This window comes from Anolis sagrei, chromosome 5 (assembly GCF_037176765.1).
Source record: "Anolis sagrei isolate rAnoSag1 chromosome 5, rAnoSag1.mat, whole genome shotgun sequence".
NCBI lineage: Eukaryota > Metazoa > Chordata > Lepidosauria > Squamata > Dactyloidae > Anolis > Anolis sagrei.
This window is the reverse complement of record NC_090025.1, coordinates 176,635,345-176,892,014: the sequence shown is the minus strand read 5'-3', so window position 1 is coordinate 176,892,014 and position 256,670 is coordinate 176,635,345. Positions and strand designations below refer to the sequence as shown.

Below are 256,670 nucleotides of genomic sequence, written 5' to 3'. Positions count from 1 at the left end.
ACACAGTGTGGAAGCACCTTTCCACAGTCCTGACTAACGCTCTCACACTTGAAATATTACCTCAGGAGTACTCTTTTGGGTATCCCTTCTCCCAAATGATGGTGACTTCAGTGTTTTGGATATATTAGCTTCCGCGCACAATTCAAAGCCCTATAAAGCCCTAAACGACTCCATATTAGCTATATTAGCTTCCGCGCACAATTCAAAGCCCTATAAAGCCCTAAACGACTCCAGCCCAGTTTACCTGTCCGAACGTATTCTCCCCTATGAACCATCTAGGTTGTTAAGATCGTCTGGAGGGGCCCTGCTCTCGGTCCCACCGGCCTCTCAGGCGTGTCTGGTGGGGACGAGGGACAGGGCCTTCTCGGTGGTGGCCCCTCGACTCTGGAACTCTCACTGGAGATCAGAACTGCCCCCTCCATTCTGTCGTTCAGAAAACGAGTGAAAACCTGGCTATGGGGTTTGGCTTTCGACGAGTGAATCAATATTTCTGTGCATTGTCGAAGGCTTTCACGGCTGGAATCACTCAGTTCTTGTGGGTTTTTTTGGGCTATATGGCCATGTTCTAGAGGCATTTCTCCTGACGTTTCGCCTGCATCTATGGCAAGCATCCTCACCTCTGAGGATGCTTGCCATAGATGCAGGCGAAACGTCAGGAGAAATGCCTCTAGAACATGGCCATATAGCCCGAAAAAACCCACAAGAACTGAATATTTCTGTGATCGGATAGATGACGATGAATGATGGACAACGAATTCACTATGACGACTGACCATTGTTATTATGTGATTGCATTTTGCTCTTATAACGTTTTAAATTGAATATGTTATATGATGTTTTTAATGATTGTTTTGTGATTTTATTGTTGGAAACCGGCCCAAGTCCCCCGTTAGAGGGGAGAAGACCGGTATACAAAATTGCTAAATAAATAAATAAATATACATACCAATTAATAATAATAATCTATATAAATAAAAATGTAATGTTTGTTTGCGGGATTAACAGAACTCAAAAACCACTGAACCAATTGACACCAAATTTGGACACGACACTTAACAACCCAATGTATGTCCTTCACTCAAAAAAATTGATTTTGTCATTTGGGAGTTATAGTTGCTGGGATTTATAGTTCACCTACAATCAAAGAACATTCTGAACCCCACCAAGGATGGAATTGAACCAAACTTGGCACACAGAACTTCCATGACCCAACAGAGAATACTGGAAGGGTTTGGTGGGCATTGACCATGAGTTTGGGAGTTGTAGTTCACCTTCATCCAGAGAGCACGGTGCACTCAGTGATGGATATGGACCAAACTTGGCACAAATATTCAATATGCCCAAATGTGAACACTGGTGGAGTTTGGGGAAAATATACTTTGACATTTGGTTATTGAAGTTGCTAGGATTTATAGTTCGCCTACAATCAAAAGCATTCTGAACTCCACCAACAATTTAATTGAACCAAGCTTGGAACACACTTGGCCAGCATGACTGCATGGAGCGCCATTACCTTCCCGCCGGAGCGGTACCTATTGATTTACTCACATTTGCCTGTTTTCAAATTGCTAGGTTGGCAGAAGCTGGGGCTAACAGCAGGAGCTCACACCGCTCCCTGGATTTGAACCTGCGACCTTTTGGTTAGCAAGTTTAGCAGCTCGGCAGTTTAACCCACTGCGCCACCAGGGGCTCCTAATAATAATAGGTTGTTGTAGGGTTTTTTTCGGGCTATATGACCATGTTCTAGAGGCATTCTCTCCTGACGTTTCGCCTGCATCTATGGCAAGGCATCTTCAGAGGTTGTACTCACAACCTCTGAGGATGCTTGTCATAGATGCAGGCAAAACGTCAGGAGAGAATGCCTCTAGAACATGGCCATATAGCCCCAAAAAAACCTACAACAACCCAGTGATTCCAGCCATGAAAGCCTTCAACAACAACAACAACAACAACAACAACAACAACAACAACAATAATAATAATAATAAAGATTGAACTGCAAAGACTCTAGTACAAACCAGTAAAGGTGGTCCCAGTGGTAATCCGCACACTGGGTGTAGTGCCTACAGACCTTGGCCTGCACTTAAAAACAGTCAGCCCTGACAAAATTACCATCTGTCAGCTGCAAAAGGCCACCCTACTCAGATCTGCATGCATTATTCACCGATACATCACACAGTCCTAGAGGCTTGGGGAGTGTCGGACATGTCATCAAATACAAAAGCCAGCATAGTGATCTTGTTTGCTGTGTCCTAATCTTGTTATGTATCAATTAATAATAAATATTTATTTATATCCCGCTTTTCTCCTTAATGGGACCCAAATTAACTCATCAAATAATACAATTTAACATAAAATACCAGACAAAAATCACTCAGAGCATAATAGCATCCAGAGATAAGATATAAATAAATATTAAGCATTTAAAACCAATTACAATTATTGGGGAGACTCATCAATTATATAGTATAGACTCATCAATTAAGTAGTATTTTGGTAAGCTCATAATAGTAACTTCCAAGTTACCAACATCCACTGGATAATGGAGAAAGGCAGGGAGTTTCAGAAAAACATCTATTTCTGTTTTATTTACTATTCTAAAGCCTTTGATTGTGTGGAGCGTGATAAATCGTAGCAAGATCTTGGTGGTATGGAGATACCAAGCCACCTTGGAGATATGGAGATAACCACCTGAGGAATCTGTATAAGCACTAAGTAGCAACAGTAAGAACTGACCATGGAACAGCAGGCTGGTTCAAGTTGGGGAAACTGGTTCAAGATTGAGTACGACAGGGTTGTATACTCTCACCCAACCAATTCAACTTGTATGCAGAACACATCATGAGACGTGCAGGGCTTGATGAATCCAAGGCTGGAGTTAAAATTGCTGGAAGAAACATTAACAACCTCAGATATGCAGATGACACCACTCTGATAGCTGAAAGCGAGGAGGAGCTGAGGAGCCTTCTAATCAAGGTGAAAGAAGAAAGTGCAAAAGCTAGGTTACAGTTAAACATCAAGAAAACCAAGATTATGGCAACAAGACTGATTGATAACTGGCAAATAGATGGATGCAAGAGCTAGACTATAAGGAAGGCTGAGTGAAGGTAGATAGATACTTTTGAACTGTGGTATTGGAGGAAAATTCTGAGAATGCCTTGGACCACAAGAAGATCAAACCAGTCCATACTTCAAGAAATAAAGCCTGAGTACTCATTGGAAGGAAGGGTATTAGAGGCAAAAATGAAGTACTTTGGCCACATCATGAGGAGACAGGAAAGGTTAGAGAAGACAATGATGCTGTGGAAAAAGGAAGAGGGGCCAACCAAGGGCAAGATGGATGGATGTTATTCTTGAAACAACTGGTTCAACCTTGATGGAGCTGATGTGGCAACGACTGACAGGAAGCTCCAGTGTGGGCTGGTCCAAGAGGTCACGAAGAGTCAGAAGTGACTGAACAAATAAACACACACAATAGTAACCTTGGAAATGGGACCCACTATTTATGTTTTGTATACACCTTCAGACACATAGCCTGAATGTCATTTTGTATAATATCTTTCATAATTTTGCGAATTAATTAGAAATTGTGTACACCGAGTCCCCTTTGTGGAGAGAGAAAGTGAGGTATAAATTAACATAATAATCACCATAATAATAACATAATATTTATTATTATTTTATTTATTTGCTTTATTTCTATACCGCATTTTTCAGCCCAAACAGGCGACTCCATGCGGTTTAATGCGACTCAATGCGACTCAATAATAATCACCAAAGGAAAAGATGTCACTATCTAAGGCACCAACATGGATGATTTTAGAATAATTTGGATTTTGGAATTCCAGGTACGGGATACTCAGCCTGAAATTAGTTGCTATTGTGGCTTTAAGGCCCCCAGAGTCGTTGGTTCCTGTTTTAACTACCATTTTAACAGTAGCTCCTTGCATTTTATAGGGAGAGATTGATTTCACTAAATAGATTTCCAAAGTGATTGTTTTTTTCCTTTAAGAAGTTTCCTATGGAAATCAATGTTATGGAAAAGCAGTCAAATGTATTTTTACAATCATGCCAGACATTAAAGTCAGGTTTCCTGTCAGACTATGGCTGGCTGTTTAGCAGCCTAGCAAACCGACCACTTTATTGGGTATTATTAATGGGTGAAAATTCACCTCATTCTGGAATCTTTACTAGGTTTCTACTTATATGGGCCCTGCCAGGTCCATTGAGTTTGTTTCAAGAGAGTCAAGATAAATATGCAAAAAACCGACTTCAGAGAAAACAATCAGGACGAAAAGTACAGCTGCCTTTCAGCAACCACTTGCCTCATTTCAGCATCCAATGAAGAAAATATTACCTTGAGACCAGGTAGATATCAGTAGTGGTTGCAAAAGCATGGTGGCTCTCTAGGTAGAAAAGCCTGCTTTTGAATAAAGCAGAAGAAAAAAGGAGTGGAATTACAAAGGCCTCTTCACTATCCAAAAAAAAAAAAAAGACTGAAAAATAAGCCCAAGTGGAGAATGAAAGAATCACCTATTCAGGGAGTTTTCGGGTCTGGCTGCTGAAAGAGACCCTGCAATTTACCCATCTCTAGTTTTCAAACTGTATTCCACAGAAACTTGAGCTTCTTTCAAAATTAATCAGTGATTTCTCTTGGAAACTTAATTGGAGACCTTCCTTGAAAACCAGTTTGACCACTACTACTGGCCTACCCTCATACTGCACCCTCTTACTGTATTGTAGAAAAGGGATATGGGCCATGTGGTCCTCCAGATGTATTGAACTGGAGTTCCCATCATACCTTACTCAGTGTAGGATTGATTGGAATTGCAGTCCAACATCACCTCCCTTGTTGTAAGCATATCTCAGTTCACAGGATATTGAGGCCCCACATACCTGTCCTTTTGCAAATGTCGAGATGTGAACTTGAAGGGGACTCTTAAACCTTTAGTTGTCTAAAAGAGAGTCTCAGCAGCTGTAGCCTGTCATGCAAGTTGTAACTTCTGAAATTCACTCTTCAATGCAGCTGTTAAAGGTGTGGCAGACCTGTCTCCTTTTAGTTCTCGCAACCAATCTGTGAATTAAATGTATAATTTAGACCAGGCCTGGACAAACGTCAGCCCTCCAGATGGTTTGGACTTAAACTCCCACAATCTTAACATCCGATACCGGCTGTTAGGAATTGTGGGAGTTGAAGTCCAAAACACTTGGAGGGCTGAAGTTTGCCCAGGCCTGATCTATTCTGTAGAATTAATGTAGTTTGACACCACTTAAACCACCATGGAACCTGAGATTTATAGTTTGGTGAAGCAGAGAAAGCTAAAGACTTCTAGAAAAGTAGACACTCGGATACTGATGCTCCAGGTTATGTCTACTACTAAATGTTCCACCAGAGTAGAAAACTATCTGCATCTGAAGTGCTAATACTGCCATATACTGCCATGCAAGCTTCCTTTGCAGTATATCCCACTGAAATAAGGATCCACATACTTACTTCTATAGGCGCTTGCCTTGTGCCCTTCTCTCATACAATATTTTTGGTCATTCTTTCCTTTTGTACAGGTTGCTAAGGAAGATTTTCTGACTATGCTTTATCGCGGCCATGTGTTGCAAATGAAACAGAAAGGCGATACAGTATTTATTCAAAACTGTTATAAACGGATGGAAAGATATCAGACTCTTGAATAAGATGGATGGCCCTATTTTTACAATGATTATCGAAGTGTCTACATGGCTTTGCAGCTGTGTGACTCTCCCAGACAAATGATTAAAGGAATTACAATCGTGATTCATTCTCTCTGTCCCTTTCAGTCAGAGAATTAAAGTCAATTCAAAACATTACTTATTATTGGCATCTGTAACTAGAGGGAGGTTCCTGTCAAGCCGAGTTATCCATGTAAGTATGTCCAAAATCTAATTGTATCTACTTAATCTTGAAGGTATAGCAGATCCATTGGGACAGCCATAGTTTTTCCAAAGGAGTTAAGAAAATGTTTCTAAGAAGCTTACAACAAGGTATGACACCTACTGCTGGTGTAGCAGTCAAGAAAATAATATCTACATATGTACTGCCTTTCAATTTGGGGAGTTTCCATGTGTCCATCATGTAGCCATTGACAGAACCATCCTCTATTATGCAGTAACCAGACACAGTACCCCAGCTAGCAGACACATCATCCTGAATTTTACTAAAATGGTAAATTATGATTATAATAAATGTGTCTAATCCTAGTTTTGGAAAAAGTATCAGCTAGTGACTATCACAGAATCTTGTAGTAGTGAATTCTAATTATACATTAGCTATAGTTGTTTAAAGAAGTTATTTGTTACTTCTGAAACGACTGCCAGTCAATTTTAATAGATGAACCTGGGTTCTAGTATTATGAGGAAGTAGCATCTCTCTGTATTTTCTCCACATCATGCATAATGTTATATGCTCACATCATGCCCCACGTTACTTGTCTAATACTTATCAAAATATTACCTTTTAAAGCCCTAGGGAGCTGGAACCCAGAAAACAAAATGAAACAAACAAAAACTCCTGTATGAATATATCCATTTACTTACATATTCTGGCAAAATTTTAAGGCAATGATAGATAACCTCTAGTCCAGTGGTTCACAACTTTCCTAATGCCACGACTCCTTAATACAGTTCCTCATGTTGTGGTGACCCTCAACCATAAAAATTATTTTCGTTGCTACTTCATAACTGTAATTTTGCTACTGTTGTGAATTGTAATGTAAATATCTGATATGCAGGGTGTATTTTAATTTACTGGACCGAATTTGGCACAAATATCCTATAAGCCCAAATTTGAATTCTGGTGGAGTTGGGGGAAGGATTAATTTTGTCATTTGGGAGTTGTAGTTGCTGGGATTTATACTTCACCTACAATCAAAAAACATTCTGAACTCCACCAACAATGGAGTTAAACCAATCTTGGCACACAAAACTCCCATGACCAACTTCAAATCCTGACCTTTAGTTTTGGAGTTGCAGTTTACCTACCTCCAGAGAGCACTGTAGACTCAAACAATGATGGATCTGGACCAAACTTGGCACAAATACTCGATATGCCCAAATGTGTACACCGGTGGAGTTTGGAGAAAATAGATCTTGACATTTGGGAGTTGTAGTTGCTGGGATTTATAGTCCACTTACAATCAAAGAGCATTCTGAACCTCACCAATGATAGAATTGGGCCAAATTTCCCACACAGAACCCCCATGACCAACAGAAAATACTGGAGGGATTTGGGAGGAATTGACTGATTTAGGGAAGATATAGTTCACCTACATCCGAAGAGCACTGGGAACCCAAACAATGATGGATCTGGACCAAATTAGACACAATTTTGAAGGGAGGATTCACCATCTGTTTCCAAAAAGAAAGAAAAGGACAGCCGGAGAGCTCTGCAGCCTTCTTTGCCAAAGAGGTTCCTAAGACCATCAGAAATGTGTGTTTCTGATGGTCGTCCACAGCTCCTCTGAAACCCTCTTGTGACCCCCCTCCCCAGGAGTCCCAACTCCCAGGTTGAGAAACACTGCTCTAGGCCATAGGTCGAATGTGATCTGTTGGGTGGTCTCGATCTGCAGTAAGTTTCTTCTGCTTTATCTCCAATCAGCGATAGGAGGCTTTTTAACACTCCAGCAGCAGTGTTAAAAAGTTTGCCTTCCAGGAAAGGTGTTGCATAGAACTAGTTTACAGTTTAAAGTCAGACCCATAAATTGAGCTGGAAATTTCAATGGCAATTACAAGTAAGTAACAATTTACATTGCTCTTATTTGCAAAATGTTAAATTTACAGTGTTTTCCACAACTAAATACCTACAGAGCATAGCTCTCTCAGAACACCTGTGTAGTTGAAGAAAGCAACAGAGTGAGAGGGGTGAGTGATTTGGAGTTTGAGTATATGGATTATGTTTCTTTTACCTGCCTATGTTGGGGAAGTGGGAAAGACTAACTGCATGTTGCTAGAAAGAAGGGGCGTTCTTTGATTGCTTAGAACGGGGTTGTGATGGGAAGACAGAAACTGGAGTTTTGGTGTAGTCAAATTTCCCATCTGTTCAGCAGAGAAGGATGATGGGGGATTGCAAATGAAACTAATTGTTAAAGGAAAAGTTTGCAGCTGTGAAATAGGTCCTAGAAGCAAACAAGGATGATGAAGCTGTGGGAAAATAAGAGAAGAACCAGGAGCCCAGAAAAAACTGCTTGTACTGCCAACAACAACTTGACACCGATAGTTTTTGATAAAATAAAAGAGCTTTAGCAAGACTTTTACAAATTTCTGGACACAATTAACCCTTTAGCAAAAAAGATAGACTCTATAATTAGTGTTATGGAGAAAAGTGGAAACAACAGCAAACAAATCTCTTAAAGTGAGCATAAAATAATATTAATAAAAAATTGCCACAAAACTCAATTTAAAATCGATCTAGACTGGAATTCCTGGAAAACCAAGATAAAATAAAAATAATATAAAACTGAGAGGTCTAAGGGTTAATCTAAAAGGACATCGTAAAGACCATGTTAGCAAATATCCTTATAGAAGTTTTCCCAAACATCCTAACATGAGACAATTATAGTTGCTTTTAGATTTCCAGGAACCACTCACATTCTCAATAAGAAATCTAAAAACTTGCTATTTCACCTTACTCTTTAATAATCATATTTAAAAAATAGAGAGCAAGTGGGTAAAAGTAAGCATGTCAAAAGAGGTAGTTCTGCTAAGCACAATAAACGTGTGGCATTGTAAACTGTCTTATGCATTGAGTGGGAAAGGTGGGCATTTTGTAAAAAAGAATGTCCACCCCAACTCCATCTTCTTTCTAATAAAAATATTTAGTGCAACCGGTTGCTGTACAAGACATCTGATGCCTCTGTTCTTCATCTTCTTGACTGTGTGCTACTCTAATTGCAACCCATCTCACCCTGGGCAAGCCTCATTGGGATCAGCAGTTGCTGCTTCTTCAGAGTTCTTTGGAGGGCATCTGCACATATCTGTGGCATGGATAAAGGAAGCTCTGGTTTTTATGTTTTAATCCTCTTTAAAATTGGTAATAAGTTGAGTAAAACTGCTAACTTTGTGATCATTTCAACTTTGTTGGGATGCTTTTCCCTGGTCCCCAATGATTCCCTAGGGAAATTGCTCCCCCCTTTCCCTATGGAACTCGTTTCTCACAGTCTGTTTACATGCAAATCCAGGAACACATCCCCCATGTAAATTGAGATCTCCTTGTAGGTTTCTATAGTACCCATAAAAGTTGAGTGTCTACATCATTTTGCTTCAGCTACAATTTCTTCATACTTCGAAAGAACAGTTCTGTGATTGAAAGACCATTACAATCTACAGTGATACCTTTAATTGAGAATTTAATTTGTTCTCTGACTGAGCTTTTAACTGGAATCGCTCTGATCTCAAAGCAAATTTTCCCATTTAAAATCCATCAAAATGCTATTAATCCATTCCAGCCCTCTAACACCCCCTCCCCATTTTTGTTATGTGTTTTTAAATACATTCTCATGACACAATAGCAAAAGAATGATTGATTTTAACATGATAGAAGCACAAAGTTGTGGCAAGGAAGCACAAAGCGAAGAGACATACACATCATTTTCTTCATACTGTACTCATTCCATTCTCTCTTTCTCTCTATTGCTCTCTCTTCATGAAGCCAAACATATCAGGAATAACAACCACACAAAAAAAAAAGCTAACCCAAAATTCCTTAAAACGGACAAAAATCTCCCCAAGCAGACAAGAGCACAAGGCACAGGTCATGGATGCTTCTCCCTTGAAGCCCTAAAGCCCTGTACTCTAACTCTTGTGCTCCTTCTGGCACTAGCTCTTAACTCAAAATGCTGTTAATATGTCAAAGCGAAACCTGGACTGAGTGAAGACTTGTAACTCAAAATGTTTGTAAGTTGAGATGTTTGTGAGTCGAGGTTCCACTGTATTATAATAATGTGGTTTCTAGCTTTTCAGACTGAACACCAATGCCCAATTCCCCGACTTCTCCTAGTTACGCCTCTTTCCCTTCCTCACAATACACTTCTGCCTCACTCCCCTTCAAGCACTGTTTTGAAACTGTAAACCATAGCGATATCAATTCTAGAAAGCAAAATGCCTAAGCCTGCACTTCCTGGGAGTAATTTCTATTGAAAGTAATGGGGCTTACGGTACATTTAAGTAAACAGGTATAGATTTGTGTTGCAGACATTCTAATAAGAGTTATAAGCAGAAAGTATACCAGTTTAGATAAATAGTGTCTCAACTTTGAGGCAGATGTCATTGTTCAGACTAAATTTGTTGCACATTTGTTTTCTCAGCAGACAGGAATAGCGTTATAACTTGATCTTTGGTCTGATAACAGGGAAAGCTGTGCTAAATTACATGTATACCATCTTTATAAGCAGCAGACAAATTGCTAATCTATATGAACAATCACTTTTGTTATTGGTTTGACTAATTGCTTTTCGGGACAGTTTGACACTTTAATATTGATAATTATGACTTGAATATTCAGGGATGAAAAAAATTTAAGAATTGTACGTCAACTAAATATGGATACATCCATGAGACACTACATACTAAATGGCAGTTAACCCATCTGTCTCATTTAATATTAACACACTATTAGCATTTGAAAATGGAAGAGGGCAGATTTTCATTGCATTTGATGTATTGTTTGAAATGTACATACTGTAGTATGCCAATAATGGATGTTTATGACAGGAAATTACATAGGCCTTCAATTTTTTTTAGTGAACTCTGTACTTTTTCTTCCATTTAAACCTTGCTTAAAACCCTGGCTCCAAAGGGCAGAAACTTTTAGATTTAAAGATGGGCAGAAATAATTCTGAATACCAACTATGTTTTCCATTTTCAAAACTTGGGATCACCTACAGACATACTGAACTTTATTTCTCTCCCTCACACCTCTTGTATTTCTACTTTGTGTGACTTTCCGAAGCCCCCCCCCCCCCAAAGTGGGTTTCCAAGGCCAAGCAAGGATCCAGATCTTGGATCTCCAGAGTTATAGACCAATGTTCAATCCATTACACCACACTGGCTCCAAGGTTGTCTTTCCATCGCCATAACTCTGAAGATTCCTTAAATGGCACAAGAAGACAGCAACCTATCAGCTTTTCTTCTTACAGAGATACAGATGAATATCTGGTGACTTTGTAGCAATTGTTCCCAACCTGTGGTCAGTGGACCACCAGTGGTCTACAAGAACGAAAATGGGGTTCCCAGCCTCACCCTTATTACACCATTGTCTTGAAACCATGCAGCAACGAGAGCAATTGTTCTCATGAAACCTTCTTATAGTGCCGTGGCAATGGGGATGTTGGGAGGGGAGAGGCTGACTACTCACAAAAGATTACTACTACCACCAAATCAGCTCTAGATTATTAAATATGGTTTTCTGTGGATGAGCAGATGGCAGCTCCTGGATGGCATATGTCCTGTATCAGAAACTAGAGCTGATGTGGGCCTATCCAATGTAATTTTCTGAATCAGCACCCCAAATAACCAAACCAATTCTAACATTGACCAAAAACTGATTCGTAACACTTTGGTACTAATGTTGGAATGGTCCCTGGTCAAAATAGTCTGGGAACCACCACTTTATAGTAGCCTCTTTCACATTTCAGTGATCTGTGAAACCTGTTCCTTCGTTAAAGCAGAAAAGCTGTAATATTCTGTTTCAGTGTTACAAAACGTTTTATGTCATCGAAGATTTCAGGATAAGCTTTAGTGGATTACAGCCCTGTATCTAAGGAAGCTCTGCATCTAAGGAATCAAAACACTGAGATCTCATGTCAAATGGACTATATAATTTTAAGATGCCCCAAACTTGTTCTTTTTATTCTTCTTTAAAGTAATTTTATTTCTAACACATTTATGATGGCACAACCGGGAAGATTAAGGGAAAACTATGTGTCCGGCTATTTTCCCGGTGACCATCGGAATGCCCTATATGTACTTTAATTCCCCCAAAATAAAACTCTAGAGACGAGACTAAAATTCAACCATTTAAGTTTACTGAACAATTAAGGTGAATCAAAACAAGGTATACAAAGGTACAGTTTGAATTATGATGGTATATGCTTTATATTCTTTGGGTAAATACTTTCTAATCTATGAGGCAAATATAAGCTATAATGATATAAACCCTAAGTTCTATGTGGCATGTACTATCTATGAACTCTGGGGCATGTATAACTATTCTATGAGGCAAATACAACTATTCTTTATAACATATGCTATAATCTATAGACTCTAAGGCAAATATTATAATCTTTGAGGCATGTACTTGTACTATGTAATCTATAAGGCAAATATGTGCTAAGGATGGCCTGTTCGGACTGCTAAGCCAGACCAGACACTTTCTGACTACCAACTATAAGCTATTGTCCAAAAAGAATGGAATAAAAAGTCTTTCTGTCAAGCTCTGAGCCAGAATGGGCTGAACCAACTGAGCTCGGCCTCTAGCTCCTACTCTAAAACTTAGCAGAATGGAACAGTCTACCTCCAGGGAGCAAACAGAGGGGTAAAAACTAGGCCGAGACTTCACAACATTATTAATTTCAGTATATTAGGTTTAACATCTTTTATGTATAGTCCTTGAATAGGATCCACATTTAGACCTGTACAATTGCTGGAGTCGAATCTCCAATCGAACCTTCTTCCCTTGTTCAGTGTTTCCAGCTCTTTGGATGCGCTACATACAGAGTGTTGTTACAGGCAGAGAAATGCAAATATCTAAAAATTAGATGGAGACGTTTTTTGCAAGTGGAGCCCTTTTCTCTATGAACAAGATTTTGGATCCTACCCAATAGCACCATTGCTAGCCATCATTAGCTCTTCCTTTTAGATATCTTAGTTGTGTAAGTTGTACTTGAGTAATTGGATCCTTTTTTTTAACCTCCATTGCAAAATTGTATTGAACATTTTAACATAAGTTAACAAAAATAAAATTAAATAACATTAAATAACATTCAGTGATACGTCTGGAAATATGTAATGTTCATCAGTCTGATGAAAGAATTATATTTACAGCTTGAACCTATGAAATTGAAACAGAACTAAAAATGAATCCTATATGTTGCATTATGAATTAAATGCCATTGTTGTTGTGTTGAGGCCTTGGCCTTTGTAAGCCGCATCGAGTCCTTCGGGAGATGCTAGCGGGGTACAAATAAAGTTTAATAATAATTACAAAAAAGAGAACAGATCTGGCGGCAAGAACTGGAATCTAATGTACATATTCAGAGAAGTAAGAAAGTTGTCCTGCATGCACAATGTTTGTAGGTGCTTTTGTGACTATTCCTCATTTAGCTGTATAATGGAGGCCTGCCAAATTGGAATGCTGCTGTGTTTGCAAAACTGTCCAGCAGCCACTTGCTCAGAACAAAAGTGACAGGAGCCTGTATTGTCAGGGGCACAAAAAAACAGCTCTAACATCATTATAGAGCTCTCCAAGCGGAATTAGAAAGTGCAACTGTGAGTGTCCCCTTGCTAATCTTATTTGTCTTTGCCTTATAAACATTCCTGCCACAATTCATGTTTGTGCCGGCATCTCCAGCAGCACCTATAAGATCAGTGCTTTGCTTGCAAATGGAGATTTCTTCACATGTAGAGACTTTTCAAGTGTCACTTCTGAATGCACAGATGAGTAAATTAGCTCGAAACAGTGAGCTAAAATGATTCCTTTCCACCAACATTATCTACAGATAATTTCAGAGCTGGATGGAGACAGATAACCTTGCTAGTCAGTCCCTCACTTCAGAAAACTTAAGAAGTCTTGTGCTAGATACTTCTAGTACTACTGTTGTTGTTATGTTGTTATGAAATACTTATTCATCACTTTGGGTATGTTGTGTATCTACAATATTTTTCAGGTATTTAACACACACACAAACACAAGTAAAATGTGTCTGAAGCTTCCTTTCTGAACAACTAACAGTTAAGGACTGAAGTCTTAATGCAAAAGCTAAGGACCGGTGAATGATCAGAGGTAGTGCAGCAAAGACCTTATAGCAGAGATAATTCTAGAAGTGTAGGGAATGCCCCAGAACAGAAGGGCTTAATATCCCGTTGAATCTGTTGAATGCTACACCAACAGCATAGAAGCAGAAACCTCTATAGTGTGAATCCATTTCTTTTATGCTTCCATTTAAACAGCTGGAAACATTCTTCTCTTTCCCCTATACTATTAAAGCACCCAAGAGTACAGCCATATCTCGCTGGAATCACTGGAATCCACTAACTCTTGCCTCCAGTCCTGACTACACAGACACATTGCTGAGTTATATATTTGATCCATTGGTGAAAAAAAAACTGGATGTCTGGCTTCCAGCATTATACAGCATTATCTTTGGGGGTACTGTAAGTTTTCTGGGCTGTATGGCCATGTTCCAGAAGCATTCTCTCCTGACGTTTTGCCCACATCTATGGCAGGCATCCTCAGAGGTTGAGAGGTCTGTTGGAAACTAGACAAGTGAGGTTCATATATCTGTGGAATGCCCAGAGTGGGAGAAAAAACTCCTGTCTGCTTCAGACCCCTCAACCTCTGAGGATGACTGTCAAAGATATTGGCGAAATGTCAGGAAAGAATGCTTCTGGAACATGGTCATACAGACCGGAAAAATCACAGCAACCCTGTGATTCCAGTCATGAAAGCCTTCATCTACACATTATCATATTTTCCAATGAGCCATGAGTCTCATGATATGTCCAGAGCATAACAGCCAAAGTATGACAGTCTGAGCAAGGGAAACCCAGGATGTTTCAAGAAAGAATTTAGATGTAAAACTATGAATATTCAGGTAAAATGAAAAAGAATGGGAAATACTGGACACTGCCAGGAACCTTTTTTCCTTTCAGGATAAATCTAGAGAGAAGCTATTGCTTATTTAAAAATATGGGTCAGTGCCTTGTGATCTCTGTGCTTCAACACAATAGCTACTCGATTTGTCAAGCTTGTTTAGTTGTGTGGGAAGCAGACAAGAGAAAGTGGAGAGTGAGGGACATATTTTATTTCTTGTTGGCTAAATGTAGAAGGATCTATTGAAAGGAAAAGTCACCACACTGACTACTGAGTATCTGTTGAGGGAAGGAATTTTTTGCTTTTAGGTAAATGTAGAATGCTTCCGGAAAGAATAAATTTGGCATGTTATAACATTATATTTCCCAAATAAGCTCTTCATCCTCAGATAAAAGTGTAGGTCTGTTTTATGATAGCATCCCTCTCCTCCTTAATTTCCCCAAAGGCCTTTTAAAATGTGATGTAAGAGAAGGTTTAGACGCCTTTTGGGGTTGCTAGGTATCCATACACTGGACCAAACTGGAGTGGTAACACTATGTTCTTCTGAACAAAAAGAATGACTTATAATACTCATATCAAACTAATGCCAGTGTCTAGGGAAACCTATGAGCTGCCAAAATTACTATAAAAAGCACAATACAGAGATAGCCTTTAAAATAACCGATGATTGTAAATATTTGTATACCCATGCCACTGCAAAGCGTTCTGGGTCAAGAGGAAGCCAACACTAGGAGATTGCCTGGCAACCACTGGCACACTTCCCAAACTCCTGGGACTGGGAAATTCTCCAGTCTTCCCTTTGAAGGAGACTTTGCAAAATGGCTTGAAGAATAAATTATATTGAGTGGGCCCTTCTTATTGATGTTTTCATACTAAGAGGATGCTGCCCAACAGTTAAGCCCTAGCAGTTAACTCCTAATACTGCCCAAGCTGTGCTCTTTTGCTCATCATCTACATGAGAATTTCTTTCAAGATATGGCACTCCTATGTATACAATACTAGATGAAGTGCAGCAAAACAGGCGACAATGCATTAAATGCACTATTCTTTTTTAAACTAAAAAGTTTACCTTTTAAAACCCCTACAATTAAAAAAATGTTAATTCAAGAACTTATAACTGCATGCTGATGTCAATAATTACATTTTTAAAACATGTATGACCTATTCCTGAACATCAGAATGATTTACAACACTGATGCCAGAAATGCATTAAAGACTGTTCTGCCCCCACACTATCTTAACTACTTGGAAGGTGAACTGGCTTTGTAGGGAACAGATCAGAGACTATATAGTTGAATCAAACAAGAATTTATTAACTGACTTTTTAAACTTTCTCCCCTCCTGAGTATCACTATAAACTCTTTGAGGAGAGGTGAAGTCTTGGAGAGATATGACGCAATTCTAGCTGAACTGAGGCTCTAGAATCTTATTTCTTCTTATTGTCTCTTTCTTGTATGACATTCAACTGTCTCTAAAATGGTCTCAATATTTAACTCTGACTGGACTTGAATACAGCTCATACAGCTCTTACTGGATGTGCTATTTTGTAGACCCTCCGGCTCTCCTCTCTTCACCTTCTAATCACCAAAAGGTTGACTCTTGCCAGAGACTCTGCCCCTGAGGGGATTCCTAAAGGGGCAGGGTCACAGAGGCTTCAAATGCAAAGAAGCTGTCTAGACTGACCCCCCTCCCCCAAAAACTGGACATAAAATATTTATTCCCCAAATTAAAAAGGGCTTAACTAGGGGTAAACAGTGAGGGTCTTCATAGGGCATGACAAAGACCATGGATTTTTAAATTTATGCTATTCAGTGATTTAATATGCAATAAACTTCATTTTATTGAAATAACTTTCATACAAATCTTAATTGTACAGTTAGCCCTCCACATCTGCTTGGATTAATCCAGAAATGCATACGAGTGAAGAAGATTCCGGGAACTCCACAAAGGGAAGAAAGCTTGAGACATGGGATCATGGCTATGGTAACACAGAAGCACAGCACTCAGAACAGCAAAAGGAGGAGACAGATACACGATCAACATACCTCGATGACCATAAATCCCAAAGGAACACAAGAAAGCAGCAGCAATGGCCAAGTCTCTAAGGTGGGCTATCTGCAAGTAACTTCTAGCTCTACCTAACCATGTTGAGAATATGAAAGAGTAGAGTAAGAGTGTGCAAATTTTGTGGGATGGGAAAGTGAGTTGGTGGGTAGATAAGAAGAGGACACAAGGCCCAGTAGCTGATCTGTAGGATTTCCACTAAATAAAGTGCGCTGTTTATATTAAATGTAGAGTTATGCTTCCACTATACAAGCAGTGTCAAATGAAACAAAGGCCAGAATAGTCATGTTGGACTAAAAGAGAGGACAGTGATTTTTAAAAGTGAGTTCTTTTGCAAATTGCTTCTAACTTTTTTTGTGAGATGAACTTCGTTTTGTTTTGAGAAGATGCTGATTCAAAATGTTATTTTTGCAAACAGTGTTAACAGCAAGTTTATTGTAGGAATTTTAGATTGGCCACAGAGAAACCCTGGTACATGTCAGGGGGGTGAGGGAAAGGGAGGAATTCAGGCTGAGTTCCAAAATGAGGTAAAGAAATATCTTGATCTTGGAAAAGTTACTTTTTGGGGCACGCAGTTTCCAGAATCCCCTAACAACTACAACTCCCAGTTGACTGGGGAATCTTGGGAAGTATGAGCTAAAAATAAAGAACAGACTGCTATCTATGCCTTAATTTGTATGTGACAGTTTGGACATTTTAAAAAATTACTTCTTTACATTCCTGCTTTTGTTATGATTTTTTAAAAACTAAATGTTGAACTAACATGGTGTTTGTTTTCGTGTCAGGAGAGACTTGAGAAACTGCAAGTCCCTTCTGGTGTGACAGAATTGACCATCTGCAACGATATTGCCCTGGGGATGCACTGATGTTTTGATGTTTTACCATCCTTGTGAGAGGCTTCTCTCATGTCCCTGCATAGGGAGCTGGAGCTGACAGAGGGAGCTCATCCTCGCTCTCCCCAGATTTGAACCTCTGACCTGTCGATCTTCAGTCCTGCTGGCACAAGGGTTTAACTCATTGTGCCACCGGGGGCTCCACTAACTATGATAAAAGCATCAAAATAAATAATTTCTGTATCAGCTCAGTTGTAAATAAAATAGGGGTTGTGATTAAGAAATTGAAAGATGACTAAGACATGGGAAGGCAACTGTGAAAGAACTACGTAAGTGCAAAGATATCTTATTCGATACAAAAGCTAGTCTCATCCATAATGTAGTATTTCTAATTTCTGGTGTTGAAAGCATACAAGAAGAGCAAATCAAGCCTGATTCCTGAGAACATAATTGGCTTTGAATGAAGACAGATATAATTTGACACACAATAAGCTGAAACTGAATTCCACAGGAACAGATCTTTTAAAAGATCTATAAGGGGACTGCAATGCCCAAAATCTCCCTATGCAATTGCTAAAGTAGCCCTGAAAATAAATTTTACAAACTAAAAGCAAGAGTTAGGGCATAACAGAGAGGTACAACATTAAAACGTGGAGGATTTCTTATGCAGATGACTCCATCTAGTGGCTTTAAGGTAGAAAAAGTCATGTGTGCTGAAATTCATGTTCACTTTTCTCCAGACTTGAGAAGCATTAATGTGTATATTAAATTACAACCATCTCAAATCAATTGAAATACAGACACTGTTAAAACTATTTTAATTTCTAGTAAATTAACCTTGGACAAACATTTTTACTGCATAGATATGTGACACCTATGTCTAATTCGGTTTCAGATACAGCTTGGTGTAGTGGTTTAAGTGTTGGTCTACAATTCTGGAGACCAGGATTTGAATCCCTGCTCAGCCATGGAAAGTGGAAACCCACTGGGAGACCTTGGATAAGTCTCTCTCTTAGCCTCAGAAGGCAAAGGCAAAACCTCTCCTGAATACATCTTGCCAGAGAAATCCCATTAAGATCTCTGTAAATCAGAAATTACTTGGAGGCACATAACAATTTACACCCAAGATAGGTAGGTGCAAAATTGCAGCCACAGGCCATTATTCTGTTTATTCACCAGCTCTGCCAGCATACTTACTGAGGGCTGCAGCACAATAAAAGTCTCCTAGCATAGCCCCATGATCAATGAGTGGCTGGGAATAGCAATGATGCCACCACTTGTTTGCGATCTCAGTAAACACTGGACCACTGTGATTTGGTTCCGGAACTGGGAAGCAGTCTGGTCATCTGAGATAGATCTGTAATCTGCTGCATCAGAATATTACTTTTTGTACCAATTACTCAGATACCGTTTTAATAAAATCAATATAGTATGAATGTGTGCTATATCATGGTGATTCTTAATTGCTCCTCATTGATCCTACATTTTGTTTCTTTCCCATCTTTTTTCCTAGTACAATTGTTTAGGGATATGTCTTTAGAAACACATACATTAACTTGTCTCCCTACTGCCAATGAATTCCTGTGTGGGGTGTAATACTTTGCGTGTTGGACTACCACTCTGTGGAGTACCCGCACAGGCATAGAGTGGCGCTGTGGGTTAAACCACTGAGCTGCAGAACTTGCTTACCAAAAGGTTGCAGGTTTGAATCCGGGGAGCTAGGTGAGCTCCCGCTGTTAGTCCCAGCTTCTGCCAACCTAGCAATTTGAAAACATGCAAATGTGAGTAGATCAATATTTAGGAGAAAGTAATGGCACTCCATGCAGTCATGCTGACCACAAGAACTTGGAGGTGCCTACGGACAATGCCGGCTCTTCGGCTCAGAAGAAGATTAGCACTACACCCCCCCCCCTCCCGCCGCCAGAGTCAGACACAACTGGACTCAATGTCAGGGGAAAACTTTTACCTTTATCTTACAGGCATAGAAACTCGCTGGGCAAAATGTCATTACATTCCAAGTTAGAGCCAAAACTATTGTCCTCACATGTACTTTGAATCATAGAATTCCACATGGGTCATCTAGTCCAACTCCTTGCCATGCAGGAAAAGCACAAAGTACCCCTGACAGATGGCTATCCAGCCTCTTTAAAAGCCTCTAAAGAAGCTTCCACCATACTCCGAGACAGATAGTTCCACAGTTGAACAGCTGATATGGTCAGGAAGTTCTTCCTAATGTTTTAGTGGAATCTAATTTCCTGTAATTTGAACCCAGTCTCCAGGGCAACAGAAAACAAGCCTGGTCCCTCTTCTTATGGCATCCTTTCACATATTTAAACATGACTATAATGTCTCCTCTCAACAGCTATTTAAGATGCTCATCAAAGGGCATGGTCTCCAGACCTTTGATCATTTTAGCCACCCTCCCCTGGACACTTTCCAGCTTGTCAATGTCTTTTTTAAACTGTGGTGCCCAGAAATAGACACACTATTCAAGGCGAGGTCTGACCAAATCAGAATACAAAACCACCATGACTTCCCTCAATCTAGACACTATACTCCTTTTGATGCAGGCCAAATCCCATTGGCTTTTTTAGCTGCTGCATCACACTGTTGGCTCATGTTCAACTTGTTGTCCACGAAGACTACAAAATCCTTTTCACATGGTTTAATGTTGTATTCTATTCTGTATATGTGCATTTCATTTTTTCTACCTAGGTAGACTATTGTACATTTCTCCTTGTTGAAATTCATTTGGTTAGTTTTGGCCCAGCTCTCTAATCTTTTAAGATGGTTTTGAATTCTGATCCTATCTTCTGGAGTTTTAGCTATCCCTCCTAATTTGGGTGTCATCTGCTAAAATGATAAGCACTCTCTCTAAACATTCATCCGAATAATTAATAAATATGCTGAACAGCACTGGGCGCAGGACAGAACCCTTTTTATGGCACCCCACTAGTCACTTCTTTCCAGGATGAAGAAGAACCATTGGTGGGCATCCTTTGGGTCCATGTAATCACCACTCCTCCAAATCAGATTGCTACGTGATCTCTAATTGAGAGGATCATATATGCTAGCAAAAAAGAACACAAAAACATGCTAAACTGTCTAAAAGTGCCAATGCATGGAATTGGTGTTTACAAAAGATTGGTGTTTGTGGATCATGCCTTTTGGAGAACATATTTGTTTACTTACAATCAGCATAGAGATGTAGTCTAATTCTTTTAATTACCAGTCATTTTTTTCTTTACTTCACCCTTTTCTCAAGGAGGTTACCATACTTTTTTGGATCAAAGCATTAGCCCTACATCCGCCCATCACTTGTGTTCTAACTATTTATATTCAAGTCATTGTAGCTGGGATACAGACAACTGTCAAATCAAGAAAACCAAAAAAGAAACACATGTCAATAAAAGAAAGGCAAGTGTTTATATTTTTCTAAATAAGACTAAAAATTTATTCATTACCCTAATTTTTAAAAAAGGCTTGGATTACAAGTGTATGAACAGTGTAAAAAAAGTATAAAAACAGAGGTTCCATAGATTTCTACTACATTAATACAAAGTGCATAACTACATACAGTTCATCTTGTATTACTACACAGGATGGAAGAGGAAGGCAAAGGGCAAGACAGTCTGCTGTTGTAGTAATAAATAAATAAATACAGAAGTGGAAGAGATGATCCAAATTATAGCACGCGGTTTCATATTGTAATAGTTAAATGCCCAGAACCATTAACCCATTTTTAAAAAATGCATAAATCCAGTAAAAAGTCGACAAATGTACTGCATGTACCCTCCAGGGATTGCCAACCCAGCATAGCTGCCAAGTAGCTAGTCAGTTAGGAATTGATTGATTTTATCCTCCCTTTAGAATATTTCTCCCTATTTACAAATGAACGCAGGATAGGAATCAATGGGAAAAGAGTACTAAGGTAACCTAAAAAAATATAGGAAAACATTATTTCAGATTTAATTTTTTCTGACATATCATATCAACTCAAATTTCATAGTTTAATGAAAATGTGAAAAAACCTCAAATGCATAGGCCTATTTGTAGTAGTGCATTGCATAAAAGTAGAAATTCTCATGGTACTCAAACAAAGTGATGAAAAGTATGACGAACCAAAGCCATAGCCACTCTTTTGACTCCTAAAAGCAGAGACACGTATTCATCATATCTAACAAAAACTTTCTTGGACCAACTGGGCCTTCAAAATGAGAACAAAAATAAGATTCTTTATGCTTGCTTAAGGTTATTTCAGTGGTTCTCACCCTGTGGGCCCCCAGGTGTTTTGACCTACAACTCCCAGAAATCCCAGACAGTTTACCAGCTGTTAGGATTTCTGGGAGTTGAAAGCCAAAACATCTGGGGACCCACAGGTTGAGCACCACTGCGTTATTTAAAATTTACTTCAGTCACTAGATCATACAACCATTCCTACTGTTAAAAATCCTCCTGGATTACCTCGTACGGTGCTTGTTCTGCACTGTAGAATTGAAGAAGTTTAATATCACTTTAACTGCCATGGCTCAATGCTATCGAATTATGGGATTTGTAGTTTGGTGACACACCAACCCTCTTTAGGCGGAGAAGGTTGAGTACCTTGAAAAATAACATAGCACTCAGTCATGGCAGCAAAAGTGTGTCAAACAGTGTAGACATATTTGTTGTCAGTAGGGAAAATAGGTAAAGACATCCGTGAAAGTAATGGACATTGAAAGCAGAACAAGGAGACTACGGAAAAGGACAAATGTAAAGACAAATATGCTTTGAGGAGATTTAACCAGGCTGCTCCAAAAATTGGAAGATAGGATTGTGAGAAAAAAGAGCAAAACCTAAAGGCACTTCCGGGAAATGGAGAGGAAAGGCATTGCAACAGGAAGGGCTTTGGGAAATGCAGCACCCAGGACCAAGAACTAGTGGAAATGAAGGCACCTTTACCACATGCTGGGGTGGTTGGTACAAAATATGTAAATATAAATTTGACAAATCAGACCAGTTTTGAGAAATCTTAAAAAGAAGCAATGCTCTAGCCCACTTCCCAACCCCAGGGTTCCTCCAAATGTGTCGTGCTACAAGTCTTATCATGTGCAGCCACTGGCTCGGGATAGTGGGAGCTGCAGTCCAACAAATCTGGAGGGCCGTCCACTTCAGGGAATGCTGCTACCGCTCTTGGAAAAAGGAGGGAAAATTATGTGTGCATAAATTATATAGGTTGATATCCTTTTTAGTGACTTACGAGTGAGGAAGTCCTGTTCTGGATGGGCCACAGAACACAATTTCTGTTACCCTTGTGCCCCATACAAAAGTTTCTCCCTGCCTTGCAGCTATCAAACCATAGGAAAGGCTGCTGTGCTCCTTTTTCCATCAGTAATGAGGCAGGGAAGGCTGTTAGCACAATGCTCCTGGCTTCTAGGGGAAAGAAAATCAGTGCACTCCACAAGACCCTAATTTCTCTCCCTGCAACAAGATGAGACCAGGTACTTTTTTCTATGGCTGAAATAACTTTCTTCCCCACCAGTTAAGAGACATGGGGCTATTCCCAGATTGACAGTCCATGGATGGCAGGAAGACGCAGAACAGGGTGCATTGACTTCCATTAACATGTAGGACAATGCTTCTCAACCTGTGGGTCCCCGGATGTTTTGGCCTTCAACTCCTAGAAATACTAACAGCAGGTAAACTGGCTGGGATTTCTGGGAGTTGTAAGCCAAAACACCTGGGGACCCACAGGTTGAAAACCACTGATGTAGAACCTTTGCTGGTATGTATTTGAAACAGAAACCCTCACTTTTGTCAAGAAATGCAGTGCTTGCCTAGGGCAACCTAGAGTGAGCCCGGACGTTTTCAACAAGGATAAGGAAAAGTACAGGGGAGTTATTGCAGATTTCCTTTACTTGCCGGTGCAGTCACATTAATGATGTGAAGCAGACACAGAATCCAAAGGAAAGGAAAGTATTCTTGAACCTGAGGTTTTTTTAATTGGCATGGCTTCCCGTCAAAAATAAATTCTTATTACCATGGTACTTCTATTCAGCTGCTGGGATGAGGTTACAAAAGAGACCACATGAACCTTCTCTGACCTTGCCAATAATGAACAGAGTGCTGTATCTACTAGGCATGTGCAATCCATGATTTTAAATGGTTCTAAAGTACTTACAAAACTAAAGTTCTGGTGGTGAAAACTAGGGGGCGCTGGTGCTTTGCTTCTACAGTGTTGCTAAAGTTCTGGTGGAGAAAATTTCAGAACTCTAACAAAACTTTCAAAATTTCATTATTGGTGATTTTTATGACAGAACCTATTAGGAAGTGCCATTTATAATGAAATTTTGAAAGTTGTGTTAGAGTTCTGAAATTTTCACCACCAGAACTTTAGCAACACGGTAGAAGCAAAGCACCAGCACCCCCTAGTTTTCACCACCAGAACTTTAGTTTTGTAAGTACTTTAGAACCATTTAAAACCATGGATTGCACATGCCTAGCATCTACCCTGGGATGTAATTCATTCATTGCATCTCACGGTAGATAATGTTTACTCTCTTTTTATCAATTCGACAGAATTATAGGAAGAGGTGACAACATATCATGTCTATCTCCAAAATAAGGCTTATACATTATATATGTGTGCCAGATTGCAGCCTGAACTGATCCCAAACCATGATTTGGTACTGAAACTAGGATTTGGCACTGTGTGCATTTGCCACATCCTATTACAGACATAAACAAGAAGACTAAGATTACACTTGTGATGGTGATTTTAAAAATATCATGTCTCCCTTGAAGATTAATCTCTAGCTTCCAACCACAAACTGTAAGTGGAATACACACTGCACAAAAAAAGATTATTTAGTCCAGGATTCCTCCACTCCATCCTTGGCTCGTCCAGCCTTACAACAGCCTTACTAACTTTGCCTTAGTCTGATCCCATTCCTCTCACCATTCCTATATACACCATTTCTGAATCTGGAAAAGTTAACTTAGGATAGCTCCCAGAATCCCGCAGCCAAGATTTGTCAGTTTGTTCTTTTCAATATGTTACACATAGCTGAGGTGAAACATCACTGCTGAAGCATCAGTAGTAAGTAAGCTCTCCCCATTTTCACAACATACACATTGTAGGGAAGCCTTGTACAAAATTGAGTACCCAAAACTTCATGCCTTAGAGCATTAAACAATATTTTTCTCACAGAGAGAGAGAGAGAAAAACGACTGGCTAACATTTCAGCATGTCAAATGTGAGCACTGCATCTCTAATAGTAATAAACTCTACATACCTATGTTACCAACCTCATTGTCACTCAGGCAAGAAGTTGTGCGGGGGGAAAGGTTGAACAGTAATAACGTGCAGCAGCATTCAGCTCAACTATCTATTTTAGAGTATCTTAAATATTATTTACAATATTTTCTGAAGAGATATGAATAGGATTCTGAATTAGTGGAACTGACATAGTAAAAAACAAACAAACCCTCAAAACAGTTCCAAGGAAGAAACTACAGTCTTTTGGCAGCATAGCAGGCCTCCAGAATGAGGAGTCGGTCAGTTTCAAGCCTTTCAAGAGAGAAAGAGGTTCCATTTACAGCGTTTGCAGTGAGCCGTGGAAGTCACCACTCTTCCTGGTTGGAGATGGTCGGAGACTGGGACCCTTGAGGCTCAGGTTTCTCGACTGGAGACTTCTTGTTGCTGCAGCAGGGCTTGAAGAGGTGAGTGTCTATAAGGACTTCTCCAAAGCGGCCTTTGTAAATAATTCCACAGCAAACTTTTTGTCTTCAAGAAAAAGGAAATACAAATTATTTCACATTCATCGTCTCACTTTTGACCTACAGCTTATTGCTGCAGTGTACAAAATATTAATAATCACAGAAACTTTAAATGAGTAAGAATAATAAAACCATAGCAGCAAAATAACACATCACAAAGGCATTACACCAAGTATGGGCAAACTTTTTTGCCCTGGGGCTGTACTGCGGGCCAGGCCAGGAGTAAGGGACTAGGTGGGGGGCTGGGCCATGGAGGAGGCAGGACTGGGAGTGGGGTGGGCCTGGGCAAACTTTTTTGCCCTGGGGCTGTATTGTGGGCCGGGCCAGGAGTAAGGGCTCAGATGGCAGGGTGGGCCCAGGGAGGAACGGGGCTGGGTGGGGGGCCGGGCCATGGAGGAGGCAGGGCTGGGAGTGGGGTGGGCCTGGGCAAACCTTTTTGCCCTGGGGCTGTATTGTGGGCCGGGCCAGGAGTAAGGGCTCAGATGGCAGGGTGGGCCCAGGGAGGAACGGGGCTGGGTGGGGGGCCGGGCCATGGAGGAGGCAGGGCTGGGAGTGGGGTGGGCCTGGGCAAACCTTTTTGCCCTGGGGCTGTATTGTGGGCCGGGCCAGGAGTAAGGGCTCAGATGGCAGGGTGGGCCCAGGGAGGAACGGGGCTGGGTGGGGGGCCGGGCCATGGAGGAGGCAGGACTGGGAGTGGGGTGGGCCTGGGCAAACTTTTTTGCCCTGGGGTCAGGTGGGAGTGCCCAGCCGGGAGCGAGGGCAGGGTGGGCCCAGGAAGGGAAGGCACTGGGATGGGCCTGGGAGAGGCAGCGTGGGGCCGAGGCGAACCCAGGGAGGGATGGGATAAGGGTGGGCCGGGGTGAATCACTCTCAGACTTTCCTCCCAGCATAAGAATGGGGCTACCCATACTTATGCTGGGAGGAAAGTGAGGCTCTGGAGGTCCCTCAGCTCCCACCTGCCTCTCCCTTCTGTCAGCATCAGGATGGGGCCTCGCCTTGTCCTGACGCCAGAAGGAAGAGGCAAGTGACAGGAGAGGCAGCTTTGGAACCCCTTTGCCCGCATCTTCACCCAATGCTTAGCTCTTTGCCCGGGTCAGGCTTCTCCTGGCATTAGGATAGGACCGCTCACCCTGTCCTTATGCTGGGAGGAGGGCCCAAGGAAAGCACGTGGTGACTGAGAGCACTCTAGAGGGCTTCCAGCTGCTGCATGCCTCCCTTCCTGTCCTTATACTCAGAGAATAGTGGAAATTTTGAGGGCCTGACATAAGGGCCCAGAGGGTTGTGTCCAGCTCGTGGGCCTTAGTTTGTCAATGCCTGCGTTACACTATCTATCGTAGCCAAAATTGTATTTTTAAAATATTTAATGAAGTGGATGATAGTCCATGAAAGCTTAGGCCAAATAAAACTTGTTGATGTTGTTGTTATTATTATTATATTTATTTATTTATACACCGCTTTGTATCCCCAAAGGGGACTCAAAACAGCTTGACATAAAAACACTGGTATCCAATTTAAAACATACAAGCGTTAAAACAGAATTAAACACAAACAGAATTAAAATTTCACTTAAAAACCATCAAAACCTATTCAAAGTTTAAAACCATTGTTCTTCTTTAATGCTCTTGATTGGTGTTGATAGGAAATGCCTGCATTTATTGTTTTTATAATTTAGATGGGTCTCAAACTGGCAGTGAGATACACTAACTATCCTTAGGGCTCTACAACAATTGTGGGGCCACTCTGTTTTTAGTGTCCACCAAGTGTATTTGCAAATGGCTACAGATTGTAGGGGGAAAGTGGTACCAATGAACCTAAATCTAAACTGTTGAGAGCTTATAAATCAATACTGTCTTTTCAAATACAGAAACAGAGGCAGAGGTCATTGAGATTCAACTGGCCATAATATGTTCTGATTGTTGAGCACCACTCAGGGATTCTGGTGGTTGTATTTTGTTGTAATTTCTGAGTCCTTGTAGTTAGCTCAATAGAGATGACTATGATAATTCAACCCAAATGAAATTAGGATATGGTCAACTATGAGTCCAAATAGGCAGAACAACTGCTCACAGCTGAAGTTACATTACCCAGAGGGCTACAGCCATGTCTTAACCTGGATCTAGAGTGTGCCTTGAATTTAGGGTCTGAACGATACAACACTTTGTATTCATCCTGTCCTAAGTACAATAGGCGCCAAGGCAAATTCCCCCTTTAAAGCCATTTAATGGAATTACCACCATTATATCTTGTGAAAACCAAGTCCGTGAATTAATTTCCTGATCACAACTCACATTACAAAGCACACGTCCTTGCTAGGCTATGCAAGCATTTCAGCTGAGACCAACCCTGTGGCAACCAGCTAATCGTAAAGTAAGAGGGATACTTACAGATCAATACAACTGCTGGCTACTGTCACAACATCCATCATTTCTCTGCAAGCTGGGGTTAATGGGGGGAGGGGAAGAAGCCCAAGGCTATGGATTTGCTTTCAAGACAACAAGATGGCTAGTGACCCAATTCATGCCCTGCATGCTATCCAGTTACTTTCTCTACTTCCTTAAACACCACGTTGACTCATCAGCTGTCTGCAAGTGCTCTCTAATGGCTGAGGCATCGGAAGCAAGGCAGCCTTGTAATTAAGATTATCTTTTATTGCAATTATATGCCTTTTAACCTCTCCCTCTCCGCCCATGACTTCCTGCTTCTCTCCCTACCTTCTCCTTTGGCTAAATCTAAGATTGCAAGTTCCCTTCAGAGCCCAATCTTCCTCTAAATGTATTTTTAAAGTTGGAAGTGTTCTGTTATACAGAGCAATAGTCCTTACTAGAACTTCAAAAATAACACAAATTACTAGTATGTGCAGAGGACTTTTTTAAAAAAAAGTTCTAGGGCTTTTTCATTCACCTTTTCCAATATGTAAGATCTAAGAAAGAGAAAACAGGTGTGCGGCCAGAACCAGGGCTCATCTCAGTGTCTGAACCATCATCCGATTGGTTGCTATAGCAGGGTGACTGGGCTGGAGAGGCGCTTGAAGTCGTGCTGTGGGCATCAGAGTCTGAAATAGAAAGATGTATGGAATCACACCATGCTAGGTCTCTCCCTCACACACACACATGCACATTTTAAACCAGGGTTAGGAATCATGAGGCCTTATACACTCTCCATTTCTGTGTTTTTCGGTCTTCAGGGAACCCATATGGTTTCTAAATATATATATAATTCCACTTGAAAAAGATCACAGAATCCCGTTGGAAGACTACACAAGGAGTGACACTTGTTCCAGGGCCATGCAACCATGCGGAGGGAAGGCAGACAAACTCGGCCAGTTTGGGACAGCCTGATTTTCCAATACTTCTTTCTCTCTCAGCTGGGGAAAACCCAGTATTTTCCATTCTATGAATTTTCCCTTCTATGTTTGTTTACAACATTTCTACCCTGCCTTTCTCCACCATAGAGGGTACTCAAGGTGGTGGACACTTAGGCAACTATTCAATGCCTTTAAAAGCAATGTACAGTTAAAATAAACATTTAAATAGAATTATAAAATACCTTGAAACATTTAAACATATAAAACAATGCATTCACTGTTAACCACGTTATCCAAAGTCATAATCTGGGCCATTCCAATAGTCATTGCACATAAATCCATATTGATCTATTTCACAAGATCTCCAAAGGCTTGATCAAAAAGCCACGTTTTAACTTTCTTATGGAAGTTCAAGAGGAAGGGGGCTGATCTAATATCCCTATGGAGGGTATTCCACAGCTGAGGGGCTACCATTGAGAAGGCCCTGTCTCTCGTCCTCATCAGTTGCACTTGCAAAGGAGGCAGGACCAAGCCCCCCCCCCCCCCAAAGACGATTTTAAGCTCTGAGATGGTACATAGGGAGAGATTAGTTTGGACAGGTAAGCTGAGCTGGAATTGTTTAAGGCTTTATAAGCTAAAGCCAGCACTTTGAATTGTGCTTGGTAGCAGACTGGGAGCCAGTGCAGCTGACATAACAGGGGGGTTGTATGCTCTATGTACGCCACTCTGTTGAGCAATCTGGCTGCTGCCCATTGGACCATCTGGAGCTTCTGAACAGTCTTCAAAGGCAAGCGCACATAGAGTGTGTTGCCGTTGTCTATTCTGGATGTAACCAGAGTGTGGACTACCATGGCCAAGTCTGACTTCCCAAGGTATTTATACTGTCATTGTGCATCACAAGGTTTTGACCACTGTCTCACCCCAAAACCCTATTCTCTCAAAAACTAGGACTGAACTTCTTTGTAGAGTGGAGCTTAGCTCATAGTATTTGGGGGAGTAGAAAGTACCCCCCAACTCTCAGTGCTGCCCTCCCCTCCCCGCTTCAAATCCATTAGAGTTTCACAGATGGAGGGCTTTGGAAAGCACCACAGATGAAAGGAATCCTCAAATGATAACCCAGCATACACTCTCTGCCCCAGAAAATCCCCAACAGTGGTTTATAGAACTCACATTCAGTTTTAGATGGAGCTGTCTCTACCAGAACAAGCAAAACAATAATTAAATGGAAAGTACATAGGATCAACATACTATGTCGCTTCAGCTCTTTCTGCAGCTTGCTTATCTGATTGCTTTTCATCCTGTTGCCAGGAAGACTTTTCATCTTCTTGGGCTTCAGTGTGGTTTTAAGACTTGGCCCAGCCCTCGCATCCACCACCTGGAAAAGACAGCAAGGGAAAAGTTCATCCCATTAATTCCCATACGGAATCATAGGCCAACACTATGCAGTTTCTCATTAAGTTAAAGCAGAGCTCAGAAAAGACACCTATATTTAGAATCCCCCAAACAACATGGTTACTGGATTCTGGAACATACTATTCCACCCCCACCACAAAATTGTAAAGAGCTGGGTGAAGGTAATTTGGAGTCTCCCTGCCGAAAGCAGAATAACACTAACAGTTTGAGTGTCAGGAAAATCTGGAGTCTGAGATTAAGTAAACCGCATGATGTTTCAGAATTAAAATATGGTTCAAGTCTGGGTTGTTAAAAAGTTAACATTCTCCCATAAGAAACCCCACAGTATGAACTTACATGATTCCAATTCTTTTTTGATCCGGCTGGCAACTTTTTCCATCTTTTCACCAGAAGCACACACGCATTGCAGATATCTCCTGAGCGGACCTCATGTAGACTGTGAAGGAAAGATCATAGTTCAGCGACTTAACTACATGAGAAACAAGCCACATAATAGAGAAAACACTACAAAGGAGGACAATTGACTTTGTCATATTTTGAAAACCCAACATGTCCTACCTAAAACATTTGGTGATTGACCTGTGGCAACTTGGTTCTGTTGAGAACTCCTCCAAACAGAATAGTTCTGAGGCAGGTATGAGGTGGAAGGAGGCTGAAGAGCACCCAACTGAAGACAGTTTGTAGCTTTGGTTTCCCTGTTTAAACGTACACTTTAAACACTTGGAAAAGTATCGCATCCACGGTCTTTGCCTTCCTGACTGTCTCTGGAGATTTTGTGCATGCACATTGAGAACCAGAAAGATCGCAGGGAGATTTTGGGAGCACTAGTCCAAAATGAAACGTCGTCATGATTTCATTTTGCTGAATGCATAAGGCTCCAACACCAACTTGCGATTATAGCAGATAGGTAAATTTATGGAGGCGTAACAAAGGTGCACATCATCCTATCCCCACTTAATTCATTTATAAACAGGAAGTCAAGGTAAAGGTTTGCCCTTGACATTAAGTCTAGTCGTGTCCGACTCTGGGGGATGGTGCTCATCTCCATTTCTAAGCTGAAGAGCCAGTGTTGCCCATAGATGCCTCCAAGGTCATGTGGCCAGCATGGCTGCATGGAGTGCCGTTACCTTCCTGCCAAAGCCTATTGATCTACTCACATTTACATGTTTTCAAACTGCTACATTGGCAGAAGTGGAGCTCATCCTGCTCCCTGGATTCAAACCGCCGACCTTTTGGTCAGCAACTCTAAGCTCCTCCGGGGAAGCCCTCCTCTTGCTCCCACCTCCGTCACAAGCACGGTTGGTGGGGATGGGAGAGAGGGCCTTCTCAGTGGTGGCCCCCTGCCTCTGGAACGTCCTTCCATGGGAAATAAGACAGGCCCCATCCCTCCCCACTTTTTGTAGAAGACTTGGTGGTTTCAACAAATCTTCGAAAGTGACCAGTGGTAGCTCAGTCCAGACACTGTCTGGACACGAACTACCCCTCTATATATTACCTTGGTCATTCTCCTAACAAGCCCCTGGAAACAGCATGCCCCCGCTTTTGTTGTTTACCTATTACAGTACTGTACCCAAATGCTGGTCCCATCTTATTTCAATTTGTATCAGTCTTGACCCAGCCTTTTTAATTGTCCTGACCCATTCCTTTCCCATGCTCTAACAAATAGACATGAAGAGCAGGCAGGATTTTTTTCTTTTAATATTGATGTGTTTGTTGTTGGGTAATTCCATGCTTATGTTGCTGTTACTGTTATTTTTTGTTCATGTTGTGACTCTGTATGTTTTGATGTTGTTGCTTGGAAACCGCCCTGAGTCCCCCCCCCCCCCCAGGGAGATAGAGCAGTATATAAATAAAGATTATTATTATTATTATTATTATTATTATTATTATTCAGCAGCTCAGCGGTTTAACCTGCTGCGCCACTAGGGGCTCCATAAACAGGAAGTTTATGGAGCCCCCAGGTCTAAATATCCTGAAGGCATCAGATCCCATTTGATCTTGGACATTAACAAGGTCAGGACTGGTTAGCACTTGGATGGGAGGCTGCCAAGGAATACTAGGTGTTGTGAGCTACATTTCAATGGCAAACCGCCTCTAAGCACTCCTTGCCTAAGAAAACCTTATAAAATGTATAGGGGACTACCAAAATTGTCTAAATTTACTCAAAAGTTGGACTGAAGAATGGTGCATAATGTCAAAAGGTCACCGAAGACACTGAAAATAGTGACAAACAGACTGGTTTTGCTTCCGGCTGCTCAGGCCAATCTGGAGTGGGGCCTAACCTGCCAGGAGTCGATGTAGAGATGAAAGTTTTCCTGAGGTTGGCCTCCCTAATGTAATGATAACTTCAGAAAAGAGCTAAACAAACAGAGAGCAACTGGAATGGCATCAGCTCTTACCCGAAGCAGCTTTGGAAATCCTTTTCATAACGCTTGCTGTCAGTGAACCGAGAACTGGAAGACTTTGCTCTGCAAATGCAGCATCCGTCTAAACTCCGATACATCTTCGGTTTGTGGAAGCCAAACATCTTTGTTCCTCTTTTCCTTTTGCCTACAAGGGAAGTAATGGAGAGGGAGGAAAAAAAGAGATCAAGCTTCAGAGGACAAACTTAAAAGGAAGCGATGAACCTCCATCCCCTCCGTAGACAGCTCTGCAAACTGATACCACATCACAGTCAAAAATCCTCAGTGGGAGCTAATAAATTATACAGTATCACAGCCCCACACTATCTTCCGTAAAGACAGGTGTCTCAGATCCGTTTCCATCTCTGTCGATCACAACTAGCAGCTGCCTCTCACTGCGTCAACAGAAATTTATTTATTTATTTTATTTAAAACATTTATACCTTGTCATTCTCGATCTCCGCAGAGGGACTCAGAATGGCTTCCCAACAGGCAACAATTTGATGCCAAACATAATATAAACATATAAAAATACATCCACAAAATTAAAATAATTATAAATATACATTAAGAACCCGCTCGCCAGATTAAAATTGCCAGAATTAAAATAGTCATCCAAAGCAGACCAAGTCCAGTCCAATAAATTTTGTCTTTCCCAGCAAACAAACTATTCTGTGAATGCTTGATCCCATAACCAGGATCTAAGCTTCTTCCAGAAGGTCAGGAGGGAGGGGGGGAGATCTAACCTCATTGGGAAGGAAGTTCCACAGCTGAGGGGCCACCATGGAGAAGGCGATGGCGGTGGGACTGAGAGAGCAAGGCCTCCCCGGATGATCTAAAGTCCTAGATTTTAAAACAAGCTTAGTTCCATCTGTTGTCATCCATTCATTCTTGGAACCAGTGTCAACATGTCTCTCATTCAAAAGCACTAAAAGTGGAAATTGGAAGAGGAGAAGTCCATCTCAGACTTCTGGTACTCCATCATTTCACCAGGATTTGGTGCTGCTTCCTCTCCTTTTCTTTATCCTCATTTGGTTGGGATGTTTTAAGCCCCCCTCTAGCAGTCCCAATCTTGCACCCAGTGGCGCAGTGGATTAAACCCTGTGCCGGCAGGACTGAAGACAGACAGGTCGCAGGTTCGAATCCGGGGAGAGGTGGATGAGCTCCCTCTATCAGCTCCAGCTCCTCATGCAGGGACATGAGAGAAGCCTCCCACAAGGATGATAAAACATCAAATCATCCGGGCGTCCCCTGGGCAACGTCCTTGCAGATGGCCAATTCTCTCACACCAGAAGCGACTTGCGGTTTCTCAGGTCGCTCCTGACACAACAACAAAAAAAACCCAGTGACTATCATCTGTTCACTAAACTGAAGGAACACCTTGTAGGAAAACACTTTCCCGATGACGACGAGGTGAAAATCAAAGTGACAAACTGACTGAAATAGATGGAGGGAAACTTCTATGACACAGATCTCAAAAACTTGTTCCACGGATGACAAAATGTACTGAATGGTGATTATGTGGAAAAATAATGTAATACCTATACTACAATCAATGTAAGTTTTATAAAAATATATTCATTTTTTTGAATTTTAAAAAAATATTATAACCTTACTTTCTGGATAACCCTCGTACAAGGTCACTCAGTTTTGGGCAAGTGCTGAAAGATGCCAGCTTGCACCAATGAGCTAGGATGTCCCAGTCTGACACTTCCTGACTTCTGACTATGATGTGTTTGTTGTTCTCACCAACCAAGTGACTTATTCTTGCTAGTTATAGACTGTTTTGCTGCACTGTATGATGCTGGACAAAGAAGAGAGAGAGAAATAGAGATATCAATTTCCAGCTTTGGAATCCAACTTTTGTAATTATAAATGAACACATTTCCTACTCTTGCTGGGTAACAGTTTACCTCGTTGCCCCAAAAAGGGATTTCGAAAAGACACAAGCGCTGTTTCGGGCAGAGGGAAACTACAATTATGACGATAATTACAGTCCTGATTAGCCAGCTACTCAACAAGAACTTGCCTCAAACTATGCACAAAAAAGGTGTGGAACCATAGTGTCGTAAAATCTGGATTAAAAAAGCAAGGAGAGGGTTTACTTTGTCACTTGTTTTCTGAGAATCTGATTGTCAGGCAGTTCTCTCTTGCTACTGTGTGGAGGTTTAACTGATTTGAACCAAAATAATGACGTATATGATTTTGCATTAAATTGTTTTAATTATTTTTCAACTTATTTATCATGTTTTCCAGTGAAATTATTTTTACACTATTTTAAACAGTTTTAATCTGCATATATTTAACTTCTAAACTTCTCCGAGATCTAACGACACAGAGGAAGGCAGAAAACCTTGACATAAATAAAGCAAATAGTTGTGACCAACAAAAGAAGGGTATTCAGGTAGTGCTAGACCAGTGGTTCTCAACCTGTGGGTCCCCAGGTGTTTTGGACTACAACTCCCAGAAATCCCAGCCAGTTTATCAGCTGTTAGGAATTTCTGGAAGTTGACGGCCAAAACATCTGGTTGAGAACCACTGTGTTAGACAGTTTATCTCTGTTCAACTTAATTTCATCACACTTTCATGTTCTGCATGATACAGAATCATAGAGTTGGAAGAGACCTTGTGGGCCATCCAGGCCGTCCCATTAACAAGAAGCACCCAACAGATTGCTATCCAGCCTCTGTTTAAAAGCCTTCAAAGAAGGAGCCTCCACCACACTCCGGGGCAGAGAGTTCCACTGCTGAACAGCTCTCCCAGTCAGGAAGTTCTTCCTCATGTTCAGATGGAATCTCCTTTCCTTTAGTTGGAAGCCATTGTTCCATGTCCTAGTCTCCAGGGCAGCAGAAAACAAAGCTTGCTCCCTCCTCCCTAAGACTTCCCCTCACATATTTATACATGGCCATCATGTCTCCGCTCAACCTTTTTTCCTGAAGGCTAAACATGACCAGCTCTTTAAGCCGCTCCTCATAGGGCTTGTTCTCCAGACCCTTGATCATTATAGACACCCTCCTCTGGACACATTCCAGCTTATCAACATCTCCCATCAATTGTGGTGCCCAGAATTGGACACAGTGTGATTCCAGGTGTGGTCTGGCCAAGGCAGAATAGAGGAGTAGCATGACATCCCTGGATCTAGACACTAGACTCCTATTTCTGCAGGTCAAAATCCCATTGGCTTTTTTAGCCGTTGCAATTTAGCAGTTCAGTGACTGAAAGGGGAGTCTTAGGGAACATTTTTTCTTGACTTGAAAGAGAAAAGGAAAGATAATACTTGATCTTTCAGCCCAATACCTTTCACAGCAGAACACAACACAGAGTAAGAAAACCAAAGCATTTGCTATGATGATGTACATAAAGACAATCTTCTTTTAAGAAAAAGGGAGTCTTCTCTGGGAAAGCTATAAAACACTGCAACTAAAAGCAAATGGACTTCAAACAGAGCAGCAATAAAAAGTTATGTTCGCCTTCCCGGAAGGCTGTTATCCTAAAACTTTTTAATATCCCAGAGAGGTTTTATAATCCTCCCTCCATTCACGACAACCCAATGTGATAGCCCACTCACATTTTATTGATGAAAAGACCACCAACACAATGGGCATTGACACACACATCTAGATTTCTTTCCAAATCTAGATGTAGCCAGTCTGGGATAATTCCAAAACCTGTTGAGATCAGATCGGTCCCCTCCCTCCTGTCCTTCAGAACTTGGCCACGAGACCCAACGTTTGGGGCAGTGCAATAAGGCAGCAATAGGAAACCTTACCATACCAACCAGATTTGATGCAAATATTTGAGACAGTATAATCAGTGGAGTTTAATGTTGAGATAACTGATTTCAATGTTTATGTATATGTATAGTCTATTTATGTCCCGGCATTGAATGTTTGCCGTTGATATGTTGTGTTCTGCCCTGAGTCCCCTTCGAGTTGAGAAAGATAAAATACAGGGTGCGGCAGCATAACTTCCTTTTTTAAAATGTGTGCCATTCAGTCAGTTGAAGACGTAGCAGAGCACAAGTGGTCTTGTTCGAGAGGCGGGAGTATAAATTTTTGTCCTGACATAGTTCAATCGCCATCATGCGTTGGAACAGTGAGGAGCGTGCTTTTGTCGTTGAGGTCTACTTTTCGTGTGGGATATTGGCGCAGCTGGCTGAGTGTCAGCTGCATTAAGATCACTCTGACCAAAAGGTCATGAGTTTGAAGCCAGCCCGTGTTGGAGTGGGTTTCCAACCAATTGTGTAGCCTGTTGTCAACCTTTGCAACCTGAAAGAGAGACAACACCATAGGACCCTGGATGGAAGTTGATGTAGATCCATCTTAATAGGATGACTGACCACTGTAGTTTTATATATAGTGTTTTTAAAGTTGTTTTTGTAATTGTGATATAAGATATTTTAATGAGTGTATATGTTTGTTATGGCTGGAAACCGGGCTGAATCCCTCAATGAGGTTGAGAAGCTCGGTATAGAAAACTGTGAAACAAATAAATAAATAAATAAAGACAGTTGCATCTGTCAAGTAGGAAAATTAGCTACCACCTTAAAGTGAGGGGAGGCTAAATTAACTAATTTATGAGGCCATAAAAAGGGCTCCAGCCAAACAGTCCAGCAAAAAAGCATGCGGGGAATGCGGAAGTACTTCATCAGTGTCGCAGATGGACGATGAAAGCGACAGCTCCCCTGGCGGCCAGAAAAGTTAAACGGCCTCTGTGTATGTCTGTATATGTTGTATGTTAAAATTGGCATTGAATGTTTGCCATATATGTGTACACTGTAATCTGCCCTGAGTCCCCTGCGGGGTGAGAAGGGCAGAATATAAAAGCTGTAAATAAATAAATAAATAAAATGCTCTGTGATTGCAACCCAGTGCGCCTTTCGGAATCGCTTTAATTTAGCCCCATTGGCCCCTGTCCCGGACCAGAAATCAATTGTGATGTGAGTCATTACATTCAGACAAACTGCAAGTGCGACAAGACGAAGAACTGGGGTCCCTGAGAACATTGAGGCACTGAGAGCTTCAATGTTGCGATCACCACGGCATTCTGCATGCAAACATGTGTCTGCCTTTGGACTTTTTGATTGTTCTGTGAGCAGAATTTTTCATGATCATCTTCATTTCCATCCTTACAAGATGGCGATTGTGCAGGAACTTTCTGAACGTGACTTCAATTCTTGGAGGAACGCATGTGAGGTTCTTCTCGAAGTCGTTTCTGAGGACGCTATTGCTTTTTTTTTTAGTGATGAAGCCAATTTTCATTTGTGTGGATCTGTCAACAAACTAAACATGCGCTACTGGGCTGACAACAATTCTCGAAAATTGCATCAAAGGCTTTTGCATTCACCTAAAATCACAGTGTGGTGTGCAATTTCCTCAGCTGGAATTATTGGTCCCTGGTGCTTTGAGGAAAATGAGGTCGCAGTGACAGTGAATTCGGACCGGTATGTAAACATGTTACAGGAAAATCTTTCCCCACGGCTAGATGGGTTGGACTTAGGGGACATTTGGTTGCAACCAGACGGTGCAACTGCACACACTTCAAGAGCATCGAAGGCTGTTTTGAGGGAACACTTCCCAGAGCGCCTCATCTCAATTAGGAGGGATCTGGAGTGGCCGGCCTGTTCTCCAGATTTGGCCCCTTGTGATTTTTTTCTATGGGGTTTTTTGAAATCCCGTGTTTATGTGAACCGTCCAAGGAGCCTACAAGATTTGAAGACCAACATCCAGGAAGAAATTGCCAACATAACGCCTGCTATGCTGGCAAGAGTCATGACAAACGCCAGAAATTGGTTTACTCAGTGTATGGAGAATGGGGGACGTCACCTACCTAATTTGATCTTCAAAACTACGTAAAACAAAACTTTAGGTATGCGCCTATATTATATAAAAAAAAATTCTGATTCATACAGTGGGTTTTATTAAGTTTTGAAAAAAGGAAGTTATGCTGCTGCACCCTGTATAAATGTTTTAAATAATAATAAAATAAATACCAAGCCTTATAATGCTTCAAACCGCAACTAGAAGAGGGAGAGACATGCTAGTCTGATAGAAGATGTCGTTCTTTGTTCTCATAACGCCAAACGACTACCTAAAAATGTGCAAAAGGATAAACAAGCAAGACATTTTCTGCTAATCTCACTGACAGTTTTGGGCTCAGGAATGTATGCGCCTCCCCTGCTGCTGTTTGGTCTACAGTAGAGGCCTCTCAGAAAATTCCTGATGGGACAAAAGCTTTCAAGAATGAAGGACTGATCTCTTGTTAAGTTTCCGCTCGAGCCCTTGAGACTTTACTAAAAAGCAAGACCCACTATGAGCAATGTAGCCTAATCTTTAGAAGGTTTGCAGTCACAAGCCCACGAGGCACTGAATTTTTCCCAGAGAATTCTGGATCTTTACTCAAACACACAGTGAAAAGTGACATTCATTCCAAGTACTGAGGAGAACCAAAAGGTTTCAACATCACCAGAAATGACAAAAAAACAAAATCCAGGAAAGTGTTGAGGAAAAAACAATAAGCTGATTTACCCCACTGGGTGAAGGTACAACTCAATCCAAGAAGAAAAAGGAAAATGATACCTTTTTAGAAGGAACATTCTGCACTTAGGTAAAATCTCCTCTTCAATCACGATATTGGGCATTTGAACCTTGACTGAAAAGTGATCCCACCAAGCATGTTTGTGCATCCATGCAATATGGGCATGGAAGATCTTTGCAATATATTAGGACTTCCTAGTATATCTCAATCTTGCAATGAGATTTGGCAACTACCATATATACTCAAGCATAAGCCAAGTTTTTCAGCCCTTATTTTAGCAGAAAAAGCCCCCTTGGTCTATACTCGAGTCAAAGTTATCTATTATTTTACTTTGTTGTTATTATTATTACTGTTATTGTTATTATTATTATTACATTTATTATTTTTCTCTATTATTATTACATCTACATTATTTTACTCTATTATTATTATTGCATCAATTATTTTACTCTATTATTATTACATCTATTATTTTGCTCTATTATTACATTTATTATTTTTCCCCAATTATTATTACATTTATTATTCTTCCCTAATTATTATTCTCACATCTATTATTTTCCTTTATTATTACATCTACTATTTTACTCCATTTATTATTGTCATTATTACATTTATTATTTTTCCTAATTATTACTATTATTACATCTATTATTTTATTATATTATTACTTTTATTATTTTCCTCTATTATTACATTTATTATTTTTCTCTGATTACTATTACTATTTCATCTATTATTTTACTCTATTTTTATTACTACATTTATTATTTTACTATATTGCTACTGTTATTATTACATTTCCATTTTTTATTCTATTATTATTATTACATCTATGATTTTACTCTATTATTATTGGAAGGATACATAAGCACGTTTACAAAGAAGAAAGTTAGAATAATGGTTGAATTAGAGTTGGACAGCCTTGTCTTAAATTACGGTTTTATGTAAATATTCAAAAACATTGAATCTACTGATACATTAATTCATATAATTTTATAGTTACCTATTTTATTTTGAAATTTACCAGTAGCTGCTGCATTTCCCACCCATGGCTTATACCTGAGTCAATATGTTTCCCAGGTTTTTTGTGACAAAATGAGGTGCCTTGGCTTATATTCGGGTCGGCTTATACTTGAGTATACATGGTTCATATTGGAAACTCTTTTGTTGTTATTGCAGCTTCAGAAGTCAGAATTCTGTTCAAACCGAGCCATGCTCCAAATCCCTTTCCATCCCTAGGTTGCAAGTAGCAGAGATCATACCCTCCAGCACAGTCAACACAGACACAGAGCTAGTTATTTCCCTGGAGCTAGATGCGCTTCAAGGACATGTATAGGATTTAAAGAGAACGGGGTGTGTGTGTGTGTCTGTGTGCAAAAGCCCAAACTGGGAGTATCTTGCTCCATGCAACGGGTGTCACTTTTACTTTTGTGGGTGGACCTGTGGATGTGAAATTGTGCATATGGCAGGGAGGGGAGCTGCATGTGTGAGAATATATAGGGCATTGGAAATCTCTCCCCGTAGCTCTGACCTCTTTCTCCGGGGAGATTTAACCCCCAGGAGCACTCAGGAGATTAAAGGCGGTCTTTGGAGGGTCCTTTCCATGGCAGCTCTAAAACACACCTTGCAAATCTATATCTAACCACCCCATTGTTAAGCCAGGCATCGTCAGAGACTTCTATGGGTCATCTGGATGTGCCTTTGCAACACATCAAAGGGGAGCAAAATGATAACCATGTCTCCCTATGAGGAACATGTTAGGGAGCCGGGTATTTTTAGTTTGGAGAGGGAGGACATGATAGCCATCTTTAAATATTTGAAAGGATGTCACAGGGAGGGGGAAAGCTTGTTCTCTGTTGATCTGCAGACTAGGACATGGAGGAATGGATTCAAATTGCAGGAAAGAATATTCCACTTAAACATTAGGAGGAATTCCCTGACGGTAAGAGCTATTCGGTAGTGGGATATGCTGCCTCGCAGGGTGGTGGAGTTTCCTTCTCTGGAGGTTTTTAAGCAGAGGCTGGATAGCCATCTGTTGGGAGTGTTTTGATGATCCTGGATTTATTTATTTATTCTGTGTCAGGAGCAACTTGAGAAACTGCAAGTCGCTTCTGGTGTGAGAGAACTGGCCGTCTGCAAGGACATTGCCCAGGGGATGCCTGGATGTTTTGATGTTTTACCATCTTTGTTGGAGGCTTCTCTCATGGGAGCTGGAGCTGACAGAGGGAGCTCATCCGCACTTTCCCCGGATAATAATAATAATAATACTTTATTTATACCCCGCTACCATCTCCCCAAGGGACTCAGTGCGGCTTACATGAGGCCGAGCCCACAATACATCAATATAAGCAATACAACCACAATACAAAGCAAAATACAAATACTAATACAAAGCAATTAAAATAAATCTCATACATAAATAGCATAAACATTGAACAATGCAACAACACACATTTAAAATCTATGGCTGGGCCAAATGTAATTAAAATTAAAAAATAATGCTGGGCATGAACAAGACAGAGGAGGTGGGGCGTTGGTGGAAACGTACAAGCAGTCCTAAATCCGTATAAGTGCTTTAGAGGACATAATGCTAACGGTTCATTATTTGAACGCCTGGATGTTTGACCATCCTGTGCGAGGTTTCTCTCATGTCTCCACATGGGGAGCAGGAGCTGACAGATGGGAGCTCACTCCGCTCCTCGGATGGCCTTTGTGGTCTCCATGATTCACTGTTCTCTTTGTGAAATGTGTTGCAATGTAAGATTTGGAAGGGATTTGCTTGGTTGGAACAGAATTCTTACCAAACTAAGTTAGCTGAAGCAGTGTAAGTCAGATTTAATTAGGGCCCTTCCACACAGCCGTATAATCCAGAACATCATGGCAGAGAATCCCACAATATCTGCTTTGAACTGGAATATATGGCAGTGTGGATTCAGATAACCCAGTTCAAAGCAGATATGGGGGGGGGGGTTGCACTAAGTTTTTCAGGCTGTATGGCCATGTTCCAGAAGCATTCTCTACTGATGTTCCACCTGCATCTATGGCAAGCATCCTCAGAGATTGTGACCGCACAACCCCTGAAGATGCCTGCCATAGATGCGGGCGAAACATCAGGAGAGAATGCTTCTGGAACATGGCCATATAGCTTGAAAAACTTACAACAACCCAGTGATTCTGGCCCTGAAAGCCTTCGATAATAGATATTGTGGGATTTCCCGTCTTGATATTCTGGGTTATATGGCTGTGTGGAAGGGTCCGTCGTCATCAACGGCCCTGCTCAGGTGTTGCAAACTCAAGCTTGTGGCTACCTTTCTAAACAACTAGCATGCATTCTGATTTGGGTAACACATCGCTGAATCTGTTTACGAACCAGAGGGATGCGACCCCCTCCCACCCTGTTTTCTTTCTGCATGAGCTCAGGGCTGGAACAACAATAGCGTGAACTTTAGTGCCTCCCTCCTCTTTGGTTGCAAGCCTGGGCATTCGCGCCTGGTGGCTGAGCTGCAACAAGGGCGGGAAGCATCTTTTTAAATAGTACAGCTGGGTGCAACTTATACCCTATTCTCATCTTTCTAATTTTTTAAAAAAAACTGTTTAAGAGTGCCATACTCAAAACAGGATTCCTCGCACATGGAGATCTCTGCTTCCTGATTCTTCCAGCCTGTTTGGAAAACTAGGTCGCCTTTTGCACGGTGGGCAGCGAGTGGGTGGTCTTTGTTCAGGGCAGGGCTTGGCTCCTGTGGTCTTTCTCTTGTTTGGAGATACACGTTTATTATCGCTTCCTTGCTTGGAAATTCTTTCCCACTGTAGTCATTTTGAACATATATTCATTCTGGGCCCCTTCCCTTTTTAAAGTCCAGATTAAAAGACAAAAAGAGTCAAAACAGGCATTTTTTTTCATGTCAGGAGCAACTTGAGAAACTGCAAGTTGCTTCTGGTGTGAGAGAATTGGCCATCCGAAAGGATGTTGCCCAGGATGTTTTACCATCCTTGTGTGAGGCTTCTCTCATGTTCCCATATGAGGAGCTGGAGCTGACAGAGGGAGCTCATCCATGCTCTCCCCAGATTTGAACCTCCGACCTGTCGGTCTTCAGTCCTGCAGGCACAAGGGTTTAACCCATTGTGCCACTGAAGGCTCCATTCAGGCAGGCATTGAAAGAACCTATTAATATTCCTACCTCTAAAGATTGATTGATTTGTTTGTTTACTTCATTTCAACCCTGCCTTTCTCTACTCCGAATGGGGACTCAAGGCGGCTTAAAAATCTGGCAAAAATTCAATGCCGCGTAGGTAAACAATAAAACACATCAAAATATAAATAATCTAAATATATAAGCAATTAAAACACATTATCAATAAATAATAATAATAATAATACTTTATTTATACCCCGCTACCATCTCCCCAAGGGACTCGGTGCGGCTTATATGAGGCCGAGCCCAAAATACAACAATACAAGCAATAACAATAACAATACAAGCAATTTAAAATAACAAAACAATAAAACAGTAACACATGCATTATCAATAGGACAACACACTTTAAAATCTATGGGTAGACTAAGATGCTAGGCTGCAGACTGAAACACACATGCAAACATATACAGGCAGGTTCGCCCTGGATTTTAGTCTGAATTTTTAAAAGCTTATCCATGTTATTTAACCTACTTTTGGAGATAGAGTTCAGGACACTGCATAACACATTATTCTTTGGATTAGATTGACCATCCCACTGATATGGAAACCATAACCAAGTATAGGACTAAGTATCCTCCCTCCAAACAACAGGTCTCTTCCCATTTCTGGCCTGCATTCATGTGTGGCATCCATAGACTCAGCATCTGGGACTGCACTCATATCTGTTTGGCATATTTATATGGCGTCAGTCAGACTTAATCCCCAAATCCATTGGCGCATGGCGACTATAGCGATGACCTAGCAAATCCACATTTAATCTCACAAAACGCTGGAGGCCTGTTGCTCTCTTTCCAACCGACCTACACTGCAGAACCGTTCTGAGGATAAAGCTGAGAAGATGAGAGCCAAGCACATTTTAAAAAGGTGAAAGTTTTCCCTGAAATTAAGTCCGACTCTGGGGGTCGGTGCTCATCTCTATTTCTCAGCCGAAGAGCCGGCGTTGTCCGTAGACACCTCCAAGGTCATGTGGCGAGCATGACTGCATGGAGTATCATTATCTTTCCACCAAGGTGGTACCTACTGATCTACGGTACTTGCAGAAGCAATACCTATTGATCTACTCACATTTACATGTTTTCAAACTGCTAGGTTAGCAGAAGCTGGGGCTAACAGCGGGAGCTCATCCCACTCCCTGGATTTGAACCGCTAACCTTTCGGTCAGCAAGTTCAGCAGCTCAGTAGTTTAACCTTCTGCACCACTGGGGAACCCCAAGCACATTACCGTAAGTCAATTGGTTGGGAAGGGGTTTTTAAAATGTGCAGAGATATAGGCTCTCCATAACACAGCTGCATTCCTAGGAGATCTGTCATTGTCTCAGATCTACAATATCTGCAGTTATGTTTCCCAATGTGACCTCTTAAAGCAGGCATACACAAACTTCGGCCCTCCAACTCCCACAATCCCTAACAGTCTACTGGCAGTTGAAGTCCAAAACACCTAGGGGGACAAAGTTTGCCTACACCTGCCTTAAAGTCTTGCAAGTAGCACAGCACTCCCAGCACAGACATTTCCATGATGTCAGAGGGCCAAATATGAATGTTTTTAGCTACTTGGATGCACAATGTCAGGGATTTGCTTGCAGAGATTTCTGGGTGTCATCGGGTTTGTCCTTCCAAATATTTTCCCGCAAATTGGGCATAAATAACTGCATTTGTGTTGCTGCCTCCTTTTCGTGTGCCTCAAAGGGCGCACTTAAACTCCAGAAATAATGCAATTTCAATAATAATAATAATAATAATAGTGTGGGTTTTTGGCACTGTATATTTCTGCCTCTTCTGTGATTGTTCATTTGTATTTTGATTCTGTAGACCACTTGTCGATGGATGTCCAGAATCAGCAGCATCCACCGCGGTCCTTTTTATCCTGGGCGTCGATTGAGCCAGTATAGATTTCATTTTGGTTTGCTTCTCCATAGTACTAATGGTTTAGGTTCTCTTGGTTCCACTCTCAGCAGGCATTTGGAAACAAAAAACACTGAAAAATCACGATCTCTCAACTGCAAAAAGCCACTTTACTTGGATCTGCACGCATCATTCGAAAATATATCACACAGTCCTAAATGCTTGGGAAGTGTTCGACTTGTGATTTTGTGATATGAAATCCAGCATATGGTTCTCGTTTGCTGTGATATACTGTGTTTTTATGTCTGTAAAATACTACCACTACTACTACTACTACTACTACTAATAATAATAATAATAATAATAGACTCTGGCACAAGCCAGTGTGATCAGCACACTGAGTGCAGTGCCTAAAGACCTTGGCTTGCACTTAAACACAATGGGCGCAGACAAAATTACCAGCTGCCAGCTGCAAAGGCCACCTTACTGAGATATGCACGCATTATTCGCTGATACATCACACAGTCCTAGACACTTGGGAAGTGTCTGACGTGTGATCCAATACAACAGCCAGCAGAGTGATCTTGTCTGTTGTGGACTCATCTTGTTGTGTTTCAAATCATCATCATCATCATCATCTGTGGCCCAGATGATTCACTGGAACTTATGTCACAAATACCACCTGCCAGCAGTAAAGAATTGGTGGGATCATAAACCCACAAAGGTTGTGGAAAATGAACATGCAAAAATACTGTGGGACTTTCGAATCCAGACTGACAAAGTTTTGGAACACAATACATCAGACGTCACCATTGTGAAAAAGAAAAAAGTCTGGATTATTGATGTCGTCATATCAGGTGACAGTTGCATTGAGGAAAAGCAACAGGAAAACAGGAGCCGCTATCAAGACCTCAAAATCGAACTGCAAAGGCTCTGGCATAAACCAGCACAGGTGGTCCCAGTGGTCATCAGCACACTGGGTGCCGTGCCAAAAGATCTCAGCCGGCATTTGGAAACAATAAACATTGACAAAATCACAATCCACCAATTGCAAAAGGCCACCTTACTTAGATCTGCGTGCATCATTTGAAAATACATCACACAGTCCTAGATGCTTGGGAAGTGTTCGACTTGTGATTTTGTGATATGAAATCCAGCATATAGATCTTGTTTGCTGTGACACACTGTGCTTTTGTGTCAGTAAAATAATAAATGGGTTGCTGTGAGTTTTCCGGGCTGTATGGCCATGTTCCAGAAGCATTCCTTCCTGACGTTTCGCCTGTATCTATGGCAGGCATTCTCCGAGGTTGTGAGGTCTGTTGGAAACTAGGCAAGTGAGGTTTATATATCTGTGGAACGTCCAGGGTGGGAGAAAGAACACTCTTCAGGAGGTCCCGGTAATGCCTTTTCTCCCCCTCTTCCTCCTCGTGGCTTTGGCCTGATGTTATTCAAATATGGCAACAGTCCCATTTTAAAAGCAAGGTTGATATCTCTTTACAGGATCGAGAAAAGCACAAAAAGGAGCTTCCAAGAGAGTGAAAGAGCCATGGACGATTTCCATGGATGAGGCTCATCACACACTATGCTGTTAAGGTGCTATGATGCCACTTGAACATTCAAACATGGCAACAATCTCAATTTGAAAGCAAGGTTGAGATTGCTTCACAAGCTCAAGAGGAGCGCAGAAAGAGGCTTCCGAGAGACTGAAAGAGCCATAGATTGTTTCCATGGATGAGGCTCATCACACAACTACACAGTTATATTTCTATGCTTCCACTTGAATTGCCAAGAAAACATCCTGATTGGGAGTTTAGCCTCACTTCCTAACGAAGACAGGAACCAAAGGTTCCCCTCCAAGCAAGGAAAAGTTTTCTGAATTTCAAGTTGCCACTGAAATACTAATAATAATCTTGTGCTAAAAAATATCTTATGCCCAAGAAGTGGTCCGGAAATTAAAGTTGCCACTGAAATAATAATAATAATAATCATGCCCAAGAAGTGGTCCCGAAAAGGAATCAGTGTGCAAACAAGGATTGTGACTGAGCGCAAGATTAAGAACCGCCCCGATTGCAAAGCTCTCCAGCCACATGCTCTCCAGAAGCCCTTTGTTTTCAAGCCAGCTTCTGCCTTCTTTTGCAGATCAAGGCTGGGATTGGGGTTTTTTTGGTGTTTTGATACCGGCGGAGTGGGAATTAATTTGCAAGGGTGTCCCAAACAACATGCCTGGGAAAAAGAAGTTGTGTTTACATGCAAAGGAGGGATCCCAATTCAAACTCAAGAGGAAAACAAGAGGCTGGCTTGCAAAGCAAGGGGAGGGGAGAGACACAGTTCTGTCTACACCAGGCATGGGCCAACTTGGGTCCTTCTTCCAGGTGTTTACGACTTCAACTCCCACCATTCCTAACAGCCTCAGGCCCTTTCCTTTTCCCCCTCAGCCGCTTAAGGAGTGGTGGGAGTTGAAGTCCAAAATACGACAGGGCAAAACAACAGGAGATAATGCTTCTATAACATGGCCACGCAGGCCAGAATACTCACAGCAACTCTATTATTATTATTATTGAAATTGCATTATTTCTACAGTGTAAGCGCACCCTTTGAGGCACATGAAAAGGAGGCAGCAGCACAAGTGCAGTTATTTATGCCCAATTTAAGGGAAATTATTTGGAGCGACAAACCCGATGACACCCAGAAATCTCTGCAAGCAAGCACCTGGCATTGTGCACCCAAATACCTGACAACATTCCTATTTGACCCTCTGACATCATGGAAATGGCTGTGCTATTTGCAAGACTTTAAGGCAGGTGTTAAGGCTGTTAGGAATTGCAGGAGTTGGAAGTCCAAAGCACTTGATGGGCCGAAGTTTGCCCACACCTGCTTTAAGGGGCTGAGGGGGGAAAGGAGGGGGCCTGAGGCTGCTAGAAATGGTGGGAGTTGAAGTCCAAAACACCTGGAGAGAGGGCCCAAGCTGGCCCATGCCTGCCCTACACAGAAGGAACTAAAAACAAACTCAAAAGGTGTTTTATTCTTAATTATTTAGACCGGGCTGCGGCACAGCTAGTTAGTAGCCAGCTGCATTAAATTACTACTGACCGAGAAGTCATGAGTTTGAAGCCAGCCCAGGTCAGAGTAAGCTCCCAACCATTAATAGTCTAGCTTGCTGTCGACCTATGCAGCCGGAAAGACAGTTGCATCTGTCAAGTAGGAAATTTAAGTACTGCTTTATGCGGGGAGGCTAATTTACGACACCATAAAACCTTCCAGCAGCGTGCGTAAGAATAAGGAAGTACTCCATCAAAGGACTCGGTGTCACAAGTGGTTGGTGAAGCGGCAGCTCCCCCCGTGGCTGGAATTGAGCACACCCTCATGAAGCCGGAATGTTATTCTGTCTATATATGTTTGTCTACAGCTGGTGGAGTTGTGGTGTCAGCTCAGGTCCTACCTCTCTAAAGACATCAGCAGGGATCCCATCAGGTCCACTATCTTTGTTATTTTTGGTTATTCTATGTTGTATATCTAAATGGCATTGAATGTTTGCCATGTATATGTGCATAGTCATCCACCCTGAGTCCTGGCCCTGAGTTCCCAGCAGGGTGAGAAGGGCGGAATAGAACTGTTGTAAATAAATAAATAAATACTCTTCAAGGTCTTACTTTTAATTACTTAATTAAGTAATTAATTAAGTAGATTCCATCTGAACATGAGGAAGAACTTCCTGACTGTGAGAGCCGTTCAGCAGTGGAACTCTCTGCCCTGGAGTGTGGTGGAAGCTCCTTCTTTGCAGGTTTTTAAACAGAGGCTGGATGGCCATCTGTTGGGAGTGCTTTGAATGCAATTTTCCTGTTTCTTAACAGGGGGTTGGACTGGATGGTCCAAGAAGTCTCTTCTAACTCTCTGATTCTATGAATTAATTACTCTTCAAGGCCCCAGCCTCCTTCTCCCACTTTCCCCCATTGATACAGCCATGGCAGCTTTTGTTGTGTATTATTTTTGGGTTTGGCCTCATGTTAGCCTCCCTGAGTCCCTTTTGGAGAGATGGTGGCGGGGTATAAATAAAGTTTATTATTATTATTATTATTACTTAGTTAAGTAATTACTAATTATTCTTCAAGATCCTAGCCTCCTCCTCTCACTTCCATTTATTATAGTTGTTGTTGTTCATTCGTTCAATCGTCTCTGACTCTTTGTGACCTCATGGACCAGCCCACGCCAGAGCTCCCTGTCGGCCGTCACCACCCCCAGCTCCTTCAAGGTCAGTCCAGTCACTTCAAGGATGCCATCCATCCATCTTGCCCTTGGTCGGCCCCTCTTCCTTTTGCCTTCCACTTTCCCCAGCATAATTGTCTTCTCTAGGCTTTGCTGTCTCCTCATGATGGGGCCAAAGTACTTCAGCTTTGTCTCTAGTATCCTTCCCTCCAGTGAGCAGTCGGATTTTATTTCCTGGAGGATGGACTGGTTGGATCTTCTCGCAGTCCAAGGCACTCTCAGCACTTTCCTCCAGCACCACAGCTCAAAAGCATCGATCTTATTATTATTATTATTAAGCATCGATATTATTATTATTACTTAATTAAGTAATTATTAATTATTCTTGAAGGCCCCAGCCTCCTCCTCCCACTTTCTCCCATTGATACAGCCATGGCAGCTTTTGTTGTGATGTAATTTTTCTGTTATTTTGTGTTTAACTTTCCTGTATTATTTTTGGCCTCATATTAGCCTCCCTGAGTTCCCTTTGGAGAGTTGGTGGCAGGGTATAAATAAAATTTATTATTATTATTACTTAATTAAGTAAGTATTAATTACTCTTCAAGGCCGCAGCCCCTCCTTTGGAGAGATGGTGGCGGGGTATACATAAAGTTTATTATTATTATTACTTAATTAATTATTAATTATTATTCAAGGCCCCAGCCTCCTCCTCCTACTTTCCCCTATTGATACAGCCATGGTAGCTTTGGTTGTGATGTGATTTTTCTGTTATTTTGTGTTTAACTTTGCTGCATTACTTTTGGCCTCCCTGAGTCCCCTGTGGAGAGATGGTGGTGGGGTATAAATAAAATTTATTATTATTATTACTATTACTTAATTAAGTAATGATTAATTACTCTTCAAGGTCCCAGCCTCCTCCTCTCACTTCCATTTATTATTATTATTACTTAATTAAGTAAGTAAGTGTTAATTACTCTTCAAGACCCCAGCCTCCCCCTCCCACTTTCCCCCATTGATACAGCCATGGCAGCTTTTGTTGTGATGTGATTTTTCTGTTATTTTGTGTTTAACTTTGCTGTATTATTTGGTGAAGTATAAATAGAGTTTATTATTATTATTACTTAATTAAGTAATGATTAATTATTTCTCAAGGCCCCAGCCTCCTTCTCCCACTTTCCCCCATTGATACAGCCATGGCAGCTTTCGTTGTGATGTGATTTTTCTGTAATTTTGTGTTTAACTTTGCTGTATTATTTGGTGAAGTATAAATAGAGTTTATTATTATTATTACTTAATTAAGTAATGATTAATTATTTCTCAAGGCCCCAGCCTCCTCCTCCCACTTTCCCCCATTGATACAGCCATGGGAGCTTTTGCTGTGATGTGATTTTTCTGTTATGTTGTGTTTAACTTTGCTGTATTATTTTTGGACTTGGGTCTCATATTAGCCTCCCCTTTGAGGAGATGGTGGCAGGGTATAAATAAAGTTTATTATTATTATTATTACTTAGTTAAGTAAGTATGAATTCCTCTCCAAGGCCCCAGCCTCCTCCTCCTCCTCCCACTTCCCCCCCTTGAGTCAGCCATGGCAGCTTCCCTTTCCCCATCTACAGGTGCCAAACAGTGGAGAGTGGAACGTTGGGACCATAATAGAACGTTGGTGGACTGAACGTTCGAAATGGGACTTCCGGGATTCCCCAAAAGCAAGGGAAGTCTTCCTTGCCTTGATTGAGGGGCAGGGCTTGGCTGCAAACAGGTAGGCAGCCTTTGAGGGTCACCTGGGTCAACAAAGAGCACTCTTTCCCTCCCTTCTGAGACCAAAGAGAGAGGAGGAAGGAAGGAAGGACTCCAGGGCCAGGCACTCTGCCTTGCCTGCCTTGCCTTCCCTCCCTCTGCAGAGACACTCCTTCCTCGTCCCCGGCCATGTGGCGCCCCCGACCTGCAACAATGCCTTCCCGCTCCAAGCCCAACTCCGGTTCAATCACGCCTCCAATCACTTTCCAACTTATCCTCACATCGTAGTTCTCTCCAAAGGAGTTTGGAGGTTTTCCCCAAACTTTTCCAACTCTTACCTCCCACAAGTCACTCTTTTGTGCAGAAAGCCTTCCTCGCCTCTCTCTCTCTCTCTTTCTGCCTCCCTCGTTTGTCTCGCTGCTGGGATGCCAAGAGCAAGCGCCGGGCTCATTGGCTTAACCGCCAGCCCCGCCTGCGCATGCGCCATTCCCACGGGCTGGCTCCTCAATGGAGCGCCTTCTCGGCGTGTTGCATGTCTCTTTAAGACGAGAGGGGGCCGGGGGAGCGACGGGAGGCAGAGGATGAGGGGGCGTGGTTGCTGTGACGTAAGGGGTGACGTCACAAAAATAGAATGGGTTACATTCTTGAATGAGAATGGAATTCAAAGTGAGTTTTCCGGGCTGTTTGGCTATGCTCCAGAAGCATTCTCTCCTGATGTTTCGCCCACATCTATGGCAGGCATCCCCAGAGGTTGTGAGGTTTGTTGGAAATTAGGCAAGAGAGGGTTATATCTCTCTGGAATGTCCCAAAATGGGAGAAAAAAAAGTATTGCCTGCTTGAAGCAAGTGTGAATGTTGCAATTGGACATCTTCATTAGCATTTAATCGCCTTGCAGCTTCAAAGCCTGGCTGCTTCCTTCCTGGGGGAGTCCCACCTTGATTAGCATTTAATCGCCTTGCAGCTTCAAAGCCTGGCTGCTTCCTGCCTGGGGGAATCCCACCTTGATTAGTATTTAATCACCTTGCAGCTTCAAAGCCTGGCTGCATCCTTCCTGGGAGAATCCCACATTGATTAGCATTTAATCGCCTTGCAGCTTCAAAGCCTGGCTGCTTCTTGCCTGGGGGAATCCCACCTTGATCAGCATTTAATCGCCTTGCAGGTTCAAAGCCTGGCTGCTTCCTGCCTGGGGGAATCCCACATTGATTAGCATTTAATTGCCTTGCAGCTTCAAAGCCTGGTTGCTTCCTGCCGGGATGAACCCCACCTTGATTAGTATTTAATCACCTTGCAGCTTCAAAGCCTGGCTGCTTCCTGCCTGGGGGAATCCCACCTTGATTAGTATTTAATCACCTTGCAGCTTCAAAGCCTGGCTGCATCCTTCCTGGGGGGATCCCACTTTGATTAGCATTTAATTGCCTTGCAGCTTCAAAGCCTGGTTGCTTCCTGCCTGGGGGAATCCCACCTTGATTAGTATTTAATCGCCTTGCAGATTCAAAGCCTGGCTGCTTCCTGCCTGGGGGAAATCACATCTTGATTAGCATTTAATCACTTTGCAGTTTCAAAGCCTGGCTGCTTCCTTCCTGTGGGAATCCCACCTTGATTAGCATTTAATCACCGTGCAGCTTTGTCAGTTTGGATTCAAAAGTCCCACAGAATGTTGTGTGTATTTTTAATATATATGTGTGTGTGTGCGTGCGTGTGTGTGTGTTGTATGTTATTAATATACAGTGCAAGAGCACCCATTGAGGCACACGAAAAGGAGGCAGCAGCACAAGTGCAGTTATTTATGCCCAGTCTGGACTAACATGAGACCCAAGATGGTTCACAATACAGTGTAAAACAAAATACCACTCCAAAATAAATGATTCTATAGAATCATCAAAATTGTAGTTGGAAGTGTCTTTATTGATCACTGAGTCCAGCCATCTGCTCAATGCAGGGTTTCCAGGTGAAGTAGCTCTGTATCCTGTTTTTGATGATATCCAGAAAACTGCACCTTCATTCTAGGCAGTCAGCTCCATTACCAAACCATTGTTTGTTGTTGTTGTGTGACTTCAAGTCATGGTCAATAGGAAATATTCAGTCAAATTATCCTTCAAATGCATGAAACCCTTAGACTTGGTCAGATGTGCTCCCTCCTTTCTGTAATTAAACAGTACAGTCTGGTCACCCTTTATCATCTCTTTACCAGGATGAACACATCCATTTCTTCAACCTTTCCTCGTGTTTTGTCTTCTCTGAACTGGCTCCAACTTGCATCCTTTCTGAATGTATTACAGCTGGCCCTCCTTACCCAGAGGTTTATGGGTTCCACCATGGCTCAACATTATTTTTGGGGGGTGGGGGGGAGAGTTATTTAAACCTTTATTGTGCTGAGCATTATGCTGATATGTAGAGTTATGCTGCTTGTAGCCCCTTGCCATTTCACAGGTCTGAAATGCTCCCTCCGGCACTGTTGTTGTTCATTCGTTCAGTCGTCTCTGACTCTTCGTGACCTCATGGACCAGCCCACGCCAGAGCTCCCTGTCGGCCGTCACCACCCCCAGCTCCTTCAAGGTCAGTCCGGTCACTTCAAGGATGCCATCCATCCATCTTGCCCTTGGTCGGCCCCTCTTCCTTTTGCCTTCCACTTTCCCCAGCATAATTGTCTTCTCTAGGCTTTGCTGTCTCCTCATGATGTGGCCAACGTACTTCAACTTTGTCTCTAGTATCCTTCCCTCCAATGAGTAGCCGGGCTTTATTTCCTGGAGGATGGACTGGTTGGATCTTCTCGCAGTCCAAGGCACTCTCAGAACTTTCCTCCAACACCTAGGGAAGGCTGAGCGAAGGAAGATCGATGCTTTTGAGCTGTGGTGTTGGAGGAAAGTTCTGAGAGTGCCTTGGACTGCAAGAAGATCCAACAAGCAACCTTATTTTATTCAGTATGGTCTCTGAAATTTGCACAAGGAACAGGGGGAAAAGTGCAAATTTCACAGATGACCACTTGAAGAAACGTGGTGACAGCTTACTTTACTTTCTATCAGTGTCATGAAAGGCACACACAGAAGTACTTCCTTCATTGCATAGTATATAAACACATTACCTTTGGATAGGCTGATATTACTGCTAAGCAGCTTGATAATTTATAAACAGGCAGAACACACCAGCAGGATGTTTTCTATTAGCTTTGTATAGAAATGATCTTATATACGTTATGCAGTTTGCAATAGGTTTTTGTATCTTAACTTGCCAGAGAGGGTTGCCAGTTTAGGTCTTACGTTACCTCCCATGTGTATAAAAGGTAAATGTAAAGGCTTCCCCTGACATTAAGTCTAGTTGTGTCTGATCCCAGGGGGTGGTTCTCATCTCCATTTCTAAGCTGAAGTGCCAGCGTTGTCTATAGACACCACCTAGGTCATGTGTCCAGCATGACTGCATGGAGCGCCATTGCCTTCCTATTGATCTACTCACATTTGCATGTTTTCGAACTGCTAGGTTGGTGGAAGCTGGGTGTAACAGCGGGAGCTCACCCTGCTCCCTGAATTCAACTTGCAAATTCAGCAGCTCAGTGTTTTCACTTGCTGGGCCACCAGCCCCCCCCCCCCCCCCCGGGTGTATGTGTGTATATGTTTTGTCTATTGACTTCAATAAAGCACTGTTGAGCAGACTGTATTATTCTCACAGTTTTATTTGTAAAGACCATTGCATGAAAAGCTGCATTTAATTGTAATCCAAACCCCGGGAAAAGGGAAAAGAAAATCCAATGCACATCAGTTTGTGATATGTATGCTAAAGTGCTTGAAATAACAATACTTTTACTGATATCCACTTCCTTAACATTATCCAGTCTTGATTAACTTACTAATCATGTAAAACATAAAACCAGCAACATACTCTAGGGTTACTTAAGGGATGGGGAGGGAGGGGTTCTTTAATAAACTATACCTCATCTACTTGTACAATTTCAACTGTAACATACAACATTTCCTTAATAAGATATTTACTTTTGATGAGAGGAAGAGAAAGCAAAATACATATAACGGCAGCATTTCTCAAACACACTAAACCAAAACAAAAACAAACCCCGATTAACAGCCCAGGCCCAAACTTTTTTATTCAGAAGTCATTTCCATGTAACTCCATTGGAATTTACCTCTGAATATATGGGCTGCAGAAGATGAAATACAGTTTTCCAGCACCGAGATAACCTCATTCTGGTTAGCCTGAGATTTGTGAACTGTTCACACACTAATCCGCATTTAAATTCTATTAAAATACTATATTAGTATAGCAGTTATGTTAAAGAATGTTTGAGAGAAACTGTTCCTGAATACAGAATTAACTGTCATTAACCAGAATGCTTTGGTCATCTTAAAATTCACTTTCTCACATCTACAAAGGCTTATTAATACTGATGCCAAAAGGGTGTGCTAAACTGTGGAGAACCACAACTAAGTCTTCACCCTCCTTAGAAAAGACAGCAGTTTCTTTACGTTCCAAATGCGCAAAACTGTCTGGCGGTTATTTTCTTTTATTTGCAAAGTTGCACATGAAAGGGAGAAAACAAACGTCCACAACGAAGTGCACTCCTGAAGTTGTCAAATTGACAGGTCTATCGAAGATCAATCTCATGCTTCAAAGGTTGGGATAATACTACATAAATGTACAACACTGGAAAGAGACATACGAGGGTTGAATGAAAAATAATGCCTCCACCTTCGTAACTCCTCAACAGATGGCAGTACTGGTATGCGGCAGGTACTGGCTTGTTCAGTAGACTCCCCTCTACAGTTCCATTTTGGCCTTAGCATTGAACAGTTGTGTTGTTAAAGTGCGAAGTATGGAACCCTGCACAGACGATCGGTCAATGCAACTTAAGCAACGTGCAGTCATTGAATTCTTGACAGCAGAAGGTGTCACCCCAAAGGAGATTCATCAGAGAATGCAAGTTGTTTATGGTGATTGTGTTGATGTGAGAACTGTGCGTCGTTGGGCGAGTACGTTTAAAGATGTTGAGGTGACACCACCTGCTGTCAAGAATTCAGATGGTCAGTCAATGCGACTTAAGCAAGGTTAAGTCATTGAATTCTTGACAGCAGAAGGTGTCACCCCAAAGGAGATTCATCAGAGAATGCAAGCTGTTTATGGTGACTGTGTTGATGTGAGTACTGTGCGTCGTTGGGTGAGTACGTTTAAAGATGTTGAGGTGACACCTTCTGCTGTCAAGAATTCAATGACTGCATGTTGCTTAAGTCGCATTGACCGACAGTCTGTGCAGGGTTCCATACTTTGTACTTTAACAACACAACCGTTCAATGCTAAGGCTTCCCACCAAAATGGAACTGTAGAGGAGAGTCTACTGAACAAGACAGTACCTGCCACATACCAGTACTGCCATCTGTTGAGGAGTTATGAAGGTGGAGGCATTACTTTTTATTCAACCCTCATATATAAGATGTTTTTCACACACCATTCATGTGGAGTGAAACTGCCGACTATGATGTTTGACTTCACAGGCTAGCTGTAGAGCAGGCATGTGCAAACTTCGGCCCTCCAGGTGTTTTGGACTTCAACTCCCACAACTCCTAACAGCCTAGAGAATGCTTCTGGAAAATGGCCATACAGCCTGGAAAACTCACAACAGCCTAGTGATTCCGGCCATGAAAGCCTTAGACAATACATTATTAAGGGAGCTTGTTGAGTTCAGAGAATATCCAGCAAAAAATACTCAGAAATACTGATGAGGGCTTTTGAATGCACAAGTCACATTCATGCTGCCAAAACCCTTTGAGATGAATCTGATAGTGAAAGTTATGTATTATTTAAATAAATCTGGTGGCAAAAGATTCAAGTAGTTAGAGATACTGGTGAAATATCCAGACATATGTAAGCCAATAGTTGTCTGTAATATGGAAATAATGTCTGCTTGAACCAAAGAAGGGAGTCCACATCATTTCAAAGCATGTATTAACCATTGTATAGGAATTTCTCCCAAGCCATGTATAATAAGTGGTTGTGTTTTCTTTCAGACTCCTCCTCCTCTTCCCTTTTCAAGAGAATTTCATTTTCGGAACACAAAACTCTAGGGCTTGGAAAGGAAGGAGAGTTCAAAGGTCCATTAACTCTTCAAAACTATCATTTAGTTCCCAACCACCCTTGTCCCAGCTATTCACATTTTGTAATTTTTTTAATGCAGCCAAAATGCTTCAAATGCCTGGATTTTGCGGGTTCAGTGTGAAATCATTTCAGGATTTTGCAATTTCAGTTTGAAATCATTTCTTTGCACCATTTGTACTGACCAACAAAGTCAAAGAGAGGATTCAGAAACTTATCACTCACAGCTTATTTGATGCACACCAGAAACAAAGAAAGGGTTCAGACCTAAAGGATATAACAAGAGACCAACATGGATAGGGCACAGAGCAAACGGTATACATTCCACAAGAAGAGCACAGCTACCCAGAGAGTCTTCATGTGTTCCTTTGCAAAACATGAAAAAGCCCCTCTGCTAACCTTTGTACAGTATATTTACACACAAAAGTGGCTTTTCCCCATGGTATGCGCAAGAAATGATCCCTTCCCCTCCCCAAACCTATAAAGTTATTTCAAGCTATTTCCCCCCTGAACCCGAGAACACTGATTCTAAGAAAAGTTTCTTGTTGGTAATATTTTTTGAAGGAACCTCTATTTACACACACTGAACACATGAAAATACTCTATTTTTATACTACATTTCTGAGTTGAAAACTACAATACTGCAGCTTAGCTTGTTTGCAGCTTCAGGGCAGAACAGTGAGGAGACTACATGAGCGTGGGTGGCCCCACACCTATCAACAAGCTGATTTTAAACATAACAGTGGAGCACTACCAGCAGCATCTGCGTTTCAAGAAATCTGTCCTCTCCCAAATTGGATCACATGTCAGTTGCTTGGGAGGAGAAACAGGGAGCTGAAGAGCGGTCTGTTACACATCCACTCCTTTTATGAGTGATCCTTCCAGGATAACGTTGAAATCCTGCAGAGTCTGCAGGACTCGGATGAGGGAGTTCACCGCCATGTGGTCGCGCAGCAGAGCATTTTCTTCATACATACGGGTGATGGCTGGGCATTCTGCCAACAGAGGAATCCACTGCGGGAGCAAGTGATCTCTGCAAAAGGAAGGGTATCATCAGTGAGCAGTGTAGACCCCAGAGTCTAGTTCAGGCTTGCCAACCTGTGGCCCAGGCTACCTATGAAAGAGACCCAACATGAAATCTATTCTGTCCAATTCTGGGCACCATAATTAAAGAGGGATGTTGACGAGCTGAAATGTGTCCAGAAGAGGGCGACTAAAATGATCAAGGGTCTGGAGAACAAGCCCTACGAGGAGTGGCTTAAAGAGCTGGGCATGTTTCGCCTTAGGAAGAAAAAGAAAAAAGATCTTGGAGTCCTTGTGGACAACAAGTTAAACGTGAGCCAACAATGTCATGTGGCGGCATGACATTTTTGTAATGCACTCCTTCAAAATTGAGGTACGCATTACATTCAATAATGTATTATACTCAAGAAAATAGGAATATGTTACGTCTACAAATATCAGAGTATTATCTATAATTCACATTATAATTAAAAAAAAAAGTTCATTCAGTCAGAAGACTTTTAAAAGACCCTCTGAACGAAGCATTGCAGATTCAGGATGATTATTAGGGGCCAGGCTTAGCACAACACACTAAACCACTAAGAAGATAATCCTGCCAATTGAAAGGTTGGCATTTCAAGCCCAGGCTGGGGTGAGCACCCGCTGTCAGCCCCAGCTCTCTGCCAACATAGCAAATCGAAAACAGAAATATGAGAAGGTAATAAGGTACTTCTTTGATGTCCCAAATATTTGGATGACCAAAGTTTGAAAGCCAGCAGTAGCTCAGAATATTGTTAAACAAAAGATTTTTTTTGGCATGGACTATCATACAAGAGCTACCTCACAAGCAAACACATACGTACCGGGTTCCAAGGCAAACTAGAATTTGAAATTTGCCATCTTTTCCTATGTTCCTTGGAGCAGTATTGATGGCATTTACGTAATGGCAGAATGTTTTGCAAGAGGACTTTTGGAGGAGTACGTCTTCTTCGCTGTCCCCAATCTGATCAGTAGTCTCAAAATATGCAACAGCTTTTTCTGAGAACAAAGAAAAGAAGAATACAAGGAATTCATTGAACACAAAATGAAAATACTCTTTTGCCATGTTTGTCTTGGGGAGGCCATGTATAACTAAGGCTATAGAAATGCAGCAAATCAATCAAAACTTTGTGTAATTGACCAAGTAAATAAAGGAAAAACATTTTTGTGATTCCACTCCCCAACTTTGTTATATATAATAATTTCATTAATCAGTACATTTATTAAGATTAAGTAAATATTGTCAGAAATATTAAAAATTAACTAGGTATTTTTAATTACAAGAATGTGAGTCAAACACTGAAAGGGTTAAATAAATGCAACAACTCAGCAAAAGTTCTATATAAGCAGGTCTGCCTGTAGCTTTGTAGCTGTCAGTCTGAGGTAAACCTCAGTGGGAGAAAGGTCTCAGTCCATGAGAAGGCCTCACAGTGTGAGGTAGGCCTTAGTCTGTGAGAGCCCTCAGGTTGAGAAGGCCTCGTGTTTGAAGCTCCAGTGTGAAGGCTGAACTTTGTTTGCGTTATGTAATAATAATAATAATAATAATAATAATAATAATAATAATAATACTTTATTTATACCTCGCCACCATCTCCCCAAGGGGACTCGGGGCGGCTTACATGAGGCCACGCCCATCAATACAGTAAACATAATATAGCACAAAAACACAACAGAAACCTTGATTTTGTAAATAGTGTAATTATATTATTTTACTTCAAAGAAAAGCCTCCTATAGAAGAGATAACATTGGTCTGTGTGTTTTTGTTATTTTTATCACTTTGGGCTTAAAGAGCTGGGTCACGCTGTTCCTGATACGTTACTCAGCTGTGCATTTATGGGGAGGGTCTTTTGTTATTAAGTCCACTTGCCCAACAAATATGAAAGGCCAGCATTGTACAACATCCAAATATGATGGCAGCTTTCAATAAAGGACAAAGGAGGAACCCATTAAAAACATGGCAGATATTTTACATTTGCATTTGAATCCATTCCTGAACATGACTTTTTGGGGAAAATGAGATGTCATTTCTTCATCTCACAAACACTTTTTTCTTTAGTCCTGACATACAGCCAAAACATAATAGCCTGTTGCAAAATGTGTCAACCACTTTAGAAAATCTTCATCATCAATCATTCAGTCCAGAAGATAACAAAGCACTAAATAATAAAATCCCTACCTATAACAAATTTATTTATTTACAACATTTATATGCCAGCCTTCTCACCCCGAAGGGGACTTGGAGCGGCTTACAAGTAATATGTAAATGCAATATATTATATTATTACCATAGCACAATATAAGTATTATATATTATTATATTGTACTTTACCATTATGGTGTAATATTATTAGTAATATTACATGTAATACAAAATATATAATTATAATATTGTATTATTGTTAGTATTATATTGTATCACATTATAATATTATCAATATTATATGTACACACAATATATTATATTATATTGTATTATTAGCACAGTGCAGGAGACAAGGTACATGTTGGACGGCAAAATCACATGTTGGACCGCAATTCCCAACATTCACCAAAACCGGCCATATTGACTAAGGTTTCTGGAATCTGCTGTCCAAAAACATATTTAGGAATGCATGGTTTCCATTTCTGACCTACCAGGGCTATAATTATGTCAGGACTAAACAAAATGTAACTTTTTCTACACCAAGTTTAATCTAAAATCCATACTTAAGAAAAGCCTGTGCTAGGAAAAACACCCTGCTGCCATTATGCAGGTTGAACCTGTTTGCACCGCTGCTTTTCCCTCCAGTAAACAAGCACTAAGGACTACATATTCATGTAAATTAATATCACGCAAATACTTCTTAAATGTAGAAAGCTTAAAGTAGCCATTTTGTAATTCTATACTGAGGGATTTGGTGACTGGCAGTTAGCCTGTTCTAGAACCATAGCTAATTTATGACCGTAAAGTGAATTCCTATCCCATTAGGACACAGCAACTGTGGATTCGGAGGTAATTACTGCCCTAAAGGCATCTCTGGCAGAAAAGTATTATGTTGCTTTTACACCAGTTAAGAACCAGTTTCAAATGACAAGCTTGTTCTAACAAAGGGAAAGTATGAACCTGTTGAGTAAAAACCCACCTTTGTTTACACAGAATGCTCTGATGATTTTCAGAGACATACACTTCTGACGGACTAAAATACCGCATGTACTCGAGTATAAGCTGACCCGAATATAAGCTAAGGCACCTAATTTTACCACCAAAAAATGGGAAAACGTATTGACTCGAGTATAAGTCGGGGGTGGGAAATGCAGAGTAAATTTCTGGTAAATAAAATTAGATACCAATAAAATTACATTAATTGAGGCATCTGCAGGTTAAATGTTTTTGAATATTTACAGAAAACTGTAATTTAAGATAAGGCTGTCCCACTCTGATTCAACCATTATTCTAACTTTCTTCAATGTATCCTTCCAATAATAATAAAGAGAGTAAAATCATAGATGTAATAAAAATAATAGAATAAAATAATGGAAATGTAATAATAACAGTAATAGTAAAGTAAAATAATAATTGTAGTAATAACAAGAGAGTAAAATAATAGATGGAATAATAATAACAATTAGGGAAAAATAAATAAATGTAATAATCATAAATAGAGTAAAATAATAAACATAATAACAATAATAGAGTAAATTAATAGATATCATAATTAATTAGAGAAAAATAATAAATGTAATAATAGAGTAAATAATAGAAGTAAATGCACTTATGTATCCTTCCAATAACCACAATAGTTTATTGTAACTATACATTTTGGGGAAAATGCTGTGTGTATATGAATAAGGGAAAGTGGGAAATACTGGTGCCAAGAGAGGAGAGGAAGGTGCGCGCTGCACCGAGAGAAGAGGAAAGGAAGACACATGCTGTGCCAAGACAGGATGAGAGGAAGGTGTGTGCTGTGCGAGAGAGGAAGAGAGAAAGGAGAGCTGGGTTGCTGTGCGGAGAGGTAAGGGTCCTGGCAGGAAGGTATGGGCCTGAAAGAAGCCCTTCTTACAACCCCACGCCATCCCATCAGGACCTTCACCTGAGTATATATAAGTCGAGGGGGGGGGGGTTCAGTTTTACAAAGGCTGAAAACTAGGCTTATACTCAAGTATATACAGTAGCTAAATTGTAAAAACTAGCTCAGAGTAGAGCTTGGGAAATTAATTCTTGGTCTACAACTCTTGGAACCACCCTCCCACTACCAGAATACGTATAATTTCTGACTATACCTTCCAGAATCCTGCTGGTTCAAGATATGTTGGCTGTCTCTGAGATCTTTCTTATGTTACTTTTGCAGCACAGTTATACAGTAGAATCTCGCTTATCCAACATAAATGGGCCAGAAAAACATTGGATAAGCAAAAATGTTGGATAATAAGGAGGGATTAAGGAAAAGCCTACTCAGAGGCGGACCTAGGTAATTTTCAATGGTAAGCAAACAGTATTTTGGCGCCCCCCCCCCCCCAAAACCAATCACTATCTATCTATCTATCTATCTATCTATCTATTAGGCCTGGGTAACAACGCAAAAATTTGTTTCTAAAATCGTTTTGTAATTGGGGTTTTTTTTTGTTTCGATATTTAAAATAATTACAAAATTTTCCAAAAAAAAAGTTCGGTATTTACGAAATTTCGTAAATATTTACAAAACATTTTGTAAAGATGGCGCCCTTTTTTTTCAATATTTTTTCAATATTTTTTCAATATTTTTTAAATTTAATTATTAATTTAGTAGAATAGGGAGGAGAAATTAAAATTATTATTAAGGAGGGAAGGCAGGCACTCACTCTGGCGGGCCCTCTAATCAAGGTGGTCAGTTGAAACATTCACACCTCGCTCCAGCAGACAAGAGTCCTTTGTCCCACCCTGGTTATTATTCCACATAAATATATAAACCCTTTTTCCTACTTCCAACAGACCTCACTAGTACAGGATGCTTGCCATAGATGCAGGCAAAACGTCAGGAGAGAATGCCTCGCTCGCCCCTCTCGCTCGCCGCTCGCTCGCCCCTCTCGCTCGCCGCTCGCTCGCCCCTCTCACTCGCCATAGATGCAGGCGAAAAGTCAGGAGAAAATGCCTCTAGGCCATGGCCATATGGCCTGAAAAAACCTACAACAACCCAATCAGGGACATCTGTAATCACCTCTCAACAAAAGATTGCTCCAGGCACTGCCAGGCCATCAAATGCTAATCAAGGTGGTCAGTTGAAACATTCACACCTCGCTCCAGCAGACAAGAGTCCTTTGTCCTACCTGGTCATTATTCCACATAAATATAAACCCTTATAAATATAGACTTCACTACCTCTGAGGATGCTGCTTGCCATAGATGCAGGCAAAACGTCAGGAGAGAATGCCTCACTCGCCCCTCTCGCTCGCCATAGATGCAGGCGAAAAGTCAGGAGAAAATGCCTCTAGGCCATGGCCATATGGCCTGAAAAAACCTACAACAACCCAATCAGGGACATCTAATCACCTCTCAACAAAAGATTGCTCCAGGCACTGCCAGGCCATCAAATGCTAATCAAGGTGGTCAGTTGAAACATTCACACCTCGCTCCAGCAGACAAGAGTCCTTTGTCCCACCCTGGTCATTATTCCACATAAATATAAACCCTTATAAATATAGACTTCACTACCTCTGAGGATGCTGCTTGCCATAGATGCAGGCAAAACGTCAGGAGAGAATGCCTCGCTCGCCCCTCTCGCTCGCCATAGATGCAGGCGAAAAGTCAGGAGAAAATGCCTCTAGGCCATGGCCATATGGCCTGAAAAAACCTACAACAACCCAATCAGGGACATCTAATCACCTCTCAACAAAAGATTGCTCCAGGCACTGCCAGGCCATCAAATGCTAATCAAGGTGGTCAGTTGAAACATTCACACCTCGCTCCAGCAGACAAGAGTCCTTTGTCCCACCCTGGTCATTATTCCACATAAATATAAACCCTTATAAATATAGACTTCACTACCTCTGAGGATGCTGCTTGCCATAGATGCAGGCAAAACGTCAGGAGAGAATGCCTCGCTCGCCCCTCTCGCTCGCCATAGATGCAGGCGAAAAGTCAGGAGAAAATGCCTCTAGGCCATGGCCATATGGCCTGAAAAAACCTACAACAACCCAATCAGGGACATCTAATCACCTCTCAACAAAAGATTGCTCCAGGCACTGCCAGGCCATCAAATGCTAATCAAGGTAGTCAGTTGAAACATTCACACCTCGCTCCAGCAGACAAGAGTCCTTTGTCCCACCCTGGTCATTATTCCACATAAATATAAACCCTTATAAATATAGACTTCACTACCTCTGAGGATGCTGCTTGCCATAGATGCAGGCAAAACGTCAGGAGAGAATGCCTCGCTCGCCCCTCTCGCTCGCCATAGATGCAGGCGAAAAGTCAGGAGAAAATGCCTCTAGGCCATGGCCATATGGCCTGAAAAAACCTACAACAACCCAATCAGGGACATCTAATCACCTCTCAACAAAAGATTGCTCCAGGCACTGCCAGGCCATCAAATGCTAATCAAGGTGGTCAGTTGAAACATTCACACCTCGCTCCAGCAGACAAGAGTCCTTTGTCCCACCCTGGTCATTATTCCACATAAATATAAACCCTTATAAATATAGACTTCACTACCTCTGAGGATGCTGCTTGCCATAGATGCAGGCAAAACGTCAGGAGAGAATGCCTCGCTCGCCCCTCGCCCAAAATCTGGCTACCAGTACCCTCTAAAATAACCCTCTAAAATCAGAATAAATAAAGAGCAACACTAAAAAGGGGGGGGGGGAATTCCTGACATGAAGCAATCAGGGCCAGTTAACCGCTCCCAACAAAGGATTCCTGGGCAGCAACTAGCTCGGCTTCGAAGCTGCAAGGCCATTAAATACTCATCAAGATGACCAATTGCTACATTCACACTTACCTCAAGCAGACATGAGTTCTTTTTCCCACCCTGGACATTCCACAGATATACAAACCCCACTTGCCTAGTTACAAACAGACCTCACAGCCTCTTGAGGATGCCTGCCATAGATGTGGGTGAAACATCAGGTGAGAATGCTTCACCAAGCACCAAAGAGCATTCTGAACTCCACCAATAATAGAACTGAACCAAACTTGGCATACAGGACTTTCATGACTAACAGAAAATACTGGAGAGGGGGTTGGGAAAAATAGACCCTGACATTTGGGAATTGCAGTTTACCAAGCACCAAAGAACATTCTGAGCTCCACCAACAATAGAATTGAACCAAGCTTGGCATATAGGACTTCCATTATTACCAAATACTAGAGGGGTTTGGGGGAGGCATGTACAGAAGATGACATTTGCAGTACCTTTTGACCAGGCCTCCTTGCTGCCCTGAGAGGGGTCCAGGCTCAGCTGCAGCAGGGAAGGAAAGGGAAAGCGAAAGAAAGAGCCTGGCTGGCTGGCTGGCTGGCTGCCTCCCTCCCTCCTGGCAGCACGTGGAGGGAGGGAGGGAGGGAGGACTTCCCTCTCGCCTAGTGGGCGGGGCCTGCGCTTCTCCATTAGAAGAAGGCTGTGGAGGGCGCATGGGGCCTGCAGGAGGAGGCGTGGCCTAAGGACAGAACAGCGCCCCCTGGCAAAAAAAGTATTCCGCCACCGCTTACTTCGAGTAATGGACGGGCCGCCCCTGAGCCTACTAAACGTCAAATTATGTTACGATTTTACAAATAAAACACCAAAACATCACGTTTTACAACAAATCGACAGAAAAAGCAGTTCAATACATGGTAATGTTATATAGTAATTGCTGTATTTATGAATTTAGCACCAAAATACTGCAATGTATTGAAACAGCTGTGGATCCCGGTGGGAGGCAGACTGCTTTGGATAATACAGAATGTTGGATGAGTGAAGGTTGGATAAGCGAGACCCTAATGTAATTGCATTTTATCTTATATGTATTTTAACCTATTGTTTATGTATGATGTTTTAAAAGGTTATTATTGTGAGCATTGAATTCTTGCTGTTAGCCGGTCTGAGTCCCTCTACGGAAGTAGAGAAGATCGGGATACAAAACTTTAAATAAATAATAATAAATAATTCTGATGTAGAAAATCTCAATACTGCTTTCCTTCCGTTAGCAAATTTGTTTGCTGTCTCAAATGGACCTACATTTGCTAATCCTAGAATTGGCCCAACCATTAAGTAGTTACTGTTTACCAATAGGTTAACAACCCATTTTGTCAGTATTTCATGAATTCCAAGCATAATAAACCATCAGACTACTTGGAAAAGTTCTTGTTTTGGACTATGGCTCCATGTCTCATCCCACCCCTGTCAATTTAGCTAAACTCTTCCAAAAAATCCCATCTGAACCAGGTTTCCACATTACCTATGAAGTCCCAGATGAAAACGTTCTTATGGAAAATGCGAGCCGACTTGAAACCATGGTGGAAGACCTGCTCCAATGCTACAACCAAGCCATTTTCTCCACACAAGAGAACGGTGAAGCTTCCTCTCTACAAAAGGAGAAACAATGAAAGTCTACATGAATTTCTGAATTTTATCCCAGGAGCAATGCTTGTCACTGGCACCTGTAAATAATACAAATAATATTTGTAAGAAGTAAGCGTCTGGCATTTACTGATGGGAGACCAGATAATGTGGTCTCGATTTCAGAGGAAGGAACTGGCAAAGCCACCTCTGAGTATTCCTTGCCTAAGAAAACCCTATGCAATTCATGCAACTTGAAGCTACACACACACATATGGAATTGGGACATAATGATAGTGAGGTCTAACAAGTATGCCTTCATTTTTAAAAATTATTTGCTCCTCTGGTGGATAGCAACACATTTGAATTTTTTGCAGTGGGGACACAAATATACACACACACCATTTCAGGCCACTGCAGGGGGAAAAAATCATTGACCTTAAACATTACTACAAATGTAGTATACTATACATTTTGTGAACTAACAGCTTCAGTAAAGTTGTAAACAGTGCCTGTTATTCTTTGTACAGAACCATAGCCCGAAAAAGTCACTGAGTTCTGACAAACAACAGCAAATGTCAAACCGACAAAGAAATTAGATAATAGAGTCCAAGGTTTGCCACAGTGTCAGACCTGACCAGTGACTGGAAATATCACAGAATTCCCATAGATCCCAACCAAAATGGCCAGTGGTCAAGCTGTTTGAGAAATTCTATGAGATATAGTGAAATTGGTAATTAAGAATTTATAAAATAATTTCAATTATAATACCTGTGCCTCCAATAAAAACCACGTGTTACTAAACAACCAAGGGACAAATTTTTGCTCACATTCATTCTGTAAGTTTTGATAAGGCACCATACCTCTTTCTCAGGTTTATGGAAATGCTTCACTATATTGTTCACAGCTTCCCCAATTCCTTCTTGGATCTGTCCAGCGTTGGGTTCTGCATTAAAACAAGGGAGGAAAGGAAGTGGAAGAGAATGAAATTCACCCACAAGACAGTGAAACAAGAAAGCAGGCTGAACTTTCTGATTTAGGTGGCTGCTATATCGTTTGCTTGGGTGCGGAACTATTGAACTCATTCAGTTTTTGGTTTTATCTATCAGAGCCTTCTTAGGTTTAAGTGTTAAATATAATTAGAAATCCATCTAGTACACTAACAGCTTTCCCTATCTATCTATCTATCTATCTATCTATCTATCTATCTATCTATCTATTATATCAGGACTCACACACACACAAAGTTTGCAAACTTGGCATTCTGCGAAATGTCCTTTGACCAGTAGCTGGCCACTTGTGCATGTGGCAGGGCTCAGGCTGCATTGTAATAGGTGGTGTGTGGTTTGCTCTTTTCCACACTCGCATGTTGTGGACTCCAATTTGTAGCCCTGTTTCTTAAGGTTGGCTCTGCATCTTGTGGTGCCAGAGCGAAGTCTGTTCAACGCCTTCCAAATAGCCCAGTTTTCTGTTTGCCCAGGAGGGGGTCTCTCATTTGGTATCAGCCTTTGATTGAGGTTCTGGGTTTTAGCCTGCCACTTTTGAACTCTTGCTTGCTGAGGTGTTCCAGTGAGTATGTAACAAAATTTGAAAAAAAATCTGTTCCTGGTTATTTCTTGTAGCTGTTATACTCCAGAAACTTTGTTTTTATGGCTGTCACAAACTATGTTGAATTAGTTGAGACTCTATGAGATATTCATTTAAAAACTATAAAAAATGTACTGCAGAATGTCTTGCAAAAGCAATGTTTTTGCAGTTTAATATTATAGAACCGATTAGGAAATGACATTTGTAACCCAAGAACACAAATCGTGTAATATAGTATCAAATTCTGGTCTAGATTAATCATTACTAGATACAGGAGGATGCTTAAGTTCTTGTTGTTATGCTCAAAATACTTGCATGTGGCTCTAAACTAGTAGGAAAGGCCCACATTTAGGAAAATGCAAAATTCTGAGTTGACGCGGTTGATATTTTTCTCAGATTTTTGTAAATACAGATATATTAAATACAGGACTACACTTACAACACGGTATCCAGAGTTTATCTTGAAAAGTCTGTATTTCTCATTGACAAAGAAAAACAAACCATATTTCCCTCTTGATTTATGGCAATGTTTGCCTGCTATGCTTGCGAAGAGAGCTAGGTCTTACTTGTGTTTTTCCCGGTGAGGGAAGTGATGCTCAGTCTCCGAACTGAGGTTGGGGATTTTTGCTGCGGAGGGGTCCGGCACTGCTTCCCAAGGTCATCATCTGATGATGTTGCAATCAGCTCTCCAATAAGAATCCTCTCCAGGCTTCCATCATCAACACCTTTCCCCAGCCACCTTCCACATGGAAACCTGAAATGTTACACAATGAAACAATTAGGCCCAATGTTCCTGTTTTTAAGAGCATACACCTTAAAGAAACTAAGTCTTAGAGTGCAGAATACCTTCAATTGACTGTTCCTCCTCACCATGAGCAGAAATAGGTGAAAATACAAGCATGTAAAGTAAACAAATCTCATTTCCATGTTACAGAACATGGAAAGATGTCATTTTGGAAAGATGTCATTTTGGAACAAAATGGAAGAAAAGCAATAACATGCAAACTACTCTGTCTGTGGAATTGTTAAAGCTGTCTAAAAGTACTTGTGGTTTCCAACATCCAAGATTAAAAACCAGTTACAAAATATTTAGTTTAAATACATATCAGCAAACAAATACAACAATTTTATCACACAAGAAAATTACAAAATTGATATAAACATTTAACAAAAGTCACCATCTTCATCTATCTTAATATGACAATTTCCAAAGAGGATTTGGTTGACTTTTCGATACTTACTTATAGGTGTGGCCTGTGATTTCGTTCCTGACCATGACACAATCCACCAACCATTTGGCTAACAGTCCAGAGTTGTCATGACCTAGCTGAACAGTGGTCAGCTTTCCCAAGTTCTGACACTGTAAAAAAAAAGGACAACTTTAAAATCAAATGTTAATTATTTTCAGTGACCTATCTCTGATGCAGGATCTTAGCTCATATTTTTAGCAGAGGCTCTTCTTTGTCAGCAGAGGTTAAATGAGAAAAAGCTCACATCCTCACTGACCTTCCCTTTGGTAGGTACATGCCTTGAGTTGACAGTATAAATTCCCCCATTGCTTCAAAATAAATATATCTGTGGACTCTCATTAGGTTACTAAATATAACTGTTATGCTTTTGCCCCAAGGCAAATTATAAAAACATCATTTTAGGAACAATTCAGAGAAATGAGGGATATCTTCTTCAACAAAGTTTTGAATTGTTTTTAATATTAATGGTGTTTAATACTGTTTTAATATTTTCATATTGTCTATTTTAGGTTGTATTGTAATACTTTTAACTGTGAGCTGCTTTGAGTCTCTGTATGGAGAGAGAAGGTGGGATATAAATATATGAGTCCCCCTTCGAGGGTTGAGAAGGACAGGGTAGAAATGCTGGAAATAAATAAATAAACATAATAATAACAATAACAACAACAAGCCAAAAATTTACGGAAAATGAACACGTCAGACTACTCTGGGACTTCTAAATTCAGATTGACAGAGTTTTGGAGCACAATACTCCTGACCTCATAATCATGGGGAGGAAAAAAACAAAAATGGATCTTCGATGTTGCAATCCCAGGTGACAGCAGAATTGACAAGAAGCAACTAGAAAAGCTTACACAATATGAGGATTTAAAGACAGAATTACAAAGACTCTGGCACAAGCCAGTAAAATGGTCCCAGTGGTGATCGGCACACTGGGTGCAATGCCTAAAGACCTTGGCCTGGACTTAAAAACAATCGGCACTGACAAAATTACCATCTGTCAGCTGCAAAAGGCCATCTTATTGGGATCTGCACACATTATTCACCGATATAGCATACAGTCCTAGACACTTGGGAACTGTCCGATGTGTGATCACATACAAAAGCCAGCATAGTGGTCTTATATGCTGTGTACTAATCTTGCTATGTATCAAATCACAACAACAACAGCCTGAGTCGCCTGCAGGCTGAGAGGGATGGTATATAAATATAGTAAATAAATAAATAATAAATAACAACAACAACTTAATGTCTGATGGAATTGGGGGGGGGGCAGAGAGGGACAGAAGGGAAATAGAAATTAATCCTCAGTGACAGAAGGTGCTAAGTAGCCCAGTTTCCTTCTTTCACTTGGAGTTACAAAGCTGCTTGCTCACATTAGTAAAACAATGTTAACTTAAAAATAATACCCAAGATTTTAAAATGACCATTTCCTATTTTTAAAAAATATTTTTATTAGAGTTTTGGCAGTGATACATAAAAAGGGGGGAAATGACAATTTCCTGACAAGGGCACAGCAGCTGTGAATGTTTTGAAATTGCAAGGACAAAACAGAAGGGTATCTCACACTCACCTCAAATGTCATTTCTAGAAGGTTTTTTGGAATCTGCATTATTCCAGTATCTCCCAGTTCTCCCGAAACACAAATCCATGGATTTGATGTGGTAATTGCATTGCTGAGTTTTTTGATGGGGATGATCACTGTCCTATATGGAATCACTGTAACAGGAAACAGTATGAATTATTGATTCAATAAGTTCTTCTAAGGAGGAAGGCAATCACTATTGAATGCTTCCCATGTAAATACAATGCCAATGCTAAAAACTGTTAAATGTGTATACAAAATACAGGTCTTTTGAAAACACACAGAAAGGGAGAGAAAGTATTACATCTTTAGTCCCCAAAGGCGCTGTTTATCACTGTTTACATATCTCAGCTGCATTTGGACAATTAATGACATGTCCAGATTGGCTCCTTGTTGTAGCTTCATGCTGTCTTTGATTTTATACAAGACTTATTGTCACTTTTGTAAGACAGACCAAGTATTTAGAAAAGGGAAACGTGAAAAACAATAAGTCACACGGATGCTAATTCTTCCACGCAGAAGCACTATGAGTAAAGCATACTGATCATCATGGTTTTCCATAGGGATGCATTCTGCAAAGCTCCATAGTCAGGCAGTAATGGAAGTAGCCACTAGATGTTGCTGTTACTACACAGTCAAAAATGAAGGTCAAACAAATTTAGAAACTGCGGAATCATGTCACTGCTATTTTTAGAAGGTAGGAAGGACATCAGAAGGCAAAACCTTTATCCTTCTGTTTCCACAACAGAGATGTAGACGACATATGCTGCCATTTTGGAACATCTAACTCTCCTTTGTCAAAACTGAATGAGTGTCAATCAATGGAACGGCTATTTCCGACCTACGACAATCCTAAAGTGAACCCAAGTATTTTATCTATTTGTTTTATTTTATTTTATAAGTAAGGGAAGGAAAAAGAATGGACAAGCTTTTGAAGCACCTTTTGTTAGGAATTGTGGGAGTTGAAGTCCAAAACACCAGGAAGGCTGAAGTTTGCCCACGCCTGACATATGTCCTTCAACAATGAAAACTTCCACCCACACAGCTGGACTTCCTTTTATCTTTACCTAAGAGGCAAACCAATGCCTCCAGGGTTTACATACTGTATATTATTTGCATATATAGGTTGACCTCATGTATCAGGAGCAGTGGCACAGTGGGTGATCCACCCTGAGTCCCCTTCAGGGTGAGAAGGGTGGAATATAAATTAAAATTATTATTATTATTATCACAACAAGATGACTCCACAGCAGACACTCTGCTGGCTGTTGAATTGGATCACACGTCAGACACTTCCCAAGTGTCTAGGACTGTGTGATGTATCGGTGAATAATGCGTGCAGATCCCAGTAAGGTGGCCTTCTGCAGCTGGCAGATGGTAATTGTGTTTAAGTGCAGGCCAAGGTCTTTAGGCACTGCACCCAGTGTGCCAATCATCACTGGGACCACCTTTACTGGTTTGTGCCAGTTTTTGCAGTTTGATTTTTAAATCCTCATATCATGTTAGCTTTTCCAGGTGTTTCTCTGCAATCCCACTGTCACCTGGGATTGCGACATCAACGATCCATACTTTGTTTTTTAACACAATTGTGAGGTCAGGAGTATTATGCTCCAAAACTCTGTCTGTCTGAATCCGGAAGTCCCAGAGGAGTTTGGCATGTTCATTCTCTGTAACCTTTTCCGGCTTGTGATCCCACCAGTTCTTTGCTGCTGGCAGATGGTATTTGTAGCACAAGTTCCAATGAATCATCTGAGCAATGGTGTTATGCCTCTGCTTGTAGTCTGTCTGCACGATCTTCTTGCAGCAGCTGAGGATGTGATCTATTGTTTCATCTGCTTCCTTGCAGAGTCTACACTTGGGATCTGTTGTCGATTATTATTATTATTATTATTATTATTATTATTATTATTATTATTGAGCCTCTCTTATCCTCCAATCCAAATACACAAACCTCGACCTTTGTGGAAAGAGGTCTGTCTAGCCACATATCCAGCAACCACTGGGTTTTTCCCCCCTCAAGGAGCCTTTGCTCCACTGCTATCGGAGATTTGAAAAGAGAAAGACAAGAGAGTAAAAGGAAAAGGTACCCATAAAAAGCAGATATCCCAGATGCTTCCCTAGCTGTTAGTGCACTTTCCACCCTTTTTGGAAAGAAGCCTGGGAAGGAAGGGAAGCTCCAAGTAGATTGGACGTGTCACGAGTTGACATCACAGCTGTCATTTCTGTGCCATTGCCTATTACACCTGAAGCAGGAATGGGGGAACTTTGGCCTTTCTTCAATGAACATTACCAAGACCAATGTCAAAAGCATCTGGAGGGATAAAGGATACTTTCCTGGCCTAGTATCCAGCAGCAGATTCAGCAATATGGCAGAGACATAAGAGCAACTAGTGCCCCAAGCAGGGTATGTGCTTGCCATTTCAAAGCATGCTCAAAAGTCTAAGTTGCTCAGCTACAACTAAAGAGTTACAATCCAAAGTAGGATATTTAACTGATGTCTGCTGCTAAGCGCGACGAGAGAGTTATGACGGGGGAAAATGCCCCAGCCATTAAAGAGATTAACATCCTGACAGGTCTGCTTTGTTGTTACCTGAAACATACATCAAGTTGCCATGAGAGCTTCAGCTAACAGGTGGATATGCGAAGTATTTTATATCAATATAATAAAATAGAAATGAATGTACACTTGTGCTCCCTACAATGGCACACACCCTCTAATTCCCCCGAATAATGCTCTGAAGTGTTGATCTCAAGAGCCATGATTGCAGGCTTTGTTACGAGATCACAATCCACCTTTTATCACACAGCTGCTGAGCACGCTGGAATCGCTCTCTACTCACTGATGGTGGTGAAGACACTTGTGAAGCAGAAGTAATTCACAGCATTGAGGGAGAGCAGGTGATAGAGGAACTGCTCCCGCTCTTCCTCACACCGCAGGAAGGCATAACGTTTGTACAGTTTCCTGCAACGAACAAGAAAGATACAGTTATATCTCAGTTCAAAGACCTCTGATAGTGATGCTTCTTTCTACAAAACCTGTTTTGCATTGCCAAACTCACTTTCCTCCTTATCCTCTGTCTAGTTTAATTTCTTTTAGCAGCATTAGCATTGGAAAGATGGTAGAGGTAGGCTGGAGAAGAACCAACTTTTGTTTGCAGCAGTTTATGTGTAGTAAATAATGTCAGTTCTCTGTTTTGGGTTATGTAGTAGATTTCTAAAATGTGTTTTTAAACCTGGACACAGCATATTATTTGAGAACACAGATGCTGGACCACTCCAACAACCACCATGTCAGACTACACAGAGAAGCCATTGAAATCCACAAGCATGTGGACAATTTCAACAGAAAGGAGGAAACCATGAAACCATCTGGCTACCAGTATTTTAAAAAACCCTCTAAAATTAGAACAGCACAACAACAGAGAGGAAACAAACAAGGACATCTAATCATCCCTCAACAAAAGATTGCCCCAGGCACTGCCAGGCCATCAAATACTAATCAAGGTGGTCAGTTGAAACATTCACACCTAGCTCCAACAGACAAGAGTCCTTTGTGCCACCCTGGTCATTCCACGGATATATAAATCCTTTTTTCCTAGTTCCAACAGACCTCACTACCTCTGAAGATGCTTGCCATAGATACAGGCGAAATGTCAGAAGAAAATGCCTCTAGAACATGGCCATATAGCCCGAAAAAAATCTACAACAACACTGTGTTTTTAAAGCTGGAAGCATGTGTATGTAATAATGTCCAGCAGAGATAATGTTAACGAACAACAGAGTTTTGTATGAATCCTAGAAAGGTATATGTGTATCAATTCCTGCTTCCTGGTGTGAGACCAGATGCTTTCAATTGAATGTGAAGGAGGTGTGTCTATTGCTTATGAAGAAGGCTATGCGTAGCCATTACTGATTCCTCTTTTGCCGGAGACAGACGCTGCAATGAACTCTGCTGTATATAGCCGTAAACAAAGCCAATTGTTTGATTACTTTATGGCTGTGTGCTGGGACAGTTTTATTGCCTCTCCAATTACCAACAAAAATACAATGAAGTATGAACTGGGAAAGAGCTGGACTGTGCTCTAGGCAGCATGTTACAAGAACACCTTATTAACTTAGTGCATTTATATGTCAAGTTTCATACGACCTCAAGTTAGTATGCATGATTTTCCTCTACATATTTATCCTGACAACTCACCTTGCAAAATAGATTAATGTGAGAAAAAATGACTGGTCCAATTTCTCAGGAATCTGAGCTTTGCTTTCCTCACTCCTATTTCAACTCTCTGAACTACAACAATAAGACACTAACTCTCCAAAAGCATGCCAGAAAGTTAATTTAATAGTATCGGTTTTGTAGGAGAGGGAAATATTGTTTTGATAAGAAAAAGTAAAGCCAAGCACTTTGAAATACAAGAGGAAGTAAGTATTTTTGGCATATGAAGAGCGCTGCAGACCATTTCTGGAGCACATAAACTATCAGTCACAATTTGGATAAAACCCTCAGCAGCTGATCTGTCATGCAACAAGGGGTGAGATGAATGGCTGTCTTGGTTCTGCATCAAATCTCTTGGATGCTCCCTCCTTTGGTCATATGCCACATTCTTGTCTTCTAAGTGCCTTTTACTGTGCAGTTTTAAACCTGCTACTTTGAACTGCTGCTCTGACATTTCATTAGGGTTTCTGCTCTTTCCAAGCTGTATTGCCATGTTCCAGAAGCATTCTCTCCTGACGGTTCACCTGCATCTATGGCAGGCATTCTCAGAAGTTGTGACATCTGTTGGAAACTAGGAAAATTGGGTTTATATTTCTGTGGAATGCCCATTTTCCTAGTTTCCAACAGACCTCACAACCTCTGAGGATTCCTGCCATAGATGCAGGCGAAACATCAGGAGAGAATGCTTCTGGAACATGGTATACATCCCGAAAACACACAATAAGTAAGCGATTTCAGCCATGAAAGCCTTTGACAACACTTTATGATCTTTATTTATTTATTTAACTACATATCTGACATTTTGAAAAATATGGGTTACTTTCTGTTCACAATTTTGTACACCAGTTTGTACAGTTTTAAAAGCATGAGCACTTTACATTCTAAATAAGTAATAAGAATGTCTTCAACTCATTTTTCTATGTTTTGTTCTGCCCTCAGGTTCCTCTCTATCTTTCAAGAGACTTTTTGAAAAGACAACAAAAAAGCCACAATGAAATCACGCAGTCCATTGTGCTCCTCAAAATGCCCACCCTCGGGTTTGTTATCTTGGGTTTGAATAAGAAATTGTTCTGGATTTGAGTTGTAAGGTTGCCACGAAGAATTCAAACACCTAATAGAGCAAGCATGGGCAAACTTGGGCCCTCCAGGTGTTTTGGACTTCAACTCCCACAATTCCTAAGAGCATCAGGCCCCTTACTCGAAAGAAAAGGGCCTGGTGCTATTGGGAATTGTGGGAGTTGAAGTCCAAAACACTTGGAGGGCCCAAGTTTGCCCATGCATGTCATAGAAGGACAGCAAAGATAGCATGGCGCTTACAGAGCCATTTAATACGGGCAGATTTTTTTGCAAAATAGTTTGATGTAGAAGAATTTATTTTTAATTATTCGGAGTAATACAGAATCTGAACTGATGTGAAACTATGCAACTAAAAGCTGCAGAAAGGTTATCAGTCCCTGGCTGCAACTAAAGAGCTGTGTACTACAAACCAAAGTAGGATTTACTCAGAAACTACCTGCTACTCCCTATGGAACTGATTCATACGAATTATTTGCACCAAATTGCTTCCTCAAAAGGAGGAACATCCCTCCCACCCCAAAAGGATTACTGTTTGAGAACATACTTTGCCAAGGCTTGATTGGAAAGAAGCTGCTTGAGATGTTGGGACAGTAGTTTCTTTTCAAGGGATAGCCTTATCCAGGCTCGAGCCCGACCCACGTCAGTCTTTATCTCACTCATGTTCTGGATGTGCCTGAAGGAAAACAGATAACAACATCCACAACATTTACTTTTAGCTGCACCCAAAGAGACAGTTTCTTCAACAATTCTTTGCAAGTCATGCATGTAGTTTAGGGAAAACCTAAATGTTACTTATTTATTTATGGGGTCAGAAGTGAATTTATAAAAAAACAACAAACAAAGTTAAAAACTTGGCATTATACTAAACTTTCTTTGAGCAGAAGCTGGCCACTTCGAGTGCCTCTGGTGTCGTTGTGAGAAGGTCTCCCATTGTGCATGTTAGAGGGCTCAGACTACATTATAGTAAGTGGTCTATGGTTTGCTCTTCTCCATACTCAAATGTCGTGGACTCCACTTTGTAGTCCCATCTCTTAAGGCTAGCTCTGCATCTTGTGGTACGACAGCACAGTCTGTTCAGTGCCTTCCAAGTCTCCCAGTCTTCTGTGTGCTCAGAGGGGAGTTTCACATCTGGTATCAGCCAGTGATTGAGGTTCCAGGTTATTAGCCGCCACTTTTGGACTCTTGCTTGCTGAGGTGTTTCTGCAAGTATCTCTGCAGATCTTAGAAAACTATATCTTGATTTAAGACTTTGGCCTGCTGGCTGATATCGAACAGAGGATAGGCCAGAGATGTCAATCCCTGGTCCTTTCATTACAGATTGCTACTTCCTGGCGGATATCAGGTGGTGCAATACCGGCTAAACAGTACAATTTCTCTAGTGGTGTAGGGCGTAGACATCCTGTGATAATGCATAATATCTCATTAAGAACCACATCCACTGTTTTAACGTGGTGAGAAGTATTCCACACTGGGCATGCATATTTCAGCAGCAGAGTGGCAAAGTGCAAGTGCAGATGTCTTCACTGTGTCTGGCTGTGATCCCCAGGTTGTGCCAGTCAGTTTTTGTGTGGTATTATTTCTAGCACCCATAAAAATCTTACTGAATGCATAAGGTTTGAGTCCACATCCACCGCTTCTCAAATTACTTGAGCAAATCAAGTTTGGGGCATAAGAAAGGTGTGGCATAGCTTCTCTCCAAAGTCGAATTAAGATTGCTGTGAAACAATTCCTCAAATAGGAGAACACTGTATACAAAAGTGAGAACTATCACTGCCCAATACACGTTCTGGTGCCTCAAATGTGAAACCTGTTTCTGGGTATATTTGACCTGCTGATTGCAAAAATGGCATGGGTTTCCTCCATCAGCTCTAGTTTTTGAGATACAAAACATGTGTCATATAAGAGTCGTCATCTACTTGCCCATAGAAAGCCTTGATAACCATATCTAAGAAACTAGAGCTTGATGAGGTCCATACAATGCCAGACGAGGTCTATACAATTCAGTTTTCTGAATCAGCATCCCAAATAACTCCAGGAACAGGCCAAAAAACCAAGACACCAAGATTTACTTATTTTTTGCCGTGTTATCTGTGTCATGGCTTAGAAATTAAATAGTATGGCACAGAGTGAAAAATCTTCCTCTTTAAGCCCTTTAATTTAAACGAAACTAAGCAATTAACCTGACAGAATGTGCTGAATTACTTATGTGAGTCACTAAATGCTGATGGCCATAGAAACAATGGGAGGTCCAGGAACTGACTGGTAAAGAAGAGGAAGCAATCTGCCCCCTTCCTTTAATGCTCTGTGAGCAATTGAGGCAACTGAACCATTAATAATCTGGTCCCGCTCCTCCCCATTCCAGGATTGCCTCAGCCCCATATAGAGAAACAACACTGAGCGTGCAGCAACTCTAGCATAACCAGAATAATAGCAGCAGAGGGAGCAGGGATACATCACAACAAGCACAACCCCAAATGCTGCATTGTCTACTGCAATATTTTCAACAAAATCCCTGCCAGCATTTGCTCTGCAGACACTCTGGCCCTGCTAAGTTTCGCATAAGATGACACAAGTTTACTGTGGTTCTCTTAATGGCTTAAGAGAATTAAGGCCTACAGCAAGCAGTTGGAAACTCCATCAGGCTGTTTTAAAGTGGAGAGATAATCCTCTCCCATCCCAGAAGCTCCCTTTTGTCCTTTGTTCAGGGCTCCCTTCCTTGACCAAAGGCCCAACACGGTCAACCAGATCATTCCAAAAAAAGGACTGTTTCTGGTGTCTGTTTTCCACAAAGCAGCTCCCCTCGTTTTTGGCTCAGACTTTGATAAGCAGATCTTACGGCTTCCAGCATAATACAACTGGGCATGCGATCAGAAGTCCTTGAGAAATACGATGCGCAGCGCATTAGTCACTCACATCATGATGAAAAGCAAAAGCTGTAGCTATTTCAAGCCTCTCGATAGGGGACCATATCAAAGCAGATGCCTCCCACTCCCTTCTTTGATGGGGAGCTCCATTTAAAGCGCAAACACAACCAAGCGATATAAATCATTTTCCAACAGCAATGGGGAGCCGGGTGTCCATGGCTATTACCATCCTCCAGGAGTGGCTGGGCTTTTCCCACCCAGAGCAAAAGATAGGAAGCTTTGTTTCCACCTGTTCCTCTGTATGCAAAAGCTATCTCAATGCAAGAAGCCAACGAAGATTAGACACAAATTCTGACAGTTTTATTATTTTTTAACTTTGTGATATGCTGTGATTTGAGGGGGACAAATGATTGACAGAGCGTTCTTTAACTCAGAGGTAGGAGCTGTGTGAGTCCTCAAATATTGTTGCAAAAGGAAATCCCAGTTAAGCAGCAGATTCAAAGATAAAGAATGATGGGTGTTGGAGTCTAACTACATCTGGAAAACCACAGGTGGAGGAGGATTGTACCAGGAACAGTGGTTTGCACTGGTCCTTAGGGGCTGGATGGACTCTCAAAATCGTCCCCCAAAAACCCAAAAAACCAAAACAAATATTGGAAGTGTCCAGAAGTTTACTTCTGGTGAAAAACGTATGCAAGAGGAGGGGTCAAATATATTTAGAAGGCTATTTGTTCTTTCCGGGAGTTTTCAAGACAGGAAACCCACCCTTTCTGTTGGCTAGAAAAGAAAACAATATAGCAGTCCAGGAAGTCATAGGGTGGAGGGAGCAAGCTTGTTTTCTGCTGCCCTAGAGATTAGGACGCGGAACAATGGCTTCAAACTACAAGAAAGTAGATTCCATCTGAACATGAGGAAGAACTTCCAGACTGTGAGAGCTGTTCAGCAGTGGAACTCTCTGCCGCAGAGTGTGGTGGAGGCTTCTTCTTTGAAGGCTTTTAAACAGAGGCTGGATGGCCATCTCTTGGGGGTGTTTTGAATGCAATTTTCCTGTTTTTTGTAGGGGGTTGGATGGATGGCCCACGAGGTCTCTTCGAACTCTATGATTCTAGGAAGTCTTCAAGAATGGCCCGCCCCTGCTATTGGGAATTAATCCTCTGGAAAACTGTTTAGCAACCAGAAACAGCCATGTCAGTATTTTAGTAGAAAGGCTTAATGTAACATGAAATACAAGTTGTTTGCAGTACTAAACAGGGGCAGCATTAAAGGGTTTTTATATTTTTTTTACAAAATTGTTCTGACGTTTACTATTGTCTCCCTCTGTGACTGAGAATATTTGAGCTATCCGGGGCTGAGCAAGGATTTGTATCTTTGTTTTCTAAAGTTCCGGTCAAGCTCTCAAACTACTATTCCAAACACAATCTCTAAAGGAAATCCATATTAATGGATATAGTGACTATCCCAAATAAACCTTATGACCAAATGAGTCAGAAGTATTGTTACTACATTGGTCACATATCAACCTACCCAACCCTTGGATTTGTAAGAGAAGAATCTCATCCATGTCCTATTACTCCATCATACAATATTGATGGAGGAATACGACATGGATGGGATTCTTGGACAAGAAAGGCAAATATATATTTCAAAATAAGGCCACAAAATGCAAAAAAAAAAAAAATCACTTTTAGGCAGACGTCTTTGACAAAGAAGGCAATATATTTTTCTTTCATTTTTTCTGGTACCAAAACATCAACTTTCAAGACAAACTTTTCTGAACTGAGTGCTGTACCTCATATCACTGATGACTGAGACTCTCAGGATAGGTAACATCAGCCCCGTGTCAGACTTCCTTCTTTCTGGTCCAGAAGCAACTGTAGAATAGGGAGTGTGGGGAAGAGTTGTGAAAGCTGCAAAAGTAATCCTAAGATTCATTGGGAACTCCATCTCTACTAGAAGGATGCTAAGGAAATAATTTTCTACTTGTCTCCTGCTTCAACACTATGGCAGCTTACTGGTCACCTCCGCCTTCCAGTTAAGCTGGAACAAGGCTCTGAAGATCTTCAAAGAATAATCAAAAAGTGCCTTCTTTACAGCTATTACATCTACTTATCTCTTTTCCATAAGGATTTCTGCACATGAGAAAAATCTTAATGTGAATTGATGAAATAGTTTCAGAAGGATTGTCATCATGACAAGAATGTTATACCCAATATGCTATAATCTGATTTCTTCTTTGTTGGAGCATGCAAGGAATCAGTGGATGTGTGTGTATCAACTGTAAAATAAGATGCATGAAGCTGATTGGCAGGGTTACTATGCCTGGGGAGATGGCTGAGTCTGGGACTTTTGGATACTGTTACATTTTTGTTCAGGCTTGATCTATGCAGATGTTCAGAGAGAAGCAGAGAGGGACAGAGTTTGGAGTGTACTCTTGCTTCATGAGCTGCTGAAGGAATTTATCCACATGAACAAAGAAATATAATTCTAAATCTCTCATAACTGATCAGATTGTGCATATGTTGTTCTGAATTAAGAAGAGTAAACTACTTGTTCTTTACTGTTCACCTGCGTGGCATATTTTCTTTCTCTGGCAAGGCAGTGTGTGGGCCGATCAAACGTGAACTACACGTGGTTTATTTTACATTCTTTCTTTCTCTCAAATTTTCCACAACACTGAAAATACATATTTTAGCGTTAAAACTTTTACCCACAGGGGATCACAGAATAAAATACATGTTTTTGGGGCTCTCTCTATACACTTGCAATTTTGATTATTTATTTATTTGGGGTAGTTTTACCCTGCCCTTCTCAACCCCCTAGTTTTTAAGTATTTAGAAGTATCAGTAATACTTATACCCAAAGTAAAATTTTGTCCCACTATTGTATTTATTTAGAATGCAGGACACCAAACTAGAAATTGAGAAAGAACCCTATTTTAAACTGATGGAAGTCCATTTCTATAGTTAGTATCCAAACAACATCAAGAGTTTAGTTGAAAATATCTGCTTTCTGGCAAATTAACAGACAGTATAATCAAGAAAAAAGTCTATACCTGTCATCCTATACACAAAACCAGTAAAGTCTTGCAGCATTTCAAAGATTATGAAATCCTTTCATGGATTTCTCCAAATGGAACATGATATCAGAAACTTCTCTTTTGGGAATGCACCTGAGGCAACTCAATGGCAGATACGTTCTGAATAGACGTGTGCAAGATTGCACTTTTAATCCGTTTAATGCTTAGACAATTTCAGGTTTTTAAATGACAATAAATAATAAGGAAATAAGAGTAACCCTGCTGTAAACACTACTGCTGCAAACAGCCATTTGACTCACCTGGGGATTCTGCCAGTTGCTCTTGTTTCTCTTCTCTTTCCTGGTACTGAATTAAATGGGACCACAGGGCAGATTTTCCCTTTAAAAACAAACAAATTATTTCCATTGAGCAAAACACTTGATCTCCATTGATCAAAAGACATATTTCAATATTACAACCAGCTAGTTATGCTAGGTCGGGCTAGGTGACAAGAGAACTGAATATATGTATCGATTACTATGTTCCTAGATAAGGATCATTCTAATCAAGATTTAATTATTTGTCGTGTCAGGGCAACCAGTTAATTGTATTACATTTGTAACAGAACAAAACAAACAGACAGATAGACAAAACACAAAATTTGCGAGTTTGGTAGTTGATTAAATGTCCTTTGCCCAGTAGCTGGCCACTTGGAGTGCCTCTGGTGTTGCTGCAAGAAGGTCCTCCATTGTGCATGTGGCAGGGCTCAGGGTGCATTGCAGCAGGTGGTCTGTGGTTTGCTCTTCTCCACACTCGTATGTCATGGATTCCACATTGTAGCCCCATTTCTTTAGGTTGGCTCTGCATTTCGTGGTGCCAGAGCACAGTCTGTTCAGCGCCTTCCAAGTTGGCCAGTTTTCTGTGCGCCCAGGGGGGAGTTTCTCATTTGGTATCAGCCATTGGTTGAGGTTCTGGGTTTGAGCCTGCCACTTTTGGACTCTTGCTTGCTGAGGTGTTCCAGCGAGTGTCTCTGTAGATCTTAGAAAACTATTTCTAGATTCTAATCAAGATGAGGATCAATCCAATCAAAAATAGAAGAAAGGAAAACAATAAAATGAAATAATACAGAAGTTACAGAGTCCTTCAAGTTACTGACCTGTTTGACTTGTAGCCCATGGCTCCAAATTCTTTCCAGCAGGTCACAAAGGCTAGCAATGAGTGTATTTTCTTCCAGTCCTGTTATATTGGCTTCACCATGTCCCAGTTCCACTGCTTCATGGCCCATCTTCTCTACCAGCATACGTTTCGTCTGCAAAGAAGCATTTTAAAATTAAGTTTCAGCAATTTACAAGTACAGCTGGCCAAATGTCCAGGCATAGTAAATGAGCAAAAATATTGTTATGTATGTTATGTACAACATATTACATCACATTGTATAATATATCAAGGTAAGTAGGGTATGTTATTCATAAGGTCAAGTGCAGAAGTGTTTGTGGTGGCAGTGAGTGTACAACGGTGGTTCACTTTGCTACGTATTGAGCGGGGGGACAAGTAGAGGTGTCCCTAAATCTAATAACGTTTGTAAGTATTGCTGGTATACTGTACTCACAAGGTCAGGCTAAATACTGAAGGATTATGGTGGTAAGAAATACTCTGATCACAAGTGCCTTCTGTTTTTTCAGCAAATCATGTTTTACTTAAGACTCACCTTCATTCGACATTCTTTGAGTAAACCCTCCACAAATTTCCAGTTTGTCTGAGCAATTACAGCGGGAGAAAGATCAGAGAGTTTGGGCTGCCTCAGATTTTTCCCCAAAGTCCTTGCTTCTTGCATGTACTTCTAAATCCAGGAAGAAAAGAAAACTAGGATGAGTACAAAAAAGCAAAGACTTCTGACCTCTTTAATCTTATGTAACCGGCACTCACATTGCACTAAAAGGTACGTGCCATTGTGGTTTAGCTCAAAAATTTAAAAGCAGGGAGCAAGAGGGCAGAGAATACCCATGCAGGATTTATTGCTTTAAGGGAAGACATTTGCTACAATAATGCATGCTCTCCAGGGAGTTTTTTTGTAGTGAGCTTTTAATGGTATTTCAACAGACACGAGCCCTAGAGATGCACAGGGAGATTGCTTCAGGAAAATGCATATGGTTGTACGCCAAATATATATACATTATACCGAGCCTCAAGAGAACAAGTTTAGCATTTTGGCACATCTTGGAACTAACAGGCAATAAACCATGGACAAAGGTTGCATGGAAAAGGGTAAATGTATATACCAAATCTACTTCTCTATTATTTTTTAATGAGTAGACTTGCTGTTTATTCCATCCATCCTTCCATTCTTCTTTTGGCTCCCTTCCAAAAGAATTCTTAATTAATTACACTGTGGCTCCTATCAACGATGCAGCCTTTCCCTACTATATTAACTCCTTTCCATAAAAGGCTAATAATATAAAGAAATACAACTCAATTAATCCAATAGATAAAACACATGATGAAACTGGATAATAGTGGATTAAACCACAATTCAGTCATGCACTGCCCTTAATTTCTCTCCTCCTCAGCAAAACAGGTGTAATACCAACTGAGCTCCTTTGAATGCTGTCCCAACTACACTGCCAGCTTCTACACTGTTGTTGTAATGACAATAGAGTCTATCTTTTATCTCGCCCGAGTTTTTAATTAGTTTTAATCGGTTTGTCTTTTAATCATTACATGTAGCCCGCCCATTGTTATTGTGCCTGTGTCTATTGTAATTTTTACATTGCCATGTATCCATATGTTTTATGTAATTATGATGTTATTGTTTATTATTCGCGTTTTCGGTTGTGTCTTGGTTTTTCTTTATTGTAATTGTTGTTTCCTCCAGGAAATAAAGCCTGACTGCTCATTGGAGGGAAGGATACTAGAGACAAAGTTGAAGTACTTTGGCCACATCATGAGGAGACAGCAAAGCCTAGAGAAGACAATTATGCTGGGGAAAGTAGAAGGTAAAAGGAAGAGGGGCCGACCAAGGGCAAGATGGATGGATGGCATCCTTGAAGCGACTGGACTGACCTTGAAGGAGCTGGGGGTGGTGACGGCCGACAGGGAGCTCTGGTGTGGGCTGGTCCATGAGGTCACGAAGAGTCGGAGACGACTGAATGAATGAACAACAACAAATTGTTGTTTTGGGCTTGGCCTCATGTAAGCTGCTCCGAGTCCCCATCGGGGAGATGATGGCAGGGTATAAATAAAGATTATCATCATCATCATCATCATCATCATCAGACATGGGCAAATTTCAGGGTGTTTTGGACTTCAACTCCCACAATTCCTGGCTGTTGGGAATTGTGGGAGTTGGAGTCCAAAACACCTAAATGGCCAAAGTTAGTCCATAGCTGGTCTAGCAACATTGGTTTGCTAAACTGTGAAATGCACTAGCAGACTGATGTAACTGAAAAGTAATGCCTGCACATTTTGCCTCACTTCTCACATTATTTTAAAGGATCCTGATAATAAAAACTTGATTGGCTTGGTCTATGTGCAAAAGTTCCCTAATCTTCTCCTTTCCCCCAGATGTATATATATTGAAATATATATGTGTTATTGTGACAATTTTTATGCTTATATTGTTTTGTTAATCTTATGGTTATGTTGTTTACTCTGTATGTATTGATGATATTACTTGGAAACTGCTCTGAGTGCCCTTGGGGAGATAGAACTGTATATAAATAAAGTTGTGTTGTTGTTGTTAGTATTAAGTTTGAATCTATCCTAGGGATTTAAGCAATCCAGAATGGGAATATATTTTGTAGAAAGCTTATTTTAAACCATCTTGAAAATTGCTCTTCTTCCAAGCTACTACTTCTTCATTGAAGGTAGAGAAAGAAAATCACAAGCACAAAATTGAAAGACATGGTCAATAATTGTATCTAGACTGGACATCAGTTTAAAACCTGATACTATTTTATGAGCAATAATAGTATTCATTGGGTTGTTGTAGGTTTTTTCGGGCTATATGGCCATGTTCTAGAGGCATTCTCTCCTGACGTTTCGTCTGCATCTATGGCAAGCACCCTCAGAGGTTGCTTGCCATAGATGCAGGCGAAATGTCAGGAGAGAATGCTTCTAAAACATGGCCATATAGCCTGAAAAAAACCTACAACAACCCAATGATTCTTGCCATGAACGCCTTTGACAATACATGATATTCATTATTTTCTGAGAATCCCTTAAAACAGAATTTCGGTCGCATTTCCAAGGGATCTTATTATGTACATATATACAAATCCATACATTCCAAGATCCGAAACACTGTTCCTAGTCATTTTGAATAAGGGATGATCAACTGTACCTTCTCCCAAAGGAGGAGATTTGTCCAGCTTTCCAGATGTTGTGGAATTGCAATGTTTACTTACCGCGTTTTCATTAATTTAACAGATCTATCCTTAGTGGTGACTATTAAGTGGATGTGGGTCAATAGCGAAAGCTTATATGTTACTTAAAAAAAACATCCCAGGCCCTGAAACAATTTGCATTTTCTCTGACAAATTAAAGCAAGTGATTGTCTAAGTCCCAAACGGTGAATGACCTAGCAAAACATCAGTGAAGAGAAAGCTAAAGATATAAAAACTAATGAAAGAAAGGGACGAGGAAGAGGATGGGTGGCAATAATTCAAAGTGTGGTTCTAATCAGACAATTGAGACAAAGATCTTACTCTACTTGCCTTTGCAAATCGCTTTAAGGAGAATGAATAAAGGCAAATGTGATTTAGAGATATATATTGGAATAGGTCAGACTTTCCAACACAACTTTTGGCACCTCAATAGTGTTGCAGAAGAATCGGAATGTCTCTTTTGGGTTTCATATTGCAAAACTGATCAAAAGGCATGTGTCACTGTAGAAGTCACCCAGAGCTTGGAAAATGTCATGTTTTAGATGACACTTCCCAGAACTGACCATACAGCATAGCCACTGGCCAGAGGATTATGGGAGTTGTAGTGAAAAATGTTAATTCCACCCCTCCCCACACAAACAAACACTTAGCTCTTGAAAAAGTTGCATGATGAGAGCCACACTTCAAACTACCATAGAGATGTGCATAAAATTCTACCTCTAAAAAAAAGCAGTGGTTTGCGTGATGAAGATGATAGGCAGCTCTTGGCAAAATTAAAGAAGACATACCAGGCAACATTCAGAGAATGATTTTTTAGGTGGCCGTGCAGGAGGGGGCGGGCCCTGGTCCCACTCCCAGAAAGCCATTGAGTTCTGACGAATCAAGAACTCCTCCGATGGCTAAGACACAACCAATGGCAGAGACAGTAGATGGAGAAAAAGAAGAAGGCGGTATGTGCATGCATAAAGGGTAAAAGCAAAAACAGAAAGGGAAAAAAGAATAAATTCAGCACCGATACGAACAAATTAAAAATTAAAAAACACAAGAGTGTAATATTGAAGAATACAAGGCAAGGCTCCAACCCCTCATATTTAATAGCAATATATTTATTTATTATTTAAAACATTTATATTCCGCCTTTCTCACTACTTTTCACATACTTTCAAGAACAGAATGATGATGATGGATCTACAATCAATCAACTGGATTTTTAGCAAATTAGATTTTATATAGTACAGAAGCAGAATCAATAATGATATAAATGTATACATTATTTATAGATCATTTGATCTAATAGCCCACTGGACATATTGTTATACATTTAAAAGGTAACAAATGCCATATGTTATCAAAGCTATACAGACAAATGCAGGACTTATCCCACCCTTCCCCAAACTGCAGGCTGCAATGGGTGCTAAGTTCAGTACAGGCAACACAGCGTGAAAAATGTTCTACTTCAGAAAAATTAAAAAGAAAACAAAAAGAAGCAAAGCAACTTTAACAGCTATGAAAAAGCATAGTAATTTGTTTCTGTCTTTAAAGGAGAGGTAATGAAAAGGAGCGGAAAATAATAAAGGCAAGATGAAATCTAACAACAACTCATGCAGAAATTTCCAAGTTTCAGTTTTCAGTGATGACAGTACCTAGAAAAGCATTTTCCTCGTTGTAAAGGCTAAATAGCATATCTTTCTCTGTACCACCACCTAGAATAGGATCATTTCTAAACATTTTGTTGCTGTAAAATGAGTAGCCATTATCTCACTTCTGCCAATTTCAGCGTACCCTAAACCACTCAAGTCTTATCATCTCCTGAGACAGAAATGTCTTAAACCTGTTTTCCCTCTTTCCAACACATGTTATGTGTCATCAAAGGCTTTCATGAGTTGCTGTGAGTTTTCAGGCTGTATGGCCATGTTCCAGAAGCATTCTCTCCTGATTTTTGCCCACATCTATGGCAGGCATCCTCAGAGATTGTGAGGTCAGTTGGAAACTAGGCAAGTGAGGTTTATATATCTCTAAAATCTCCAGGGTGGGGGAAAGAACTCTTGTCTGCTTGTGGCAAGTGTGAATGTTGCAATTAGTCACCTTGATTAACATTTAATGGCCTTGTAGATTCAAAGCCTGTCTGACTGCTGCCTGGGGATCCTTTGTTAGGAGGTGTTAGCTAGCCCTGATTGATTCTTGTCTGGAATTCCCCTGTTTTTTTTAGTGCTGCTCTTTATTTACTGATTTTAGAGGTTTTTAATACTGGTAGACAGATTTTGTTCATGATAAACAGCCATGATAAATTAAACAATTAGCAATTGGCTGCCCTTTTGCAACTGTCTACATCTGCTACCTGAAGAAGATGATAGGAATGACCCTGCCATAAAACTGAGTTGAAAAATAAAGACGAGGTTCCCTTACTTTTCTGAGCACTTTAATTTCTAAGAGAGAGATATTTGCAAATCAGAAGTACCGTATATGCTAGAACTTTGATTTGGAGCTCTAAGGGCAGAACAAAATACTGTAAATAACAGTGGACTATAAACCTTTTGCCATTAATATGTAGGGAAATGTACTCTTTATCTCCATGCTATGACATTTTAGGTTTCCCTGGTACCAACAGTCAATGATGTAGCAAGTGAGTAGGAAACAATCATGTCATAGCTATTATATGTTTGGGAGGGAAATGTAATTTGGAACCTATTTTCAGTACTAGTCCCTTACTGACTATAACTTTCCTCAACTCGTAGCATGCTGAGTCAAAGGTGCACAACTCTTTTATTGTCAAATATAACTTCCACAGACAATTTAAGTGTGCACCCCAGGGGTTTCTCTTATGCTTCTCAAAAAGACCAATGCCTAAGGTTCAGTGGAAGTAAACACTGCATGCCAAGGACAGCATCTCCTTGGAAAGTAATGGAAGGAAGTAAAATAACAGTTGTCTTCCTAAGAAAATGACATGTTGGGGATTAATTCTCGGAAGGAGTTCACTTGTTACATCTCTTGGTCACAGGAGATTTTTATTCATTCTCTTAATAAGGGTGTCACTTTAAAAAAAGAGTCAGAAAAATGATATTTTATGTTGGAAATTGAAACCTTCCAAGCCTTCACTAACTGTTTGTTAGTTAATTAACCTGTATTCTATCTGTGCATTGATTTTCCAGTTTGGCTGACCTCTTTGATGAGGGAAGAGTTATACATGTGGTTATACTGAGCATGTGCAAACTCAGGACTCCATTTTTTTGTAGTATGCTTTTGAACTTCATTGAAGGTGGATGTCTTCTTATGGACTTCAATGAAATAAGCTTGGTTTTAGACCTCTTTGGAGGTTGATGTGTATGCTCATGCGCTTGAGTGAGTACAGATATGCTTAAAGACACTGAAAAGACTATGTGCCTGTGTACTTAATATATACAAGTTTGTTAGTTAATAAGATACGTTATTTTTCAAAGAAGACTACTTTGTTTTGTCTCTTGAGCGCGTGTTTTTAAGGGAGTGTATATCTTTTTGGGTAACAGCAGTTACTACTGCAAATTCTACTTCAACCAACCATCCTCTGCTGGTCCTCCGCCATTAACTCCACTGGACCGGCCATGTGGTCCAAACGCCCAATCACCATCTCCCAAAGCAGTTACTCTACTCTGAACTCAAGAACAGAAAACGTAACATTGGTGAACAGGAAAAGAGATTTAAAGATGGGCTCAAAGCCAACCTTAAAAACTGTGTCATAGACACCGAGAACTAAGGAGCCCTGGTCCTTGAGTGCTCCAGCTGGAGATCAGCTGTGACCAGCAGTGCTGTAGCATTTGAAGAGGCACGAATGGAGGGCGAAAGAGAGAAACGTGCCAAGAGGAAGGCGCGTCAAGCCAACCCCAACTGGAACCAACTTCCACGTGGAAACGGATGCCCTCACTGCAGGAGAACATGCGGGTCAAGAATATGGCTCCACAGTCACCTACGTACCCACTGCCAGGACACCACACTTGGAGGACAATCTTACTTGGACAACGATGGATCACTTAAGTAATATTTTTGTAGTGGTCTGTTTTTATCCTTTGCCATTAAAAGACATGGTTCCTCAGTTTAACAGCTGAGCTACCTGTGTGCTATTACATTGATGTTTTATGAATATCACTAGTCTTAAGGGTTGACTTCTAACAAGGTCATGCCATTCTTGACTTGTGGTTTTCAGGTGGTCTCTATGTTCATGGAGATTTTGCCAAACTGAGGTGGCATCATTTTTAGCTTTGCAATAAGATTATGGTGCACTGGAATTTCCAGTAGATTATGGACTTTCCAATATTTTAGACATTTTCACTGTCCACTGATGCACATGTCCAGTGTGCTGGATTTCAAAGCAAATGCTCAGCTCTGGTTTTAAATAAATGTGAAGCACAATCACCATGTCGATCAGGCGGGTGATGAGTAATACTTCTTTTCAAAAGACTTTTGTTAAATTGAATTAACAGGGAGCTCTTATGGGTTTACTACAATCTCTTCAAACTTTTAAGAATCCGCAGAAACTGTGTCTGGTCCATGACTCAGATCCAGGATATTACAGAGACCTAAATTCAGAATCCTTTGTCCTCAGAAGATAAATTGGCGCTCTCCTTACATTTTACCTTTCGGTTTAGTCGGTCTTTTGAAATTTCAGTTGTGCTTCGTTTGAGTTACATTTTTATTTATTTTGTTATTTCATCGTATTTTTTCATTTACTTTTAACTGTTATTATCCACTCCAAATAGTATGTAAACACTTTAAAAAGCAGGATATAGTCCACAAACAATTATAAACAAACTCATCGACACATTCTTGCCATTTCCTTTTTACAAAAGCCCTCCTCCATGTTTTCTTTTCCCTGAAAGCATTCTGCTACAGACTAGGAGAACAAGCTAGCAAACCAGAGAAACACTTCAAAAGTTTTGAAATTCCACCCCTTTGAGAGCAATTATTATTGTCCTATGAGACCGAGCCCAAATGGGGGCCAGCCAGGCAACACTTCAGGCTAGAAAAAGAGGGCTGCTCTTCCACATAATTTGAAGCAGTTTGAAAGGGGAATGTGGGTCATATCACGCTTACTCCTTTGGTAAATAAGATTCGTATATATATATATTAATATTATTGTTTGCATTGGCAATTGGTCGGTGCTGGGAGATGAATGCAAGTGCTTCTGAGGTCCTTTTCCCCACTGATAGGGGAGCCACAACTCTGAGGGTCGGGACCCCTGGGGGGGGGTTGCAAGGGGATGTCAGAGGGGTCACCATGGGGGTTCTGTGTGGGAAGTTTGGCCCAATTCTATCATTGATGGGGTTCAGAATGCTCTTTGATTGTAGGTAAACTATAAATCCCTGCAACAACAACTCCCAAATGTCAAGGTCTATTTTCCTCAAACTCCACCAGTGTTTACATTTGGGCATATTGAGTATTCGTACCAAGTTTGATCAAGATCCATCAGAGTCCACAGTGCTCTCTGGATGTAGGTGAACTACAACTCCTAAACTCAAGGTCAATGTCCACCAAACCCTCCCAGTATTGTGTGTTGGTCATGGAAGTTTTGTGTGCCAAGTTTGGTTCAATTCCATCGTTGCTGGAGTTCAAAATGCTCTTTGATTGTCCATGAACTTTAAATCCCAGCAACTACTACTTCCAAATGACAAAATCAATCCCCTCTCCCGAAACCCCACCAGTATTCCAATTCGGGTGTATCAGGAATTTGTGCCAAATTTGGTCCAGTGAATGAAAATCTATCCTGCATATCAGATATTTACATTACGATTCATAACAGTACCAACATTGGGTTGTTGTAGGTTTTTTCGGGCTATATGACCATGGTCTAGAGGCATTTTCTCCTGACGTTTCGCCTGCAAGCATCCTCAGAGGTAGTGAGGTCTGTTGGAACTAGGAAAAAGGGTTTTTATATCTGTGGAATGACCAGGGTGAGACAAAGGACTCTTGTCTGCTGGAGCTAGGTGTGAATGTTTCAACTGATCATCTTGATTAGCATTTGATTGCCTGACAGTGCCTGGAGCAAACTTTTGTTGAGAGGTGATTAGATGTCCTTGTTTGTTTCCTCTCTGTTGTTGTGCTGTTGTAATTTTAGAGTTTTTTAATACTGGTAGCCAGATTTTGTTCATTTTCATGGTTTCCTCCTTTCTGTTGAAATTGTCCACATGCTTGTGTATTTCAATGGCTTCTCTGTGTAGTCTGACATGGTTGTGAGAGTGGTCCAGCATTTCTGTGTTCTCAGATAAAATGCTGTGTCCAGGCGAAACGGCAGGAGAGAATGCCTCTAGAACATGGCCATATAGCCCGAAAAAACCTACAACAACCCAGTGATTCTGGCCATGAAAGCCTTCAACAGTACATAGTACCAACATTACAGTTACGAAGCAGCAATGAATATAATTTTATGGTTGGGGGTCACCACAACATGAGAAACTGTATTAAGGGGTCACAGCATTAGGAAGGTTGAGAGTCACTGCTATAAGATGTTGCCTTGAGAGTTAAAGTAGAGTACAGTGCTATAATTGGGTAGTGTGAGAGCTAGTTGTAGGGCAATGAATTCCGCTCCTTTATTTTATAGTTGGTAGACTGACATGTGGCAGCCTGCCTCCTTCAAGGCTGTAAACAAAATTTAGTACCTCTACAAAGGTGATGAGAGAAAAAGAGGGGGAAGAAAAAGAAAGAAAGCCTCTCTCATATCACTTTCAATTTCCTTACTTTTCCCAACACATATATAAAACACTTTTCAATTGAAATATCACATTTAAATTCCTCTGTTCTTCCTCTGATGTCCCATTACATCACTAATCATGTCAATATTTAGGTCAAGTTTCTATATGGCTATTTAGAGCATTTTTGGAAAACAAAGCATGGGTTCGACATTTTGCATTGTCTATGTACAAACCCTCTCTTGCTCAGTATTAAATGATCGAAATATGGTAATGTGAAAACATCGAAACAACTCAGTAACTTGTGATTTTGTAAAATCTTCACAAACACAACTGGCCCAGCCGCCTACTGTAAAACACAGTACTTACCTCTCTTAAATCATTGTCCAAACCAATGTGTTCTGAATGTTGTCGGATGCGATCTTTCCGGCGTTGTGCTGTAGCGCTACGACTCACCCACCGACTAAGGTTATTTGATAGATGGAAAGAGAGTGGGGAAACTGTATTAGAAATTTCAGTTGAACAATCATTTGGACCAAAAAAAGTTTTACCATTGTTATCACACATTTTTACAAGCCTCACTTCTCTGCAAAGTGCTACAAAGGTCTCATATTTTTAGTTCCCCCAAAGTTGCCCCCGGTAGCACAATGGGTTAAACCCTTGTGCTGGCAGGACTGAAGACTGACAGGTCGGAGGTTCGAATCTGGGGAGAGAATGGATGAGCTCCCTCTGTCAGCTCCAGCTCCCCATCCCGGACATGAGAGAAGCTTCCCCTAAGGATGGTAAAACATCAAAACATCCGGGAGTCCCCTGGGCAACGTCCTTGCAGACGGCCAATTTTCTCACACCAGAAGGAACCTGCAGTTTCTCGAGTCACTTCTGACATGAAAAAATAAAGTTCCACCTAGAGTATGCACAGTGAATCACTGGGACTCATCATTCAACCATCCGTCTTCTCAGGCTGGAACTATCAACATAATTTGGGCCATTACGACACATTAAAATCTTGTCAAGATGAAATAGTGGAGTGAAGACAGCATATCATTAATACATTTTGAGTTACTCTTTTCTGGCTAATATAAACACAGAAGTGGAAGCAACCTCAAAGTTCAAATTAGTCCCAAATTAACATATTAATATCCTTGATAAGTACCGTATATTCCGGCATATAAGACGACTGAGTGTATGAGATGACCCCCAACTTTTCCAGTTAAAATATAGAGTTTGGGATATGCTCTCAGTATAAGACTACCCCTCTTTCAACGCACACCAAATATTTTTTTAAAAGCATCAGATTTGATTTCAATATGGTAATTTTCCTATTACTGTACCTCCTTCTCTGCCTCTCAGATCTTGCACCTGCGCACCTGCACCGCTTCACTGCAGTCTTCAGGAGCGAGATCTGAGAGGCAGGGGAGGAGGTATGGTAATAGGATACAAGGGCAGGCCAGACAGGTAAAAGAGGGGTGTTTTTCTGGGCCCAGAGCCACTCTCTCTCTTTTTTCCATACCCTGGGCACCCTGGACACCTGCAGCTTGCTCCGCCCTTCACTTACATCTTCCCGGTGAGGCGCCCCTTCACCCCACCATCGGGACCGCATTAAGTCCACGAATCCTGATGAATGGATTTTCTTCTACTGTACTTGTACAGCGTTGCTCTTAATGCTTTCATACAGTCACTGCATATGGCAGGGATGCGGCCACTGCCATTTTTGAGTTCCAGCCACAATATGCAGCAACCACAGATTCTCCAATCCAGATTGGAAGTTTCAGCACCCGCTCTATAAGATGACTCCCGCGTATATGACTACTCCCACGTATAAGACTACTCGTGTGTATATGACTATTCCCGCGTATAAGACAACCCCTGACTTTTGAGAAGATTTTCTTGGGTTAAAAAGTAGTCTTATATACCAGAATATACGGTAGTAAACCAAGGACTGTTTATGCTATCAAATTGCTTGCCCTAATGTTTAAATCGTGTTAACACAGCAGGTTAACCACCAGCTATAGTAAATCTTGCTAATCGAAAGGTTGAGAGTTTGAACCCTGGGTTGGAATGAGCTCCTGGCCTTTAGCCCAGCTTCTGCTTACCTAGCGGTTCAAAAGCAAAATATGAATAGATAAATAGGTTCTGCTTAAAGCTGTGAGGTATTTAAGGAACCCCTAAGAAAATGCCAGAAAATGCCGGCAATTCGATCAAGGAGGAAGTTTATGAACAAAGCTCTTCGGAAGGGGAGATGGAGCGACAGCACTCCCTCTTGGCCGGAACCAAGCACAAGCCTCCAAGATGCCGAATATGGGGAAAGCCTATATATACTTTTATCTATATACACTTGTCTGTCTTGTCAATGTATAAACAGCATTGAATGTTTGCTGTATATATGTTCTGTGATCCGCCCTGAACCCCCTTCAGGGTGAGAAGGGCAGAATATAAATACTGTAAATAAAATTAATGGATAAATAAACATTTGATGGCTGAGTCTTAGAGAGACAGATCCACGCAGAATTGCATTTGGAAGTGATCTGATGAGACAGCATGCTTGGCAGATGGCTCATGAAGGCTTCTTCTCCATCCTTATCTCTCAGGGTTTTAAAATGAAAACTTTTATTTTTAAACATTTAAGCCATATTGGAGGCAATAATGGTAAGATTATATGTTTCAGATCAACGAACAAAAAATGTGGCCTATCTATGAACAGGGCAGCCATAAATACAATTTAGACTTATGTAAAAAAAACAAAACCCCAAAACATTAAGAACTCTAAGTAAGGTAAAGATTTCCCCTGACATTAAGTCTAGTCGTCTAGGTAAAGGTAAAGGTTTTCCCTGACATTAAGTCCAGTCACGAAGTTTAGTTTCACAACCCTGCACTTCTTTATGAGCTCCTTCCAAATAATTTGCTCCTATTCTTATCTCATTTGAGTTTTTAACATTTTATCCTGTATATGTGGCCCACCCATTGTCTCTGCGACTGTGTTTATTGTAATGTTATTTTGTTATTGTATTCATATTTTTTGGGGTTTTTTTTCCTTATGTAATTTTGATGCTGTTGCTTGTTGCTTATGTTTTGGTTTTATTTTTGCTGTAATATGTTGTCCGGGCTTGGCCCCATGTAAGCTGCTCCGAGTCCCCGTTGGAGAGATGGTGGCGGGGTATGAATAATGATGATGATGATGATGATGATTATGTCTGATTCTGGGCGCTGGTGCTCATCTCCATTTCTAAGTCGAAGATCCAGCATTGTCTGTAGACACCTCCAAGGTCATGTGGCCAGCATGACTGCATTGAGCACCGTTACCTTCCCGCCGGAGGGGTACCTATTGATCTACTCACATTTGTATGTTTTCGAACTGCTAGGTTGGCAAAAAATGGGGCTAACAGCAAGAGCTCACTCTGCTCCCGGATTCGAACTGCCGACCTTTCGGTCAGCAAAGTTCAGCAGCTCAGCAGTTTAACCCACTGCACCCAATTACTATCAAATGGGCTTGGTTCTTAGTGGAGGACTTCCTCTGTCTCCTAAATGCATATCACCCAAATTAAATGATCCAGAGTTTGAAAGGCCAACCATCTAGAAAAAGTTTTGTTCTGAATCTTTTCTCCAAGGGAGCAACTAAGATCACAACTCCAAGTTTAGCTCTTGTGCCGGCTGGGCCACATGAGCTTTGAGCTTTCCCTCAGGCGTTCTGGAAGAGCTTCTATATTTAATTCTGTTCCCCAAAGCTAAAGTCAGTACCTTGGAAAAGTTTAATGTTCTTCATGAATGTTACAAGTGCTGGTGCTTTGAACTGGTTACAGATGTCTGGAGGGATGAACCGAGTTTCCCCCTTCTGGGAGAGCTAATCAAAACTATCAAAGCCTAATCAGGGAACATTGCCCAAACGGATTCTTTTAAGATTAAGAAAAGCAAGAACCTCTTCCAGCATATCCACTTCTTACTTCATTTATGCAAACGTAGGCTGTAAAGAGCAAAGTCTATGACCTACTCAGAACATGGAAAAGTTATTTTGGAATACAACTCCCCAAAGCCCCCAGACAACATGATGGACTTCTGGTAATTACAATAAAAAAGGGAGAAAATGGCCAAATTTTGGTGTTATCTGCAAATCTTTTTTATCTAGTACACAGCTTTCCACTGTAGTCCCAAAGTTGCAACCATACAAACATTTTACTTTTATTGCCTTGTTTTGTTTCACTGTCTCTTACAAATTTTTGCTATAAAGAGCAATTTGTGATGGCTAATATAAACATGCTTATCAGCAAGTAAGTCTCTAGTACAGTGGTTTTCAAATTGTGGGTCCCCAGATGTTTTGGCCTTCAACTCTCAGAAATCCCAACAGCTTGTAAACTGGCTGGGATTTCTGGGAATTGTAGGCCAAAACATCTGGGGACCCATAGGTTGAGAACCACTGCTCTAGTACATTGAGCCTGATACTGAAATTATTCAAACCTACTCCTGAATAAACAATCACAGGATTACAGTGGGGATTTAGTTCCAGTAGTTCATGTGAATACGAAAAAACAAGGATTCTCACAGTCATACTATCAAATGGTAGTGATATCAATGTGTGCATTTCAACGTATCTGTATTCACATTGCTGCCATTTAGTAATAGTGGGTATGATGATCATGGGTAGCCCTGCTCTCAGTCCCACCCCCATCTCAAGTGAGGTTGGTGGGAATGAGAGAGAGAGGGCCTTCTCCGTGATTGCCCCCCACCTCTGGAACTCCCTCTCTAAAGAAATACTGATGGCCCCCTCCCTCCTCTCATTCAAAGAATAACTTTGCTCATTAGCATATGGAGAGGAGGAGGATTAGACAATGAGAGATCACTACCGAACCTCTGGTCAAGAACAATGGTTGCATTCGGGTTCTGTTAGTCCATGTTGGCCCAGTTGTCGCCACTGGCCTCACAATTCAACCTATATGACTTTGTGAATTTTGGTTGGCTCCTGTAAATTAATGTAGATGTTTTTATTTTTTGGGTTTTATGTCTTTATACAATGTTTTTGATTACATTTTGTTTAATTTATTGATGTTAGATTCTAATGTTGGCTGCCGATTAGCTTCCAAGCACAATTCAAAGTGCTGGTTTTGACCTATAAAGCCCTAAATGGCTGTGGCTCAGCTCACCTGTCCTATGAACCATCAAGGACCTTAAAATCACATGGGGAGGCTCTGCTCTTGGTTCCGCCACCATTGCAGTCGTGTTTGGTGGAGAGGAGAGACAGGGCCTTATCCGTGGTGGCCCCCCGGCTGTGGAACTTCCTCCCTAAGGAGGTTAGATCTGCCCCCTCCCTCCTGACTTTTCACAAGAAACTTAAATCCATCTATTCTACATGAAACACTGTAGAATAGATGGATTTTATTGGTGAAATTGAGATTTTATGGACCGTAATTTGTACTGATTTGGAGGATGTCTTAAACCTGGCGAACTGTTTTTAATGTATATTTATAATCATTTTATGTAATTGTGTATTTTATTGCTGTTTTTATATTGTATTGGCATCGAATTGTTGTCTGCTGGTAGCTGCCCTGGTCGGGATATAAATGTTCGAGATATAAATGTTCTAAATAAATATTGTTTTCATATGTGGGGTTACTCTGGATTATTTGTTGGCACTTTTTTGTTTTATTGAGGCATTGAACACTTTCCTTTTTGTATGCTAGAATTTATTATTATTATTATTATTATTATTATTATTATTATTATTTGAAATACAATAAGATTAGTACACAGTAAACAAGACCATTCTGCTAGCTGTTGTATTGGATCACACGTCGGACACTTCCCAAGTTTCTAGGACTGTGTGATGTATCAGTGAATAATGCATGTGGACCCCAGTAGGGTGGCCTTTTGCAGCTGACAGATGGTAATTTTGTCAGCGCCGATTGTGTTTAAGTGCAGACCAAGGTCTTTAGGCACTGCACCCAGTGTGCCGATCACCACTGGCACCACCTTTACTGGCTTGTGCCAGAGTTTTGCAGATCCATCTTTAAATCCTTGTATCATGTCAGCTTTTGCAGTTGTTTTTCTTCAACCCTGCTGTCACCTGGGATCGCAACATTGACGATCCACCATACATGTTTTTTTAACACGATTGTGAGGTTAGGAGTATTGTGCTCCAAAACCCTTGTCAGTATGAATTCAGAAGTCCCGGAGAAGTTTGATGTGTTCATTTTCTGTAATTTTTTCAGGCTTGTGGTCCCACCAGTTCTTTCTTGCAGGAAAATGGTATTTGTGGCACAAGTTCCAATGAATCATCTATTATTATAAATATTATTATTATTATTATTATTATTATTATTATTATTATATAGCTAAATTTGCTGATCTGAAGTACCAAATCCGGAAGGCCTAGACTATTAAGCTGTGAAGCAATGCAATTACTGGATAGTTTAAAGTGAATTGTTTATATCTGTTCTTTATTCGTCTTGGGTTCTCAAAGCCACAGGTGTGTTAAAATCATAATCAAAAAGATTATAGACTGATAGTTATCACAAAAACTTCAATTACTTTTCCTGCAATAGGCTTGCTCCGATTAAATTCTACTGACACTGGAATTTTCATGTTGTCTTTGTAACATTTCAGTTGCCCTCTTTGCAGTCTGAAGCAAAGCGCCGCACCAGACTGCCTGACACCATTCTGTCTAAAGACATAATACACTGTGCTTTCACTCTTTGCTGGATTTCCCACTGTTAGACTAAAGAAAGGAAGAAAACACGACCACATTATCAGTCTGCTTTTCTTACAGTGACTGGGACCAGACCTTGGCCATTCAACTGAAAAACAACATATTTTGAAGCAAATTTTCTACTTGCTCCCTTTCTCCCATCTTCCTCACTGAAATAACAGATTACATCTTCGTGATGTGAGAGCATGACCACATTACTACATTACCAAGGATCTGTGCACAGGAGGTGTACCAACTCAAATGCCAATGATATTCCAAAATAACATAAACAGACCTACTTAGATAGTTCAACTTTTTTTTCCAATGAAAGTTGGAAAGTGATTAGTTTCCATCGCTGCTGGGATACTCCAAGGGTGGCAAACTTCCTTTTAACTAACCATGGGAAGCTCATGTAATTTTTTAAAAGCAGGGGCAAGGGATCTTTGACCTCCAGATATGTTGGCCAACAATTTGGCCTACAATTTCATAGTCTTAACTGCAAATATGAAGTACTCAATTACACAATTTAAATGCCAGAGCTACAATAAAGGAATTGTCAGTGCTATAATATCAAAACAAGCATTTGCTATAATATCAAAACAAGTGCTATAATATCAAAACAAGCACAAAACAAGCATTTGCACAGTTAAAGCTTGTGTGCCAGCGGCACCTGTACCTTGGGAAGTCTGACTTGGCCACGGTAGTCCACATTCTGGTTACATCCTGTATAGACTACTGCAATGCGCTCTACGCGGGGTTGCCTTTGAAGACTGTCCGGAAGCTTCAACTGGTCCAACGGACGGCAGCTAAGTTGCTAACAGGAGCGGCTCTCAGAGAGCATACAACCCCTCTTTTGCGCCAGCTCCATTGGCTGCTGGTTTGCTACCGGGAACAAGTCAAAGTGTTGGCTTTGGCCTATAAAGCCCTAAATGGTTCTGGCCCAACTTACCTGTCTGAAGATTGTCTGGGGAGGCCCTGCTCTCGGTCGCACCTTTGTCCCAAGTATTTATTTACTACATTTGTATACCACCCATCTCAGCCCAGGGATGACTCTGAGCGGGGACGAAAGATGGGGCCTTCTCAGCGGTGGCCCCTTGCTATGGGATATCAGATCAGCTTCTTTCCTTTTGACATTTCGAAAAAACCCAGATATGGCTTTTCGAGCAAGCGTTTGCAAATACAGAGTAGCTGACATAGGAAAATGGAACAACTATACGATGGGACTGGACAATGTTTTTTAATAAGGATTCATTAATGACTTATGTTTTATTGCTGTTGTTATGATTTTGCTTATGTCAAGGTTTTAAAATTGTACTTATACTTTTGTGGCATTGAATTTTGCCTTGTAAACCGCCTCGGGTCGTCTGAGGGCAGAGAAGGGCGGTATATAAATACAGTAAATAAATAAATATATGCATTAGCTGAAGCTGAATCCAGGGAGCAGGGTGAGCTCCCACTGTTAGCCCCAGCTTCTGCCAACTTAGCAGTACGAAAACATGCAAATGTGAGTAGATCAATAGGTACCGCTCAGGTGGGAAGGTAGTGGTGTTCCATGCAGTCATGCTGGCCACATGACCTTGGAGGTGTCTATGGACAACACCGCTCTTCAGCTTAGAAATGGAGATGAGCACCCCCCCCCCCAGAGTTGGACACAACTAGACTTACTGCATAAAGACATGATGTACCTGTGTAAACTTACTTGTTATTGGTAGGTCCAGCTGCCAACACATCTGATTGAAGCTTGGGGAAGAAACCTTGCTCATATTTGCCTTGACCTATCTTCATATCAAGCAGGTGCGGATGAATTGCAGTGTGATCTATCTTTGACAGACGGTGTTCAATAGCTTGAGCTGGGAATAGTAATTGAAACACAACATTACTTGAGTCTGGGGATCTCTCTATTGCAGTGAGGAACTATTTTTAGAGCAGGTCCATTTGGAGAATTCTTGTGTCATTTCACAGAATATTTAGCATATCTTCGAGGATACATTGTGTTTTGAAAGAATGAGCTGAACTGCCAAGTTAGATTTTGTGAACAATTATATTAGTGCAATCTCAGAATATTTAAAAATAGTTAGGTTATCTTATATTTCATTTTTATATTGTATTAACAGTTGCTTCTGTCATGAAATCAAAGGCAGGATATACATCAAAATAAATAAATATGAGAAATTATAATTTAAATAGACTAAAAGGCAATTCTCAAGTATATACATTTATCTGTATACACACACACACACACACACATATATATATAATCTTCTTCTACTTATTTTTACATTGGACGTCACTCTGAAAGCTCATCCGTCTGTCCATACCTGCTTCTTTCAAGGTGCTGCACTTCTGATATGTCGATGTTCTTAATGCAGGCGCCCTGACATTATACATTCTGATCTTCTCTATTCTTGAGTCAAACACTCTGAGAAAAGGATCTTTTTCTTCCCACTGGGACATAATTTTATTGTCGATGAATGTTGCAAACATTTGGGTTTCAATGAAATGTGAGAGGAATGGAAGATATGGCTCAGGCTGATCAGACAGAAATGAAGCCTAGAGAAGAAGGGAAGAATGAGACAACTTGAAAACAACACTGTTAACCTCACACAACATACCGTACTTTTGAGCAATTTTTTTTTTTCATGTCAGGAGCAACTTGCGAAACTGCAAGTTGCTTCTGGTGTGAGAGAATTGGCCATCTGCAAGGACGTTGCCCAGGGGACGCCTGGATGTTTTTGATGTTTTACCATTCAGATGAGTTAGCAAATGTCCCTTTCCAGGATTAATAATCAGAGGTACATTTTCTCAATAAAGGAGTTATATATTTCTTGTGAAAAAGCCATGTATGTTCAGATGTTTTCAGGAAGAGTTCCAACCCTACTTTTCCAAGGGGGAAACAAAGGTTTTATACGCAGCTTTTAACACGTATTTATGTGCATTCCTCCCAATGCAGGTATTACTCTATACAAGTTTCCAAATTTTGCAAGCAATTATGTTAATGCCATGCATGCACCCTTGAACATTATTTTCACAGAGTAATTTTAATGTACTTTCCTCTAATTTACATACTTTATATTCACTGGAAAATTATAAACTTTGTAAGATAAGTAGATTCATGTACTGATTCAAAACTGTTAAAATGCAAAGCAAATTAATTTCTTCCTTAAGTGAGCAATTCCGCTCCAGATCAAAAAATATTTTCCTCCTCAAATGTCCTTAAGTGCCCATTTTTGCCACATTTTGATCTTCATGCCTTTTGGTGAAACATGAAGTGAAAAGAATACCGTATATACTCGAGTATAAGGTGAGTTTTTCAGCCCTTTTTTTAGGCTGAAAAAGTCTCCCTTGGCTTATACTCGAGTCAAAGTTATTTATTATTTAACTCTGTTGTTATTATTACTTTTTATACATTTATTATTTAACTCTATTTACTATTATTATTATTATTATTACATTTACATTATTTTACTCTATTATTTTATTATTTATTATTTTACTCGGTTTATTATTATATTTATTTTGCTCAATTTATTATTATTATTACATTTATTACTTTATTATTATTTCTACATTTATTATTTTATTCTCTTTTTATTAGTACATTTATTATTTTACTCTATTATTATTAGAAGGATACGTAAGCACATTTCTATTAAAGAAGCTTAGAATAATGGTGTAATCAGAGTTGGAGAGTCTTATCTGAAATTACAATTCTATGTAAATATTCAAAAAGATTTTACCTATTGGTGCCTCAATGTAATTTTATTGGTATCTATTTTTATTTTTGGAATTTACCAGTAGCTCCCACCCTTGGCTTATACTCGATTCAATGCATTTTCCAAGGGTTTTTTGTAGTAAAATTTGGTGCCTTAGCTTATATTTGGGCCGGCTTATACTTGAGTATATATGGTAAATCTTTTCAAAAACAGGATACAATTGGAAAGTGTCTTCCAGCTTTGTACTGTTTTTAAAAAGCTTCTTCTGGGATTAAAACAGGCCAGGGGATACCCCAAAATATGACACAAATACCCCATGCCTCTTACAGCATTTTTCGATCTGTCTGGGAGTAATTTATTGTTTGTAGAGAGTACAACCTTCTAAAGTTCTCCTGATGGGCTAATGCCAACTCCTGCCTTCCCAAGTTGTTCACCCCTGGTTTGGGCAAACATTTCAGTCCACAATTTCTGCCATAACTATTACTTGGAGATACCACAAGAGCTGAGATCTTGTCCTTACAAGATATATGCAGCATACATGGCCTGTCCCTGAGCTTTGAGCCTTTAAAATAGGAAGCCATTGACTTGGCTTAGAAGGAAAAGAATATGATTCCTTTTACCTTGTCAAAATTTTGCATCTGTTCCCTATTTGTCAGCCATGATTCTCTATCCTGTGCAGCTTGAATGACAAAAGCTTCATAATCGGCGAACATCTGTGTGAATCGGTTGGCAAAGACCTCCCGAAGCTGCACATTCAGTTTGTAGTCCCTCAGCTCCCCATCTTCACACTGGAGCTTAACGTCTCTCTCTTTTTCTACCAGAGGAGCAGTAATGCTCATCTTATCCATTGCAACCCCTGTCCTTTTGGCCAGCGCCTGGAGGCGGGCAATGGTTTCGTTGCCTTTCAGGAGCTCGTACATGTTGATGGTGTTGCTGGGGATGTTTCCGTTCTTTTTGTCATTGGCCAAGTCGTTCAGAACGAGGTTCTTCAACTTGGTAGCACTCTCGCTACAAGGGAAGTTGCCCTCAAGGGGAATTTCATACTGAAGGAGAACCTCTGAGATTTCTTGGATGAAATTCATCTTGTTAGGAAACTGAGGAAGTTCCTCTGGCAACTCGATAAAGTGGTTATCGATATCCACAAAACAGAGGTTGGCCTGGAAAATAATAACAAAATATACAACATTATTAATATTTGTACTGATCCTCAATAGTAAAAATGAACAGACAGTTTGGACCTAATGGCCAAAATGGTTATTTCTTCCAAAATGGTTATTTCTTCACTTGGCCAGTGAAACGCCTTCAGACAAGAAACAATCAGGGACAGCCAATCACCCCTCAACAAAGGATTGCCCCAGGCAGTAACAAGCCAACCCTAAAAACTGTCAGGCCATCATTGTGGCGTAGCTGGCTGAGTGTCAGCTGCATTAAGATCAATCTGACCAAAAGGTCATGAGTTCGAAGCCAGCCCGGGTTGGAGTGGGTTTCCAACCAATTGTGTGTAGCCTGTTGTCGACCTTTGCAACCCGACAGACAGTTGCATCTGTCAAGTAGGAAAATTAGGTATTTATTTATTTGGAGTGCTTCTACCCCGCCCTTCTCAACCCCCTAGGGGGGACTCAGGGCGGCTTACAAAAAGGCACAATTCGATGCCTAACAATTCACAAAATACAATACAATATACAATATGCAATACACAAATTGACCATATAATATCAACAATTATAACTAATTAAAACAGTCAAACAATATACTAGCAGCAATAAAATCATCTTGTGGTCAATGTTCGCCAATTCATAGTTCGTAATCCATCTAGCATTGTCATTATCCTTTCCTACTCTGGTCGTCATTGGTTGTCTTTGTCCATCTGCCAGCTTACCTGAAGGCCTGGTCCCACATCCAGGTTTTTAGCTTCCTTCTGAAAGCAAGGAGGGATGTTGCTGTCCCAATCTCCCCCGGGAGTGCATTCCACAGGCGAGGGGCCACCACCGAGAAGGCCCTGTCCCTCGTCCCCACCAGTCTCGCTTGTGATAAAGGTGGGGCCGAGAGCAGGGCCTCCCCCGCAGAACTTAAACTCCGAGGTGGGACGTAGAAGGAGATACGTTCGGACCACCTTAAAGTGTTTAAGGTACCACCTTAAAGTGTGGGGAGGCTAAATTAACTAATTTATGAGGCCATAAAGAAGACTCCAGCAGAGCATTCCAGCGGGGAAGCATGCAGGGAATGCAGAAGTACTTAATCAGCGTCGCAGATGGACGATGAAAGCGACAGCTCCCCTGGCGGCCAGAAAAAGTTAAATAGCCTCTGTGTATGTCTGTATATGTTTGTATGTCAAAAATTGGCATTGAATGTTTGCCATATATGTGTACACTGTAATCCGCCCTGAGTCCCCTGTGGGGTGAGAAGGGCGGAATATAAAAGCTGTAAATAAATAAATAATAAATAAATGCTAATCAAGGTTGCCAATTGAAACATTCACACCAAGCTCCAACAGACAAGAGTTATTTCTCCCACCCTGGACCTTCCACAGATATATAAATCCAATTTTCCTAGTTTCCAACAGACCTCACAACCTCTGAGGATGCCTGCCATAGATGCAGGGGAAATGTCAGGAGAGAATGCTTCTAGAACATGGTCATACAGCCCGAAAAAACAACAACAACCCAGAAATGTCTTCAAATCCAATAAAAATGTCACTTCTTCAGCCTACATTTGCCTTGAGGATAGTACTGGGGCACAACATAAATTAACACCAATAAACAGTTCTCATTCTATCCAGGGAAACCATTTGTGAGCATTTTACAATGTTGGCACGACAGCAATGAAATACAACAATAATAAACACTATACGCCTACTTTCATTTTAAAACGCATTCTGGACAGACATTTGAGAGTAATGCTTCATCATCTAGTGCTTTGGTGTCTGATCATTTCTGAATGTTCACTGTACTATTGTGGCATGCTGCCTGTGGGTGTTCTTGTCTCATGTCTTATTGTGTTTTCAAATGTATAATTATATCCTATTATGATTTGTTTGTCAGATTGGTTATTGAAAATGTGAGTGTTACATTTGTACAAAGGTATACTTCAGCTAACATAGTCCCTTACAGTGAAGAGATCATTTTTCCCTGGATGCATTTTGGAAGAATCCTTCAGGTAGTCCCTAGAAGATTCAAAAAATTGTATCCACTTATGTAAGACTTATCTGACCTAATTGCTTCATTACACATTTGTATCTTATTAATTTTAATACAATGGTAACTTCTATTTTTTTATTTCATGTCAAAAGCATTGAATAAATAAATAAATAAATATAAAACTGGTAAAATAAAGGGAGCACAAGCTAAATAATTTTAGACCAAAAATGGGCAACAGCGACCACGTTGTCTGTAGCTTTAAACAGTTCTTATCTATGCATGTGTAAGGGCATTGTGAAGAGGTATGGGGGGGGGGGGGTTAAGGATTCAATCCCCCCCACCCTCGAAATATGTCAGGTTGAAAAAAAAACTGGTTTACTCATGAATTTTAACTGGTTAACCAATTCATTAGTAAACCAGTTTTTTTAACCTGACACAGGCCCAGAAATCACCCACAAACAAGGTCGTACGAATGAAACAAACAAAAACGGATAGTGATTCTATACAAATGCACAAGACTAGTTTGAACTGCTCTTATTTTTTCATTGTGTAGGAACCTATCCCTATTTTTCAATGCTATTCCTTCCCCTCAAGTGTTAAACCTTCTATTAAATAATTATACCCAGGAATGCATCTATTCATTAACTTGTGTGTGAGGAGCGGCTTGAGAAACTGCAAGTTGCTTCTGGTGTGAGAGAATTTGCGTTGCCCAGGGGATGCCTGAATGTTTTTGATGTTTTACCATCCTTATGGGAGGCTTCTCTCATGTCTGCGCATGAGGAGCTGGAGCTGACAGAGGGAGCTCACCCGCACTCTCCCTGAATTCGAACCTCCGACCTGTCGGTCTTCAGTTCTGCTGACACAAAGGTTTAACACATTGCTCCACCGGGGGCTCCTTATTCATTAACTCAAGGATACCTGAGTTAAATTTCAGAAATGAAATACTATAGTCTCAATTACCAAATAGAGAGGATCCAAGAGAAGCCATGAGATTTACTTAACATTCAGCAGGTCTGCTCCAGATGTGATTAACAATGGGATTTGGGCTGAAATGTGGCTAAGAACAGTTTCATTTTAAGTATAAAGATTCAATTGCATGAAAATCTGAATAGGAAGCAATCCCTTCACTGACATATCCTTAGGGAAATATATAAAAGAAAAAAATTGAAATGCTTTCAAATGTCTGGAGCATGGCCAAGGCAATGGACAGAGATGGCCCAGCATATTTTAGTGCCACGGGCACTTTCATCCATCTGCTTCGCTCATATCACAATGAGAATAAATCCAACCATGAGCCATTTGCTTCCCTCCTATGCAGCCCAAATTCTTTCACTTGAAGCCCAGGCTTAACAATTTAACGTCTGCTTTAACTGTGATATTTTATAATTTTCACACTGGTTTCTTTACTTAAATTGAATCTTCTGTTTGAGAGCAGGAAATAAGAAGCAAAATCACTTTTGATTTAGATCTCCCAGGGAAACCTCTGAAATAAAGAGGTGGCTTGGAAAAAAATTATATTTTCTTAATTCAACTTGTATCTGAAATTCAATGTGCACAGATTTCACTGTGCTGAAACCTGCTTATTTCCCCAGAGGGAACAGAGGCCTCAGAAGTACCAAGCCTGGCAAAGCAGCATAACAGGAGGCCTAGATATTCACAAGGGCACTGGCAACGCGTTCTTGTTAGTCTTTGAACTGCTGTTTAATTGGTACCAGCGCTCTGTCAATTTCTCCAGGGCATGTCGCAGAAGTCCACTTGCGGAGCATTTCTAACAGGAAGAAAAGGCCTGTAATCCAAACTAAATTCCCAAATTACATTAATTATCTCGTCTGTATGCTCAGAAATGTTTTTAAACAGTAGGGAAGGACTGCAAATATGGCTTTCCAAGGTTATTTTTTGGCATTCTGGATGCAGAGTGCAATTCCTGTGGCTTTGTGTACTGATACCGGCATGTCCCAAGCAGAGGGAAATATAGTCTGCAGAAGCAATTGCTTTGCATACAACAGTGAAATAGTCTGCGGTGCTGCAATTCGTTTTTGGCTCATGAGACAATCCTTTTATCTACTAATATTTAATTTCAAAGGCTTTCAAAATATGAGGCTCTGCAGAACCATTTCAAAAATATGAAAGTAGACTTGGACCCAGAAAGTCCTCAGGAATCCCCAAAAGCACTCAAAGATATTGCTAATTCTGATGCCTTGGAAAGTCTGACTTGGCCACGGTGGTCCATGCTTTGGTTACATCCCATTTAGATTACTGCAACGCTCTCTATGTGGGGTTGCCTCTGAAGACTGCCTGGAAGCTGCTGTTAGTCCAACGCTCGGCAGCCAGACTACTAACGGGTGCTGGGTATAGGGAGCACACCACTCCACTGCTACACCAGCTCCACTGGCTGCCAATTAGCTTCTGAGAACAATTCAAAGTGCTGGTGTTAACCTATAAAGCCCTAAACAACTCCGGCCCTGTTTACCTCTCCAAACGTATTCTCCCCTATGAACCATCAAGACTATTAAGATCGTCTGGAGAGGCCCTGCTCTCGGTCCCACCGGCCTCGCAAGCGCGTCTGGTGAGGACGAGGGACAGGGCCTTCTCGGTGGTGGTCCCTCGACTCTGGAACTCTCTCCCACAAGAGATCAGAACCGCCCCTTCTATCCTGACATTCAGGAAGCAGGTGAAGACGTGGTTATGGAGACAGGCATTCGATGAGTGAGCCAACACCCAGAGATATGGATGGAGGATGATGAACATCAAATTTAGTGGGACGACTGACCATTGTATTTATTGAACGTAATTGCTGTTTTGCTGTTTTAATGTTTTATTGCAATATGAAGTATGATGTTTTATTGACTGTATGTATTTTATGGTTGGAAACCAGTCTGAGTCCCTCAAGAGAGGTGAGAAGGTCAGTATATAAAACTTTTAAATAAAATAAATAAATAAATAAATAAAGAATCTATGATGGCCAGCCGTCAGGATTTTATCTCAAGTGCACAAGTGGTTTATATTTAACCCCAAGCTTGGAAATAGCCTGGAACAATAAAAGGAATGTAGAAATGAAGTGTACTTCACTAGCATTCACTGCCAGAAAAGCAAATGGTATCACTGTCTCTAGAAAGCCATGTTTCAGACCTCTACCTCATCTTCTGTTACTTGAACACTGGAAAAGAATGGAGGAGGGGGTTTCAGTCCTGACAGAGATAATGAACCAATAGACAAGGCCATAGTTATTTGCAGAATATGAATATTTAATACAGAGTTGTTCCTATAGTGTGGGAACAGATTGTGTTTAGGAGAGGTGTGCAATTCGGACAATTGGGATGCCATTCCGGGGGTCCATTGTCAGCTGACCCCTCATTCTGTTTATCAAAAGTTACTTGAATCGGGAGGGGTGTTGCCGTTTTCATTTGGCAAAGATTGGCTACAATGGGAAACTTTAAAGGCTCAATTCTCAGTCATTTTACGACCTATCTGCATGAAACCGATGTCAGTTTTAGACTCCATTTACACCTGCAGGCCTGCCATGTTTCAAAACAATTCACCAATCTACTGATTTTTAAAGAATTATTTTTTAATTATTTTTTAAGTTTTAACCATAACATTTTTTAAAATAAGACAAACCGCAAGAGATGGTTTCTGGGAATTGTAATCGCTGCTTGTGTCCATTCAGAGCATGGACACAACCAGGCTTTTTATTGGCTGAGAAACACACAGAGAGAAAAACTTCAACACCCATCATGCTCCGAAAAGGAACTCAGAGACTTTTCAATATTCTCCCCATGCAACTGCTGCTAGGAAAGCAAGTTCTCAGCAGGAACCTTTCTGGAGGAGGAGTCTAGGAAACTTTCCAAAAACAAATGGATGGATGCTGGTGCCGGTGCAGAGAAAAAGACGCTGCAATAATCCCATCTTCTCCAGAAGCCCCGTGGCAGTAGGTATATTGCAGAATTAATTCCATCCTCTCCAGGAGCTGATAAAATCCAGCTTCCTTAATCCATTTTGCTGGGTTTTGTGGTTCCCTCCTCTCTGTTCTGTTTTCGGAGCTTATATAAAACAGACAACTGAATACTACAAATTATATTTAGTTCAAACTGATTCGGGCCGAAGCTTAGTGTTTAGATGGCTACTTTTCCAAACTCTTTTGCAAGTGAAGAACTCAGGGGCATAATTTGGAGCTTGGGAAGGCAGATATTGTAGCACCAATGAAAGTTATTTGTGGTATAAGTCTTCCTTATCAGGTGCATATATATAGTAGCCCCCTGTCTTTGGAATACCCTCCCCAAGGATATCAGACAAGCCTCAACGCTGGCAGTTTTTAGGAAGAGTTTAAAGACCCGGCTGTTCCGGTGTGCCTTTCCGGAATAGGAAACTCCTAGCATCACGTCCCAGACACACCTTATTAGAGATTTCAGACTGTCTGCACATTGCACTTACCCATAGTCCTTGCTTATCATCTGTCACATCCAGCACTTTTTTTAACTGTACCCTTTACATCCGGCTCGGCCCTAGTTTTTATTATGTCACGGTGTATTGTTTTATTGCTTTAGTGTTATTGCTTAATTGTTTTTGGTTTGCTTATGAGTTATGTGTACTGCATATTGTTGTTTTATCGAGGGCCTTGGCCTTTGTAAGCCGCATCGAGTCCTTCAGGAGATGTTAGCAGGGTACAAATAAAGTTAATAATAATAAAATAATAATAGACAGACATTTATATCAGGAAGACATACAATTATGCAAAGCAAACCCTGTGATTGTGATGTCATCTGAAACTGTGGTAAATCTTACCTATAATTAGTATAATATCAGTATAAACAAACCAAAACCCACAGGGTAATGTCACTTTTTTGGGGGGAAAAGTAGTTGGGATTATCCACATTCCAGATTCATAGCACTGAACTGAAGCATAACACATTTAGAGGGCATTAAGCTGAGGAAGTCAGCATCTGTTAAATACACACTGATTCAATGGATCTACTCTGATTGAATTTAGGCCTCAATCCCCTTCTGATACAACTTTGGAACATAGGAAAAAGGTGAAGATGCAAAAACAGTGGTTGTCAACTTTCCTTAACAATGGTTCTAAACCCCTCATGTTGTGGTGACCCCCAGCATAAAATTATTTTCACTGCTACTTTTTAACTGTAATTTTGCTACTGTTATGAATTGTAATGTAAATATCTGATATGCAGGATAATTTTCATTCAATGGACCACACTTGGCACAAATACCCAAATTTGAATACTGGTGGGGTTGGGCGAGGGGGTTTGGACCCCTGCGGTGGTTGTGGGGGCGGGGGGGAGGGGGGGTTCTGAGGAGTCACCCAAGATTGATTTGAGGGGGGTTGATTTTGTCATTTGGGAATTGTAGTTGCTGGGATTTTTGGTTCACCTACAATCAAAGAGCATTCTGAACCCAACCAAGGATAGAATTGGGCCACACTTCCTACAGGGAACCCCCATGAGCAACAGAAAATACTGTGTTTTCTTATGGTCTTTGGGGACCCCTTTGACACCCCCTCCTGACTCCCAGGTTGAGAAACACTGCCAAAAGGACAGGTCTTAACTTTTACACTTCAATCCTCTTTCCCATACCTCTGCTTTACTCTATGCTTAGGTGCTATCAGCATAAATGAAACAGGTCTGGGAGTCTTGTTAAGAGCAGATCTTGGAAATAGCATGTTTTGTATCTACAACTTTCATAATTCCCCAGTCAACATAACTGAGAATTTACATTTTTGTCCTACAACTCTACAATGCTGGGAGCAGTAGTCCTCAAAAGGTACATTTCTAACTTCCAGCCTAAGGAAAATTCAGCGTAAACAAAGAACTCAAATATAGAGTAAACAGGGTACCCAAAGGCCAAGGAACACCATCCCACAGCACATATGCACTTACAGAAGTATGAGAGCAATAAATGAAAATGTTGAGCTTACGGCAAGTTAAGAAAACAAAAACATCCTTGACTTGGGGAGCCCAAATGGGGCGCAGCACAGAGCATCATGGCTCACCTCTTGGGGAAGTTCCAGTTTGGAACGGTCTGTTCCTTCCTTGGACTGCAGACCCATCAAGTAAGGTACAGGAGCATCAAGGAAATGCAGGAGAGAGGCGGGGAGAATAGGGACATATACGTGTTGCCACTGAAATGGGAAGAGCAGCGTGGTGATCCCCTCTGCGACCGTCATCAGGCGCTGGTAGTCTAAGAGCAGAAGACCAACATAGAATTACTTTTAAAAACCTCATTAGTTCTGAAACTCCCTGAATATTTCAGCATCAGACAGATGGCAAATGCAGAGCAATTCTTAAACCACCCAGGACACTTCTGATATAGCCATTCATCGGCTGGATTTCATGTGTAGAGCAAGTTCACTGCCTGTTTGAAATGAATTAAAATATTAACTCTAGGCCCACAGCGCTAAGAAAGCGATGAAATTTTAACCAGATGCATACATCCAGCTATGATACAAAATTTAAAAAGGGAATTTAAGATAAATAACAGAAATGCTCGGAGAACTGCAAAGCATAATTATGTGCATTGCTTTGTCAAATCGCCAGAGGAACAGCAATATGCAGATGGGATGAGAAGGCACGGGCAGAGAGGAAGAACTGCTGTCATATCCTTTTTTGCTCATAATTGCTCATTAAGCTGAATTTTCAGCTCATGAATTAGCAAGTTCCAGGTTCTAAGCCAGACTGCAAATCTCCTTTCAGACAAAATGGAAATTAGATACATCAGCCTTCGCAAACTAGTGCCCTCCAGATGTGATGTCTGGTGCTTATTTTAACTTTGCTTTCAAAATTGGGTAGTATAGCACGATGGCTCAAGAGGAAGGGATTTGTGGCCCAATGTGTCAGGATTTGAAGTTGGGAAAATGTGAAGTACACAGATATAAGATATCCCCCAAGACAGATTTTTAATGATTCCATTGGCATATTCACAGAAAAAAATTGTCATTTTGTTCCTGGATTAGTTTATTTTTTTAAAATTAGGGAATGGTTTGTGCAATAATTGAGCTGCATATTTCATCCTTTTGTGGTTCACAATTATTGTAAAAATGCAAGTTCAGCTGCTCACCAAATAATTATAATTATAATGATTATTGCATTTGATACAGCATGGGCCATGATTTTATCCTTGAGCTCTTGTTGTCTTGCTGTCAATGTTCCTGGTAGTTCAACAAGTGCTTCAGATGCACTGACAACTGGCACAACAAAGCACTGCATGGGCAGTTCCTTGACAAAATTGAAGGAAAAGTTGACAAGGAGAAGATCTGGTTATGGCTCACGAATGGAACCCTGAAGAAGGAGACAGAAGGCCTGATTCTTGCAGCCCAGGAGCAAGCCATCAGAACCAATGCCATTAAGGCCAGGATAAAAAAATCAGCAGATGACCCAAAATGCAGACTATGCAAGGAAGCTGATGAAACCATGGACCATATCCCCAGCTGCTGCAAGAAAATCACACAGACGGACTACAAACAAAGACACAACTCTGTGGCCCAGATGATTCACTGGAACTTATGTCACAAGTACCACTTGCCAGCAGCAAAGAATTGGTGGGATCATAAACCCGCAAAGGTCGTGGAAAATGAACATGCAAAAATACTGTGGGACTTTCGAATCCAGACTGACAAAGTTTTGAAACACAACACTCCAGACATCACGATTGTGGGGGAAAAAGTCTGGATTATTGATGTCGCCATACCAGGCGACAATTGCATTTAGAAAAAACATCAGGAAAAACTCAGCCACCATCAAGACCTCAAAATCGAACTGCAAAGGCTCTGGCATAAACCAGTAGAGGTGGTCCCTGTGGTCATTGGCACACTGTATTTGGAAACAATAAACATCGACAAAATCGCGATCTGTCAACGGCAAAAGGCCACCTTACTTGGATCTGCATGCATCATTCGAAAATACATCGCAGTCCTAGACGCTTAGGAAGTGTTCTACTTGTGATTTTGTGATACGAAATCCAGCATATAGATCTCGTTTGCTGTGACATACTGTGCTTTTGTGTCAATAATAATTGCAATCCCAGGCGACAGCAGGATTGAAGAGAAACAACTGGAAAAGCTGACATGATTTAAAGACTGAACTGCAAAGTCTCTGGCACAAGCCAGTAAAGGTGGTCTCAGTAGTGATCAGCACACTGGGTGCAGTTCCTAAAGACCTTGGCCTGCACTTAAACACAATCGGCGCTGACAAGATTACCATCTGTCAGCTGCAAAAGGCCACTCTACTGGGATCTGCCAACATTATTCGCCGATACATCACACAGTCCTAGACACTTGGGAAGAGTCTGATGTGTGATCCAATACAACAGCCAGCAGAATGACCTTGTTTGCTGTGTACTAATCTTATTGTGTTTCAAATAACAACAACAACAACAACAACAACAACAACTTAATTTTTATACCCCAACTCCATCTCCCCGAAGGGACTCGGGGCAGCTTACATGGGGCCAAGCCCAGCAATACCATTAAAACCTAACACATTAAAATGAATAACAACAAAATAATAACAAAAAAAACAATATAAAACTAAATAAAAACGACATTAAGCAATATATAAAACAAACATCAGAAGCAACAACCAATAGCAAAATTCAATGTTTTGTCGTGGGTGGGCGGACTGGTGCAACAACAATAGAGGATAGAGCTAGTGTGTAAAGTGCAAATATCATATAGCAGCAACAAGGATAAGAGCAATTAATCACTATAGTAAAGTGTGAGGACAAGGTTGTAGTAGGTTTTTCGGGCTGTGAGGACAAGATTTTTTGACTCTTCAGACAGGCCTTTGATCCTGAGTAATCCATGGCCAATGTGGCGAATCATTGATAGTACTGGTTTGCACTTTGATTGATTGTTATGACAGATAGCCAGCCTGAAGGTTCCATAGCATTTTAGGAATTTTGTAATTTTCAATTTTAATTTTATCAATGAGATTTTAATGTGCTGTTGATTATATTTATGTCATTGTATTTATAATTATGTATTGTTGTCTGCATGTGGCACTTGGAGTGCTTCTGTGAGCCACCCCGAGTCCCTTTGGGAAATTGTGGCAGGGTCCAAATCAGGATTATTATTATGATTAAATATTCAGATATGCAAACTATTCAAAAATTATTTTGTTAATTGAAGACTTTTCAAAAAAAATATTTTTTATTAGAGCCTGAAAATAGTAACGAGGAGCTACACATTGCAAAGCGGTGATTCAGCAAAAACAGCCCAAACACCTCTGTATAATATGCAACACACTACTTTAATCAAAACCAACAGACTTTCCCTTTCCCTGCAGTGGAGGCATGCTCATCGTAAAAATATAATTGTCCGCCTCCCAAGTGCATTATCTATTTTTATACCATACATATCTCAGAGCTTTCAGCATAGGAAAAAACCAATTTGCGTTCATGCTGTAATTAAACAACCGCATGGCAAGGGAGGGAAGGTGGACACTGGCAATCCAATTCCTCGCTTCCTGCTGGCACAAGGCAGCTTTCCCAACCAAGATAACTGCAAGAGGAAGACATGCACTCCTAGCAAGGGTATAACCAAGAAGCAATTAGATTATCACATCCATTTGAGACACATGGGCATTAATAATGTAACTATGGTTTTAATTTTCTGCATTGACAATAGACAGGACTGTAATTCATCCCTTCTCTCACGCGTAAGAGAGATCTGATTTCACTGTTCAAAAACAAATCTGGCTACAAAGAGAGACCTGTTGCTCAAAAAAAGAAAACAAAGATTATGACATCGGGGAGCAGGATTTCCAGTCACTTCAGGTATGTATTGGGTGCAGTCCCCAGGGATTCAGGGGTGGCAAATATGAACCAAGGCCTTGCTCACATGATTTAAACTCATACACCGGGACTGTGGCGCAGCTGGCTGGGTGCCAGCTGCATTAAGATCACTACTGACCAAAAGGTCATGAGTTCGAAGCCAGCCCGGGTCGGAGTGAGCTTCCGGCCAATTTGTGTAGCTTGTTGTCAACCTTTGCAACCCGAAAGACAGTTGCATCTGTCAAGTAGGAAATTTAGGCACCACCTATGTGTGGGGAGGCTAATTTAACAAATTTACGAGGCCATAAAAAATATCCAGCAAAAGCATACGGGGAATGCGAAAAGTACTTCATCAGTGTCGCAGATGGGCGGTGAAGCGACAGCTCCCCTGGTGGCCAGAAAACTGGAATGTTAAATAGCCTCCGGCTGTCTGTCTATATGTGTTGTGTGTCTTTGGCATTGAATGTTTGCTATGTATGTGTACATTGTAATACGCCCTGAGTCCCCTGCGGGGTGAGAAGGGCGGAATATAAATACTGTAGATAAATAATAAATAAACCCCAACAGATGACTACAGCCATAGGCTCAAAAATGGAGAGAAGAATTAAACTTCCCCAATCCTGCTATGAATGAAGATAGAAATTAGTCAATTTGTTCCAGAAAGACATCTTATTTCTCTCTAATAAGAGAGAACTACAAGAGGGAGATTCCATCTGAACATGAGGAAGAACTTCCTGACTGTGAGAGCCGTTCAGCAGTGGAACTCTCTGCCCCGGAGTGTGGTGGAGGCTCCTTCTTTGGAAGCTTTTAAACAGAGGCTGGATGGCCATCTGTCAGGGGTGCTTTGAATGCAATATTCCTGCTTCTTGGCAGGGGGTTGGAATGGATGGCCCATGAGGTCTCTTCCAACTCTTTGATTCTATGATTCTAATATCAGGAGATGGCAAGAACATCACTTTTCCTTGTCAAATCTCTGGAAATCCCAGAGACTGCTCTGTGGAGTAAACCTACCAAGTTCTTGCCCTATCTGCCTCTGTTCTCTAAAGAGCAGAGTTAATGAAACGGTGAGCCTCTGGGGTATTCAAATTTTGCAGAATCCATGGATAAGGAAGTCACTCTATCATCTATCTATTTGGTCCTCCTATCTAACAATTCTGCACCCACTGATTCAGCCAACTACATCTCAAAAATATTCCAGGGAGTGGGGATCCAAAAGGCAAACCTTGATTTGGCCTATTATATAAAGGATGCCATTTTACTATGCCATCTATATAAATAAAAATGCAATGTTCGTTTGTGCGATCAACATAACTCAAAACCCACTGGACGAATTGACACCAAATTTGGACACAATACACCTATCAGGCCAGTGAGTGACCATCACTCATAAAAACACTGAAAAACACAGTGGAAAGCCAAAAAAGCAAAAAGATGCTACAGCACATGTGCAAAAATGACAAAAAGAAACACACAATAGCACATCCACACTCTCTTCCGGACTACAGCTCCCAGCACCCCCCTAAACCATGCCATTTAGCAGAGGAGGATTATCCAAATGCATTATTTCCAAGCTACAAGCTTTCTTCTCCTTAGATTTCTTCGAGAGCATCCCAATTCCTGCATATTTCCAATTTCCTATTCCTGGACTACAACTCCTAGCAATCTTCCAGATAGATAGATTAGATAGAGATAGGTAGGTAGGTAGGTAGGTAGATCGATCAGGAGGACTACTGGGAGTTGCAGTCCAAGAATAGGTAGAGAAGGAAGAAAGAGGGAAAAGAGGAAGGGAAAGAAAAGGGAGCGGGGAAGGAAGGGAAGAGGAAGAGGAAGAGGAAGGAAGGAAGGAAGGAAGGAAGGAAGGAGAGAGAGAGAGAGAGAGAAAGAAAGAAAGAAAGAAAGAAAGAAAGAAAGAAAGAAAGAAAGAGGGAAGGAAGGAAGGTTGGCTACAGCAACAAGTGGGGGGTGCCGTTAGTTGTTTATAATGGAGCATGAGCACCCACAGATTTTGGTATCATGGGGGTCCTGGAACCAAACCCCAGTGACTACCGAAGATCCACTGTATCTTGCTTTTGTAAGCTATTCCGAAAGGTCTTAAGACCTCTTTTAAAAATTAATAGAGCAAACATGCCCACAAATTGAAAAAGGCTTTAAATAGCTAGGCAAGGAAAACTCATATTCTTCTTTCAATTACTTGCAGACATACATCCAGAACATATTTCCGAGTTTCTGCAGAACTGGCAATTTTAATTCACTTCTCTCGAGCACCAATCTTGTGGCTGGAGCAGTTTTTTACTTATCCTCAGAAAGCTGTATTAATGTCAGAAAAGGGTTATTCTGAAACACTTTAAATACACCCAAAGTCCACATCCAAATTCATAACACTCTCCCTGGAATACGGAAAGGGTATTTATTTAATTTAAAGTAAAAACCTTCACAGAACAGCTGAGAAATTCAAATATAGAATGCAGTTTAGATTCTTAAGAAATTGCTTTTAAAAGCCAATCCAGAACATCCCCAGGAAGCTATTCAAAATGTATTTAAAATATTGGATGGTAAAGTCTTCAGCTTGGTTATTGAAGAAGATATTACACAAAATACAAATAAAACTTTTCCTTGCTATATTCCTGAAAGCTGTAATTTCCCGAGGAAAGTCGGGGAGGTATTGCTTCAGTAACTTGTTTTCCAAACTAAACTTGTAACAAACTTGTAACATCAGTATCTGCCTGCTCTTCTCTCCCTCTTCCTCCTCAACAATGCACCCTTTTGGAAAGAAAACATCTGTCTTCAGTTTGAATTAGTATAGAAAAAACAGTAAAGGATACCATATTCATCACTAGGCCTTCCAGCAGTGGTTCCCAACCTTTTTTTTGACCAGGGACTACTTGACTAGGGTCCACTTTGATCAGGGACCACTTTGACCAGGGCCCACTCTCCAACATTAGTACCAAAAGGGTTATGGATCAGTTTTTAGTCAACTTTAGATTTGGTTGGTTATTTGGGGTGCTGATTCAGAAAAGTAATTATTAATTATTTATTTCCAACATTTCTACCCCGCCCGACTCAACCCTCGAGGGGGGACTCAGAGTGGCTTACACTGGCAACAATTCGATGCCACAATGTACAAACAATTATAACAACAATTTAAAACAATAAATAAAACAGTAAGTTAAAACAATTTAAAGCATAATTATGACATAATTAAAGAAAATTGCATTGGGTAGACCACGTCAGCTCTAGTTTCTGATACAGAACATGTGCCACCCAGTAGTTGCCATCTGCTCACCCACATAAAACCATATTTAATAAGCCTCAGCACTATAAGAGGGTTTCATGAGACCAGTAGCTTTCGTTGCAACAATGTAGTAACGGTGAGGCCAGGGACCATATTTTGCAGACCACTGGTGGTTCACAGACCACAGGTTGGGAACTACGGCCTTAGAGTCATCCACACTGTAGAATTAATCCAGTTTGACAGCACTTTAATTACCATGGATCTAGGCCTTCCCGGGCAAAGAGTGCTGGTGCCTCACCAAAATGCAACTCCTCAGATTCTACAACAGGGGTCCTCAAACTAAGGCCCGGGGACCGGATGCAACCCTCCAAGGTCATTTACCTGGCCCTCGCTCAGGGTCAACCTAAGTCTGAAATGATTTGAAAGCACACAACGAAAATAACAATCCTATCTCATCAGCCAAAAAGAAGGCCCACACTTCCCATTGAAATATTAATAAGTTTATATTTGCTAAAATTGTTCTTCATTTTAATTATTGTATTTTTAAAGTGTTTTTGCACTACATATAAGATATGCGCAGTGCACATAGGAATTCATTCATTTTTTCCCCAAATTATAATCTGACCCTCCAACAGTTTGAGGGACTGTGACCTGGCCCTCTGTTTAAAAAGTTTGAGGACCCCTGTTCTATAACACTGAGATATGGCAACTGAAGTTACCTTTACAGTGTAGATCCACACCATGTTAGTGATAAGAATAAATAACCAAAACAGTACACATTTCATTTATATCCCACTTTTCTTTTAGGGATTCACTGTGGTTATATGTGGGCTATAATGGGCTCATAACCCTTGTTGGGCGAGTGGGCTTATTAACAAAAGACCCTCCTCATGAATGTACAGCAGAGTGACTTATTAGCAGCAGCGTGACCCAGCATCAGAGGTAAAACAGGCCAATGTTGTATCTTCCATTGAAGGCTTTTCTTTACTTATGGTCCTATAATAACTCCAACACTTCTATTTGTAGATCCGTCCCCACTTTTTTGCAGGACAGAGAACAATCAAGAATCTGACCAGCTTAGGAGTTGTCTGCTTACCTTGAGAATAAAGAAGGATCTGCATTTCTAGGAGAACACATGTAAACACCTGAACGAGGTTCTCCAAGCCCAGCAGTTCGAAGGTCTCCCGGAGAGCGTAGTCAAAGAGCGGGAGCTCATTGGGTCCAGGCCTCTGGCAAATGATGGGCTCGTACACCCCGTAGAATTTCAGCGACCTTCCTGGGGGCGGAAGGGGCACTTCGTAGAGGATGTTGTGGATGTAGCTCTCCAGGGGTAAAGGCGGGGGTTGCTGACATGTGACGGCCTTATAAAGCTGGATGAGGAATTTCTTGCAGGCTTGCATGAAAGGCAAGGGAGTAATGAGGCAAACACATTTGGAGACATAGAGCGTATCCCTGTTGATGTCATAGGAGTTGTAGCGTTGCATCTTGGCCAACGACGTGGCATCCCCTTCGTCCAGACTGCTGGCCAGGGAGTCCATGCTACACGAAGACGAGGCGCAGACACTGTTGCATTGCTCAGCATTGTGCATTTGATACAGAGTTTGCATGGCTGTGCAAATTTGCTTGCTTGTGACCTCCTCGAAAAAGGTGAGCACAAACCCGTACGTGCGGGAGCCATCTTCCCGGGTAATAATGAATGAGTGGAACTGGGGGTCTCTATTATCAGTCTGAGTCCTGAAGGAAAGCCCTTTGGGCATACACAGCTGCAGAAAGAAGCAGGAAAAAAGCAATACAAACACATCAGTGGGCATTCTCATTTCACCTAGGATGATCCACTAGAACACCTCTTGCACAAGACCTAATGAAATGACTGGGAATATAAGGAAAAAGGTAAAGGTTTTCCTCTGACATTAAGTCTAGTTGTGTCTAACTCTGAGGGGTGGTGCTCATCTCCATTTCTAAGCCGAAGAGCTGGCATTGTCCATAGACACCTCTAAGATCATGTGGCCAGCATGACTGCATGAAGTGCCATTACCTTCCCATGAAGTGGTACCTGTTGATCTACTCACATTTGCATGCTTTCAAACTCCTAGGTTGGCAGAAGCTGGGGCTAACAGCGGGAGCTCACCCCGTTCCCTGGATTTGAACTGGCAATCTTTCGGTCAGCAAGTTCAGCAGCTCAGTGGTTTAACCCACTATGCCATCAGGGGAATACAAAGCAAGTGCACAATATCCCATATGGTTTTAAAGAATTTTGATAAAGCATTCCCTGGGCAGACTGTGCTTACTGTGATTATTAAAAAGAAACAAGAAAGGAGGTGGGGAAAAGCATCTTATTAAGCCATTTAATTAAAATCCGTGCTCTTAAAAATTGAATCCCCCAGCCTCAAGCAGAAAAAGGCATTGCCTCAATTTTATATTTTTACCAGGCCAACGGAATGACTCTGTGCAATTATACTGTTTACCACTCTTCATAAATTCATGTATAACATCATGCATTAGCTGTGACTATCTCAATAAATACGATAACAAAAAAGCTATTTCCTTAGGAAGTAAAATAGATCAGACATTTTTAAAAGAAAGCAGAGTGTACTAATAAGGAGCTATTCTTCAGCAATTTAAATATTAGTGCCACATGCCTTTATAATCCGTAAAGCCCTCCCTATGTTCCAGATATCACTAAGCAGCAGCAGCAACAATATCCACATTACATATTAAATCCATTAGAAGAAGAGCAACTATTTCCTGCAATTACCCCTGAACAACCCCCACTGGTCTATATACAGATAAAGACATATCCTGGGATGCCGGTGAGATATTTTATGCATGTTCTCTATAAATATTTCTAGGTATTGATTAAAAAAGAAGAAAGGGTTATGAAAATTATGCACAAGTCAGATCTGTACTCACTGCACAGTATACAGATAACACTGAAATTCCCTATGTGGAGATTTTTGTAAATCATTTATGGTTCTTTTAAATCTTTATTTTATTTATTTATTTGCTGTATTTGTATACTGCCCTTCTCAGCCTTCAGGTGACTCAGGGAGGTTTACAATGGCAACGATTCAATGCCCCAAAACACCATAAAACATTTAAAACCATAACAAGAATATTAAAACACAGATTATTTGCGTCTCTTAATAAAAATCCATCTCGTCATCCAGTCGTTCCAATTCCTATGTCTTTTACCTTGCATTTTCAAATGCTTGCTCAAACAAACAAGTCTTGACTCTTTTCCGAAATGTTAAGAGGGAAGGGTACGATCTAATGTCCCCAGGAAGGGTGTTCCATAGCTGAGGGGCCACCACTGAGAAGGCCCTGTCTCTTGTCCCTACCAAACAAGTTTGTGACCCAGGCGGGGTCAAGAGCAGGGCCTCCCTGGACAATCTTAAAGTCCTAGCAGGTTCGGCCAAGGTGCGTCTTGTCTCAGTTCCACTGAACTTAAATATTAACAGTAATCAGGTGTGCTAGGTGTTTTTATTTCTGATGCTGTTTTAAAACAGAACTTAAATCACCATGCCTAAAATACCTCCCTGCTTTAATGCAGTTCTTATTTATCTACTAACATTTGTTTTCAAACTGTTGGGTTGGCAGAAGCTGGGCTAAAGGTCCAGGCACTCACCCTGACTCAGGCTTCGAACTGTCAATCTTCCAGTTGGCAAGATTTATTGCAGCTTGGTGATTAACCTGCTCTGATAAAGCGTGGCCCATTTTTGAATGATGTTGTGTCAATGTAATGTGTTGTTTTAATTTTATATTATTTTGTGTTGCTTTTTTGTTGATTTAAGTTAATTCTGTATTGTCGAAGGCTTTCATGGCCAGAATCACTGGGTTGTTGTAGGTTTTTCGGGCTATATGGCTATGTTCTAGAGGCATTTTCTCCTGACGTTTCGCCTGCATCTATGGCAAGCATCCTCAGAGGTAGTGAAGTCTGTTGGAACTAGGAAAATGGGTTTATATATCTGTGGAATGACCAGCGTGGGGCAAAGGACTCTTGTCTGCTGGAGCTAGGTGTGAATGTTTCAACTGACCACCTTAATTAGCATTTGATGGCTTGGCAGTGCCTGGAGGAATCAACAAAAACTCTAAAATTACAACAGCACAACAACAGAGAAGAAACAAACAAGGACATCTAATCACCTCTCAACAAAAGATTCCCCCAGGCACTGCCAAGCCATCAAATGCTAATTAAGGTGGTCAGTTGAAACATTCACACCTAGCTCCAGCAGAGAAGAGTCCTTTGCCCCACCCTGGTCATTCCACAGATATACAAACCCATTTTCCTACTTCCAACAGACCTCACTACCTCTGAGGATGCTTGCCATAGATGCAGGGGAAACATCAGGAGAAAATGCCTCTAGAACATGGCCATATAGCCCGAAAAACCTACAACAACCTAAGTTAATTTTGTTGTTTATCTTAATTATTATTTATGGTTTGCACTGTTTTTGTGTTGTAAGCCGCTCCAAGTCCCCTTGGGGAGGTGGAGCAGGATACAAATAAATAATAGTAATAATAATAATAATAATAATAATAATAATAATAATAATGGTGAAAATGGGTAGGAAAAACAGAGCCTTTGGTATTGGTTTGCGGCTGTACATCTGCATTAAACAAAGCAATAAAGAACCAAACCCTAGCAGAAGCCAAGGGCCCACTCTCTCTCTATGTGTGTGTGTACATATTCACATATATGGCAAGAGAATTAGGAATAGAAACCTTGAAATACAGAAAGCAGTCTTAGGAGGCCAGCAGATGGATGCTTAGGAAATAACTGCTAACGGAAAGGGTAATCAAGAAGAAGGCTTGGTACAAATTAATGACTAAGACTAAGGCTGAAAAAGGCACAAATTAAGCAATGATTTTATAAATAAAACAGACCAACCTTGCACTGCAAGCATCTAAACACAAATGACAGATTTAGGCTGTTTTCTTTCACTTACAAAACACATCAGATCAAACGAAGAGCCGACTTTCGTTTTACATAGTCATAACTATCACCATTAGAAACAGCTATGATTCATCAACCATAGTCAACAAATAATATCTGGAGGAAAAGTGTTTTCAAAAAATTTGCAAAGGAATATTACGTAAGCCTTTGAAATTTAACAGAAAACTATATAACTAAAAAATAATACTACCTCATCACACTAGAGAATGGGTCCACTTTAAATCTGGTTGCTGCCTCCTGCAGAATTCTGGGATTTGTAGTTTAGGGAGAAGCCTTTAAAAGCCTCACTAAACTACAAACTTCAGAATTCCGAAGGAGGAAGAAACCAGATTTAAAGTGGATTCATTCTCTAGTGTAATGAAGTAGTAGATGAGAAGTTATGCTACCTGTGGAGAGAGGAGGAGGAGACAAAAAAAAGGAATAATCTCATTTTTACATACCATATTGACTGCATCTTGATCAAAGGGATTCCATTCAATGTTCTGGGGATAATGGGCCAAGACTTTTGACTTGAAAGTTCTTCTTAAGGGGCTCTGGTCAAAGTTTTCTCCTGCAAGACAAGAAAAAGCAAGAAAGTGAAAACTGACCGAAGGGAAGGCTAGAAGAAAGGATGTTTGCATTTATATTTAGCCAGGTTCTTTTTGAAGACAAGGAAAGAACTACTAAGTGAACACACAGAAGCAACTACAGGAAAGGTAATGAACGCACTGCCCGCACCCAAATAACCCCCCACCAAAATAAACTTTTCCTTCAGTTCCCAAATTCCTACAATTGTAGTAACATAAATGTTCAGATGGGGATTTAATATACAGAAAGAAAATGGTCAGCAATACTGCTAAGGGAGTAAGAATACCACAAATGTAAGAGTGCTATGTGAGAACTAGTTTCAACGTCTTGCTCTCTGAAATTATTGGCTCTCCCGTCCTCCTACCTTTCTGCCCCAGCTCCACCTCTGATGCAACCCAATCCAATCCTTTACTAGATTTTAAAATTTGTGGCATTTTTGGCCACTAAAAACTACAGTAGAGTCTCGCTTAGCCAACATAAACGGGCCGGTAGAACGTTGGATAATGAAAATGTTGGATAATAAGGAGGGGCCAAGGAAAAGCCTATGAAAACGTCAAAATTTTTACAAATTAAGCACCAAAACATCATACTTTGCAACAAATCAACAGAAAAAGCAGTTCAATACACAGTAATGTTATGTAGTAATTATTGTATTTACGAATTTAGCACCAAAACAGACAAGGGTTCTTTCTTTCTCCCATCCTGGATATTATTCCGGGTGGGAGGCAGACTGCGTTGGATAATACAAAACGTCGGATGAGCGAAGGTTGGATAAGTGAGACTTTACTGTATATTGATAGGACTTTTTTAAATATAGTTTTTATTGTGAGATTTTAAATCATAACAATGAAAAAGGGGGAATAATCAAGGTAATAGGAAAGTGGGAAATTAGAAGGATAGTAGCTAGAGGGGTGGTAGGAGGGAGGTGAGTGGTAATAAGGTAGTTAAGGGGTAGTAGTGGGGTAGAGTATATTGATAGGACTGATGGATCTCTTCTACAAGCAGTGATCCCACAGGGCATGACATAGAGCATCTCATCTAATCCTAAGTTTAGAGGTAAAAATATCAAATGGAAGAGGTTGGCATATTCAATGGTACAAGGCCAATGATGGCAGCATAAATAAGTGGTTCTGGAGATGTTCCTGCCATCACATCTGTGCATTCAAGAAAGAGGCTGGAGGAAAACTCCAGCTGACATCCCATTATAGTCTCAGAGTTTGGGAAAGAGAAGAGATTCCATCTGAACATGAGGAAGAACTTCCTGACTGTGAGAGCCGTTCAGCAGTGGAACTCTCTGCCCCGGAGTGTGGTGGAGGCTCCTTCTTTGGAAGCTTTTAAGCAGAGGCTGGATGGCCATTTGTCAGGGGTGATTTGAATGCAATATTCCTGCTTCTTGGCAGGGGGTTGGACTGGATGGCCCAAGAGGTCTCTTCCAACTCTTTGATTCTATGATTCTATGAAAGTTATTTTTGGAGACTTCTCCTCCCCAAATCCGCCAGCTACTGAAAATAACTTTCCCAAGCTTTGATCAAGGCATGTCTAAAAGGATTTGCCTGGATTCATCCAGGGGATACTCATTTCCTTGAGCAGAGATAGGAATCGCGTGGCCTTCAAGATACTGAAGTGCAGACTCCCAGAATTCTTCACCATTAGCTAAGCTAGCAAGAGATACAGGGAGCGCTAGTTCAATAATATCTGGAGGGCTGCACAGTTCCCAGCTCAAGCCTAGATAATATTCTGAACCCCTACAAGAACTGAAATAGACCTAAGGTTAAATGTGTCTTTGCATTTGTCAGGCAGGGCAAAATACAAATGCGAAAATAAGGCTCACTGTAAGCAGAGAAATGGGAAAAATGAATAAGTCATCCTTTTATTGCAGATGATGGGACAATCCCTCTTTTGAAGCTATCCTAGTGCGAAGAAGGGATCTCTTCCCAAACCAAATAGAATATTAAACGTGGCTTTTCCTCAAGAGGGAGGAAAAATGCAGTCTCCATTTCATGCTAGCGAGGATAGCAATAATTAACTCATTCCAGCAAAAGCAATTTGCATTTATTTATTTCCAGAACTATGTGTTAAATGTTGCAGCATTCACATTCAGGTTGGCCTGTTTTGTTGGGCATGTCCCTTTGTAAGCCGCCCCTCCAAAAATGCCAAGGTCTATTTTCCCCAAACTCCGCAAGTGTTCACATTTGGGCATACAGTGTTCCCTCGCTACTTCGTGGTTTGCTTTTTCGCGGGGTTTTGTCTCCTGGCAATGATGGAGTGTGGAAGGGGGTTTCACCGTCCCCCTTGGGAGAGAGGCAGCCAATCAGAAAAAGAGAGAGAGGAGATACATGGCCTTATAGCTCCTTCCTTATAGCTAGCAAAAAAAAAAAGAAAAAAAAGTGTGTGGTGCCTTTAAATCTCTCCTCGCTTCTGCCTCACTCTCGGAATGCTATAAATATATATATAGTCCCTACTTCGCGGATTTTCACTTTTTGCAGATGGTCCTGGAACATAACACCTGTGATAAGTGAGGCAAACTGTATTGAGTATTCGTGCGGACACTGTACTGAGTATTTGGTCCAGTGATTGAAAATACATCCTGTGTATTTACATTAAGATTTTATTTATTTATTTATTTATTTATTATTTAAACAATTTAAAACAATTTAAAAACAATCAGAGATCAAAGGCCCATCGAAATAGATATGTCTTACATGCCCTGTGGAAAGCTGATAAATCCCGCAAGGCACGGACTTCAGGTGGCAGAGTATTCCAGAGTGATGGTGCCACTGCTGTGAAGGCGCTGCGTCTGGTTGCCGTTAGACGCAAAATCTTGACACTGGGAATTTCCAATAGATCTTCGTCCTCAGAACGGAGGGATCTCTGGGGTTGGGAGGGGGTGAGGCAGTCCCTCAGGTACATCGGCCCCAGACCATGCAAGGCCTTAAAGGTGAGTACCATCACTTTGAAAGTGATCCGGTGCTCAATTGGTAACCATTGCAGCTGCAGTACGATTGGTATTATGTGGCATTTCATCGAAGTTCCCGCAAGAAGCCGAGCAGCTGCATTTTGTACCAGCTTGAGCTTCCGGATCACCGACAGAGGAAGGCCAATGTAGAGGGCGTTACAGTAGTCGTCTTGAGATGATCATAGCCTGGATCACCGTAGCTAGGTCGTCCCTGGACAGGTAGGGGGCCAGCCATCTAGCCTGCCGCAGATGAAAAAAGGCAGTTCTGCTAGTGGCGGAGACCTGGGCCTCCATCATCAGCAGAGGGTCCAAAAGGACTCCCAGACTCTTTACCAATGGTGACGGGTGTAGCGCCTCGCCATCCAGGGTAGGCAGCTAGATATCCCCACTGCCTGGTTGACCCAGCCATAGGATCTCTGTCTTTGCTGGATTCACCCTCAACCTGCTGGCACGCAGCCATCCAGTAACGGCCTCGAGGCACTGATGGAAACAATCAGGTACAGAGTCCGGTCGGCCTTCCATCTTCAGCACAAGCTGAGTGTCATCAGCGTACTGGTAACACTCAAGCCCCAAACCTCGAAGATTCATTAACAGTAGCAAAATTACAGTTTTGAAGTATAATAATTTTATGGTTGGGGGTCACCACAACATAAGGGGTTGCAGCATTAAGGTGTTGCAGCATTAGGAAGGTTGAGAACCACTGTCCTAGAGAATGGCCTGGGGGCTATTTCTGAACTCCTCATCCACTTGAGAAAGGGACAATTATAGTAAAGGTAAAGGTTTTCCCCTGACATGAAGTCCAATTGTGTTCAACTCTGGGGTGTGGTGCTCATCTCCATTTCTAAGCAGAAGAGCCGGCGTTGTCCGTAGACACCTCCAAGGTCATGTGGCCAGCATGTCTGCATGGAGTGCCGTTACCTTCCCGCCGGAGCGGTACCTATTGATCTAATCACATTTGCATGTTTTCGAACTGCTAGGTTAGTAGAAGCTGGGGCTGACAACAGAAGCGCACACCGCTCCCCGAATTTGAACCTGCAAACTTTCAGTCAACAAGCTCAGCAGCTCAGCGCTTTAACCCACTGTGCCACTGGGGGCTCCTAACAATTATACAGATTAGCAATTTCAAACAACTCAGAAGCAAACCAATGTTTTGCCCAGTGGTGTATTTCTCACAGTCAAGGCTGCAGCTTCATGTTAGGTGCAGTAGTACAATTAACAGATTTGCAAACACGTATTTATCTAATTTTGTTAAAGTTACCTACTCATTTTCTGATGTTCATATAAAGAGTTTTGTGCCCTATATGCAATTTAACATTTGAATGCACAGTTATTTTCAGCTTTTTCCCTCCAACAAGATTGGCAACCCATCATGTTTAAATTCACACTTCCTTTATCTACTTGGGTTGGGTTTTCTATTCAATCCCATCTGCCCAAGCTTTTCTCACTGTGTGATACAGTGTATAATGAAACCTAAATAAGAACAGCAGCTGCGAGAAGGAAGACTAAATATAAAACCTCACAAAGCGATATATTCTATGTAGACTGCAAACCAAAAGACTAAACTCTCTGCAACGAATGGTGCAGATGATCCCAGGCTGCATGTTGCCCTGCTGTTTTGGGACTTCACAAAGCCAGCATCAAATTTCAGCAATGCAGTCATTTTGTATGAATTCATTTTCACACTAGACCCAGATAGTGAGGAACTAGAGGTATCTTTTCTACTGGAAGTTGCTAATACATTATTAAATGTTTACAATGCAGAACCGAGTTATGCACAAAAGAGACAAGCTTGCCTGTTATTATGGGTTGCACTGTCTTAGTAAAAGCATGTTGTTGTTGTTTCTCTGCCCAGCAGCATACCTTTCTGGAATCCCAAAATGCAAAATTAGTCCACTTACGCTCAACAGGGTTTGCTGCCAAATAAATACTGCAGTCTTGGCAGGTCATTTCCCATTATTTGTATCCAGCCCTGGCTCTATGTATAAAGAAGAGTATCCAATTTTCACCAAGCCCATCTATACACAGTAGTCCCTATCGCTTTTTTTTGGTCGTGTCAGGAGAGACTTGAGAAACTGCAAGTCGCTTCTGGTGTGAGAGAATTGGCCATCTGCAAGGACGTTGCCCAGGGGACGCCTGGATGATTTTGATGTTTTATCATCCTTGTGGGAGGCTTCTCTCATGTCCCTTATGAGGAGCTGGAGCTGATAAAGGGAGCTCATCCGCCTCTCCCCGGATTCGAACCTGCAACCTGTCAGTCTTCAGTCCTGCTGGCACAGGGGTTTAACCCACTGCGTCACCAGGGGCTCCTATCCCTAACGCTACCATGGGATATTACTTGTGATGCACTCAGGTTTTGGAATTCAGGGATGGGGGTGTGAAGAAGCGCTAATCCCACTAGATGCCACCAAAATTATGTGAGGAAGTATTAATCTTCTTTAATGCCACCAATGTTCTGTGAGGAACCTCCTTTTAGATATCAATTAAGCTGCCACCGATATGTTTAGAGACGCTGGTTTATGTCTCTGTTTATCTTTAGTTGTGTTGTGAGGTGACTTTGGTAGTGTGGAATGCACCAAGCATAAAAGCAATGGAGGAGGCAGGTTTGAAATACAAAGAGAACAAGTTTTATTGTTAACAGAACGTAATTGTTGCAGTTTTGAGAATTTGAACTTGGCACAAGGCTTGATGTTACAAAATGGCTGGTTTGAGATACATGCTTCTGATGTTACAATTCTACAAACTCCTTCTTAGTGAAGTGCTTATACTATTTCAGAGTTCCCTATTGTGAATATCCACACTGTTTGCCCTATACTCGGAACAAACCACTGATCACCAGTCTTTCCTACTGGCAATCCTTAAAACCCCCTCTGTTAGATTCTTTTAACCTAAGCAATCTAACAAGGTAACACCTTCAGCTCTCTGGCTGAAGAAATATTCACAAATTCTAGGAACTACTGAATTCTCACAGCTTCACAACAGAGCCCTAACTGGCTCTCCTCTTCCCCGGGTCTCATCCACCGGACTGAACTACTTTTCCCAGAGTCCTTTCTTGACTCTGCTATTTCCCAGAGCCCTTAACTGGCTCTGCTCTTCTCCGGGTCTCATCCACCGGACTGAAGCTTAACTGCCACTTTCAAACCTTTTTCTCCTTAAGCTCCGCCCACCTCCTCTGCTGCCTTGTCTTGTCACCATGGCAACCTATCCCTCACAGCTAGGCCATGGCAATAAATGTAATACATAAATACAGATTCAAACACATTATGATAACACTTTATAATAAACATTATAAATACAGTTTAAACACATTATAAATAACACTTTATAATAAATACATCTCTACAGGGGGAATGTGACTTATTGGCCTATGAACCTCTATAGACAATTGCACTATTCGTCTGAAGTCCAATGGAGAAACACAGAAATGGGTACAGATTCATAGAATCATAGAGTTGGAAGAGACCTCATGGGCCATCCCGTCCAACCCCCTGCCAAGAAGCTGGAAAATCTTATTCAAAGCACCCCCGACAGATGGCCATCCAGCCTCTGCTTGAAAGCCTCCAAAGAAGGAGCCTCCACCACACTCTGGGCAGAGAGTTCCACTGCTGAACAGATCTCACAGTCAAGAAGTTCTTCCTCACATTCAGGTGGAATCTCCTTTCCTGTAGCTTGAGCCATTGTTCTCTGTCCTAGTCTCCAGGACAGCAGAAAACAAGCTTGCTCCCTCCTCCCCCCTATGACTTCTCCTCACATCTTTATACCTGGCCTTCATCATGTCTCCTGTATATCAAGCAAAAAGTGGGTGCTAGAAACAATATCATACGAAAGCTGACTGGCACAACCTTGGGGTCACAACCAGACACAGTGAAGACATCCGCCCTTGCGCTATGCTACTCTGCTGCTGAGTATGCATGCCCAGTGTGGAACACATCTCACCACACTAAAACAGTGGATGTGGCTCTTAATGAGATATGCTGCATTATCACAGGGTGCCTGCGCCCTACACCACTGGAGAAATTACACTGCTTAGCTGGTATTGCACCACCTGACATCCGCTGGGAAGTAGCAGCCAATAGTGAAAGGACCAAGGCAATGACATCTTCAGCTCATCCCTTGTTTGGGTATCAGCCAGCACGTCAACGACTTAAATCAAGAAATAGTTTTCTAAGATCTACACAGACACTCACAGGAACACCTCAGCAAGCGAGAGTCCAAAAGTGGCAGGCTCAAACCCAAAACCTCAACCAATGGTTGATACCACATGAGCACACAGAAGATTGGGCGACTTGGAGGGCACTGAACAGACGGCGCTCTGGCACAACAAGATGCAGAGCCAACCTTAAGAAATGGGGCTACAAAGTGGAATCCACGACATGTGAATGTGGAGAAGAGCAAACCACTGACCACCTGCTGCAATGCAACCTGAGCCCTGCCTCATGCACAATGGAGGTACTTCTTTCGGCAACACCAGAGGCACTCCAAGTGACCAGCTACTGGTCAAAGGACATTTAATCAACTACCAAGCTTGCAAATTTTGTGTTTTGTCTGTTTGTTTGTTTGTTTTGTTCTATTAGAAATGTAATACAATTGTCTGGTTGCCCCTGACACGATAAATAAACCATGTCTCCTCTCAATCTTCTCTTCTGCAGGCTAATCATGCCCAGCTCTTTAAGCCACTCCTCATAGGGCTTGTTCTCCAAACCCTTGATCATTTTAGTCGCCCTCCTCTGGATACATTCCAGCTTGTCAACATCTCCCTTCAACTGCAGTGTCCAGAATTGGACACAATATTCCAGGTGTGGTCTGACCAAGGCGGAATAGAGCGATAGCATGACTTCCCTGGATCTAGACACTAGACTCCTATTTACACAGGCCAAAATCCCATTGGCTTTTTAGCTGCCGCGTCACATTGTTGGGTCATGTTTAACTTGTTGTCCACGAGGACTCCAAGATCTTTTTCACACGTACTTATTTAAAAGAATTAATGATGAAAGCTGAATTCTGATGAATTTATAACAAAGAAAATGGAAATCAGATGCTACACATCTAGACAATCTCTGTCTTTGGTTTGAACTGCAATTATGATTTATTTTTGGATAAATAAACTAATGGAAATAGTTCAACAAGCAATTAAAAGGCGATATGTCTCATATTTCATTGCAGCCAGAAAATACTGAAGAATAAACTTCTCGGTGAGTAGCAGATGACAAGAAGTCAGCTGTTTGCTAATTGGTGAATGAGTGCCAGAGACTCATTATAGGAGAAGTGCAATATCAGAAAACTAAACTTTACACATCTGTTGTGATCTGTTACATACACTGTGAATATATGAAAATACTATGGGGGTGGGAGAATTACAAATAAGTAGGAGTCTTTGGTGGTGCAGTGGGTTAAACCGCTGAGCTGCTGAACTTGGAGACTGAAAGGTTGGCTGTTCAAATCTGGGGAGCGGGGTGAGCTCTTGCTGTTAGTCCCAGCTTCTGCCAACCTAACAGTTAAAAAACATGCAAATGTGATTAGATCAATAGGTACTGCTCTGGCGGGAAGGTAATGGCGCTCCTTATAGTCAAGCCAGCCACGTGACGTTGGAAGTGTCTTTGGACAACACCGGCTCTTCAGATTAGAAATTGAGATGGGTACTACCCCCCAGTTGGACACAACCAAATTTAATGCCAAGGGGAAACCTTTACCTTTACTTTTTAGGAGTCTTCATAAAACAAGTCTGAAGATGTATGCATTACTTACTTTCCATGAAGTACCTATGCTCATTAGGAAGATTCGAGTATGCAAATATACAAGCGGAAACATTTCTCTGTCAAAGATCAAGAGAAATTTTGAAACAATTCAATTTCTATTGGGAAACTAGATTAGAGATATAGCCATAGTATCTATCTCCCCCCCCCCCCCCCCGGCCACCATTATTGATCATAGGGATGCAATTCATAATTTAATTTAATTGTTTCCATTGCTATTATTATTATTTATTACTGTTGTTGGCATTGAATGAATGCCCGTTGTGAAGCCCACCCTGAACTCCTCTCTAGGAAGTGAGAAGGACAGGATACAAATATGCAAAATAAATAAATACATAATAAATTCCCTATGTATGGTAATTCTGAATGTTAGCCATATAAGGTATAAAAGCAAAGAGAAGAAAAAGAGAGTGTGAGTAAATCATAAGAAGAAAGAGGAAGATCCATTTGGAAAGCAATTGCTCAGTTTGCTGAATCAGAGTATGTGGAACTATGTAGTTTACTACAAACTGTCAGTATTGTGAATATTCCAATTATGATATTCCACAAAATGAATCTCATTAATGCAGGTTCACCGCTGATTGCATATCTGATGGAGTCATGACCCGAGTTGTAAGCATAAAATGCAGAGATGGAAACAAGTGACACTGATGTTTAACTTTGATATATACATGGAACAGAGCAAAGATCACAAAATATGATCCTAATGGGATCTAACCTCCAAAGGCTGGAGTCTTAAACACAAGTCCCAATTAATATTTTAGGATTTGCCTCTAAGTAAATATGTACTTTGGCCACATCATGAGAAGACAGGAAAGCTTAGAGAAGACAATGATGCTGGGGAAAATGGAAGGAAAAAGGAAGAGGGGACGACCAAGGGCAAGATGGATGGATGGCATCCTTGAAGTGACTGGATTGACCTTGAAAGAGCTGGGGGTGGTGACGGCTGACAGGGAGCTCTGGCATGGGCTGGTCCATGAGGTCACGAAGAGTCGGAAACGACTGAACGAATAAACAACAACAAAATATGTAGCGTACATGACTGGTGCTGCACAAACAGTATCATGAAAAGGATCACAGTATTATCCATACAAAACTAATATGAATTGTAATTGTTCAGCATGTCATTCAGCTTGTCAGTAAATGTCTGACAGCAAGGGGACAATACAAGAAAAAGCTTACATTTATATTCAATTAGTTCCCTTCTGTGGTTTCTCTGTAAAATCCAGGGTAATTCAGGTTTACATAGGCGTGACAAAGTGATGGATGTAGTTTAACTAGCACATCTCCATTGTTTTTCGGGTGTTCAGTGGTTTCCATTAAGCCCTTACAAAACGATCCATGCCTGTTACCTAAAGTACATATTGGGGGTGGAGGAGGAATCCTAAATAAATATATACTGCTATTAGAGGGAAATGGGTGAAAGAAGTTAATTCAGGAAACCTGGAGGCTGGGAGTATTCTAAACTTGTAATCACCAAATAAACGGAGCATTGATTAAACATGGCGGTCATTTCAGTTCATTTATCCTCAACCTTCGGCATTTAAGGATTCCAGTAAGTTACAAATTCTGCTGAAGTGTACCCTGCTACATACTGGATATTAAAGTACCTCTGGTTGCCTTGAGGAAAAATCTATGACATTTGCCTGTCATGACAGTCATTTTTGTCAGCTGCCAATTCTAATTAAACTGGTTCAGTACTTCTTAGCAAATCTGCTGTTTTTCAGTGGATTTGCCCTTTCATTTCTTATACTTTAGAGACGTGTTTCAAAAATTACAGAAGGGAGCATTAAGCCCGGTGTAGAACAGGCTGTTATTTGTTGTTAAAGAATGAGTTCAGGTTCATGTACAGCTTTCTTCATGCACAAGAGTTGGTAAAAAGTTTCTGATCTGCAAACCATGCACATCAGACTGCTGCAACCATGGTTTGCCTCTGTGCCCAACTGCAGCAAGGATTTTGTGTGTGTGTGTGTGTGTGTCAGGAGCGACTTGAGAAACTGCAAGTTGCTTCTGGTGTGAGAGAATTTGCAGTCTGCAAGGGCGTTGCCCAGGGGACTCCCGCATGTTTTACCATCCTGTGGGAGGCTTCTCTCATATCCCTGGATGAGAAGCTGGAACTGACAGTGGGAACTCCCCCTCATCCTCCCAGAATTCGAACCGCCGACCTTTCAGTCAGCAGTCTTGCTGGCTCAAGGGTTTAACCCATCACACCACTGGGGGCTCCTTGCAGAAAGTTATGGCCAGTGCAAATCATAGTTTGTTTCCAGGATAGGAATAAACTGAGTTTTGAGTGTTCACTGGATCACTCGTTTGTGCAGAACACAATCTGCTCCACGGAAACACACTGGAAAATTATGGCTTGTTGAGGTTTAGAATCCGAGGTTTTAATCTCCCCTCATATATAAAGGGGGAACAAAATCCAGTGAACATTTAAGAGAAAATGTGCAACAAGGGCTGTCAGGAAACAGGTGGCCTGTGTTGCTAAGACCATGGGGGGGGGGGGGGGGGGACAGGACACATTGGCTTTTCAGATATCAAGTCTTATCTCCTGACTTGTTTGGTATATCAGTATTCATGAACAGGGTTGTATTTTTGGGGTAAACCTTGCCCCGTTTCATGTCCCGGCTTTCTTTGAGGACCCCAATCCATTTTTTGATGCCTCCCAAAATTGGGAGGGTTGTTTTTGGTTTGGGGCCCTGAAAATTGGACCATTATGGAGAGGGAGGTCTCCCCACCCACTGGCTCCTCTTTCTGGCGTGTGCTTCCGTATATCCTCATACAAACCTGCCCGATCCCTTCGTTCTTCAGGGGAGGCCCTCCTTTCGCCCCTTCCAATATCACAGACCCAACATATGGGAACGAGGGAGAGAGCCTTCTCCTCCGTGGCCCTCCGACTCTGGAATGCATTGCCCAGGGAAATTAGGCAAGCCCCCACCCAAGAAACTTTCAAGAAGAACCTCAAAACTTGGCTTTTCTGTTGCACTTTTGGAGAGTGATTTTCCATTCCTCTTTGTCTTTCCCCTAAAAATGGGTGTCTTCATATTGCACTGCCTCCTGCCCACAAGAAGGACTTTCTCCACTACTGCGTTCCTTTACAAATATATATGTTTTATTTCTACCTCATCCTGAGTTTTTATCACTGTATCTTGCGCATGTGGCCCGCTCATTGTGATTGTGTTTGAGTTTATTTTATTACTTTGCACTATTTATTATGCTTGTTTCATTTTATTGTGATGTTATTTTATGCTTGTTATGTTATTGTATTGTAATGCACTACTGGGCTTGGCCTCATGTAAGCTGCCCCGAGTCCCCCTTGGGGAGATGGTGGCGGGGTATAAATAAAGTTTATTTATTTATTTATTTATTTATTTTATTCTTACCTGGTACCTGCTTTTTCTACTCTAGAATAAGACATGCTCGACTGTAGGCACTGGCAGGGGTGTGCGTTTTCTGGGCCTTTCTGCATGCCATGCCACACACTCTCTCTCCTTGGAAAGAGAGTGTGTGGGTGCGTGGCGGGGCATGCATGCAGGCCCACAAAGCTCACACACCTGCCAGTGTGTGCAACGAAGTGCCTCTTACTCTAAAGTAAGAGGCACTCAGCTGCAGGCTCATTCCGGGTCTCCCTGCACAGCCCAATCACACATGCATTCTCCAAGAGTGTGTGTATGGCGGCGTGTGCAGGCAGGCCTGGAGGGAGCCTGCAACTGAGCTCCGGGGCTGCTGCCCTACCACACATGCACTCTCTTTCCAAGGCAAGGAGGCAAGTTCGGCTGCAGACGAAAGCAGGCTTTCGTGTTGAGAAGATTTTCATGTGAGGAGGGGACTTCCTGTTTTGTGCTCCCAAAGAAACAGAAGACACGAAAGAAACAGTAGGGACGAATTCTGTGCACGACTCTATTCATGAAGCTTCTTGTTGATCCTTTTGGCAAAACATCTTATACTACTCTCGCTAGCCTGAATTTTTATAGCAGCACACAGAATAAATTTCTGCCTCATATTCTTCTGGAAAAAATCCTTACCCAGAACCCTACAGGCTCAAGACCCATTCCAGATTTAAGCCCAAGCAACAACGAATACCACGTTCTTCTAAATTTATGCAACATTCGTTTGTTTTTAAATGAAATTCAAGATAATTCTTGGCCAGAGGACTCTGTTATCCTGATCTGCTTCTTCTTTGGCTTCTACTGCTAATTAGTATTTGTGTGAGTGTCCTAGTATGTTTTCAAGTGGGTGTTTTTCAAACAGTGGATAATTTGGGTGGGGGATTAATTATTAATTCCGCTTTGGAAACTGTTAGCCAAGAGGCTAGTTATACATATTATAATAAATAAAACAGATTGTTTCATTCTGGGGACATTAGGATTTTCTCTAACTGGCAGATTGCTAAGAAAGGAATAGGACTCATTCAGCTTTCTCCTGATTTTGTTGGACTGCAACTCCCAGTGCTTCTCATCCTTAGCTATGCAGATTTGAGCTGCTGGAAGTCTAAAAACAGCTGTATAATTCCCACCTCTGCAATGAGAAAGCAATGTATGAATTAGATTTCACCAAATTGCCATGAGGACTGTGGAAGCAAGATGCACTAAGAAAAATTACTTAGCTTCTCCAGACTAAAGTCCTCAACTCAAAGAGGTATATGACAGAACATAATACAACATCTTAGGGGGTGTTGTATACAGTAGTTTGAATGCTGGACTAAGACAGAAGGAGACCAGCATTTGAATGACAAATTTCCTTTGAGCAAATCTTGCCAGACAAACACAGGTTGAGTCCCCCCCCCTCTGGGGGGGGGGGGCTGAGAAGGGCGGGGTACAAATATATGAAATAAATAAATAATAAATAAATTTGACAGGGTTGCCATATGCTGGACTCAAGCTGAAAGCACACAGCAATTCAGAAACCAGCAATGGAACAGGGAAAACACACAGTACTGATAACTGTGTTGAACACAAGACTATACAGCTCTCTGCGGACAGATATAGCAGCTCCCAGTCCATTTGTGACCACAAGTGCCAGAGTTCACCTACAAAACTTACAGCCCAGGTATCTCAGCCTAAGAAGGCGCCAGATCCGATCAAAAGACCCGGAACTGTGCTTCCCACTGCTGCCACTCAGGCCTCTTCCAAACAGCCGTATAAAATCCACATTAATCTGGATTATATGGCAGTGTGGACTCAGATAACCCAGTTCAAAGCAGGCATTGCCTTGATATTCTGGGTTATATGGCTTTGTGGAAGGTCCCTCAGATGCCACTGGGAAGCCCAAAGGGAGGGCATAAGGGCAATAATCTGCTCTCAGCATTCCTCAATAACAAATATTCAAAGACACTTTCTTTATCAGAAGTGGCATCCAGCCATTATGACTAGTCATCTTCTATATGCCTGCTCACATGAGTTAGATTTCACTTCAGAGGCTCCTCTCCATCTCTCACTGCTGCTTGAGGGGAGGCAGATGATATAGGGCAGTGGTTCTCAACCTGTGGGTCCCCAGGTGTTTTGGCCTACAACTCCCAGAAATCCCAACCGGTTTACCAGCTGTTAGGATTTCTGGGAGTTGAAGGCCAAAACATCTGGGAACCAGCAGGTTGGGAACCACTGATATAAAGCCTTTTGTGATGGCATGCCACACTTGGAACTACTTCCTAAATAACAGGAGAGATATACCTCAAAAGTTAGGTCACCTTTCTGGTGCCAAGTGAAACTCTTTAAACCTAAGTTTGATCAGTTAAGGCTGTTGCTTCTTTTCAGTTGGTGTTCTGACTTCTAATTTTAATTGATTTAATTCCCTTCTTTACAATAATAAAGCTTGCATAGGATGCCACTTTAGGAGCCTGTGTTGAATATTGGGACATTACATATCCACATAATTATATACAGAAATGAAACCAATCTTTTGATGACCTCTTTGATTACTTTTGCACAAAAAGGGGTTCCGAAAACATAATCATGGCAGACCAAAGAAAAACCGATTCTCTTTTGATAGTTATTCAGACTTGACATAGGAAAATTATGGGCTAAAAAAGAAAATATATATAATCACTGATTACCGATTAGCATATAAAGCTCCCAATCATAAAAAGGGTGTGTAAATGAATTAAAGCAAAGATGCAAGATGGAAAGCAGATACAAAAAGTTGGGAGTTTAAATGAGTAAGCCCATTCCCATCCTTAATTTTTTACCTGTTGTTCTGTTTGCAGTATCTGAGCTCTTGCCAAGGCGATCAGCTTCTAACCACTGGTATAAGACTACATGACATAACAGAAACAAAAAGCACGTATGAACAAAATGAATGGAAAATGCACACACAAAAAACAAGGTTAAAAAAGAGAGATACAAGAGACATGTGCCATGAGGTCAGTGACTGTTTCCTTGTTGATGGAGAGCAAAAGACAAGACAATGAATGTTAGAGATGCATACATGCACATTCACATAAAACACAGTGTGTGGAGTAAATTTCCTGCAATAGCACAAGTGTGATGAGTAGAGCTCTTCTCATACCAAAACCACCACAACCACTTCCCACGCATTTCAAATCTGTTTAGGCTCACATGTCAAACTGGTTGTTAAAACAGTGAAACACATGGAGGGCCAGTTCAGATGTCACGGTTTCTATAACTAGCATCAGTGAAGGGGTGCTATGTGGCAGTGTTGCACATAGAAGAAGCAGTACATGTTAAAGAAGCAATGCCAAACTATCTTCTACCCTGAGCTTGGAAAGGGCACTTTTGGGACTACAACTTGAAGAATCCCTTAGCCATGGCTGGGGGATTCTCATAATCCTCTAAGATGCAACTTATTGGTTATTGGTTTTTGTTGAGTATTGTTTTGATAGAGTTTCAACACTGCTGTTTTATATTCTTATGTTTTATTTACAGTAGAGTCTCACTTATCCAACATAAATGGGCCAGCAGAATGTTGAATAAGCAAAAATGTTGGATAATAAGGAGGGTTTAAGGAAAAGCCTAATAAATGTCAAATTATGTTATGATTTTACAAATTAAGCACCAAAACATCATGTTTTACAATAAATGGACAGCAAAAGCAGATCAATACATAGTAACATTATGTAGTAATCACTGTATTTACTAATTTAGCACCAAAACATTGCAATGTATTGAAACAGCTGTGGATTTGGGCCGGAGGCACACTGCATGGAATAATAATGAATGCTGGATGAGCAAAGATTGGATAAGTGAGACTACTGTAATTGTGTTTTTCTCAGGATTGTTATATTTTACTATGCTCTTATTTTAATTGTGTTTTTGCCTAAATGGATTGTTTTGTATTTGTGTCTTGTGGGCATTTTGTCCTATTATGTAAGCCGCTCCAAGTCCCTTCAGGGAGATGGTAGCAGGGTATAAGTATAAAGTTATTGCTATTATTGTTGTTGTTATTTTACTGAGACAAAAACACAGTATGTCACAGCAAACAAGATATATATGCTGGATTTCATATCACAAAATCACAAGTTGAACACTTCCAAAGTGTTTAGGACTGTGTGATGTATTTTCGAATGATGCGCAGAGCTCCAAGTAAGGTGGCCTTTTGCAGTTGATTTTGTCAATGTTGGTTGTTTCCAAATGCCTGCTGAGATCTTTTGGCATGTTGTTGTTGTTGTTACATTAAAGTCTTGCTTATCGAACATAATAATAACTATTGTTGTTGTTGTTGTTGTTGTTGTTACCATTATTATATTAGAGTCTTGTTTATCCAACATAAACAGGCAGGTAGAATGTTGGATAAGTGAAAATGTTGGATAATAAGGAGGGATTAAGGCAAAGCCTATTAAATGTCAAATTACGTTATGATTTTACAAATTAAGCACCAAAGCACCATGTTTTACAACAGATTGACAGAAAAACCAGTTCAATACATGGTAACGTTATGTAGTCATTACAGTATTTATGGATTTAGCACCAAAACATTGCAATGTATTGAAACAGCTGTGGATCCAGGCGGGAGGCAGACTGCCTTGGATAATACAGAACGTGGGATGAGCAAAGGTTGGATAAGCAAGACTCTACTGTATTATTAACTTGTCCCTATCCTGGTTCCGGGACATTCTTGCATTCTATAGAAAGAGCAACAATATTCCTTGAAAAATTAAAGCTGTCAATCTCGTGCATGTAAGAAGTCTCAGGCAGCACTGGTTCTGTCCATTTCTACCAATATGGGGAATAAACAGAGAAAGTAGGAAATGTAAAGATTCCTCTATCATATTCCAACAAAGGAAAATCTTCGAGGTATGTAACCTGGAAAAGAAGAACTGCATTCCTGAGCCCTGAGGAACATTGCTGTGAGAGCTGACTGAGAATAAGATGTCCCCAGCTTTAACCTAGAAATAAAAATGGTTACTCTCATGGACATTGGGTGTTTGTCAGGACAAGGCGGTGGTTGGCCATTTGAGATGGGCCCAAACAAGCTTTGGCACTAGCCAAAAGTAAGGATTGAAGGACATAATCAGGAAGGGCGAGGTCAAAAATCAAGTAAGATGAGGCCAAGACTAAAGAATAACCAAGTATAAAGGGATATACCAGAACTCAAGGAGAGTTTCCTAGTTGCTTGAAACTTGCTCAATTAGGACCGAAAATCCTCTTACAATACTTCCTATTCAAGAGGATTCAATGGCCAGCTGGATAGATGGAGTCAATTCAGGGCTTGAAATTACTTCATTGAGAAGATACCATTCCTATGATTAATTATGTGAGAGCGCTGCATACAGATTTGGCAGCTCTTGGCAGAGTTTGGGAAAATGCCAGCGCAAATGCTATCTGCCCCAAGCACTGCCCTATCATCATGTCACTGACTCTATGCAAATCTCTGCTGACGCATTCCCTGGAAGCCACACAAGATTGGCATTCATTGATTACATATGACTGTGCGATGCTAGAGGGGAGAGGCATTAAAAATACTACTTTCATGTGCCAAAAAAGCAAGTGCTTCAGGGAGTGACAACTCTTAGCACATCTACAAACAGAATGAGGTGAGGTGTTAAGTACAGCAACAAAAAAAAACCTATTTTAATAAAAAACATAAATAACACCAGCACAAAAGACTATAAAAAGAAACCAAGTAATCCAGATTAACCAGCTAACCAGTATGCAGCTAGATAGTTGGTTTTTTGTTAAAATGTGGTGCTAATAATTTGATAACTTCAATCCCGATAGTGTCCAGTTACTTTGATACAAGACAAAATGCTGATAAACATGCGTTATGGAATTTAGTACGTGAACGATCATGAGTGACATACATCAATAGCATGTTGGACATTATGCCATATTTTATGTGCCCAAAGACCAATCGTCCTGATCACTGCCTGGCCTGCACCTGCACAAATTGAGATTGAACCAGTATAGGACCTCAAATCTTCTTCACCAAAATGCTTTCTTTTATTTATTTGGTTGATTGGTTATCTAATATCTAGCATTTTCCCTATACAAGATCCAAATTGACAAGATTTAAACATTACACCATGCAGAATTGGCAACTTGGAGGTTCAGATGGAGGGCTCAACTTCTCAGTCCAGGATATATTTTTATCATGTCAGAGGCGAACTGAAAATACTGCAAGTCGCTTCTGGTTTGAGGTAATTGGTTGTCTGCAAGGACGTTAACCAGGGGATGCCTGGATGTGTAACCATACTGTGGGAGGCTTCTTTCATGTCCCCACATTGGAAGGTGGGGCTGTCAGATGGGAGCTCACCCCATCTCACGGATTCAAACCGCCGACCTTCAGTTCAGACCGCCGACCTTCAGTCTTCAGTTCAGCCAGCACAAGGGTTTAACCCACTGTGCCATCGCGGCTCCAGGATGGCGCAACCTCTCATTCCAGGATGACCACCAGAATCCTTCTGATGTGCAAAGCAGAATTTGTATATTTTGCAACTGTGTTATGAAACTACTAAAACTGGGGTTAGGTTCACAAATGGCAATAATCAGGGACTTTTTTAGATTGGTGACACCAAGAAAGCCCATATTTATTCTATGGCATCCCCTGCTTTGTTCGGGAAGATGTTCAAGCAGCAGAACCAGAAAAGACAGGCTATGGAGAATAACTGCTACGTATCAGAGGTGGAAAATTATGGCCTTCTAGATGATGTTGAGTTCAAACTGCCCAGTCAGCACAGCCAATTGCTGGAGATGATGAGAGTTGCAGTCCAACATTGTTTGTGGTAGTAGATAGCTGCATGAAATCACTACTGATTGAGAGGTCATGAGTTCGAAGCCAGCCCGAGTTGGAGTAAGCTCTCAACCATTAATCGTCTAGCTTGCTGTCGACTTATGCAGCCTGAAAGACAGCTGCATCTGTCAAGTAGGAAATTTAGGTACCACTTTATGTGGGGAGGCTAATTTAACTAATTTATGATGCCATAAAACCTTCCAGCAGCATGCAGAAGAATGAGTAAGTACTCCATCAAAGGACCCAGTGTCACAATTGGACGGTGAAGTGGCAGCTCCCCCTGTGGCCGGAACCATGCATACCCTCATGAAGCCAGAAATGCTGGAATGTTAAATTGCCTCTATATCTGTCTAAATATGTTGTATGTCTAAATGGCATTGAATGTTTGCCATGTATATGTGCATTGTAATCTGTCATGAGTCCCCTGCACAGTGAGAAGGGCGGAATATAAATACTGTAAATAAATAAATAAGTGGCTTCATATAAGGCATCTTTTATATGTCTTACCATATGACAATTCATGTAAGGAATCTATTTTCATTTTAGAAAGTCTCTAGATCTCACAAAGTGGGAAAAATGAGAACAAAGACTTGTGGGTAATCCCTAGTAAATTCTGAGATTGCAAATAGAGCCCAAATAGTGAATTTTCAGTTGTCAGGAATCTTGTATAGCAAAGGAGTATAACTTTTGGTCCCAAGGGTCAATCCGGTATCTGCTGGGAAGCCAGAGGTACACAAATATCCACACAAGAAGCCAAGAAACAGCCTTTTAACCCAGTAGTCTACCTAATCAGTTTGGTTGGAACTGTTCCCATCAGTTTCAGGGACCACAAGAGGAGTAACTAAGGACCACTAGAAACCCGAAGGCTATGTGTTATGGAACCCTGTTGTAAAGCAATATATAGTATCTTGTGTAACATTAAGGTTCTTCCTACAACTTTCTGAAATAGAAATGTGTCCACCGTGAGTAATCACAAATATGCATAGAGAATGCAGTAAAACGTTAGCCATTCTTGATCTATAGTATCTATAGTATCCTATACCTTGTATACATTTTCTTTTTACTAGCAAAAAAAAAAAAAGGAAATCCATCTCTTGATCTTAAATAGTTGGTGTTGCTATGCTTGGATTTCTGAAAGAAACTAACACATACTACGATTTGGAAATAACTGACATACAAGTAGAATTTGTTTTCAATTGTAATATAAACCATAACTCACATGATTTCTCCTGATCTTCCAAATCACAAGGAAAAATGCAGTTGGGTAATGACAAACTCAAAACCTGTTTATAAAAATACTGAATAACCATCTCATGACTTCTGCAAGAGTATAATATCCCAGTTGTACTATTAATTGCTTTATAGTGTATTTCTTACTTAAATGCATTTTAAAGGGCATCTTTGTTGGGGCTCTGTCATATGCAAAAACTTCAATACAGCATTCAGCTTAATGCTTAACCAATTTTCAGGGCTTGCTTAACCAATTAACAATAAGCAAACTAATCAGCTGATAGCCTTAATTCTTTGTAGCACATTTCCGTTTTTCAGTCTAACATTACAATATTTTCAGTCTGAGGCAGAAGTGAGTAAAGTGAGTACTTGTGTATTTTAAGTTATATTGCAATGATTTTAATTGTGAGCCTGGGAAGGAATCCCACTGGAGAATTGCAGCACACCCAAGTACCTGGGAGTTACCTTGGACCATTCTCTGACCTACAAGAAGCACTGCCTGAATATCAAGCAAAAAGTGGGCGCTAGAAACAATATCATACGAAAGCTGACTGGCACAACCTGGGGGTCACAACCAGAGACAGTGAAGACATCTACCCTTGCGCTTTGCTACTCTGCTGCTGAGTATGCATGCCCAGTGTGGAACGCATCTCACCACACTAAAACAGTGGATGTGGCTCTTAATGAAACATGCTGCATTATTACAGGATGTCTACACCCTACACCACTGGAAAAATTATACTGTTTAGCCAGTATTTCACCACCTGACATCTGCTGGGAAGTAGCAGCCAATAATGAAAGAACTAAGGCAGTGACATGCCCGGTCCATACCCTGTTTGGATATCAGCCAGCACGCCAATGCCTTAAATCAAGAAATAGTTTTCTAAGATCTACAGAGATACTCGCAGAAACACCTCAGCAAATGAGAGTCCAAAAGTGGCAGGTTAAAACTCAGAACCTCAATCCAAGGCTGGTACCAAATAAGAGACTCCCTCCTGGGCACATGGAAAATTGGGCGACCTGGAAGGTGCTGAACAGGCTGCGCTCTGGCACCATGAGATGCAGAGCCAACCTTAAGAAATGGGGCTACAAAGTGGAATCCATGACATGCGAGTGTGGAAAAGAGCAAACCACAGACCACCTACTACAATGCAACCTGAGCCTTGCCACATGCACAATGGATGACCTTCTTAAAGCAACACCAGAGGCACTCCAAGTGGCCAGCTACTGGTCAAAGGACATTTAATATAATGCCAAGTTTGCAAACTTTTTTAAAAAAAAATACAATACAACTGTTTGGTTTTCTCCTGAAACGATAAATAAATAGTTGTGAGTTGCTTTGAGTCTCTATGTGGAGAGAAAAAGTGGGATATAAATAAACATAATAATAATAATAATAATAATAATAATAATAATGTGCCTGTGCCACTTGCAGACATTCTCCCACCACCCCCATCTGTCTGTGCAGTTCTTCAAACCGTCCTCATTCCCTCCAAAAATGTAAATGGATTCTCCTGGAAACCTCCAAGAATGGAAAGTTAACTTTTAAATAGGTTGTAGAGCTCCCTACATCGTTCAGTATTGATTTATCTACTGGGCCGGAACCGTTCAACCATAATGGTAATGGTGAGATGAGAGAAATCCCTCCACAAAGATCTTAAAACTTAGTCTGGCTCGTTTGGGAATATTAAAGATGCTTTTCAAAAGCAGAATAACTATTGTTTGTTGTCTTTGGTGGTCCATGGAGTGCCTTCGGGCAGAAAACTGGCCTTTCTACCTCTACAGTTACACAGATCTGGCCTTTAAAAGACGGAAATGACAGCCCACGTTAAACATTCAAGATGCATTAACCTGCACTGCTAGCAGAAATGAATACACCAGCAGTATACTAACAGTCCTCCAGGAAGGAGACAAAAACAGTTGTGTTTATGGGGCCTCTGAGATCTCATTATTGCAAGCCGTTCCATTTTGATTAGTTTCAATGCAGGACCGAGACACCCACAGGCGAGACCTACAAACACACTGAAGAACAAGGCATCCAAATATTTTCAAATAAAGCTCCCTCATTAAATCCTTACGGGCTCCATTAAACTGAATGCCGGTCTATTGGTTTGCGCTATGCAGTACATATATCCCCCTTTTCTCTCTGGCACATAGGCTGCCTGCCTTTGAAAACAAAGATTTAAAAGCACAATCTAACAAGGGTATTTTTTTTTCCAGTCGCACTATCCTCTACCTTCTGACCTCAATTGAAGTACCTTCCACTCTATGTCGAGGGTGGTATTACACAAAACAACGGCTTAGGTTTCTTAACACAGCTCTCAAATGCTAGTAGGACAGAGGCTCAAACCAAACTAAACCAAAGGAAGCAACGGTGCAGAAAAGAAAGCTTTCGCCTGTACTACATTCATGATAAAAGCCAGGTAAAGCCTCGACTTCTTGTTTCGAGAAGAGGAACACAGAATATACAAAAACCATGCATTGCCTCTAGGGAGTAAAGGCTCAATTACAGTTTCAATCATATGCATAATCTTCCCATATCTGATCACTTCCACTTCATGTATATATCGAACACTTCAACCATGCTCCCCCTTCTACATTTCGATTGCTAGCTGCAGGCTATTTTATAATACCCGTGGTACATCAGGATTCTTCCAGCGACAAGAGATGCAGGGCTGGCATTTTCAGAATTCTGGGCATGGAGAACACAATTTCCTTTTCGCCTCAAACCTCCTTTTTCATCATGCCAAACATGCATGGAATTGAGGCAATTCCTTTCGGCTGACAAGGCTGCATCTCTATTTTAGCAGACTGCATTGTAAGTACAGGCAGCTAGCATTTTCCTTATGCCAAACCCTCCATCCACCACCCAGCAAGTTTTATAATAAACAACACCCACAAGGGGAGGCTGGTAATAAAATAACAACAACAACAGCAGCAGCAGCAGCAACAATACAATATATATCTCGTTTGCTGTGACATACTGTGTTTTCGTGTCAATAAAATAACTGAGAGCCAAACTGACAAAGAAAAAACATGGATGTGGCTCACAAAATGTTCTTTGAAAAAGGAGACGGAGGGCCTGATTCTGGTAGCCCAAGAACAAGCCATTAGAACAAATGCCATCAAAGCCAGGATGGAAAAGTCGACGACAGATCCCAAATGCAGACTCTGCAAGGAAGCAGATGTACCAATAGATGATATCCTCAGCTGCTGCAAGAAGATCGCGCAGACAGACTACAAGCAGAGGCATAACACCGTTGCTCAGATGATACAAATACCATCTGCCTGCGACAAAGAAGTAGTGGGATCACAAGCTGGAAAAAGTTACAGAAAACGAATACGTCAAACTCCTCTGGGACTTCCAAATTCAGACAGAGAGAGTTCTGGAGCACAATACTCCTGACCTCACGATCGTGTTAAAAAAGCAAGTATGGACTGTCGATGTCGCAATCCCAGGTGACAGCAGGATTGAAGAGAAACAACTGGAAAAGCTGACAAGATATGAGGATTTAAAGACTGAACTACAAAGACTGGTACATGCCAGTAAAGGTAGTCCCAGTAGTGATCGACACACTGGGTGCAGTGCCTAAAGACCTTGGCCTGCACTTAAACACAATCGGTGCTGACAAAATTACCATCTGTCAGCTGCAAAAGGCCCCCTTACTGGGATCGGCACACATTATTCGCCAATACATCACACAGTCCTAGACACTTGGGAAGTGTCCGACGTGTGATCCAATACAACAGCCACCATAGTGATCTTGTCTGCTGTGGATTCACCTTGTTGTGTTTCAAATATTAATAAAAAATCACGGCATCACTTACTAAAGAAAAAAATTGGAAAGATTATGCATATGATAACTGGAATAATATTAAAATTAATACTAATAAAATTGCATAACAAACCTAGTACGGTGCAGTAGTTTAAGCACTAGACCAGTGGTTCTCAACCTGGGGTCCCCAGATGTTTTTGGCCTTCAACTCCCAGAAACTCTTACAGCTGGTAAACTGGTTGAGATTTCTGGGAGTTGTAGGCCAAAAACATCTGGGGACCCCAGGTTGAGAACCACTGCACTAGACTATGACCCTGGAGGCCATATCTTGAATTCCTGCCCAGCCATCGAAACCTATTGGAATGACCTTGGAAAGTCACCTCTTCTCAGCTTCAGAGAAAAGCAAAACATAAATCTCAACTTGCCAAAATTTGATAGTTCACTTTAGGATTGCCATAAGTCAAAAACTACCTGAAGGAATACAACACAACAACAACAAACTGCATCATGAGATGGCAGAAGTTGGGAAAGGTAATTTTTTTGGACTACAATTCTCAGCATTGCCTAGCCAGCATGCTGCCTGGAGGTTTGTGGGAGCCATAGTCCCAAAAAGTTACTTTCCAATTGGACTGGATGTGAGGAGGGAAATATTGCACTGAACTATGAATATCCTATGAAGTAACCTTTGGTAAGTCACATTCTCTCAGACCCAGAGGAAGGCAATGTCAATCCCCTCTGACAAATATTGCCAGGAATACACCATTATTCATTCATTAATTTACAGCATTTATATTCTGCCTTTCTCACCGCAAAAGGGACTCAGGGTAGATCACAGAACACATCCATGGCAACATTAAATGCTGTTAAATAGACCAGACAGACAACAGACAGAGGTATATGTTGGCATTTTTAAGATTGTAAGGTATAAAACTATGCTCTTGAAAGATCATTGAGAGAGAGAGAGAGAAAAGAGAAGAGACCTGTTTGGGTTGTCCAAGTCAGGAGCAAAGAGCTGGGTGGAAAATATTAAAATAACACACTAATAATCACTGCATTATCTAATGCAGTTGAGTCTCTACACGGACTAAGCAAACCAGGTCACACAAGGCTTATAGGCAAGGGATGATTTTCCCCATGCCTTGTTCCTTAATCCACATCTGTGACCTCCTTCCCAAACGCTGTCAAAGCTTGTTCCAGCAATCAGCTTCTCTGTGCAACTTAACCTCCCTCAGCATGTCTGCGAAAATCCAGGATGTGAGCTCAGATGTGGCTGTCGAGTCCTTTCATCTTTACAACTTGTCCAGGGAATTTTTCTCGTTTAAAAAAAATCACAGATTTAACAGATACCAATGCAGCCAAGGACCAAAGGAGAAGACAAAAAACAGGAATGGGTAGCTTTCAAAAAATAGTATTATCAGTAATTGCAGTTGAAAAAAAGGTAGTTAGTATTGTTCCTAATTAGAAATTAAATTATTATTGTATTATCAGAAGTATAATTAGTATTGCTCCTCATTCTTGTTGTTTTGGGTTAATAGGATTAATAGAACAAGTGGGATAAATCCTGAAAAATTCCACTTCTCAAAATTACTAATGAGGCCCTTTAAAAGAAACTAGCAAAAGCAAACAAAACAAAACTAGAACCCAAACAGAAAAATGCATCAAAAATGCAACATTCCAACTCACTTTGCTAACATTTTTGTTACCAAAACAAAACAAATTTACAGCTCACTGCAAATTGCAATATTGCTTGTTAACAGTGTATTCCACACATGTGTTCCAGTAAAAGGATTTAAACCAGTGGTTCCCAACCTGTGGTCCATGGGCCACCAGTGGACCACAAGGACTAAAATACAGTCCATTGCCTTGCCGTTACACTGTCGAAATGAGAGCGACTGGTCTCGCGAAACCCTCTTATAGTGCTGAGACTTATTAAATATGATTTTGTGTGGGCGAGCAGATGGTGACTACTGGATGGTATATGTAGTGTATCAGAAACTAGAGCTGATGTGGTCTGTCCAATGCCATTTTCTGAATCACCAACCCAAATAACCAAACCGAATCTAAAGTTGGCCAAAAACTGATTCGTAACCCTTTTGGTACTAATGTTAGAGAGTGGTCCCTAGTCAAAGTGGTTCCTGGTCATAAAAAGGTTGGGGACCACTGATTTAAACCAACAGGTTCTTTCCATATTTCACCTCTATATCAGATTGTCAGGTGAAATAAGGAAGTTCCAACCCTTATAACACCTCTGTTGTTGCTGTTATTGTTGTGTGCCTTAAAGTCATTTTCAGCTTATGGCAGCCTTAAGGCAATGGTATCACAGTATTTCTTAAAATGAAAATTTGATCAGATAGGATTTGCTTTTGCCTTCATCTGAGCTTGAGCTTGTGACTTTCTTGTGTCTTCGGGTCATAGCTCAACATTCAAATCACCACTCTTTCATATATTTGCAGAAGATGAAATATCTGCTGTTTGCTTGACAAAGAAAGCCTGATGAAATTAGCTCTTTCCTGCAACCATTAAAGGGAAAAGAGCATTCTCTATTTCACTCGGCCACTCTACCTGTATATTTGTTTGCAGTTGGTTGTATGAAATGTTATTCTAAAAAGAGATAATACAAAAGAACTACAGTAAAATGTCAAACTCCACGGGTACAATAGAACAGCAGGCAAAACAATTAAGCAAGGGTTGCAGTTAATTCAGAAAAAGGATTTGATTGTAGGTACTTAGGACCCAGCTGTTGTTTATTGAATAGGAAGGAAGCAACAGGGCTTGAATCCCTGCTCTGCTAAGGCATGGGTTCCCAACCTGTGGTCCATGGACCACCAGTGGTCCGCAAGAACTAAAATATGGTCTGCAGTCACACCATTATTATGCCGTTGTAACGAGAGCAACTGGTCTCGTGAAATAGTCTTATAGTGCCAAGGCTTATTAGATATGGTTTTCTGTGGGTGAGAAGATGGTGACTACTGGGTGGCATATGTTTTGTATCAGAAACGAGAGCGGATGTGGTCTATCCAATGCAATTTTCTCAATCAGCACCACAAATAACCAAACCGAATCTAAAGTTGGCCAAAAACTGATTCGTAACACTTTTGGTACTAATGTTGGAGAATGTCCCTGGTCAAGTGATCCTTGAGCTAAGGAGATCCACTGGGTTACCTTCTCACTCTCTCTCAGCCTCAGAAGGCAAAGGCAAACTTTGAGAGAAATCTTTCCAAGAAAACCATAATAGAGCATCACCATACGTCAACTTGAAAGCACCTAACTACAAAGCAGGGAGGAGAAAACTAGAAAAACGAAGTAGCAATCCTACAGACTTGTTAAAATATGCATGTTTATTACTTGATGACTCAGCGCTGAAGTCATTTCACGCATCAGCTGTGAATCAGCTGAAAATTGCATTGTGTGAGACAGCAAGAAGCCTCCATCTGTGTTTCATCAATGTTGAGCATTCACTGTCTTTTTTTTCTCTTTGAATTGGAACAAATTAAATGAGTTTGAAAATATTGCAGGAACTATTTGGTCCATCTCTGGAATGTGAAGGCTTTACTTCTTACCAAAGGGGGAAAAATCCTTTTCTCAGAGTAAAGACTGCAGTCAAAACACCTGAAGACGACTAAGGATGCATCTACTCTATAAAATTAATGCAGTTTGACACCACTTTAAATATTATGAAAGTTGGAAGATTTAGAATGTTTTTATCTTTCTCTCCCCAAAACTACTGGTGCCTCACCAAATTACATATCTCAGGATTCCATAACTTTGAGCTATGGAAGTTAAATTGATGTCAATTACTTTAATTGCATTAATTCTACAGTATTGATGTGCTCTAAGACTCGGAAATGAAACTATGAAGGAACGGAATGAGTTTCTGAAAGCTGCACAGTGAAAAAAGCTGATAGGAAGAGAATCCACTATTTTGGGAAATGGTGCTGGAGAAGAGTTCTCCAGATATCGTGGGCTACTAAAAAGAGCAAATCAGGTATTCTCCCTAGAAGCCAGGATGGCTAAACTCAGACTGTCATATCATGAGAAGCCATAACTCACTAGACCAGTGGCTTTCAACCTTTCTAATGACACAACCCTTCAATATAGTTCCTCATGTTGTGGTGACCCCCAACCATAACATTATTTTCGTTGCTATTTCACAACTGTAATTTTGCTACTGTTATGAATCGTAATGTCTATATCGGATATGCAGGATGTATTTCCATTCACTGGATTGGCACAAATACCTGATACACCCAAATTTGAATACTGGTGGGGTTGGGGGTTGATTTTACTGGGATTGATGGTTAACCTACAATCAAAAAGCATTCTGAACTCCACCAAAGATGGAATTGAACCAGACTTGACACACAGAACTCCCATGACCAACAGAAAGTACTGGAAGTTTTGGAGTTGTAGTTCACCTACATCCAGAGAGCACTGTGGACTCAAACAGTGATGGATCTGGACCAAATCTGGCATGAATACTCAATATGCCCAAATGTGAACACTGTTTGAGTTTGGGGATAATAGACTTGATATTTGGGAGTTGTGGTTGCTGGATTTTATAGTTCATCTACAATCAAAGAGCATTCTGAATCCCACCATTACTCCTGTCCCATGAATTTCAACTGACTTTCCTGTCAAGTAAATACTTGTAAGAATGCAACCCACAAATGTTGACTGTAACTAACTGAAAGAAAGGAAGCAACCATTTCAAATTAGAAATGGGGTAACACTGGCTTTAAAAAGCAGCAGATATTGGACCGGGCTGTGCGCAGCTGGTTGGGAGTCAGCTACATTAAAGTCACTATTTACCGAAAGATCATGAGTCCGAAGCCAGGCCAGGTCGGAGTAAGCTCCTGACCATTTATCTAGCTTGCTGTCAACCTTTGCGGCCTGAAAGACAGTTGCATCTGTCAAGTAGGACATTTAGGTACCGCTTATGTGGGGAGGCTAATTTAACTAATTTACGATATCATAAAAATCTCCAGCAACGTGGAAAAGAATTAGAAAGTACTCTATCGGTGTCACATGTGAAGCACAGTGAAGCGACAGCTCCCCCAGTGGCCGGAATTCAAAGCATACCCTCATGAAGCTGGAAAGTTAAATAGCCTCTGTGTGTCTGTCTATATATGTTCTGTGTCTATTTATTTATTTATTTACAGTATTTGTATATCGCTTTTCTCACCCCGAGGGGGTCTATGGCATCGAATGTTTGTCATGTATATGTGCCTTGTGATCCGCCCTGAGTCCCCTGAGGGTGAGAAGGGCTGAATATAAATACTGTAAATAAATAAATAATAAATAAATATGTAATGATGCACTGATGCCTTTCTTATAAAACAAACAACTTCTCTTCCGCATCTATTTCTGAGCATGTGCTTCGCCCTGTTGAGGATACTATGATTTCTCAGCCAGATTTGTTCTCCTTCACAGCTGGTTACCAGCCATCACACCGTAAGGAGATTAATCTGGAGCAGGTGGCAGAGTGAAGTGTTCAGCTGTTCCTATTTGTCAGGATGGGATTAATGATCAATGAATAGGAAGAAGGGAACTGATTTGGGTATTATGGGAAAGAGAATCATGCCACCCTCCAGATATGAATGGACAGAAACGCCAAGCATTCCTCACTATTGATTCAGGTAGCTAGATCTACAATAACACCTGGAGGGGCAAACAATTCCCACCCTTGGGTTTTTTTCACTTGGTTTTGATAGAGGTATAACAGGCAAAGACTTGTTTGCAGCATTTAAAAAAACCTATTCATGTCCCAGAGCCTTACCAAATAAGGAAAGCAAAAGCAAAAACAACCAGGTTTCACAGTATCTGACAGATGACACATCAGTTGTTTACAGAGCTATTTATATAATGTCTGTCTTTAGAACGAAGCTAAAACATCTCTCGGTATAACAGATAGAAACGCAGCAAGAAAAACTGCACAAGGCTTCCGTCAAATGCTCTACAAACAAGGCCTGCCTCCTGAGAAAGGGCCACTCCTGAGTAGACCTCGTGAGTTCTCTCTTGGGAGTACATCCCACCACTGAAGAACCATGACCAAAGAAATCCTGACCTGAAAAGGGTCCTGGAGTACTGCAAACATCAGAAGGTAATAGAGAAAAGCCTAATATAGTAGATACCTATGGGAGGACGCAGAGCTTACAGAAGTTTGGATTAAAACCCTCAATATTCCCGAATCAGCACGGCGGGTGGTCCAGAGAAGATTTCCAATCTCTGGGTCTTATCACACCACTCAATTATGCTGCATTATTCCATTTGAAATCCAGTCCAGCCATTCTTATGAGAATGGATGACTGCTGACTTTTCCACCTAGAGGCTCCATAGACATGGTTTAACAAGCTCCTCTCTTGATTACTAGACTCTTAACAGACAGCATCCACACAGCAACTCAGTTTCTTTCTGTACCATAGAATCATAGAGTTGGAAGAGACCTCATGGGCCATCCAGTCCAACCCCTTGCCAAGAAGCAGGAAAGCGCCCCCAACAGATGGCCATCCAGCTTCTGCTTAAAAGCCTCCAAGGAAGGAGCCTCCACCCAACTCTGGGGCAGAGAGTTCCACTGCTGAACAGCTCTCACAGTCAAGGAGTTCTTCCTCATGTTTAGGTGGAATATCCTTTCCCATAATTTGAAGCCATTGTTCCACATCCTAGTCTTCAGGGCAGCAAAAAACAAGTTGCTCCCTCCTTTCCCTCACATATTTATACATGGCCACCATCATGTCTCCTTTCAGCCTTCTCTTCTGCAGGCAAAACATGCCCAGCTCTTGTTCTCGGGGCCCTTGATCATTTTAATCTCCCTCCTTTGGACCCATTCCAGCTTTTCATCATCTCCCTTCAATTGTGGTACCCAAAATTGGACACAGTATTCCAGGTGTTGTATGATCAAGGCAGAACAGATGGGTAGCATGACTTCCCTGGATCTAGACATTATGCTCCTATTTATGCAGGCCAAAATCCCATTGGCCTTTTAAATTGCTGCATCACATTGTTGGCTCATGTTCACCTTCCTGTCCACAGGGACTTCAAGATCTTTTTCACACGTACTGCTCTCGAGTCAGGCGTCCCCTGTTCTGTATCTTTCCATTTCATTTTTTTCTGCCTAAGTGGAGTATCTTGCATTTGTCCCTGTTGAACTTTGTATTGTTAGTTTTGGCCCATCTCTCTAATTTGTTAAGATCATTTTGAATTCTGCTCCTGACTTCTGGAGTATTGGCCATTCCTCCCATGCCTTCTAACCCTTCATCTAAGGCAGTGGTTCTCAACGTGTGGGTCCCCAGATGTTCGGCCATCAACTTCCAGAAATCCTAACAGCTGGAAAACTGGCTGGGATTTCTGAGAGTTGTAGGCCGAAACACCTGGGGACCTATAGGTTGAGAACCACTGATCTAAGTCATTAATAAAGATGTTGAACAGGACCAGGACCCTGTGGCGCTGGGTGATGAAGGAGAAGCATTGGTGAGCATCCTCTGGGTTCATTCACTTAACCAATTACAGATCCACCTAACTGTAGTTTTGCTTAGCCCACACTGGACTAGTCTGTTTGCCAGACAGTCATGGGGGGCCTTGTTGAAGGCCTTACTGAAATCCAGATATGCTACATCCACGGCGTTTGCTTAATCTACCCAGCTTGTAACTATATCGAAAAAAGAGATCAGATTAGTCTGGATTAGTTTTCTAAGTTGGTTCCCTTTGGTGGAGTTGAGCACAACTCCCACAACCCTTGTGCAATTTAGGGAGGACTGTTCTGGATCAAAGACAGCTGGCAGGTAAACAGAGAAAGGTTTTAAAGGATTTTTTCAATAAGAAGCAAATCCAGGTAAAAATACCTGTTGCTATAGGCTGGTTGCTTGGTTTTTATACACATGTGTACACACACACATCTTTGTCACACAACAGAAGGTGTTTGGGGAAGAGGGACAGGTGTAATTCTCAGTACAATTCTTTTGAAAGACGATCTTCCCAAGCTCAGCATTCTGATGCAGGGACTTGCCTATTTGTTTCTAGAATATATTTATGTACTCCGGAAAGCACACAAGGGGAAAGCCTTCACAAGCACTGTAAATATTTATCAAGCCAAACAAGAGCCCCAGACCTTGCAGCTGTGAGATGGTTTGTATTTTTGCTCTTTTTATCCAAATCTGAAACTGATCTGGTTTCTTTAAACACAAAATGAGCCATCAAGCCTGGCACACCGCCAGAGGACTTAAATACAGACACACTGAGCCATCTGCCTGTCCCTTGGAAGCCTCCTGACAATTAAAGCCAACACAGCAGGGACTGCCTGGTAATGACATACTTCCTTTTCCGACGGTGGCAAGGGGAGATGTCAGGTCTTCCTTAGCGGCAGCGGAAATGCAAGTCACTAGAGCCACCTTTAAACAAATGAATGACACCAGTGTAGCTGACCAGCAGACTTAATGAGGCGGTTGGACGCTTGGCCTACCGGAATAAATGTTTATTAAGCATTGTGGGTGCTACAAAGCCCTTCACATTAATAGCAGTAGCTGACACAGCTTAAAGCAATCTCCTTTTGCCCCTGCCAACAAAAAACTTACCACTCCATGCATACAACAAAGCCAAAAACCTGAGTAAGAAGGGGAAATTGCATCATCACCATAATCCTCACAATTATTCCACAAGTAAAGGAAACAACAGAGATGGAGACATTTTTCTTTCTTTCTGGACTAAGGCTGATTGAGGGTCTGGAGAACAAGCCCTATGAGAAGCGGCTTAAAGAGCTAGGCATGTTTAGCCTGAAGAAGAGAAGGCTGAGAGGAGATATGATAGCCATGTATAAATATGTGAGAGGAAGTCACAGGGAGGAGGGAGCAAGCTTGTTTTCTGTTTCCCTGGAGACTAGGACACGGAACAATGGCTTCAAACTACAAGAAAGGAGATTCCATCTGAACATTAGGAAGAACTTCCTGACTGTGAGAGCTGTTCAGCAGTGGGACTCTCTGCCCTGGAGTGTGGTGGAGGGTCCTTCTTTGGAAGTTTTAAACAGAGGCTGGATGGCCATCTGTCAGGGGTGCTTTGAATGCAATATTCCTGCTTCTTGGCAGGGGTTGGACTGGATGGCCCATAAGGTCTCTTCCAACTCTATGATTCTATGATTCTATGAGGGATTTTGGGAGTTTTGGTACAAAAAGGGAACATTTCCACGCTTTGGCAGGGACACATTAGTCAACATGCCCAGCAGAATACCGTGAACTGAATCTGCACACAGGTCAATATATCATATCAAGTTCAATCTCAGTTTGGCTATGAATTGCAAATTCCCTCACTCACCATTCTCAGCTATTGTGCTGCCCCAGCTTTTATTACTGTTATTACCATGTGTTTCAAGATAATCACTATAATCAGCATATTGATAAATACTGGTTGAGAGCTGAAGTATCCACTTATGGCCAGTCAGCGGGCGCACAATCTGCTATAAAGTAAGTGTTGGTTTGCTACAACAGAAACAAAAATACACAAAAGCCTATCTAGACTCTGCTCCAAATAACCTGGCTGAATTTCACTGCATTTTTCTTCTGTTTTGTTCAAACTGGAATCTTTTTAAACTACTCTTTCTTAAACAAAAATTAAGAAAAATAAGTAACCTTGGCTTCCACAATCCACTACCTTCCAGATGTACACAACCACAACCCTTACCATTTCCAGTTAGATGGTAGTAAGCGTTGTAGTCTAAGTGTTCTAACTCTAGAGAGTGCTAGACATGGAGAAGGATAATGGAATCACTAGGATACTAGGGGTCAAACCGTAGTATTAAATCAAGCTAGGAAAGTTGTTAATATGCAGACCACATATAGACAAAAGGCAATATAAACTGCAAAGGCACTGCCACACAGCATATATAAGATGCTTTGTACCTGTGCTAAGAAATCAACTAAGAAACAGAAAACCTTTACAAACATCACTATAAAGATAAAACTTGCAAAATTTGTACTTGATCTACACGGCCCAAAACAAAACACAATACTCAGGCTTGTACACAAACAGGTCTACAAGAACAGGCTGCAGCATCAGTAGGAGGATTCAGAGCTCAAGCACTGCAGTTTGAATAGGCTTCTTCTCTTTCCATTCAGCAATTCCCTTGTGTAATTATAGCTCTTTGCTCATTTTTTTCAAATAACAATGCAATTAAAGAAAAATATATATGTCTATGATTTGTTTTGTTGCAGTTTTAGTTTGTGTATATTAGGAATGGACCAATATACATGTGGATTTGTTTCTGTTATTTATTCCTTAAAATATCTAACTTGGAGATCAAATTTATTCGAAAGGACTTTTTTCTTGGATTTATTCATAGGAGGTTGACCAACTGTCTTTCTCTGGGACTGAGAGAATGTGACTTTCCCACAGTCACACAGCAAAAACCCATGGCTGAATCCTGGTCTCCTTGAATCCTAGTTCAACACCGACATCAGAATGCCACACTGGTTATTGTAGGACACTGGTTCCCAACCTGTGGTCTGTGGACCACCAGTGGTTTGCAAGAACTAAAATATGATCCGCGGCCTCACCATTACAACGAGAGCTACTAGTCTCGCGAAACCCTCCTATAGTATTTTATTTATCATATCAGGTGCGAACTAAGGATACAGTTGTAATGTATTTAAAAACCACAAAGTTTAAAAACTGTATTAAATGTCCTTTGACCAGTAGCTGGCCACTTAGTGCCTCTGGTGTTGCTATAAGGAGGTTCTCCATTGTATATGTGGCAGGGCTCAAACTGCATTGTAATAGGTAGTCTGTAGTTTGCTCTTCTTCACACTCACAGGTTGTGGATTCCACTTTGTGGTCCCATTTCTTAAGGTTGGCTCTGCATCTCTTGGTGCCAGAGCACAGTCTGTTCAGCACCTTCCAAGTCGCCCAGTCTTGTGTGTGCCCAGGGTGGAGTCTCTCATTTGGTATCAGCCATGGATAGAGGTTTCAGGTTTTAGCCTGCCACTTTTGGACTCTCGCTTGCTGAGGTGTTCCTGCAAGTAGATCTTAGAAAAGCTCTTTCCTGATTTAAGGCATTGGCGTGCTGGCTGATATCCAAACAGGGGATGGGGCAGAGATGTCACTGCCTTAGTCCTTTCATTATTGGCTGCTACTTCCCAGCAGATGACAGGTGGTGAAATACTGGCTAAACAGTGTAATTTCTCCAGTGGTGTAGGGCGCAGGCATCCTGTGATAAGGCAGCATGTCTCATTAAGAGCCACATCCACTGTTTTACTGTGGTGAGCTGTGTTTCACACTGGGCATGTGCACTCAGCAGAAGAGTAGCAAAGAGCAAGGGCAGATGTAGCAAATTGAACAGAAGTGACTGTCTTATAGTGCCGAGGCTTATTAAATAAAGTTTTCTGTGGACAAGCAGATGGCGGGGGAGTTCCCAAAATGTAACCTTTGCATTTTTGAGGTCTGTCTACATTTGCCTTTCCCCACTGCCCTCCTCTACGGATCACGCTCTATTTGTTTAACAACCTGCCACTGGGCAGCGGGAAAGACTTGGCAAGCTAAGAGTGTAAAGAGGGCAATAAAAATGCTTCTTGCAGTACTTTGGCCCCTCTTTCCACCTCCACTCAGAGCACAGCAGCATTTTGATTTGCGGCTTCCATCGCCTCCCCCAAGGCCTTTGGTGTTCCTGCTGCTTCTCTCAATTGCAAGAGAGGCTTCCTAGCACTGGCTTATTGCTGACACAATTCTGGCATAGGCTCCCCACTGGGTTGGGGGAGAGAGATGGCAATGGGGAGGAGGGAGAAAATGAATGAGCAGAATAACTTTGAATGTGGGCAAGGCTGACAGCTGTCCCCAATCAAATGAGAGCCAGAAGGAGGCAACCAGCATTGGAAACCTTAGACCAGTTAAGCACTGAAAGGTAGAGAGAAAAGGAGTCAAGGTCACTGGAGCATGACAATGGACAGGTGTTAAAAGCAAGTGAGGGGAAGAAGACACTGCACCATATAACTAGGAGAAAACTTTTGACATTTTGCATTGTTTGAAGAGAACTGCAAAATGGATATCTTACCAACACAGCTACAAGCTCTGTGGCATCATCCGTCTAAGCCAAAGACCAAAACAAAACCTTGCCAGCAGCATGTAATTTGTGTCAAGGATAAACCATCCCTATCTGAAGCCAGCTGTTTAGTGCCATTGAGCCTCACTGGTTCCCATAGCACCGCAGGCCAGCACTGAACGCATGCTGTTTAATGTTGATTTTTTAATAAAAGAGAGGAAGAAGTTAGCTCAGTGAATGCAAAGAGCCCAACTCTGCCCTGAACAGTCTCCACTGGGTGTAGTCCAGCAAGACAAAGACTGGGATTAATGAAGCTCAGACACAACGCTCTGGAGATTACAAGCACAGTTAACAAGATTCTCTGATGTTTCAGGACTGTAAGAATCAATAGGGGAAGAGAGGTTTTTCCAGAGGGAGATCAAACCCTTGGCTTCTAAAAGTTTAACTTTTGTTCTGGCCAACCAATGCAAAAGAGGATCCACTGAGATGCTTGAGTTTACAGTTGTGACAAATGTGGAACAAACCATAGTGTCCACTGAGACCTGAAATTAATTGGATGACATTGGAATAATCACTCTCAATTTCTTAGCTTTATCCACACCATAGGGTTGTTGTAAGGAGGAAGAAGAGAACTACCATATATACTCGAGTATAAGCCAACTCGAGTATATAAGCCAAAGCACCCAATTTTACCACAAAAACCTGGGAAAACGTATTGACTCGAGTATAAGCCGAGGATGGGAAATGCAGCAGCTACAGGTAAATTTCAAAATAAAATTTCAAAATTTCAAGATAGCAATACAATTACATTAATTGAGGTATCAGCAGATTAAATGTTTTTTTGAATATTTACATAAAACTATAATTTAAGATAAGACTGCCCAACTCAGATCGAACCATTATTCTAACCTTCTTCAATGTAAATGTGCTTACGTATCCTTCCAATAATAATAAAGAGAGTAAATAATAAATGTAATATAATAATAATAATAATAGAGTTAAATAATGGAAATGTAATGACAGTAATAGAGTAAATAATAAATGTAACAAAAGAGTAAAATAAAAATATAATAATAACAATAATGGAGCAAAATAACAAAAGTAATAAAATAATATAGTAATAATGGAAATGTAATAATAATAATAATAATAATAGAGTAAAATAATGGAAATGTAATAATAAAAATAAAATAAGAAATGTAATAATAATAATAATAATGACCCTGTTAAATAATAAATAACTTTGACTCGAGTATAAGCCGATGGGGGCTTTTTCAGCCTAAAAAGGGGCTGAAAAATTCAGCTTATACTCGAGTATATATGGTATGAATGCTGCAGAAAACAAATGTTAAGTAATAACTATTATAATAAAAAAGAACTATTTTTTCTGGCTGTTTGGTATCAATTCCTCTGATTTGTTGTAAATACATTGGAACCCCTCACAGCAAAATGTCTTGTTCGCTATAGGCCTGGATCAATTGCTGATCACTTGATTCAAGCAAGATGGTTTTAAAACTGACACCGTTCTTTTCTGAGCAAGTGCAGGGTCAACAGCTTTGTTGCACTGAGAAGCAGTATTTTTTCTATGTCTAGCCAAAAGCTGGGAACAGCATTTTCCAAACAATAAGATCATTCGGCCAAATTATTGATTTAAGAAGGAACTTTCACTCAAATGCTGCAAGCCTGGAGGCTATTTTGTCTGAGAAAAATCCCAACACTTTCTCCTGATAGATTCTGTCCCATTGACCAGGCATGCATACCCTAAACTTCTCCTCCAAGACTCGCTTCTTCTTCAAACTCATCAGGGCAAATACCTGCAAAGGTGTTTTAAAGTGTAACTCTGGCAAACAATAATAATAATAATAATAATAATAATAATAATAATAATAATAATAAAGCTTTGGATAGCATAGGAAAGGGGTAACACCCCTGTGGTGTTTTTGTTGTTGTCTGGGACCCCGTTCAGGAGAGTTCGCCTCACTTTCTTTCCCTGTGATAATCAGATTTTGAAAAAAACAAGGAAACAAGGACTGGTTATAAAGCTTCCGTTGAGTCAACTTTTCCCCATGATAACTCATTCAGGAGTAAATTTCCCTTCCCAAGGGGCGATGTCTCACTTCCTGCTGTCTTACCCTCATTCTTAACTGTGAGTCAAATTTTTGTAACTCAAGGACTGCTTATAATCAGATTAGATAAGTATATTAAGGTAAAGGTGCCTGCTCAGCCTGGCTTTGGGCTGCTTTCTGAACCCTTCCAAGCAAAGTTTTTTTCTCCCTTCAAGTATGTCTGAAATCAAATTATATTTCAACAGAGTTACAAATCAGATGGTAGAATCCGATTTCGTTTTTATTTGATTGTGACCTTTTTTTGAAAAAGATTCTTCTTTTATCTCAGAGTACAGTTTAAAAGAGAAGAATTAAGACTATTCAACCCAAATCAGAGATAAGTAGGAGATAAACAAAGCACTGTTTGTTGCATTAAGGATTATACAACTGGGTGAAGCTTCTGAATCATCTGACCTTTCAGTGTCTTAAATTACCATTGTGATAAACAAATGGGCAAACTGCTTCGAGGACTTCAAATAAATGCACAAAAGCCTTAGCAAATATCATATGCACAAAGCCTTAGCAAACGTCTGGAGGAATCTAATTTCTGGAGAAAAGGAAATACCTCCATGGTAGTCTGTCAATCAGCTAAGGTTGCAAACTCATGGCTGTGGCTTCATGGACTGAATCAATCCATCTGTAATACAGTCTTCATCTACTTTAATTTCTCCCATTTCCCCAAACATTATTACCGTCTTTTCAGTCATCAGGATATCGACAATATACAATATCCTCAGTTGGCAACTCATCGTATCCATGGAATGCTCTGCTGACGCTAGACAGTTTTTAAAACCACACACAGAAATCTATATAAATAAAAATGTAATGTTCATTTGTTGGATTAACAGAACTCAAAGACCACTGGACAAATTGACACCAAATTTGGACACAAGACACCTAACAACCCAATGTATGTCCTTCACTAAAAAAAATAATTTTGTCATTTGGGAGTCGTAGTTGCTGGGATTTATAGTTCACCTACAATCAAATAGCATTCTGAACCCCACCAATGATGGAATTGAACCAAACTTGGTACACAGTTCTCCCATGACCAACAGAAGGGGTTGGTGGGCAGTATCCTTTGGTTTTGGAGTTGTAGTTCACCTACATGCAGAGATCACTGTGGACTCAAACAATGATGTATCTGGACCAAACTCTACACAAATACTCAATATGCCCAAATGTGAACACTGGTGGAGTTTGGGGAAAATAGAAACTTGACATTTGGGAGTTGTAGTTGCTGGGATTTGTAGTTCACCTACAATCACAGAGCATTCTGAACCCCACCAATGATAGAATTGGGCCAAACCTCCCACACAGAAACCCCCATGAGGGCCACAGCAACGCATGGCAGGGGACGGCTAGTCTATATAAATAAAAATGTAATGTTCGTTTGTGGGATTAACAGAACTCAATAACCACTGGGTGAATTGACACCAAATTTGAACACAAGACACCTACCAAAGCAATCTATCTCCTTCACAACACACACACAAATTAACCAGAAAGAACTTCATCTGCCACAAAGCTAAATGGTTATACAGAGGATGTGTTAAAACGGCACCCAATAATACCTATATGCCGTTAATAATAATATCAGTGTCTATAATAATAATATCTACATGCCTATAATAGTATCTATAAATTTATAATAATAATAATACCTATGTAATATCTTTAAACTGGGTTATATGGCAGTGTAGACTCAGGTAACCCAGGGCCCTTCCACACATCCATATAACCCTTTGGCCTCGAGGAGACTGAGATGGGCCTGTATTACGTTGACACTTTGCCACTTCAGTTGTGTATTGATAGTATAGAAACCAGCTCTTCCTCTTTTCTTTCTTTCCCATTTCTCCACAATGGGCCACAGCAACGCATGGCTGGGTACAGCTAGTCAGAAATAAAATGGCATGGATGATTCTGGCTCCCTTTGTCCCTCTCACCAAATTAAGAAAGATGATAAGTTTTGGAAATTGTTAAGAAAGTACAGCACTTATATATGTCCTTAACCTAGATAAAAAATGGAGATACTGATTTTCCAAACCAGAAGCAGAAAAGCATACAAAAAGATAAATGAAAACATGCTACTTTTCTGAAAGCTTACAGCCAAGCACATCCCTACAACACTCTGTAAGAGGCAGATTATTTCTGACCACACTAGAGGTTAATTGCTCGTGAACTCAAACACAAGTAGGGCACAGAAGTGCTTTCAGAAAGAGGATAAATACACATGCATTTAACTGACTGTGATTATGTAAATACTGTCCTATAAAGTGTGAATAGATAGCTGTGCTTCCAGACATGAGATGGCAAAAACAGCCCGGATAATATAATATCGTTGTTAAGAGCTCTGCAGGGAAATGCTAGCTTTGATGTATGTTGTCAAGGTAGATTCTCTGACTCACTTTAACTTTCTTAATAAAATCCATCATTGGTGTTGATGAGTCAGAGCTTGAAAAAATTATTTTTTGAGACTAGATGGTGAATTTAAAGGCTTTATGTTTTCGCAACCTGTTTTGCCACAATCTAAGTGATGCAAAAAATTCAAACTCATTTGTACCATTAATTGGATCACATAATTTCCTTCCAAATAAAGAACTTTTTAATCAAACAACTACATTTAGTGTTAGTCAACTTCTTTCAAATATCAAGCAAAAAGTGGGTGCTAGATATAATACCATATGAAAGCGCAACCAGGGGATCACAACCAGACACAGTGAAGACATCTGCCCTTGTGCTTTGCTACTCTGCTGCTAAATAAATACGCATGCCCAGTGAGGAATACATCTCACCATATTAAAACAGTGGATGTGTCGCTTAATGAGACATGCTGCATTATCACAGGATGTCTTCGCCCTACACTGCTGGAGAAAATATACTATTTAGCCGGTATTGTGCAACCTGACACTCGTAGGGAAGTAGCAACCTGTAGTGAAAGGACCAAGGCATTGACATCTCTGGCCCATCCTCTGTTCGGATATCAGCCAGCAAGCTAACGCCTTAAATCAAGAAATAGCTTCCCAAGATACTTGCAGGAACATCTCAGCAAGCAAGAGTAAAAAAGTGGCAGGCTAAAACCCGCAGGAACACCTCAGCAAGCAAGAGTCCAAAAGTGACAGGCTAAAACCCAGAACCCCAATCAGTGGCTGACACCAGATGAAAGACTCTCTCCTGGGCACACAGAAGACTGCGCAACCTGGAAGGAACTGAACAGGCTGCGCTCTGGCACCACGAGATATAGAGCTAACCTTAAGAAATGGGACTACAAAGTAGAGTCCACGACATGCGAGTGCGGAGAAGAGCAAACCACAGACAAACAATGCAACCTGAGCCCTGCCACATGCACAATGAAGGGCCTTCTCACAGCGACACCAGAGGCACTCCAAGTGGCCAGCTTCTGGTCAAAGGACATTTAACATAATGCCAAGGTTTTAACTTTGTTTGTGTCTTTAAGTACATTATACCTGTACCCTCAATTTGCTTCTGACACAATAAATAAAATATATATTTTTTCAAATCAGCTCAGCTTTAGGATTCATTTGCTTTGACCCCATAATCATCATCATTCTACATTTTCTGCAGCCAAGGGACGAAACATAGTTTGCAAAAGTTCAAACAAATGCAGCTGAAAGTTCAGATCGTACAATAACGACAAAATACAAATACCTTGGTAAATAAAATTAAAAACAATTACAAGAATGCTAATTAAAAAGAAAACTATTAATATGCCACTAAAATAAAATCAATTAAAATGTGCAAGGGTCAGAAGGAAAGAAAAACAAGTATAGACAATGCAGCGCATTATAAATGAGTACTTTTAATCAATAATCAATCATAATAATTAATCAATAATCAATCCCCAACCCCAAAAGTCTGTCAAAATAAATAAATAAAAGTCTTCACCACCCTGTGGAAAGATAGCAAAGTGGTTGCCAATCTAGCCTTTCTAGAAGGAAAGACCCAAAGATTCGGAGTAGCCTAATGTGTGTATATGTGCAACCTATGGATACCCCTTTCATTCCATAAGATTTTCTTAGGCAAGGAATACTCAGATGTGGTTCTGCCAGTTCCTTCCTCTGCAATACCCCCTAACTACTTGCGATGGACATCTTGCTAGGTATGACAACACCTTGCAGAATATTGCTCCCACACACAGGTGGCTGTGGGACTAACATACATATTACGTGCAAGATGTTTCTGGATCTGTATATGATACCTAGAAAGCTGTGCTGAATACACTGTGGCAAAAACACTGTAAATCTGTCAGTTCACATCAAGCTCATCTGCTTTCTATGATTTGGGTTTGGAAAAGCTCCCAACCATACAGAGTTCGCATATGTTCCCTTCTAAAATGTCTGCTGAAAACATTGCCATTTCTCCGGGGAGGTCTGGGCCAGAAGTAATATAGCCTGAACCAATATGTTTCCATCCAAACAGGTGTCCATGACTAGAGAGACTATTTCATTGCCATTTGCCTTTGTCTTCCAGCAGTGATTATGGATTATGAAACCGTAGGACACGGTGTGGCATGGGGAGAGAAGATATAATCCACCAAGCAAGGCTACAGCATGTCCACAACATAAATCAGAGGCTACAGCATGTCCACAACATAAATCAGAGCTAGTGATTGGAGGATTAATGGCATAACACTTAATGCAGCACAAAAAAGGTATTTGTACCAAAGCCTTAAGGATCTTGCGGGAGAACATTTTCTTAGGCCATCACCAGTCCATGCAATTCGCTTTTATGGGGTCAGGGATAGATCTCTTTCTACTTTCATTTCATCAGACATCTTTATTTAAATCTGGATTTAGTGATTAATTGGTTGCTTTCTCCCCAAGAGGCTAGTTCTTTTATTTGCATGCATTTATGTTTGGTTGGCTTTTATTTAGGAAACACCGAAGAGCATCCAATTGGATTCACAGAAGAAACAAGACTGCAAGACGTTCAAATGATGGTTTGTAATGTGGCTGCGCAGGGGACTGAGGAAATTCATAAGCATTGTTAAATGTTCTATATGGCATCAATTCTATTGGTTGTATCCATTGTTTGTATAGTGGGAAGGCAGCTCACACAAATCCTCTTTTTCTTCACTCTGAAGCCAGGCTCCAAAGGTTGGAGGAAAGGGCTTTTGGACTACATTTCCAAGGATCCCAAAGTTTATATGGTGAATGACCATGCTATATTCTGGAAGTTTCAGTGTAAAAAACAGTATTTGTTTCTTTGCTTGCAGGTAGAAAGGGACTCCCAAATTGTTTGGTTGTACAGAAGTACAGAGGAAAAGGAAATCACCTAAAACAAAAGACTTTCAAGGATGTGTATGCTTGTTTATAAAGGTATTGTCCTCCCAATCCTGCTATACCCCTGCATCACATTCAATTCCTGGAATGATTCCATCAGGGTTGCCTCCAAAAATCCTGCAAATCTATTGGGAAGACAGGCGGACAAAGGTCAGTGTGCTGGAAGAAGCAAAGACCATCAGCACTGAAGCAATGCTCCCATGCCATCAACTCCACTGAACTGGCCATGTTGTCTGAATGCCCGATCACTGTCTCCCAAAGCAGTTCCTATACTCCCAATTCAAGAATGAGAAACATAATGTTGGTGGATAGGAAAAGAGATTTAAATATGGGCTTAAAGCCAACCTTAAAAACCGTGGCATAGATATGGAGAACTGGGAAGCCATGACCCTTGTGCACTCTAGCTGGAGGTCAGCTGTGACCAGCAGTGCTGCAGAATTTGAAGAGGCACAAACAGAGGGCAAAAGAGAGAAACGTGCCAAGAGAAAGACACATCAAGCTAACCCTGACCGGGACCACCTTCCAGCTGGAAACCAATGTCCTCACCATGGGAGAGCATGTAGATCAAGAATAGGGCTCCACAGCCACCTACAGACCCACTGCCAAGACACTACACTTGGAGGACCATCATCCTCGGGCTACGAGGGATCATCTAAGAAGAAGTAGTATGCATAAATGGACAGGGATGTGCACACCACTGCATAGCTTTACCAGGAGAATGCATCAACTTGCCACTGCATAATTGTTTAGTTTTACTTCAGCACCACATATATGGATTGCTACATTGGGGCGCCTATAGTAAGATAACTCTTCTTATTGACAGAAGTTTTTCTTTTTCTTTCAAGGCATCTAACAATTCAAATAAAAAGAATAAATGAATATCAAGTCACAATACAGATGCGGTTTTAGTGCAAAGCTTGATGTGTTTTGCAACTTGCTAAAGTTGCCATAGAAACAGCAAAAGAAGACAGATTACAATTCTTTTGGGTCTGTGAGAATGCATTCAGACTAGAATGTCTAAACAAGGTTAAAACATAACAAGGTCGGGATTAGCAAAAGAAGAAACCTGCCATTCTTCTGACTGAATCTCCCTCCAAAAAGTCAAGAGACAAGCACAGCAATGGATCACTGTCAACATCCTAATATCAAATTTGTTATGCCGGCGAAAGTGAGGTTTCCATCAATATATGATTAAAAAGTCTTATGTTCTTCAAACAACAGTATTGAACTGTTATGTGGAAACAGACAGGTTTCAAGAAAGCATGTGAGATGTAATCAGTGTTCCTGTAAGTAGGACAGACACCTAATTCTGCCAAAGAAAGAAGGGATATTTTTGTTTTTACATGATGCACACATTGCCGGTTGTTTCAAAGTGATTTTCTCCATTTTTGCACAAAAGAGGAAATGTTTCTTTCTTAAAAGGGTAACCTATATATGATTAACTCTTTCTTAAAAAGAAGGAATAACTTTTCAGCCAACTATGGCTTACCTCAGTGGTTCCCAACCTTTTTTGACCAGGGATCACTTTGACCAGGGACTACTTACAAACATTAGTACCCAAAGGATTACGAATCAGTTTTTGGCCAACTTTAGATTTGGTTTGGTGATCTGGGGTGCTGATTCAGAAAATTACATTGGATAGACTACATCAGTTCTAGTTTCTGATTCAGAACATCCAGTCGTTGCCATCTGCTCGCCCACAGAAAACCATATTTAATAATCTAGAGCTATTGTGGTAGTAGTAATTTTCCATGGGTAAACCTCTCCCCTCCCAACATTCCCATTGTCTCAGCACTATAAGAAGGTTTTGCAAGACCAGTCACTCTTGTTGCTGCTTGGTTTCAAGGTGACGGTGTGGTAATGGTGAGGCCGCGGACCATATTTATGTTCTTGTGGACGGACCACAGGTTGTGAACCACTGGTTTACTTGATTGGTCTAAGACAGTGGTTGTCAACCTGTGGGTCCCCAGGTATTTTGGCCTACAACTCCCAGAAATCCCAGCCAGTTTACCAGCTGTTAGGATTTCTGGGAGTTGAAGGCCCAAACATCTGGGGATCCACAGGTTGAGAACCACTGGTCTAAGAAAACCAAGTATTTGCTGCAGTATTAGTTATTATTATATGTATTTATACCCCACATTTTATCTCCACAAGGAGACTCGAAGTGGCTAGTTTTGAGAACGTATCAGTGTCTTGCTACCAAGTAAGTAGGTCAGGTATTCATAGATTCACCTATTTCTACTCAAAATCCATCTTCTATTCACAGACAATGGAAGAAATACTAGGACCTATATCCACACTGACATCCAATCGCTAAGATATGCAAGCAGGTCCAACTGACATATCTGAAAAAGTTGGAAGTATTCCTTCATGCAATGATCCAGATTACTGAATTTGCCTTTTATCCTGTAAGAGTCTTCCCACACATAGCCATTATATATCCAGGGAAGGCAGAGAATAGCGTCAGAGCATCTGGCTGTACCGTGATGCACAATTGTAACGCCATCATCCAGGACTACTTGGGGCTGCTCTAAAGGTTTTAGGAGATGAAGTCATTGTTATGCATACAGCTATACCAGGAATGCATAAATGTCACAGGCTGGAGTGCACATGAGGGTACTTAGAGAGCTGCATGCAGCTGCGATAAAATCCAATTTATGGCACCCAAACGTTCAGTAGGAGACGTGGGGGCATTTTCATAATAGAAGGTCACCAGGAAAAAAATGTTTCTACCCCTTGGGGGCTGTATGGACCTCCTGTGACATATATATGGCATTTTGCCCATTCTTGAGCTATAGGAACACAGTCACAAACTGAGTATCCTACAAATTGCAAATTATAATGAATGGCCAGAATTTTCCCCAATAAAGTTTTTTATCAGTTGAGATTTATTTATTTATCGTGTCAGGAGCGAACCAAAACAGTTGAGATTTGAACCCAGGTTTTTCTATTCTACATCTTGATGTCTCTTGACAACATACCTCACTGGCTTTCATTGTAACTACCTCCTTTATAATACTAGTGAGAGAAACCTAATTGCCTTAAAATTATGTCCATCAAAGAGAAGAGCTAAACGATGATTCAACCCTCCCCTGATCCCAAAACACCCCCATCTATTTTCTCAGAGAAATTTCCACTCTGTTAACATTTGTTTTCCAATATATAGGAGATCTGAGGATGGAGAAGAAGGTTAAGTGAAGGATCAATAAAACACTTCAAAGGGTAGATTTATGGACCAAAATAAGCTATCCTCTCCTCCTTTCTGAACTCGTGCCCTCCAAGGCCTGTCAACACCACATGATGCTGCCCCATGGGTAACATTTCTGTAATTGCATTTCTGATTTAGCTAAGTGATGTGGGCCCTTCATGTCGCCAGACTTCCTGTCCCTTATTGACTATTTGTGAAAAAGAGCTATAATCCATAATTCTTTCCAACCCACTCTACCGGTAGATTTATAACCTGATATTTACTATGCTGATTTAAGGCATCTCATAAAGACCAGATCTGCCTTGCTGAAGGTTCTCAGCAAACACAGAAGTCAACATAGCATACACAATAGTTTTTTTTTCTCCTTAGGTGCAAGAAATGTTTTTTATAGCTATAATCATAGAGTTGGAAGAGACCTCGGGGGCCATCCAGAAGTAGGAGAAGTTATTTTACATCCTGCAAATTGTGTATGTTTCCTTGAGAGAAAATCTAAGGGGATGTAATCAAAAGAAGATGTACATAAAATTGCTGATTTTCTTTGTCTAAAAGAGAATCAATTATGTCCTGGGAAAGTATGGCCGTGGGCCATAAGCCAGCTGCCTAATGGGATGGTGATTTAAGAGAGGCGCCCAAGAAAGGTGACATAAGAACAAACCTGAAGTAACTACTGTCAAATTTTAGTCTTCTGACAGAAGCAGCTGTAGAGGCATAGAACTGGGATCAAAATAGATTCCATCTTCTCACCACCATTGTTCAGTGGTATAAGACAGTGGTTCTCAACCTGTGGGTCCCCAGGTGTTTTGGACTACAACTCCCAGAAATCCCAGCCAGTTTACCAGATGTTGGGATTTCTGGGAGTTGAAGGCCAAAACATCTGGGGACTCACAGGTTGAAAACTGTGAGTTCCATAGCAAGGCCTGGAAAAGTTGTTCTTTGGACCACAACTTCTGGAATCTCTCCAGAAATTGTGAACATATAGATTCAATGCCCTTTATAGTTCAAACTGAAATGCAGAATGGATTCACCACTATACAGACACAGACAGTGGAGGATGTTATCTTCTAAGGATGGTGGGTTGAGAACTGACAACCCATATAACTATTCTAAGGATGGAAACTAGGATTCTCATATCCTAACATCCAATATCTGATGTTAAAAGTGCTGTGGAACTGTGGCCATCACTGATTACATCTTCTAAAAAAGTACTTGATGGAGCATTTTCTCAAGCATACTGTATATATTAGGCATGAGCAAACTTTGGCCCTTCAAGTGTTTTGGATGTCAACTTCCACAATTCCTAACAGCCGGCAGACTGTTAAAAATTGTGGGAGTTGCATTCCAAAACACCTGGAGGACTGAAGTTTGCCTATGTCTGGTATATACTCATGTGTAAGACAACCTCATGTGTCTGCTGAGGACATATGTTGAAGCTAAAATTAAGAATTTTGATATGACCTGTGGATAAGTAAAGGATCATTTTACAAAGAGTAGAAAGTGCCAGTGCTGTCTCAGGAGAGCAGCCATCTATGGTCACTATTGCCACTTTCTTATCCAGGGATTCAAAATGACCAGAAGTATCATCATGGCAGAGAAAGTACAGGGGTTAGTGCTTCATTTAGTTTCTTCTGAAGTCCCTTCCACATAGCCCTATAGTCCAGAATATCAAACCAGAAAAGCCCACAATACTGTGAGATTTTCTGCCTTGATATTCTGGAACATACGGCTGTGTAGAAGGGCCCTGAGATGGACTAGTCTCTTGACTTTCATCATGCTACTCAGAGAAAACGATGGATCCTTTTTTATATATGAATTAAGGTATAGTATTTACAGTGACCCAAATACAAGTTGGCCCAAGTTTTTTAGATTGAATTTTTACAAACATTTCTGGAATTGCACATGAGGATAGGGTAATTTAAATGTCAACTTCTCATAACGACAAAAAAAAGGAATTCCTTTTCTTCGCTCAACACTTGAAAAAAAAAAAGCATGAGCCTTCATGAGGATTTAGTACCTGACAGCTAAGCAGAGAAGCATTAATATATGGGCTAATCCTTCCACAGCACCTATCTAGGCAAATCCGCTTAGACATTTAGACAGAGCTATACTGCCCTGATGTTTTCCTATTTTCTCACCTATAAAACTGCAAAGAAATGTTAAGTGAAGGAAGGAAACGATCTCAAAGAACTAATTTAAGATTGTACAGCCAGAGGAAGAAATAACAACAACAACAGCTTAACAATAAGCCTGTGACAATGCCTCCAGTTGCAGGCAAGGACCTAATTGAAACAAAAAATGAAAAGGCATTATTGGAACTGGATGAAGACTTAGATAACTTAGACTTGGAGGATATTGATACTACCTATATTAATTTGGATGAAGAGATGTCTGACTAAACCTCTAAAGAAAGACCAAACACCTTACAAATTACTTTGCACTAACTTTATTGTTAGTGCAGTCTTCATGGTGGAAAGTGGCTTGACTTTTTTATATATATACTTTACTTGGATAAAGTAGGGAAGAGTAGATCTTAAAAAAAAAATCTTCTATTTCTATTTCATAGGCCGCCTTATGCTATTACAAACTCATGCTACATGAAAAAGTCCTTTAATAAATGTTTTTAAAATTCAAAAATTAAGAAATAATAACAACTTTATTTGTATATCCATCTCCTTGAAGGGACTCGGGGTGGCTTACATGGGGCCAAGCCCAATCAACAGAGTTAAAAATATAGCACATTAGGATGCATTTATAAAGAATGTGGGGTGCTGAGAATTTTTTATGAGAGCAGAATAATGGAAGGAGTCATGGTAATGGCCTGGAGAAGATTTTCATGAACAAGGTCTCTCTTGCTTCTCATCAAATGTGATGTGGCCTCAGGCATCAAAAATGGCAATTATTGCTAGGTATTTGCTAAATAATTGTTGTTTTTACTATCAGGGAAGGGGAACAAGGACCTGTGGGAAACAGATAGACGATGTCACCAGATCTTATTCTGAGAAGCTAAGCGGGGTTAAGGAAGGGAACCGTAAGAGAATACCAACTGCTGTAAGTTGGCCATTAGTGGGAGGGAGGCAGCCAGCAAGACACAGCTGTGTAGTATCTTGTGTATTACATGGAATGATCCAAGGACATCCTCAAGAGCGGAACAAGCAGTTGATCAAATGGTGCATGTTACTACAGCTGTGAAGGCAGACAAAGTCAACAACAGATAAGAGGCCACCATTCATCAAGGTATTCATACCACTGGATTAGAACCTCTTTCTGTGAGAATTTATGTTGGTCACTGCGCACCAATCTCCACACATAAAACATATTCATGCACAGGCATTTTCCAAGCAAACCAAAATCAACAAAAATCCCATGGCGATCGGTGAGTGACAACCGGGCAGGACTGTGAAATTGAGAAGCTCATCCAAGTACTTCTGTGGTTTATTCGTTCAGTCATTTTCAACTCTTCATGACTTCATGGACCAGCTTATGCCAGAGCTTGATGTTGGCCATGGCCACACCCAGCTCCTTCAAGGTCAAACCAGTCACTTCAAGGATACCATTTAACTGATTCACCAAATAAATGAGAGATTTATTTTCCCAGGCAGTTTACAAGTTACAGTAGACTAGGGGAAAGAGACCAAAGAATGGACAAGAGTGGGCAAGTCCCCTTGTTGACCACTTATCACATTCCACCTGTGGACCTGTACTCAGCAATCAAGAAAAAAAGGTCACTGTAAAGAAGCCAAATGCTATACTTAAAAATTGTCAGAAGAGATTGTTTTCTCCCTGTCCCAATCCCCAAATCTGAGAGAACAGAGCACACAGATGTAGACGCGCGCACACACCACGCAACACACTCTGCTTCCACTCACAGCTGGAGCTTTATGTTCAACAATACAGAGGCTCGTATGCTCTGAGCATAATTTATTACAGATGCACATCAATATTTTTCATTACCCAAAGAGAAAAGAATTAGATAATGTAGCCACTAGGGATTCCATTTTGGTAATGTTCATTGTTTCAACATTCTGCGCAGGAAGAAGTCTTGGGTTTGGTTTTCTGTTAGGGTCTGAAAAAGGGTTTTTCTTCCAATTGTACTATCCGTGTAGTTTAAAAATGACAATTTCATCACATTTTATAGTGAATTCAAGGGTATATCCAGCAGTAATTGGGACTGAAATTACTAACACACACACACACAAATAGACATTTAATTTTTTATATTTTTTCCCAATTTTGTTTCCATGCAATATTCTACCCCTTGCCATTCTCTTACATTACGACTTGTTTTCTTAGTAAGTGTAAAGGCTCGGAATAATTCTTACCACATTCAATCAGCAGCAAAAAAATGTTTTGCATGCAAATTGCATTATTGCTGCTGAGTAACAAAGGTTTTCAGAAGCAGATGGCCGCCTGGAAGTACTACAGATGCTTTGTCTGTAGAGTGCAAACCAGGCCCCAATGCCCATCAAAGTCAAGCTTCACATTGTGAAGCACTGACCCTAACAAATCCATTTTGTTTCTCTGTCACTGTGCTGCACTCGACAAATGAATCTGGCACAACAAGAGCGGGCGGTGGAAGAAACCGGAGGAAGCCTTAAATACACGTTCCAAAATATTAAATGCTCAGGCATTTCTAACTCTGCAAACACTAGAAGGAATTGGACGTCTCTTTTATTTAGAAATATGTACAGTAGGAATTATATTTATTGATAGTCATTCCAGATTTGTTCCGAGTGAGAGGGTGCCGCTTGCACAAAACCACTCAGTGGGTTTCGTGGGCCATACAGGGATTCTAATCCTGGTCTCCAGAACTATAGTAAAGGTAATGGTTTTCCATGACATTAAGTCTAGTTGTTGTGTCCGACTCTGGGGGATGGTGCTCATCTCCATTTCTAAGCCGAAGAGCCGGCATTGTCCAGAGACACTCCCAGGGTCATGTGGCCAGCATGACTGCATGGAGCGTCTTGTTTTAAGTCTCAGTTGGAGAATTACTTTAGTGTGTCATCAAACTACAAACTATAGGGATGCATAAGATGCAGCTGTAACTGTTAAAGCAAGTTCATAGTCCTATAACTGTGAAAGGATCCCTGATTAAAACAAGGGATTATGGACTACCTTCTCCTCCAGTTAGTTTACACTTGCAAGCTATGCCTTGACGTATTTGTTCAATCTTGTTGCTGTAGTAATTCCTTTGCTTCCCTCCCCCAAGCATTAATTTAAAGGTGCACATATAGCATGAACTCTTTCCCATTCATACCATAGTTCCCATCCCATAGATACAGACACAAAAGAAATAGTTTCTAAAACAACTGTGGTTAACACTGGAGCTTTTCTCCCGTGCCTCAAAGCAACTTATTTCCTGTCCTTGCGAGTACAGCAAGGACAGGAAAGGAGATCGATGATCTCCGGAACAACAACCACTCTCGGTCGTCCAGGACATTCCTCATCATTGATGCAAGTCCCACAAAAGTTATTGACTAGTCTGTAACTCTTTGACTGGTTTCCATACTTGTTTCCACTGCCCCGGATCACTGGGTCTGATTATGCAACCCTTTCCCCTGCCTTTGCATGATGAACTCTGGAATTCATAGTTCTTGAGAAAACACTGGGAAGTGCAAATCTCCCTTTCATTCAAACTTCAGGCCTTTGTTTAACTACGGAAGCACATTCCTCATCCTCTAATAAAGGGCCTGAGCCAGCAATTGTGTGTTCAGAACATTACTTGTTCTTTTCTAACACTGCATCTCATTGCAAATGGGAAATGTACTTTGTGGATATAGTAATAGCTGTTCCATACTGACTGAAAGGTAAATGGTCGATCTTAGTATCATGCAGGAGAAGAAAAGGGATGGTTCTGGGGGACTCCTGAAGGGATCAACGAATGCAAGAACAGTCAGAAAGGATATACGAGGGGCTGCTGATAAGTCTTTGGCTTTACCCTGAAAGAAATGAGATAGGAAGATGAAACTTGACATTTATTCCATATACTCTCTACTGATATCAACGCACTTCTTACACCGGTATTCCAGGTTCTGTAAGCCTTGTAAAAAGAAGGATTTTGGTTGTGCCTCAAGCCAATCATTCATAGCAGCCATGGCATCAGAAATGGTGTGAAATTTGGTACCCTTGAGGTGTTTCTTCAGATTTGGAAACAGATGATAGTCGGAAGGAGCTAGATCCGGTGAATAAGTTGGGTGGTCAACCAGGTGGAAGCCCATCTCCACCAGTTTTGCCATGGTCGCTTGTACAGTATGAACGGAGGTGTTGTCTTGCAGGAACAAGATTCCTTTGGACAGCTTTTGGCCTTCAGAGCTGCATTCAATTGGTCCAAAAGCTCAATGTAATACCTTGCATTAATGATAGAACCATTTCGAAGGTAGTCCACTAGCAGCACGGCGTCCTTATCCCAGAACACAGACGCCATCACCTTAGTGGCTGATTTTTGCACCCTGAACTTCTTTGGACAAGGAGAACCACTGTGCCTCCACTCTTTTGACTACTCCTTGGATTCAGGGTCATGCAAATAAATCCAGGTCTCATCCATAGTGACCAGTCGATCCAGGATGTTCTTATCAGTCCAGAAATGCTGACAAATGGACCGTGAAATCCCCACGAGAAATCCCCATGATGTCTGCTATTCCTTTAGCTGAAATTCACCAATTCTCCAGTTTGAGGTTGTGCACAGCAGCGACAATCTCCGGAACAACAACCACTCTCAGTCGTCCAGGACGTTCCTCATCATTGGTCCTGAAGTGGCCCGTTTTAAATTTGGCAACCCAGGACTTAATTGTAGAATATGAAGGGCATTGATCCCCCAATGTCTGTGACATATTACCATGAATATCCTTTGCGGACTTTTCTTGCAGAAACAAGAATTTTATCACTCCTCTGCTCTCATTTGCTGTGGATATCGCCTTAGACTCTGCAATTTTGTTTTCCCGCATGCCTAGATCACTGCTTCCATAAGCTACAAACACAACATTTTGCAAACATATATGAGACACATAAGGCTTTCCATGTGATATAACATTCATTATCATAGAAACAAAAAAAAGAACACAAAGCCGTAGGTGACTATGGGGAATACCATTGCTTTAACTATGTGGATCTTGGTTGCCAGTGTGATGTCTCTACTCTTCACTATTTTATCAAGATTGGTCATTGCTCTCCTCCCAAGAAGTAAGGGTCTCCTGATTTCCTGGCTGCAGTCTGCGTCTGCAGTAATCTTTGCACCTAGAAATACAAAGTCTGTCACTGCTTCCACGTTTTCTCCCTCTATTTCCCAGTTATCATTCTTGTTGCCATAATCTTGGGGTTTTTTTATGTTTAACTGCAACCCAGCTTTTGCGCTTTCTTCTTTCACCTTGATTAGAAGGCTCCTCAGCTCCTCCTCACTTTTGGCCATCAAAGTGGTGTCATCTGCATATCTAAGTTCGTTAATGTTTCTTCCAGCAATTTTCACCCCAGCCTTGCATTCCTCAAGCCCTGCACATCGCATGATGTGTTCTGCATACAAGTTGAATAGGTTGGGTGAGAGTATACCACCCTGGCATACGCTTTTCCCAATCTTGAACCAGTCTATCAATGACAATACATTGGAAACCCAGAAAATATATTCTTGCCCCTACAACAACTTCTATCTGCAACTCAAAGCATTTCCATGCTACCACCAATTTGCTTTCCTCCACGCTCAGGACAATTCAGTGAACTGAATTCGAACAGTTCACAGCTTATTTTGAAGTATGTAAATCAGACTGGATCCAACACCTATCTAAAACCATGAATTCATTAGACAGCCCATCTTACAGCTTGAGAGTATTACTATACAAATAAAGACTCCAGAACCGAATCCCATCAATAACCTCCATTGTGTGAGGCTCCAAAGAAGCTCTTTGAATTTAACACAGTGCAATAAATCTTTATTCGGAACTAAGGTGGATTTAATTGCAGTGCTTCCTGCTCGTTACCCCAAGTCTTGAAATTGATTTGGTCTGAGAGCTTCAAAGAACTTGAGCTACAAAACATATATAAATATGGCTAAGGCAAGGAAGGCAGTGAAATAAGACAAGCTTTTCGAGTGCAGAATTAACTGCCTTCCAAAAATACTTATTTATTGCTCCACATTAATTGACTGTATTTCATTTCTCCTTCTTTAAACAGCTTTTCATGGTGTAATAAATTGATATGTAAATAAGGCAAATAAGAGGAGTTTTCTCAGTAGAATGAAGAACAAGATAGAAAGAAGGTACATTAGGTTATATGGATAGGTTGCTGAGTGATAGGCAGCAGCTATTTAATAGTAACAGCAACAAAATGACTCCCTGCCTATCCTAAATTATACGACTTAAATAAACACTACTTGGGTAATAACTATGAGCTGCGTGAAGATTTTCTGTAATACAAACCAAAAAAATGGAACTAAGAATTCATAGAATCCTGGAATTATAGAGTTGGAAGAGACCTCATGGGCAATCCAGTTGAACCTTTGCCAAGAAGCAGGAAAATTGCATTCAAAGTACCCCTGACAGATGGCCATCCAGCCTCTGCTTCAAAGCCTCCAAAGGAGGAGCTTCCACCTTACTCCAGGCCAGGGAGTTCCACTGCTGAACAGCTCTCACAGTCAAGAAGTTCTTCCTCATGTTCAGGTGGAATCTCCTTTCTTCTAGTTGAAGCCATTGCTCCGTGTCCTAGTCTCCAGGGAAGCAGAAAACAAGCCCGCTCCCTCCTCCCTGTGGCTTCCTCTCACATATTTATACATGGCTTTCATATCTCCTCTCATCCTTCTCTTCTGCAGGCTAAACATGCCCAGCTCCTTAAGCCACTCCTCATAGGGCTTGCTCTTCAAACCCTTGATCATTTTAGTTGCCCTCCTCTGGACACATTCCAACTTGTCAACCTCTCCCTTCAATTGTGGTGCCCAGAATTGGACACAGCATTCCAGGTGTGGTCTGACCAAGGCAAAATAGAGGGGTAGCATGACTTCCCTGGATCTAGACACTATACTCCTATTAATGCAGGCCAAAATCCTATTGGCTTTTCTTTGCCGCCGAATGACATTGTTGGCTCATGTTTAACTTGTTGTCCACGAGGACTCCAAGATCTTTTTCACACGTCCTGTTCTCGAGCCAGGCTTCCCCCATTCTATATCTTTCCATTTCATTTTTTTCTGCCCAAGTGGAGTATCTTGCATTTGTTCCTGTTGAACTTTATTTTGTTAGTTTTGGCCCATCTCTCTAATTGGTTAAGATCATTTTGAATTCTGCTCCTGTCTTCTGGGGTATTAGCTATCCCTCCCAATTTGGTGTCGTCTGCAAACTTGGAGATCATGCTTTCTAACCCTTCATCTAAGTCATTAATAAAGATGACTTAGATGAAGAGTTAGAAGGCGTGATCATCAATTCTTTATTACATGAATAATTCTTCTGCAGTTGATACCCGTTGGTGAGATCTACTGAACGCCATAATCATGAAGTCTGTCCACATAGGCCATATTGCACTGTGAACCTGTGTCTGTCCAGATATTGCTGAATACAACTTCCATCAGTCCCAGTCACTATGTCTAATAGTCAGGGATAATGATGTGGCAACCAAAATACCCTAAAGGCCTATCCTGATTCTATTGGTGCTTTGAATGCAATTTCCTGCTTCTTGGCAAAAGGTTGGATTGGATAGTCCACGAAGTCTCTTCCAACTCTAGGATTCTATGATTCTATGGCCACAATAATAAGTCTAGAACAATGGTTCTCAACCTGTGGATCCCCAGGTGTTTTGGCTAACAGCTCTCAGAAATCCCAGCCAGTTTACCAGCTAATAGGATTTCTGGGAGTTGAAGGCCAAAACATCTGGTGACCCACAGGTTGAGAACCACTGCATTAGATGCTGTCTGATCTTGGAAGCTACACAGAGTCAGCTCTAGTTAGTATCCTAATGAGAGACTACTAAGTCAGTGGTTCTCAACTGGGACCACCTTGAATGGCTTGTGCCAGAGTCTTTGCAGTTTGATCTTTACATCCTCGGATTGTGTCAGCTTTTCCAGTTGTTTTTATATTATTTATTTATTGTTATTTCCCACATTTCTAACCTGCCCTTCTCAACCCCCGAGGGGGGACTCAGGGCGGCTTAATGTGTTTTAACGTTAATTTAAAACACATTAAAAAACATTGTCATCAATCCATTATTATGGATTATATTATATGTTTCTTATTCCAGTTGTATAAGAATTTTCTGGAGTGGGAGAGAAAAATAAATGAACACAAAAGTTGACTCTTTTGATATGATTCCCCATTATATTCTTACAGACAAGATATGGACTAGACAGAGGTAGTGTTTGTATAATTGCAACAGATAATTAAATCTAGTCCACTGATTATATAATAGATCTTCTGTAACCACAAAACTAGTGATTTAATCAACTTCTGCATACATCTAGTATGATTTTAAAGCCAACCTTTTAAAATGGAAAGAAAGTTTCTTTTTAGTTTTTTTTTCTCCAGGTAATTATTGCCATTAAACCAACAATTAACATTTGGCGAAGGGTTGAAAATAGTAACAAATAAAAATAGCATTCACCATCCTGGCTGCCCAGCCAGCCTTCAACACCACTTAACATGCCCAGGACACAACAAAAGATATCACAACAGCCTCTAAAGAAAACAGAAAGATTTCTATTGGAAAAACACTGGCAGAAAGCAGTGAACTGAAACTGAAGCCTTGCAGGAATGGCAGAAATTCATATAAACACAATATTATTTTTTCTTCCCCAGGAATTCAAGCAGAAGTGAACAACTGCATAACCCGTTAATTCCATTACTGCACTGCCACATATCCCAGGATCTGATCCCAGATTATCTGGATTATATGAGTCTCCACTGCCAGATAATCTGGGATAAAATGATAATCTGGGATCAGATCCTGGGACATTGGGGCAGTGTGGAAAGGTCCACATTGCAACATTTTAAATGGCATAAACCAACGGCCCGCCAGGTTATTCTCCAGCTCGCATTTCCCTCCGTAAATATTTTATGTACAAGGACTATTTGTGTTACCCATTTCTCTCAGCATGTTTTGACAGCCATGTTGCTTATCACATGACAATGGCATTCTATTCTGAGCAGCAGCTGCAGACACTGACAGACCGAATTTCCATCATAAATAGAATGGCTGGACTTGTGATGGGTCGAAAACTGAATGCAATTCATGAGGATCTGAAATGAAATAGAATATCTCCTGAAAGATTATGGGTTTTGCTCAGTCTGCTATGGACTCTTTATCTTAAACAAGTGTAGATGTCATCACTCAAAGCTTCACTAAAGCATTTCATTTCAATGCACATATTATGGTTAAGAATACTTATCAAGATCTTTTTTTCATGTCAGGAGCGACTTTGGAACCTGCAAGTCACTTCTGGTGTGAGAGAATTGGTTGACTGCAAGGACATTGCCCAGGGGGATGCCCGGATGTTTTACCATCCTGTGGAAGGCTAGTGTCCCCACATGAGAAACTGAAGCTGACAGATAGGAGCTCACCCCGCTCACCGGATTTAGACCGCTGACCTTTCAAGCCAGCATTCCTGCCGGCACAAGGGATTAACCCATTGCGCCACTGGGTGCTCCTACAGATCAAGATGCAAAACTATGATTTTAAAAATGATTTGCAAAATGATCTGTTACATTATTATTCTGTTTTCCAAGGTGACAAAGTTGGAAAAAGTCTGGACCATCCCACTAAACCACCAATTAGCTGAATGTCTGGGAATATAATCAAGATTTTAGCAGAAAACCACAATTAGAACTAACCATGATTAAGTTTCACATTTGCCCATGGGTTGAAAAATGCTTGCTAGTAGCACAAAGAAAACTGTTCAATAGGATATCTTCCAAAAGGAAAGCACAATTGGACAAACAATGTTACAACATTTTAAGAGTTTATATTCCAGCAACTCAGCTGGACTGGCCCTATTGTCCGAATGCCCGATCACCGTCTCCCAAAACAGTTACTATATTCCCAACTCAAGAACGGGAAATGTAATTTTGGTGGACAGGAAAAGAGATTTAAAGATGGTTTTAAAGCTAACCTTAAAAACTGTGGCATAGACATGGAAACTGGGAAAGCCTGGCCCTCGAGCATTCTAACTGGAGGTCAGCTGTGACCAGCAGTGCTGCGGAATTTGAAGAGGCACAAACAGAGGGCAAAAGGGAGAAATGTGCCAAGAGGAAGGTGCGTCAAGCCATACCTGACCGGGACCGCCTTCCACCTTGAAACTGACGCCATCACTGGGGAAGAACATTTGGGTCAAGAATCGGGCTCTACAGTCACCTACGTCCCCACTGCCAAGACAAGGCACTTGGAAAGCCTTCATACTCGGACAACAAAGGATTGCCTAAGTAAGTAAGTAATTCCAGCAACATTAGATTTTTGAGGATAACATCCTTCCAAGGGGAAATAAGGCCCAATATAGATACAACATATCTCAGTGTTCAAAATATGGCCCATAGTGAATACCAGTCCATGTAATATTGCTTACTAGTCTACGGCAAGTCTACAAAAAAAGAAAACAGTTGAAATTGATGGGTACAAATATGGTGCCAACCCCCAACCTCACTTATCCCACTGCTTAAGGTTAGGTAAAGGTTTTCCCCTGACATTAAGTCCAGTCGGGTCTGACTCTGGGGGGTTGATGGTCATCTCCATTTTTAGGCCAAAGAGCCAGCGTTGTCCATAGACACCTCCAAGGTCATGTGGCCGGCATGACTGCATGGAGTGCTGTTACCGTCCCGCTGGAACCGTACCTATTGATCTGTTCACATTTGCATGTTTTTGAACTGCTAGTTTGGCAGAAGCTGGGGCTAACAGCAGGAGCTCACCCTGCTCCCTGAATTTGAACCGCCAATCTTTCCATCAGCAGGTTCAGCAGCTCAGTGGTTTAACCCACTGCGCCACCAGGAGGCCCTTTCCGGAACCATAGCACAGCCAAAATCTGCAAACAAAGTATGCAGAGAAGACAACAACTGGCCAAAACAAAACAACCAGAAGAATCCATGTTTCTTTCAATCAGTATGAAACAGCTATTATTATATCTGTAGACTTACTGACCTACTTATTTATTTATCGTGTCATCAGCAACCATACCATTGTATTACAATTCTAACAGAGCAAAACAAACAGACAGATTAAAAAGAAAAGAGAAAAACACACAGATTTTGCAAATTTGGTAGTTGGTTAAATGTCTTTTAACCAGTATTTGGCCACTTGGGGTGCCTCTGGTGTTGCCGCAAGAAGGTCCTCCATTGTGCATGTGGCAGGGCTCAGGGTGCATTGCAGCAGGTGGTCAGTGGTTTGCTCTTCTCCACACTCCGCACTTACTGACCTGAACGTGTGAGATTTCCTGAAGCCAATCAGGAAATTGTAAATTGTATTTTGGAACACAATGGCTAGAAGATGCTGGGAATTGCAGTCCAAAAATCTGCTCAGATTTGCATGATAGGTTGGTGTAAGCTGGGGCTAACAGCGGGAGCTCACCTTGCTCCCTGGATTTGAACCTGCGACCTTTGGGTCTGCAAGTTCAGCAGCTCAGCACTTTAACCCACTAAGAAATACTAATCTGGATGAAGTCACTGTCTGAAAAATAATAGCCGAACAGGAAAATCATAAACAGGATTACACTTCCATTAAGCACTATACAACTGAAATTTACTAAACATTCTTGCAAGATGAAAAACATGGACACAACGGGATTTACTTTTGATTAAAAATACGCCAGATTGCATGGAAAACATTTTTGACCATACCTCTGCACAGATTAAGAAAACAGGCCAGCCAAATGAACACGTCCCTTAATCAAATATAGAGGATTAAAATAAAATATAAATGTTAATACTGTATTTGAAACACATGGGGGAAAATTGCCACTTGCAGTGAACTGCTTCAACACTGTGGCAACATCTTTGAGGCAACGAAGCACTATGATTAATATTCATCACGCAGCGACAAAAGACCCAGCAAACTCCAAAGAGACATTACCTCCAGGAAGAAAAAGAAGAAAGAACAAGATGTTTTTTTCCTTTCCTGCTCTGCTTCAAAAGCTTGTTTCCAGCTCCCTGTTGCCTTATGTCTGATGGAGGCCCAATCCGCCCCAAATGCACAAAATGTGTCAAAGTCACTTGTTCCTCCAGGAGGGTATCGGAGTGGAATAAATCAGGGCACTACACTTTGTACGGTCATGGCGAGGGCAGCCTCTCTCAAAAAGCACTGCACCTGCCGCATAGAGACAAAGCAAGAGGCACGCAAGACGTTTGCTCTGGAAGGTCACACCAAGAAAGAAATCCTACTCGTTTAGGGAGAAAAGCACACAATTCTTAACTCCTCATTTGGTGAAGAAACAAATTATTTCCCAGTCAGTATGAATGAAAATGGGTTGCTGTGAGTTTTTCGGGCTGTATGGCCATGCTCCAGTAGCATTCTTTCCTGATGTTTAGCCTACATCTGCAGCTGGCATCTACGGACCTAGTCACAGATGCAGGTGAAATGTCAGGAGAGAAGGCTACTGAAACATGGCCCATACAGCCTGAAAAACTCACAGGAACCCAGTGATTCCAGCTATGAAAGCCCTCGACAACACATTAATGCAAATATGTCTTGTCGAAGGCTTTCATGGCCGGAATCACTGGGTTGTTGTAGGTTTTTCCGGGCTATATGGCCATGAACTAGAGGCGTTTTCTCCTGACGTTTCGCCTGCATCTATGGCAAGCATCCTCAGAAGTAGTGAGGTCTGTTGGAACTAGGAAAAAGGGGTTTATATATCTGTGGAATGACCAGGGTGGGACAAAGGACTCTTGTCTGCTGGAGCTAGGTGTGAATGTTTCAACTGACCACTTAATCGGCACTGCCAAGCCATCAAATGCTAATTAAGGTGGTCAGTTGAAACATTCACACCTAGCTCCAGCAGACAAGAGTCCTTTGTCTCACCCTGGTCATTCCACAGATATATAAACCCTTTTTTCCCTAGTCTCAGCAGACCTCACTACCTCTGAGGATGCTTGCCATAGATGCAGACGAAACGTCAGGAAAAAATGCCTCTAGAACATGGCCACATAGCCTGGAAAACCCTACAACAACCCATTAATGCAAATGTTTGGGCACATATGGAGAAGGAAAATATTTTGATAAATTAACTGTTGTTGTATTCTTGAAAACTATTTATTTATCGTGTCAGGGGCAGACCAAAAAGTTGCATTGCATTTTTTTAAATAAACAAACAAACAAAACACAAAGTTTGCAAGCTTGGTAGTTGATTAAATGTCCTTTGACCAGTAGCTGGCCACTTGGAGTGCCTCTGGTGTTGCTGCAAGAAGGTCCTCCATTGTGCATGTGGCAGGGCTCAGCTTGCATTGCAGCAGGTGGTCTGAAGTTGAAAGTTGTCCCTTATTCTTAATGATTGCATGAACTGGGGTCATACCATCTCCCAAAACAGTTACTCTAGAATGGAAAACGTAATGTTGGTGGACAGGAAAAGAGATTTAAAGATAGGCTTAAAGCCAACCTTAAAAACTGTGACATAGACACCGAGAACTGGGAAGCCTTGGCCCGTGAGCGCTCTAACTGGAGGTCAGCTGTGACCAGCAGTGCTGCAGAATTTGAAGAGGCGTAAATGGAGGGCGAAAGAGAGAAACATACCAAGAGGAAGGCACATCAAGCCAACCCTGACTGGGACTGACTTCCATCTGGAAACTGATGTCTTCACTGTGGGAGAACATTTGGATCCACAGCCACCTATGTACCCACCACCGAGAAACCACATCTGGAAGACAAACATCCTCGAGCTATGAGGGATTGCCGTTACACCATTGAGATGCCGTTGGCGGTTCGAATCCAGGGAGTGGAGTGAGGCCCCGCTGTTAGACCCAGCTTCTGCCTACCTAGCAGTTTGAAAACTAAATCAATAGGTACTGCTTTTGCAGGAAGGTAAGAGCGCTTTATGTAGTCATGCCAGCCACATGACCTTGGAGGTGTCTATGGACAATGCCGGCTCTTCTGCTTAGAAATGGAGATGAGCACCAACCCCAGTCAGACACGACTAGACTTAATGTCAGGGGAAACCTTTACCTTTACGTTAGGTTCCATCAATACGAAAGAAAACTGGCATCTACCTTTGTGGAAATATCAAATGCATACATACATGAATCTTTGAACCAAAACAAAAATGAGCGTTTATACATAAATAATTTCCAAAACCCATAAGCTGCCAAGTGCATCATTTAAATCGATTTCAAGTAATGTTGTTAAATACAGGGTTAGTCAAAATGCATAGGCCAATAAGCCATTCAATTGAATGGCTTATTGGCCTATGCATTTTGACTAACCCTGTATTTATCTTCATAAGTCCCAGAAGGGAAACGTTCAATTCATTTTAATATATATCATTTACGCTGACATCAATATAACCTTCTCGTGTTCTTTTCTAAAACTGTAATATAGAAATTCCTGTTTCTTTTCAATAGACACATGGATAGAGCCAGAAACAACTACTCGTAGAAGATCTAAATGCAATTAATATTTTATAAGGCAGCATACCTCCTAATATTAATGGCTGGAGAGAGAGAGAGAGAGGACCTATTTCGCATCTTATAAATGGGCTCCGAATGAGGCACCTGGCTTTGGAACAAGTTGGCCAAGAATCTTTGGAGTTCCAGAATCAATATAATACTTTGGGTGGTGATTTTGAAATCAGTTTAAAGTCACCTCCTCATAAACTAATGGCTATAAACAAAGTTAAACGTTCATATATGCTTCAATGATGGCACCTTGGAAGTCCATGAACAGACTCAGAAATGGAGTGGGCAGATCAAAAGACAACCTGGCAAAATGGCACTACCTAGAAGAATCCTCCACCTTGTGCAACTGTGGAGCAAACAGATAACTCCGCATCTGTATGCTTGTCCACAATATCCTGCCTCATGTACAGAGGAAGAATTGTTGGAGGCTACAGACAATGCGGTTGCTGTTGCCCATTTTTGGTCAAAAGATATTTAGCCGCTTGTTCTCCTTCTATTTTTATCAGTTTTATACTAATTTATGCAATGCTTTTGATAAATAAATGTCAGAGATTATTTCTAAGTATCTTATATACCAGTCATAGGCAAACGTTGGCCCTCCAGGTGTTTTGGACTTCAACTCTCACAATTCCTAACAGCCGGTAGGCAGTTGAAGTACAAAACACCTGGAGGACCAAAGTTTGCCTATGCCTGTTATATGTTCTTCAATAAGTCTAGACATTTTTGTCAAAATTCAACCCCAAAAAATCTGAGTTGACTTATCCATGGGTACTTTAACTCTTACCAAAAAGAGAACCTTCCCTTTCTCGAAGTAGAGTGGCAAAAAGCAAGAGCTTAGTCTGTCCCAGGAAAACATAAAAAGAAACACCAACTCCTCTGCTCTCTCTACTGTCATGACACTTCTGGTGTTTTTTTAATGTCTGGATGGGGAAATGGTAGTGCTAACCAGTCCCTTCTCTACCGAATGACTTTCAACCTATCTGCAGGTCCTTTCAAATTCATAATTTGGCCCAAAAACCTACTCTCAATTTATACATGGGGTTGACTTATACATGAATGTATATGGCAGTCACAAAAACTGCAGAACCTTGAAACGCAAATTAAGTTGTGAAAAGTTGCCATATATATTCTATAATCCGCTCTGAGTACCCTTGCGGAGATAGAGTGGAATATAAATAAAGTATATTATTATTTGAAACACAACAAGATGAGTACACAGCAGACAAGATCACTCTGCTGGCTGTTGTATTGGATTACATATTGGACACTTCCCAAGTGTCTAGGACTGTGTGATGTATCTGTGAATAATGCAGGCAGTTCCCAGTAAGGTGGCCTTCTGCAACTGGCAGATGGCAATTTTGTCAGTGCCGATTGTGTTTAAGTGCAGGCCAAGGTCTTTAGGCACTGCACCCAGTGTGCTATCACCACTGGGACCATTTTGACTGGCTTGTGCCAGAATCTTTGCAGTTCGATCTTTAAATCCTCATATTGTGTCAGTTTTTAAATTATTATTATTTTACTGACACAAAAGCACAGTATGTCACAGCAAACGAGATCTATTATTATTATATTATTATTATTATTATTATTATTATTATTATTATTATTATTATTATACCCCATATGTATGTGTGTGTTTGTGTGAGTGTGTTGACTTATAATAATCCCATTTATTTTTTTCCCCAAATGGTGTCCAAAGGTGATTTGGCAGTTCCTTCCTCTGAAATATACCCCGAAGTACCTGGCTTTTGTTGCCAGCCTCCCATCCTAGTAGTAACCAGGGCTATTCCTGTTTAGCCTCTAAGATCAGACCGCATCTGGTGCCTTAGGACAGTGTTTCTCAAACTGTGTTCCTCCAGGTGCTTTGGGCTTCAACTCCCAGAAATCCCAGCCAGTTTAACAGCTGTTGGGAATTGTGGGAGCTGAAGTCCAAAACATTTAGCAGAGCACAGTTTGTGAAACTCTGCCTTAGGGTATTTAGGCCCACTGTTAAGGAATTACAAAAAGCCAGAAGGTTTTGCAGACGACAAACCTTTCTTTACAGTGAGACATGGGAACAATTAAAGTTGTGAGATTCATAAATACTTCCCAAGTTTATTATATTTCTATCTCCTCTGAAAAAAATTACTTTCTAGGTTACCGGATCATTTTACTCTTCTCTTAATTTGAAGCGCAGGGAGAAGGGGGAATATTTCCCTGCAGGAAAAAATTGAAGCACACGCAATACATTTCAAAGCTCCCTTTACAGATCTAACATCACTCTCTTATGTTATGAACATGAAATCTATTATGTATGACTTGGCTGCTTCATAAAATAACTAGATCTGCACATATGTATATATTCAAAGTATAGTTTTCCATGCAATTATGAGAAATTTAGTCAGTGAATCTATTTGTAATGTTTTTCACTGTTGTATAAACAATAATACAGAGAGGAGGAATTTTACTGGCAAGAGCTTTCAGGGATCACAATGCAAACTGATATGGAATTTTTTAGCAGCTGAACACTTAGCATTCCTCCCTCTGGCTCTATTGGTTCTTATCCCTCACGCATAAGAATTCATCTGAAGCAGGGATGGGGGCAACGTGGACCGCACACATGGAGCCGAAAATCAATATCTCTCCCCCCTCTCTCTTTTGCTTTCCACAAGACCCAGACAAGCCCCATTCTTTTCTTTGTGGGGGCATTATTCCAAAGAACAATATAAAACAAATAACAACATGACACAGTATTAAAACAATCGTCGAACAAACAACCAGTTACCTGAAAGAGTAAAGAGCCCCTTTTCCCCATGATAACTCTTTCAGGAGTGAATTTCCCTTCCTAGGGGTAGATTTCTCTCACTTCCTGTTGTCTCACCCCCATTGTTACCCATAAGTCATTTATAAGTCAAGCAAAAAGTGGGCGCTAGAGACAATATCATACGAAAGCTGACTGGCACAACCTGGGGATGACAACCAGATACAGTGAAGACATCTACCCTTGCGCTATGCTACTCTGCTGCTGAGTACGCATGCCCAGTGTGGAACACATCTCACCACGCTAAAACAGTAGATCTGGCTCTTAATGAGACATGCCGCATTATCACGAGGTGTCTGCACCCTACACCACTGGAGAAATTACACTGTCTAGCCGGTATTGCACCACCTGACATCCGCCGGGAAGTAGCAGCCAATAGTGAAAGGACCAAGGCAGAGACATCTCCAGCTCATCCCTTGTTTGGGTATCAGTCAGCACATCAACGACTTAAATCAAGAAATAGTTTTCTAAGATCGACAGAGACACTCGCTGGAACACTTCAGCAAGCGAGAGTCCAAAAGTGGCAGGCTCAAACCAAGAACCTCAATCAATGGCTGATACCAAATGAGAGACTCTCTCCTGGGCACACAGAAAACTGGGTGACTTGGAAGGTGCTGAACAGACTGTGCTCTGGTACCACGAGATGCAGAGCCAACCTTAAGAAATGGGGCCACAAAGTGGAATCCATGACATGCGAGTGTGGAGAAGAGCAAACTAAAGACCACCTACTGCAAAGCAACCTGAGCCCTGCCACATGCACGGTGGAGGACCTTATAGTAACACCAGAGGCACTTCAAGTGGCCAACTACTGGTCAAAGGACATTTAGTCAACTACCAAGCTTGCAAACTTTTGTTTTGTATGTTTGTTTGTTAAAAAATTCAATACAACTGTTTGGTTTGCTCCTGACACCATAAATAAATAAATTTATAAGTCGGATGTTTGTAACTCGGGGACTGCATGAACATGCTTATATGGGCTAGGATCATCATGTTACCACTCAAATATCATTTATTAACCAACACTATTATGCCAACGATCAATATTTGGGCCTACGGACTATCAGTTCCTCCACATCTGCCACCTATCAAATCACCTATCCGATCATGTGCATAAAACATTTGCTACCAGATTGCTGTTTTTAACTGAAACTAACACAGATATCGCCCTGAAATGTCAGTTAAATGAGAAGTCACAAAAGGTTAAAGAGGAAAACAAATTGCCATCAATGTTCTAGTAAAACAAAGGATGTGATTGTGTATTCTGAGCTCAATCTTCTCTGCTACGTCAAGTAGATACTCAAAGCACTCATTTTCAGAAAAAGAGCTGAGGAAAGGAGAGGAAAACCTAAGACATCACTGAATACTAATTTTGATAGATAACATAACCTCTAATCAGGCTCATTTTCTGCACTATTAGCAGCTGCTATTTCTTCTGATCTTTCGGTGAAATTATGTTCAATAATGTCTAAAAATTGAAGACTTGCCTGGTTGAAACTGAAAATTACATATCATTGTAATTTTCAATTTCGTGTATTTCCAAACACAAACCAGTTTCTTTTACACACTACGGAAGATGTAGAAATCAGCAGAAGATGAAAGGGTCAGAGGCTGTGTCACACAATGGCCTTGCTGTTACGTGGAAGGAGGAAGATGGTTAGCAGAATCCAAGTGCATATTCCTGGACCTGAGTAAGTTCTGTGTTTTACAACATTTCAATTTTTCCAACATTGGATCCTAAGCACTTAGAAATCATTTAAAGGGATAGTTAGGTTTGGGGTTCATGAGACTGCAACACCCAGCAGTTCTAGTCAACCAACTATTGATAAGTGCTGGGCACCACATTTCAACAACATCTGGATGATTGCATGATTTCCAGCCCTGCTGTAGTCAGATATATTGTGGAAAGCTCTGGTTGGGAAAACACTGATTTAGAAGCATCACCAGATGTTATATGACGCGGAACAATGGCTTCAAACTATAGGAGATTCCACCTTAACATGAAGAAGAACTTCCTAAATGTGAGAGCCGTTCAGCAGTGGAACTCTGCCCCAGAGTGCGGTGGAGGCTCATTCTTTGGAGATTTTTAAGAGGAGGCTGGATGGCCATCTGTTGGGGGTGCTTTGAATGTGATTTCCCTGCTTCTTGGCAGGGGGTTGGACTGGATGGCCAAAGAGGTCTCTTCCAACTCTATGATTCTATGATCCTTGTATATTTACCAGTAACTTATCAAGTCCACACTTTCTCTCTTGGGACTCAACTTGATCACTGACTCCAATGATTTAAAATATCCAATCAAATTTTTGGACCTCAAGCCTTCTCTTTCCCATAAACACCCCTCTTTTTAACCTTGTCTGTTGAAGCGTTCTGAAGACTGCACACTTTTTGTGGAATTCATATGCAGTTTGAATAAGTTAATACTCAACTCCCCGAATTTTGTTTTCACCTAGAATTCTGTCTCCCTGAATTTACTGTGGCTTACATGTCACTATGCATGTACAGGATTGCACCATAAGACATGTATCATAACTGACAACTTTTGCTTCAGGCTACGATGAAGTTGACCTGGAAAGGTCCTTCCTCTTCTTGATAATACAACTCTGAAATCAACTCTTCACTGAAAAATTACCACACTGCCTTGGAAATTAATCTCCCCACCCAAGAAGTACTGAATCCTTTAGGTTCTTATTTCTGGATGTGTCTAAGGATATTATCAGAAGCCAGCGATAATAAGGGAAAGAAAAGGACCAAATAGTCCATTGAAGAACCACACAAAACCGTCATCTATGACTAAAAGAAAGATCTTGGTAGCTTAACATCTACTCATGATGTTTTCAAAAATATGGTTAACACACTCACTTGTTTCTTGTTTTTGGAGTGAGCCAAAGTGTTGACTCCACCTGCGCTCACCAATCCCTCTCCAATTCTAATTCCTCTCCAATGTCAGAAATACAGGTAATGGTGTATCATTAGAAAATGTTGACAATTATTATTATTATTATTATTTGCTTTTCTTCTTCCATTACCTTTACAAAATTTCCACGATAAAATTCAAAGAAAATGGCACTCTCTAACTTGAAGCCTTCCAAAGGTTTTGGGGAAATGTCCTCTCAATCTTGCTATATGCCTGTGAAACATGGACTGTCTATAGATGTCACATGCAACTCCAGAATGATTCCATCAGCGCTGCCTCCAAAAAATCCTGTAAATCTCTTGGGAAGATAGGCAGACAAATGTCAGCGTGCTGGAAGAAGCAAAGACCACCATCATTGAAGTGATAGTCCTCCACCATCAACTCTGCTGGACCTGCCACGTTGTCTGAATATCCGACCACCGTCTCCCAAAGCAATTGCTCCGAACTCAAGAACGGAAAACGAAATGTTGGAGGACAGGAAAAGAGATTTAATGATGGGCTCAAAGCCAACCTTAAAAACTCTGGCATAGACAAAGGGAACTGGGAAGCCCTGGCTCTTGAGCGCTCCAGCTGGAGATCAGCTGTGACCAGCAGTGCTGTAGAATTTGAAGAGGTACGAATGGAGGGCAAAAGAGAGAAATGTGCCAAGGGGAAGGCGCGTCAAGCCAACCCCGACTGGGTCTGGAAACCAATGCCCTCACTGCGGGAGAACATGCAGGTTAAGAATAGGGCTCCACATTCACCTACGTACCCACCACCAGTACACAGATCTTGGAAGACAATCCTACTCGGACAACGAGGAATCACCTAAGTAAGTACTCACTACCATTTTGTAACTTGGTCAGACTGTATTCACTACCATTTTGTAAATTAGTTCTTCTTCCTCTTCTTCTTTCTCAAGTGAGCCTTGTAGAATAGAAAGTTCTCGGTTTTATCCTTTCCCACCTTCCACCTCAGTTCCAACCAAGCCTTCCCTTTTGGTTCAGCAAAAGTGGCAGTCTAATGATGCCAAAAGACCGTTAGCTTCCCTCAAAACCCAACATCCACAAAAGTTGGGAGCACACAACTCATTTAGAATCTAAAGGGCTTTTCTTGCCCAACAAGTAAAGCCACATACAGAACAACATTTCACACTTGTCAAAGTCTTTGTAGGTTTCTACATTCCAAAGGACTGTCTTTATAAATGTCATTTCCCCTTTTCTTCCAGTTATATTTCTTTACAATTTGAACATGGAGATGTTCAATAGCCTGAGAACGCTTTCCTCCTCAAAACAAGTATCCTGTCTTGATAACAAATTAACTTTAACCCCCTTCAAAGCATGGACATTTATGCTTGTTACCCTTTATACCTATTTTTATATAGCTGGCATATTAACAAGGGGATAACTTTCAGATTCATTCTTCAAATATGTCATTGCATAATAGGTTCCAGGCATTATTAATCGGGGAATTAGTTTGAAGGACAACAAAAGTGATGTCTCTTACAGTGCCCAGGAAAAAAAGGGGAAATCTCTTTCAAACAAATCACTCTGTATTTGGTATGCAGAGTGAACACCGCTGTCAACAGCACAGTTGAACTATGAAAAATCTTGATGAAACCCGGTCTTCTTTTTTCCCAGTCGGCTGCTTCCAATGCCAAGGAGAACTTGAACTTGGAACAGTTTGAGCAATGTCACTGTGCCCAAGTAAACAAGGTTTTGATCAGCAGAAGTCAAACACTTCCTAGATATTTTTGAACTGGTAAATCATCAATTTCTAATTGAAATACTCCAGTATCACTTTGAATCATAGAATCATAGAATCAAAGAGTTGGAAGAGACCTCATGGGCCATCCAGTCCAACCCCCTGCCAAGAAGCAGGAATATTGCATTCAAATCACCCCTGACAGATGGCCATCCAGCCTCTGCTTAAAAGCTTCCAAAGAAGGAGCCTCCACCACACTCCGGGGCAGAGAGTTCCACTGCTGAACGGCTCTCACAGTCAGGAAGTTCTTCCTAATGTTCAGATGGAATCTCCTCTCTTGTAGTTTGAAGCCATTGTTCCGCGTCCTAGTCTCCAAGGAAGCAGAAAACAAGCTTGCTCCCTCCTCCCTGTGGCTTCCTCTCACATATTTATACATGGCTATCATATCTCCTCTCAGCCTTGAGGTCACTTTGGATAGTTTAATACACCCAGGACTCTTATAAACCATATAGAAGGTTATCGATAGTCTGTTGGAAAATGAGATTTTTATTCTATTTATATTAACAAATCAAAGGTTTAAAGGGAACTCCAGTATGGACCATTTTCCCAGATTAAATACAGAGCTGGCTCTACCATTAGACAGAGTGACTTGTCCACCTCAATTAAACATTTTTGGTTGTAAAAATGCAGCAAGCTGTTATTTACCTAATTTGTTATTATTATATTTTTACTAGGAGAGGTTTTGGTCAATGTTTTCCTTCAAAGTAAAAAAAACAACAATCTTAACAGATGTTATGCAAATAAACTTCCAACTTCCCAAATCCAACAAATCAAGGAAGACTTTTCTGTTCCTTAGGAAAGCAAACAAATTAAGTTTAGTTTGGAATTTGATCTGAGCTGCACGTCTTCGGGTTATAATGCTTATTTACTCCCATACACCTCCGAGGATAATCATGTTAAACATAAGTTTACTTTGAAACTGTCACATCTGTCTAATATTATATTGAAAATGTTTATGCGCCTTTTTTAAACATGGCACATTTATTCTATATCCCATTTTCCATATCCCAGCTCCATGATATCTCTTCGTTGGTGGATATTAGCATGCCAGCAGTACTCCATATCTCTTGTCTTTCCAATAGCAATGGAAAACCTTTCACAAAATTAATTACTGCAGCCTGTAATAAATTCTGTAAGATGTAAACAGACATATCTAGCTGACTTTTTTGAAGATGAGACCTATGCACCTCCAAATGTGCTTCCAAGTACGCAAACGTGGGACAAGCAAAGTCAGACTTTGAAATATTTCTATTACCTAGATGAGACCTATGCACCTTCAAATGTGTTTCCCAAGTACACAAAAGTGGGACAAATAAAGCCAGACTTTGAACTATGTCTATTACCAAAATGTTACAGAACTGTGTAGGCTTTTGAGTTCTCCTGAGTACGTAGTCCCAAAAGACCTCATCAACTTGCACATTACTATGGTTGGTAAAAGTACTGTCTATCTAATAATACTGAGTTTATCCATAGATCATCACAACTACCTTTGTTCTTATATTTGCTGAGGGCAAAACACAAGAGAAAATTACAGAGTTCTTTGTTCCAATCTAAGGTACTATAAAAGCATTGTCTTTACTCTGTAAAAGAATAGCTTTATTGAAGAGGAATCAAAATATATTACCATAAGAACTTGAGATACATATACCGTTAGGTGTGAAAATCTAAGGACAAAGAAACTCTGTTTTAAAAAGTTCTACAGTGTCTTGACCTTGAAGGAGCTGGGGGTGGTGACGGCCGACAGGGAGCTCTGGCGTGGACTGGTCCATGAGGTCACGAAGAGTCGGAGACGACTGAACGAATGAACAACAACACAGTGTCTTGGATTTAAATAAAGCAGTGGTTCTCTCCAACCATCCAAAAAGAATTGTCTGTCAGTTAGTCAGAGCCTCAAACATTATTATTAAAGCCTGAAACAACATCACTGTCAGCATCTTCTTTTTCAGGAACAGCAGTGTTTGCTCATGCTTTTGGGGGGAAGGAATATATTACTTTTGGCTCAAGTGGATTGGCTTCAGTATCCCCTATAAATAGAGATGTTCTAGCTTTAGGAAAACTTCCCCAAAAGTTCCCAAAAGGCTCCCAAAAGACCATCTCCATAGAGCCAGTATTTTAGAAGTGATGAGCAACACTATGTATTACATCTTTTTTTTAAAAAAGTAGTGACACTATGGATAATTTTGGGAAAACATTCTGTTTTTCCTTAAATCAACAAATTATGGACAGCTGCATTATTGGCAATGTGTTATTTCCAAAGATATAGCACTATAGCAACTGCCTTCTGTTCACATTCTGATGGTCCATAAATACGGTAAGAGCTAAGTGTGTGTGTGTAGTGACAGCAAAACATCATGAGAAAACATCTATTTTCCCTCTTTCCTTGACCTACCTTAGAGTCATGACAGTGGTTCATAACCTTTTTTTGACCAGGGACCACTTGACCAGGGGCCACTTTAACAGGGACCACTTTGACCAGGGATCACTCTCCAACATTAGCACCAAAAGGGTTACAAATCTGTTTTTGGTCTACCTTCAATATGGTTTGGTTATTTGGGGTGCTGATTCAGAAAATTGCAGTGGACAGACCACATCAACTCTAGTTTCTGATACAGAACATATGCCATCAAGTACTTGCCATCTGCTCGCTCACAGAAAACCATATTTCATCATCTAGAGCTGATGTGGTGGTAGTAGGAATCTTTCATGGGCAGTCACCTTCTCCCCTTCCAACATCCTTGTTGCCTTGGCACTATACAGGGTTTTGCAAGACCAGTCTCTCTAGTTGCCGCATGGTTTCAAGACAGCTGTGTGGTTATGGTGAGGCCTCAGACCATATTTTTGTTCTTATAGACCACTGGTGGTCCACAGACCAGAGGTTGGGAACCACTGGTCAAGAGGAACCAAGAACCTAATGGCACCAGTGTGTGACTATTGACAGCATCTGGGATGTTTGTTCAAGACTGGACATCACCTATTGCTTCTTTGTTCCAGAGGACCAACATTAGAAAACATCTAGGAAAAGATTTCACCATGTAACAACCATTCTGGCATACAAAGGGACTTTTACAGAGGATTAAATTAATTTTCACATAATTCTAAACTACACAAAATGATAAACAGCACTCCCAGATTAAAATTTTAAATTGACAACATTGGCATTACAACAATTTAACTTAAAGAAACTTAGACGTGCCACTAAAAATGTAACTAGAACTAAAGTAGTTTTAATGTGTTACTTCCAAGCCCTCTTTTAGTCTTACCATACTGCATTACTTTATGCAAACTGCCTTGGGGATCCTGGAGATCTTTCTGGATGGTGAAACAGGAAGTTAAATAAATAATATAGGCTTTAAGAAAGCTGACACTGTAACTAAGAGGATGAGATCCTTTAATTCTTATTCATTTTCTTCTCTTTGCTAATCCTCCATGGTACTACAACCCAGCGTCTACCTAATGCATCCGATGAAGCATACTCTGGGCTACAAGAACTCATGTCATGGTACATCACTTTGAAGACTGACCTAGGGAACAGACTGCAAAAATGCAATGCAGTTCTACCACTGAAGCTAAGTAGTTCTGACCTGAAATGAGGCTTGGGATTGGAGACACTAAAGAACGCCTGGAATCACCACTTACAGTGAGAATTTTAAATAAAATGTAGGACACAAGGATAATCACGGGCCAAATACAATTTCTGCCACACCTTTTTTCTTATATGATAAGTAGCATATACATGTTATTATGAGATCTCTCAGAGATGGGACCCAAATCTAAACATGAAATTCATTTACTCACATATCTTACACACTCTGGAATCCATAGGGAAGGAGTTAAAAAGTCGGGGAGCAGCCTGTTGTAGCTCAGAAGTCTCAGTAATCACAACAGCCAAGGGTTCACTGATGAGTTAAGACTCAGAAAGGATTGTGGGTTTTCCTGGGATTCAAAGTGATACAGGCCAAGAAAATGTGATTGCCTCAGATAGTGATACAGGCCAAGAATAAGAGAATGCAATTCCCTCTGAGCTCCAAGGTCAGTCTCAAGAGACAGAAACAGCATCCCTAGATAAGGACTCAAGTGAAGACGAACTGGCAGAAAACTCTGATGGCACAACACCTGGCAATACAGAACTAAGATTATTATTATTGATTTATTATTTCTTTATGACAATACTACCCCACCTTTCTCAACCCCGGAGGGGACTCAAGGTGGCTTTACACATTGACAACTATTCGAGGCCATTAAAAACAATACACAATTAAAATGGGCGTTTTAAATAAAATTATAAAATAAAATTATAAAATAATCGAAACATTTAAAAAACATTTAAGCCAATATCACCATTGTTAAACCACTCTATCCATTAGGACAGGTAGTCACATTCGAAGATCAACAAGGCTTTGTGGGAAACAGGTAGAGAAAGTCCGTGGCAGACACCATTCCTTCATGTCTGTTGATAAGTCGGCCTGTGCGAACCCAAATTCAGTTCAGGCAATGTTGGCTTTCGAGCAAGAAGTCAGGCCTGAATTTCCTAGTCATTGTGTCAAGTCAAATCTTGGTTATGGATTAATGTATTCTGAAAGTTTTCTCTGCTCAAGTTTGCTTAAGTATACCTTTTGTTAATGGATTTATTCTGTGTTTATGATTTTGGCTATTCCTGGACTATTTTACCTTTGGATTTTTATGAGACATTTGGATTCCTGTACGGCTATCACCTATTTGCTAACCCTTTTTTGGATTATACCTCTCCTTTCCTCATTCCTGTTTTGTTTTCATATATTTTATGTGTTTTTTTACAATAAACTGTTTGCTTATACACTGGACTGTGGTGCTGCGGTCCTAGATGGCTCCTGGCCTGGGGTGCAACATAGCCACTGAGAAAAGTCTTTTTTCATGCTCCTATCAAACAAATCTGGGAAAACGGTGAGAAAGAACAGTCTCTTTCAATTATCTAACTGGTTCATTAAGGGAAATATGTCCTTCAAATAGCCTATCAACAGGTTGAGCTTGGAAAGAAAGCTATTTTAGCACTTTGTAAAATGCCATGGGAAAATGATACCAAGAACTTAAAATTGTGGTTTTAAAAAGACAGAGATTAAGCAATAAAAGACAATAATCATTTCTAATATTTTCATCTTATTTCCCCAGTTCAATAATATATTGGAGGCAGAATAGCTTAGAAACAAACATATCCTTAAATCTGGGCCCAAACAATTAAATCTGACCTACCAATTAATCAACTGAAGCTTTATTATTCATTCATTCCAAAACTGGGATTCTGCCAAGAAGCTAGAAATGGTTCCCACAGAGGCTATCGATACATTAAACGCATTTAAAGTCAAGCATATTTTTAAGTACAGGAAGAAAACAAACAAAAAGCCAGTCCATAGCATCCTTGAATCATTCCATTGATTAATCAGCTAATTACCGTAAGTGGATTAAACCTCACCACTGAAGGTTCAGTACTAAACAACTGAAGACTTTGGTGCAAGTCGCATGGCCTTTTATATTATCAAGTCTCCCCGCAAAATGAAAATACATATAAAATGCATATAGGTCAGTATTGGCTCTTTTGTCAGCTTTAGATCAGTGTTAGCTCTTTAGACTAATAGCACCTCTACAAACTATCTGTGTTTGTACAAAATCTGTTCTCTGGGCTATTTAGCACAGCTGGTAAATCACCAGCAATGATAAGATCTACCATTCAAAAGGTTGCCAGTTTGAAGCCTCAGGTTGGCATGAGCTCTTAGCTGTCAGCCCAGCTTACTGTTGACCTAAGCAGTTTGAAAACAACTTGAGCTGTAAGTAGAGAAATTAGGTACCGCCAAAACAAGTGGGGGGGGGGGGGTATTTTACAACACAATAAAGAAAAAAAATCAGAAAAATGCCCAGCGACCAAAAGGAAAGAGGAAGTCCTGCTGGCTCTTCATCATAGAGGTTGGAATGACAGCACCCCCTGTGGCTGGATTAGAGTACAACCTCCAAGGCACCAAAAAAGCTGGATGTCGACACAACATACCTCCTTTTTCTGATCTGTTCTGTCTCTGCATTGTCTATTCAAAAAGGCATTGAAAGTTTGCCGTGTATGTGTACTGTGATAGTCCTGGTTAGTTCTATTGCAAAGCAAACTGCTTCTTGAATATTTTTTAGCTTCAAAAGCAAGCGGTTGAATTATATGCAGTAATGTTGGGGATTTTTTAAATTTTTATTTTTGGGGGTATGTTATTATATTTTAGGATCTGATCCAGTAGATCACTGGGAGCCCCCGGTGGCACAGTGGGTTAAACCCCTGTGCCGGCAGGACTGAAGACCAAGTCGTAGGTTCGAATCCAGGGAGAGCACGGATGAGCTCCCTCTATCAGCTCCAGCTCCTCATGCGGGGACATGAGAGAAGCCTCCCACAAGGACGACAAAACATCAAAACATCTGGGTATCCCCTGGGCAACATGCTTGCAGACGGCCAATTCTCTCACACCAGAAGCGACTTGCAGTTTCTCAAGTTGCTCCTGACATGACAAAACAAACAAACAAACAAAACGCTGCATAGAAACAAAAATGTTTTGCTGGATTATAGTAACAGATTTGATACACTAAAGTGGTAGAGCCAAAAAGCACAGAATCCAACAGACTCCTTACTACCAATTATACAATAACATATAATTTCAGATCATGGTTAAGACATCCATTGTGTACATTTGCATTCTGCCCAAATGACAGCCTTGACAGCTTTGAGAACAGTAGTCAACACCTTGAACATTTAACAGGCTGTGAAAACTTTGATATCAACATTGCTGTGTAAATGGCCACTATTTCCAGAAAGAGGAACTGGAAATCACACCAGTTTAAAAACTCCCAAAGGTCATACTATGCAAATCAAGGCTGATGCACCTTCAACGCTCACCATGGTTCTATTCCTTTTTTGAAAAACCCAGCTGTAAACAGAACTCATGTTGAAAACTGAAATTAAGACTGACACAAAAATTACAGTAATGGAGGGCTGAGAAAGGGAGGTATAAGTAGAACAGCCCTTGTTGCATAGCGTATGCATTTTATAAGGTTGTAGCACAGTGGGTTAAATCACCAGCTGCAAAAAATCTTGCTGATTGAAAGGTTGACAGTTCATGCCCAGGTTGGGGTGTGCTCCCAATCGTCAACCCAGCTTCTGCTCACCTAGCAGTTTGAAAAAAGTAATGTGAGTAGATAAATAGGTACTGCTTTGGCGGGGAGGTAATAAAAAAGGCGCCCATGCGGACATGCCAGCGATTTGATCAGAAGACAACAAAGTTCCTTGGCATGGAAGATGAAGCCCCACATTCCCGCCCCCCTCCCATGGCCAGAGTCGAGCACAGCCTCCAGATGCCAGAGATGGAAAAAAATGGGAAGCCTTTATCTCTGTTTATGTACTGTCTGTCTTTGTTAATAGTATATCAACATTGAATTATATTCCACCCTATCTCCTCAGGGAGATAGGTTGGAATATAAACAAATTATTTATAAAGTAGGGCCTCCTGGTGGTGCAGCGGGTTAAACCGCTGAGCTGCTGAACTTGCTAACCGAAAGGTTGGCAGTTCAAATCCAGGGAGAGGGGTGAGCTCCCACTGTTAGCCCCAACTTCTGCTAACCTAACCTAACATTCAAGTGTGAGTAGATCAATAGGTATTGCTTCTGTGGGAAGGTAACTGAGCTCAATGCAGTCATGCTGGCCAGATTATCATGGAGGTGTGTCTAAGGACAATGTCCGCTCTTTGGCTTAGAAATGGAGATGAACACCACCACCCCAGTATCGGACACAACCTGACTTAATGTCTGGTGAAAACTTTACTATTATTCGTATCTTTTCTTGCATAATAAGCATTAATAGTAATTTCCCAATCTAGAAGTCTATATTCTGCAACAAAAATCAAAGGCGGACCTGTTAGCCCATAAGAAAAAAATCCAAAATTATTTCAGTAACCAGAAACAACCAGAATACCACAGAATAAGGACAAGGATGGCAAATATACAGTAGGCCTCTGTATCCACTAAGGTTTGGTACCCCCTGGATAACAACATTTGTGGATGCTAAAGTCCCATTATTACACAATGCAATAGTAAAATGGTATCCTTTATATGAAATGGGTATGCCATTGCCTATACATCAGTGAAGTATTTTGTGTGCAGTGAAATCAAGGTACCTTTTTAGATCCCCCCCCCCCCCCCCGCCTCACAATTATTTTCAAGCCATGGTTGGTTGAATCTGTGAATGCAGAACCCATAGATGCAGAAGGCCAACTGTCAAGTCTTGTGGCACTACAAATTAGGTCACAAAAGTCTATGTCATAAAAATGAATCCGCCTTCAAAGTGAAACAGAAGACTTTGTCATTTTTTAAAAGTTAGTTGCACACAAACTTTCAAGTCTGCCAGAAGGCTGAATCTGCAACAAGTAAAATATACAATCCTAGGAGTTCCAATTATATTAACACATACACACCAAGAGATTACGAGCATTAAAAATATTAAATTTCATATCACCAAACAGCACTATCATTTATTTATTACATTTATATCCCGCCCTCCTCACCCCGAAGGGGACTCAGGGTGGCATTATTCCATGCCCGAACAACAACAATAAAAAATAAACAATTTACAATATTAAAACCACATATGTAAACATTAGACGACTATTGTGCATAGATCCAAAGCCAGATAATCAGATAATAGTATTCATCAAACCGAAGCCAATTCCAATTGTATTACACAGATAACTATGCTGGGTCAAATACTTGCTCCCGAAGCCAAGTTTTCACTTGTTTGCGAGGGAAGGGGCTGATGTAATCCCACTAGGGAAGGAGTTCTACAGCCGAGGGGCTACCACTGAGAAGGCCCTGTCACTCAGCCCCACCAGTCGCACCTCCCCAGAAGATCTTAACCTCCATGATAGTTCAAAGAGAGTGATGCATTCAGACAGGTAAGTTGAGATGGAGCCGTTGAGGGCTTTATAGGCCAAAGCCAACACTTTGAGTTGTGCTTGATAGCTAAAGCTAAAACTAAAACTTAGAAAAGTTACCAATGGATCTGGTAACCCAAAAGAGTATTTTTATTAGCTTTGTCCAGGTCTAGAAATGCTTAAGTGGCGATTTAGCATGTCTACACTACTACTACAATAACAACAACAACAACTTTATTTATATCCTGGCACCATCTCCCCAAAGGGACTCGGGGCATTTACAAAAGCACATGATAGTGCAGCAAAATACACAAGATACAATGTGGACTCATATAGTGCAGTATGAACTGTATTGAACTGCATTATATGGTCAGCGTAGAACCTTATAATGCAACATGAACGGCACTGATCTGCGTTATATGGACGGCAGAGAACCCTACTATCATGCAACATGAATGGCATTGACTGCATTATATGGTTAGTGTAGAACCCTATAATGCAAGATGAACGGCACTGAACTGCATTGTATTGTCAGTATAGAAACCTACCATCATGCAACATGAATGGCACTGAATGCATTATATGGTCAGTGTATAACCCTACTGTCATGCAACATGGATGGTATTGAACTGCATTATATGGTCAGCAGAGAACCCTATTATCATGCAACATGGATGGCACTGAATGCATTAATGGTCAGTGTAGAACCCTACTATCATGCAACATGAATGGCACTGAACTGCATTATATTGTCAGTATAGAACCTTACTATCAAGCAACACAGATGGCACTGAACTGCATTATATGGTCAGTGTAGAACCCTATAATGCAACACAGATGGCACTGAACTGCATTATATGGTCTGAGGAGAACCCCAATATCATGCAGCATGAATGGCACTGAACTGCATTATATTGTCAGTATAGACCCCACTATCATGCAACATGGATGGCACTGAACTGCATTATATGGTCATGGTAGAACCCTATAATGCAACCTGAATGGCACTGATATGCATTATATGGTCAGCGGAGAACCCTACTATCATGCAGCAGGAATGGCACTGAACTGCATGGTATGATCAGCGGAAAACCCTAATATCATGCAACATGGATGGCACTGAACTGCATTATATAATCAATGTAGAACCCTATAATGCAACATGAACGGCACTGATCTGTATTATATGGTAAGCAGAGAACCCTAATATCATGCAACATGAATGGCACTGAACTGCATTATATGGTCTGCAGAGAACCCTAATTTCTCTGCTGACCATATAATGCAGTTCAGTGCCATTCATGTTGCATGATATTAGGGATCATGCAATATGAATGGCACTTTTTTATCGTGTCAGGAGCGACTTGAGAAACTGCAAGTCGCTTCTGGTATGAGAGAATTGGCCGTCTGCAAGGACGTTGCCCAGGGGACGCCCGGATGATTTGATGTTTTTATCATCCTTGTGGGAGGCTTCTCTCATGTCCCCGCATGAGGAGCTGGAGCTGATAGAGTTCATTTGCCCCTTCCCGGATTCGAACCTGCGATCTGTCGGTCTTCAGTCCTGCCGACACAGGAGTTTAACCCACTGTGCCACCGGAGGCTCCATGAATGGCACTAAACTGCATTATATGGTCAGTATACAACTCCATAATACAGTATGGCTCTCACTGAACTGCATAAGTATATGGTCACATTATGGGGTGAGCACATTAATCCATATGCAAACACAGAAAGGTTTCAGGACGCTAAGACAGCATATGGTGCATTGAAGACAGATTGAATGTACAAATCTTCCTTATGAGATCAAAATAGAACTGTTTAGAGGCCTATGCAAGACGAGGGCCTGTGCAAATCACGGCAATAATAATTTGCTTAGGCTTTGATGGCACAAAACTAGACCAAAAACCTCTTTTGTTCAACACCAAGATGTGTTACTTTAAAAAGAAACACACAATTCACCACTTGCATTAGTTTTAAGCAAAATCATGCAAAGGATTTAACTCAAACTGATCTCTATTTTAGCAAACGCTATATATAGCTCTACTTACACTGGAAATTAAAGCAGTTCGCGATCATGAAACATGGCATACACCTACTCAAAAAAAATTATATCCAGCTACTTTATTTCATGAAAAATTATAAATAAACCCAGTTATATAACAAAAGCTTCTGGAAGCTACATGCTTATTGATCAGTAATTCAAACTAAAATGTTTCATCTACAACAGGTATGGGCAAACTTGGGCCTTCCAGGTGTTTTGGACTTCAACTCCCACCATTCCTAACAGCCTCAGGCCTCTTCCTTTCCCCACTCAGCCGCTTAAGCGGCTGAGGGGGAAAAGGAAAGGGCCTGAGGCTGTTAGGAATGGTGGGAGTTGAAGTCCAAAACACCTGGAGGGCCCAAGTTTGCTTATACGTGATCTACAATGTTATATATAATTGTTGTCTACCTCTGATAGCTGTAAACAACACGTACCCAAACAATGTCCATTTGAATAGTGCTTTGGAATTGTTCTTGCAGTCAATCCCTATTATGATACGATTTTCCTTTCCTTGCACAGCTGGTTAGCTAGTGATGCAGCCGAGGTTTCCTGGCATCCATCCCACTTTTTATCTGTCTGCAAATCCTGCTGAAACTACTAAAAATTATATGACCAGTGTTTCTCCGCAGCATGTACAAATGCTTTTAGGATTAGCGCTGATGGATAAATACAATCTCAATTGGTTCATGAGCAAACTACTAAGGCCAAAAGGACAATGCGTGCAGACAGCTTGGGGAGAGGAGGCACATGGAGAAAATTAATAACATTCATCTATTATGGATGAGCATTTGAACAGAAAAGGGATTTAGGACAGGTATGGGCAAACCTAGGCCTTGGGGCCAGATGCGGGCCCTTGGGCTCTTTTCTCAGGCTCTCCTCTCTCCCACCATCCTATCATTCCTTCTTTATCTCTTTCCTTCCTCCTTCCTTCCCTCTTTCTCCCTCCCTCCTTCCTTTCCTTCCACCTTTCCATCCTACATTCCTTTCTTCCCTCTTCCCGCTCTTTCTCCTTCCTTCCCTTTTGTCATTCTTTCCTTCTCTTTCCTTCTTCCTTCCCTCCCTTCCTCCTTCCGCCACTTCCATCTTTCCATCCTTCATTCCTTCCTTCTCTCTTTCCTTCTTTCTTCCCTCCCTCTTTCTCCCTCCCTCCTTCCTTCCCTTCCACCTTTCCGTCCTACATTCCTTCCTTCCCTCTTTCCGCTCTCTCTTTCTTCTTCCTTCCCTTTTGTCATTCTTTCCTTCTCTCTTTCCTTCTTCCCTCCCTTCCTCCTTCCTTCCCTTCCCATCTTTCTAGCCTTCATTCCTTCCCTCTCTCTCTTTCTCCTTCCTTCCCTTTTGTCATTCCTTCCTTCTCTCTTCCCTCCTTCTTTCTCCCTCTCTCCCTCCTTCCCTTCCACCTTTCCATCCTTCATTCCTTCTTTCCTCTCTCTCTTTCTCCTTACTTCCTTCCCTTTCGTCATTCCTTCCATCTCTCTTTCCTCCCTCCCTCCATTTCCTTCTTTCCTTCTCTTTTTTCCTTCCTACTTTCCTCCTGGGGGATGTTTAGCTTGGAAAAGAGAATCATAGAGTTGGAAGAGACCTCATGGGCCATCCAATCCAACCCCCTGCCAAGACACAGGAAAACTGCATTAAAAGCACCCCCGACAGATGGCCATCCAGCCTCTGTTTAAAAGTCTCCAAAGAAGGAGCCTCCACCACACTCCATGGGAGAGAGTTCCACTGCTGAACAGCTCTCACAGTCAGGAAGTTCTTCCTCATATTCAGGTGGAATCTCCTTTCCTGTAGTTTGAAGCCATTGTTCCGCGTCCTAGTCTCCAGGGAAGCAGAAAACAAGCTTGCTCCCTCCTCCCCATGACTTCGACTCACATATTTATAAATGGTCCTCATCATATCTCCTCTCAGCCTTCTCTTCTGCAGGCTAAAAATGCCCGCTCTTTCAGCCACTCATCATAGGGCTTGTTTCTAGACCCTTGATCATTTTAACCGCCCTCCTCTGGACACATTCCAGCTTGTCACCATCTCCCTTCAATTGCGGTGCCCAGAATTGGACACAGTGTGATTCCAGGTGTGGTCTGACCAAGGCAGAATAGAGGGGTAGCATAACTTCCCTGGATCTAGACACTAGACTCCTATTTATACTCCTATTTATGCAGGCCAAAATCCCATTGGCTTTTTTTGCCACTGCATTACATTGTCTGCTCATGTTTAACTAGTTGTCCACGAGGACTCCAAGATCTTTTTCACATGTTCTGCTGTCAAGTTTTAGCCCATCTCTCTAATCTGTTAGGATCGTTCTGAATTCTGCTCCTGACTTCGGGGGTAGGTAGAGAGAGAACATGAGATCCATGTTTCAAGATTTAAAAGGGTATCCTATTGAGGCAGTGGTGGGAAACTGACTTTCTGCTTCTCTAGATTCCAGGGCACAAAGGAGCAATGGTTTCAAATGGCAGGGAAAGAGATTCAACTGGAAAGATTAGGAAGAGCTGTTGGAGTGTCATAGGCTGCCTCGGAGTGTGGTGGGGTCTCCTTCTCTGGAGGCTTTTCTGCAGCGACTGTCTATCGCAGTGGTTCTCAACTTGTGGGTCCCCAGGTGTTTTGGCCTACAACTCCTAGAAATCCCAGCCAGTTTACCAACTATTAGGATTTCTGGGAGTTGAAGGCCAAAACATCTGGGGACCCACAGGTTGAGAACCACTGGTCTATCGGGAGTGCTTTGATCACTTCTTGCACTTCTTGCATGGCAGAGGGTTGGACTGGATGGCCCTTTGGGGTCTCTTCCAGCTGTAGGATTCTAGGATTCCATATCAGGAGTAGGCAAAGCGGAGTCTAATGGACAGACTTTTTCTCTCCTGTCCACCATCTCATCCTGACCAAGGCGAACCCTTTTTGGGACCCAAATATTTCCCATCTTTCCTTCACTTTCTGTCTCTGAAAGAGAAGCGAAAGGGGAGAAAAGGGCAGGGAGGGAACTTGAGGAGGACCCCCTCCATTGTGGCCCACCCACCCTGCTCTGGCCCACCATGCAGCCCCCATGTTAGAAACTTTGCCCATGCCTGATCTAGGGTTTTGTGAAATTGGCAGCTAATGCACAATAATGATCTGGACTCGAGGCTATTGATTCCTCTGGATTCTAAGATTACACATAGTCTCTTCCTCTTAAAAGTAGGGTTTTCTTTAAGTGATGCCTCCATAGCGTATTTCCTTTCTAGAATATCTAAGATCTATAGGTCTGTGTGTAGTGTTGTGCCTCTGAACTTTTTTCAGGTGCCCAGCACAGCAATTAACTTGGTATGAGTAATAGGGTGAGGATGCATTACAGCTGGAGGTTCACCCAGTGTTACAAATGCATCTGCAGTTTGCAAGGCACGTTATCTGTGTTATATAAAGGCCTCCTTTTTCTGTTTGTTTGTTTTGGTACAATCTTATTCTAAAGCTTTTAGGCATCGTAGAAAAACCCCCGAAATGTTACACAATCCCTGCCTAAAGGTACAATTTCATCAAAGGCTAGATTCGGACTACATTATTCTGAGAGGGCCCGCAGAGCAGACAATCAGACCCGGACACATGTTGAAATATTAACCTGTATGCTCATGTACAAATTTACAATTTTGAGTCAAAAAATCAACCCAAGAAACATGTGTTGCTGGACTGTGAGTTTTCCAGGCTGTATGGCCATGTTCCAGAAGCATTCTCTCCTGACGTTTTGTCCAGATCTATGGCACGCATCCTCAGAGGTTGTAAGGTCTCTTGGGAACTAAGAAAATTGCGTTTATGTATCTATGGAATGTCCACAGTGGGAGAAAGAACTCCTGCCTGCTTGAGGCAAGTGTGAATGTTGCAAATGGCTATCATTTGAAGCCTTGCAGCTTCAAAGCCTGGTTGGTTCCTGCCTCGGGGTATCCTTTGTATGGAGGTGTTAGCTGGCCCTGGTAGTTTCTTGTCTGGAATTCTCCTGCACTTGCCTAGTTTCCAACAGATCTCACAACCTCTGAGGATGGCTGCTATAGATGTGGGTGAAATGTCAGGAGAGAATGCTTCTGGAACATGACCATACAGCCCAGGAAACTCACAGCAACCCTGTGATCCCGGTCATGAAAGCCTTTGACAATATGCGTTGGCTTTTTTCGTGGATCGGTCTGAATACTGCACCCTAACTCTTAGCATTAAAGAAACGAACTGTCTCCTTTCCAAAATAAGGCAAGGGTGAAGGCCCCATCTACACTGCCATGTATTGCATATCGAACGGCATTATATGGTCATTGCAGACAATTATAATGCATATTGAACTGGATTATAATGGGTCTACACTGCCATATAATCCAGTTCAATCTCAATTATAATGTCAGTGTAGATGGGGCCAAAGTCTGTACCGAGAGAACCTCAAACGTTTCCCTACTGTTATTTTTAATATTGTTACTTGTGATTGCAGGGAACTCCCGGTGGTGCAATGGGTTAAACCCTTGTGCCAGTAGGACTGATGACTGACAGGTCAGCAATTCGCATCTGGGGAATGGGGTGAGCTCCCATCTGTCAGCTCCAGCTTCCTGTGCAAAGACATGAGAGAAGCCTCCCACAGGATAGTAAAAACATCTGGGTGTACCCTAGGCCATTATTGCAGATGACCAATTCTCTCACACCAGAAGCGACTTGCAGTTAATCAAGTTACTCCTGACACAAAAAATATCAAAACCCGTAATTTTACCTCCCTCAACTTATTATACAAGAGGCTGACATATACATGGGTATTGATGGTAAGCCTCTCTTTGTGACCACCTTTAGCCCTGACACAGCAGTTGTGCAACCCATCCCTTCTCTCTTCCAAAAAGCAAAGGTAAATCAGCCGAAGTGGTGACAAAGGTAGCTTGGGTGCTCTTTGGACCTAGCTGAGCACTGATGAGGAAAGGAGGCAAATATGGGAAGTGAACAGAAGATCCCAGACTCTTGAGGTGACAGTACAAAAGCAGGGTTTTGGGGGATCTATCCCTCATCTGCCAGGAGGAGGAAGAGAAGAAGGAAGAAGAGGAGGAAGAAGAGGAGGAGGAAGAAGAAGAAGAGAAGAAGGAGGAAGAAGAGGAGGAAGAGGAGGAGGAAGAAGAGGAGGAGGAGGAGGAAGAGAAGAAGAGGAGGAAGAAGAAGAGGAGGAGGAAGAGGAGAAAGAAGAGGAGGAAGAAGAAGAGGAGGAGGAGGAAGAAGAGGAGGAGGAGGAAGAAGAGGAGGAGGACGACTGCACTGAAACGTGGTGCCTCTTGGCAGTGACATAATAACCAAACCCAGGCACTGCAGTTGGGAGGCATCACGATTTGGGAGGAAAAGGGTGGGAGGAGGAGAGGAAAGAAGAGCTAGAATTAGGGCTGGAGATCCATTTGGGGAGCAGCCAAAAGGGAAAGCACAGAACCTAGAAGGAAAGGGAGAGCGATAGTAGTTTAAAGGACCCTTTCCTCCATAATAGTTCTACTCATTGCATCTTTTCCTCCCTAATTTCCATGGCAAGGGAAGAAGAAGAGAAAGAGCTCGGGCTGCAAAGAAGACAATACAGAGAAGGCACACACACAGTGGCTCCAAAGGGATGCTCAGTAAAGTGGGGCTGGTTTGTGAAGCCCCCCACAAGACCCCACATAAATAGAGAGAAGCATAAACAGTGGCTCCGATGGGATGCTCAGCAAAGTGGGGCTGCTTTGTGAAGCCCCCACAGACCCCATATAAATATACAGAAGGCCCACACCGTGGCTCCAAAGGGATGCTCAGTAAAGTGGGGCTGGTCTGTGAAGCCCCCCAAAGACCCCACATAAATATACAGAAGGCCCACACCGTGGCTCCAAAGGGATGCTCAGTAAAGTGGGACTGGTGTGTGAAGCCCCCACAGACCCCATATAAATATAGAGAAGGCATACACAGTGGCTCAATGGGATGCTCAGCCAAGTGGGGCTGGTCTGTGAAGCCCCCCCTCCCACAAAACCCCACATAAATACAGAGAAGGCCCACACTGTGGCTCCAAAGGGATGCTCAGCAAAGTGGGGCTGGTTTGTGAAGACCCTAAAGATCCCAAATCAATACAGAGAAGGCATACACATTGGCTCCAAAGGGATGCTCAGTAAAGTAGGGCTGGTTTTTGAAGCCCCCACAAAACCCCATATAAATACAGAGAAGGCATACACTGTGCCAAAGGGATGCTCAGCAAAGTGGGGCTGGTTTTTGAAGCCCCCCACAAAACCCCATATAAATACAGAGAAGGCATACACAGTGGCTCCAAAGGGATGCTCAGCCAAGTGGGGCTGGCTTGAGAAGCCCCCCACAAGACCCCACATAAATATACAGAAGGCCCACACAGTGGCTCAAAGGGATGCTCAGCCAAGTGGGGCTGGTTTGTGAAAGCCCCCCAAAAGACCCCAAATAAATACAGAGAAAGCATACACAGTGGCTCCAAAGGGATGGTAAGCAAAGTGGGGCAAAGGAAGGGCCCACTCTTCCTTGCCCCTGTCCTATCCCTTCCCAAGAAGAGGGGCGCCATATAAACAAACCCGAAGGGGGTTTAATTCGCCTGTCTGGACAGACCCTCCTTCTCTCAATCCGGCGCAAAGCGGGCTAAGAATATATATTCAAGGGGGAGAGAGGGGCAAAGGAGAAAGGGAAACCGGAGATGGATGGGGAGGGAAAGATGGACTGGGCAGGAGGAACACAAAGCGGCCCCTTCTTTGTCTCCCTCCCTCCTTCCCTTTCTTCCTTCCTTCCTTACCGGCCAACTCGTCCGGCTCCAGCCCGCTATCGGCGTCGATCCCGCAGAGGACGAAGTAGTGGGCGAAGCGGCAGGAGGCCGAGCCGGAGCCGGGCCCCGGAGGAGGAGGAGCAGGCGGAGGCGCCGCCGCGGGGGAACTCATCCTGCGCTCCGGCCGCTGCTGCTTCTTCCCTTCGGAGAGAGAGAGGGGGGCAGGCGGAGGCGCCGCTAACCCCCAGCCCCTGCCATGGCCGCCGCCAAAGCCGCCTCTTCCCTCTCCTCCTGCTGGGCTTCCTTTCCTTTCCCTTGCTTTCCCTGCAGGGCGCCCCTTAGAGCCAGGCTGCGTCTCCGCCGGTCAGCAGGAGAGGAGGAACAAGCGCGCGCCCGCCTCCCCGCACTGGCTCCGCCCCCCTACCAGGAGGAGCCAATCAGAGCCGAACCGCTCTTTCGCCCCGCCTCCCCGGCGGGATATTTAAATCAGTACCATGCAGACCTCGGGCAGAGTTATTCAAGTCCAGGCAAAGAGGTAAGAGAAGTTTGGGTTGGTGATAGTATGATAGCTGGGTCCGGAAGCTCCCAGCGTTACGGAGATGCCGCAAAGGCGTCTGTGAATAAGGGAAGAGAGGGGGCGGAGTGAGAGTGAGGAGAGCGAAGCAAGGATAGAAAGGAGGGGACGCTTAGGGTAAGGGTTAGGGCTGCAGAAGAGCTGCAAAAACCGAGAACAAACCACGAGCGTAAAGATGAAGATCCACCCAGAGGAAAAGTGTTCTTGCCATACATCAAGGGAACCACTGACCGCATAGGGAAGCTGATGAGGAAACACAACATACAAACCACCTACAGACCCACCAAGAAAATCCAACAAATGCTACGTTCAGCAAAGGACAAGAGGGATCCTCTCACCTCTGCAGGAGTCTACCGTATTCCATGCAGCTGTGGATAAGTCTACATAGGGACCACCAAACGCAGCGCCCAGACACGCATCAAAGAACATGAAAGGCACTGCAGACTACTCCAACCAGAGAAGTCAGCCACAGCAGAGCACCTGATGAACCAGCCTGGACACAGCATATTATTTGAGAACACAAAAATGCTGGACCACTCTCACAACCACCATCTCAGACTACACAGAGAAGCCATTGAAATCCACAAACATGTGGACAATTTCAACAGAAAGGAAGAAACCATGAAAATGAACAAAATCTGGCTACCAGTATTAAAAAACTCTAAAATTACAGCAGAAAAACAACAGAGGGGAAACAAACAGGCACATGAAATCACCCTCAACAAAAGATTCCCCCCAGGCGCTACCAAGCCATTGAATGCAAATCAAGGTGATCAGCTGAAACATTCACACCTAGCCCCAGCAAACAAAAGTCCTTTGTCTCACCCTGGTCATTCCACAGATATATAAACCAATTTTTCCTACTTCCAACAGACCTCATTATCTCTGAGGATGCTTGTCATAGATGCAGGCGAAACGTCAGGAGAAAAATTGCCTCCAGAACATGGCCCTATAGCCCAGAAAAACCTACAACAACCCACGGTTAGGGCAAAGTTTAGGGTTAGGGGTTACAGTTAGGGTACAGTTTAGGGTTTGTGTAAGGGTTAGGGTTAGGGTATGGTTTAGGGCAGGGGTCCTCAAACTAAGGCTGGATACGGTCCTCTAAGGTCATTTACCCGGCCCTTGCTCAGGGTCAGCCTAAGTCTGAAACGACTTGAAAGCACACAATAACAACAATCCTATCTCACCAGCCAAAAGCAGGCCCGCACTTCCCACTGAAGTACTAATAAATTTATATTTGTTAAAATTCTTCATTTTAATTATTTATTGTTTGTAAGTGTTTTTTGCACTACAAATAAGATATGTGCAGTGTGCATAGGAATTCATTAATGCATTTTTCAAATTGTAATCCGGCCCTCCAACAGTTTGAGAGACAGTGATTTGGCCCTCTGTTTAAAAAGTTTAAGGACCCCTGGTTTAGGGTTTGTGTAAGGATTAGGGTAATGGTTAGGGCAAGTTTTAGGGTTAGGGGTTATGGTTAGGGTACGGTTTAGGGTTTGTGTTAGGGTAAGGGTTAGGGGTTTCGGTTAGGGTACGGTTTAGGGTTTGTGTTAGGGTTAGGGCAAGCTTTAGGGTTAGGGTTAGGGGTTATGGTTAGGGTACAGTTTAGGGTTTGTGTTAGGGTAAGAGTTAGGGGTTACGGTTAGGGTTTGTGTAAGGGTTAGGGCAAGGTTTAGGGTTTGGGTTAGGGTTTGGGTTATGGGTTACAGTTAGGGTACGGTTTAGGGTTTGTGCAAGGGTTAGAGTAAGAGTTTGGGTAAGGTTTAGGGTTTGTGTTAGGGCAAGGGTTAGGATTTGGGTAATGCGTTACGCTAATAATAATAATAATAAAACTTTTTTGATACCCCGCTCCATCTCCCCCAGGGGGACTTGGTGCGACTTACATGAGGCCACGCCCATCAATACAATACAACAATATAACACAAAAAAATAATAGAATCAAGCAAAATACATAAAAAGCAAAACCAAACAGTATAAGACACAGCAATATAAAATCAAGCATTAAAAACACAGAAAATTCCACTAGGCAGGGCCAGATTCAAGGATAAGATTTTTAAAAAATTTAAAACAATGGGAGATAGGACAATGCAAATTATAAGGAGGAGGCTCCTGAAATGAGGAAGGATTTCATTGCACAAACCATAAAATAAAGTGCTTCTAAGGACATTTTGTGCAAAATGTGGTCCGGGAGAATCTTACATTCAATTACTGAAAGGTACATTGGAATAACCAGGTTTTCAGATTCCTCCTGAAGATTGCCAGTGTGGGGGCTTGCCTAATATCTCGGGGGAGTGAGTTCCAGAGCCGGGGGGCCACCACAGAGAAGGCCCTCTCTCGTACCCACAAGTCACACTTGTGATGCGGGCGGGAGCAAGAGAATCTCTCCGGAAGATCGAAGAGATCGTGTGGTTTCGTAAATGGAAATGCGGTCGCAAAAGTAGGTGGGTCCCAAACCATTTAGGGCTTTGTAGGTCAAAACCTGTACCTTGAATTGGGTCCGGAAAATAAACAGCAGCCAGTGGAGCTCCTTAAACAGGAGGGTTGACCGCTCTCTGTAATTCGCACCAGTTAACAATCTGGCTGCCGCCCGTTGGACCAATTGAAATTTCCAGGCTGTCTTCAAGGGCAGCCCCACATAGAGCGCATTGCAATAGTCCAATCTAGAGGTGACTAAGGTGTGGACCACCGTGGCCAAATCCGACTTCATGAGGTACGTTTGCAGCTGGTTCATGAGCTTTACGCCTGAGCTTCAAGCATCAGCGCTGAATCCAAGAGGACACCCAAGCTGCGGACCTGTGACTTAAGGGGAGCGCAACCCCATCCAGCACAGGTTGCCACCCTATACCCCGATCCAACCTACGATTGACCAGGAGGACCTCTGTCTTAGGCTGATGGTACAGTTCAGGGTTAGAGTAAGGGTTAGGGTAAAGGTTGGAGTTTCACCATTAAAGAACTCTTACATTCCTTCTGTATTATCTGTCTTCGGCCTGGCTTACATTAGCTAAGCCTCTCTTGTGCAAACTGCGCTCCCGAAGGAGTGATGGGGCATCTCCGTAACGCTTGGAGCTTCCGGACCCAGCTATCATACTAAGCCAACCTTAAAAACTGTGGCATAGACACCAAGAACTAGGAAGCCCTGGTCCTTGAGAGCTCTAACTGGAGGTCAGCTGCAACCAGCAGTGCTGCAGAATTCAAAGAGGCATAAATGGAGGGCAAAAGGAAGAAACATGCCTAGAGGAAGGCACATCAAGCCAATCCTGACTGGGACTGCCTTCCACCTGGAAACTGATGTCCTCACTGTGGGAGAAGATGTGGCTCAAGACCAGGGCTCCACAACCACCTACGGACCCACTGCCAAGACACCACATCTGGTAGACGGTGATAGTATGATAGCTGGGTCCGGAAGCTCCAAGTGTTACAGAGATGCCACAAAGGTGTCTGTGAATAAGGGAAGAGAGAGGGCAGAGTGAGAGTGGGGAGAGCGAAGCAAGGATAGAAAGGAGGGGACGCTTAGGGTAATGGTTTGGGCAGATAATGAAACAGTACCAGGAATGTGTGTTGTTGTAGGTTTTTTTGGGCTATATGGCCATGTTCTAGAGGTCACCTCACTACCTCTGAGGATGCTTGCCATAGATGCAGGCGAAACTGCATCTATGTCAGGAGAGAATGCCTCTAGGGCATGGCCATATAGTCCAAAAAAAACAAAAACAACCTACAACAACCCAGTGATTCCAGCCATGAAAGCCTTCGACAATAGAGTACCAGGAATTCTTAGAGATGTTCTTTCGGGAAAAATAAACAATGGGGTTTTATTCCTGCTTTCCCCCTGCCTTCATGAGGATACTGTACACCTAATCCCAGTGAATGTGGGGGGCTGACTGTAATTACCTTCTGAACCAATTTTTGCCAAGAAATCCCCATGATAGGGTCACCATAAATTGGAATCAACTTGAAGGCAGATAAAAAAAATAAACAGCAAGCTCAACTTACGTCCATATATCTCTTTTTGCTTGTCAGTGTACCAAAGGGAATTCAATCCATTGAGTAATCACACACACACACTCAGCTAAATACACAATGGGAAATTCTCCATGACAGTATTAAGTAACAATCCAGTTATCCTTTCATAATACTATAGGTTAACTTATTGCAGCGGTTGCTGACTTACTCGGCCCAATTTCTTTTTTGTTCGTGTCAGGAGCAACTTGAGAAACTGCAAGTCGCTTCTGGTGTGAGATAATTGGCTGTCTGCAAGGACATTGCCTAGGGAACGTCCAGATGTTTTTCCATCCTGTGGGAGGCATGGGAAGTTGGAGCTGACAGATGGGAGCTCACCCTGCTCCCCAAATTTGAACCACTGACCTTTTGGTCAGCAGTCCTGCTGGCACAAGGGTTTAACCCATTGTGTCACTGGGGGCTTGATTCTGCCCAATGACAGAGCTAGTCTTGAGAAGGCATGAACATAGAGGTATTTCTGAAGGGAAAGTCTTCAGGGGTTGCTCATAGAATCACAGAATCATAGAGTTGGAAGAGACCTCATGGGCCATCCAGTCCAACCCCCTGCCAAGGAGCAGGACTATTGCATTCAAAGCACCCCTGACAGATGGCCATCCAGCCTCTGTTTAAAAGCCTCCAAAGAAGGAGCCTCCACCACACTCCGGGGCAGAGAATTCCACTGCTGAACAGTTCTCACAGTCAGGAAGTTGTTCCTAATGTTCAGGTGTTTAAAGTATACAAATCCTTTGGGGAAACACCAGATTACTAGGATGGAACCAAAACATTAAAGTCAAATCATATTTATGTAGTGTTTTGTGGACCTTGACTCTTCAGATGTCTCTCATTTTTCCCTAACAGAAAGAAAGAACTAATTGAAGAAATACTCTTTATATAGGCTGCAGGACTAAATAAAGCGTAATATCTTGATTTTCAGAAACAGGACTGGACTTGTGGCTGCTTCTGAATTTTTATTTGGTTGGTTTCTTGGTAAAGTTACACAGTACCCAAAGGATCCCAAAGGCGGAAAATTGGCCTTTAGATCTGCTGCAGTTGATTATTCTCGCTTTGCTGTTGTTCATAGAATCACAGCACTGGAAGGGGCCTCATGGGCCATCAAGTCCATGTTCATCTGGCTCCCCGGTCTTTCCTGCTATATTGAAATACCTCACTATTGTTTTGATGTTTTATGCATGATGTTTTCAAAGTTAGATGATGGCATGAAAAAAGGCCCCGTATCTGAATAAATAAGTGTCTGATGAAGCTAGTTTGCTAATCCGGGGGGATTTGATTTGCTCAGAGCTATCTTCTTGTAAAAGAGCTCTGTCTTCAACAGCTCAGATGAGGAAGGTTCAGGGCTGGCTAGTGATTTCTTTTGTGTCTGTGTCTAGCAATTTCCTTCCTGCGACTGTCCTGACATACACGTTTGACTCATCAGCTACCTTCACTGCTTGCAAAATCTCTGTGGCAGCCTTCCCCAACCTGCCACCTTCCAGATGGGCTAAATGACAACTACAAATTAGCTGGGGATAATGGGAGTTGTACTCTAACGCTTTTGGAAGGCACCAGGTTGCAGAAGGCTGATCAGCACTCTGGCCATTGCACATGGCTGTGGTTGTTTAGCAGCTTCAGTTATGATTTAAAGTTTAACAGCAGCCTGTGGGAAATTACTCTTGTATGCACACACCTGGGTTGCAATGGCAGCTGCAGGTGGCTTTGAAATGGGTGGTGCACTGAGTCCCCTGTGAGTTTCAATCTGAATTTTAAACAAACTATTCTAAGTACTATATCTATTTTGGGAATAAGATTTGAATAGCTCCTTTGAAGTTCTGACTAAAATCTGGGGTAGAATTTCACTGGCTTGCTGAAATGCTAGTCACCATTTTTTGACCACTTACGAACATTTAAATTGTTTGCTTTACATTGTTTTGATGTTGTTCCTAGTTTAATTCATTTCAATGTCAAACTTCTGTATTTTTAAACAACGTTTTATTAAAGATGGCATACACCGGTAGGGTTCTCAACCTGTGGGTCCCCAGATGTTTTGGACTTCAACTCCCAAAAATCCTAACAGCTGGTAAACTGGCTGGGATTTCGGGGAATTGTAGGCCAAAACACCTGGGGACCCACAGGTTGAGAACCACTGCCAGTAGATCATGGTAGATGATGATAATAACGAAAGAGCATCACTTAAAGGGAAGGAACAAAGCTTAGTGGACTACTTCTCAGTTTATTTATATATATTTTTATATTATTAACAAAATTCCCAATCCAAATATTATTAATTAGTATTTGATAGAATTAATGTCATTATTAACAGAGAACATTTCTACCACCTTATTACTTCCAAATAACCTCACATACAACACACATCCCATGCATACGTAGACCAGTCTTTCTCAACCTTCTTAATGTCGCGACCCCTTAATACAGTTCCTCATGTTGTGGTGACCCCCCAACCATAAAATTATTTTCATTGCTACTTCATAATTGTAATTTTGCTACTGCTATGAATCGTAATGTAAATATCTGAGATGCAGGATGTATTTTCATTCACTGGACTAAATTTGGCACATATACCCAATGCGCCCAAATTTGAAGACTAGTGGGGTTGGGGGGGGGGGTTGATTTCGTCATTTGGGACTTATAGTTGCTGGGATTTATAATTAACCTACAATCAAAGAGCATTCTGAACCCACGACCAACAGAAAATACTGGAAGGGTTTGGTGGGCATTGATCTTGAGTTTTGGAATTATAGTTCACCTACACCCAGAGAGCACTGTGGACTCAAATAATTATAGTTCTGGACCAAACTTGGCAAGAATACTCAATATTCCCAAATGTGAACACTGGTGGAGTTTGGGGAAAATAGACTTGACATTTGGGAATTGTAGTTGCTGAGATTTATAGTTCACCTGCAATCAAAGAGCAATCTGAACCCCACCAACGATAGAATTGGGCCAAACTTGGCAAACAGAATCCCCACACATGTGCACCATGCTGCAATGCACCAAGCATGCCTGCTCTTCCTTCCCGCACATGTAGTCTCAGAAACATCCCACCCCTTGCCTGAGAGGCCAGTCAATCACAGCAGAGGGCTTTGGGTGGGAGGCTTCGCCATCTGTTTCCAAAAAGGAAGAGAAGGACAGGTGGAGAAATCTTCAGCCTTCTCTGCCAAAGGGATTCCTAAGACCATCAGAAATACATGTTGGCGACTCCTCTGAAACCCCACTTGACCCCCCAAAAGGGCCCCAACCCCCAAGTTGAGAAACGCTTTATTAGATGGATTTTTATTTGATTCAGTTTCAGTTTGCTGTCTAGCATAAAACATTCTGAGTGTTCATGGGAAAAACTATAACGACACTGTTCAAACATGAAGCTATATAAAAAATTTCTTAGATGAACGATGAGGAACATATGTGGCTCATCAAGATGTTGGACTAGCACTCTCACAATCCTGCAACAGGGGTTAATAGAGTTTGCAATTCAATAGCTGGAAAGTCATAGGTCTTTCATGCCTGTTTTAAAATTATGTTCATAAGCAATGGCAGGCCAAGGCCCATAAATATCACTATGAGGCGCTTGGACACAGTGATGTACAAGGAAGAAAATGATCAAAAATTCATTCCCTTTTGTAATCATGGTGAAATAATGTTGCATTGGAGTTGCCTGACCATTATCCAATTGCAGCTTAGTCTTATTTATTTTTTAAATGCAGTAGAGGAGCAGTCTTTCTTCCAATCCCCCTACAACAGCTGGCCTGCACACCATTTCACAAACTGCTTTTGAAACTTTTACAGTTTCAAAAACACTGTGCAGTGCAGCATGAAGTGAGCAACTGCTTAAAAAGCACACATAAGGCTGTAATGTTCTGTACACTTATCTAGGGACAATGTTTGGGAACATCACTAAAAGAACCTCAAATCATAGGCACCACCAGCTGGCTACAAATTAGCTGGGGATAATGGGAGTTGTACTCTAACACATTTGGAAGGCTCCAGGTTTCATCAGGTAGTTGAGTTTATAAACAATACATGTCAGATAGTTGAGTTTATAAACAATACATGTTATTAATACATGCATACAGTTTGTCAGCTGGGATGGATGGATGGATGGATGGATGGATGGATGCTACTTATTCATTTAGCAAAAACTCAATATTTGAGGCAAGTGGTCTACCAACAGTGTTCCTGAAAAGTGGATTCTGATGGAAACATACATAGTGGCTGAAGGTAATACTACATAGTTACATGAAACATATATCATTCATAACAAAGATTTATACAGTGTTCCCTTGCTACTTCGCGGTTTGCTTTTTGTGGACTCGCTGTTTCACGGGGTTTTGCCTTCTGGCAATGATGGAGTGTGGAAAGGGGTTTTACTCTCCCCCTTGGGAGAGAGGCAGCCAATCATTAAAAAAAGAGAGAAGGGAGATACAAAGCAGTATGTAAATTGCAGCCTTATAACCCCTTCCTTATATGTAGTGTCCCTACTTCACGGATTTTCACTTTTCGCGAGTGGTTCTGGAATGTAACACCTGTGAACACTGTAATATGTACAACAAAAATTATTAATAATATTCACAACAAGTCTTTGTTAACCAGTATACTCTGGTATATGCAAAGACATTTTATTCTGTAGCAAATATGGAATTAGTGGATACTGGTCTTTTTAGGTTCCAAGGGAACCCATTTTTGTTTTCTGATCTGCATTCTGGGCATTGCATGTTGCTGAGTGAATCAGATTTTGTGGTTGTTCAGCAGCTTCAGTTATGATTTAAAGTTTAAAAGCAGCCTATGGGAAATTATTTTTGCATACACAAGGAGAGTAGGGTTGCCTTGTTTACAAGACTCCAGTTTAGGGGGATCAGAGATGATGGACCATCTTCTGCATTTTTGATGGGCTCGGCTTGAGGAAAGAGCTGTGGTCAAATATCCACCAGCAGCTTGAAACAAGGTCTGAGTATTCATGAAAAAAGGTCTCTCAAGTGTTTGTTGATTTGTTGCTGCAACTTCCAAAGACTCTCCAGGAAGCTTATGAATATACTTAGCTTCCTCCTTCCCTCCTGTTGAGCTGTCAAAACCCACCCTACATGCGTCTGTTCTCTGCCTAGAAAGCTAAATTAAATGTTTCTTCTCCCACTAAGTAAATCAAAAGGAATAATCCACTCATTTCATGAACTGGGGAAAACCCCTTTAGCCAAGTCTTGATTACTAAACAAGAAAATGTGTTAATGTGCCGGTACTACTACTCAAAAAGGCTTGGAATTATCCTGACCTGACAGTCCTGGAGTACCTGGAGTCACAGGCTGGCTCCACACTCTACAATTAATACAGTTTGACACCACTTTAATTGCTGTGGCTCAGTGGTATGGAATCATGGAAGCTGACATTTGGTAAGGTGCCAGCACTCTTGGACAGAGGAAGTTAGAGGTCTTGTAAAACTACAACTCTCAGATTCCATAGCACTAACCCATGACAGTTAAAGTGTTGGACTGCATTAATTCTACAGTGTGGATGCACATTTAGTCATCCATGCAATGGTTAACTTCCAAATTGCAGTACCAACTGTCTTTGAATATAGTGGAGTCTGCGTTTTGTCCAAAATGCAGTCAGTCCAGATGTTGCTGTTGGCCAGGAAGTGTGAAAACTGTTCTGACTTTACTGTACTTTGCATGCTACAAGGCCCAATTCAAAGTGCTTGGCATCAGGCTATTTGAAAGAGCACCATCACACTTTACATTAAGATTCATCTCAGGTTTTTCCCCTTCTGGACTACCTACTAGTACACCAAATTATATGTTGGAAATAGCAATCTTCCAAGCCTTCACTGTTTGTTAATGTATATATTTACTAACCTGTATTGTATGTATATGTTGATTTGCTAGTTTGACTGATCTATTTGATGTGGGAGGGACTACAGACATGTGATTGTACTGAGCATGTTCAGACTCAAGACTCCAATATGTCATCAGTATGTTTTTGGACTTCAATGGTAACAGTATGATTTTGGACTTCAATGGAACCAGATATCATTTTGGACTTATGCAGGAAGTGGGAACAGTTAACTATATGTTTGCTTTGAGAAGCAGTGAATACAATTATACAGTTTGGACTTTCATAAGATGTATACTTAAAGACTTTGGACTATGGACTATTGATTAAGAATGATACTCTGTGTTCTCAACACAGAGAAAATACATCCTATCTATAACTTAATTTAATAAGAAATGTGCCTGTATGGTGTATTAATAAAAGATGTTTGTGAGTAAACAAGATATGTTATTTTTCATAGAAGACTTTGGTTTTTATATACGAGTGCATATTTTAAATAAGAGGTTTCAAGGTAGAATATATGTTTTCAGCTTCAGCTTCAAAGAAACAATTTAAAATTCTGTTAGCCAAATATATTTCTGTGCAGTAGCATGTCTTTGTACCTGGCAGTTCAAAGACATTGCTTATCAGTCTAACAGCTGCGTTACCTGTGTGCTATTACGTAAGTGCTTATGAACATCATTTGTTCAAAGGGTTGACTTCTAACAAGGTCATGCCTTTTCTTGACTAGTGATTTTCAAAAGGTTGTCTCCAGATGCTCATGGAGATTCACATTTGCCAAATGGATTTGACATCATTTTTCCTTTTCAAAAAAGTTATGATTGCCACCCCCCCCCCCCCAAAAAAATTATAGGGTCATTCTAAACTTTAACTCCTTTTCTTTTCTATTAGTTTGGGCTTTGCTTCTTCTGCTCTCTTAGTCATGCAGACAGTTATTTTCCTCTTGCAACACCAATACTGATGCTTTGTGTGTGCCTGTGCACGATTTAAATTCTGAGAGCCCAGAATATTGCCACCTCCCAGAGTTCAGGTTCTTAAGATTGTCTTTTCTCAGTACATAGATAATGGATTATTTCCCACTTTTGAAGGCAACTGGAAGAAACTACAGATGAAAAAAGAAGCCATGGAAGTGCATAGTACCCTTCTTCAGGTCAATCCTGCTTTGTCATGTAAATGCAGATATATCCACACAAGCTTTGTGCTAATCTTTATACTCAAATTCTATATCACTGCGGGTGGCAGAGCCCAATTCATTGTGGTTTTTAATCAGAGCTTGGAAAAGGACTCTTTTAGACTACAGCTCCCAGACTCACAGATTATAGGAGTTGTTCAAACATTAGCAGTTTTAAAACTTATTTGGTTTAGCATACATAAAATTTGTCCACTTATAATATGTGGCTTCTATAGGACCGTATGTAGAATCACTGCAGCTTCTTCCCCTGCAAATTTGTTTCTTAGGGTGCTCTTACACTTAAAGAGTTTTGAGTTCTGAAAGATTCTTCCCAACTCACACATGAGAGACCTTTTTTCATGAAAAGGAAAAATGCAGGCATTTATTTATACCAGCCTGCTGCAAAACACTTCTGACAAACATGAACAATAGTAGCAAGCCACTTTTATACTTTTGGCAATTAAGCATTATCACCAGAGATCAAAAGGAACATATAGAAGATAAATTGTTGGTCTTGTATCTGTACCAACACCGTAAGATGTGTGGCTATGGTATTATCTGTTATGACAGACAGGAGAGGAATATTAACTTCCTCCGTGGTTTGTGTATTGTTGGAAATTATAACCTTCTTGAAGCCTCTAGTAATTTGCTAATCTATGATTCTGTTTGCTTACTGTTTTGCATGTACCCGTATATACTCGAGTATAAGGCAACCAAAATATAAGCCAAGCCATCTAATTTTGCCACAAAATATTGGAAAAACGTATTGACTCGAGAATAAGCCGAGGGTGGGAAATGCAGCAGTTACTGGTATATTTCAAAATAAAAATAAATACCAATAAAATTACATTGATTGAGGTGTCCGTAGGTTCAATGTTTTTGAATATTTACATAAAACTGTAATTTAAGATAAGATTGTTCAACTCTGATTAAACCATTTGTAGAAGTCTTTTCCAATTGTACAGGTGCAAACCCAACAAAAGACAGGGTATAGGGATTTTAACTTTAAAGATCCCACCCGCTGTCACCAATTGTACAGGACGCACACTCAAATTTTACAGGTGTGGATGATTATGGAGGGAATTATTCTCAAGCCTCTGTTTTAAAAAGAATATGTTATAGAGGAGGCCAATTATTGTTTGTAAATTAAGGTAACTGCCACCAACGTGAGGTATTAAGGTATTACTGATGAGATCTGGCTCTACAGACGCAGATTAATGGAGATGAGACGGTCTTCAACAAAAGTTAACAAGTTTATTTTGTACAAAGTATATGGTTGCAGGCTGTTAAATGACTTATAGAACTTTGAATATAACTTAGTTTGTAATACAGTATTCTCTCCTAGTTGACACAGCTCGTGATTAACTTTTACTGAGGTGAAGCACTTTGGTGAACAATGTTTCCTAATATGAATAGCTTTCCAATTTGATCTTTCCTTGATTAAATCCCTGATCTCTAGTCCTTCCTCGACTAGGGATCTTACAAGCTTCCTTTAGTCTATTTTAACTAAAGAAACTGGTCAGGTTTCTCCCTTCAGCCTTCCTAGACTGAAAAACCTCTAGCTATTCACACACCTCTCTCCCGGGCTTTTCCAAGCCTCTCCACTCTCTCTCACTCTCACTCTAACTGCCCCTTTTCCAAAGACACAGATAGCTTCTCCTCCTTAGCTCCGCCCACTTCTCACTCTCTGAGCTAGCCTGCCTGGTTTCCATGGCAACGCTCCCTGTTGGTTCAAACCAGATAACTCTAGTCTTAGCTACTGTTACAAACATAAACATACACTCTAACAGTTAAACATATACATAGGATCAATGACTTCTGCACACCATTATTCTAATCTTCTTCAATGTAAATGTGCTTACGTATCCTTCCAATAATAATAAAGAGAGTAAAATAATAAATGCAATATTAATAATAAAAATAATAGCGTAAAATAATGGAAATATAATGATAATAGTAATAATAGCGTAAAATAATGGAAATGTAATAATAATAGCATAAAATAATAAATGTAATAATAAGTAAAGTAAAATAATAAATGTAACAAAATAATAATAAATGTAATAATAACTGAGTAAAATAATAAATGTAATAATAACAATAATAAATAGAGTAAAATAAATATAATTATAAATAGAGTAAAATAATAAATGTAGAGTAAAATTCTAGCATAAAATAATGGAAATGTAATAGTATCAGTGATAATAGAGTAAAATAATAAATGTAGTAATAATAATAGAGTAAAATAATGTAATAATTATAATAATAAAATTATTATAATATAAACCAGTCCAGTGAAGAGTTCTTATGCTTTCTATGATTCTTTAAATTGGGAGGCGAAAAGATCACACAGACTTAAAAGTATCCTGTGAGAATATTTCTGGGCACAATTTCCACAAACTCTGTCTCTTGGTTTGGGAACTCTAGTGATAAGATTCAAGGGTATATACTAGAGCTTCCTAGTGGGGAATTCTAAGTACTTCAGCAAATGATAATTCCCAGTATTCAATAGAGCTCATAGGAGCCCCCAGTGGTTCAGTGGGTTAAACCCCTGTGCCGGCAGGACTGAACACCGACAGGTTGCAGGGTCGAATCCGGGGTGAGCGCAGATGAGCTACCTCTATCAGCTCCAGCTCCTCATGTGGGGACATGAGAGAAGCCTCCTACGAGGATGGTAACACATCAAAACATCCGGGCGTCCCCTGGGCAACGTCCTTGCACGCGGCCAATTCTTTCACACCAGAAGCGATTTGCAGTTTCTCAGTCAGAGTAGTTCCTGACACAAACAAAAAAAGAAATAGAGTCATAACAGTTAAACAGCTTTACATATGCAGTGTTACAAGCAAGCATGTATTTATTATTTAATTGGAAAACCCCAAATTTAATCAGTGTATGGCCCCATCTACACGGCCATATAATGTCGTTTGAAACTGCATATGGTCAGTGTCGACTCATATATAATACTGTATTATATGAGTTTACATTGAACATGCTACCCCTCTATTCTGCCACACCTGGAATACTGTGTCCAATTCTGGGCACTGCGATATAAAGGAGATAATGACAAGCTGGAATTTGTCCAGAGGAGGGTGACTATAATGATCATGGGTCTGGAGAACAAGCCCTATGAGGAGCAGCTTAAAGAGCTGTGCATGTTTAGCCTGCAGAAGAGAAGGCTGAGAGGAAACATGATGAGGGCCATGGATAAATATGTGAAGGAAGTCATAGGGAGGAGCGAACAAGCTTGTTTTCTGCTGCCCTGGAGACTAGGGCGCAGAACAATGGCTTCAAATTACAAGAAAGGAGGTTCCATCTGAACATGAGGAAGAACGTCCTGACTGTGAGAGTTGTTCAGCAGTGGAACTCTCTGCCCCGGAGTGTGGTGGAGGCTCCTTCTTTGGACGCTTTTAAACAGAGGATGGATGGCCATCTGTTGGGGGTGCTTTGAATGTGACTTTCCTGCTTCTTTGCAGAGGGTTGGAGTGGATAGCCCACAAGGTTTCTTCCAACTCTATGATTCTATTTAATGCAGTTTTCAAACTGCATTTATATTGCAGTGTAGATGTGGTCTGAGGGCTCTTCCACACCGCCCTATATCCCAGAATGTCAAGACAGAAAATCCCACATTTTATGAGTGTGGACTCAGATAACTCAGTTTAAAGCAACTTTCTGCCTTGGTATTCTGGGATATAGAGCTGTGTGGAAGGGCCCTGAGTTGTAATGCAGGGCTTTTTTTTTAGCAGTCAGTGCATTAAAATAAGTGATCACTAGATGTCCTCCTAACCTTATGAATTTGAGGACATCTAAGCACAAATCCTTAATGTGTGCCTGTTATTCATACATCTTAGACCCCTTTTACACGGTCAGATAATCCAGATTATGGAAGCGGAAAATCCACATTATCTGATTATCTTAGTCTACACTGTCATATAATCCAGTTCAAAGCAGGTAGTCTGGATTTTATATAGCTGTTTAGAAGGGACCTTAAAGACAGGTTAAATATATTCAGGATTCCCAAATACTTCGTGGTTACCCACAGGGGTGGCTGAGGTCCTGTCTACACGGCCCTATAATGCGGTTTCAAACCACATACAAAAAATAAGTTAAATTTTATTATAAGAGTCTATAGCAGGGATGTGCAAACTTGTTGGCCCATGTTTTCTTTATATGATAAGGATAGCAAGCTTATTAATTTATGAAGGTTGAATGAAAAGTAATGCCTCCACCTTCATTACTTGGGTTTGCATAGGAATGTTTTAATAAATCAAATGCAGGAATAATCTTTAGAATGTGCTCTTTAACTACCACGATTCATTTTCCCACATAATCACCAGACAATGGATACATTTCTGCCAACGATGAACAAGTTTTCTGAAGCCGTCATGAAAGAAGTCAATACTCTGTTTCCGCAACTAGCGTCTCACAGTTCTATCAATATACCCATCATGCACAGATCTTCTGTTAGCCAAGCAAAGCAATAATGTGACTCACATGTTCTTGTGAAATGCCGATTATTCTTGAAATTTCTCTCTGATAAGACGATTGTCCTGAATCAATCTGTCAACCTTTTGCTTGTGAAACTCGGTGGTTGCTGTCACAGAACATCCAACTCTTTGTGTCTCACAGTTCTCTCAAAATACCCATCGTGCACAGATCTTCCGATAGCCAAGCAAAACAATAATGTGACCCACACGTTCTTGTGAAATGCTGATGGTGCTTGAAATTTCTCTCTGCGTGATACAACGATCGTCCTGAATCAATCTGTCAACCTTTTGCTTGTGACCCTCGGTGGTTGCTGTCACAGGACGTCCAACTCTTTGTTTGTCACGCAAGCCAGATGTTCCCACCTCAACGTCTTTAAACTTACTCACACAGTACTCACATCAACACAATCACAATAAACAGCTTGCATTCTCTGATGAAACTACCCCCCCCCCCCCCATTTAAACAGCTCCACTGGCTTCAAATAAGTTTCTGGTCCCAATTCAAGGTGCAGGTTATCACCTATAAAGCCCTAAACAGTTTGGGACCTGCTTATCTCCGCGATCGCATCTTCCCCTATGAACCAGTGCGTACCTTGAGATCATCCAGAGAGGCAGTGCTCTCTCTCCCTCCGCTATCTCAAGCACGGTTGGTGGGGACAAGGCCTTCTCGGTGGTGGCCCCCCGGCTCTGGAAATCCCTCCCTAGGGAGATCAGACAGGCTCCCACTTTGTCTTCTTTCCGGAGACAACTAAAAACCTGGATGTTCTGGTGTGCTTTTAATTAAGCAGTCCACCAGTAATTTTCCTGTCCCTACTTTAAGTTCAGCACTTTACGTCAGCCCTCTTATTGTCTTATTGTCTACCTCAACACTGTTGATGACAGTATTTCCAGCCCTGTCTACTTGATTGTTGCACTTTCCTTGTGCTCCATTCACAATGTATTGAGCTCAGTGAGCCTGTACCTCAGTTATGTTCTTTTTCTCAGCCACATTGCTTTGATGTTGTTTACAATTGTGATTGTTTTTATGTCTTATCTGATGTTTTCAATCGGTTGTGTTTTATTTGTAATTTTCGGGCTTCTCCCTTGTAAGCCACCCTGTGTCCCTTTGGGGAGATGGTTGGCGGGGCATAAAAATAAAATTATTATTATTATTATTATTATTATTATTATTATTATTATTATTAAAAACACAACAAGATGAGTCCACAGCAGACAAGATCACTCTGCTGGCTGTTGTATTGGATCACACATCAGACACTTTCCAAGTGTCTAGGACTATGTGATGTACCGACGAATAATGCATGCAGATCCCAGTAAGGTGGCCTTTTGCAGATGGCAGATGGTAATCTTGTCAGCGGCAATTGTGTTTAAGTGCAGGCCAAGGTCTTTAGACACTGTACCCAATGTGCCGATCACCACTGGGACCACCTTTACTGGTTTGTGCCAGAGTCTTTGCAGTTCGATCTTTAAATCCTCATATCATGTCAGCTTTTCCAGTTGTTTCTCTGCAATCCTGCTGTTACCTGGGATTGCGACATCGATGATCCATACTTTGTTTTTTAACACGATTGTGAGGTCAGGAATATTGTGCTCCAAAACTCTGTCTGGTTGAATCCTGAAGTCCCAGAGTAGTTTGACATGTTCATTCTCTGTAACTTTTTCTGGCTTGTGATCCCACCAGTTCTTTGTCGCAGGCAGATGGTATTTGTGGCACAAGTTCCAATGAATCAGCTGAGCAACGGTGTTGTGCCTCTGCTTGTAGTCTGTCTGCGCGATCTTCTTGCAGCAGCTGAGGATGTGATTTATTGTTTCATCTGCTTCCTTGCAGAGCCTACACTTAGGATCTGTCGTTGACTTTTCAATTCCGGCTTTGATGGCTTCAATTACTATTATTATTATTATGATTATGATTATGATTATTATTATTTGGGGTGACACCTTCTGCTATCAAGAATTCAATGACTGCACATTGCTTAAGTCGCATTGACCGACCGTCTGCGCAGGGTCCATACTTCGCACTTTCACAACACAACGATTCAATGATAAGGCTTCCCACCAAAATGGAACTGTAGAGGAGAGTCTACTGAACAAGCCAGTGCCTGCCGAAGACCAGGACTGCCATCTGTTGAGGAGTTACGAAGATGGAGGCATTACTCTTCATTCAACCCTCGTATTATTGGCCTTAAAATACCTGTCTTCCTGTGAGTGTACCTCACAATGAATGGTTCTGGAATACAGAACTGGCTACCTTGGCAATGGAGAGGCCTTTTAGATGAAGCTGGCCAGCCTCTCCTTCAGGCTGGGATGCATTAAACCATATTATTATTTTTGTATTATGATTTCTGCCTTGGCTTTCAATGAGGAGGAACTATATCTACAATAGACACAAGGTAAAAAGGGCACCACACTAACTTAGTTAACTATATCCTGACATAAAGATAAGTATCTACACCAGGCTTGGGCCAGCTCAGGTCCTCCAGGTGTTTTGGACTCCAACTCCCACAATTCCTAACAGCCTACCGGCTGTTAGGAATTGTGGGAGTTGGAGTCCAAAACACCTGGAGGACCCGAGCTGGCCCAGGCCTGGTCTACACTGTAGAATTAATGCAGTTCAACACCACTTTAACTGCAATGGGTCAATGCTATGAAATCCTGGAGGATGTAGTTTTGCAAAAGGCACCTCTGGCAGTACTGTCCCCTTACCATACTACAAATCCCAAAATTCCATAGCATGGAGCAAAGTGGTAGTTAAAGTGGCGCCGAACTGCGTTAAATCTACAGTGTAGATGCACCCTGTTTCACATATAGGTTTGTGTTTGTCTAAAGCAGGGGAGAAGAACCATTGCCGGGTTGTTGTAGTTTTTTTCGGGCTATATGGCCATGTTCTAGAGGCATTCTCTCCTGACGTTTCGCCTGCATCTATGGCAAGCACCCTCAGAGGTAGTGAGGTCTGTTGGAATTAGGAAAAGGGGTTTATATATCTGTGGAATGACCAGGGTAGGATAAAGGACTCTTGTCTGCTGGAGCTAGGTGTTAATGCTTCAACTGACCACCTTGATTAGCATATAATGGCTTGGAAGTGCCTGGGGGAATCTTTTGTTGAGAGGTGATTTGATGTGCCTGATAGTTTACTCTCTGTTGTTTTGACTCTTGTCTGCTGCAGCTAGGTGTGAATGTTTCAACTGACCACCTTGATTAGTATTTGATTGCCCTTCTTAACACTTTGAACTACAATTCCCAGAGCCATGGGAATTGTAGCATAAACACTGTTAACACATTCGGGGTGACCAATGCAGAAGAAAAAAATATCCACAAAACAGTGATAACTTTATGCAGTTAGAGGTATAGAAAAGCCTTTGTAAAAGGGGAAAAAACTAGTCTTCCTGGGTTTGGACTTCAACTCCCAGAAGCCTCAGTGAGAGCGAGCAATTGAGAGGCATTCTGGGAGTTGAAGTCCAAAACACTGGAGGGACAAAGGTTTTGGAACTAAAGAGAGCGCCAGGAAGCGTCAACACTTCCGGTTCCCACGCGAACAAATGCGGGGCAATGAATGGGGAAAGAATAGGACAGAGCACCATAGAGATTTCGAAGAGGGGAGCGGCTTCCAAGTGAGAACCGGAAGAGGATAGGACATTGAAGGTGTGTATGTTTGAACTGCTGTGTTTGCTGCAATTGGATACTGTAGGTCTTAAACCTCAATGGTGGCAATCCATTTGAGAGTTGGGGTTATTATTATTATTATTTTATTATTGTGGGAAACTTTCAGTGCAGCTGGTAAGCAGGATTAAATATTTCTGCAGTGTGGCATGCTTCCCTTTCTCCTAAATTAAGCAAAACTGTTTACTTGTTTAAAAAAATGCTTTTCTCCTGTTGGTTTTTAAGACAGGAAGGAATGGATTCAGTTTGGCATCAGGTTAACTTCCCAGACTCAATGCTATGGAATCATGGGAGTTGTAGTTTTAAAGCTTTCTCTGCCAAAAGACTACAGTTCCCAAGATCCCATAGAATAGTTTTGTTTGTTTGTTTTGTTGTGTCAGGAGTGACTTGAGAAACTGCAAGTCGCTTCTGGTGTGAGGGAATTGGCCGTCTGCAAGGACGTTGCCCAGGGGACGCCCAGATGATTTTGATGTGAGAAGTAATTATGACAATAGTAGTTGCAAAAGGCAGTAATCAAAAGGAACAATTTCTGCTCAATTCTACAAATTTATTTATTTATTTACAGTATTTAAATCCCGCCCTTCTCACCCCACAGGGGACTCAGAGCGGATTACAAACATTCAATGCCATAGACACACAACATATATAGACAGACACACAGAGGCTATTTAACATTTCAGCATTTTCATGAGGGTATTTTGGCCACCAGGGGAGCTGTTGCTTCACCGTCCATTTGTGACACTGATTAATCATAGAATCAAAGGGTTGGAAGAGACCTCATGGGCCATCCAGTCCAACCCCCTGCCAAGAAGCAGGAATATTGCATTCAAATCACCCCTGACAGATGGCCATCCAGCCTCTGTTTAAAAGCTTCCAAAGAAGGCTTCCAAAGAAGGTTTAAAAGCTTCCAAAGAAGGAGCCTCCACCACACTCCGGGGCAGAGAGTTCCACTGCTGAACGGCTCTCACAGTCAGGAAGTTCTTCCTAATGTTCAGATGGAATCTCTTGTAGTTTGAAGCCATTGTTCCGCGTCCTAGTCTCCAGGGAAGCAGAAAACAAGCTTGCTCCCTCCTCCCTGTGGCTTCCTCTCACATATTTATGCATGGCTATCATATCTCCTCTCAGCCTTCTCTTCTTCAGGCTAAACATACCCAGCTCCTTAAGCCACTTAAGTACTTCCTCATTCTTTGCATGCTTGCTGGAGATTTTTATGGCCTCGTAAATTAGTTAAATTAGCCTCCAACTGTCTTTGGGGCTGCAAAGGTCGACAGCAAGCTACACAAATTGGTCGGAGGCTCACTCCGACCTAGGCTGGCTTTGAACTCATGACCTTTCAGCCAGCTGCACCAGAGTCCCAGTGACTGTCAGCCAGCTGCACCAGAGTCCCAGTGCTGTACCCTTTTCTAACCTTATGAATGGCCAAGTAAAGGATAGCCTTTCTAATTAAACATGTATATACTTTTCCATGCTCTATAGATATCTCACCATCTCATTTGTGGCTAAATGAAAATCACGCATAGTTCACTTTTTTTTTTTACCAGTCCACACACTGTCTTGTAAGAAAAAAGATAAGCCATACAGATTATTTTTTTTTTGTCGTGTCAGGAGCGACTTGAGAAACTGCAAGCTGCTTCTGGTGTGAGAGAATTGGCCGTCTGCAAGGATATTGCCCAGGGGACGCCCGGATGAATTGATACACTTGTATTTTTGTTTATAGGTCTTATAGCTTAGACTGCAGGCATGGGCCAAGTTTGGCCCTCCGGTTGTTTTGAACATCAACTCCCACAATTCCGAACAGCTGGTAGGCTGTTTGGAATTGTGGGAGTTGAAGTCCAAAACACCCGGGAGGGTTGAAGTTCACCCATGTCTGGCTTAGTGGAACGTTTCTCGACCTGGGGGTTGGGACCCATGGGGGAGGGGTCACACACTGTCTTGTGTGGGGTGCCAGAGGGGTAATCAAAGGGGGGTGCCAGAGGGGTCATCAAAGACCATCAAAGACCATCAAAAACACATTATTTGCTGTAGCTCAGGGGGTTCTGTGTGGGGAGTTTGTCCCAATTCTATCGTTGAAGGGGTTCAGAATAAATCCTCGCAACTACAACTCCTAAATGTCAAGGTCTATTTTCCCCAAACTCCACCAGTGTTCACATTTGAGCGTATTGAGTCTTCATGCCAAGTTTGGTCCAGATCCATCATTATTTGAGTCCACAGTGCTCTCTGGATGTAGGTGAACTACAGAGAATCATAGAATCATAGAGTTGGAAGAGACCTCATGGGCCATCCAGTCCAACCCCCTGCCAAGAAGCAGGAATATTGCATTCAAAGCACCCCTCACAAATGGCCACCCAGCCTCTGTTTAAAAGCCTCCAAAGAAGGAGCCTCCACCACACTCCGGGGCAGAGAGTTCCACTGCTGAACAGCTCTCACAGTCAGGAAGTTCTTCCTAATGTTCGGATGGAACTCTAAAACTCAAGGTCAATGCCCACCAAACCTTTCCAGTATTTTCTGTTGGTCATGGGAGTTCTCTGTGCCAAGTTTGGTTCAATTCTATCATTGGTGGGGTTCCAAATGCTTTTTGATTGTAGGTGAGCTATAAATCCCAGCAACATTTTTTTTTGTCGTGTCAGGAGCGACTTGAGAAACTGCAAGTTGCTTCTGGTGTGAGAGAATTGGCCATCTGCAAGGACGTTGCCCAGGGGATGCCAGGATGATTTTGATGTTTTTATCATCCTTGTGGGAGGCTTCTCTCATTTCCCCGTATGAGGAGCTGGAGCTGATAGAGGGAGCTCATCCGCCTCTCCCTGGATTTGAACCTGCGACCTGTCGGTCTTTAGTTCTGCCGGCACAGGGGTTTAACCCACTGCGCTACCGGAGGCTCCATCCCAACAACTACAACTCACAAATGACAAAATCAATCCCCCCTCCAATCCCACCAGTGTTTGGGTGTATCAGGTATTTGTGCCAAATTTGGTCCAGTGAATAAGAATACGTCCTGCATATCAGATATTTTCATTACGATTCATAACAGTAGCAAAATTACAGTTATGAAGTAGCTACGAAAATAATGTTATGGTTGGGGGTCACTACAACATGTGGAACTGTATTAAGGGGTCGCGGCATTAGGCAGGTTGAGAAACACTGGCTTAGAGGGTATTTTTTTCCTCAATCTCGACACTTTCTGCTACAGGCAAGGATTCCTGATGATCTGAAACTGAGGAGTTTGCCAAGTCAGGCATCCTGATGATTTTTATAGGAAGGAGACACTTGCTGCAGTTATGCGGGAGGAATGTCTTCAGGAAAGGCTTGAAGCAGAAGAACCCAAGCAGAGGTTTGCTTTGGAGGTGCTGCCATCATGGAGCTTCAAGTCAACTCCTGCCTCCGGAGATGAGAGCCTTTCTGGAGGACAACACTGAAGTTATCAATGGTGGGAACCTGACGCCGGAAATAAGTTTGCGACTGATGACACCTCGCTGCCACTTTTGGCATGAAAAAGCTGCCTTGTGGCCCTATGGAGAGCCCTACTGGGCCTTCTACTGGCCAGGAGGACAAGGACTAGCCAGGTAATTTTTCCCCAAATGTTAATGTGTTGCAGCAGAAGTGACAAACATTCACCTGACACCTTAAAAGACACATTTATTAGGTGGGGGCAATATAAGTGAGACAGCAGAGGCCCATTCTGGGAGATATAGGCATATAAAAAATACCCACAATAAAATTGAGAGTGCAATTTATAATTATGTAAAGTAGCCCACTAAGTGTCAAGTGTTTTGAAATGTATACATTTATGTATGCTTAGAAATACATGCACTTCCTATAGTTGTACTGTATTGAAGTAGTTTTCACAGTGTTCATCTATATAAATAAAAATGTAATGTTTGTTTGTGGGATTAAGAGAACTCAAAAACCACTGGGAAAATTGACACCAAATTTGGACACAAGTCACCTAACAACCCAATGTATGTCCTTCACTTTAAAAAAATTGAATTTCTCATTTGGGAGTTGTAGTTGCTGGGATTTATAGTACACATATAATCAAACAGCATTCTGAACTCCACCAATGATGGAATTGAACCAATCTTGGGATGCAGGACTCCCATGACCAACAGAAAATACTAAAAGGGTTTGGTGGGCATTGACTTTGAGTTTGGGAGTTGTAGTTCACCTACATCCAGAGGGCACTTTGGACTCAAACAATGATTGATCTGGACCAAACTTGGCACAAATCCTCAATTTGCCCAAATGTGAATACTGGTGGAGTTTGGGGGAAATAGACCCTGACATTTGGGAGTTGTAGTTTCTGGGATTTATAGTTCACCTACAATCAAAGAGCATGCTGAACCCCACCAATGACAGAATTGGGGCAAACTTCCCACACAGAACCACCATACTTAAGGCCATCCAGACCAACTCCCTTCACCAGGGCAAGAAAACATAATCAAAGCCCTCCTGACGAAGAGCCATCCAGCCATAGATATAGATAGATAGATAGATAGATAGATAGATAGATAGATAGATACAATTCACACACAGAGATATAGTATCATAGATTTGGAAGGGACCCCTAAAGCAGGAGAATTATATGTCGCATGTTCCAGATTAGGCAAATCAGACAATCTCCACATCAACACTGACATAGAAACAACAAGGAATACTGTTTACCCATAAGCATAAAGGAATTACATATATTAGAAACCATTACTTTATTTTCCAGATCACCAGACTGCGCCACAGCAACGCATGGCAGGGGATGGCTAGTTTAAGTATAAATGTGTTGTCTTACTGTTATTTTTCTACTCTGCCTCCTTTGTTTTTAATGTCAACCAATGCAACTTTTTTCCTGTCATTTACCACATATCTAAAAGCAATTGGTTTACTTCCCAAATTGGGACACACTTCAACATATCTTTTGATGGTTGTACTGTCCCCTGAGGCACAGTGGCTTAAACCACTGAGCTGCTGAACTTGCTGACCAAAAGGTTGGCGGTTCGAATTTGGGGAGCGGGGTTGTTGCAGCAGACAGCAGCCTGTCCGTTGGGAGGCAAATGGGGTGGAAGAACGATGCCAGGCTAGAGCAGAGCTCCAAGTTCAAAACTTTTTACTTTTCCATGGAAAAGGGTGGGAAAGCTCAGCCTGCAGCTGAATCAAGGGGTTTCCGCACACCTTGATTTAAACAGAGCACATATTTATATACAATTGCTTATTTAACTTGGTGACATTAGTTAATTATTAATACATAGGAAAACATCTTAATCATCTGGAAAATCAGCGTGTTCAAGTCATATCTCCTGTGACCTTGTGCTGGTCAGCATATACGTCAGTTCAAACAGGACCAAAAGGGAAAAATCAATATATACTTTTCTGTTGACTTTTGTACCAAAAGGGAAAAATCAATATATTTATTTTTAACTGCCCCCACAGGATGAGCTCCCACTGTTAGGCCCAGCTTCTGCCAACCTAGCAGTTCAAAATCATGCAAATGTGAGTAGATCAATAGGTACTGCCTTGGTGAGAAGGTAATGACACTCCCTGCAGTCATACTAGCCACTTGACCTTGGAGGTGTCTCCGGACAATGCCGGCTCTTCAGCTTAGAAATGGAGATGAGCACCACCTCCCAGAGTCGGACACAACTAGACTTAATGCCAGGGGAAACATTTACCTTTTTATCTTTTGATGGTTATACTGATTTATTATTATTAAAGTCTCAAGTCATTAACTTCAGACTATAGTTTCCCGAGAGGCAGCGACTGTAGCTTCAAAGGCCATTTTCCTGTATGGAGAGGCACGGCATCTGTTGAATTTGTACTTGTCAGTGTAGTTTCTCAAAGTGCCGAGATTTATCTTGGAAAAGCAAGCATGGGTGAACAATGATTAACTCAGTGAATGAAGTATAAATGTTTACCATGTAGTCCTAGCCATCTGGGATGAAGAAGGATGGGGTTGTTGTTTTTTGTCAGAATCCAGGACTCCGCCAATATGCAGGCAGCAACACCTGGCTTCTGTCAAAACTATTATACTAAAAGAAATAACTTGCTTATTTATTTATTTACTGCATTTCTGTGCCACCCTTCTCACCCCAAAGGGGACTCAGAGCAGCTTACAAGATACACACACACACACACACACAATATATTATATTATTAGCATAGCACAATATCAAGGTCTATTATCCCCAGGCTCCACCAGTGTTCACATTTGCGCATATTGAGTATTTATGTCAAGTTTGGTCCAGATCCCCCATTGCGTGAGTCCACAGTGCTCTCTGGATATAGGTGAACTATAATTCCCCAACTCAAAGTCAATACCCACCAAACCCTTCCAGTGTTTTCTGTTGGTCATGGAAGTTCTGTGTGGCAAATTAGGTTCAAATCCATCACTGGTGGAGTTCAGAATGCTCTTTGATTATAGGTGAACTATAAATCCCAGGAACTACAACTCCCAAATTACAAAATCAATCCTCCCCCAACCCCACTAGCATTTACATGTGGGTGCATTGGGTATTTGTGCCCAGTTTGGTCCAGTGAATGAAAACACATCTTGCATATCTGATATTTACATTATGATTTATAACAGTAGTAAAATGACTGTTATGAAGTAGCAACAAAAACAATGTTATGGTTGGGGGTCACCACAACATGAGGGACTGTATTAAGGGGTCACGGCGTTAGGAAGGTTGAGAATCACTGCCTTAGGTGAAGTAAAAAATCTTTTTTTCAGCGTGGCCACGCAGAGACGGGACAGCTGAAGACCAGTGTGTGTCTTTAAGAAAAGGCTGACCGTCCTGTTAGAATTTTCCAGTTCCTTTATATACATTCTTTTTGCTGTGTCATGGGGCACATACATCTTATCAAATCAACTTTTTAAAAACATGTTTTTCTCATGTTTTGGCCATTTTGGTGCCTCTAACTGATAAGCTCTACATACTACGCAAGCATAGACAGACACACACATTATTGTTATAGATAAGCATGAAGGTGTCAGGACGCCCTGGGCGTACTTGACAATCGGAACATCCTGTGTCTTCAAGATACATAATCTCCCCTTGGCCTTCGGTCTTCTGTCCCTCAGCCAAGAGGGGCACCTCTCTTTAGGTTTGCATTTCAGCATTTTAACATTTTTGCACTCTAATAAGCTCTTTAACCCTTTCACCATTATATTGTAATATTATTAGTAATATTACATGTAATATAAAATATATAATTATAATATTGTATTATTATTATTATTATTATTATTATTATTAGTTTTATATTGTATTATATTATAATATTATGTGTATATTATATTATTATAATATAATATACTACAAACTACAAGAGAGGAGATTCCATCTGAACATTAGGAAGAACTTCCTGACTGTGAGAGCCATTCAGCAGTGGAACTCTCTGCCCCGGAGTGTGGTGGAGGCTCCTTCCTTGGAAGCTTTTAAGCAGAGGCTGGATGGCCATCTGTCAGGGGTGATTTGAATGCAATATTCCTGCTTCTTGGCAGGGGGTTGGACTGGATGGCCCATGAGGTCTCTTCCAACTCTTTGATTCTATGATTTTATGATTAATTGGTACTAGCTGTCCCCTGCCACGCGTTGCTGTGGCCCAGTCTGGTGATCTGGAAAATAAAGTAATGAGAAAGTGATGGTTTCTAATATATGTAATTTCTTTATGCTTGTGGGTAAACAGTACTTCTTGTTGTTTCTTTGTCAGTGTTGATGTGGAGATTGTCTGGTTTGCCTACTCTGGATCATGGAACATATTATTGTGCTTCTTTAGGGGTCTCTTTCAAATACTATATCTCTCTCTCTCTGTGTGAATCATATCTCTATCTATCTATATTTATGACTGGATGGCTCTTTGTCAGGTGGGCTCCAATTACATTTTCTTGCCCTGATGAAGAGAGTTGGACTGGATGGCCTTAAGTATTTTCTGTTGGTCATGGGGGTTCTGTGTGGGAAGTTTGCCCCAATTCTGTCGTTTGTCGGATTCAGAATGCTCTTAATTGTAGGTGAACTATAAATCCCAGTAACTACAAATCCCAAATGCCAAGGTCTATTTTCCCCAAACTCCATCTGTGTTCATATTTGGGGATATGGAATATTTGTGCCAATTTTGGTCCAGATCCATCATTGTTTGAGTCCACAGTGCTCTCTGGATGCAGGTGAACTAAAATTCCCAAACTAAAGGTCAATGCCCACCAAACCCTTCTAGTGTTTTCTGTTGGTCATGGGAGTCCTGTATGCCACGTTTGGTTCACTGCCATTTTTGGTGGAGTTCAGAATGCTCTTTGATTGTAGGTGAACTATAAATCCCAGCAACTACAACTCCCAAATTACGAAATTGATTTTTTTTTTTTAGTGAAGGACATACATTGGGTTGTTAGGTGTCTTGTGTCCAAATTTGGTGTCAATTCATCCAGTGGTTTTTGAGTTCTGTTAATCCCACAAACGAACATTAAATTTTTATTTATATAGATATAGTAACTTTAACACTTGGGCAAGATCTTGGGGCTCTATAACAACAACAAAAAAGCCTTGAGTACTTATGTACAGATTCCAACAACTCTGTAATTAATCACACCAGTTGTGATGGAGATGTTCTTGAATCTTACCAGTATTCTTCTGCCAGGGCACCAATAAGTTCAGTGGGTTTTTAGTGTTCAGTGCGAGAGCCTCCCGAACTCCAGGTCATTCCATCCTTAGTGATAATGAGTACATAAAGTATTTTCCTGCTTCTTGGCAGTGGATTGGACTGGATGGTCCATGAGGTCTCTTCCAACTCTATGACTCTATGATTCAAAACCCAAGAACCTACAAGGAGGCTCTTTGGGGGATGAGGCACTCAGTTGTCCCTATACACTTTGGATTTAATTTTTCACGGGTATGATTTTTAATGTTTTATCTAGGAATCTTTAGTTCTTTCAGCGAAAGTCTGTGGTCAACTTCTTCCAGTCTTGCAGAGGGACTTGGAAATGAGAGAAAATACCTCTTTTAGGAATCTTCTGTGCAATTTAACCATAGAGTCCTTCTGGAAGACCTTGAACTTTCTAGCAAGGTGTTCACTCAGGTTAAAAAACTAGACCTCACAACCTCTGAGGATGCCTGCCATAGATATAGGCAAAACGTCAGGAGAGAATGCATCTGGAACATGGCCATACAGGCCGAAAATCTTACAGCAACCCAGTGATTCTGGCCCTGAAAGCCTTCGACAATATATTAAAAAATATCAGTTTCTTTATTTGTGGTTTTTTACTTTCTTAAGGACCCTATGTTTCTAATTCCAGCAAATGTGGAAGACTGACTATAACTGCTATTTTATCTCTTTGATATACTGTGATGTTCTGGTGAATTTGCCTATGCAACAGACTTTGTCATGAATTTTATTTTTACTTTTCTTATTTTTCAAAATACACTCAGATACCTTCTTGATAATCCCAAGATTGTTAGAAGAAAGAAGGTTCTAGATCTGGGCAGTGGCTGTGGAGCGACTGCCATAGCGGCCATCATGAGTGGAGCATCGCAGGTTGTGGCCAATGACATTGATCCTGGTAAGAGACTCCCTTCTCAGTGCAAAGCGGTTTCAGTCACTTGGGAGGAAGGATGGCCACGTGAGACCAGGAATGGTTTAAGAACCTGTTGTGAAAGATTCTTGCTTAGTGTAAGGTTCTCTGAAAGTATGGTAGCTATTCATGGTCAGGGAGTGGGGTGAGCTCCCGCTGTTAGGCCCAGCTTCTGCCAATCTAGCAGTTTGAAAACATGCAAATGTGAGTAGGTCAATAGGTACCAGTTTTGTGGCAAGGTAATGGCGCTCTGTGTAGTCATGCTGGCCACATGACCTTGGAGGTGTCTACAGACAACGCTGGCTCTTTGACTTAGAAATGGAGAAGAGCACTACCCCTCAGAGTAGGACATGACTAGATTTCATGTCAGGGGAAACCTTTACCTATTATTTTCTATCCAAAACTTTTAAAAATGGCTGGAGTTAGATTTTTAAAATGTACCTGCTCTAACTTACATAATAATTCAACTAAAGAACAAATTTGCAGAACTATCTAATTTGGAACCCGGGGATTGCCTGTATAAGGTTTTGCCACCATGACTTTAAGAGCATCAGAGTTGTGTGTCTCTGGCTTTGACAGTTCCCAAAATGCACTTTTCATTATCTAATAAGGCTGTAGTAGTGCAGTGTAGTAGTTTGAGATCTGGATTCCATTGTCTGCTTAGTCATGGAAAGCCACTTGGGCATCCTCCGAGGGTGTTTAGTACCAAAGTCCTTATGAACAAATCTTTCCCAAAAAAAACAACCAAAACCCATGATAGAGTCACTTTAGGCTTGCCATAAGTTGGAAATGAAGGCAACAACAACAAATTTGTCCCTGTTCTATGGGTCTTTACATATGTCCTAACTTGGTTAACATGTTTACCTCCCAGCCAGCAGAGCTGGACATTTGTGTACCTTGGCTGGCCTTCCAAATGAGTTTGTTATGCCAGGTAAGGAGTCGTGCCATATAAATACTTACTGTTGACACCAGGTCAAGCTGACTTGTGTTTAATTGAGGCAACTCCAGTGGTCTCCTAGATGCCTGTAATGATGAGATTTCCCAAAACTTTGTTCAGGCAGCCCTAACTGGGAAGTTTCTGCCACAATATTCTTGGGCGTAAACGTTATCAAACAGTATAGTATCTGGGTTGTAGGTTTTTTTTGGGCTCTATGGCCATGTTCTAGAGGCATTTTCTCCTGACGTTTCATCTGCATCTATGGCAAGCATCCTCAGAGGTAGTGAGGTCTATTGGGACTAGGAAAGTGGGTTTATATATCTGTGGAATGACCAGGTTGAGGCAAAGAACACAGAAATGCTGGACCACTCTCACAACCACCATGTCAGACTACACAGAGAAGCCATTGAAATCCACAAGCATGTGGACAATTTCAACAGAAAGGAGGAAACCATGAAAATGAACAAAATCTGGCTACCAGTATTAAAAAACTCTAAAATTACAACAGCAAAACAACAGAGGGGAAACAATCAGGCACATCTAATCACCTCTCAACAAAAGATTTCCCCATTTACTGCCAGGCCATCAAATGCTAATCAAGGTGGTCAGTTGAAACATTCACACCTAGCTTCAGCAGACAAGAGTTCTCAAATATGCTGTGTCCAGGTTGGTTCATCAGGTGCTCTGCTATGGCTGACTTCTCTGGTTGAAGTAGTCTGCAATGCCTTTCATGTTCCTGGATTCGTGTTTGGGCACTGCGTTTGGTGGTCCCTATGTAGATTTGTATAGTATCTTCCATATTGAAGAAAGAAGCTAGGCACCAGTTTATATCCCTTTCAGCAACTCTGTCCATTAGATGGAGAATATATGTGGTGCTGAACTGCAATCCCCATGATCCATTACCGTTGGCTAGCCTGAGTAGGGTTGATGGGTGTTTCAGTCCATCAACTGCCAGAGAACCCTACTATGCTTAGGCTTTGAGAAAAAGGAATGATTCTCGTAGAGAATACTTTGAAGTGAAGCATATTCTTGGAAATTGGTGGGCCTCAGAACTTCAGAGCATGGTATCAAGATGTGTATATAATGCATCTTTTAAATGCCACCCAATATTGTGCTACTTCATATTATTTGTATGCAACCAAACACATGTAAATTCAAAATGGGTGAACGAGCAAGCTGGCTGAGGAGAGACGCACAACTTCCCTTTGCTGTGCCCAGCATAGAAACCTAAAAAGGCTAATGGTGAGAAGCCCCTCTTCCACTGAACCGTGCATATGAATAGAGTGGGCTGCTGAGAAAGGAGTGTTGTCTTTTTTTGCCATCCCCTAGCAAGAGTACAAAGTCTTTGCACTTTAACTTTTTGAACCTTGCTCAAATCTCTCCTAATTCTATTATTAAATTGCTGTTGACTGAATTCATAAACTTGCCTCCTTTCCGAACTATATGATGGTAACAATGGCTGTTGATATGATTTCCAGAGAATTGAATGTCTGAGCAGGAATCATGCTTGGTGCGGAAGAGGGCTGCCACCAAACTGCTTACATAACAGTTCCAGAAAGTTTTAAATGATGCCCTGCACAGGCGTAATAAACCCATTTTTTGTGTTTACAAATGAGCACTCAAAGAACGATGGTTCTAGATAAGCAGTCCATACTTATCATTGGTTGAGGATTTTTCACCTTCCACACTGATTGATAGTCTTCCTTGTTCAAAAAAGGACCTCCAGCTATATCTTAACCACAGATTTGTGCTGGGCCATTACTGATGTGTTTCAATTGCTTTTAATTAAGCTGGGTTTTAATGTTACCATTTTATTGTGCTTAATAGTCTAACTTCAGGTCCATTTTAAGTCACTTGTCTTATTGGGTCCCACTTTTGGAAGAAAGCTAGGAGATGTATTGTCTAAGGCTTTCATGGCCAGAATCACTGGGTTGTTGTGAGTTTTCTGGGCTGTATGGCCATATTCCAGAAGCATTCTCTCCTGACGTTTCGCCTGCATCTATGGCAGGCATCCTCAGAGGTTGTGTGGTCTGCTGGAAAGTAGGAAAATTGGATTTATAGATCAGTGGAAAGTCCAGGGTGGGAGAAAAAAAACTGTCTGTTTGAGGTAGGTGTGAATATTGCAATTGGCCACCTTGATTAGCATTTAATGGCATTTAATGGCCTAGCAGTATAAAGAACAAGACTCAGAAAACAGGGGAATTCCAGACAAGAAACAATCAGGGCCAGCTAATCACCTCCCAACAGAGGATTCCCCAGGCAGTAAGAAGCCAGACCTTGAAACTGCTAGGCCATTAAATGCTAATCAAGATGGCCAATTGCAATATTCACACCTACCTCAAACAGACAAGAACTCTTTCTCCCACCCTGGACATTCCACAGATATATAAATACCATTTTCTTAATTTCCAACAGACGTCACAACCTCTGAGGATGCCTGCCATAGATGCAGGCAAAACATCAGGAGAGAATGCTTCTGGAACATGGCCATACAGTCTGGAAAGCTCACACCAACCCGAAGCTAGGAAACCAATAAAAAATATTAACCAATAACCATCTGTGCAATGAAACTGTAAGCCACCCGAAGCTAAATTGCTGGACTTTCTATGTAGCAACACTCCAGCTGGCTCCGATTGTTCTAAATTTCTGGTGAGCTAACTAAAACTGTAATTCAGTTGGTCTTTTGTATTTTAAATTGTGAGTCACTATTCTGGTTATTTTAAAAAACATTTTCACAATTGTTTGTAATTATTAGAAAATTTCAGGAGGACTTGATTTTGCTCTGAAGTCAGATTTAGTCATGTATTTACTGCTATATTTGTTATAATGCTTAATTTGAATAGGGATCTTTTTGATTTGTTCCCAGTTGCAGCAGCTGCCACGGTGCTCAATTGTGAATTGAACAATGTGAATCCTTTCCCTGTTCTAACGGAGAACCTGATTGGTACAGAGATAGACAGGTGGGACCTCATTGTCTTAGGGGACATGTTTTACAGTGAAGAGCTTGCAGATAGCCTTCACCCGTGGCTGAAGAAATATGCTCAGACTCCTGGGACTCAAGTATTAATCGGGGACCCTGGCAGACCTCATTTTGTGACCCACCGAATTCAGAAAGAGTTGCACAGAATCAGTGAATATGTCCTCCCTGAGGCAACGGCACAAGAAAATAATGGCTCCACCAGCACTGTTGTCTGGCACTACCAACCCGGACTCTGAAGTGGATTACTTTTGTGTAAGCAATTGTATTAAAGTGGCAAGAGTTGAACTACTTAGACTGGAAGCCCAGATTGTTTGGTGACATCACTTGCAATTCACTGTGCCTAAATGACTCATCCCAGCTGATGATACAACTCAAGAAAATAGAACAAGAACATATATAATTTTAAATTGCCTTATAATGCTCCCTGTTTGAACAGTGGAAATAAATGTGTGTATGTCTATCTATATGTTACTGAGCTTTTTATTCTTTAAGGATGTAAACAAGATGCTTGCCTAAAATATTTTTTGATTGGAAGGGACATCTCTTGATGAAGTTTCTAGGCCAGGCATGGGCAAACTTTGGCCCTCCAGGTGTTTTGGACTCTAACTCCCACAATTCCTAACAACAATTGTGGGAGTTGAAGTCCAAAACACCTGGAGGGCCAAAGTTTGCCCATGCCTGGTCTAGACACTCCTTGAATGCCACTGGCTGGAGAGCAGTGAGGTGACATCTTCATATTCGACCAATTGCCTTACTTGATTGGTCATAATGGTGTTGAGACCCCCTAAGCATAATAACACATATAACAGTACATACATGATTAAATCAGATTTCAAAGCAAAGTTAAGTCCTCCTGAAATTTTCTAAAATCACAAACAATTTTTTAAAAGTTTAATAAAATAACTAGAGTAGGTAAGGTAAAGGTTTTCCCCTGACATTAAATCCAGTCATGTCTGACTCTGGGGTGTGGTGCTCATCTCCCATTTCCAAGCTGAAGAGCCGGCGTTACCGTAGACACCTCCAAGGTCATGACTACATGGCGCGCCGTTACCTTGCCAGAGCAGTACCTATTGATCTACTCACATTTGCATGTTTTCAAACTGCTAGGTTGGCAGAAGCTGGAGCTTACAGCAGAAGATCACACCACTCCCAGGATTTGAACCTGCGACCTTTTGGTCAACAAGCTCAGCAGCTCAGTGGTTTAACCCACTGTGGGCTCCCAGAGTAGTGACTCGCAATTTAAAATACAAAATACCAATTGAGTAACAGTTTTAGCTTGCCCACCAGAAATAAGGGTTGGAACCAGCTGGAGTTTTACTATACTATTTAATCCACATTTCTCGTTCCCCTTTGTTCTCTTCTGGTGCCCCCTTATCAGCAGTTGACAGGAGTAATTTCCCCCTCAACCTGGCTTTGCAGATCATCAAGTCCCACCCTTTGACCTTTCTTGTCTTTTATCTAAGGCCTCCTGCTGTTCTGTCTCTCAGGCCTCCCTCTCTGTCCATACCAGTGGTTCTCAACCTTCCTAATGCTGCAACTCCTTAACACAGTTCCTCATGTTGTGGCAACCCCCAAACATAAAATTATTTTCGTTGCTACTTCATAACTGTAATTTTGCTACTATTATGAATCGTAATGTAAATATCTGATATGCAGAATGTGTTTACATTCACTGGACGAAATTTGACACAAATACCCGATATGCCCAAATTTGAATACTGGTGAGGTTGGGGGGATTGATTTTGTCATTTGAGAGTTATAGTTGCTGGGATTTATAGTTAACCTATAATCAAAGAGCATTCTGAACTCCACCAATGATTGAATTGAACCAAACTTGGCACACAGAACTCCTATGATCAACAGAAAATAATTGAAGGGTTTGGTGGGCATTGACCTTGAGTTTAAGAGTTGTAGTTCACCTACATCCAGAGAACACTGTGGACTCTCACAATGATGGATCTGGACCAAACTTGGCACGAATACTCAATATGTCCAAATGTGAACACTGGTAAAGTTTGGAGAAAATAGACTTGACATTTGAGAGTTGTTGCTGAGATTTATAGTTTACCTACAATCTAAGAACATTCTGAACCCCACCAACAATAGAATTGGGCCAAAATTCCCACACAGAATCCCCATGACCAACAGAAAATACTGTGTTGTCTGATGGTCTCTGGTGACCCCTCTGACACACCTTCATGACCCCACCCCCCAGCGGTCCTGACTCCCAGGTTGAGAAATGCTGGTCTAAACCTTTTACTGGTATGGTACTTTTTCATTTTTTTCATATGACATTAGTTCTGTACAACTGTTGTACCAAGATGTATATATTCTAAAATGGAACTTCTTTCATCTGGCACAGAGAAACAACCACTGGCGGAAAAGATCCCTGAACAAATCTTGTAAGCAGCACCCATGCTGAGCACCATTATTTACTGTATTGTCGAAGGCTTTCATGGCCAGAATCACTGGGTTGTTGTAGGTTTTTCCAGGCTATATGGCCATGTTCTAGAGGCATTTTCTCCTGACGTTTCGCCTGCATCTATGGCAAGCATCCTCAGAGGTAGTGAGGTCTGTTGGAAGTAGGAAAATGGGTTTTATATATCTGTGGAATGACCAGCAGACAAACGAATTTTGTCTGCTGGAGCTAGGTGTGAATGTTTCAACTGACCACCTTGATTAGCATTTAATGGCTTGGAAGTGCTTGGGGAAATCTTTTGTTGAGAGGTGATTTGATGTGCCTGATTGTTTACTCAAAAATTACAACAGCAAAACAACAGAGAGTAAACACTCAGGCACATCAAATCTTTGTAGTCAGGAAAAAGTCACAATCTCTCTCCAGTGAATCTTAATCAGTAAAATGGGGCAATGTCTTATCTTTGAAAGACACAACTTTAAGGAAGTCTGAAGGATTTTCAGTCCTGTGATGTTTTAACAAAGATCCCAAATTCTAAGATAATTGCTTTAGATATACTGGACACATAAACTGACAACTCTTGAACTGCCTCCTGAAATCTGTAGCCCAGATTTTGTTGACACCAAGAATGTGGGATTTTAAGGTAAGAATTTTAGTAGCTCTGAAAATCCCAGCTTTTGGTTAGCTAGTCCTCTTCATCTTTGCACTACTCCAGCCAGAAGTGCCAGTGCTCCTTAGCTTCTCACAAAGAAGGTCCAAGCGGACCAAAGACAGGTAAATGTTGACCCTTCTAAAATCAATGGTTAGCAACTCTCATGCATAAATATATTGGAAAGCATGAGTGGGTGTTTGTTTCCAGTCTTTTGGTTGAGAGTTATGCACAGTAGTCCGAGGCATCACAATGTTAGCAATCAATGGTTAGCAACATTGTCTTAACCCTGGTAAGGTACAGGGGCACATCTTGAAGACCTGACTACATGGCTTTGAGAGGGTATGCCCTATTTGAAGATACTGTGTGCTTCAGGCATACATGCTGCGTGCGTACCATATTTGGAGATGATGAAGGTGTCTGGGCAGGCATGCCGAATTTGGTGATAGTGTGACTCCTGTGACAAACAGGAAGATTAATCAAGGTGTGCTTGCTCCATGATTGCTTCAGGTTGACCACAAGGTACACAGTGGTTGACCACAGGGTACAGGGAACTTGCTACATGATTGCTACATGATTGCTAAATGGTTGCCTGAGGGTATATAAGCTTCTTAGCTGCGCCGTTAGGGCGCAGCAGCTTGGGATCGGCATTACTATATGTATGCTGTCTGTCCGCCTTTCTCACTGATAAGTAGAAATAAACCTGTGTTTTGCTCTTAACTGTTTGGACTCCTGTGGTGGTCTCAAATAGCGTCCTGGCAAGTTCCCAGAGTGAGGGACGGCGTTTTCTAGGCTCATTTCCCCTTTCAGCCTCACATTGTGATGCCTCAGACAACTGTGCATAACTCTCAACCAAAAGACTGGAAACAAACACCCACTCATGTTTGCCTATATATTTTTGCATGAGAGTTTAAACTCAAGGTTTCAGCCCTTCTTGGTAAAGTTGATACTGAATTTGCACTCATGTTTAAAACTGTTACTCACAACAGAAAACAAAACACATTTATCACATTTGCGCCTACTATGTTCTTCACTGGATTAAAATGGGCATCCTGGCCAGTGGGTGTCAGGTAAGAGCTACAAATTATCTGATTCGCCTGGAAACTACAACAAAAACCATGACCACACTTGGCTACAAAAGAAATAAAAGAAACTTGAAGGTTGGTGCTTTTATTTCAACATCAGAACTAACACAAGTACAATGTGGCTACAATTATAACCAATATTTTGACACATAAATGGTCTTCATAAGTAATGGTTGAGAAGGTAGCCCATGAAACATTTCTTCAGGACTTGTTCCCACGCCTTGCTGGCTCACTACGTCCTAAATTTTGGCACCTTATCAGTACAGAATGCTGTATTTGGACCGTAATGGTTTGCAGATATTTGTTCGAGCCCTCAAATGCTATCCTTGTACAAAGACTAAAACAAAGGTCTTCCTTATTTTGAATATCAACATATTATTGATACAACTACAGATGGGCAAGAAGGAACACGTATGGCAACTTAGGCTGTCAACAGGAATAAATACAATCTATATTACCTTATGAGATGTTTTCCCAGCAATGGTTCTTTCCTGAAAAAGAACTACTGTTTACAACTTTACAAAAACAAAAATCAATAAACAAAACAAAACAAAAGTCAGTAAACAGTCCACGAAATCTGCTTAAATTTCTTTGGTCCAACCAGCTGTTCCAGGGCTATTCTTGAATGATCTGTGAAACACAGAGAGGGGAAACAGAAATGCAGAGGGATTACAAACAAATTCAATCATTCTATGCCTTTTATAAGTTTCAGAGAAATGGCAGTGGCTACCAAGGATGACTGGTCCCTAGGCAGCATTAGTGCTTTCTTGCTCTGCAGAATAACCCTCAACGTATCCATAGGTCAAATCAAAATCCATAATTGTAGCCCCAAAACCTGCCATTGACTTATATATGAAATCGATTTATAAAAGTAAAGATAAAGGTTTCCCCTGACATTAAGTCTACCCGTGTCCAACACTGGGGAGTGGTGCTCATCCCCATTTCTAAGCCAAAGAACCAGCATTGTCCGCAGACACCTCCAAGGTCATGTGGCAGCATGCCTGCATGGAGTGCTGTTACCTTCCTGCAGAACTGGTACCTATTAATCTACTCACATTTGCATCCTTTTGAACTGCTAGGTTGGCAGGAGCTGGGCTACCAGTGGGAGCTCACCCCACTCCCTGGATTCAGTCAACAAGTTCAGCAGCTCAGCAGTTTAAGCTGCTGCACCACCAGGGGGTTAAACTATATAATTTGACCTATACATGTTGATTTATAAATCGACTTATCAAAGTGTATAAATTGAGAGGGTTGTTGTAGGTTTTTTCGGGCTATATGGCCATGTTCTAGACGCATTTTCTCCTGACGTTTCGCCTGCATCTATGGCAAGCATCCTCAGAGGTAGTGAGGTCTACCTCTATTGGAACTAGGAAAGTGGATTTATATATCTGTGGAATCACCAGGGTGGGGCAAAGAACTCTTGTCTGTTGGAGCTAGGTGTGAATGTTTCAACTGACCACCTTGATTAGCATTTGATGGCCTGGCAGTGCCTGGGGCAATCGTTTGTTGAGAGGTGATTAGATGTGCCTGATTGTTTCCTCTCTGTTGTTTTGCTGTTGTAATTTTAAGAGTTTTTAAATATTGGTAGCCAGATTTTGTTCATTTTCATGGTTTCCTCCTTTCTGTTGAAATTGTCCACATGCTTGTGAATTTCAATAGCTTCTCTGTGTAGTCTGACTTATAAAGTGTATAAATTGACTTATACATGTTTAAATATGGTAATTTGAATCAGTCAGTAGCCCACATCAGGTGCCATACTGTGCCTGAACAGAGACAAACTTGAAATATTTAATCCATGGGGCTTTTTGGCAGTTTCATCTTATGCTTTCTTCTGCAGAAGTCATAAGATAGTCAATATTCCAAGTTTTAGTGAGACAGAGAAGGAAACATCTGGTATTTGATAAAGGTGGGAAAGAGAGAGAGAAAGGAAAAAAGACTAAACATTCAGGAGGCAGAGAGAAGACTGGCAGGATAGAAAATAAATGGGAAGAGAAGAAAACAGAAATAGCATGAGGAGTGAGAGTCTAAATCAGTGAAGCTGATACAGAGGGACAGAAAGGCCAGTGGGAATGAAAAAGGGAAAGCAAGAAGAGAAAAAGTGGAAAGTTGTCATGGGAATTAACAGGTATTTTAACTTGTCTTGCATAAATGAGAGGCCTTGGAATCATTACAGTGCGCCTCTTCTGTAAGATAGCTATTATCTATGATAGATAAAGAGGTAACTATCTGAATATGAGGCAAGCAATTATTTTTTACAAATGTGAAACAGCCGCAAACCCTTGTCCCATCCTCCTTCTTTAAGTAATCCTAGCGTTAGGTTGCTGTAAGTTTTCTGGGGTGTATGGCCATGTTCCAGAAGCATTCTCTCCTGATGTTTCACCCACATCTATAGCAGGCATCCTTAGAGGTTGCGAAGTCTGTTGGAAACTAGACAAGTAAGGTTGATATATCTGCACAATGTCCAAGGTGGAAGAAAGAACTCCTGCCTGTTTGAGGGAAGCATGAATGTTGCAATTAGCCACCTTGACTAGCATTGAATAGCCTTGCAGTTTCAAAGCCTGGCTGCTTCCTGGCTGGGGGAATCCTTTGTTGGGAGGTGTTAGCTGGCCCTGATTGTTTCTTGTCTGGAATTCCCCATTTTCTGAGTGTTGTTCTTTATTTGCTATCCTGATTTGAGGGTTTTTTTTAAATACTTGTAGCTAGGTTTTGTTCAAATCAGGACAGCAAATAAAGAACAACACACAGAAAACTGGGGAATTCCAGACAAGAAATGATTTGGGCCAACTAACACCTCCCAACAAAGGATTCCCCCAGGCAGGAAGCAGCCAGGCTTTGAAGCTGCACGGCTATTCAATGGTAATCAATTTGTCAATTGCAACATTCACACTTGCCTCAGGCAAGAGTTCTTTCTCCCACCCTGGACATTTCCAGATATATAAATCCCATTTGCCTAGTTTCCAACAGAGCTCACAACCTCCAAGAATGCCTGCTACAGATGCAGGCGAAACATCAGGAGAGAATGCTTCCGGAACATGGCCATACAGCCCAAAAAACTCACAGCAATCCAGTGATTCCAGCCATGAAAGCCTTGGACAACACAATCGTAGCATTCATTGAGGGTTGTCAACAGACTACCGTTTACTGTAAACTAGAATCAAATTCTTAGATGAAGTGATACCTTAATCAAATTCTAGAAATGTTACTCTTTTTAATTATAACTTGCTTTTGCCATGCTTGGTGGATCATTCTGAAAACTACAATGTGGAAAAGCAACTTTCAAATTCTACTGTTTCCCATCTAAAAAAAAATAAAGTCGTTTCATGCTTCTTTCTTATTATGGCTCCTCAGCAAACAATTTAAAATATATATTACAAATAAAGCAAAACTCTTTGCTTTGAGACTTCAAATGACCTGTTATCAGTGGGCATCCATGGAAAAGAAGAATGTATATCCTTGGACAGCAAGTGAGGACAGCTTCCACAGCTACATCTGTCAGATTCACACAACGTTCCATATGGATCTCCTATTTAAGAAGGACAAAAAATGGCCTCAGACAGAAATAATTAAAATAAATACATTAAAAATAATTTAAAACCACAATCCCTATGCATGCTTACTCAGAAATAAGGGTAGGGACTCCAGGGAAATGAATAAGAGCCAGCAACCTAAGCAATGTAAGTACATGACTAATAATTATGATTTGAACTGAACAAGTTGAAATATTACCTTTAAATTGTTTGAACAATTTCCGCTAACAAGAGCTATTACACCGTTGTCAGTAACCTGAGTGGGAGGAAAAAAAATTTTTTTGTTGACACAGAAATTGTACAATGCAGTAATTACTCAAATACAACAAAATAAAATTGAATAAAAACATAAATTATGAATCTTAAGCAGTATAAAAAGGTTAATGTTTCCCTTGATATTAAGTTTAGTAATGTCCAACTCTGGGGAGGGGGTGCTCATATCTAACCTAAAGAGCTGGCATTGTCCGTAGACACCTCCAAGGTCATGTGGCCAGCATAACTGCATGGAGCGCTATTACCTTCCCACTGGAGCGGTACCTATTGATCTACTCACGTTTGCATGCTTTCAAACTGATATGTTGGCAGAAGCTGGGGCTAACAATGGGAGCTCACCTTGCTCCCAGGATTTGAACCGCCAACCTTTCGGTCAGCAAGTTCAGCAGTTTAGCGATTCAACTGCTGCGCCACAGGGGGCTCCTTTAAGCACTATTGTCTGTAGTAATAACACAACTGTCATTATTAAATATAAACATCCAAGGATGCTGTTTCAGGAGCCAAGACTAAGCCTACACTTACTTGGTCTAAGATCTATTGAGTCTAATAGGAATCAAAGTAAACATGTCCCCCTGGAACTATAGCTTTTCTAACTCATCCCAATTTAATGGAACTAATGATACAGGAATCTAAACTGAGTGCAGGTCATGGATAACTGCTACTTGGGCAGTTCCTATTTTTGCATTTCCAGGCAGCTAGCCAGAATTGACTGTTTATCCATTCTACTTTCGATGAAACACCATTCAGCTCTGATGGCCCGAATTTGGGTTTGCTCACATAGGTTATTCAGCTTGGCAAGGACAGGGGAAAAGATCTATAGTCATGTGTTTACCCAAATGAAGCTTTTGCTAGCATTTTCAAGTACTACACAAGTGTCGAATGTATGAAACAAGATTGCTTGTTTGAGGCAAGTGTGAATGTTGCAATTAGCCAGCTTGATTAGAATTTAATAGCCTTGCAGCTTAAAACCTATCTGTTTTCTGCTGGGGGCATCCTTTTTGGGAGGTGTTAGCTGGTCCTGATTATTTCTTCCCTAGAATTCCCCTGCACTTGCCTAGTTTCCAACAGACCTCACAATATCTGAGGATGCCTGAACATAGATGTGGGCGAAATGTCAGGAGAGAATGCTTCTGGAACATGGCCATACATCCTGGAAAACTCACAGCAACCCAGTGATTTTGGCCATGAAAGCCTACAAAAACACATTGAACTCAGTATTATCAATTTTTATTAATAGAATATATTGATATTATTATCATTTAGATTATTTCACATGAATATTGGTTACAAATCTCCAAACACTGTTCTTATAACAAAGCTAATTCTGAGTTAGTTATCAAAACTGTACTTTTAACTTCTTACATCATTATGCCAAGATGTATTTTTATTGCTTCCTATCTTACTTGAGTAGATGAAAAGTCCACACTATGCAAGTGTTTGCAGGTCTGTCCGAATGCCTGTAGTGATGCATCTGTGATGCTGGAGCAACCGCCTATGTTAACTATTCGTAAAAGTGGACAGTGAAGGGCAAGGGCAAGGACTCCACTGTCTGTCAGGTTGCTGCATCGTTTAAAAGAGGCTTCATGCAAATAGGGGCACGACGAGGCCAGCGCTGCAACCCCTATTTGAGAGGAAAAAAACAATTAATTTACATAGAGATGGACTTCTACCTCCAGAATAAAAGTGTGCACAAAAAGAAATTATTATTTTAAGGACAGTGTAAAAAAACACATTTGCAGTACCCACATGAAAATTACAGTGTCTACTGAAGTAATTTTAATTGCAGTTTTATTGGGATTTATTAAAAAGCTAAAGGTTTCCCCTTGATATTAAGTCTAGTCGTGTCCACATGACTGCATGGAGTGCCCTCGGTAGCGCAGTGGGTTAAACCCCTGTGCCGGCAGGACTGAAG

General features: G+C 41.3%; 4 protein-coding genes across 8 annotated transcripts in view; 1 reads left to right on the top strand and 3 right to left on the bottom strand.

Annotated features, from left to right (window-relative positions):
* Positions 1-21,157: 21,157 nt before the first annotated feature.
* On the bottom strand, positions 21,158-51,631 carry SINHCAF (SIN3-HDAC complex associated factor). Its single transcript, XM_060776779.2, has 6 exons — positions 51,464-51,631; positions 32,608-32,758; positions 30,545-30,644; positions 30,044-30,170; positions 28,393-28,543; positions 21,158-25,498 (listed from the first exon to the last, which is right to left on the bottom strand). The coding sequence occupies exons 2-6, from the start codon at positions 32,733-32,735 to the stop codon at positions 25,336-25,338; spliced, it is 669 nt and encodes a 222-aa protein (XP_060632762.2). The 5' UTR covers positions 32,736-32,758; positions 51,464-51,631; the 3' UTR covers positions 21,158-25,335.
* Positions 51,632-54,774: 3,143 nt separating this feature from the next.
* Positions 54,775-214,012, bottom strand: DENND5B (DENN domain containing 5B). 4 transcript variants are annotated; one of them, XM_060776781.2, is made up of 23 exons: positions 213,661-214,012; positions 140,326-140,391; positions 125,312-125,421; positions 121,014-121,680; positions 112,910-113,097; positions 104,389-104,925; positions 102,374-102,605; positions 101,755-101,905; positions 93,752-93,845; positions 87,515-87,625; positions 84,053-84,184; positions 83,501-83,653; positions 82,665-82,743; positions 81,118-81,199; positions 77,009-77,137; positions 74,012-74,133; positions 71,160-71,305; positions 69,578-69,696; positions 68,903-69,090; positions 67,613-67,695; positions 66,649-66,775; positions 59,084-59,258; positions 54,775-58,251 (listed from the first exon to the last, which is right to left on the bottom strand). In XM_060776781.2, exons 1-23 carry the CDS (start codon positions 213,800-213,802, stop codon positions 58,068-58,070), a joined length of 4,017 nt encoding a protein of 1,338 aa, XP_060632764.2. In that variant the 5' UTR covers positions 213,803-214,012; the 3' UTR covers positions 54,775-58,067. The 4 variants fall into 4 exon arrangements, with proteins under 4 accessions (XP_060632764.2, XP_060632766.2, XP_060632765.2 ...); XM_060776783.2 differs by lacking the exon at positions 87,515-87,625; XM_060776782.2 differs by lacking the exon at positions 140,326-140,391.
* A 19,166-nt stretch (positions 214,013-233,178) lies between these two features.
* ETFBKMT (electron transfer flavoprotein subunit beta lysine methyltransferase) lies at positions 233,179-247,268 on the top strand. Of its 2 annotated transcripts, none has more exons than XM_060776800.2 (4): positions 233,179-233,326; positions 236,532-236,904; positions 242,749-242,879; positions 246,695-247,268. In XM_060776800.2, exons 2-4 carry the CDS (start codon positions 236,585-236,587, stop codon positions 247,042-247,044), a joined length of 801 nt encoding a protein of 266 aa, XP_060632783.2. In that variant the 5' UTR covers positions 233,179-233,326; positions 236,532-236,584; the 3' UTR covers positions 247,045-247,268. The 2 variants fall into 2 exon arrangements, with proteins under 2 accessions (XP_060632783.2, XP_067325359.1); XM_067469258.1 differs by having other exon boundaries at positions 233,179-233,368.
* Positions 247,269-251,027: 3,759 nt separating this feature from the next.
* AMN1 (antagonist of mitotic exit network 1 homolog) overlaps positions 251,028-256,670 on the bottom strand; it is a 17,943-nt gene continuing 12,300 nt past the window's right edge. Inside the window, exons 4-7 of the mRNA XM_060776801.2 lie at positions 256,162-256,379; positions 254,685-254,741; positions 254,370-254,481; positions 251,028-251,588 (exon numbers count right to left, since the gene is read on the bottom strand). Of these exons, the coding sequence (XP_060632784.2) occupies positions 251,515-251,588; positions 254,370-254,481; positions 254,685-254,741; positions 256,162-256,379 (461 nt within the window). The 3' untranslated portion in view covers positions 251,028-251,514. The remainder of the gene's footprint in view (positions 251,589-254,369; positions 254,482-254,684; positions 254,742-256,161; positions 256,380-256,670) is intronic.

Coding starts and splice junctions, on each gene's coding strand:
- SINHCAF (XM_060776779.2), bottom strand. CDS start 32,735: ATGTTTGGCTTCCACAAACCGAAGATGTATCGGAGTTTAGACGGATGC. Junction 30,645..32,607: donor GATTTCCAAAGCTGCTTCGG/GTAAGAGCTGAT, acceptor TTTCCTTCACAG/TCTACATGAGGTCCGCTCAG. Junction 28,544..30,043: donor GAAAGAGCTGAAGCGACATA/GTATGTTGATCC, acceptor TTTCTATTTCAG/ACTCTGATGCCCACAGCACG.
- DENND5B (XM_060776781.2), bottom strand. CDS start 213,802: ATGAGTTCCCCCGCGGCGGCGCCTCCGCCTGCTCCTCCTCCTCCGGGG. Junction 83,654..84,052: donor TCAAAGAATGTCGAATGAAG/GTGAGTCTTAAG, acceptor GCTTCTTTGCAG/ACGAAACGTATGCTGGTAGA. Junction 67,696..68,902: donor CCTCACCGGGAAAAACACAA/GTAAGACCTAGC, acceptor GTTTTAATGCAG/AACCCAACGCTGGACAGATC.
- ETFBKMT (XM_060776800.2), top strand. CDS start 236,585: ATGATTTTTATAGGAAGGAGACACTTGCTGCAGTTATGCGGGAGGAAT. Junction 236,905..242,748: donor GGAGGACAAGGACTAGCCAG/GTAATTTTTCCC, acceptor AAATACACTCAG/ATACCTTCTTGATAATCCCA. Junction 242,880..246,694: donor GGCCAATGACATTGATCCTG/GTAAGAGACTCC, acceptor ATTTGTTCCCAG/TTGCAGCAGCTGCCACGGTG.